The 287,677-nt window shown below is 43.0% G+C and overlaps 3 protein-coding genes across 4 annotated transcripts; 2 read left to right on the forward strand and 1 right to left on the reverse strand.

The window, feature by feature from the left end:
- Positions 1-40,347: 40,347 nt before the first annotated feature.
- LOC149451560 (zinc finger BED domain-containing protein 5-like) lies at positions 40,348-41,397 on the forward strand. The gene has a single exon (XM_089690548.1). It carries the CDS (start codon positions 40,348-40,350, stop codon positions 41,395-41,397), a length of 1,050 nt encoding a protein of 349 aa, XP_089546674.1.
- A 45-nt stretch (positions 41,398-41,442) lies between these two features.
- Positions 41,443-42,165, forward strand: LOC149451561 (zinc finger BED domain-containing protein 5-like). Its single transcript, XM_089690549.1, has one exon. The coding sequence runs from the start codon at positions 41,443-41,445 to the stop codon at positions 42,163-42,165; it is 723 nt and encodes a 240-aa protein (XP_089546675.1).
- Positions 42,166-99,284: 57,119 nt separating this feature from the next.
- Positions 99,285-243,452, reverse strand: KCNS3 (potassium voltage-gated channel modifier subfamily S member 3). 2 transcript variants are annotated; one of them, XM_089690554.1, is made up of 3 exons: positions 243,345-243,414; positions 111,373-111,419; positions 99,285-109,554 (listed from the first exon to the last, which is right to left on the reverse strand). In XM_089690554.1, exon 3 carries the CDS (start codon positions 109,506-109,508, stop codon positions 108,042-108,044), a length of 1,467 nt encoding a protein of 488 aa, XP_089546680.1. In that variant the 5' UTR covers positions 109,509-109,554; positions 111,373-111,419; positions 243,345-243,414; the 3' UTR covers positions 99,285-108,041. The 2 variants fall into 2 exon arrangements, with proteins under 2 accessions (XP_089546680.1, XP_089546679.1); XM_089690553.1 differs by lacking the exon at positions 111,373-111,419 and having other exon boundaries at positions 243,345-243,452.
- Positions 243,453-287,677: the final 44,225 nt, after the last annotated feature.

Genomic DNA, 287,677 nt, shown 5'->3' on the forward strand with positions numbered 1-287,677 from the left:
GAGATAGCAAAAACATTAGGCGTGGCCAAAACAACTGTTTGGAACATTCTTAAAAAGAAGGAATGCACCGGTGAGCTCAGCAACACCAAAAGACCCGGAAGACCACAGAAAGCAACTGTGGTGGATGACCGAAGAATTCTTTCCCTGGTGAAGAAAACACCCTTCACAACCGTTGGCCAGATCAAGAACACTCTCCAGGAGGTAGGTGTATGTGTGTCATAGTCAACAATCAGGAGAAGACTTCACCAGAGTGAATACAGAGGGTTCACCACAAGATGCAAACCATTGGTGAGCCTCAAAAACAGGAAGGCCAGATTAGAGTTTGCCAAACGACATCTAAAAAAGCCTTCACAGTTCTGGAACAACATCCTATGGACAGATGAGACCGAGATCAACTTGTACCAGAGTGATGGGAAGAGAAGAGTATGGAGAAGGAAAGGAACTGCTCATGATCCTAAGCATAGCACCTCATCAGTGAAGCATGGTGGTGGTAGTGTCATGGCGTGGGCATGTATGGCTGCCAATGGAACTGGTTCTCTTGTATTTACTGATGATGTGACTGCTGACAAAAGCAGCAGGATGAATTCTGAAGTGTTTCGGGAATATTATCTGCTCATATTCAGCCAAATGCTTCACAACTCATTGGACGCCGCTTCACAGTGCAGATGGACAATGACCCAAAGCAGACTGCAAAAGCAACCAAAGAGTTTTTTAAGGGAAAGAAGTGGAATGTTATGCAATGGCCAAGTCAATCACCTGACCTGAATCCGATTGAGCATGCATTTCACTTGCTGAAGACCAAACTGAAGGGAAAATGCCCCAAGAACAAGCAGGAACTGAAGACAGTTGCAGTAGAGGCCTGGCAGAGCATCACCAGGGATGAAACCCAGCGTCTGGTGATGTCTATGCGTTCCAGACTTCAGGCTGTAATTGACTGCAAAGGATTTGCAACCAAGTGTTAAAAAGTGAAAGTTTGATTTATGATTATTATTCTGTCCCATTATTTTTGGTCCCTTAGCAAGTGGGAGGCACATATGCAAACTCTTGTAATTCCTACAACGTTCACCTGATTTGGATGTAAATACCCTCAAATTAAAGCTGACAGTCTGCAGTTAAAGCACATCTTGTTCGTTTCATTTCAAATCCATTGTGGTGGTGTATAGAGCCAAAAATGTTAGAATTGTGTCGATGTCCCAATATTTATGGACCTGACTGTAAATGTTCAAGGGCGAGTGACTTCATCTCCAATCACAAAGTCCTCTCTGATGTGTGCAAGTAGAACTAAACTTATGAGATTAGCCATTTCCCAAAACCTGATAGATACATTCAAGGTATGCCATGAATGCTAATTGATACAGGTACTTGTACTCTCAACTCAACTGTCAAGCCACCATATTGCTGGTGTTATAAAAGATCACATTTTCAGCACCATGACAGCTGCAGATCAGAGACTAAGATGGGAGCTTCCTTGGCTTTAAGGGTTAGGAGAGTTTAGTTCCGCTTTAAGCAGAGAGAACGCCATCGGACACAGTGGGCTTTAATGTTAATGTCATCCAAATGTGGCAAGCAGATGTGCATTTTTCACACACAAAAAAAAGTAAGAAACATGGCAAAATATGTGGTTAAAAGTGCTGAACCAACTAAAATGGATAGAAAAATCTAATAGATTTATTTTTCAGGGATATTTAAACACAACATTTCATATTCTTGATATGTACTTGTATGAAAAAGTATCCTGTTCTCTTTGTAGACATAAAAGCACAGCATGAACAGTTTCCTAGTTGTGCTGGGAACTCAGTGTGCTCTTCTCCAGTGATCAGACTTGTGCTGACTTCCTCCCCTCCCATCTTCTGCACATCCATTCACCGAGAAGACCAGTGTACTGCTGTTTCTCCACCCTCTATGCAGCTGAGAACAGAGGGTATGTGATCACTTATAGAAAAGGGGAAAAAGGTTTTCTTTTTTTTATTTGTACACAAATGTTTTGCCTTTCATTTCTATTTTAAACTGTATGGGTTGTTTTACAAGGTGAGGGCTTACATAAAATTTAAAAAACATAATAATTATATACATAGAACAGCCACATTTGCATATTACCTCTGCAGGCTCTGCAGCGCAACATATTGGTTATGTTTTCTTTCTCCTGCCAATAAGTACCACTGTCACCTTTGGCATTAGTGTCGGGATATACAGTAATTTTCCATTTCTTTTTTTAATATACAGTTGTAAGAAAAAGTATGTGAACCCCTTGGGATTACGTGGCAACATCTAATGTTTGTGTAGTATTATGTTCAGCAGACTGTGTTCTTCTATTGTTGTGACTTAGATGACGTTCAGAGCACATTTTATGCCCAATTCATGCAAAACTCCACGTAATCCCAAGGGGTTCACATACTTTTTCTTGCAACTGTAGGCCTTAATATAATACCTATTGGTCCCACCATCTTGTTCAGGCAATTCCTGTTATGGGGTAACAACTGGCTGTAATTGTGTTTGTTGTCAACCTGTCATGGGGAGTGCAAGTGGCCATACTGACACATACTGCACAGACACGGTCCAATGTTGTCTCTAGCTGGTCCAGAGACAACGATGTGCAGCCAGCGCTGGAGTGAGTGCATGTAGAAGGAAAGTATCTTAAGGAGGCTGAAGGAGATCAGCAGCACTGAGATGCAAGAAAAGATGAAATAGATGATAATTGGATTTTTATGGTAAAAAAAAAATTGTGACATGCTATTCATTATGAATGGTCTCAAATTGCATCGAATCACACCGAAGAAGGCACCTTTTTTGTAGCCCCACCGCAATCGCTTTGCATGGTCAATTTTTACCATGAGATTCGGTGCGGGAAAATTGCACTGTGATTGCGATGCGTTTGGGAAGTCGTTAACTTTGTATTGACACTTGCAGCGGACCGCAAACACAGTGAAATTGCAAAGGTGGTTGCATATGTGTGAACTGATCTTACCTGTATTTCCAGGTTCTACTCAAAACACATATTCACCCTCACAGTAAATCCAGTATTCCTCCTCCGGGTGCAGGCACCCAGCTCCAATGTGTGTCATACCCACCCCCCAGTCACTCTGTGGGGTTTATTTACTAAAGCTGGAGAGCGCAAAATCAGATTCACTTCTGCATAGAAACCAATCAGCTTCTAACGTCAGCTTGTTTAATTGAGCTTTAGTGATAAAACCTGGAAGCGGATTGGTTCTTATGCAGAAGCGAGTCTGATTTTGCACTTTCCAGCTTTAGTAAATAAACCCCAATATGCTGATCCTTCAGCCTCCTGGGGGATATGATGTAAGTATCTCTGGAGGCTGGGACACTTCATTCTGGCCTTGGCCAGAATGGCGGCAGGGGACAGGGAAACATTTTTTTTAAATAAAATTCAAATTTTTTTTAACATCTCCAGCAATTCTGCTTGAGGATCGGGGGAAGGGGGTGTTAAATGGAACTTACTTTGTTTTGGGAGATAAATTAGTCTTTCCTGCCTCTAATCTAGCTAATCTACAAATTAATTTACAATAACAAGAAATAGAAAGACAAGCATGTAAATCATGCTAAGGTCACATCAACAATGGTTTTAGGCACCTTGCACACTTTGGACATCAAAGTTGCATAACAAGTTGTATGCCCATTCTTTTCAATGGCACCTGTTCTAATCAGTGCGCCTTAAAGTTTCTGTGACTTTAAAAAGGTGCTTGCACTACTCTGATGCGACTTTTGATGCAACTTCGATCTAGAGAGTGTAAGGTCAGATCAAAGTTGCACTCAAAGTTGCATCAATGGTATACTCACACTAGTGTGAATGGAGGCTAAAAGTAATACTCTATATACTCCCTTTAAATCTGAATTCTAGGTAAACACAGACATATGAAATACAAAAATGGAAGCTGTTTTACCTGCCAAAGGATTTCTATTTCTATCAGGGGCGGACTGACAACTCATGGGGCTCCCGGGCAATAGGGGATCATGGGGCCCCTGTGTCCTTGCCCAAACTCCAAAAAGCCAATGAAAAAGGTACCAGGGGCATCTCATGGGACCCCCTACTGACCCCGGGCCCTCGGGCAGTTCCCGAGTTTCCAAATGGTCAGTCCGCCCCTGATTTCTATCCATTCATTCCTGAGATTTACAGAGCTCTGCCATACAACACATTCACGTCTGACAGGAGATCTGCTTTTTCTCTGCTGTAGTTAAAGCGGAGCTCCACCCAAAAGGGGAAGTTCCGCTTTAAGGACTGCTCCCCCACTCCCCATTAACCACTTGCCTACAGGGCACTTACCCCTTCCTGCCCAGGCCAATTTTCAGCTTTCAGCGCTGTAACACTTTGAGACAGATAGAGCTTTCTTTTTGTGGTATTTAATCACCTCTGTTTTTTTTATTTTTTGCTAAACAAACCAAAAACAACTGAAAACTTTGAAAAAAAAGTTTTTCTTAGTTTTTGTTATAAAATTTTGTAAATAAGTGATTTTTCTCCTTCACTGATGTGCGCTAATGAGGCTGCAGTGATGGGCATTGATAGGCTGCACTGACGGGCACTGATAGGTGACACTGATGGGCACTGATGAGGAGGCACTGTTAGGTGGCACTGATGGGCATTGACAGGCATCACTGATGGGCACTGAAAGGCACTCATGTATGGCACTGACTCACACTGATAGGCGGCACTGACTGGCACTGTTAGGTGGCACTGTTAGGCGGCACTGATAGGCAGCACTGGCAGGCACTGATGGGCAGCACTGATGCACACTGATAGGAAGCACTGACTGGCAGTAAAATGTGGCACTGATAGGTGGTACTGACTGGCATTGATAGGTGGCAATGACTGGCACTGATAGGTGGCACTGAAAGGCAGCTCAAATGGGCACTGATATGTGGCATTGATGTGCACTGGTAGGCACTGATTTGTGACATTGATGGGCGCTGGCAAGTGGCATGGATGAGCACTGACAGCTGGCACTGATGGACACTGACAGGTGGCACTGCTGAGGCTACACTGATCATCAGGGCACACTGATCATCAGTTCCCTGATGATCAGTGTACATGTCCCCTCTGAGGAATTACCGGCATTTCCTTATTTACATGCGATCAGCTGTGATTGGACACAGCTGATCACATGACTGAGCCGACGTCTTCGGCTCTTTCCATTGATCAGTGATCCGTAGTGTCCAAGGGACACAGCGCACCACCGATTGCCACGCTGCTCGCCCCCCGAGCCACACTCGCACGGTTAAAATGATGTCCTCCCAGAACGAGAGAACCGCCTTGCACCTGTCATTTCCTTATATGGCAGGCGGGAGGCGGTTAAGGATTGGCACCTTTGGGGGCGGGTACCCAAATTTGACAGGTACCCGCTCCCACTTCCGGTCCGATAGCCTAGGTGACTGGAAGCGGAAGGTGTCCTCCCTCCCTGTAGTCTTTTGGGACACGTGACAGGTCCCAGAAGACTACAGGACCATTCATGAAGTGCAGCGCTACTCGCGCATGCGCAGTTGGCACCCGGCTGTGAAGCTGCGGGCTGTCACACACTGAAGATCCCGGCATCTGAAACACAGGGCGGCCAGTGAAACGGGCTGCGGGGGGGCACAGCACGGGACTGAGGGACAGGTACAGTAAGTGGCTGTTTTTTTGACAGGGTGAGTGGAACTTTGCTTTAAGTAACACTTACAGATCTTCTCCATCCCCTAGAATGTGACTGGACTGTGAAGGAGAAGCAGCAGACTGATTAGCTCAATTTTCTGTCGCTCTGCTCTTTTCTCCTGTCAGTGTACCCCATGTTACACAACTGATTATATCCAATGCTAAACTCTGCTGTACAGAGTATTTCAAGAGGATACTAAGGGACTAAATCCAGTACTCATACTGTTGCCTTTAGAAGAAATACATTTAATCCTCGCCGACTCTTCACCACCTTCAACTCTCTACTCTTGCCACCCCCACCTCCACCCAGCACCTCACTCACTGCCCTTGAGATTGCCAATCACTTCAAAAACAAGAATGACACAATTCGCAAGGACATCGCCGCAACTCACACGCCCTCTCAACCACGCAGCTACCCCCTCATCTCCCCTCCCCCTCGACATAACCCGCAGGGACTTCGTCACTGCTCAAACTCCCTCCAATCCCCTTCCCCCTCACTCAGCTACCCCCTCATAACCCCTCTCCCACGGCCCCACCACTGCTCTGACCTCCTCTTCCACCCCACCCTACATTCCTCATACTGAAGTTCCCCCAACACTCCGCACCTTTGACCTACTACCATCGAGGAAGTCTCCAAGATCCTCTCTGATGCCCGCCTCACCACCTGCCCCCTCGACCCTATCCCCTCACAACTCCTACGACCTCCCTCCCCCTCCATCCTACGCTCCCTCACCCACATCTTCAATCTCTCCCTCTCCTCCAGCACTTTCCCCTCCCCTCTGAAACATGCACACATCACCCCCATACTTAAAAAGCCCTCCCTGGACCCCAATGACCCGAACAACCTCAGACCCATCTCCCTGCTCCCATTTACATCTAAACTCCTCGAGCGCCTAGTCTACACCCGCCTATGCTCTCACCTCAACGACAACAACCTCCTCGGTCCCCTACAGTCCGGCTTCCGTCTCCTACACTCCACCGAAACTGCCTTACTCAAACTCTCCAACGACCTGCTAACCGCCAAAGCTAATGGCCACTATTCAGTGCTCCTACTCCTTGACCTCTCTGCGGCCTTCGACACAGTCGACCACCCCCTCCTCCTCAAAAAACTACACTCCCTTGGCCTCAGAGATTCTGCTCTCTCCTGGCTCTCATCCTACCTGTCACAACACTCTTTCAGCGTTACCTATAATGCTACCACCTCCCTCTCACTCCCCCTCTCTGTTGGGGTCCCTCAAGGCTCTTTCCTCGGGCCCCTTCTCTTCTCCATCTACACCTCCTCCCTTGGCCAACTCATACACTCTCACGGCTTCAACTACCACCTCTATGCCGACGACACACAAATCTATCTCTCAACCCCCCACCTCACCCCCTCGGTCTCCGCCCGAATCACACACCTGCTGAGCGACATATCAGACTGGATGTCGCTCCACTTCCTTAAACTGAACCTCTCCAAAACCGAGTTTCTTGTCTTCCCCCCAGCCCGGACACCACCCCCCATTGACTTCTCTATCACATCGAACAACGCTACCATCAAACCCGCCCCGCAGGCCAGAGTACTTGGTGTCATTCTGGACTCCAACCTATCTTTCCAGCCCCAAGTCCAATCTTTAACAAACTCGTGCAGACTCCACCTCCGCAACATCGCCAAAATACGCACGTACCACTAAACAGCTTATCCACTCCCTCATCATATCACGACTCGATTACTGCAACTCCCTCCTCACTGGCCTGCCTCGCCGCTGGCTATCCCCGCTTCAGTTGATCCTGAATACGGCTGCCAGACTCATTCACCTTTCCAACCGCTCTGTCTCCGCCACCTCCCTCTGCCAATCCCTCCACTGGCTTCCGATTGCACAACGGATCAAATTCAAAATCCTAACACTGACGTACAAAGCCGTCCACCATACTGCCCCGAACGACATCACTGACCTAATATCCAAGTACCACCCAGCACGCACACTCCGCTCCTCACAAGACCTCCTTCTCTCTAGTTCCCTGGTCTCCTCCTCCCATGCCCGCCTCCAGGACTTCTCCAGGGTGTCACCCATCCTCTGGAACTCCGTGCCCCAACCCATCAGATTATCACCTACTCTCCTCTCCTTTAGGTGCACCCTGAAAACCCATCTCTTCAGGGAAGCCTACCCCACCCCCTGCTAACTTGCCGACCTCCTCCACTCTTCCTACCACTCCATCCCCCACAGCTATCTCCTCCTGTGCCACCATCCCCTCCCTCCTAGATTGTAAGCTCGAAAGAGCAGGGCCCTCGATCCCCTCATGTTTTGCATTGTATTGGTATTGTTCTGTCACATGTTCTGTCCCCCTTTGTAATGTACAGCGCTGAGCGAACTATTGGCGCTTTATAAATACTGTATTATAATAATAATAATAATTTAATTATTAATACCAACCAGCATTAATTTGTGTCATGTAGATCTGGCTGACGTACAGACGTATTTCTTAGCAATAGCAACATAAACCCCGGGGGGGGGGGGGGGTCTTCAGGACATTCAAAATGGTACCTCCTTGAATTTTAGGCACAGTGAAGTTCATGCTCCTGGTTGTCATGTGAGGTTGTGTCATTTTCATATTGTTTTGTATTTGATAAGTTAGGATTCCCCTTTAATTATATTTGTGGTTTTGAAGGTTGTCCCTTTACAAATCTATAGATTGAGTCAGTAAGGTGCTTAGTCACTGCCATTTTACATGGGACGATTGTTTATGTACATGGAAGACCTGCATTTTGATTGAAACCATATTCCCAGAAAGCTGATTGATCCGGTACATAGAATTAATAGATAATCAGATTATATTACGCCAGGCTGATTTATAGCCCTGGCATGCCTTTGCTCCAGAGACGGCTTTACCAGGCCCACCGCTGACATTCATTTCATTAGCTTGTGTAATATAATTTTAAATTAGTGTCAGGAGTCAGCGCTGTAGAATTAACATTACAGTGTGCAGGATTCTCTGCTTTATCTCTGCAACATTGGCTTCGCAGACTTTTTCCTGAGTTTTATCATCAAGGTTGGCTTAGGTCATTTAATGTGAGTCTGTAATACAATGCTCAGAATTAGAGTAAGAACACTTGTTGCAAACTTTGCCAGTTATCCTGGCCACACAAAAGACAGTTTTAGTTTAGTTTTAGTCAGCCTAGGTTCACATCTATGCATGTCAGGAACGCACTCAAAATCCGTAATTATTAATGGCACCCCCATTCATCTGCAAATGCAGCCACATGAGATTCGGTGTGGCTTGTTTTTGGAAACGAGTCAGGGACTTCTCTCTGTTTTTCACCCATAAGGATGCCAGATAAAATGAATGGGCTCTATACACATGACACTAGGGCACGTACCTACACTTGGTCGCACCTCTAGGTGTGAACCTTAAATAGGATCTTTAGTGGCCTCCCCCCAAAAAAATTAAAGTTATCAGCAGTACAGTATTTGTACTGTAGCTGCTGACTTTTAATATAAAGACATTTACCTGTCCAGGGATCCAGCTCTGTTCTCACCCAGGCCATTTATTCACCAATCTTTGGGTCCCTGGCGCTGGCATCTTTACTATGGTAAGTCAGCTGTGAGTCATAGCGGCTTCACAGCTTGCTTCCTACTGCACAAGGGAGCTGCGCTGTGCTTTGTGAATGGTTCTGCAGCTTTCTGGGACCTGTGATTAAAGAGAGGGGGGCTGAACTTCCATTTGGATAGCCTAGGTGATCTAAGCGGAAGTGGGAGTGGTAAGTGTCAAAACTAGGTACCTGCTCTGCCCCCCCAAAAATTGTTTCCAAAGATGTTAGAGAAGCACAGGAGGAGGCAGAAAAGCAGAATTGCCCCTTTTGGGTGAAGACGGCTAAAGCGCAGCTGTCCAGTTCTGGGAGGGCATCATATGACGTCCACCCAGAACTCGCCCCCCTGCGTGCCTCCAGTGGCCTACAGACACAGCTGATCACATGACTAGTTAAAAGGCCAATCACAGCGGCCTTCAACCACATGATTAGCTGTGTCCAATGACACAGCAGATCACAAAGTAAATACAGTTGCCGGTTATCGGCAGCACTTTCCTCATGCTGTCACAGCGCGAGGAAAGTACTGCCGATAACAGGAAAATGTCACAGAGCAGATCTGCACTGATTATCAGGGCCTTGATGATCAGTGCCCATCAGTGCCACCCATCAGTGCTGCCTATCAGTGCGGCCCATCAGTGCCACCCACCAGTTCCCAGCAGTGCCACCCATCAGAGCTGACTATCAGTGCCACCCATAAGTGCCCAGCAGTGCCGCCAGTCAATTCCGTCAGTCTGTACTGTCAGTCAGTGCTGTCAGTCAGTGCTGCCAGTCAGTGCCTATCAGTACCCATCAGTGCCACCTATCAGTGCCCATCATTGCTGTATATCAGTGCAGCATCATTAGTGCCTCCTCATCAATGCCCACCAATGCCGCCTCATCAGTGCCACCTCATCAGTGCAGCCTGCAGAGATTAATATGTCAGCAGAAGACAAAAAATAGGTTAGTTTTGGGTGTTCCCCAATTTGCAAAATATAGCATCAAAGTCACAAAGATATACAATAGAAATGCCCGTGTCGATAGGCTTAAATGCAGGACCAACAAATTCTAAATAAACCGGGAATTCCAGGAACAAGAGGGGGAAGAGGAGACCTTTAGTCAGTCAGCAACCTCTGCTTCTTGCCGCCACAGGCAAAGAAAGCAATAAAACACAATTTATGAAACGTGGGTAGGAGTTCCCCCTATAACGTAAACTAATGCTATGTCAACAATAAAAAACAACTCTGTAGACTGAATCCTTTGACTGGCGAAATCCTGGAGCTAAATGTATCCTTGGTCTTCAGCTAGCTTATGGTGGGGCCCAAATGTATCACTGTGCAATGGCAACCAGCAGAGTGAAGGGGATAGCAAAAGGTAAGCCTTTAACCTCCTTGGCGGTATGATTATTTCCGATTTTTTGTGCTGAAAGCGGTACCATTTTTTTGCATGGAAATATGTAGTTTTTTATTGTAGGCCTGTAATTTTTAGGAATAACTCACTGAAATCTGTCCGAACAAGAGTCTAGTAAACATTCCGGATATGATAAAACTTGAAACACGAAATCATAAATTATAATTTAATAAATAATCATAAAAAATAATAATATAATAATAAATTTAATTCAATAATATAATCAAACCAAAAACACTGAAATTTTAAATACAGAGACAAGTTCGCACATCGCTGAGCAAAGTCGCAAAATCGTTTTCAGTGTCTGATGACGAATTTCCCCACGAATCATTATCCCTCAATTCTGCAAGTGGTTCTGATTTACTATCGCTGTTCTGTAGCCGGTCTAAAACCGCTTTTGATGTAAAGGAACGCTTTTTGGACGCCATGAACTTTTCTAAGTTTCTAGGCAGAAAGAACAGTCAAAATGCAGGCAGGGCACAGGACAAAGCAGTAGGGACAAAATATATGTGAAATGCATTGAAACAGCAATGTTTTATTATATAATAATCATTTTTAAAAAAATGACATTTTTTAAAAAGTTCAAATTTGCCGCCGGTTCCGGCGCCCGTACGTCCTGACGTCACAGGGACCGGAACACGGAAGATGGCTGGGGAAGCTGCAGGGGACGCATCGCGGGAGCGAAGGACAAGGTAAGCTCTGCAGGGACTCCCTGAGCAACGCCGCAGGGTAAGCCCGAGTGTAGCTCGGGGTTACCGCTCTTGGTACTGAAATTTTACCCCGAGCTACACTCGGGAATACCGCCAAGGAGTTTAAGTAGGTAAAGAGGAGGGGATAACAGTGTCTGCATGCAGTGTCTATACTGTGTTAGGAAGAATGTTGGGCTTGCACCCGCTCACCAGACCCCTGGGAGATGACACAACTGAAATCTGCTATGAAGGGTTAGGCTCCTGGCAGAGAAGGGTGGCTCCAGATTACCTCATGACAACCAATTAAGACAGTGGGTAGTGACGCCTGCAAAGTGCTCAGCAGCGGGTGACCCGATTCCCGGAGATTACTACGGTCCTTGGAATGTTGAGAATCACCCCGTAGTGCTGAGTGATGTTGAACTGCCGAGCAGGTTTACTGTGCTGGACAGTGCAGCCGTGGCCTGGTCTTGAAAGGGAAAAAGACATGCACCCTCAGTCAGCCTTCAATTCCCCACACCTGGAGAGCCCACACGACTGCTGCAGGGGAATATATCTGCCTCCCTAGGATGCCCTTCGATTTTCCTCTCCTCTGGTAAATGTAGTCCTGACAATGCTGAAATATACAGTGTCTCTAGGCGAAGGGACTACAGGTCCCAAGATCCTCTGCTTCTCAGACTCACTTCCCACTCTGCGGGAAATTATGTGTTTATTTTGTACTGAACACTAGAGGGGAAGAAAGGGAATCTCAGGCTTGCAGCGGATGTCCCTGAATCGCAAAATGACGCAGCCTGAACCTGGCTACATTAAATATACTGTATGTGATACCAACATGTAAAAGCATATATACATTTACTTCCTTAAATTCTGTGAGACATAATTATGTCCTGTGAGTAGTCACTGCTGTGTCACACATTTCACAGAGCCCACCTTCTGACCTACAGAGGTGCTGAGAGGAGGAGTTTCAGGAGGTGGAGTCAGTACAGGAATCACTGCTTGCAGGCAGCAAGGTACCATGGGATATGTAGTCCTTAGAAATGGAAAGTAAACAGCAGAGGAGAAGCTTCAAAGCATGCAGGGAATACAAGAAGTTGTGGAAAGAGATGACCAGCAAAGACGCAGCACTCACAACATGAAAGGAGAATTTTTGAGAAAGCCTATACTGGAATGTCAAATTGTATTGCTATTACAATGATGTTATAAAATGTAACAATAGATTCACTTTAATTCTCTGTCATTCTGCTCTCTCCTCCTCTCAGCATGTCTGTAGCGTTTCAGCACATCACATAACTCCCTTTTTTTCTTTTTTTTTTGTACAAACTTTATTTGAAGTGTACAAAAGTTACTGTTCATTCTTGTCACTGTACAGCAATGCGATCCTGTCCAATGCACAGATCATTGCAGCAGTGTGAATAGGACACATAGATGTGTGAGATGGCCATAACCCTAACAGTGCTCAAAAGTGAAAAGTGTTTTGTTTTGTTTATAGATTTCATAGCAATAGCATAGCATTGAGAGTTTCTGCTTTGGCAACATTTTGCAAGAGTGAAACTGGAAATTGTGAGGTGAAATCAATCTTGTAGAAATAATTCTATCCATTCTGTGCTTCTCCTGAGTTAAACTAATCCATAAATAGCTGCTGTATTCAAAAACACTTATGAACAGGGGCGGACTGACCATTTGGAAACTCGGGCACTGCCCGAGGGCCCGGGGTCAGTAGGGGGCCCCATGAAATGCCCCTGGTACCTTTTTCATAGGCTTTTTTGAGTTTGGGCAAGGACACAGGGGCCCCATGATCCCCTATTGCCCGGGGGCCCCACGAGTTGTCAGTCCGCCCCTGCTTATGAATACACAAAACCAAAGTGTACCAAAAGTAATGCAGTATACTCCTAATACAGCACTCACTATATAACGTTGCCCTCTGCCCTATAGCAGAAACACTGCTACAGGGTGGCAGGGCTGCGCAAAAGCACGTGTATATATACATGATTTGCACTTCCGCATTTCCGTTATTGGCAGCTACAGATGTCAATCACTGGGTCCCGGATTCCCGGTGATATATCGGGGAAAGCTGACAGAGGAGAGGCCTGTGCGTAAACAACACAGGTCTCTCTCCTGTCACCAACATGGACATGCTGTTTTGTATTTCTATGCACAGCAAACAGATACAAAGCAGCATGTCTCCCTAGTAAAACAGCACACAATTTAAAACATACACTGCACACAGTTAACCCTTTGATCACCCCAGATGTTAACCCCTTCCTGCCCAGTGTCATTAGTACAGTGACAGTGCTTTTTATTAGAACTGATCACTGAATTAGTGTCACTGGGGATGTCAATGGCAGTTAGTCAGTTCCCCCCCAGTGTCAGAATGCCTGCACCAGTCGTGCAGTCCAGCTATAAGTCGCTGATCGTCGCCATTACTAGTATAACAAAAATAAAAATACAAATTCCAGTATCTATACTGCAATTTGTAGACGCTATAACGTTCACGTAAACAAATTAATTTAGATGTATTGGGATTTTTTTTTTGCAAAGACACGTAGCAGAATACATTTTGGCCTAATTTTATGAAGAAATGTGATTTTTTCACATTTTTTATTGGATATGTTTTATAGCAAAAAGTAAAATATATTGTTTTATTTTTTCAAAAATGTCAGTCCTTTTTTGTTTATAGCGCAAAAAATAGAAAACATACAGTTGATCAAATACCACCAAAAGAAAGCTCTATTTGTGGGGGAAAAAGGACATGAATCTCATTTATGTACAGCGTTGCATGACCGCGCAATTGTCAGTTAAAATAACACAGCGCTGTTTCACAAAAAATGACCTGGTCAGGAAGGGGGTAAATTTTCTGGAGGGCAAGTACAGTACCATGCAGTGTAAACAATGTGAATCATCAAACCTCTTGTGTAAAATAATCAAAGATACAATGTAATAAATCATGTAAGCACAGTGTCAATAGTGATAATCAAATATAACAGAATAAAGGGTCATCACATCTTCATCAATATAATCATATCCAATGCAGCATTCTCCACTTGTTTCTACATGAGAGAAAACAACTTCACCCGAATAATGTGAGTACCTCCACCTCAGATTGGAAATTCACCTACCCTCCCATTGTGTCTTTCTTTTTCAAGATAGGAAAAAATGCTTGTGACTCTTTTAATTCATTGCTGTTCCTTGGCTTGTAGTCTTCTTACTTATAGCCTCTGCAGATTCATGAGATGCAAAGGTAACAGATTCCAAAAATACAGTAGAAATGAACATAGGGTAATATAGTTTAAAAAGATTTTATTTTAAAAGATTGCACTTACAAACACTTGTGCAAAATAGATCACCTAAAATAATCATCAGCACAGTCCCAGGTAGAAAACATAAGCCTCTGCCAAGCCTCAGCGAACAGCTGCCCCCCCTTTCCTGTAATACAGCACCATTCCTGGTTGTCCCACAAACCCGGACTCTCCATACACTATCAGACACAAGTTGACTCTACCACCAACACGTTTCGTCATAGGACACTTTTCTTGAGGGTATGGACTAGGAACTTGTGGTGGTTGTCATATATTTAGTACATTGCATTGGAGTCTGAGCTTATTGCTGTATTGTCATAAGCACTACAGGAATCTTTCACTTACAAGAAATTTGGGGGCACAGATTACAATAAAAACCTGCCAGGGGCCCTTAGCCTTTCCCACAGAAAAAAAAAATGCCTGAAGTTGGTCTTTAGTCACTGAGATGGCTAAAATTGTGTGGGATCACAATTGAGCATCCCAGCTTTTTTTTTTAGCATTGTTCATGATACATACGTTATTAGTTTGTATGGGATAATTGCAGCTTTTTCTTTGCATATCATACAGTATGTATTTATTCATTTGTTGAACTATTGAGTTACCCTTTATATAAACCAATAAAAGTTTGTCTTTCTGTGATTGTTTATTGAACTGGTGGTTTAGCTGCAGGTTATAACAGTCCTCGAGGTTCCCTGTATTTTTCAGTAATGCCAAAGAGGTTGGCTCCAAGGCTGAAGATGACATTACAGAAGGTCCCTTGAGGTGTAATTCATCAAAGATATAGCTTTTGTTTCATTAGCAGTTTTGAAACATCATATTTTAAACTCTAAGACATCTTCATAGACATCTTTATGTCAAAAACATATTTGCAAAGAACAAAACAGGCACTAGAGGTATACTAATATGATTGTACCTACCAACCATATCATGCACCACTCAGGTGACATCATGTCCAGGACTATACAGGTACCATCTCTCAGCATATTACTCCAATCATTAGTACCTTCTCATTGAAGACACCAGTTCACAGCAACCTCCTGTGGGCTCTAGTTTGAGGACTGCTGTACTATGTATTTAGGGACTTTCCCCAAACTGTTGTCACTAGGTTTGAAAATAATTTAGAGGGTGTCCACGTACTTTTGGCCATATACATGTACCTAAATGATGTGTATGTGTTGCATTTATATATTTTTTTCTTTTTTTAAGATACAAAGATGATCTGACACTTTAAATATGGTCCTTTTTATTATGTCAAAATGTATGAATTTTTGAACTTTGCCATTGACCTTCATTGTCTCAATAATTCATTACAATGGCAACCTAGTTCATTTTCTTCAACCATTTGTTAAGTACTAATCGTTTCTCTGCCAAGTGTTTATTTATTGCTCCACTCCCACTATTGACTTTTATACTACAGAGACTTTTGAATGAACAACATTACAAACAAACCACCTGTATTATCTCCAACACTAATTCTTTGCATGTTTCCATTGTCACAAAAATAGTCCACCTACCCAAAGTGATCATTTCTAATAAGCAGGCATTCGTTATTCAAAGTTCTATTTTAGTTCTGTTATAGTTCCATAGGTTCACAAATAGTAAAAATAAATAAAAAACAAACTATAAACAAATAAATCCAAATTTTTTGTTGTCATTGGGATGGCCTGTTGTCAGTGCGAAGAAGAATACTCTAGTCTTGGTGGTCAGCCATTGGAAAAAAAAAATCAACTATGGTGCCTGTGGGATAAAAAAAAATCCCCCTAGCATTGGTGTCAGTGGGATAAAATAAATACCCTCCCCCCTTAAACATAGTGCTCATTGGATTTAATAATACCCACTACCCTGCTCAGCAATGGTGTTAGTGGGATTCAATAACACCCCTCCAGAATGGGTGTTGTCAGGGAGGAAACTGGAGAAATCCTGGCAAATGTGCCAATGCACTATATGGCCACACTAATTTGCGCAAAAATATGCGCATAGGCACATGGCACGTAGCGTGATAGTTGCTGGCACCCACTGGCCTTTAGAAGGACTGCAGTACCTCTCGGTAATTGCTGGATTATCGTCAGCCTTCTGTTCCTGCATTCCTGTGCGAGTTGCTCTGCTTGACTAACAATTACCGACCCGGATAACCCCGACCTGCTCTCGCTTCTTTCCTAGCTCTGACCCTGGCTTGCTACTCAGATCTTCTCCTGTCTATTCCTGATTGATGTCCTATGTATGACCCTGGCTTGCTCTTGACTTCGCCTCCACCTCTGTCCCTGATTTTTACCCTGTGTTTGACCCCTGGCTCTGGCTTCTGACTATGCTTCCTGCTCTGCCATATGTCAAGATCTGCCAGTCTTCCAGAGAGTCATCTTCTGTATCCTCTCTGCCCATGGGTGTCGTCTCATCTGGAACCACCAGGCAAACACATCTTTGGCAACCCGTGCTTCTTTGGGCACTGTACCTTCTGTTACCACCTTCAGGGGTGCTTTGCACCTAGCCATAACGGGAGCCCTCTTGTCACCTTAGCCTCTGGCCAGGTACGTGACAGGTGTCAGTTGGTGCCTAGCCCATATGTAGGGAACATGGATTGAGCAGATGTTGATGCCAAGTTTTGCCAATATCAAGGTGCTTCTTCTTGGATAGGGCATCCACCTACCTGCCTTCGTAGGCACCATCTTGGACACAACTCTCTTAGCCAGAGGTGCACTCCCACATTCCCGAGCCTAGGGCCTAACCTTTGAAATAAAGATATGTCCACACTCAGATGCAATTTCAGCACTTTACAGCAACTTCACATTTCTTCCCATGACATACCACATTTTACATACTACCAGAACATTAGGCACAGAATGCCATCAGCTTGAATAGATGTTCTGCAGCAGTCTTTTCAGTGCAGAGCCCAACTCATATTTAAGCCATCCTACCTTCTAATTCTCTCCTAGGGAGTACCACAGAGTTGGGACCACTTCTTTCCACATAATAAGTCCTCAGTGTTAGGACATCCACCACTGAGTTACAGGATGACGGATCAGGGGTCACAAGGCCCTTCAATTAGTATACCCTTTCTATAGCTTTGTCCAACCGGACACGCTCCTTGATGACGTCTATTCTCACATTCCAGCTACTACTCACATAAGATGACTCTGTCAAGGCCCCCAAAGCCCTATGCACCCCAATACATGACCTACAGAAGAAGGTCAAGGGTAGACAAGATGACTCCAGCTAGTCCTCACACAATCTGTACCACCTCACCTAGAACTTTAGTCCTGCCCTAGGGCCCTGTAGATCAGCTTAGTGTGGGTCTATATCTTGGCAGCTCTGGAGTATCCTTCTCCCATACCTTAACAGACTGGGTCCCACCCACAGCTGGCATTAATATGGACACTAACCTCTTCTGTGACATAGCAACAGGACACAATCTCACATCCCCATAAATTTTGGTTCCTAACTCAGAATTTCCCAACTATGGGACATATACAACAATGTAAAGATAAAAAACAAGCTCACCTGAAGGCAACCCTTTACTCCTTAAAGGTACAGAAACACACCAAAAGCTTAGGCATATACTTTACCCTGCCTAGCAATGGTGTTAGTGGGATTCAATAACACCCCTCCAGCATGGGTGTCAGTTGGGGCCTAGCCCATACGTAGGGAACATGGATTGGGCAGATGTTGGCGCCAAGCTTAGGCATATACTTTACAAGGTGTGTTCTATTTCAAATGGCGATATACACAATGACATATCTCCTTAGATCCCAATCTGTGTGGAAAGTAGGGCCACTTGTTGACTTGACAGAAGCCACAGACCACTGAACTCTTCAAATAAGACAATAAGAAGCTGAATTCAATGTAGTTTTAGATAGGTGCAATACAAAGTATGTGTTTCTAGTCTTTTGCAGTTTAGGAAAACAAGGCTCTGTTGCTATACCGAACAGTTAAAGGCAGTGGGGTGTGTCTAGCTAAAGATTGCACTTACTAGAACCAGGGCTTTTTTTCAGCGGGAACTGGAGGAGAATGCAGTTCTGGCACCTCCAGCACTGAATGTATGTAATGGCAAGGGGTGCTGGGGTGTGCTGGAAGGTCTATTGACGCTGGCTACTGAGGGATCTATTGTCACAAGAGGGAATTTATTTTTGCATGGGGGTATATTGTTGCTGGGGGGGTTCAGTTGTTGCTGGGGGGTCAGTTTTTCCTTGAGGATCTCCTGTTGAGGCCTGTTGAGGGAGGAGACTATTGTTGTTGGCTGCTGGAGGGCCTATTGATTCTGGTTGCTGGGAGATCTGTTGTTGCTGCTGGGGGTCTATGGTTGCTAGGGTGGTATTTTGTTGTGGGTGGCCCATTGTTCTTGGGGAGGGGGTCTATTGTTTTGGTGGGAAAAAATACTTATTTCCTAGGTCCACATCTCATTATTAGTCTCAATCACTGGCATAGCATCAGGGGTCGAAACACCCCTTGCTCCAGGTGGCCTGAGCAGCCTTCCTGTTACATTCATTTCATGCATGATATTTAGATATATGAATTGACTAATGCTCAGGGCTCTCTCTCTATTGTGGGAGCACTCTGCTGTGTGAAAAGGAGTGCTGAGAGAACACTAAAAAATGACACGTGCTAAGGGCCGTGTTCCAATTAGGAGTTAGGGAGCCATTAATTTAAGCCTAATGGTCAGGTTAAAGTTAAGGGCAAGGGGGCATTAGGATCAACCTACGGGTCAGATTAAGGTTAAGGCGTATTAAAGTGTATCAGGAGTCAGATAAAATTTAAGGGTCAGGGAGCTCGCTTAATTTTTCTGTAAATTTTGGATTCTGAAATTCCCATGCCAAGTACTAACAGGATCTTGATGCTGGAGACCAATGTACTATAGTTTTGAGGCTGCTTCTGTGCTAAATAAACTAAACCAACTTACACATCCCCAGCTGTAGCATACTTATGTCCTAAATTGTCACTTTAGTAATGTTAATCTTCTATAGATCTGCTTTTAGATTCTAGTAATTTACTCCAGACCATTGTTTTCCCAGCTGTTTTACACAAGCAGTGTTCTAGATATCTGTGCATCTATGAATGCAATGGTTTTTCTTTTCTTATGATACAAAAAACTGAAACAATGGAAAATGAAATTGGATTGCAGCACAGATAAGAGAAAAACTGCACATATGATGACAGAATTCATTATTTCGTTCTGGGAAATATAATTTAAAATGGGAAACCATTTTCTATTAACAGGTCATGCTACACTTACCAGGGGTTATTCTAACCAATTAATCACCAGCATGCAGTTTGCATACGGTGTATGTTAGGCGCACAGCAGGTCATGGTGTGTGCGCTGCAGAACAATGAGATATAAAGCATGTTTTTGCCATGCACCATATATATTGAGGGATGTATTCGTTTTTATTTTATATGGTTGTGGGTCGTAGCAAGACTGCATAAGAAATAACTGATCAATAGGTTGTATCTTCTATGACTTCAACAGAAACACTTTCTGTATTCTGCAGGTGTAACGCAAAGCTTCAGCTGCATCTATATCTGTTGTTTTCCCATCATTGCACTTGTGGCATGCTGAATACTTAATATCAACTTGTGAGTTTATCTGACAGAGTGTCAGTATTATCCCAGGAGGGACTGTATAGTGTACAGAAGTCCTAGCTGAAATAGAAAATTGATTTGTACTGTTTCTTTTTCAATTAAACAGTACATCAATGAAAGAGAGATACAGTCAGGTCCATAACAATTGGGACATCGACACAATTCTCACATTTTTGGCTCTATACACCACCACAATGGATTTGAAATGAAACGATCAAGATGTGCTTTAACTGCAGACTGTCAGCTTTAATTTGAGGGTATTTACATCCAAATCAGGTGAACGGTGTAGGAATTACAACAGTTTGCATATGTGCCTCCCACTTGTTAAGGGAGCAAAAGTAATGGGACAGAATAATAATCATAAATCATACTTTGACTTTTTCATACTTGGTTGCAAATCCTTTGCAGTCAATTACAGCCTGAAGTCTGGAACGCATAGACATCACCAGACGCTGGGTTTCATCCCTGGTGATGCTGTGCCAGGCCTCTACTGCAACTGTCTTCAGTTCCTGCTTGTTCTTGGGGCATTTTCCCTTCAGTTTTGTCTTCAGCAAGTGAAATGCATGCTCAATCGGATTCAGGTCAGGCGATTGACTTGGCCATTGCATAGCATTCCACTTCTTTCCCTTAAAAAACTCTTTGGTTGCTTTTGCAGTATGCTTTGGGTCATTGTCCATCTGCACTGTGAAGCGGCGTCCAATGAGTTCTGAAGCATTTGGCTGAATATGAGCAGATAATATTGCCTGAAACACTTCAGAATTCATCCTGCTGCTTTTGTCAGCAGTCACATCATCAATAAATACAAGAGAACCAGTTCCATTGACAGCCATACATGCCCACGCAATGACACTACCACCACCATGCTTCACTGATGAGGTGGTATGCTTAGGATCATGAGCAGTTCCTTTCCTTCTCCATACTCTTCTCTTCCCATCACTCTGGTACAAGTTGATCTTGGTCTCATCTGTCCATAGGATGTTGTTCCAGAACTGTGAAGGCTTTTTTAGATGTCGTTTGGCAAACTCTAATCTGGCCTTCCTGTTTTTGAGGCTCACCAATGGTTTGCATCTTGTGGTGAACCCTCTGTATTCACTCTGGTGAAGTCTTCTCTTGATTGTTGACTTTGACACACATACACCTACCTCCTTTAGAGTGTTCTTGATCTGTCCAACTGTTGTGAAGGGTGTTTTCTTCACCAGGGAAAGAATTCTTCGCTCATCCACCACAGTTGTTTTCCGTGGTCTTCCGGGTCTTTTGGTGTTGCTGAGCTCACCGGTGCATTCCTTCTTTTTGAGAATGTTCCAAACAGTTGTTTTGGCCACGCCTAATGTTTTTGCTATCTCTCTGATGGGTTTGTTTTGTTTTTTCAGCCTAATGATGGCTTGCTTCACTGATAGTGACAGCTCTTTGGATCTCATCTTGAGAGTTGACAGCAACAGATTCCAAATGCAAATAGCACACTTGAAATGAACTCTGGATCGTTTATCTGCTCATTGGAATTGGGATAATGAGAGAATAACACACACCTGGCCATGGAACAGCTGAGAAGCCAATTGTCCCATTACTTTTGGTCCCTTAACAAGTGGGAGGCACATATTCAAACTGTTGTAATTCCTGCACCGTTCACCTGATTTGGATGTAAATACCCTCAAATTAAAGCTGACAGTCTGCAGTTAAAGCACATCTTGTTCGTTTCATTTCAAATCCATTGTGGTGGTGTATAGAGCCAAAAATGTTAGAATTGCGTCGATGTCCCAATATATATGGACCTGACTGTAGCATATAAATAAACAGACTGCATGCAAACTGATCCTAGAGTTTTCATTGCTGTTGTCAGAATAATTTAAGCTGGCGTTGCACATTTAAAATTTTGTTAGAATTTGTTAGGTAAAATGAATGCACCGTTTAAAAGACATTCACTCTTTTGGCAGCTGGTGACGTCACCGGTGAGTGACGCCATCGCGGCTCGGCCATTCAGGCTGCCAGAGCCTGTGAACCCGGAAGGAAGACTGGATAAAGATGGATGCCCTGTCACCGCTGCAGGGCCTCATTCTAAGTTAAGTATTTCATAATGTGCTAGTTTGCAATGTATACTAGCACATTATGTCATTGCCTTGCAGGGGATTTTTTTTTGTTTGTTTACTACCGCTTTAAAGGAGGATTCAGTAAAAAGTTTTGACGAAAGCGAGCAAAAGCATTGAAGGACAAGGACAGATTTTTCTGAATCTAATGGGAATGTGTGAATTTCTAATTGTTTAATTCACTCTGGTCTTATTCGCATGCACTTTGCAAAGTTAGTCAAGAAGTAGAACATTTGTTCTACAAAAATTGAGACATCTGTGAGCAGGGGTTAGTATCTAATTTAGTGGGGTCCCTGGGTCGGTATGGTGGGTGGAGTTCGTTAGCCTATATATTCTGGAGCTGGAAGAGCCTGAGGCAGAGGTTGATGGGAAAAGGCTAACCCTGGTATACTGATATGTAATCCTTTAGCTTGGGAAAGTGAACTCTCCAGGGTAGTCCTGCAACAGAGAGAGAATCCACCTATTTGGAACATACAGTGACAACATTGAAAGAGTTGAACAGTCATCCTAATTTTAGACTTGCACTGTGCAGAATATGTATGTCGGGTTTGGAAGTGTGAAGGTAAAGTTTGTGCCGTAAACAACTGTACAATACACTTCTACCTAAAGTCATTAACAAGCTGAATGGGTGGACAATCCTTATTTCTGGAGGTGGGCCTCAGACCAGGAGAATGTGAGTGACCTAAAATGATGAAGTTTCTCCATTTCATAAGTGTACATGTACCCTTTTACATCCTGAGCAGGAGGACGATGGGTTGAGCCCTTTGCCAACATGGGCAATGTTGAATCGGGGCTCTGCTAATACAGTCATTCAAAATTAGTTGAGTCAATGAACCTGAATGAGTCTGAATATTCAAATTAAATTCTACAGGTATAAGGCCAGCATTACTTTTCTCTTTGTACAATGTTCCTCACCTCTCTCTCATGATTGTGTTACATTTCTTTGCTGGCAGCCAGGATAACATAATATGGGCTGAATGACTGACAGTTCTTGAGAGTGGTACGATCAGGGGCAAATTATTAAATTGCATCTCAGTGTATTACAGAGATTTTCCAGTTTCATATAGAATACAGAAGCTCTCTCTACTTTCACCCCACCACCAGCACTACCAACACTGCACGGAAATATTTAGACTATTCAAAAGTTTTCTAATTGTAGGTTCTACTAAATATGATATAAGGAGCAATGAGATTCTAAGGAAGAAAGAGGAACAATTTCAATGGGTAGTAGCTGCTACTCAGATAGTGCGGGTAAATAAGTGATCATATTTACCATTAGGCAAAGTAGGAAGCTGAAGTGAAGAGGAGGGTTTTTCCCTGGGTAGCCACAAATTGTTTTTCCATTAGTGAAATACACTCATCACTTTATCTATACCCTGTCACAATATTATAAGATATGTTAGGGTCAAAAACAAGTAATAAAATGAATATAAAGCTACTGGTGCTTAGGATTGCTGCAGGGAGATTAATGGAAAAGGCTACCATATATAGCTGCTAAAGCCGAGCGGAAAACACTGGCTGAGAATAGCCTGTAGGTAAGAAAGTGAGACAGTATACATATATTGCTTCTACAATGTCCATGTAAAGTCAGAGTAAATTGATGAAAAAGCATCTCAAACATGCAGGAGGAAAAAAAGCCTGATCGGGGAGGGAAACCAGTGAAATCCAGTGCTAGCCACTGGTAGGAGCTGTTAGAGAGCAGAGCGATCCTGGAAAGTGTTTGAAAGGCAGGGAGGCAAAATGATAGAGCTATACTGCAGCAGTGTGCTTGCTGTGAGTAGGACTTCTGGGTAGCTGGATGGTGGGAAGGCATTTCTCTATTGCCATTACAACATTTCAGAGTTAGTACTTTCTTAAGTCAGTGACTTGATAAAGGAGCACTAGCACCACCACGTAGCCACTGCATGCATTGTACTAGGTTTCAGGGTGGCCCCATTCAGCTATTGGGGGATAATTTTGCCAAGCTGTGAGGCAAAGCATACCCCTTCTGCTGTCTTTGCAGTCATTGCATGTTTGTTAACCCCTCCTAACCTTTGGACTCTGTACACTACATACTCTTGTTCCCTGCACTCTATGCGTTATTCACTCCTAACCCCTGAACTACAGTATGAACATTACACACCTGACCCCTGCACTGAGTTATCCACTCATGGCCTCTGAACTATGTACTTTACCAGCTCATTACCCCTGCACTCTGTACATTACCCATTCCTGACCCCTGCACTCTGTACAATACTCACTCTTGACCCCTGCCCTGTGTACCATACCCAGTTTTGACCCCTTCACTTTATGCATTACCCACTTCTGACCCTTGAACGCTATGCATTACCCACTCCATTCCTGACCCCTGCACTCTATGCATTAAATACTCCTGACCTCTGAAATATGTACATTACCCACTTCTGACCCCTTCACTCTGTACACTACATACTCTTGACACCTGCATTTTGTACATTGTATACACCTGATTCCAGCTCTATGCTACATACTTTTGACCCCTATGCTCTGTACAAGTTTTTAAGTGCCTCCCACGCAATTTTACCCCACCCAAAAATCTGCACAACGTACACTGCCTGCAGGCTAGGGGGGGAGGGATGGTTGGGCTTAAGCCCTGACCCTGTTAGGTAGGGGGGCCCTGTCAGGTAGATTGTACAGGGCCCCATGATTTCTAACAGAGGTACGGGAGAATGGAAAAGCAGGGGAGTGATGGGAAGAAAAGTATAAGCTGTGGAGGTTGGCATCATGGTGAACCTGTTGCTCCCTCATGTGTACAGCACAGGTTCTCTTTAATGTTAGATATAGAGGCCAGTTTATAGTGACGTCCTTAGTGTTAGGTTTCTAGTTAAAGAGGTTAGGTCAAGTTTAGGTAAAGGTTACAAATAGTGGTAAGTGTAAGGGTTTAGTTTTAAGCGTAGGTGCTAAGGATTGATGTTAAAGTGGATCTTTACCTTTGCCCCCCCACACACACACACACATTTTTTTTAACTTCTACTTAACAGGTAGAGCTTTCATATTTACGACACTCACCAACCCAGCAGATACAGTGTTATCCTGCTGAGATCTTCTGCCATAACTTGGGCCCTGTGCCGCCATCTTCTTGTGTGATGTGATTGGGAGGCTGTCGGTTCTTCCAGGTGTAGCCAGTGAGCCTCCCTGTCACGGTGTAAGGTCAGGTTCAGAGACCAGTTGCTATAGCAGTAAAAGGCTTACCTGGAACCAGCAGGATAGGTACACCAGCGGATCCCCCTGGGAATGACGCAGGCTCACCTGAGGTGCTGGGTCTAAGTATTAACCGGTGTTCACCAGAGCTCCTAATGGTGGAGATGGATTGGGCTGCGTGTTAATACCAGGTCGCAGATCTCAGGATCACCCCACCAGGGAATGAGCAGACTGGGAACCAATAGCGGATCAACAGGTTAGGGATCAGACGAAAGCAGAGTCGGTCACAAGCCAAGGGTCGGTTACAAATGGTAGCAGATCAATCGTAGTACGTTAGGATGAGACGAAATCGTGGTCAGGAACAAGCCAAAGATCAGTAGCGGAGGTGTAGACAGCAGCAGGAACAGTAGCGGGATATTGGCTGGAAAGGCACAATAATCTGGTAAGGAGGAAGTCCAAGGACATGGCTTATATAGGAAGTTCATGGGAGGAGCAAGGAGTTCAAGGTTCAAGAGCAAACAAGGCACAAGGCAGGATTATCCAATAGATGAGGCAAAGTGTTGTCCAGCATCCTAGGTATCTCAGTGAGTAGAGTTACTGCCTGACACAGTAGAAGTCCCAAGTTCAAGTCCAGGCCCTGACACTCCCAATGATGCCCTGCTAGGCTCACCCCCTCCTGCTTTATGAATGAAGGACTATGCCTCCTGAGTTATGTGATGTGCATATTCCAGGAGGCACAGGGAGCACAATGCACGTCATTCGCCAAGGCACATTTTTCTAAAAAAAGCGCTATTTGTGTAGCAACTGGCAGAAGGGGTGGAGAGGAGGGAACTTTCTTTTCAGGGTGGAGATCCACCCTAAGTGTTGTTAGGGTGAAATGGTATTGATTTAATATTAAGTGGTATGATTAGATTAAATGTTAAGTATAGGCTAGAGGTCAGGGACACTTGGCATTCTTCATCAAAATTCAGTGCTGGCTGGGCACTTGGTGCCTAAAATTAATATTCTGAGCTCTTTCCACTGCAGTTTTCAAGTGAGCGCCAGAGCCTTCATTCATAACTGAAAATATTCCCGGAGTAGAGAGACTATTTAACATCCTTACCTTCTTCCTTCCAACAAGAACCTGTGCCCTTCCTACATCATGCAGACCGACAGCACAATTTATATCTACGAGATAAAATGCCCACTACTTGAGAGCTTATATACTACACCGTATGCATATATTCAGCTACAAAGATGGAATGGTCACTTACAGGACCCAGAAGAAGGCATGAGGCATAAAACACAACATAAAGAAAGAATGTTTCACAGAAAGAATGATTTACTAAAAACATAATCATTGTATACAGTATGTTGCCTCTGAATATGTATATAGTGACCAATTTATAATAGCTGTGGAGATACTAAACTCCAGTTTTTATAGCCTCTGCTTGCAAATGTACAGTAAAATATTGATATATATATAAAAATGACAAGAAGATTTTTGTCATCTTGCAGCGGCTGGTCCTAGCTTGCCATCTGTTTGTAAAACACTGCCAGCTCAATAGATAGAAAATGCTTATACATTTCACATTTCTTACAAGCCAAGTGTAATAAGAGAATATATACAGTCAGCATTATATTTAATTACTTTTAACTGTACAGTTTTATTCATGGTCGTTTTTACGTAAAAGGGGAACAAATTAAAGTAGATGTAAACCCAATCACTAAATTCTTCATAAAGCTTAAAAACATGTGCATGATTTTTTTTTAAGTTGTTTTCAGTCTTTAAATCAGCAGCTTTCGTTAAAATAATACCTGTGAGCTTACCATGAAGGTATCCTTGTTCGGGTACTTCTTGTTAAAGGCTGACAATTGACTCCCAGTTGTGCTTCTTCACTGTTACTCTGTCACATGTGCTCCTACTGACAGCCATACCATCACTGATTGCAGGCATAGTCCACCATAATCACAATAAGGAACCTGTTCCAGGGCAATCATATGCCAACAACGCCAAAGCAAGTGCATCTATACAGGACTCATCCACCTTACTAACCATTCTGTATCTGCCACTCCTCTCTGCCAATCCCTCCACTGGCTTCCAATTGCCCAATGGTTAAAATTCAAAACACTAACACTGACGTATAAAGCCGTTCATAACACTGCCCCTAATTACATCACCGACCTTGTCTCTAAATACTACCCAAACCGTACTCTCCGCTCCTCGCAAGACCTCCTACTCTCTAGCTCCCTTGTCTCCTCCTCCCATGCTCGTCTCCAGGATTTCTCAAGGGCTTCACCCATCCTATGGAACTCCCTACCACAAGCTATCAGGCTATCGCCTACTCTGCTCACCTTTAGGCGCACTCTGAAAACCCACCTCTTTAGGGAAGCCTAGCCCGCCCCCAGCTAATACTGGAATTTACTACTCCTCCTACCACTCCATCCCCCACAGCTAATTACCTCTTGTACCACTATCCCCTCCCTCCTAGATTGTAAGCTCCAAGGAGCAGGGCCCTCTAATCCCTCTTGTATTGAACTGTATTGTTACTGTACTGTCTCCCTCCATAATGTAAAGCGCTGAGCAAACTGTTGGCACTATATAAGTCCTGTATAATATTAATAATAATAATAATAATAATATGGAAGTCAAAGGATTCATGGAGCAATTTGGGTTATCTAACGAGACTGTAACAAAGGCACCTGTACATTCACACCCATTGATGCTTGGCTCTCCACCTGTAGTCATGGCCAGGCGTGCACAAAGATACCATGCTTGCTTCATTGCGCTTGCACTTGTGCTCAGGCATGCTCGGCATATGTGCTGGTCCCAAACAGACTATTCAAGGATCAGCACTTCCTAGTCCCACTGTTAAGTAGTCTTTAGCTGAACACCTTGTCCTGATTTGATCTGTGTTTGTGTTTTTGCTGACTGGGCTACTATTCCTAACACGTCCCTTTGCCTTTCACCTGAACTTCCAATCTTTCTCTGCTGATGATCCTGGACTGCCATCTTGACTCCATTCGTGTCTTTTAATTTAAGTATTTTGGTGTCTGCAATATACTTACCCCACATCAACTTTTGTCCTGGTCTCTGCTGCATGTGTGCCTCGTTGTCCACCTGTGAACAGTTTTAGCTTGTCATCTCTGGCTGCTGGTCCTGCTCATCAGTTACAGTCAGAGACCTGCTACTAGCTGGCCTTTGACTTATGGTCCTGTTTCCATAGCATGTACAGTTTCTTATCATCCATCTACTTCCTATAGCTATCAACGCTCATGCCACTCTTTTGCCTTCACACCTCCTGTCACCCCTGTCTGGCTCACTGGGGCTGGAGAAGCAACAGAGGCTACCCTTGCAGTCTTGGTCAGCTTATGTACAGAATAGAGACACCATAGCAGAAGCTTCCTGCCTTTTAGCACCCTTTGTCTAATTGAAATCTCAGAGTCATTTACCAAAGGATGAGTCACTCTTTTGATTTGTTCACTTGTGTATGTAAATTTTAGCTTAAAGTAAATCCTTACATATACTCAGTGAAGTGGCTGTCCTCAGGTGATACACAGAGATAAAACAAATCCTCCCACATAAGTTGCACCTGTTTATCTGCAGTCTTCTCTACATCCATTCACAGTGATGCATTTCAAAGCTTGCCTGGGAGTTAAAAATATATAAATCCTGTATAATAATAATGTAGCGCTACTCCCAGAGGAGCCCCTTGCATTTTTGCCCAGGTTTGCCCTTGCTTTTTGCCCCACAGCCAGGCTCAAAGTATTTTCCACAGCCAGGTAAACACAATCTTTTACTCGCTGTCTTCACTGACCAGTCTAGGGGATATTTGTTTTTGGACTTTTATTGTAGAACTGGGGACAGGGATGGGGATATTAGTAGGATAATCCAAGATTAGACCTATTCACACTGAGGACATCTAGCTGATCTCTTAGTTGAGCATTTGTGAAGTTCTGGCTGGAAGCAGATAGCAGACTTCTCTTTAAATTGTAGTAACAAGTAGTTTAGGAGTGAGCAAAGTCCTTTTAGCGGTAGTAGTAGTTGCAGGGCTGAGCTCCTCAGGTACAGGCCTGTTATGCCAGACTGTGGCAATCCAAAAGAAATAGAAACTGAACAACGGTTGGGCAAGCTCATCAGAACACCCACAGGTGTTCCTTTTTCTCAGAGCCATGCTGACTATCAAGCACTAGAGGAGTAGCAAGAACACAGATCCCTAAGATCTCTTAAGAGTCTGTACTCACAAGTCCAAGGACAGAATGGCAGCCTCCTTCCAATCTTCCAAACGACTCTCTCTCCAGTGATACCAGACAGATCTTTGGCAGACAGCTCCCCTCAGTCACCTTGCTGTAGAACCAGGGTCACTCTTCTTAACTTCAGGCCCTCAGGTCGCCCACCTGAGGTCCGCATAGCAGCAAGTGCCAGGCGATGCAAGCCTTCCTCCAGCCTGGCTTGGTGCAGTCCTCTCCAGGGAAAGACACTGAGCCCATGTTCTCATAAAACATAAATACCACTCCCAGCATGCAATGGGGCTAACCTCCCCTGCAATTGGCCAGGACTGTATCCATATTCATGCTGCTCATTTGCCTAGTTCCCTCCCAGGTTCTGGAAGGCTGTAGTTGTTCTAGGTTCTGGAAGGCTCTAGTAAGTTGCTCTATATTCTGGAAGGCTCTAGTAAGTTGCTCTAGGTTCTGGAAGGCTCTAGTAAGTTGCTCTAGGTTCTGGAAGGCTCTAGTAAGTTGCTCTAGGTTCTGGAAGGCTCTAGTAAGTTGTGCTATATTCTGGAAGGCTCTAGTAAGTTGCTCTAGGTTCTGGAAGGCTCTAGTAAGTTGCTTTAGGTTCTGAATGGCTCTAGTAAGTTGCTCTAGGTTCTGAATGGCTCTAGTAAGTTGCTCTAGGTTTTGAATGGCTCTAGTTTCAGAAAGCGGGCAGAACTTAAGGCAAACTTAGCAGCACCAGAGCATCATGAGCAGACCTGACTAATCCATTACAGCACTCTGTTAAGCAGAGAGCCCAATAAGATTTTCCTAACAGCCTCTCTGTTATACTTATCCTATCTAGACAAATCCTAGCGCCCAACTAGGAGGGTGCTACATTTATGTCCATTTTTTATCCAAAAGGAAAAAGAAAAAAGTTTTTGTAACAGTTTAAAAAGTGTTAGCTGGAGTTTGGCTTAAATTAATTTGTCAAGTCCATCTAACTCTGCTAGTGTATCTAACGCTACCATCTCCCCGGATTTACAATGCTTCTGTCCAAAGGTTTCCCTATTACTCCTCCAGTGTAGTGAAGACACCCAGGAACTGGAAGTGTGTTACTGATTAGATCCCCAGGTGAAAATAAAGGGAAAAAAGCCTGAAAAAGAAAAACTGATTCAGCCACCACATTTAAGGATTTGAAACCTGCATTATATAAAAAGTTTCTTTTACGGTTTAATACTTCTTTAAGTTTTGGATTGAGTGGGGAAGGGTTATAACTAGAGATGAGCGAATCGAACATGACGAAGTGGAATTCGTTCCGAAGATTTGGAAAAATTCTATTCGCGACGAATCCGAAGATTAGCAAACTTCGGATGCACGAATCGAATTTTCCCAAAAATGGCGGCGACATGTGTGGCGACAGGAGAAAATGGACAGAGAAGATGGGGCGGGGATCTCTGGGAAGGCGCGCAGACAAGGCGCGCTGACCCATACTGCATTCATGAGTCATGAATCATGACATGTGATCGCATTAGCCAATCAGCAGCCAGCCAGCCAGCACTGTGTAATGGTGGAGCTATAAATCGCGGCCATCTTAGAATTCTCCATTAGCCTCCGGTCATTCAAGAGAGACAGACCTCTGTGTATTGAGGGACAGAGTTAGGGCCACAGAGACTTTAGGGCCACCGAATCGTTACTCAGGGACACAGAATTGTTACTCAGGGACACAGAATTGTTACTCAGGGACACAGAATCGTTACTCAGGGACACAGAATCGTTACTCAGGGACACAGAATCGTTACTTAGGGCCACAGCTATCAAAGAATCGAAAATTTAAAGTGACATACACCATTTTTTTTTTTGGTGGCTGTCGTGCACAGTTGGTGCTGCAGTTTGCCGATTGTGTACAATAAACTGACTTTCTGCTTCACAACCACTATTGTACGTTCAAAGAGTTAAATCCATTTACACGCCGGCTGGCGGTAATATTTTTTGGGTGATTAGTGCATTCCAGTGACATAAACGTACAGTTTCCAGCCAACGGCAAGCTGCAATTGACCGATTGTGCTAAATAAACTGACTTTCTGCTTCACAACCACTATTGTACGTTCAAAGAGTTAAATCCGGTTTTATTTTTGGGGTGCTTATTGAATTAAAGAGTATATCAGCCAACACGCAGAGGAGTGGCAGAGGAGGCAATGTTTCAGGAGCGAGCAGACGTGGCAGCAGAGGAAGGGGTCGAGGCAGCACTAGTCGCAGCCAGAGGCCAGTGCTCCCGGTGTCATCCAGCGGTCGTGTCTCCACCGACAACCCTGCCGTCATCGATTGGTTGACTCGGTCGTCTTCCTCTTCCCAGGTCACCTCTGACACCTACAGCCAACGGTTGGTGGGTACGTCAGACACAACCGTTAGTTGGCATGGCCCGGGAGCAAGCCCACTGAAATCACGTGTCCTCGACCTGCCCCTGTCCTTTGGTGTTCCCTCACCAAGCGAAGTATCGCATGCTGTGGGCTCAGCCCCACTGTACAGTGAGGAAGAGCTAACAGAGGGCGGTCAGGAACGGGGGGAGACATCCGCCTCTTCAGCAGCCAGGCGAAGAAGTACTGGCGAGGAGAGTGGCTCGGTAGCCGGTCTAGAGACAGGTCTGTCTCCTGACCCACACGCAGCCGAGGGGGCTAGTAGTGACGCGGAGACCCTAATTGATGATGATGAGGCTGATCGCACTTGGCAGCCTCGTCGTCATCAGGCTATTGCTTCCGCATCATCAGGAGAAGAGGGTGCCAGCTTGCCAGCGAGCAAAACAGTCGGTGGGTTGCCCAGGAGGCAGCAGGGTCGCAGCAGTGTCAGTGGAGCCAAACGGCCACGGAGTAGAGCACCAGCTCCACTGCAGCCTACCACCACGGCCAGTAGTGGTGCCGGTGTGCACGGAGGAAGTAGCAGTCAGCCAGTGAGGAGTAGCGGGGGCAAAGTTTCCTACTCGGCGGTGTGGCAATTTTTCGTGAAGACGCCCGAGGAAGTAAACGTAGCCGTATGTCGACTATGTGGCCAGAAAGTCAAGCGTGGCCAGGGGGCCAATGTTGGGACTACAGCGTTGCGTCAGCATATGCAGCGTCGCCATTCGGTGGCCTGGGAAAACCGTGATAAAGATACGGCGGTTCTGCCTGCCCCAGCCCCCGCTCCATCACCCGCTCCGTTACTTGCTCCGTCACCCGACGTCAATCGCCCTCTATCAGCCAGTCAAGGCTCCAACACCTCTGCTGAGGGGAGTTGTCGCTCGTTGGCATCTTCCGCTCGTTCAGATGCTCCTTCTCCTGCTACTCCTCTTCACGGATTCCGTCAGCAGTCTTTCTTGGAATCCGTTTCCAAGAGACAACAGTTTGCGAGCACGCACCCAACGGTGCAAAAGCTGAACGTCCTCCTGTCCAAGTTGCTGGTGCTGCAGTCCCTCCCTTTCCAAGTGGTGGACTCAGCACCTTTCCGAGAAATGATGGCTTGTGCCAAGCCGCGGTGGAGAGTGCCAAGCCGGCATTTCTTCGCCAAAAAGGCAGTGCCAGCCCTGCAGTCACATGTAGAAGAGATGGTGGGCCAGTCTTTGAGCATGTCGGTCTCTGCCAAAGTGCACGGCAGCGCCGACGTGTGGAGCTGTAACTACGGTCAGGGACAGTACATGTCATTTACAGCCCACTGGGTGAACGTGGTGCCGGCACAGCCGCACCAGCAACTTGGACAGGTCACGCCGCTTTTTCCTCCAAGTTTGCACGTCCTTGGTCCAGCAAAGATGTCCGCCTCTACCACCTCTTCTTCCGCCGTGTCCTCAGCCGCCACCCCCGTGCCAAGTCCCATTACCCGACTGGCATATTACATGTGCAGGGCGCAACGGTGTCACGCTGTGCTGCACCTGGTATGCCTTGGCGAACGTAGTCACACAGGGGAGGAACTTCTGAGTGTAATGAACAGAGAAATCGACAGATGGCTGTCTCCGCGCAAACTGAAAATCGGAACCATGTTGACCGACAACGGAAAGAACATGGTGTCTGCTCTGCGTCAAGGAAGGTTGTGCCATGCGCCATGCATGGCTCACGTGTTCAATCTGGTTGTGAAGCGGTTCCTAAAATCCACCATCCCACTGCAAGACATCCTTAAAATGTCACGTAAACTTTGCATGCATTTCAGCCATTCCTACACCGCAAAGCACACCCTCCTTGAGCTGCAGCGGCAGAACGGAATTCCACAGCATCGCCTGATCTGCGACGTTGCAACAAGGTGGAATTCAACCCTACATATGTTAGACCGCCTTTACGAACAGCGAAAGGCCATCACCGATTTCCTGATGTTACACGCGGATAAAGGTACTCCCCTGTGTAACTTAGATGTCAGCCATTGGCAGCTCATGCGTGACACCTGCTGCTTGCTCAGGCCCTTTGAGGAGGCCACACTATTCGTGAGTCGGCAGGACTATGGGATGAACGACGTCATTCCTCTGTTGCACGTCCTGGAACAAATGCTGTTAACAATGGCTGGTCAGGGTGCGGTAGACGTGGCGCACAGATCTCAACGCCACATGACCCCTGTGGGGGCAGGACAGGAAGAAGAGGAGGAGGTAGAGGAGGACATTGGTGCTCAGGAATTATTGAGTGAAATGGGTGGTTTTTCCACTCAGCAGACAGGAGTGGAGGAGCAGGAGCATCTGGTAGAGGAGGAGGAGGAGGAGACAGAGGACCCAGACGCACCGTGGCAGTATGCTGTGGAGATGGAGGCAGGGAGTCCCTCGCATTCCTTGGCACAAATGGCCCATAGCATGCTCGGTTGCTTGCGTAGCGACAGCCGAATAATAACCATCAGACAGAGGGATGACTTTTGGCTGTCCACCTTGTTGGACCCTCGCTACCGTTCAAAAATGGTGGCCTTTTTCACACCTGCTGAGAGGGAGGCCAAAATAAAGTACTATAAAAACCACCTATGTAGTCAGTTGGTCTCTGCCTTTCTGCGCCAACGTCCATCCTCAGACACTGTGGGCCCTGTGCGCTCGCGTTCCGCTGCCATGGCAGCAGGGGAGGGGTGGGGTGGTAGGAGCAGTGGCAGCTCCACCAGCAGCGGCTGCCTCAGTCTGCAGTCGATGATGAGTAGCTTTCTTCACCAGCGCAGTGAGGAAACTACTAACCAGCCGCAGCAGCAGCAGCATCAGGTGGACCTGGAGCAGGACCTCAAACAACAGGCTTGGGCCTACTTGGACAGCACCCTGCCAACCGAGGTAGACAATCCCCTTGACTACTGGGCAACGAAACTTGACCTTTGGCCCCAACTAGCTGAATTTGCCCTTGAAAGGCTGTCATGCCCGGCCAGTAGCGTGGCATCGGATCGCGTGTTTAGTGCGGCAGGAGGTATTGTAATTCCGCGGAGGACACGACTGTCCACCCAAAGTGTGGAGAGACTCACGTTTGTGAAAATGAATCAGGCGTGGATTAGTCTGGATTTCAAACCACCAGTTCCTGACACAACTGACCTAATAACCTAGCCGTTCAGGCCGCTCCCTGAACACCTCGGGAATTGCTTTGTATATCTGTCGCCTTAGAGGCCGCTGTCTGAACAGCTCATGAATTGCTTTCTATATGTGTCGCCTTTGAGGCCGCTGGCTGGACAGCTGATGAATTGATTTGTATATATGTACTTATTGTCCGCTGTCCGGACAGCTCATGAATTACTTTTTGTATATAGCCTTCCAAACCACTCTCAGAATAAGTCATGATATTCCTGCTGTGTATAGCCTTATAGGCCAATGGTCAATCAAGTCATGATTGTTATAGTGTGTATAGCCTTATAGGCCGCTGTCTTTACAACTTTATAATTCCATGCAGTATATAGCCCTATCGGCCACTTTCTGGCATCCAGTTGCTGTAGCCCCCATCACCACACTGTGCCACGGGCCCCTGTACCGCCTTCTCATACTGCTGCCAGATCCATCCTCTGCCATGTGTGTCTTTGTCGTCTGCTCACGCTGCTGGGTTCCAGTTTTAAACCTAGGCCTGTGTATGGCTTCCGGATACTGCTGCCTCCACCGCCACCCTGCGCCATGTGCCTCTGTCGTCTGCTCACGCTGCTGACGGCTTCCGCTTTTTAACCGAGGCCTGTGTTTGGCTTCCGAATACTGCTGCATCCACCGCCACCCTGCGATATGTGTCTCTGTCGTCTGCTCACGCTGCTGACGGCTTCCGCTTTTTAACCGAGGCCTGTGTTTGGCTTCCGAATACTGCTGCATCCACCGCCACCCTGCGCCATGTGTCTCTGTCGTCTGCTCACGTTGCTGACGGCTTCCGCTTTTTAACCGAGGCCTGTGTTTGGCTTCCGAATACTGCTGCATCCACCGCCACCCTGCGCCATGTGTCTCTGTCGTCTGCTCACGCTGCTGACAGCTTCCGCTTTTTAACCTAGGCCTGTGTATGGCTTCCGAATACTGCTGCCTCCACCGCCACACTGCGCCATGTGCCACTTTCAGGTCTCCTTACACTGTTGGTGGGTTCCATTTTGTGATAGGGTGCTGTATGGCCTTCCATTGCTGCTGCCTCCACCGCCACCCTGCGCCATGTGCCTCTGTCGTCTGCTCACGCTGCTGACGGCTTCCGCTTTTTAACCGAGGCCTGTGTATGTCTTCCGAATACTGCTGCATCCACCACCACCCTGCGCCATGTGTCTCTGTCGTCTGCTCACGCTGCTGACGGCTTCCGCTTTTTAACCTAGGCCTGTGTATGGCTTCCGAATACTGCTGCCTCCACCGCCACCCTGCGCCATGTGCCACTTTCAGGTCTCCTTACACTATTGGTGGGTTCCATTTTGTGATAGGGTGCTGTATGGCCTTCCATTGCTGCTGCCTCCACCACCACCCTGCGCCATGTGCCTCTGTCGTCTGCTCACGCTGCTGACGGCTTCTGCTTTTTAACCGAGGCCTGTGTTTGGCTTCCGAATACTGCTGCATCCACCGCCACCCTGCGCCATGTGTCTCTGTCGTCTGCTCACGCTGCTGACGGCTTCCGCTTTTTAACCTAGGCCTGTGTATGGCTTCCGAATACTGCTCCCTCCACCGCCACCCTGCGCCATGTGCCACTTTCAGGTCTCCTTACACTGTTGGTGGGTTCCATTTTGTGATAGGGTGCTGTATGGCCTTCCATTGCTGCTGCCTCCACCGCCACCCTGCGCCATGTGCCTCTGTCGTCTGCTCACGCTGCTGACGGCTTCCGCTTTTTAACCGAGGCCTGTGTTTGGCTTCCGAATACTGCTGCATCCACCGCCACCCTGCGCCATGTGTCTCTGTCGTCTGCTCACGCTGCTGACGGCTTCCGCTTTTTAACCTAGGCCTGTGTATGGCTTCCGAATACTGCTGCCTCCACCGCCACCCTGCGCCATGTGCCTCTGTCGTCTGCTCACGCTGCTGACGGCTTCCGCTTTTTAACCGAGGCCTGTGTTTTGCTTCCGAATACTGCTGCATCCACCGCCACCCTGCGCCATGTGTCTCTGTCGTCTGCTCACGCTGCTGACGGCTTCCGCTTTTTAACCGAGGCCTGTGTTTGGCTTCCGAATACTGCTGCATCCACCGCCACCCTGCGCCATGTGTCTCTGTCGTCTGCTCACGCTGCTGACGGCTTCCGCTTTTTAACCGAGGCCTGTGTTTGGCTTCCGAATACTGCTGCATCCACCGCCACCCTGCGCCATGTGCCACTTTCAGGTCTCCTTACACTGTTGGTGGGTTCCATTTTGTGATAGGGTGCTGTATGGCCTTCCATTGCTGCTGCCTCCACCGCCACCCTGCGCCATGTGCCTCTGTCGTCTGCTCACGCTGCTGACGGCTTCCGCTTTTTAACCGAGGCCTGTGTTTGGCTTCCGAATACTGCTGCATCCACCGCCACCCTGCGCCATGTGTCTCTGTCGTCTGCTCACGCTGCTGACGGCTTCCGCTTTTTAACCTAGGCCTGTGTATGGCTTCCGAATACTGCTGCCTCCACCGCCACCCTGCGCCATGTGCCTCTGTCGTCTGCTCACGCTGCTGACGGCTTCCGCTTTTTAAACTAGTCCTGTGTATGTCTTCCGAATACTGCTGCCTCCACCGCCACCCTGCGCCATGTGCCACTTTCAGGTCTCCTTACACTGTTGGTGGGTTCCATTTTGTGATAGGGTGCTGTATGGCCTTCCATTGCTGCTGCCTCCACCGCCACCCTGCGCCATGTGCCTCTGTCGTCTGCTCACGCTGCTGACGGCTTCCGCTTTTTAACCGAGGCCTGTGTTTGGCTTCCAAATACTGCTGCATCCACCGCCACCCTGCGCCATGTGTCTCTGTCGTCTGCTCACGTTGCTGACGGCTTCCGCTTTTTAACCTAGGCCTGTGTATGGCCTTCAATTGAAGCTGCTTCTGCTCCGCCACTCTGCCATTGGACTCTTGATAGTCGTCTCCCCACGCTCCTGCTGGGGGTACTTTTTAACATAGGCCTCTGTATGGCCTTCAATTTTAGCTGCTTACGCTCCACCACTCTGCCATGGGCCCCTGTACCGCCTCCTCATGCTGCTGCCAGGCCCGTAATCTGCCATGGGCCCCCGTACCGACTCCTCATGCTGCTGCCAGGCCCGTAATCTGTCATGGGCCCCTGTACCGCCTCCTCATGCTGCTGCCAGGTCCAGAGTGTGTCATGGGTCCCTGTACGGCCTCCCATTGCTGCTGTCTCCATCGCCACACTCTGCCATGTGCCACTTTCAGGTCTCCTCACACTGCTGGTGGGTTCCATTTTGTCATAGGGTGCTGTATGGCCTCCCATTGCTGCTGCCAGGCCCGTAATCTGCCATGGGCCCCCGTACCGACTCCTCATGCTGCTGCCAGGCCCGTAATCTGTCATGGGCCTCTGTACCGCCTCCTCATGCTGCTGCCAGGTCCAGAGTGTGTCATGGGTCCCTGTACGGCCTCCCATTGCTGCTGTCTCCATCGCCACACTCTGCCATGTGCCACTTTCAGGTCTCCTCACACTGCTGGTGGGTTCCATTTTGTCATAGGGTGCTGTATGGCCTCCCATTGCTGCTGCCTCCACCGCCACACTGTGGCTCCACACTCTGGTTTTGGCCCCGTGACTGCCCAAATGAGTGAAGTGTGCGGTGATTCTAAGATCGACGGCACTCATCTGCATGTCATACTGACTGACAGTATTATTTCTCTTCCCCAGCAGACTCCAAGGGCATTTAAATTAAAGGTACAGTGTTCTGCACTAATATAAAGGCTCTCTGAAGCCTAGAAACACCCTTTTTATAAGTTAAATTCGCAGCGAATATATTCGGCTCGAAGCGAATTTATTCCGCGAATTCGGCGAATCAGCCGAACCGAATTTTTGAATAATTCGCTCATCTCTAGTTATAACCCCTGTTTAGATTGGCAAATGCAAAATTTGACATCTGTTACCAAAACAAGTGGTGACAGTAAGTACTTTAATGCTTTATACCCATACTTCGCTGAATGGACAATGTAAGTTATGTAAAATGTAATTTTCCTATACAGGGCCCACTTTGATATTTCTCTGAGTGGGTTAAACCTGGAACATTACCCAGGAGAAACACAGAACTTAATTTATTGCAGTAACTGGAAGGCTTGGAAAGGGTTCAATAATTAATTTTATCAAATTAACTAATTTCATTTCACCGAGGAATGGATGACCATGTGTAATTAATTTTATTAACTTTATTTAGCTAAAGCAATTATAAGACAATGCATTTACATGCCTTGTTATTTATACGGATCCGTGTAGACTCTGTTCCCCACAGTAATGCACAATATTATAATTTATGATCATTGCTTACAGTGTTTCAGCTTGTTAGGCTGGTGTATAGCAGCAGGTCAATAGTGTTTTGTGTGTTCCTCTGTGATATTAGACCGGGTTCCAGCTATTTTATTGTTCGCTAAAAAGATTGAGGGATCTGCAAGCAGAAATGATGTTGCATAGCTCTGAAAAGTGAAGGATATAGACAGCGAATGCACCAGCATAAACTCACAGGGTGATGGCCTCCTATGACAATATTGTATATCAGGAAATGCCAAAGTTTCTCCAAGTAAAGAAATCTAATTATGTATGAATTTTTACTGTAGTCTTACCTGTTTGATCTTTAACCTGTCAAAGAATTTTTATTTCTGTTCAACCAGTCCTGAAATTTACATATCCCTTACAAACAGGACAACCAGGCTGGTGACCTGGCTTTATCTCAACTGCTTTTAGGCAGTACAGCTTGGTCATCTTCCTGCCCTAGACCTGCTGTTTGGACAGGTAAGGAGCTACTGCACGCTGATGAAGTAATTCCTCTACTTACTGCTCCTGTAAACAAATTTTCTGTTAGAGATTTCTAATGCTTGTAAGGGGGCTTCTTTTTGGCCAGCTGTTGGCACCAAAACACTCAAGCTTCTGTCCCTCTTCTTCTTGGATAGGACTACAACCCACTGCTGATAGTTCTTAGCTTTTGCCATATTGTTACCAACTCCTTGCCTTAGGCCAGTGCTTCTCAAATAGTGGGGCTCCGTCAAGGGGGGCGCGTTTGACCTCGGGGAACATACTTTTCTATTTTGATTTTTTTACTGTTCTAGAATAAAGTGCAATCGACTCTACTACATTAAGGGGCAGTGGCGCTCTCATTAGCAGAGTGTGCGCAGGGAGCATTCGCTCGGTGGTGTAGGTGTTTTGTTTGCACTGAGCATGCGCGCTTTGCATACATTACAGAGTATGAGTATGAAGTGTAGACACGAAGTGACATCATGAAAACATTTTTAACAGGGATGAGAAGACAGGCGGAGAGAGAAGGAGAGAAGGAGATAAAAGAAAGTCTTCTGAAGGCTAAGACGAGGAAATATGACGAGGCATATGTAGCGCTTGGCTTCACTGTGACTACGGTGGGAGACGAGGAAAGACCGGTGTGCTTACTATGTCTAAAAATGTTGGCAGCGGACAGCATGAAGCCAAATAAATTAAGGCGTCACTTAAAGACATTACACCCCAATCACGCTAATAAGCCGCTTGAGTTTTTTCAGCGAAAACGTGTCGAATATTGCAAACAATCATCCCGCTTTCTGACTGCTACTTCAGTAAACCAGCAAGCATTGTTGGCATCATATAAGGTGGCGTACCAAATTGCTCAGTGCAAAAAACCCCACACCATAGCAGAAGAGCTGATACTGCCTGCAGCATTAGACATGGTCTCTGTCATGCTGGATGACGCAAGTGCTGCAAAAATAAAAACTATCCCTCTGTCAAATGACACCGTTGCTAGATGTATAAATGACATTGCTGACGATCTTAAAGAACAGCTGGTAGATAAACTCAAGGATAAACGTTTTGCCTTACAATTTGATGAAGCAATTGACAGCAAGAAAGACTGTTTGTTTATCGCTTATGTACGTTTTGAAATGGCAAATTCCCTGTATGAGGATCTACTTTTTTGTAAATATGTCAGAGACAGAGCCACAGCTGAAGAGCTATTCAAAATGCTAGACTGCTTCCTGACTGAGAATGGGCTAAAGTGGGAGAATTGCATGGGTGTTTGCAGTGATGGTGCACAGACCATGGCAGGGATGAGAAAAGGACTTCAGACACTCATCAAGAAGGCCTCACCTAATGCTGAGTGGACACACTGTATTTTACATAGAGAAGCACTGGCATCAAGGCACCTTTCCTCTGAACTAAATGAGGTTATGACTGACATTATAGGAGTAGTCAATTTAATAAAGACCAGACCACTAAAAACAAGAGTTTTCTCTGCTATCTGTGAGGAGATGGGAGCTGAACATCAAGCTGTGCTGTTTCACAGTGAAGCAAGGTGGCTGTCATGAGGAAAAGTGTTGTCCCGAGTTTTTGAGCTCAGAGAGGAGATAAGAATGTTTTTGGAGCAGGAGCACAAGTATGACGTTGCAAGAAAGTTTAGTGATGAGAACTTTCTGATGAAACTTGCTTACCTGAGTGACATATTTGGAAAGCTCAATGAACTAAATCTACAGCTTCAAGGGAAAAATCAACACCTCCCTCAGGCCACAGACAAGATCAACTCTTTCACTCGAAAGCTTGCAATGTGGGGCAGGCGACTTGATGAAGGAAGTACCGTGTCATTTGAGCACTTGCAGGAATTTGTTGACACTACTGACTATGATGCCACCTCAGTGATTCCATATTTTAAGCAGCATATTTCATCACTGATAGGATTCTTTACAAAGTACTTCCCTGAAAACAGTTCCCAGTATGACTGGGTGAGAGATACTTTTAATGCACCAGTTCCTACTGGTTTCAGCCTTGCAGAGGAGGAGCAGTTCATAGAAATCACATCTGACACCATATTGAGACTAAGTTTCACATCCCAGACACTGAGTGGATTCTGGCTGAGTGTGGAGAAGCAATATCCACTCTTAGGACAAAGAGCTGTGCACATTCTTCTTCCATTTGCAACTTCTTACTTGTGTGAGACTGGCTTCTCTGCTGTTGTTGCTCTGAAAAGCAAATACAGGTCTCGGCTACACATTGAGAAGGAGCTGAGAGTTGCTGTGTCCTGCTTCGAACCCCACTTCGAAAAGCTATGCATTGCAAAACGTGCTCATTGTAGCCATTAATCCAGACATCATCTCTGATTAAAAAATCAGCTCAAATTATTTTATATATTTTTGTTTTGCAGGTTAAAGTTTTTTTTAATATTGTGCTCCTAAGTAAATGTTGGTGATCGGTTTGAATTCATTATTATTTATTGATTTTATGTATTTTTTCAGTATCATATGGTTTGACATGTCCAATCAAAAAATGTTTATAGTTTAATTAAGGATTTAATTTTTTTTGAATTTCTAATGCACTTTAAATCTTTTCTGCTACAGTTAATAAAGCTGTTCTTTGTTGTAAATTGATCCACATTTCTTTCTTTTTTTATTCTCTTATACGTTAATAAGGATACAGTGTTATGCAGAGGTGTACTTATAACAATTTTATAGACAAATGATACTATTTACAGTCGCGCGGGGGGCGCAAAATGTTTTCTTCTTCCTAGGGGGGCATGACAGAAAATAATTGAGAAGCACTGCCTTAGGCCTTTGTAGGACATCCCCAGCCATCAGCCTTTATATTCAAAAGAAAGCAATGTCCGCACAAAGTTACAGTTTCTGCACTTTGCTGTTACTCTTCAAAGATGGCAGTGACACATCACAGACATACTGTGCAGTGGCGCTTGGAATACTTCGCCAATCATGTATAGTGGATGGTCCATAGCAGTCAATTGTGAAAGCCTTACATTGCACCTCACTGTCAAGACATTTTTCTTTAATATCCCTTCTCTCTTTGGGAGCACCACAGTATTAGGATCCATCTCTCTGATGTTGCTCTATCACTCCACAGGGTCTTCAGTATTCACTATGAGGGCCCTGACTTGCCCAATAGGCATTGTGCATCCATTCACAACTCCCTTCATGTTGTTACAGAGACAGAACTGCTGCAGCTGCACCTCTAGAATAAGTACACTTCACCCAGGTGTCAATAAAAGTCCAAGGGGTATTAGTTTACACACCAGAGAACACTGGCCTGGCCTAAAAGGTCTTTTGCATCCTACTCCCAGTCCAATTAGACCACATTTCATGAGACAGGATGACTACAACTGGCTTTTCTGGGCATTGGACTTCACCCAAGGCCTTCTGACCTGTCCATGGCCTGTGCAGGAACTGACTTCATACGCAGAGGTGATCCTATCTGACTAAAACTCCTCCCATCCTGGCTTTTATATGGGCATGACTACATCCATTACATTTCTAAAGGCGACCTAACACCCAATTACATAATTCCCTTACTGTTGACAGCTTTGGCCTACCATGCATTTATTTTTGTCTCCCCTAGTAAATAATAGTGTAAGACAATTGCGCCTGTATGGTGCAATTTAGGATGTAAAGAAAGATGGGGTTCTACATTGGTAATGATTATTATTTTCTGATCAGTTTACACATTGGGCTTTACTTGTGCTGAGGAGGATGAGGGAGGTGTGATCCAGGGCACTTTAATGTAAATAATATCACTTTGCTAACATTTTAAAACATAATTTCAGTGCATAGTAGATCCTCTTATCTCATCACAAGTCTAACATACTGGGTCTAACAAGCCCAGATTTGATCCTACCAAAAACAAAAGAACATCCATAATGCATCTGGTAACCAGTAAATATGTGACCTTAGCCTAGGCTAGATGGGCAGAGAGCACTGGTTTTTATTTATGGAAAGATAGATGTATTTATTTACTAAAAATTACAATGTAATTTGATCAGAATGTTTGGTTTAGGCCATTTCTACATTAAATTATATTAGTTTACATGGGTATCCTCATCCCTAATAAATTTTAGGAAACAACTAAAAGAAAACTGGTGAGTATATGAATGGAAAAACCTACTTAAGCAAGGATCACAGACTCTGATTAAGCTAACATTAAAAGCTCATCATTTATTTATAAGATAAAAACATATAAAGGGTGTCATACATTGATCATCTTTTGCATACAATAAATAAAAACATTTTAGATAAAAAGGCATTGGCATACTTTACAAAATAAATTTGAACCAATGTCACAGCTCAGGTCCTGAAGATTGATGCCTGACAGACAGTAAAATCAGGAGACAATTGTATATCTTTTGGCATGTATCTTATACAGCAACCCCTTGGTCAAATGAGTGTGGTGGAGGATCGGGCCAACCAAACTGCATTTCTTAGCTATGGAAATGTCCTGGGAACAATCCTGGGAACCAGGATTGTTCCAATGCCATTTTAGTACGAGAAAGATCTTTTGATGCTTGCATGATTCCTACAGTATGTGATGTATATTGTTTTCTAAGTTCAAACTATGTTATGGAGAAGAGGAAATTTGTTCTGTAGTTCACCAAGGAAGAACTCAGCAAAGGCTGACAACGTTTATTTGGATTTCTGCATGAGAGGCACTGTGTTGTCAGGTGAAACAGAAAATTAGAAGCTCACTGGATCTTTAGCAAATCAACAATTATTTTTCTGGATTTTTGAAGAGAGAAAATAATGTATTGCAGAGAACTACTGAATGTTTTTTTGTCTGGACATACTGTAAACTTTAAACTTTATAAGTGAAAAAAAATGTTTGGATTACTTTCTGAAAGCTCACAGTAGCTAAAACTTAACTACGAATCTACTATATTTTGTGCATGGCATACAATTTTGTCTGACAGAAGAGTATTTCTGAAGATCTGATTTATGTTAGATTTCTTTTTGTTTGTAGAAAAGTACACAAATGTCAATCCTAGTGGAAGAAATGAGGTTTAATGCAGTAAGAAAGTACAGGACATTGTATACTTGACAAATTATGGATCCTTAATAATTGCCATACACATAGTATTAAGCAATTATCTCAATTACCATACATTAGTTGTGGCTAATTTTTTGAAACTATGATTAATGGATCAAATAATACAAAAAAAAAGTCCTATGAAAAATTGCAGTGTTAAGCCTTAACTAATTCATCAATTTATTCCTAAGTGGAAACATGCCATTTAATAACACCACATGTCAAAAGATTGTAAGAAAATATACACTATATTGCCAAAAGTATTGGGAAGCCTGCCTTTACAAGTACATGAACTTTAATGACATCCCAGTCTTAGTCCATAGGGTTCAGTATTGCGTTGGTCCACCTTTTGCAGCTATAACAGCTTCAACTCTTCTGGGAAGGCTGTCCACAACTTTTAGGAGAGTGTCTATGGGAATGTTTGACCATTTTTACAGAATCATATTTGTGAGGTCAGGCACTGATGTCAGCCAAGAAGGCCTGGCTCGCAGTCTCTGCTCTAATTCATCCCAAAGGTGTTCTATCGGGTTGAGCTCAGGACTCTGTGCAGGCCAGTCAAGCTCCTCCATGCCAGACTCGCTCATCCATGTCTTTATGGACCTTGCTTTGTGCACTGGTGCTCAGTCATGTTGAAGCAGGAAGGGGCCATCCCCAAACTGTTCCCACAATGTTGGGAGCATGAAATTGTCCAAAATGTCTTGGTATGCTGATGCCTTAAGAGTACCCTTTACTGGAACTAAGGGTCCAAGCTCAACCTCTGGAAAAACAACCCCACACCATAATCCCCCCTCCACCAAATTTTACACTTGGCACAATGCAGTCAGGCAAGTATTGCTCTCCTGGCAGCTGCCAAACCCAGACATGTCCATCGGATTGCCAGACAGAGAAGTCTGATTTGTCATTCCAGAGAACTTGTCTCCATTGCTCTATAGTCCAGTGGTGGCGTGCTTTACACCACTGCATCCGACGCTTTGAATTGCACTTGGTGATGTAAGGCTTGGATGGAGCTGCTTGACCATGGAAACCCATTCCATGAAGCTCTCTATGCACTGTTGTTGTGCTAATCTGAAGGCCACACAAAGTTTGGAGGTCTTTAGCTATTGACTCTGCTCACTGTCTGCTTGAGCATGCGCTGACCCCGCTCTGTCGTTTTACGTGGCCTACCACTTTGTGGCTGAGTTGCTGTTGTTCCCAGTTGCTTCCACTTTGTTATAATACCACTAACAGTTGACTGTGGAATATTTATTAGCAAGGAAATTTCATGGAAGGACTTATTGCACAGGTGGCAACCTATCACGGTACCACGCTTGAATTCACTGACCTCCTAAGAGTGCCCCATTCTTTCACAAATGTTTGTAGAAGTAGTCTGCATGCCTAGGTGCTTGATTTTATATACCTCTGGCCATGGAGGTGATTGGAACACCTGAATCCAATGATTTTGAGGGGTGTCCCAATACTTTTTGCAATATAGTGTATATCAACAAGATACCATTGATAGCTTTTTATTTTCTACATTGGTCAAATGCTTATGCAAGCAGTGTCAAATGATACACATTTTACAAATTTTCCAGCAGGGAATGTGTCTATGCTTCAATATGCATATACTGCCTGTCGTCTGGGTTAAAAGAGAAGTTTGGAAATGAAAAAAAAAACAAACCATTCATACTCACTTACAGTAGGTGAATACAGCATAGCTCCAGTACTGCATCTGTCCCCCGCCACCTCTAAGGTTGAAAACTGAGCAATAACAGTTGGCTGATCACTCAGTTCTTAGCCTTCAGTGAGCAGAGGGTGGTGGCTGTCAGTTGCCAGCTCTGTGCTTTGCCCCTCCAGGGCTCACTGGAACCCTGAGCTTTAGAGAATCTGACTTAGGCTCTCAGAAGTTCATTGCAAGGCTGACCCAGCTGCCGGTCCAGGCATCAGGGTGGACCCCGACTTCAAAGTCAGGATCTGTCCATAACCTGGACTGGCTAAGTGGCGTCAGCCCACAGCGAGCTTTAGCTTGCTGTCGACTTAAAACGGGTTACAGGAGTGCAAAATGAAGTGCACTCATGTGGCCCATAGGAGAAGCACAGCCAAAATAGATTTGGCCCTACTTATTAAAATATAACCATCTTCAACTCCACCCTTCAGTACCAAATGTATAATTTCTATATCTTACTCATACAGTACAGAACACAGGCTGAGTATTCATAGGCCCTGGGTTATAGACTCGTAACTTAAGGTGGACACTAGTAAGCTTTTGAGGACATGCCCCTTGGGCATCCCCTCTATAACTTGACCCCACTCCGTGAATCCTATATTTTTTGCTAGTGTCCTAAGGTGATGGACCTCATAACCATCTCAATGCCAGTCTTCTGTAATTAATTTCTATTTTTTTAAAAATCCACCTAAAAGCACCAATTATTTATTTACAACTCTGGACATGTGACAGCCCAGGTATAAAAACTTCTTTCTTCTGCCTTTTGGTGTAAGACAGTCCAGTCAGCATTGCCCACTTCTCTTCCTGGTGATGTGTCTGCTGTTCATTGGCTACAAAAATTTTCCAGCACTGGACCTCATAGAACTCCCCATATAGTCCTCAGATGGCCCCAAAGCATTCTAGAATGACATCACGAGGGTGGACACAAAAAACTGAAGGGGAGGTGGGAATAGGGGTTTTTATATGGAGATTGACTTTACATAGGAAGTCTATGGATAAATAAACAATGTCCATTCTTCTTAAAACCCCATCCATTATTCTTAACTAGTAGCAGTGCTATGGATTTTCTTGCTTTATCTATGGAAGGATATGTAAATATTATCAAAAGTACTGAGTTTGCATCATCTTTAAACTGCATGTACTTGTCACTTTAGAGATAATTCATCCCTACGCATTATTGAGTTTAATTTCTGCTCAAAAACCCAAAATCTGCTTTTTCCATTCAGGGGTATAAAGTGAAAGTTAACCTTTAAGTAAAGTTGAACCATCTTTACTTTTTAGCTTTGGATAGGGGTTGGTTAGAGGTTCAAACCCCTATCAAGGATTTTCTGTAGTCTCCCATCTGGGGAGATTCTCTCTCTATTTGTCCTGGTGCAAATTGTCTCTGGTTCTGGGTTCACAACTATTCCATATTCTAAAAAAATTACTTTACATAACTTTTAAACCCAGTAGTGTGTACTCTGCATTAATGGATTGCACAACAATTGATAATCATTGAACTGTCCCACAACAGAAGCACCTACAGAACAGTCCCATGCTTTTGTCCTGTGGTATTGATGTAGTAATGTCAACTCACTTGCATACATAAGCAGGTGGTTCCAAAGGCTTAAAATGTTTTTGCTGTGCTGTCTCATGCTCTAAAGTTATCTGGGTCAACTGTGTTATTTGTTCTACTAAATTCTTACAGTGTAAATGTGTACACTGTGTCCTTAGGTTGACCTGCTGGGTTGGTGGATCTGAGAGGAAGGGGTTAAAACTGTTGGTTAGGTTTTCCCCACTCTTCCTCAGCTGCCCTTGTAGGTCATACCATATAAATAGGGGTTCCTCAGTGCCCCAAGAGAGTTCTGCTGGAAATACTGCCAAAATGTAGGCTGTTACTCTGTCTGTCTGTACCCCCATTTGGGGACCCATATGGACACATAGATACCTATTATGGACTTATTGCCCATTATGGATTACTGCCAATCAGGGATGTAATCCCCTGTGGATTACCAACAAACTGGACTGTTTTGCGAAGGAGTGTTTTATGGACTTTGCTGCTAAATCATGTATGACTACCTCATGGGCCTTTTAGAGAACTTTGTACAAGAAAGTATGCAAAGTTGTCTTGAAAGAACTGTCCCTGTATGACCCTGAACTACTTTAGTAAAGATCCTTTGCTGTTCTTTTAATCTGCCTGGTCTCAAGTCTCTAAACCACTTGCCTACCAAGCACTTTTACCCCCTTCCTTCCCAGGCCAATTTTCAGCTTTTAGTGCTGTTGCAATTTGAATGACAATTGCGCAGTCATGCAACATTATATCCATATGAACTTTTTATCATTTTTTTCACACATATAGAGCTTTCTTTTGGTGGTATTTAATTGCCACTGGGGTTGTTATTTTTTGCACTGTAAATTAAAAAAGAGCAAAACATTTGAAAAAAAAAAAGGGTTTCTTTGTTGCAAATATGTAATTTTTCTCCTTCACTGATGTGCATTGATGAGGCTGCACTGATGGGCACTGATAGGTATCACTGATGGGCACTGATCAGGCAGCACTGATGAGGCGGCACTGGTGGGCATTGATGATGAGGCACTGATGATGCACTGATATGCAGCAATGATGGGCACTGATAGGCAGCACTGATGAGCGGCACTGACTGATAGCAATGACTGGAGGCACTGACAGACATCAATGATGGGCAACTCTGCTGGGCACTGACAGGCGGCACTGCTGGGCACTGACAGGCAGCACTGCTGGGTACTGACGGGCAGCACTGCTGGGCAGCACTGATGGGTGACACTGATGGGCAACACTACTGGACACTGATGGGTGGCACTGATGGGTAACACTGCTGGAAACTGCTGGGAGGCATTGCTGGGCACTGCTGGGTGGCATTGCTGGGCACTGCTGGGTGGCACTGATAATCATGGCACTGATAATCAGTGCCCTGATTATTAGTGCAGATCTCCCCTGTCACATTTGGCAGTTATTGGTACTTTCCTCACGCTGTGACAGCGTGAGGAAAGTGCAGCCGATAATCGGCAACTGTATTTACATTGTGATCTGCTGTGTCATTGGACAAAGCTGTTCACGTTGTAAAAGGCCGCTGTGATACGTGATCACCTGTGTCCGTAGGACACAGAGATAACTGACAGCGCTGGGTGCTCTCCGCTGGGGACGCGCAGGTGGTGCGTTCTGGGAGGACATCCATGGAAGTAGCGAGGCCTCAGGAGGAGAGCAAGCATGTAGTTACAGCAAAGTGCATTTCCGGTATCCAGTAGCAACAGTTGGGCATGTCACTGGGAGTGTTAGTGGAGACCGGTTCAGGCTCTGCTGTATCAGTCCTTCAATGCTGCACGAGTGGGAAGTGGTGTTCTCTAACAAGAAGCTGTGTTCAGAAGTGTTTAGTGCCAACAGTGCAACAAGCTTGGCCACGGGTTACAGAGCATGAACTGTACAAGTGCTGCTTGCTTCCAAATTCGAGAGATCTGCCTTAATGTTGATTTCACATGACTGCAGCTCCCTCCCTAAGGCTGGCCATATATTATTCAATTTACTTGAGAATTTTGCTTTAGATTTACCAAAAACCATATAATACGAGGTCTAACCTAAACAACACTTTCAATTGTATCCAATTTGGCAGGCCCTTGCACTACATAGCTTAAGGTAAATCTAAAGGAAATTAGGCATAAATTGGATAGAAAATTGTATAGTGTATGGCCAGCCTAAGTTTAGGCATTAGAGAGTGCAGTTCCATATTGTCCCCACTAGGGCGTTCTAAGCCCCACCTACACATATCCCACATATCACCTGTATTTTATGATCACTACCACTGCCTTGCAATTAGCAGTAGAGTTGTCAGTTTTTACTTGTTATCTACTTCAGTTGGCCTTTGGCCTGCCTATCTGGTAGACATGACAGGCAACCCAACTTCCAACTAATGGAGTGCTTACAGCAGGCTGACATTTTTACTAATTGTAAGAAAGTGGCTTAGCACTGTCAGCCTTCAATAGGAAGTGTTGGTACGGACAGGTAAGAAACTTTGCTATAGATTCATGAAAAATGGTTTGCTTGAAAAACGTGTGCAAGTGCCATAAATATATTTTTCAAAATTGCATGCTGGAACACTTTTTATTTTAGCATGATGCAAAAGATGTTGCAAACATGTCTCTCTCTCTCTCTCTCTCTCTCTCTCTCTCTCTTCAAAAGTCGCACAGGAACCTTCTTCAGAAGCGCACTGAGGCTTCACCATATGTATCTGAATACCCTCAATAGGAAGACATTCAGTTTGACATATGAATTCAGACTCTAAAATCACATCACAAAACGCACATGTGTGAAGTGGGGATAAATCTTCCAGAATTTCAGAGAGAGCCTGGGCACATATGCAATAACATTTTCCTTCCCCAGAGGACCACAGCACTGGGAAGTGTGCTGGAGAATAGTTTGCAGGGCAGAAGCTGAAGAGAAGTTCTTAAAGCAGAATTTCAACTAAAAGGGGAAGTTCTTCTCGTCTGCCCCATTACACCAATGTTGTCCCACAAGACACAGCCTGCATGGGAATGGGGACACAAAAAATACAGAGCCTGTAATCTCCAGCCACATCTCAGAGATAATATATAAATTCGGTATCCACAAATAAATAAAAAATATTGTTAATTATAATACGCTTAAAACTGTGTAAATCCAACAAAGTCCCACAAAAATCCAAAAAAAGTCACATTTTCACCCCTGAAAGTGAATTAAATTAAATTAAGTTAAAAAAAACTTTTTTGTGCCAGTCAATGTTTGTAATTCAAAATAAAGTCCACAAAAATTACTCTTTCGTGTCCAACTTGCACCTCCACATAAATCCAGATAAAGTGTGTACCTCAAACAAATGAAAAAACTACATAGTGCATTACCTTCAATAACAGATGGTATATACTTTACCAAACAACAAGTATATATTTAACAAAAATATGTGTACACTCATAAACAAATGAATAAATAAGTAACAAATATAAACAAATAAATAAAAGGAAAATAATAAATAAATAAGTGAATAAATAAATAAATAAAATAAATAAATAGTGTACCCTCCATGAACACTTCTATAGCTGAAATGCATACAATTATCCTCTCAGAGTAATAACAAGCCAGAATTATCTGGGGGATGGAAAAATCAAAATAAGTCGTGCTCTGAATAAAATACAAAAAAACAAAATACGAGAAAATAACAAAGTTGAATTTGCTTTTATTTCTCATATTAGTTTTGGAAGTAATGGGAGTAGATCAGCACTGCAGAGGTCCTCAGCCTGTGCACAGGTACAGAAGAGGAAGGGTAAAGTGAATGCATGCATGGAATCTGTGCTAGGTGCATGACGAAACCCCATTCCATTACTGGGAGTGAAGTAGCAGAGATACGCTGGAGAGGTGGAGAGGGCATTGGCTCTGCGTGTCCCTCCTAAATGCAAAAGCAACCATGGCGGTGTATACTAGCATCAACAGAGTTTATTAGACTTCAGTCATCTGTTCAAGCAAAGGTATCCCATGTGTACAGCAGTGACCCTATTCAAGGTGCCTAGCATAGCTCAGAAAAATCCACTCCGGGATAGGCCCCTATGTGACCCACATTTGGCACCCAAGGAGGAGGGGGAACATGGAGAAATTGTCACCCAACTGCCCTACAAACATGTGGTTGAGGCATGTTTTTACCACCCTCTAACCATTGCATTTGCATCATGACACAGCAAAAGTTTCCTCTGTTCTCTTTTTCGTTGGGCAGTCCTGCCTGCAACCTATTCAACTGAATGAGGGCACACCACAACCATGTGCAATGGATGTGGTGTTTAAGGGGTTAAAACAAGCGGTGAGGAGGCAATATAATTCCTCCTCCCCATTTGTCAAATTCAATCTGCATTGAATCACTCTTCAGAGTGTAATGCCAGTGTAAACAAGGCCTAGTGAAGCAGTTGTATAGCCATAGGAGCCTCTAACCCATGCACTGTGGAGGTTGTCCTACTGCAAGGGTCAGCTATGAACCAGTAGATTCTTATAAATGTATTGAGAGATGATACATCTACCTGTAATTGTGTGGACTGCCAGCCTCACTTTCGCTAGATAAGATTTATTGGAGCTGATGCGTAACAGTGTAAGAATTCCTATGCTGGAAAACCTAATCAGCCATAGTTCTGAGCAGGAACCCTACTACCAGTCAGTGTGGTGAACCTTTAAATGAAAAGACAAAACTGTACAGCCACTTAAATGAAATGTGTTCCTTGTGAACATGCATTTCAAGTTATTACTGTAAAGGAGCTAGTCTGCTGTGTAAATTGTCATAATTTATACTTTGTATACAGACAGGATCTCCCTGTAGTGGCTATATCTGGGTTGCCAACCCCATTCATAATCAATTATATACCTATAAACCTCAACTGGAGAGTCTTATATGGGAATGCTATACAGGCTGATGACACCTCTTCCTAAATCTCTGGGTTCGGAAAGGACTTAACTTTGGACTAGGGGCGGACTGACCATTTGGAAACTCGGGCACTGCCCGAGGGCCCGGGGTCAGTAGGGGGCCCCATGAGATGCCCCTGGAACCTTTTTCATAGGCTTTTTTGAGTTTGGGCAAGGATACAGGGGCCCCATGATCCCCTATTGCCCCGGGGGCCCCATGAGTTGTCAGTTCGACCCTGCTTTGGACTGAACCCAATACTGGTGTCCTATCAATACTGGTGACCACAGACTCCACCACAGAAAGTGATGGGAAATCCAAAACATGTTGAAAACGATAAAGAGGGATTGAGATAGGTGGAGTTCTGTAGTTCAGGAAAGGAGAACTCTTGACAGTGTCACTTGGGATTTTAATGCAGCAGAAGCAGGTTGTTAGCCCAGAAAGTTATGAGCTCACTGGCAGATCAACAGGTATTTTTCTGTATTTGTAGTCTTTTTAAATAGACAAAATGTGGTAAAATTTACATGTATTGCAGAGATGTACTAAATGCCCTGGACCTGCACATTCATACAGCCTCAGCAAATTCCTGGAGGAAAGAATGACCAGTAAGGGGCTGAGGTGTGTATAAATAGACTGTGGCCTGGAACAGCAGGGTTCTTGTCCTGGAGAAGAAGACCATGCCTAAGACCTGCTGCCCTTCTGGGCAGATTAGCTGAAGTGTACAGGAGTTCCAATGGGGTCACAGCTCAGGGAGAGCTGGGGATCCTGTTTTTCTCAAAAGAGCTCATCCAGGTCCCAGCTCAGGAAGAGCTGGGGAGACTACCTCTAAAGTTACTGAAGTCAGTTGGAGGGAGTCCACTGAGGATCTGGCCTGAGTCATCCAAGTACACAGGGACACAGTGAGTAAAGGCCTGAGAGAGAGATCCTAGTGACCCTTTGAGTGACTGTTCCAGAGTTGCTGGCTTAGGACCAGGGGTGGACTGACCATTTGGAAACTTGGGCACTGCCCGAGGGCCCGGGGTCAGTAGGGGGCCCCATGAGATGCCCCTGGCACCTTTTTCATAGGCTTTTTTGAGTTTGGGCAAGGACACAGGGGCCCCATGATCCCGTATTGCCCGGGGGCCCCATGAGTTGTCAGTCTGCCCCTGCTTAGGACTGTTCCAGAGTTGCTGGCTTAGGACTGCTGCTGCAATCTGATGTCCCCCGACCTGTATGCTCATTTACTGCTAGTCCAAAAGGGGCACACCATGAAGAATCGAGTTATAACCAGAGAGATCTCTCTGCTAATCTTTGTACTAAATTCAGAGTATCCCAAGGTTCACCCTACACCTCAAGCAAGTTCAAGCAGCATTAAACTTCAAAAAGACACTGCCTGGTTATTGTGTTGTACGATTGTGGAGCTGCTGCTGTGTACTCAATAGGGAAAAGAACCTGCAACAAAACTGCAAGACTTGTCTGGAGTCTGTGCTGCATCTTAGAGTTCAGCTGCTCTGATCTGCTGATCACACAGGTAATGAAATTTAAAGTGATACTAAAGGATATTTGTTTTGTTTTTTTATTTTTGCTAAAATGAAAAAGAGGTTATATGACCTGCTCTGTGCAACAATACTCCACTTTGGCAGACCCCCATTGGCACTGTCTGCTTTTTCTTCCTCCTGGTGCCTCCTTAGCAATGCCATGTCCTCTGAGGGCATCCGTGCATATGCGCTCTGGATCCAGGCTGTATGAGTCCATAGACACACAGCTCCCTGTTCCTTCCTGACAGGAGTTGCACTGACAGGAGCAGGAGCGGACTGACCATTTGGAAACTCGGGTACTGCCCAAAGGCCCGGAGTCAGTAGGGGGCCCCATGAGATGCCCCTGGTACCTTTTTCATAGGCTTTTTTGAGTTTGGACAAGGACACAGGGCCCTTATGATCTCCTATTGCCCGGGGGCCCCATGAGTTGTCAGTCCGCCCCTGGACAGGAGTAAAAGCCTATGGCTTCCACTGCTTTCAAAGTCTCCTGTGAGACCAAGAAGAAAGTTGAGTGATGCTGCAGTGTTAAGGGATGGGGGGACTAGAACAGGTACTGAGGTGTTTTTTATCTTTTTGCAGAGAATGCATTAAAGTGGAACTTCACTCTCTCAGTCAAAATTGTCTATTTTGAATCCTTATGCTGCTAGTATTAGTAAATAGCTAGAAAAGTATATCGTAATTACTTGTTTTAAACTGTTTTTTACATTTCTTCCTGGTTTCCATGCCTAGGAAAATAATGGCATACATCCCATGAGTCTTCAGGAGGGGCTTTCTTAGCTAAGCACACTCTCCTGTCTGCATGTCTGAGCTAAGAGCAGATGGATTCCAGGAAGTAAATGCTACATGTATAATCTGCCCTTACTCAAGTTGGCCATGGCCAGAAATGCTAGGGGGGGAGGGGTTCTAAGGGATCTCCTAGCAAAATAAAGCATGGAGACATGCATGGATGGAGGAGCTTGCTTTGAATATTAAAAATTAATTAAACAGTGTTTTTGCGGTGCTCAGATACAGTGATGTTCCACTTTAAGGTAAAAAACCTTTTGCGTTCGAACCTCTTTAAAGCCATGTGGAGAAAAAATTATTGGCTCCTAAAGTGTGGTCTCACTCATCATGCTAGCGCAGTTCCTGAAACATGCTGAAAACACAAAGACCCCTGATGATACCCAACGCCTCTCCAAAAAAAGTGACACATTTGCACATAGGCAGTGGCTGGTTTAACTGATTGCAACAAAAAAAAAACAATTTTGACTGTGTTTCCTTTTGAAAACAATGGCGACATGCCGATTCTCACAACGCTGCCTTGGCTATAATAAAGCACCTGCTTTTCATTCCAGTTTATTTTGTGTCATATTTTCAGCTTTAGATGAATTTCTCTGGCGAGCCAACCAGTATCTAAATGATCCTTTATCTTCCTGATTGCCTCTTTGTTTGGCTTTGTCCTAGGAACACTTGGCTGTGTCGGCAGCTTGCATTTCACGCCAAAGACTCGTGTTCAAGCATCCATCTCTAATTCTGAAATAAAGAGAGGAGTTTGCTGTGTTTTGGAGTGAACTAAAATATTGCTGTAAATGAAAGTGCAATCATTTGGGGCAACTCAGATAAATAGATGGAGGAAAATTCACATACACTGCTTTCTAATGTGACACAAAGGAAAGTAGCTTTACATAGATCTGCGGCTGCTGTGAAGGTCATTTATTTTTTAAATAGGGCTAAAACCTTAAAGGGTCAGTCCTCTAGAAATGCAAAGATTGCTGAGGAAGCTAATTACATTAATAAGGGGCATGGGGGACCGCAGCTATGAGATAAGCCTAATTTGGATGGATTTATTCACTGTACAGACAAGGTGCTTAAAACGAAATGACCTACATGTATAATTAATATATATGGCCCATAAAAAAAACAGACAATTAGTTGGCAGACTTTTCATTAGTGAGCTAAATCTAAATAAAACAAGGAATATATTATATGCAAATGTTTTTTACATATACAGTACATGGTCTGCTTACAGTAACATTTCGAAAATGTTCAAAAACCAACAAGCGGCACTGGGTAGATAAGAGAGGTGTTCTTAAGTTTGCCACACAAGGCTTGAATTTTGGCCAATTCCCACTGAACTGGCCAAAGTTCAAGCCATGTCCCTGTCGGCACCACCCAGCAATCTTATTACATTTTTTTAAAATTGCAAAAAACAAGGAAAAAAAAAAACATTCTGATATATCCAAAAACAAATAGATAAATCATATATTGTCCAGGGAAAAAAGAAAGTATGAGTATAAGTAATTTATAGAATACTTGATAGTCACTTATAATGCCAATTTGCTTTAAATTATTATTTAAACTACGCTTGAGATTCAATCCGACTGTCACGGGTCCCCCACACGCCACGCCCACAGCAACTAGCTAACCGAGGCACGCACGTGTGGCCATGACTTGGGGTAAGAGGGAATAAAAGGGACTCAACTTTGAATATATAAAACCGTATATAAGACCCGCTGTGATATACTTTCACAGCCCGCACTACCTCTTGGCCACCACCGGGGGGAGACTCCACTCCAATCCAGGTGGCTGACCACACACTGGCTGATACAAATCTTATATACAATCTGGTGCACTGATTAGAGTTGAGGAACAGCTTAGCAATCACACACCCTTCTAGGATATCTCCAGCTATCCTACAGCTAGAACCCCGGTGTTAATCACTCTTCCACTGTCCACACACCCCCACACCAGACACACCACAAAAGGTAGCCTGCCACCACCCAACAGTTTATCCGCAGAGCGGTCTGCTGGGACACCCCACACACACAGATCTCCATCTGGCAGATCTGTTACCTTTACAATCTGCACGCAATCTGCCAACACGCAGTGCAATTGCATACATATTGGCAATGAGCTTGACCGAGTGTATCAAGGCACTAAAATACAATACAATCTAATCTAAGATATGAGCCCACTTAAATACACAGAAGTCACTTATTAATTCTAAGATTTAATATCCCGAAAGTGGGCAGTGCATAAAATATGTACCAAATATAAAAAGTTACAGAAATACAAAAAATATGAGAAGACACATAAATTACTATTCACTATAAAATAAAAGGGAATAAAACAGAGATAAAACTTTTACCAAGATCTAGCCTGCGACTGGAGCAAGTCAGGGAGAATCAGCAATCTGTTGATCGATGGAACCAGCTCCATACGAATTACCATGTCCCAATGTCCGGGTACTCAATTTATAGGGATATGGACGTAGGCGGGACATTAGTTCTTGGCCAATTGACCCTGAGGGGTGTTCCTGCACCCGCCCACAGGATGTTCTGGGTACCGAACTGCCCAAGGTCAATAGGACCAAGACCGGCTTGAATCACCAAGTCGGGGATTGGATTTCCGACACCAGCGCATCAGTCCGATCGCGACAGTACCAATCACTGTTCGGATTTCGCAATCCAGCGCCACCTAACCATTTCCTGCATTTTCCTGGCATTCTACCTAATCCACAAATATGGTTTGTATATGTCGATGTGACCCACAGAGTGTCCAATCAGAAAGAAGGATTTTCATCTCTCTGCAACTAATATTTTAGCTTTTATGAGAGATGAAACATTTCCTTTGATGTATGTATATACTCTAAAGCTCTGGTCTCCTGCTGTCATGAAGCCAACCTGTCTCCAGCCATTCCCTCTTTTACTTCCGGAAAGTGGCAAAGTCTGATTATAGACAAATCTTATTGGCACTTAGGTGTCACATCCAGAGGAAGCTGGAAGTCTTTTCAGATGTTAATTGGTGACCATCTGTGTCTGAGTACCTCTGACTGAATATTTCTTTAATGACAAGGCATGCAACTACATTTATGATTACATATTGCTACAGGTCACATCTTATCTACTCAAATCTGTACATTCATGTCACATTTATGTCACACTGACATTAAAATATTGGCTAAGATATTAGCTAGGAGACTAAATAAGGTCATTTCTAGTATAATTCATCCTGACCAGGTGGGCTTTATGTCAAATAAATCCACAGCTGTAAACCTTAGACATCTAATTATTAACATGCAGACTCAAGCTGATAATGAGGGTGCCAGAATTTTACTGTCTTTAGTCACTAATAAAGCCTTTGACAGCATTGAATGGCAATATTTGTTGGCTGTCCTGGCTAAATTTGGTTTTGGGGAAACTTTTATCTCTTGGGTTCAACTATTATATTACCATCCTCAATTGAATATAAAGGAAAGTGGCAGGATATCATCATCCTTTGAGCTGGGCAGAGGTACTAGGCAAGGGTGCCCCATCCCCTTTACTGTTTGCCATAGTCATCAAGCCTTTAGCAGCCCTTATACGGGCTAACGATGCTATTGAGGCCTTTAGGTATGGCGTACAGCATGAGAAAATCATGCTGTACGTCAATGACATGCTTCTACTTCTGGGTGATTCTCATTAATCCTTGAGAGCCGTTATGCCCACCATATCAGAATTACGTAAATACTTTGGTCTCACAATTATTTGGACTACGTCCACTCTGCTACAGTTGGACCCAGGGCTTAACCCTCGGCTAGCATCTTTTTGCCCGGTCCCAGTTGTAGCATCATTGAAATACCTGGGGATTGTAATTTCATCCAATCGAAAAGACTGCTGATTAAACATTTTACCTTTACTGTTGAGATTTAGAGATAGGTTGAAAATATGATCCAAATTATGGCTGTCCATGGCAGGTAGGGCAATCTTAGTCAAGATGATTATGATGCTCCAACTGTTGTACTTTCTCCATAACATACCAGTGTTTATCCCACTCAAAATCTTTAGGATAGTTAACTCTATATTCCACTCTCTACTATGGAAGGGTGGTCCATCCAGGATCAGACTGGATCAACTACAGCAGACAAAGGATAGGGGAGGCTTAGCATTCCCAAACTCATGGCTGTACTACCTGGCCTCCTAGCTTCAACACCTTGTGGGAGGTCTGGTCTCAGATTCCCAAACTGGGAAATCAGAGACTCCACTTTGTCTGTAATGCTTCACTTTTGTAGAGCTAGCTCTTGTTCAGAAGTACTGGAATCTCAGCTTTTTCTAAACCCATTAGGTTGTACCAGACATACTGGCTTATACATAAAAGTTTTGTTATGGTAAACAATTACAGCAGGTTATGGGGTATACCATATATAGCCCCATTTGGAACAATTAATCTTACCCTGAATTGGCCAAAATACAACATGCTGCTAAGTGGCGTGCATTGGCTGTAACCCACTTATGCTATATTTTTGAAGATGATAAACTGCTGTCCTTTGCTCATATACAATCCCAATATGGTATTCCGTCTTCTATGCATTTCCATTATCTTCAGTTGCAACATGCTATTAAGGCACAACAGTCATTGGTGAATCAGTCACCAACACCAGTTTTTAATCTGACGCAGCACACTCCCAGTACCAAAGGTTTTATTTTTATGCCAAGTTATGCCATGCTATTAGCTAAATACCTGGAACATTTCCCTAACTCTGCGCTGGAAAGATGGGAGAAGGACATAAGTGAACTTTCGGGAGACCACTGGAAGGAAACATTAGAGGCTGTATGGCTATGTTCTATGAATGTGTCACACAGACTATCACAACTTTACATTTTGCTAAGGGTGCATCGCACTCCTCTAAAATTACACACTATGGGCTTGCACCCACATCCCACATGTCCACAGTGCTGTAGAGATCGGGGAGACCTTATTCATCTTCTGTGGCATTGCCCAAAACTTTACAGATACTGGGACACTATTGTGATGACTATTAACAATGCGTTCCATATAGACATACCTTTTAGATCCCAAGCCTTGTATCCTAGGTATCCTTGATGAGATAGGTAGTACAAGATGACTATGTCAAGGAGGCAGCCACCAGAGATCTATTCCAGGCACGCAGGCTTATCTTAGTGCACCAGATCTCTCAAAATATCCCTATGCTTCAGATGTGGGTTGATAACATGGGCACCACACTTAGATACAAAAAAGTGATATACCAACACAGAGGTAGCCCATATCAATTTGAAAAGATGTGGGGAAGTTTGTTGGCCTTACCGGGCCTTGCCCCTGTGGACCTAATGTTGGATAGACTCTTAATGTGATGTCTTGTGCTCACAACCTTAGTAGAATTTTTGGCTTCTCAGTATGGAAGAGAAATGCAAACTATGAGCTAACTGGGTACAATGGGGTTCCTTGGGATGTACCAAAAATGAAGTGATTCTGTGATAACTGAACTATGTGCATGTAACTGTGGTACTATTTCTATGTATTCACTTAGTGACATTGAATTTGTATGGACCCCCATATACTTGATTCTTTTGTATGGTTTATTGTTTTCTCAAATGTTTTCTCTGATTCAAAAAAAAAACCACACTTGAAAAGATAAAGATATCCACCCATGAAAAGAAAAAGAAAATATCTCATATGCCCTCAAGATTGTGTAAAACCAGATTATCCCTAAAAAGGGGAAAAAAATTAAGTTCCAGACTTCTAGACAAAATAATATTTATCAAAATAAATTACCTAAATTAAAAAAAGGAACAAACAAAAAAAAACTATGCAAAAGCAGAAAGAAGAAAAGTCTCCATAATGGAGCCATACTATTATTTTTTTCATTCAGTAATGCAGGTCCTGTAATGCGGTCTTCTCTGGAGAGAAGCGAAAAGAGAGCCATGCAGTTCATGTACAGTGCCTTGAAAAAGTATTCATACCCCTTGAAATATTCCACATTTTCTCATGTTACAACCAAAAGCTTAAATGTATTTTATTGGGATTTTATGTGATAGACCAACACAAAGTGGCGCATAATTGTGAAATGGAAGGGAAATTATACTGTAAATTGTTTTCAAAAGTTTTACAAATAAATATCTGAAAAGTGTGGAGTGCAATTTGTATTCAGCCCCCTTTACTCTGATACCCCTAACTAAAATCTAGTGGAAGCAAATGCCTTCAGAAGTCACCTAATTAGTAAATAGAGTCCACCTGTGTGTAATTTAATCTCAGTATAAATACAGCTGTTCTGTGAAGCCCTCAGAGGTTTGTTAGAGAACATTAGTGAACAAACAGCATCATGAAGGCCAAGGAACACACCAGACAGGTCAGGGATAAAATTGTGGAGAAGTTTAAAGCCAGGTTAGGTTACAAAAAAATATCCCAAGCTTTGAACATCTCACGGAACACTGTTCAATCCATCATGCAAAAATGGAGGAGCTGCAGAGATCCACAGCTCATGGGAGAATCTGTCCACAGGACAACTATTAGTCGTGTACTCCACAAATCTGGCCTTTATAGAATAAAGGCAAGAAGAAAGCCATTGTTGAAAGAAAGCCATAAGAAGTCCCATTTGCAATTTACGAGAAGCCATGCGGTGGACACAGCAAACATGTGGAAGAAGGTGCTCTGGTCAGATGAGACCAAAATTTAACTTTTTGGCCTAAAAGCAAAACGCTATGTGTGGTGGAAAACTAACACTGCACATCACTCTGAACACACCATCTCCACCGTGAATCATAGTGGTGGCAACATCACATTGTGGGGATGCTTTTCTTCAGCAGGACAGGGAAGCTGGTCAGAGTTGATGGGAAGATGGATGGAGCGAAATACAGGGCAATCTTAGAAGAAAACGTGTTGGAGTCTGCAATAGACTTGGGTAGAGGTTCACCTTCCAGCAGGACAACGACCCTAAACATACAGCCAGAGCTACAATGGAATGGTTTAGATCAAAGCATATTCATGTGTTAGAATGGCCCAGTCCAGACCTAAATCTAATTAAGAATCTGTGGCAAGACTTGAAAACTGCTGTTCACAGACATTCTTCATCTAAGAGCTTGAGCCATTTTGCAAAGAAGAATGGGCAAAAATTCCATTCTCTAGATGTGCAAAGCTGGTAGAGACATCCCCAAAAAGACTTGCAGCTGTAATTGCAGCAAAAGGTGGTTCTACAAAGTATTCGCTCCGGGGGGCTGAATACAAATCCACGCCACTCTTTTCAGATATTTATTTGTAAAAAATGTTGAAAACCATTTATAAATTTTCTTTCTACTTCACAATTATGTACCACTTTGTCTTGGTTTATCACATAAAATCCCAATAAAAATACATTTACATTTTTGGTTCTAACATAATATGTGGAAAATTTTAAGGGATATGAATACTTTTTCCAGGCACTGTATTTAAAAACTGTTCTATTTTATCATTGTCCCCTGACTGTAGACATTCAAGATCACAAATGGCATCTAAATCAACCACCCATTTCGACACTAATGATATCATAGTAGACTTCCAATGTTGAGGAACTATGGCTCTTGCTGTCGAAAGCAAAAATGTGAATATATGGTTTTTTAGCCAATTTATTAGGGCCTAGAATGATAGAGAGTAATACTACTTCCCGGTGAATCAGCCCAAATTCAAGCCATGTCCCTCTCGGCACCACATAACTTGCCAATAGTCAAATTTTTAAGTGACTTTTGTCAATAGAGCCAGATAGAAAATTGTCAGCTGAACAGTGACTGCATCCAATCAAATGCAGTCACTGTTTGGATATTTTGACAGCCGCAGGTGCCAGCTGTCAGAATACAATAGCCAGCAGTGGATATCTCTCCATCAACTTTGTTTAGCATGTGTAGAGGAATATATTACATTTCTCTCATTGTGCTTTCAGACTGAACAAGAGAGATCTTCACATGTATGTAGCCTTAGGCAAGTGCATGAAGAATGCTGATCAGTTTGAGTCAGATCCTCTCATTGCTTGCAATTTCAGACACACTTGTCATTGGGTATCTCAGCAGCAGAAAGGAGGTTGTCAGCATTGCACGCAAGTTGTAACATAGTGTGCTGGTCAACAGAAGAATGCAGAACTGATTATCATAACCTGTAATCTGGAAATCGGTATGTCGGAGACTAGGTGTGGGACAGGGAATGAGGCTGATAGTGGCACATGGAGAGAGCCACACCCAAATGGACATCATGCACTGCAGCAAAACAGTGGCAATGGTTGTGGCATGCCTTGTGTGTCACAGTGAACCAAAGAGTTTGTTTGTGTGTGTAGCACTACCCCCTTAGGAGTCATTGAAGGTTTGGGTCCCCTATAGTCCTGTACAGCCAGGCAACACGCATTTCCACAATAGCTTGTGTCCAGGACACAGTAACCAGTCTTTGAGCTTGTTTTGATGTTTTATTAGGGAATTGAACTTGGATAGGGTAAGGATTGTATGGGATGCTGAATGTAGCTGTAAAACCAAGGACAACTTCCTGGAACTATATACAATTCTTTTACAGCAAACAGTATCTTTTGGAGAGCTAGACAGTGTCTCTGATTGTACCACCCCAGACCCCAGATGAATCCTCCTCTCATCCATCTGAGGGTAATCCCTGAGCAGAGGTGCCAGTGCCTGCCACGTTAAAGTAAGACAGTCCTGGGTAGTTGCTAATCTGATTTCCCACCAGAGTGATGCTTTCGCTATCTGACCCAGGGGGTGCAGGTTTACTCACTTAGTCCTTCTCCTGTGTTGCTCGTGGGTTGGGAGCTGCTACAAGGCTTTCTAGCTGGGCCACTCCTTCCCTGCCACAGAGGTGGTCCTCTCTCAGCGGGCTGGTGAAATCCCAAGCTTTCTTCCTTCTAAGGTCCTCCTGCCTGGAGGTGAGCCCCTCTCCCATCTGGGTCACCTCCCAGGCTCCTGCTCTCCAGCTTCACATTCTTCCCATCTTCCTCCCGACTCTCCTGCTGCTCAGCAGGCTCAGTTACTCTTAAAGACTGTCCTGGCCCCTTGCCAAGCCTCCTTTTGGGGAATTGGCCAGGATCCTCTAAGAGTACAGACCAGCTACTCCTCACTTCCACCACCCACTGCTTCTAGATCTTTCTCCAAAGTTCTAGAGCAAGGGGAAATCCCAGAGTGCTGGCCTGCATAGCCTCTCAGCTCTAACCAAAATTTTACCTTCTGATTATTGCACCCAAGCTGCTACTCAGCCTCTAACTAACAATTGCAGCTAGAGATTTCCCTAGCTACCTAAGAGGGTGCTACACAGGGAAAATATTGTCCTTAGTCAAAATATACGGCTAACAGTGGCAAAGAAAAAAAAATGCCCCTATGTTGGTGGTATTAGTGGATGGAAAAAATTACTATGTTGATAGTGTCAGTGAAAGAAAGACTTAGACTTGGCTTCCCTGTCAACAGGGCAAAAAGGGGAGGGAGGCCATGAGCTCTTGGGGGGCTCTGTGGGGTGCATGGAGCTAAAGATTCTGAGGGAAGCAGAGGGGGGATCAAATAGTGGGAAGGTTAAAAGCCTCTGGGAAGGAGGGGGACTAAGGGGCTCTTTGGGGGTTTTGAGGCCAAAAAAGGAACTTGGGGGCTGAGTTGCTCCCCTACTGTACTTACAGTTCAGACAGCTTAAAATTTTTCCCATGTCTGGTCATGTGATATATCACATGACAGAGGGAGAAGGACAGATTGACATACCTCTCCACTCATTGATTCTCATTGGGTGGCTCCTCTCTCTGCTTTCTCCCACCCACAATAGCTTCCATTGAAGAGGGGAGAGAGAAGAATCTTCCCAGCAGCAGCTATCCTGGTCCTTGCTCTGGTCAACAGGTCAACAGAAGTGATGATGCGGTCATTCTGACAGGCAGTCAGAGAACTGAGCCTGAAAGCCAGAGTTTTGGTAACCATCTGGTGATAAGTTGACAACTCTGGCTTAAAGCTTCCAAAGTTGCCAAGTATGCTGATTTTACTATATATATATATATATATATATATATATATATATATGCGTGTTATACAAAGCTTCCCAGTTATACTATAGGTTTTTTATTTTTTATTATTTTGTATGTATTCCCTAGGGCCAGTTCACATTTGTGGGTGTGCATTTTGTACTTTTTGCATATTTTCACGTGATTCTCATCCCACTGACATGAATGAGCTGTCGGAAAATGTGCCTTGTGGGAATACGCAAAAACAAGCACATGAACCAGCCCTAAATCTTTTAACACATTTGGACTTGCTAAACAAAATCTTTCCCATCTTTTCTGAGAATGCTTCTAACCTGCACATGCAGTGCCAATACTGGTAACAGGGAAAGTTCATTGCAGTGTGTGAAGAAGTGTGTGCATTGCATGGTCCTGTGAGTTAGGTGATACTAGCCTCCAGATCAGAATTCTGGCAGGAAAAAATGAGGAGTTATTACAGATTGTTCTGTTTTAATTACATGTTTTCTTGGAAATAACCATACAGACTTACAACTAGGCATGCATAGTTTCTACATTATGAAACCAATGTCATTAGGATTAATGTGCCCATCAAAATATGGAACATTTGTAAAGAACTGAGTATTAGGATCTGTTCAGAGCATTGCCAATAATGTGCACATATTCATGGAATACTACTTGCCGGCTGCCTAACTGGGAAAATACATCAGCTAGATGCCATAATCCCGGTATTATTTTTTTCCCTTAGGCACCGGTCTTTCTAATAAAAGTGATCCGGGCAGCGGATTCGCTGCTGGATCACTTTTAGAAGCTGCGCTTTCCGGTTGTTCCCAAAAGTACCTGGCTGATTGGTGAGCCAGGGAACTGATTTAATGCTGACGGCAGCAGAGTATAGTGATGAGTGAAGGAAAGATGGCCTCCACTCATCTCTATAGCCCTAGGAGGACCAGAGTGACGTCATGATGTCATTTCCAGTTTCAGACAGATGTCAACAAGGCTTTTTTTTTTTTAAGCAAAAAGATCACAAAATGTTTTTAATCTTTTGCTTTTAAAAGTAGAAGAGAGATTTGGAGTCCCAAGATCTCTCCATAAACAGGACTGTCATGCTGTGATGGTATTGCAAAGGATGTTTACATTCTTGCTACAGCAATAAAAGTGATAAAAAAATGTAAAGGGACAGTGTAAAAATAAAAAAAGGAATACAATTAATAATAAAAAAAAATATTTTTAATGCACCTTCATCTGTGGTGAATGCATATGTAGGGCATGCCTAGATATGTAAACTGTGTTTGCACCACATGTGAGATATCACAACAAACGTCAGAGCAAGAGCAATAATTCTAGCACTAGACCTCCTCTGTAACTCTGGTAACCTGTAGAAATTTTTAAAGTATCGCCTATGGAGATTTTAAAGTACCAAAGTTTGGCATCATTCCATGAGTGTGCACAATTTTAAAGCACAGCATGTTAGGTCTCTATTAACTCGATGTAACATCATCTTTAATATTTTACAAAGAAAAATTGTGGTATATATTGTGTTTTTTGTTTTTTTTATTCATTCAAGTGTATTTTTTCCCCAAAAATTGTGTTTGAAAAACCACTGCACAAAAAGCGTGTGACATACAAAAGTGCAATGATCAACATTTTTTTCTCTAGGGCCTCTGCAAAAAAAAAATATATAATGTTTGGGTGTTCTAAGTAATTTTCAAGTAAAAATTACTGATTTTTACTTGTAAACAAAGAGTGTCAGAAAAAGGCCTGATCCTTAAGTGGCTAAGGCTATAAAAAATAAAGAGTTTGAAACCAGTTAGGGGTTGGAGGGATGAAGAGGAAGGGTTGCAGGAAATAAAATTGCTTGATTCCCCCATCAACACAAACAATCCCTCCTGCTGATCAATTCTGACAGAGGAAGCCTTCTCTGCTGGCAGAACACAATGATCACTGCTATTGGCTATAGCAGCCAGCAGTAATTAAATGCAAAAACCACAACAGGCTGACTGTATTGAAGTCGATTGATGGATGGACTTCAGTACAACCAGCCTGCCCACTGATGGATCGAATTTCGGCCCTTTCCTGTTGAACCAAACAAAATTTGATCAGTTTATGGCTGACTTAGCCTCTTTGGCGGTATTCCCAAGTGTAGCTCGGGGTAAAGCTTCAGTACCACAAGCGGTAACCCCGAACTACACTCGGGCTTACCATGCAACGCTGCTCCGCGATCCCTTACACTTACCTTGTCCTGCGCTCCCGCGATGTCCCTCCTGCAGTGTCCCTGGCAATGTAATCCGGTGGATGCCGGCATCTGTCATCTGGGTTTTGTCCCCTGCGACGTCGGGACATATGGGGGACGGAACGGCAGGAAATTTGAAAATGACAAAAAGTGACATTCACTAAATACACTAAAATCACATAGTAAAACATTACTGTATCAAACCATTTCACATACATTTTGTCCCTACTGCTTTGTCCTGCGCCCTGACTGCATTTTTACTGTTCTTTCTGCCTGGAAACTGAGAAATGTCCATGGCGTCCAAAAAGCGTCCCTTTAGGTCAAAAGCGGGTTTAGACCGGCTAGAGAACAGAGATAGTAAATCAGAACCACTTGCAGAATTGAGTGATAATGATTCGTGGGGAAATTCGTCATCAGACACTGAAAACGATTTTGCGATTTTGCTCAGTGATGTGCGAACTTGGCGCTATTTTTCAAATTTCAGTGTTTTTGGTTTGATTATATTATTGAATTAAATGTATTATTATTATATTATTATTTTTTAAACTCTTGTTCGGACAGATTTCAGTGAGTTATTCCTAAAAATTACAGGCCTACAATAAAAAAAATACATATTTCCATGCAAAAATATGTACCACTTTGAGTACAGAAATATGGACATAATCAGACCGCTAGGGAGGTTAAGCGGCACTTCAGTTTTCAGGTGAAAGACCGTTTTTAGTGATCAGACCCTCTTCGTACAATGAAACAAAAGAGAACAGAAATAATGTAGCACTTTTAAAAGAAGACACCACCCATAGTGAAAATAAAAAAAAAGTAAATCAAAAAATATAAGTGACCAAATAGTTTCCAAATTGAAAAATCCAAATGTGCTCAAAGTTCAGCAAGAGTCTTATTACAATAAATCGTCGATAGGGGTATAACCAGTACAGCGAATATATATAGTGCTCCATTACCAAGCTCCATATTTTAACCCCTTCAATACCATGTTTTAGTCCCTTTAAATATTTTTTAAACCATCTGATAAACTTTTCATCTAGGTCACAATCTAATAAAACACAAGGCTGTTGAATATCCATCTGCAAGTTCATGGTTTAAAATACACTTACAATTACATAACATGTTAATTTACAGCAGGAAAAAGTTTTGTATGGTCATTACTATCAATCCTCCAGAGGGATGACAATCTACGGTCCTCCTATAAACTGACCAAGGAGCCCAGTATATAAGAACTTCTCATTGCCTGGGAGCTGACAAGCCATGTGTCATGTTGTGTCCTGTTCTGCGCAGAAACTGCCAGTAATTGTGTACATTACTCACTGTCTGACTGCAAGAAGAACTGTTACAGAGCAGCAAGTTATCTCCCATTGACATGATCAACGTCTGTTGGTAGTCATTCAGTTTTTGTTATACCCATTGATTTGGTGATTCCAAGTAAACCTTTATTATTTTCGCATGAAATAACATTGTAGATTTAACCACTTCCATACCAGGCACTTTTATCCCCTTCCTGCCCATGACAATTTTCAGGTTTCAGCGCTCTCACACTTTGAATGACAATTGCGTGGTCATACAATACTGTACCCAAACTAAAATTTTATCATTTTGTTCACACAACTAGAGCTTTCATTTGGTGGTATTTAATCACCACTGGGGTTTTTATTTTTTGCTAAATTAACAAAAAAAACTGAAAACTTTGAGAAAAAAAACATGTATTTCTTTGTTTCTGTTATAAAAGTTTGCAAATAAATAATTGTTCTTCTGAAATTTAGGCCGAGATGTATTCTGCTACATGTCTTTGGTGAAAATAACCCAAATCAGTATTTATTATTTTGCCTGTAGGAAAGTTATAGAGTTCACAAACTATGGGATATATCTGAAAATTGATCAATCCTGAAGTACTGACGGCCAATCTAATTTCTTGAGGCCCAAAAATGTCAGAACAGTACAGATATCCCCCACATGACCCCTTTTTTGCAAAGTAGACAGTCCAACGTATTTCATAAGAGGCATGGCGAGTTTTTTCAAGTTGTAATTTTTTTGTCATAATTTAAAAAAAAATGAAGAAATTAAAACAATTATTTTCACAATTTTTTTTTACATACTGTCACCAGTGCAGTACAGCATCAGCATATAACTGGTGTGGCGGTGATCAGGGACACTGACTGGTGACAGTACGAAAAAAATATATATTTTTTTAAATTTTTTTTATTTTTTTATTACATTTTTCAAGATTTTTTTTTTCATATTGCACTAAGACCAAAGTAGTATAATGTTACCATGGTAACATTGTACTAATTTGGGGAAGTGATCAGTATTTTTTTTTTTGATTGCTTATAGGAAAGTATTTACTATAAGGAAGCATTTAACTGAATGAAATCAATTCATTCAGGTTTTTTTTGTTCCCTCTGAGGAAGTCACGTGGATCGTGACGTAAACGCGTTAAGGTACGCACTGACATCATTTCCGGGGGCGCGGTGACATCATTTCCGGTGTCGGCACCATTTCTGGAGGGATTGTGGAGCACGTGGAGCTGCATGCATTTCTTAGCATGAGAACCATGGAAACACACCCATGATATGGGAAAAAGCTGATCTTTGTCATTTTACATGTGAGTGGGCATTTTATTTATATTCATGTTATTATTAAAACTGGATTACACTATGGAGGATCTTCTTTGTTTTTAATGGTATCTTAAACGGTTTTGTGGAATCGAGTACCTAGGAGATAGGAGAAGATATTGGAGGGATCTATCCATACGTTCCATCCTTTGATGATACCTTATTGGGTGTATAAGGTCACCTACATAGCTGTTTGGCCCAGTGGGTCGCATCAAGGAGGTGAGGGGCCATCTTGGCCATCTGTGGATTGACCGCACACTGAGTGGCACTGTGATCACCTCACGGAGTTTTGCTGTGATTTTTCACCATCATTGGCATTTATGGACTGCTGCACATAGTATTCATTTTATGAGCACCTAACACTGAATATTTATTGTGCATTCTATATGTGATAGTTCCATTTATCTCATTTGTATTTTAGTATAGGTTGTTAGTAGAGATGAGCGAATTATTCAAAAATTCGATTCGGCTGATTCGCCGAATTTGCGGGAGAAATTCGATTCGATACGAATTTATTCGCCGCGAATTTAACTTATTTAAAGGGTTTCTAGGCTTCAGAGAGCCTTTATATTAGTGCAGAACACTGTACCTTTAATTTAAATGCCCTTGGAGTCTGCTGGGGAAGAGAAATAATACTGTCAGTCAGTATGACATGCAGATGAGTGCCGTCGATCTTAGAATCACCGCACACTTCACTCATTTGGGCAGTCACGGGGCACGACGAAGAGGAAGAAGAAGAAGAAGAATAATGAAAAGAAGAAGAAGAAGAATGAAAAGAAGTAGAATGAAAAGAAGAAGAAGAAGAATGAAAAGAAGAAGAATGAAAAGAAGAATGAAAAGAAGAAGAAGAAGAATGAAAAGAAGAAGAATGAAAAGAAGAAGAAGAAGAATGAAAAGAAGAAGAAGAAGAATGAAAAGAAGAATGAAAAGAAGAAGAAGAAGAATGAAAAGAAGAAGAAGAAGAATGAAAAGAAGAATGAAAAGAAGAATGAAAAGAAGAAGAATGAAAAGAAGAAGAATGAAAAGAAGAAGAAGAATGAAAAGAATGAAAAGAATGAAAAGAAGAAGAAGAATGAAAAGAAGAAGTATTCCAGTACAGCAAAAAGTGTATCTGCAGAGAGCTCCGCTATTTCTGACAGTTCTCTGACAGTTCCTTCACATTTACAGCGGTTGAAACATTGTATCTATTTATTTCCGAATAAAAACATCTGTATCCTAAATGGAAACAAATAGATACAATGTTTCAACCGCTGTAAATGAACTGTCAGAAATAGCGGAGCTCTCTGCAGTGACACTTTTGCCGGCTGATCGGGAAAAATTTGATTCGTGCACCCGAAGTTGGCTAAAATTCGGATTCGATGCAAATCGAATTTTTCCCGATATTCGAAACGAATTCCACTTCGCCTGGTTCGATTCGCTCATCTCTAGTTGTTAGCGCTGCACTATTTTTTTTATTTTTGGTTATGTGAATACTTACAATCCATAATGAATCAGAAGCACGTTGTTGTTGAATGAGCTAAACTAATAACAGAAAATCTAACTCAGCCTTTTGACACTGGACATTTGCACACTGTGATCATGACTTACTCCTGACTCCTGCACTCCATGCGTTACTCACGCTTGAAGGCTGAGCCACTGACAGAATTTTCAGTTGACCCCTGACGTCACTTCTGGTTTCGTGGAACGAGTGCCGCCTCTTTAGTTGCAAGAGGTGGTGCATGGGCATCCACCTGTCATTGTTTGAGCCACTTGTCTAGTACCTTTTACCAGCACCTAGAAAAGAGAATGCAGAAAACTATTATCTTTAATATCCTTTTATTTTAAATAACATTACTACACTATGAAAGATTTCTCTCTGGGCTTCAGATGTGAATTGTGATGTCTTCTACTCCTCCTACCAGTCCATCCCTCTTAGATTGTAAGCTCCAAGGAACAGGGTGGGGTAAATCTTCTGGAGGGCAAGTGGTTAATACTGTTAGATTGTAAGCTCCAAGGAATAGGGCCCTCCTAATTCTCTTGTATTGAACTGTATTGTTGCTGTATTGTCTCCCTTATATTGTAAAGCGCTGAGCAAACTGTTGGCGCTATATAAATCCTGTATAATAATAATAATAAGTGAAAGCCAGCTGAGAAGGTTTTGAGAACATCAATCTCTCTACTAGTCTGGGGTATATCCATAATGCTTGTAGGCTGCTTTGTACCCTCAAGGGTTTGGTGAGTGTGCAGTTTATCTGCATGAGGTGAAGCACTATATTTTAAAGAAGAATTTATCACCTTTTATTTTGCTTCAAGACACGATGGTTGGGATTCTTCATCTTAATAATAAGAATGACCACTTGTTTTTTAGAATATAATACAGACACTCTTGCAGTAATATTATTTATTGACATCACATAGATATATGGGGATGTGTTGTTTTAGTAGTTATTAAGGATGTCTTTTCTTATTCACACTGATATTGTTGTTGAATGAGCTAAGCTAATACACCTTGTACACCTGTACACCTTACACATAAACTTTGCACTTTGTGTGTTACTTACACCTGACTTCTACTCTCTGGTTATTACTTAGGCTCCATGTACACGGGACATTTGGAAAACATTTCTGAATGATGGAAACTGACTGCGTAGGTTAAAAAACGTCTGTTTAGCCATGTTTGCATACCACTTTTTATGAGTTTGCGTTTAGAAGCGTTTTTTAAAGATAACCTCAGAAGACCTTCCAAAATTCCCAGAATGCACTGAAAAACAGTAAAAAATTAACTATTTTAGACATTTTGAGAGAAATAGAGAGAGCAGAAGAAGAGAGAGCAGTATTTGTTGAGATTAGCTTTTTTTTTTTTTTTGTGGTGTTTGGATGTGTTCCAGCTCATTTCTGTGCAGAAATTATTGCAGCAGTGTCTAACATATTTTCTTTCATGCGAAACCTCAAAGTATGGTGTACCAGGTCCATTTGAGTACCGGGAAAATGCTTTGCATGCATTTTCCATAATGAAAAAAGGCTCTGGACAGCATCTAGAAATGGAAGAGTTAAAAAAAATGTTCCAAATGCAAACGCTTATAAACACGGTTAGCCACGTATACACACCTTTACAAGCGTTTGGCTTTTGACACGCTGATAAAATCTACTCCTGAACGCAAGTTTGGTGCATTAAAAAAAACGACTCTAAACTCAACTGCTTGTAAATGACTGTGAAGGACATAGTGTACATGGACAACATTAGGGAGAGTTCAGGGGCTGCTGAAAAGCTCCTAAACGTCAGTTTATCAGCTGCAGTGTACATGGAGCCTTACTCCTATCTTCTGTACTCCATGCGTTTCTCACTCCTGCCCAGGGGCGGACTGACCATTTGGAAACTCGGGCACTGCCCGAGGGCCCGGGGTCAGTAGGGGGCCCCATGAGATGCCCCTGATACCTTTTTCATAGGCTTTTTTGAGTTTGGACAAGGACACAGGGGCCCCATGATCCCCTTTTGCCTGGGGGCCCCATGAGTTGTGAGTCCGCCCCTGCTCCTGCCCCATAGAAACTTAGGCTCAGGTGTTACTTAACTATACCCTTTTAAGCCACTGCCACTGTTATCACAATTTGGCCACACTCACAATTCAAATTATTTCTCTGCTCATGGCGCCAGAGGCATTTTGTCTTTATGTCTTAATGTCTACCTGTGATTTTTTTAAGGGCAGGTTAAAATGGGGGTGTTCTTTTGTGGAGGTGGTCTGTAGGGTGGTCTGAAATTCCAATCTTGTAACCTTAACTTATTACTCTAAACCTTTGGTGCCTAACACATTGCATAGAGGTTGCATTCAGCCTCCCAGAGCTCAGCATAGGGCCTGCTGTGCTCCAGACAAGCCTCTGAGCCAGGGGCCAAACAACCTCAGCATGGGGCTAGTTGTTCCCCAGACAACACAGGTCTGGATCACAGCAAGCTGCACGCTGAGTGCCAGCAGCTCAGATGGGCCGTAGTGATGAACTTGTGGGCAGCTCCTAGGCTTACTAACCTGCTATAAGAGTGCCTTGTGATAGCAAAAGGAAACACAATGATCCAGCATTGCATTTAAAGAGGAGATACTAAAATGATACCCTCCCCTCATTAGTACCAACACATCCTGTACATCCGATGCCCCAGGTGAAATTTGATTCAAATACTCTCATAAATCAAAGTAATGTCCTTTCAGAATTTTAGCAAAAATGATGGCGTTCTAATTTCTGTCTGTGGAAACCAACTTGATCTTATCTCAACGTTACATTAACACCTTACACAAACATTTTTTGTCCCGCATCACAATGTACCATCTCATGAATACATTTTAATAGTTTAATAATACCATCCTAATGAATAACAGTAATATTTACAAAAATGAATCTAGAGTGTGGCCCTCTGGACATGTTGCTGGCCAGAATTGAGGCTTCTATATCTGCTATTTATTTCATACAGGAATTTATATGTCACCAAAAATTAACACAGAACTTTACTTATTGCACATTCATGTCAGTTCTTGCCCCCAAGAAGCTTACAATCTAAGGTCCCTATCTCACATACTAGGGCTAATTTACAAAGGATCCTGTTGGTGTAAAGCGAATCTGAGTGAAACGTCCGCACTACCTAATCCGTAGATTGTGACGTGAGTACAAAGGTTTTTAATCAATATAATAAATAAAAGTAATAAATTGTATAATAAAGTAAATGAAATGTGTATAGAGGGTGCTGCTCACATGTACCATGCTGATATAAAATAATAAATATTAAATAATAATAAATAAGTGTTTACGTTGCTATTCACAGAACATTGATGTGTTGTCTTATACGTTCAGGAGATTTACATATATATGTTTTTTGAGATATAAGTCATTTAAATGCATGCAGGGAGCACCACATATTTATTATTTTATATCCGTTGGTGTGTGGGAAAAAACCCACACAAGCACAGGCAGAGCATGTAAACTCTGTGATTCAAACCGAGGACCCTAGTGTTGAAAAGCAGAAGGGCTAGCCTCTGTGCTGCTGTACCAAGTTAATCACCATTGCCCTAGATGCAGAGATACTGTGTTCTGTCACTCCGATATTATGCTGTGTTTACTCTGTTATAGTAATTGTATTCACATTTATATATGGTTGTAGTACTTAGTCCTGTTTGAAAGAATAATATGTACAGCAGTGTGGAAGATTGACATATATAATATGATGTGTATGTCAACAACAACAATAATAATAAAAGACGAAAAGCAATAATGACAGTATAAGAATGCCTGCTGGATGAACAGTTGGGCTCTCTGCATTGTAAATCGTGCAAGCTCAGTGAGCAGTGTTAATTCCATATGGAATGCTACCCATTGAACTGTGTAGTAATTCATTAGTTTTCAAGGGGGTACATAAATCACTATATATATATATATATATATATATATATATATATTGTATATTGCTCAAAAAAATTAAAGGAGCACTTCGAAAATACATCAGATCTCAATGGGGAAAAATATCATGCTGGATATCTATACTGATATGGACTGGGTAATGTGTTAGGAACATAAGTATGCCCCATCGTTTGATGGAAATGAAAATTATCAACCTACAGAGGACTGAATTCAAAGACACCTCAAAAATCAAAGTGAAAAAATTATGCAGCAGGATAGTCCATTTTGCTGAAATTTCACTACAGCAACTCAAAATGGTTCTCAGTAGTTTGCATGGCCCCCACGTGCTTGTATGCATGCCTGACAACGTTGGGGCATGCTCCTAATGAGACGACAGATGGAGTCCTGGGGTATTTCCTCCCAGATCTGGACCAGGGCATCACTGAGCTCCTGGACAGTCTTAGGTGCAACCTGGTGGCATCAGTTGGACTGAAACAAGATATCCCAGAGGTGTCCTACTGGATTTAGGTCAGGCAAGCGTGGGGGCCATTCAATGGTATCGATTCCTTCATCCTGTAGGAAATGCCTGCATACTCTCGCCACATGAGGCCGGGCATTGTTGTGCAGCAGGAGGAACCCAGGACCCACTGCACCAGCGTAGCGTCTGACAATGGGTCTAAGGATTTCATCCCGATACCTAATGGCAGTCAGGGTGCCATTGTCTAGCCTGTAGGGGTCTGTGCATCCCTCCATGGATATGCCTCCCCAGACCATCACTAACTCCACCAAAATGGTCATGCTGAATGATGTTCTCCAGACCCTTTCACGCCTGTCACATGTGCTCAAGGTGAACCTGCTCTCATCTGTGAAAAGCACAGAGCGCCAGTGGCAGACCTGCCAATTCTGGTGTTCAATGCAAATGCCAATCAAGCTCTATGGTGCCGGGCAGTGAGCACAGGGCCCACCAGAGGACGTCGGGTCATCAGGCAACCCTCATGAAGTCTGTTTCTGATTCTTTGGTCTGAGACATTCACACCAGTGGCCTGCTGGAGGTTATTTTGTAGGGCTCTGGCAGTGCTCATCCTGTTCCTCCTTGCACAAAGGAGCAGATACCGGTCCTGCTAATGGGTTAAGGACCTTCTACAACCCTGTCTAGCTCTCCTAGAGTAACTGCCTGTCTCCTACAATCTCCCCTATGCTCTTGAGACCTTGAAACCCTCTGGCAATGGCACGTATTGATGTGCCATCCTGGAGGAGTTGGACTGCCTGTGCAATCTCTGTAAGGTCCAGGTATGGCCTCATGCTACCTGTAGTGACATTGATCCTAGCCAATGCAAAACTAGTGAAAAACAGTCAGAAAAGATGAGTAGGGAAAAATGTCAGTGGTCAACACCTGTAAAACTATTCCTGTTTTGGGGTCATCTCATTGTTGCCCATCTAGGGCACCTGTTGTTAATTTCATTAACACCAAAGCAGCTGAAACTGATTAACAACCCCCTCTGCTACTTAACTGACCAGATCAATATCCCAGGAGTTTAATTGACTTGATGCTATATTCTGATTAAAAAGTGTTCCTTTAATTTTGTTGAGCAGTGTATATATATATATTGCAAACACTGCAGACTAAACTACTCTATACTCAGCGATGATTAATATAACAATTATTAAAATTAAAAAACAAATCTAAACTGGTAAAAAGTCAGTTTAGTCCATAAATTTGTGGATGTACAGTGTCTGTGCTGGTAGCTGCAGTGACTAATGTCTCTGCCCATGTACAAAACATATAAAAAATGAGTACACTGTACACTAAAAAAAATCATAAACAATAATAAATCATATAAATACTGCTACCTAAAAAATGTGCATAAATTAATTGAAATGACATAAGTCCACATTCATATATTAAATAATTAAAAGTCCCAAAATCCAATAACACAATGCTCTGTGCTAAAGAAATCCTCCATGGAAAGTGCATAGGTGTCCACAAATGCTTGACACAAAATAAAAAATCAGCCTCTTACAAGACACTTTGATCTCCAATCAAGAGATCAAATGAGCAGATGGTGTTCAGATCCCACACTTACACCCTAGTTAGCCATATCAAGGAGATGAATAGGAGATGAATGGACAACTTCAGGTTCACTTGAACGAATCCATCACATCAGACAGCTCTCCACATCATGCAAGGAAAGGTTTAAAACATAAGAAGAAAGCTTCATAGTGCGACCTGATAAACCAGCAAAGAATTTATTAAAGTATTGCACTTACATAGATAAAGGTACATAAAGGCAGTGTAAACATTTAAACAATTCCTGTGGTGTCAGACCACCTGCCAGAAGGAGGTGATGTCACAGAAAGCTCCGCCTCGTTCCTCCAAAAATAGCATCCTCTGGGATTGGAGAACAGTCATGTGATGTCAGCCATCACCATATTTATAGGAAAGAGGAGCTCTGGAACAATTTAGCATGGTAGCAAAAACACCTGATGTGAATCAGAATTGCTGATATCGCCATCTTGTGGATACACCAAGACACTACAAATGTGTAAAATAAACTAATTCACTAAACATAAAAAATAATAATAAATAAAAAAAAGATGAACTGTGTTACCACAAAAACATAAATACATGTATACAGTGTACATCAGAAATGTACTAAAAACATTAAAAATAATAATTAAATGATGCAAAGTATTAATATCAAAAATATACCAAAAAATAATAAATTATACAAATAAAAATAAAATTAACATTAACTCATGAAACATATTAGGTAGTATAACTATACAAAATATGGGAATAACTCAGCATTCAAATCAATATACACAGTAAATAAAAATAATTTTCACAACTTAATTATTATTAATAAAATAATTAATATCCCATTCAACATTAAGCCCTAGGGGCTGATAGGATTTGAGGTAAAAAATCCAGCGTGTTTCTGTACGTGAAATGTCTTTTCTCATGTTACTCCCCCTCCAATGGGGAGTGTATTTTTCTATACCTATGATCTTAAGGGTAGATGGATCCCTACCATGATATAGATCAAAATGTTTGGACAAGCTGTGTGAAGGAAACCCCTTCCTAATGTTGACAAAATGTTCCCCAATACGAACAATAAGAGGATGAATGGTCCTCCCAATGTACTGGAGACCACAGTTACAACAAAGAGATATATATATAAACCCCTTAGTACTACATGTGATGAAATCCTGAATATTATAGTTAACATTCGTGATGTTAGATGTAAAAGTGGATGTACGGATGGCATGTGCACTCCTACATACATTACACCTTTTACAAGGGTAAAACCCACGAATATTTTCAAACATCTGTTGTCTATGGGGTTTATCAATCGTATTGGGTGCCACAATGTCCCTCAGAGCCCTCGATTTTTTGTAAATAACCGGCAGGTGTACTGGAAGGGATGGTCCCAATATAGGATCCTCCATCAAGATGTTCCAATATTTTCTCAAGATGTTTTTAATCCAATAGTGCTGGGAAGAAAAGGTTTTAAGGAAGGAGGCCCACTCATATGTATTCTGATGTTCCTGTTTTCTCTGAGATGACAAAAGGGATTTCCTGCCAAGAAGAGAAACCACAAGTATCTCCTGAGTCAGAAGTTCAGAAGAATATCCCTTCTTCAAGAAACGATTCTCAAGGATTCCCGCCTGGGTAAAGAAATCCTCCCGCTTAGAACAGTTTTGACGGATCTGTCGAAATGGTCCTTTCGTGATATCCTTAAGCCACGTGGGGTGATGACAGCTTTCAATCAAGATAAAACCATTACCATCGGTGGATTTAAAATACATTTTAGTGAGAAAAGAATGATTCTCACAATAGATGGTCAAGTCTAGAAAATTAATACTTGTGTCACTCCATTCATAGGTGAAACGAATACCCCACGCATTAGATTTGAGTGTAGACATAAAGGAATGCAAAGATGTGATATCCCCCCCGCCACAGGAAAAAGGCATCGTCGATGTAGCGACGCCAAAAAATTAGATGGTCATGTCTCACCATATGAACTGCCTCAACCCCTCTGCCGGTGGTCTGACACTGCGGGAATTTTAAATGTTTACACTGCCTTTATGCACCTTATCTATGTAAGTACAATACTTTAATAAATTCTTTGCTGGTTTATCAGGTCGTACTGTGAAGTTTTCTTCTTCTGTTTTAAACCTTTCCTTGCATGATGTGGAGAGCTGTCTGATGTGATGGATTTGTTCAAGTGAACCTGCAGTTGTCCATTCATCTCCTATTCATCTCCTTGATAAGGCTAACTAGGGTGTCAGTATGGGATCTGAACACCATCTGCTTGTTTGATCTCTTGATTGCAGATCAAAGTGTCAAAGTTTTTTTATATGTTTTGTATTTTCTGGTGTTCAGGGAAAGAGTAGCAGCAGTTCACTAATTGTTTCACTATTGTTTCAGAATACATATTATTTTTTTCACTCATTTATTCACATATTGTATTGTCTGAGGTATAGCACAGGTTTTTTCCCTTTTTTTATGTTTTTTCAAGTATGAAACATGAGTGTGTTCATTAGACAAAGGCCTGATAGCTTCATGTTTTAGGCACCAGCATTATATTTTGGTAAGACACCACATTTCTATGCGTGTTAGTAGCTGATGCTAATTAGAAACCTGAAAAATAACAAGGCTCTGAGATTGGATGAAATTGTGGCAGAGCCACATTATGTACTTTGCTCACTACTCCTTTATTGTAAGCAAGTACTATGATTTTGGGTATAAATTGCTCACCCGCTGGTATAGGGTCCCAACCCTTTTGGGGAAGCTCTACCCAGAAGCAACGAATATTTTCTGGCATTGCAAAGAAGAGAAGGGTACTGTCCTTGATGTTTTCTGGTCATGTAACAAGATGACCAACGTTTGGTCACAAGTCAGGGAGACTGTCAAACATCTACTGGATTTCGACCTAGGGGAAGACCCAGCCAGGTACCTACTGCACCAGTCTGACCTCTCTAGGAAACACTATAAAAATTCTCTGTTGATCCACCTGTTAACTGCTGCCCGGGCCTGCATATCCTTACTCTGGAAACAGGATACCTCCCCTTCGCTGCCCATGTGGTTTAATAAAATTGCCGAAATTTACTCAGTGGAAAGCATTACAGCTTTGCTTCGGGGCCAGGTAGAAAGATTCAACCGTAGGTGGTTCTATTGGACACTTTTTACATGTTCCAGGGAGTCTGCATCAATCATGCACTTGGGGGAGTGAGCTTTCCCCTTTCCCGCCTCCAATCCCTCTCCCCACCTTCCTTTATCCTCCTTCCCTAATTTTTTTCCCCCTCCATCTCTTTCCTTGATGATTTCTTTCTTTTTCTATCTTTTGACAATTTGTTCTTCACTGTTTGACGCTATGTTGGAAATGTGTCTATATATTAATATTTTGTTAAAAATACAGATTGGATACATACGCTCTTTAGCTTGCTACTTAGGCTTTAACCTGTGAGCAATTATACACTCTCTAGGCAGGATGGTTTTCTGTTTATTCTATTTTGTCATATTGCCTTTAAAATGGCTTACGTATGTTGAACTTATGTTTTTCCAGCAGTCTTATCTGTATGTAAAATTCTTCAGATAAAGAGTATTAAAACAAAAAAAAGAAATTGTGACAGATGTTGAAACATGGAGGCCAATGTTGACAAACCTTACTAGTATACTCAATGAATGCAGTCGCATTCCTTGCAACTGGAAGAAAGGTGTGATCATAAAGCTCCAAAAAAAAAGAGAAATACTTCTGATTGCAACGACTGGCATGGTATAACTTGGCTTTCTGAACCAAGTAAAGCCTTCTTCATGATCATCCACAACTTCCTACATGATGCAACAGACAAAAGAACAAGCTGGTTTTGCACGGGATGGTCATCCAACAATCAGATATTCACTCTGCAAAATATTGTTAAACAATGCCTTGAAGCCCAACAACTATTTGCCATCAATTTTATCGTCTTTAAAGAAGTACAGCCAAAGTTCTTTTGGCTGTACTTCTCCTGTGGATCACAGGAGTGCAGTTCGTTCTGCTCTCCTGTGACCCGTCTTCAGCTGTTCCAGGCTGGGGAAAGATTCCGACTTCAGAGTCTGCAGCGGCACCTGGCTCAGCCTCTCACTTAGCACTGGGGGGGGGGGGGCAGAGCATAGAGCGGTGACTGACAGTCCCACTCTCTGCTCAGATCGACTGTGAGGACTCACCAATCAGCAGTCATGTGATCGCTGAGTTCTCACCCTTAAGGCCGGCAGGGACAGATGCAGCATCAGACCGATGCTGCATCCAACTAGGTAAGTTTGGTTTAAAATTTTTTTTTTTTACCATACCAGGCCTGGTAGTGTTCATGGAGACTCACTACAGGAAAGAGCAAGATTGATGTATTGATGGGCCTTCCCCAAAGATGCATCATTCTCCTTCAGAATCTGTATCTCAACTTCAGCTGCTGTGTTAAAGCAGACAAACCTCTTTCTTGAGGTGAGTGTAGCTAGATTAGTGCACTTGCAACAGAAACAGTTGAGTACCCAAATTTTTAGGACAAACTTTTGGGGTGCACCCCCTTCTTCAAGGTCTAAGCAGTACTAATGAAGCATGCAACAGTGCTCTATCCTTTCACAGCTCCTCTTTTCACTCAGAGGCATAACTAGAACCATAAGGGCCCCAGTGCAAGAAACCATGAAGGCCCCCCCGACCACCTGCCTCCAAACTTGAAGAACCCTTTACTCCGGTCGCGGGGCCCTTTATTACAGTCCCATAGCTAATCCCTTACTGCCATCTTGGGCCCCCCCCCCCCCCGCAGTGGTGGAATGCCAGAGCCCGGTCACAAGTGCGACCTTTTCAACCCTAGTAGTTCCTCCAGTAGTGTCAGTAGGACTGTAAATTGTGTTAGTCAGTAGAGCAGTGGACGATGTCAATATGGCAGTGGAATTTGTCAGTAATGCAGGGGACATGATCAGTAGGACAATGGACGTAGTCAGTAGGGCAGTGGATGAGGTCTGTAGTTTTTAATTTCTTTTTTTTTTTACCATTCTATTTTATTTATTTTTTTAATTCTATTCTTTAATATTTTTTTACAATTTTTAGGAGCCCCGTTGGGGGGATTTGGTGAAATATCAGGGGTCTAAACACACCTCTGATGTTTCACCTTTGAGACAAAGAAAGGAAATTGAAGACATAGTGCTCAATCTTCATCTCTGCAGACTCAGCTGCACAGAATGAATGGACGGGAAGAGGGTTTGTCATTTCCCTCTAACTGCTACATCTGTAGGAGAGTTTGTTCTATGAAAATAGAAGGCTAAAGAAGAAAACTAATGCAGCCACCACATCTAAGAAGGGTACCTGGGTAGTGTGACAGAAGAGGGGAGCAGTGTGACAGGAGGAGGGCATTACGACAGAGGGGCACTGTGACAAAAGGGGGGCACTGTGACAGGAGGAGGGCACTGTGACAGGAGGGCAGAAGTGTGACAGAAGGGGGGGCAGTGGGACAGGAGAGGACACTGTGATAAGAGGGCAACAGGGTGACAGGAGGGGGTAATGGGAAAAGACTGGGTATTGTGACAGGAGGGGGGGGGGGGCAGTATGACAAGAATGGGGCAGTGTTACAGGAGGGGGGCACTGTGATAGGAAGGAGCAGTGTGATAGAGGGGCAGGAGGGGGCAGTGGGACAGGTGGGGGCAGTGTGACAGGGAGCACTGTGATGGAGGAGGGCAGTATAACAGGGGGGGGCAGTGTGACAGGAGGGGGTAGTATTATGGGGGTGGGCACTATGATGGAGAGGGGACACTGTGACAAGTGGGGGACTGTGTGACAGGAAGAGGGCAGTAGGAGGGGTCAGCAGTGTGACAGGAGGGGAGCAGTAGAAGGGGGGGGGGAAGTGTGACAGGAGGGGGCAGTAGGAGGGGGCAGCAGTGTGACAGGAGGGGAGCAGTAGAAGGGGGGGGGGAAGTGTGACAGGAGGGGGCAGTAGGAGGGGGCAGCAGTGTGACAGGAGGGGAGCAGTAGAATTGGGGGAAGTGTGACAGGAGGGGGCAGTAGAAGGGGGGCAGTGTGACAGGAGGGGGCAGTGTAACAGGAGGGAGGAAGTGTGATAAGGATAGGCACTGTGATGGAGGAGGGACACTGTAACAGGAGGAGGGCAGTGTGACAGGAGGGGGCAGTAGGAGGGGGCAGTGTAACAGGAGGGAGCAAGTGTGATGAGGATGGGCACTGTGATGGAGAGGGGACACTGTAACAGGAGGAGGGCAGTGTGACAGGATGGGGGCAGTAGGAGGGGGGGAGTGTGACAGGAGGGGAGCAGTAGGAGGGGGGCAGTGTGACAGGCAGGAGGCAGTAGGAGGGGGGCAGTGTGACAGGCAGGGGGCAGTAGGAGGGGGGCAGTGTGACAGGCAGGGGGCAGTAGGAGGGGGGCAGTGTGCCAGGCAGGGGGCAGCAGGAGGGGGGCAGTGTGACAGGCAGGGGGCAGTAGGAGGGGGGCAGTGTGCCAGGCAGGGGGCAGTAGGAGGGGGGCAGTGTGACAGGAGGGAGGGGCAGTATAACAGTAGGACACCTGGACACACTATAGTAGCTCAGGTGCTGGGCACTGTCTTTTCTTTTAGACTTATGAATCTGCTGTGGCAGAGATCTAGACAAGATTACCAGGTGGGAGTGGACTCAAGGCAGGAAGCATATCTCTTACCAGGCAGCAGGAGCATCTCAGAGGCAAGCAGCGGAAGCGGAATCCGAAGTGGTGGGGGTGGTGCTGGCGGTCCTTGCTGCACCTTGTCTCTTGTCAACATTGTAGATCACAGCTGCCGGAAAGACCTAGCACCAGGGTGAATAGGAGGGGCAGGGGGCAGCATTCTCCTCCATTTTTCTCCCGGCTCCTGCAGGGCTTTCAGCGGCTGCAGGAGCCGGGGGAAAAATGGAGCGAAGGTACTTCTATATGGCCCTGCCGCCCCTCCTATCCATGTGACCGGGGAGCATCATGGGCCCCCTGCAGTATGGGGCTGGGTTGCAATTGCGACCCCTGTGACCCCTATAGTTATGCCTCTGTTTCTGCTGACTATAACCTTTGTAGTGAGAAGAGCAATGTTTTGAAATCCCATGGCAAGACCAATCCACACTCAAGGGTAGCATCCTCCTAGAAGGGTGCTAGGATTAACTAGATTTATTGCTTGCTCACTGTCTTCAGTGAAGTTGGTGTGTTTTGTTCAGTTCATTGTTCTCAGCTGCTGCTAGTTTGATGGTACTGTCTGCCTACAGAGTGGTAGAATTCTCTGAAACATACTGTAAGTGTTGATATGCAGATGGAAGTATGAATATTTATGCAGCCCTGGCCAATCCCAGGGAGCAGGGCACTGACTTCTGGGTAACTGCATAAACACTCAGATTGACTGGGCTTCTGAATCTCTTCCTGCTGAGGATCAGTCCAGCATGGAAGGCAGCTGCCCACTAGGGCAACACTGCCATATGATTGCTATTTGTGAGGCCTCAGGTGGGCGACCTGAGGGCCTGGATACTAAAGCTACAGATAGCTGACTGAGGGGCTCTCTGCTGAAGATCTAGTCTGGAATCACTGGAGAAAGGTGTTGCTTGGAAGTTAGAAGGAGGCACCAACTGTCCCTGGACATCCTGTGAGTACGGACTGCTGTGAGAGATCTTAAAGACTTTTTTGGCTGCTGCCACCCATTTTTTGCTAGAGAGTCAATTGGTGTTCTGAAGAGCTTAATCTATTTAGTTCTCTCTGAAGGGACTCTGCTTTTTTGCTCTAAAGGAAGAAGCTTGTGTGCTGTTAATTGCTTCGTTACAAAGCCAAGTGCACAGTTTGCTATATGCAAGAGCTTCTGCTGCAGCTGTACAGAAAGGAAATCACTGCCCTCAACTTGTACATAGTTTCTGCTTTTGGAGTACCCCACTCAATCCTATCCAAGTTCTTTAAAAAAAAAAAAAATCCTAGACTGGTTATTGAGGAAAAGTGTCAATCCTCTGGGGAAGAACCTGGGCAAAATTCCAGCGGCTCCTATGGGAGTAAGCACTACCCATGGATCTAGATTTTGCAGATTTGGGCATTGCACTGCTATCAGAAACAAAACTGGTCTGCAGCATTTGGCAAAGAGTCTAAAGCAGGAAGCAGAAGAGGTCGGCTTGCACATTAGCCCATGCAAAACCAAAGCTATGGTGATAGACTGACATACAAACTTGTAATTGACACTTAAAGGCCAGATCATTGAAGAAGTTGAAGAATTTGCTTACTTCAGAAGTGTTATATCTCAATGTGATGGAAATACGGGGGAACATGCCTGCTGTCTTGCCTATACTGTCCTGTGCAGTATAGGCAAGACAGCAGGCATTTTCTAGCATTTATATTAAGGGCTCATGTACACGGGGCATTTGGAAAACTCTTCTGAACGATGGAAACTGACTGCTGGAAAATGTAGGTTAAAAAACGTCAGTTTAGCTGCGTTTGCATACCGCGTTTATGCGTGTTTATGTGCATTTGCGTTTAGAAGCGTTTTTAAAAGATAACCTCAGGAGACCTTCCCAAATGCACTTAAAAATAGTAGAAAATTAACTATTTCACACATTTTCAGAGGAATAGAGAGAGCAGAAGCAGAGAGAGTAGTATGTGTTGAGATGAACTGTCTTTTCTGGTTGTATTCACTATGGATCCCATCATGAGCATAATGCAGCACGTTCTACCATTTTTTTCCTTCACGCGAAACCTGGAACTGACTGCGCTGGTGTACTAGGTCCATTTGAATACATGGAAAACACTTTGCATGCATTTCTGATGATGAAAAAAGGCTCTGGACAGCACCTGGATATGGAACAGTTAAAAAACGCTTCTAAACACAAATGCTTATAAATGCAGTTAACCATGTTTACAAGCGTTTACAAGCATTTGGCATTTTAAACGCCGGTAAAATCTATTCCTGAACGCAAGTTTGGTGCGTTCAAAAAAACAACTGTAAACTCAACTGCCTGTAAACGACGATGTGTACATGGACACATAGGAAAACATTAGGGAGAGTTCAGGGGCTGCTGAAAAAAACGCTGAACAGCTCCTGAACGTCAGTTTAGGAGCTGCAGTGTACATGAGCCCTAAATCTGATCAAAACCTTCTCTTAATAAAATCATGAAGGTGTTCCTAACTACTGTGATTGTTATTCCCACTGCCCTAAACACCTGGGAAACTGGGAAAAAATTGCACAAAAACTGAACTCAGCTCACCAAAGATGGGCATAACATACAGAGACAAATGTTGAAATCTTGAAATGCAGTGTTATGCAGAAGCTAGAAAATATTGCCACTGACTGGAGGCTGCGACTGCCCGTAAATATCCTGTACCTACCCAAGCTATTCCTCAAATTTCCAGTACATATAAACATTAAAAAAAGTCGCCAAAAGCATGTTTCAAAAGTTTGAAGAAGGTTCTCCAAACACTGGGCTGAAAAGCTCCACTGAGCCCACAAGCAGTTAGCTAAGCATTTTGTTTTCATATGCATGGAGGCAGAAGCAGCCTTCCTTATCAATACCAGGATAATGTCAGTCAGCTTATTTTATAAATAAGGTTTGCACACATAGGAAGGACAAGTCATGACATCACTGCGCAATGGTTTAGTGGTCAGCACATTTGCCTTGCAGAACTAGGATGCTACAGTTCCTCAAAAAGGTATTCATACCCTTTGAAATTTTCCACATTTTGTCATGTTCCAACCAAAAATGTGAATGGATTTTATTGGGATTTTATGTGATAGACCAACATAAAGGGGTTATTTACTAAAGCTGGAGAGTCCAAAATCAGACTCCCTTCTGCATAGAAACCAATCAGCTTCGGCAATGAAACCTGGAAGCTGATTGGTTTCTATGCAGAAGGGAGTCTGATTTTGGACTCTCCAGCTTTAGTAAATAAACCCCAAAGTGTCACATAATTGTGAAGTGGAAGGAAAATTATAAATGTTTTTCAATATTTTTTACAAATAAATATGTGAAAAGTGTGGTGAGCATTTGTATTCAGACCCCCGGAGTCAATACTTTGTAGAACCACCTTTCACTGCAATTACAACTGCAAGTCTTTTTGGGGATGTCTCTACCAGCTTTGAACATCTAGAGAGTGATATTTTTGCCCATTCTTTGCAAAACAGCTCAAGCTCTGTCAGATTGGATGGAGAGCGTCCGTGAACAGCAATTTTCAAGTCTTAAATAAGAATATAATACTCATGCACTGCCACAAATAAATGATAAGCTGCTATAAGCACCTAAATTATTATTATTATTATACAGGATTTATATAGCGCCAACAGTTTGCTCAGCACTTTACAATATAACGGGAGACAATACAGCAACAATACAGTTCAATACAAGAGGGGAGCTTACAATCTAAGAATGTGTACCTACATCAATAAAACTCCCCAATAATAGTGCTGTGCTGCCCCCTAGTGACCCAAAAAATACACTAATAATAAATAAACACCCTCCTCAGTATCAAACCTAATGTGTAGTGGAATAAATCTGTGAAACAAATTAAGGTAATAGTAAATAAAAAAACTAAACAAAAAACTGTCCGAGCCACTAAATCCAAATGATATGTGAAACATATATAAAAAATAAACCGAAATCAAGTAGCAATAAGCACCTGGCCAGCCTATAATAAACACCTGGCTGAGCTGAAGAATAAAGTGTAAAAAACAACAAAAACAGTAAAATGTGTGCAACGTATATCAGAAATAAAACATGATCACAATAGCAGTGAACACCTGGCCAAGCTGTAATAAACACCCCGGATGACCTGAAGCGTAAAGTGTGAAAATCAAGTAAAACAGTATTAAATTATTGTAAAACAAATGCCCAGCTGAGCAATCAGCCCCCCAGTGGAATATATATATGATGAATCATGTAAATGTTCAACAGGGCTAGATATTCACAAAAAGTGTGTAAATTAAAAAAAAAAGTAAAAAAAGATAAGCAGCTCTACTGTATATATACAAAAACTGATAAATGGTGAATGATAGATAACAGTTAATAAAGTGCAAAATGCAGTCCAAACATGATATAACAGTCTCTTTCTTCCAATATTTAAAGTAATGCATCAGTGACTTCAACAGGTGAGGAAATCTATCGTGCTCCTCCACCTTCAGGCATGCACGCTCACATTAACAGCTGACCTATAGAACATATAGGTCAACATGCACTCAATATGAATCCCACTGGAACCTCTGCTTCCACAGGTCTCTCCAGGCACTTTCAGGAAGGAACAATCCTTTACGTCTCCACTACAATGGATATTTATTCCACTGGGGGGCTGATTGCTTAGCCGGGCATTTGTTTTATTATTATACAGTATTTATATAGTGCCAAAGGGTATGCTCAGCGCTGTACAGTAGCAAGGGGGACAGAACATGAGACAAGACAGTAACAATACAAAACACGAGGGGTTCGAGGGCCCTGCTCTTTTGAGCTTACAATCTAGGAGGGAGGGGAAGGTGGCACAGGAGGAGATGGCTGTGGGGGATGGAGTGGTGAGAGGAGTGGAGGAGTTTAGTTGTTAGGTGAGGTCGGGTGTTAGGTGAGGTTGGGGTAGGCTTCCCTGAAGAGGAGGGTTTTCAGGGTGCGCCTGAAGGTGAGGAGGGTAGGCGACAGTCTGATGGATTGGGGTAGGGAGTTCCAGAGGATGGGGGAAGTCCTGGAGAAGTCCTGCAATCAGGCATGGGAGGAGGAGACCAGGGAGCTAGAGAGTAGGAGGTCCTGTGAGGAGCGGAGGGCACGGGTAGGGTAGTATTTGGGTATCAGGTCAGTTATGTAGTTCGGGGCGGCATTGTGAATGGCTTTGTAGGTCAGAGTTAGCCGTTTGAATTTGATGCGTTGGGCAATTGAGAGCCAATGAAGGGATTGGCAGTGGGGGGAGGCAGATGTGGAGCAGCTGGTGAGGTGGATGAGTCTAGCCGCTGAGTTTAGGATCGACTGGAGTGGGGATAGCGTTCGTTTGGGTAGGCCAGTGAGAAGGGAATTGCAATAGTCCAGGCGTGAGATGATGAGGGAGTGTACGAGTTGTTTGGTGGTGTCTGGGGTGAGGAATGTGCGTATCTTGGAGATGTTGCGGAGGTGGAGCCTGCAAGATCTAGATAGCAGTTGGATGTGGGGTAGGAAGGAGAGGTGGGAGTCCAGGGTAACACCCAGGACTTTGGCGTGTGGGGTGGGAGAGATGGTGGCGTTGTTAGTAGTGATGGAGAGGATGGGGGGGGCACGGGGTGGGGGGCAGACCAGGAGCTCGGTTTTGGATAGGTTAAGTTTGAGGAAATGGAGCGACATCCAGTCTGATATGTCGTTTAGGAGGTGGGCGATGCGGGCAGAGTGAGGGGGTGAGGTGGGGGGTGGAGAGGTAAATTTGGGTGTCGTTGGCATAGAGGTGGTAATTGAAGCCGTGGGAGTGAATAAGTTTGCCAAGGGAGGAGGTATAGATGGAGAAGAGGAGGGGCCCGAGGACAGAGCCTTGGGGGACCCCGACAGAGAAGGGGAGGGAGAGGGAGGTGGCAGTGTTGTAGGTGACGCTGAAGGAGCGTTGGGAAAGGTAGGAGGAGAACCAGGAGAGAGCAGCGTCCTTGATGCCAAGGGAGTGCAGTTTGACAAGGAGGAGAGGTTGGTCAACAGTGTCGAAGGCCGCGGAGAGGTCGAGGAGCAGGAGGATAGAATAGTGGCCATTGGCTTTGGCGGTTAGCAGGTCATTGGTGATTTTATGTAGAGCGGTTTCGGTGGAGTGCAGGGGATGGAAGCCAGACTGTAGGGGGTCAAGGAGGTTGTTATCAGTGAGGTGGGCGCTTAGGCGATTGTAGGCCAGGCGCTCAAGGAGCTTGGAAGTGAAGGGCAACAAGGAGATGGGTCTAAGGTTGTTAAGGTTAGTGGGGTCAAGGGAGGGTTTTTAAAATATGAGGGTGATGTGTGCGTGCTTTAGAGGGGAGGGGAAGGTGCCAGTGGAGAGGGAGAGATTGAAGATGTGGGTGAGGGAGCGAATGATGGAGGGGGAAGGGTGACTGGAGGAGCTGTGAGGGGATAGGGTCCAGGGGGCAGGTGGTGAGGCGGGCTTCAGTGAAGACCTTAGAGACCTCCTCGGGGGTAGTTGGGCTGAAGGAGCAGAGTGTTGGGGAAGTGATGATGTGTGGGGCATTAGGTATAGTGTGGAGTTGTGTGGCTATGAGGTCGGGGGAGGGGACGGTTGAGGGGTTGAGGGAGGGTGGGAGGCTGGGTGGAGAGGTGGATTGTGAGTTGACAATGTCCTTAAGGGTTTTACAATCATTTAATACTGTGTTTGTTTATTTTCAGATGTTATGCTTCAGGTCAGCCAGGTGTTTATTTAATCTCGGCCAGGTGTTTACTGCTATTGTGATCGTGTTTTATTTCTGATATATGTTTCACATATTTTACTGTTTTTGTTGTTTTATACACTTTATTCTTCAGCTTAGCTGGGTATTTATTATAGGTTGACCAGGGATTTATTGCTACGTGATTTTGGTTTATTTTTTATATATGTTTCACATATCATTTGGATTTAGTGGCTCAGCCAGTTTTTGTTTTTATTTAATTTACTATTGACTTTGTTTGACATATTTATTCTATTACACATTGAGTTTGATGCTCAGGAGTGTGTTTATTTATTATTAGTGTATTTTTGGGGTCACTAAGGGGCAGCGCAGCACTATTCTTGGGGAATTTTGAAGTCTTGCCACAGATTCTCAATTGGATTTATGTCTACACTTTGACTGGGCAATTCTAACACATGGATGTTTTGATCTAAACCATTTCATTGTAGCTCTGGCTGTATGTTTAGGGTCATTGTCCTGCTGGAAGGGGAACCTCCGCCCCAGTCTCAAGTCTTTTGCAGACTCTTAATAGGTTTTCTTCTAAGAGTGCCCTGTATTTGGCTCCATCCATCTTCCCATCAACTCTGACCAGCTTCCCTGTCCCTGCTGAAGAAAATAATCCACACAACATGTTGCTGCCACCATGTTTCACAGTGGAGATGGTGTGTTCAGGGTGATGTGCAGTATTAGTTTTCTGCCACACATAGCGTTTTGCTTTTAGGCCAAAAGGTTCAATTTTGCTCTGATCTGAGTACCTTCTTCCCCATGTTTTCTGGATCCCCTCACTTCTCACAAGCTGCAAATGGGACTTTCAACAAAGGCTTTCTTCTTGCCTCTCTTCCATAAAGGCCAGATTTGCGGAGTGCATAAATAATAGTTGTCCTGTGGACAGATTCTCCCACCTGAGCTGTGGATCTCTGCAACTCCTCCAGAGTTACCATGGGCCTCTTGGCTGCTTCTCTGATTAATGCTGTCCTTGCCCGGCCTATCAGTTTAGGTGGATGGCCATGTCTTGGTTGGATTGCAGTTGTGTCACACTCTTTCCATTTTCGGATGATGGATTGAACAGTGCTCTGTGAGATGTTCAAAGATTGGGATATCTTTTTATAACCTAACCTGGCTTTAAACATATCCACATCTTTATCCCTGACCTGTCTGGTGTGTTCCTTGGCCTTCATGATGCTGTTTGTTCACTAATGTTCTCTAACAAACCTCTGAGGGCTTCACAGGACAGCTGTATTTATGCTAAGATTAAATTACTCACAGGTGGACTCTGTTTACTAATTAGGTGACCTCTAAAGGCAATTGGTTCCACACGCCACACTTTTCAGATATTTATTTGTAAAAAAAATATGAAAACCATTTATCATTTTTCTTCTACTTCCCAATTATGTGCCACTTTGTGTTGGTCTATCATATAAAATCCCAATAAAATACATTCACGTGTTTGGTTGTAACATGACAAAATGTGGAAAATTTCAAGGGGTATGAATACTTTTTCAAGGCACTGTATCTGCATGGAGTTTGGTACACACACTGGAGGTTTTAAGCTGTCTTGCAATTTAAGTGACTCTTGCTATTCTCTATACCAGTGTTTCTCAACATTTTTGCAGTAGAGGCACCCTTTAAATTCTGCACAATATCAAGACACCCCATTCTAAAATATAAAAACTAACTTAATAGTTTTACATAATGCAGCAACATCTGCACACATAGGACACCAAAAGTGAAGAGGTGAATTACTTTTACAAAGCAATATGTTAGCACACTGATGCTGATTAGTATTCCAGTGTTTCTCATCTCCCCGAGTTTCTTTTCCTCATTCAGCTAACAGTGTTGATAGAAAAGAGCAGGAGAGGGGCAAACAAGGTCATCCTCACGCACGCAACATTCTCCTTATCAACCTACGATGTCATTGGTTGTTAGAATGCTGGTGGTTTGCCCACACAGTGTAATGGTGCACAATAAAAACATGCAGCATTGTAGGCAGGCTTGATGCACCCACTGGCTTGCTGACAAATTTTTTTGTACAATTTGAGGTAATTTTTAGGCATTTTGCAAAGGCACCCCTAAAGGAGGTTGTGGCTCCCTGGCTGATAAAGACCACTTTATACTATCTAATCTAATAGTAACTGAGGCTGTTGTAAGTTCCTTATTCTCTATCACAACACTTTAGCAATCCGTAGATAGCAGCTGTGAAAACACTGCATAAAAACCACTTTAGTTTCCAGAAGTCAGGTGTCCGCAGCAGCAGAGCGTGCCTGTTTAGCCAGTCTGCCTTGGAAGTTTGGGTCTGTTTTCACTAGTGTTTGCTCAGAGCAGCATTGTTACAGCTGAATGCTGTTCCACTGTCATTCCATTGACTATGCTGTGCACCATCTTTAGTTTCATCACATTACAAATACTATACTTTTTCCCTGAGAAAAGGATCCCTGAAATACATTGGATTTTTGTGTATGTGATAAATGTATTCTGTCATTTTCATAGATTAATGTCTACTGTGAGTCTGTGTTGGATAAAGGCATTGGCTCTCCTAGTCCTGAGTGGCTCCCCCATGATGTACAAAATAAACCAAGTTCTAGTACCTCTATGTGTTCGATAGAGCATAACATGTTGAAAAAAAGAAGACATTGGCAGATAATTGCAAAATGGGAAGGGGCATGAACAAATGTTCAGATTTAGACATTTGTAAATAGAGAGCAACTGCATTCATATTGGCCTCATGCTTCTAGCATAGTTTAAATTACATATGCACACAAGAGGGCATGTATTTGTTCATACTGTATACAGGATCTGCTATCTACATTTTTAAAGCTCCACAATCACTGTACCTTACTGCTCTTCAAGTCAAAATGTGCACCGCTGAAGGCACATTATAGAAAGACTGTAATTATTGATAGCCTAATTTTGGACAGATGGAAAATCTTAGCTGAAGTTGGATATATTTAGGGGTCATAGGGCAAAGAACTGCAAAATAATTAAGGGCCAGTGATGCAGGCAACAATTTATGTCTGCAGAAGAACTATGGAACCAGTTGAGTAATATGGAGAAAGAATGGCCAAAAGGTCAAAGTCACATTCAAATCTTGGATACTGGTTGGTAGTGGACAGAGCTGCAAAGCCAAGCTGTTGTTAGCACATGCACGGTAGCTCATGTTATGCCTCATGTTAATGTACTGTATGTTGGGGTAAAGTGTAACATTTGTGTAAGTTATTTCAGATTGAAATAACCTGGTCTTTTCTGAAGCTTCTTGTATTTCCTCTTTCTTTCCATACAGAATGAGCACATCCTCTGGGTGTTCTTGACATCTGCTATTGGGGTTCCTTGGAGACCCCTTGCATGCACTCTCCTGGACTGGCATTATGCAAGAATCTTCTTGTATCCACAGAAAGATTCACTCAACTTTCACCCATTTTTCTAACTGAATGTAGAAAATGGATCAAAGTTGTGTATATTTTGGCTGCAAACACTAATGAATATCCCCTTAAAGTGGAAGTCCAGCCTATTTCTAACTAAGCTTAAACCTGCTCCCACCCCCTTCTACATCCTATTCTAACTACCTTGTGAAAGGAAGATGCATATACTTACCTATTCTCAGAGCGGTGATCAGATAACATGCCTTCCTCATTGGCTGGCTTCAGGGGAAAGGAGAGATCACCAACAATGGCTGAAATGCCTGTGCAGTGATGTCTCCCCTAGGCTTACTATGGGGCATCCTGTTGTCCCATTGCAGATTGCAAATGTTGTCTGTTTGCCTGCACTGGATCACATGGTACCGAGATCCATTGCGATTTCAGTCCATTGAAATAAATGGACTGAACATTGCACCGCACTGAATCACACAGGAACGTGGATGGATTAAGGTGTGAACTGGACCTCAATGTCAATGGTCTACTGATGCCAGTGTAACACTTTGTACACTTTATGCTGTTTTGTGTGTGTGTGTAGTTTTTGTTTTACAGAAATGGTTGTCCCTTTTCTGAGATTACATTGGGTTCTATTATGCAGTCAAATTGTGGAAAATAAGTGTTAATCTCTTAATGGGAAAACATTAACAAATATAACCTTTTGTGAAAGTCAGTATACAGGTACCCCTCAAGCTTCTTAAACATTTGCATCTGGCAAGTGGTTAAAGAGCTGAAACAACAGTGAGACCCAAGAGTTGAGGCTGTCAGCTAGTACTTAGCAAGCACACCTCTTCACAGTAGTATATATTGTTAGCTGAGAATTCAATAATTGTTTGCTCAATCACTATTGATCCCAAAGTAGAGTTCTCCAAATTGGGTTTTTAAAAACGTACCGAATCTCTCCAAGTTAGGCCCTCTTCAGATTGTTCAGCATTGCTGCACATGCATTCCCAAACTTTGTATATTGTTGCATGCACAGCTGTGTTCTGGTACATTAAGGCCTCATGTACACAGACGTTTGCAGACATTTTATAAATGTAACATAAAATGTCCAGTGCTTTCCTGTGGCCTGAGAGCTGCAGCTGGCACGTCCAGCCTGTCATACATGCGAATGGCTGTCCATGGATATAGTTAAGTAAACACCAATGCAAGAGTAGTATTTTTTTTCATGGATTACATCTGCCTGGAATTTAACTTAAATTGTCCACAACATTATATTTTGACCTTCTGGTAGTGATGCAACATATAAAGCTGTACCAGGAACATTGACAGATAACCATCACAAAGATCTAGTCTGTGAAGACCAATAATAATTACTCTTTAACTCTATCATCGTCAGCCCTGTATCCTTGTAATGAAGATGGATTGAATGGCATCTCCGAAGCTAAATAAATCAATAGCAGCTTAGGACCGTATGCAACTAAGAAAAAACTTTTCTTCAGATAAAAATCTGCAATAAACATTATATAACTGAGCTTTTGAAGTGCTCTTTTTTAATGCGAATTGCTACAAGACGATTAATAAATGCGTAGAAATCAGTTCACAACAGCTGAGGGAAACTTTGTAATCAAGGCAATTTTTAGATGAAGAAATTTTCATTGCAATGGTTTGTTGGGCAACCGAAACACACAGAAGTATGGCATCATCTGAGAAAGTTCTCACTGCCTGCTTTAAAATGTTAACACTATTTCTTGTTCATATGGTACATTCAAAAGTAGAATGATGACAAATATGCACTTTATCATTTTACTGTTCATTACTGAATTTTTTTTCACCTTGCAGGGCTGGAGATGGTTTACAGACCATGGAAAGATAACCAAACTTTGAATACCTCTGTGTTTATTACAAGGTGGAGTTCTGTTATCAGGGAAAGTAAAGGACCGTACACACGGGCCGAATATCGAGCCGTATTGGCCGGTTCAACAGGAACTGGTCAACATTTGGCCCATGTGTATGGCTTCCGATCAGTGCTCTCAGCCAATGGCTGAGAGCACTGACCGGTGTGTTCTGTAGAGGGGGTGTCCCCCCTGTTAGAACTCAATAGCACAGCGGTGGAGATCGCTATACTACCACCACTTGTGTTAGTACAGTGATCTGTCAGGTTGCTGCTGACTTTTAATATAAGAGCACTTACCTGTCCAGGGATCATGCAATGTCCTCACCCGAGCTGATTCTTCAATCGGCTTTGGGTGCTGGTGCCAGTATCTTCAGTAAGGGAACCCAGAAGTGAAGACTTGCAGCTTCACAGACAGTATTATACTGTGTATGCATGAAGTGCGCTGCACTTTGTGAATAGGCTGCAGTCTTCTGGGACTTGTGAAGTGTTAGGAGGGGGGCCGAACTTCCGTGGCGATTTGATCCGTAACAGGGAGCGGGTACCTGTCAAAACCAAGTTACCTGCTCCCACCTCCCCCTCAAAAAGTGCCAAATGTGGCACTGGAGGGGGGAAGCAAACAGAACTTCTACTTTTTGGGTGGAGTTCTGCTTCAAGACACTAAGACACAGAATTCAGAAGTCTAGCAAAAAAACTTCACCACCGGAGTCCCTGAATTTAATCGGAGGCCAGTGAGTGGCTCCACCAGTTGCTAAGCAAGGTCCTCTTACTTGCTGAGCTTTACAGCTCCACAGAGGGGCAGTAGAAGTGTACTTCCTGAACCTTGTACTGATTATTTTTCTTTCTCCCAACATCACCAATCGGAAGGTCTAAGGTAAGTTTGAATCTAATTCGTGGCAGCAAGAAATTTGTTTAGTGCTGGTGTTGATTTTACACTTTTAGACCTTCTGTGTTTGAGAGGGGACAATGAGGGTGTTTCAGCAACATTAGCAGATGTGTTCCAGGATCATCTGATTACAGAGGGCAACGGGGGTTGGGGTGTCCTGGATCGCTATAACAATGTCTGGAGGATAAACAGAACCACTCACCAAGCACATTGTGCATCTCAAGGTTTATTGCTGGATTTGAACATCAAAGTTTTATTAGACAGTATTATTCTTGCCCAAGACCCACTTGCAGTCAGTGACTGGACATTAGGAAGGCCGCAGAAAATTGAGGAGGTTATCCCTGTGCTCCTCACTCCCATGCCAGTACAAAGCAGTAGAAGCCTGATGGAGCTGACCCCTATTTCCCAGTGTGCATGCTGCTGTGTGTTCTGGGTGATGATAGTAAGACACTTAGGCTGCATTCACACATGGGCGTTTTGAATCGTAGGCAGAATTTCGGCGATTCTGCCCACGATTTCAAAATGCTCTGCTAAAATGATAAATCGCAAAACCGCGTTTTCAGGTTCTATTTATTTTAATGGCACCTGAAAACGTGGTGTGGTTCTGCCGCGATTGTCATGCAATAAATCACACTGCAATTGCAGCAAACCACATAGCATGAAGTATGTCACCCAAAAGAAGATCAGGAACTTGATTTGTGTGAGGCGGCTTGCCACAATAGCAGCACGATTTATCGTGCGACAATCGCGGGAGAACTGCACAGCATTTTCAAGTGCCATTAAAATGAAGGGCACCTGAACACGCGGTTCTGTAATTTTGTCATTTTAGCAAAGTGTTTTGAAATTGCTGGCAGAATTTTGGCAATTCTGCCCACAATTCAAAACGCCCATGTGTGAATGCTGCCTTAAAGTACTGTTACATAAAGAAGGCTTTAATGATTTTCAATGAACACAACTGGATTCCATGGTGCATCTGTATCTAACTATAGTTCTACTATGAAGTAGGTATAAATCCTATCTGAAAGACATTTATTTTGGATTCCATGGTGCATCTATATCTAACTATAGTTCTACTGTGAAGTAGGTATAAATCCTATCTGAAAGACATTTATTTTGCTAAAGCAATGCATATTATAAACAACTGCCATTTATTTAAAAAAAAAAATGGCCACAAGTTTTCTGCCAGTGACAACAGTGGACTATGCATGTTTTGAAACAGCCACCTATCTCTATCAGAAGACTGTGTGACAGGGTGTCAACACAGAAGTAACACAGGGAGCCAAGAGTGCTGTCACCTTTTTCAGGAATTGTAGGACCACCAGGTATTTTGTTAACACCTTGTCACACCTATAAGGACTTGTAAATGCTGGAAAGTCCTGATCATTGTGGTTATCACATTGATCGCATGATTGGTAGCCCATTGCATCAGTTCCAAGTTGTAAACAGAGACCAGGAGCTGTTGATGACAGCTGGGTCCCTTTGCTGGGAGTGCACTCTCAATATGGAACAGGCCACATGGATTCAAATAAGTGCCCCCCACCATATTGTTGCATAGATGCGTTAAACGGGCAGTAACAGATTAAATGAAATCTGCAGATAATACTAAAAAGTACGTTTTCAAATAACATACACATTAAACTTTTTGTGACATTTTAGTAATTGGATTTTTTGCTTGGGAAGTTCGGAGGGGTTGGGAGTGGGGGGCCTCTACTTTCCTCCACAACAATGATCCAAGTTTCAGTTTATCTACTTTCTGCTCTTCTTCAGGGATCCAATCTTCTTCAGGCCCTTCAACATCTACAATAGTAAACAACTTAAAAGGATATCATTTAAGAACATTTAAGAAAAGTAAGCCTTTTTGTGGAAGAAAAAAACTCATGTTTTACATACTTCAACAGGTACCTGAGGAACAGTTAATAAATGAAGACATGTGCCTGGCAACTTCTTCTCTGCAGAATGATAGCTGGTCTGAACCCAGAAAAAGAATCAACTTTCAAAATGCGCTTGTAGTCCGTGCTGTGTCATTTTGCATGATGTGCTGGAGATGAGTACAACATTTTGTGTAATGTCTAGCCCTATACAACATCTTACCTGCACTCCCATTATAAGGAAAACAGTTAAGGACTCAAAATGCTGCAGATTTAATGTGTGTAAAGGCGCATTAACCTCCTCGGTGGTCTGATTCTTTCCGATTTTTTGTGCTGAAAGCGGTACCATTTTTTTGCATGGAAATATGTATTTTTTTATTGTAGGCTGTAGTTTTTAGGAATAACTCACTGAAATCTGTCCGAACAAGAGTCTAGTAAACATTCCGGATATGATAAAACTTGAAACACAAAATCATAAATTATAATTTAATAAATAATCATAAAAAATAATAATATAATAATAATAAATTTAATTCAATAATATAATCACTGAAATTTGAAATACAGAGGCAAATTCGCACATCGCTGAGCAAAGTCGCAAAATCGTTTTCAGTGTCTGATGACGAATTTCCCCACGAATCATTATCACTCAATTCTGCAAGTGGTTCTGATTTACTATCACTGTCCTAAAACCGCTTTTGACGTAAAGGGACACTTTTTGGACGCCATGGACTTTTCTCAGTTTCCAGGCAGAAAGAACAGTCAAAATGCAGACAGGGCACAGGACAAAGCAGTAGGGACAAAATATATGTGAAATGCATTGAAACAGCAATGACAGCAAAAATTAAATTTTTTAAAAATTTAAAATTTCCCGCCCGTACGTCGCGACGTCACAGGGACCGGAACACGGAAGTCGGATGCCGGCATCGGCCTGAGGAGATGGCCGGGGACGCTGCAGGGGACACATTGCTGGAGCGAAGGACAAGGTAAGTGCTGCAGGGACCCCTTGAGTAACGCCACATGGAAAGCCTGAGTGTAGCTCGGGGTTACCGCTCTTGGTATTGAAATTTTACCCCGAGCTACACTCGGGAAACCCGCTAAGGAGGTTAAAGTGTGTAAACGCATATACTGTATACCTACATGCATAAAGTTACTAGAAGAATTGAATGTGTTTAAATGTCTATGCAAGTAAAAGTAGGCGCGTACTTTACGCAGGATCTTCTGCTAGCTCTGTCAGCAAGAACCAGCGATCCATGCAGAAAATATGCACACATCCATGTCAAGCCCTAAAAGTTACATTCAGTGATTTTTAGCGCTTATTAAAAATCTATCGCCTTGACTTTTGTAACTCCCTCCTCATTGGCCTACCTCATCGCAGGCTATCCCCTCTGCAGTCTATTGTGAATGCTGCTGCTAGACTCATTCACCTTACTAACCATTCTGTATCCGCCACCCCTCTCTGCCAATCCCTCCACTGGCTTCCCATTGCCCAATGAATAAAATTCAAAACATTAGCAATAACATATAAAGCCATTTATAACTCTGCCCCACATTAAATCATCAAACTTGTCTCCAAATATCACCCAAACCGTACTCTCTGCTCCTCGCATGACCTCCTACTCTCTATCTCCCTTGTCTCCTCCTCCCATGCTCATCTCCAGGACTTCTCCAGAGCTTCCCGCATCCTCTGGAACTCTCTACCCCAATTTATCAGACTATAGCCTACTCTGCTCACTTTTAGGCAATTTCTGAAAACCTCTCTCTTCAAGGAAGCCTATCCTGCCTTCGGCTACTCAATAGCCTCTCCCTCTTAGATTGTAAGATCCAAGGAGCAGGGCCCTCCTAACCCTCTTGTACTGAACTGTATTGCTGCTGTATTGTCTCCTGCTATATTGTAAAGCGCTGAGCAAATTGTTGGCGCTATATAAATCCTGTATAATAATAATAATTAAAAACATCTTGCTTTGATACCAAAAACTCTTTTAAAAATAATTTTCACAGTCAAATAAAAGTCATGAGACATTTCTAAGCTCAAAGTTAAAACCACGATGACCCAGATCTAATATTCTTATTGAAACAGGAAATTTTTATTAGATTCCTCGGTTTCGTATAACACATGCTGCCCCGCATTCACAATTGGTGTTGTTTTACAATGCATACTGCACATGCCAAGACAAAATCATCCTTAATTATTTTTCACAATATGTTAACAAACTCCTAATTAACAACAAACAAGAAATGGCCCAATGAGTTTATAACATACAGTAAATTATGATAAGACCACAGTGCATACACCATGCCATATTCAAAAGTCCCTATGAAATGGACAGACTGACCTTAAAGATATGATACTCTTCTTTGCTTTAGAAGAGCTCCACTCACCTGTTTCCTATTAACAATGTTTGGTGTATGCTTAACTGCATAGTGCCTGGCAAATGGGTGGCTCTGTAGACCCACGCAAGATGGTGCTATGGACCAAGAGGTAGGGTTCCTATATTCCTAAGAAGTGACAGCTTGTGTCTAATTGTTTTGAGCTCTCTCTATTCTCACTGCGGAAAATTTGGAGTTTGGGTGATACCTCTTAGTGGCTAACTTAAATTAATAAAGATACATATTTAGATCTCTTCTTCAAGTTTTATACATGAAAATATATAAGGCCTTAAGAAGGAATCCAAGTTAATATGAAAGCTTACATCTTTAATAACTTAAGTTGGCCAATAAATGGTATCACCTAAACTCCAAACTTTCTGCATTAGTCAATGACTAACATGGTACAATACCCTACTCAGGGGCGGACTGACCATTTGGGCTCTCGGGCACTGCCCGTGGGCCCGGGGTCAGTAAGGGGCCCCATGAGATGCCCCTGGTATCTTTCATAGGCATTTTTGAGTATGGTTTGAGTGTGAGTGAGGACACAGGGGCCCCATGAGTTGTCAGTCCACCCCTGACCCTACTACTCTACTGTCAATAAAAGTCTGTTTCCAAGGTACCTAGAATTGCCTACTGATACCTTCACTGGGCTAGGTCTTGAAGTCGATATAAATGCAGCTATGCACGTGGTGTTTTTCTGAGCATCCTTATATATATATAGTCTCCTACCTAGGATAACCAAAAGACTATGTATCCTATGTTATACTGGTTCACTGTCTATATTTGTCACATCAGTTTTTCTATGGCCCACCCATGCTCCCGAAACATTAGTAATGAATAAACTCTATCTAAGGCCTCTATCTTCCTCATTTCAAAGTAATAAGCAGCCATGTTCATTGTATGCCGGAACATTAAATGTCTTAAAAGGAGTTACATTTTTCTATTTTTTAATTGTAAACAGAGATGGGAAATGAGATTTCTCCTGGTGAAGCTGGAGTCTGGAGCCTGGGTGGGGGCCCAAGAGAGGTACTTACCTGCAGGCTGGATCTGGAAAGGGGGATCTCTCTGTCTCATTGTTCCCAGAGAAAGGACAGCCTGTGGAGCAGGGAAGGAGCCAGCCCAATGTAAGGCCAACAGCCAGCCACCAACCCACCAAGCTCACAGGAGAGACTGAATGAGTAATCTTACACCCCCTAGCCTGGATAGGGGGAGAGGGCAGCCAGGTGGAAAACCAAACTGGCTTCTCAACTGGGACTGCTTTGCTAAGTGGCAGCTTCTGTATCCCCTTGCCCAGGGATACCCTCAGGCAGCTGGGTGAAGAGGAGGATTCATCTGAGATGGCACACCAGAAAGCTGGAGAGCTTTTCAAAGAGGAGACTTTCTTTCTTTGTGTCCATTGACTTGTATGTTTGCTTAGGAGTTCATCCTCGCAGGTCACAGTTCCTTGGGCATTCCATACACCCCTCAGCACCATCCAAGTTCAATACCCTTAATAAAACTACAAAACAGGCTCAAGAACTGTTTACTGTCTCCAGTGTGCAAGTGTGGAAGTAAATATGTGTTGCCTGGCTGTACAGAACTATAGGGGGACCCAAAACTCAGCGATTCCTAAAGGGGTAGTGTTATACATGCAGGAAGTGGGTGGAACATTTAATGATCTCTGCTATTAATTGAATGTAGACTGCCACAAAACACCAATCCAAGTTTCATTCTTTATGGGGTCACCAAGTCTATAACAGTCAGGAATGTGTTAAGGGGTGTATATAATGTTTGAAAAATTCATAAAGTGGTTCTAAAGGCAGAAGGTTTTTTTATGGTAAAGCATTCTATACTCTGTGCAGCCCCAATCCAGTACATTCTTATACTTATCTGAGCCCAAGAGCAGCAGTTCTCCCTTCTCACTTGACAGAGAGGCCACAGCGATAGCCATTGGCTCCTGCTACTATCAATCACAGCCCATGAGGAGAGAGGGTGGGGGGACAGGGCTTAGACATGCTGTGTGTTAAAGGACACACAGAGCACGCTCTGGGTCAAGCCCACATGATTGCAAAAATGCAGCTTTCTATAGGGTATTCAGCAAGGAGGAGGATCCAGGAGCACCGACAGGGGACCCAAGAAGAGTAGGATCAGGGCTGCTCTGTGTGAATAAGTATAACATTTTGGTGATTTTTAAAAACATAGGTTTACAATCACTTTAAACTTAGAACATGTGTGCAACTATTTCTCCTCCTCAACATGTTGTAACTGAGCAGGTCTGAACTGATAAAAAATAGCCTGGCTTCCATAATGTCATATGGGCTTCCCCTTATGTAACCAGATATATCCTGATCCCATAAACTGGTCCCCTGCTGAGTCAGATGAAAATGGAAATGGTTGTTACATTCATATGTGACAATTGTGCCTGTTTCATTTTTTTTTCCCGCCATACAGGTCTATTCAGGTTTGTCAGACCAAATGCAGTAAGTTTGCATCCAGGTCGGCTTTTGTGATCCTGAATGGACGTAAACGGATATGAATACAAACACATACATTTACATCTGGTCATTCATAGGGGTTACAAGAGTCTATTTTATCTCCATCACAGGATTCTGTTCTGATCTAACTCAGCAGGGGATTATTCTATGGATCCCCTGCTCAGACTGCACAGAGGCACCCATGTGAAAGGGGCCTAAAGCCTCTGACAGCAATAAAACAAAAGACAGAATCCTACCTTTTCCTGCTTTATCCAAAAATTTTGAAAAGTTAGAAGTTACATTATATTATACTAAAACTTACAAAATAAAAAGAGAAATATTTACTTTCCATAACCTTCTCTTTTGCAAAACATTATCTATTACAAAATGAAGGGTCTCCATTAAGGAATATAACCAATTAGAAAATTGGAATCTCTTTCGCAGCAGCCCCAAAGCATTTAACAATCTGCCCCTCTCTCGCTATAACTATAATGTCATGTTTTATTCTGTGATTTTATATAGGCATGGTGACGTAAAGCAAAAAGTAATTAAAGAGTGTTAAAAAAAATGTTTTTTATATGTATGGCATTTCTGCAATATGGCTCTACCGAAAGTCTTACATACTTGTTGCTGGTAACTAGTTGGAGGTGTTAGTATCAATGGGATGAGCTTGAAACCTGAAAATTTGAAAAAAAAAACCCAGCAAGGACAGCTAATATGTTTCTGTATTCAATTATTCTGTTTAAAGTGAGAAAGTCAACTTCCTATTGAGAAGCTATCCGATTTTTATTCCAGTTGTATGTGGATATTGGTAGGTAGTATGATCAACCAGCGTCTTATATATTTCACAAACTTTAGCTTCAAGTATAGGTGCACATACTTAAAGCCCCTTCAAGAGCCTGTACTTCGTGTAGTGTCGAGGCTTGTCTCCCCCCCTCCTTCCCCACGTACATCCCTATTGGCTGGGGAGGCAGCCCATCATACTGATGGACCAATAAGAGCGAATTTGAATGAGAGATGCTGCAGGTATGTTCACTTTAAGCCTGTTTTAAGCTCTCCTTTTTTATGTGTCTCTTTTAGGGCTGGCTCACACCAGATGCTTTTCAGTGCTTTTTTAAGCTGCATACAGAATGCATGCAGTGTTTGCCATGTATTCCAATGGCCCTAGTTCACACCAGTGCCCATCATTTCCAGTGCTTTCAACAAAACAACAACCTGCTGCATTTTTTGGTCTGGAATGCATCAAAATGTGTGCAAATGCACTAGAATGCACATTGTCCTAATGAAAATGAAGATTTTTGAAGTGCCAAAATAAAAAAAAGGAACAAAATGCACTGGAATGCATTGCATGTAAATGCTTATGAAAATAAATTCGTAACATTGAAATTGTGGTGTGAACAAGCCCTTGGTGAAAAAGGAAGGGTTATCATGAAATACCAGTTCTTCATTACTTTGAAAAAGTGCAGTCTGACTACATTAGCAGTGCATTCCCTAAGACAATAAAAAGAAAGACTTCCCGAAACAAGGCCATTCGGGAAAATCTACAGTTTTCCGGCACGCACATGAGAAATGAGCGTAAAGGGCTTGAAGTGCAACTAAAACAAATATGATTGCTATTTAACAAACTATTTTTAGTTTTTTTTTCCATAGAAAAATATGTACAAATATAAAACAGAGGCAAAATATTTAGTCTGTCAAAACAAAAAGCATGTCCTGCAATAATAGTTCAGCAGCAATACATTACTAAAATATGGTAAAGGCATACCCTGAGAAATAAGTGCTACAAAGACCAAAACAATGGTCAGTGGGGATCTTATTTAAAGAGATTCTATCATTTTTACATCATCTTGCTTGTCAGTTAGTTTGATCCAAGTAATTACATTTTGTTATATATTGTGGTTGTCGTAAATGTCACAGCATCCTTGTTTAAGAGTCTGGTATATAGTGTTCATGCCTGAGCATGAAATGACATCTTTCTTGCAATCAACCAGGGCAATAAATAAATAAAAAACTGTCATGATATTAACCTTACTAAAGTAACCTCAAACTATAACAGTGGAGCCTACTACTTCTTGACTGATATCTATGTTGGTATCTCCAGACTTGGCTTCAGCACATCTCTGGAAAGCCTGAATTGTTTAAATAAATACTATATTTGTATACTTTTCCACGTCATTTTCTGGCTTCTTAACTGGTCCCTGGGGCTCTGGAACTACATAACTGGATACAAAGGCAAATTCCTGCTCATGCCCCAACTCTCACAAATGTGGAATATACATGAGCAGTCTGGGAGGCTCCAAGAACACCATGCTTTCGGTTACCAAATGCACCTGCTAGTATCATAGGTAATTTTGGAAAGGTGCTGTCATTGCTCATGTTCTAGCACAGCTTTACTTACGAACAGCAAGATGAGGGAGGAGTTCTGCCACAGAAAGGAGCCATAATAGCGTGTTGCTGTTTGTATATCACCCCACAATAAAGGGCCAGTTTCATAGATTAATTAGGTGGAACAGACAGGCTGGGTAACAGCTTAGTTTGCATCAAGGAGAAGTATCTTTGCTAAAAGAATTGAGAATTAGAAGGCAGACATGTGTAGACAGGTGTGTTGGGGATAGGAGGTCCCAAAAGGGAAACTATATACCAGACTCAATAAAACGAGGCAGCTTTGGAAAGAGTCATTTTTGTTCAGTATATTATATCACAAAATGTCATTTTTAAATGTCACTTATTCACTAAATATTTTAGAAGTGATGGTCCTTTCTGAAAGGAAGCTCCACCAATAGCTGACATTTCAGGACTGGGTTGAAGCATACTATAGCACACAGCGGTTACTTAGGTCTCTTAGACACTAAGGGGTTTACTTACTAAAGCTGGAGAGTCCAAAATCAGACTCCCTTCTGCATAGAAACCAATCAGCTTCCAGGTTTCATTGCCAACGCTTCATTGAACAAGCTGAGGTTAGAAGCTGATTGGTTTCTATGCAGAAGGGAGTCTGATTTTGGACTCTCCAGCTTTAGTAAATAAACCCCTATAGGCCTGATCTCCCATTGGAGCCCATGGCCCAATTTTTTACACAGTTGCAGTCAGTGATCTTTTGGCATTATGTTTGAAAGACAACTGTATATAGGCAGGATTATGTAGACAACAGGTACCACACAAACAGTAGACAAGTACATCTTAAGGCTGGTACACATGGGCCGAATATTGGCTAGTTTCGGTCAGTTCAACAGAAACAGGCTGACATTCAGTCCGTGTGTACAGCAGCCTGACAGAAACCGATCTAAGGCCAGGCTTTTGTCAAAGGGGCATACTGAAAAACCAGCACAAGGTCAGCGCTGGCAGCCAATGGCTGTATGTGCTGATCAGTGTGTTCTGGTGGAGAATGGGGAGCTTGGACAGTCCCCTTGTCAGAACACCATAGCTTAGGAGATCGCCACACTAACATTGCTTACTATGTACAGTGACCTCTCGTTTTTTTTTTTTTCTTTCAGCCCCCTGGTTTGAATGGAAAAAAATGTCCCATGTGTACGAGGAATGCCTCAGCTAAACTGCTCAGCTTTCATATAGGCAGGCCAGTGTTTACAACCTGAACAATTGTGACATAAGTTTGGCTGTCAATTCCTATAAACTAACCTGATGCAGACCCAGTGCATCAATTTATGCATGCTGGACAACAACTGCTATACAATCAGCCACTCTGGAGGCTGCATCTACTGTGCAGGGTCATGGAGACATTGCTGAGCTCACTAGGTACTTGATTGTTCATGTAGCAGACCATCAATGGCCCAATGGAAATGTGCAGGTATTACTTAAAATGAATCTGTGCTTTGCACAAAAAGTGCAATAGGTCCACTTTAAGGCAGATCTCCACATACACATACACCTATATTCCTTTCTCTTTTCCACCTCTGTGTTCAGTCATCAAAGTGGAGGCAAAGCCCATAGAAGCTACAAGCCACCAGAGCCATAGCTTACACTGGGCTATGGACTCCCTGTGTGATGGAGATGATTGGCATATCACTTTACCATGGAGTGAGTGACCTACTCCTCCATACCCAGAAGTACTTTGACTTTCAGCAATGAATGGAGTGGAGGAAGAGTTATACCATAAGTATATGCTGATGTAGGAGGGTTTAAAGCAAATCTGTTGCTTTGTCCTGGATGAGTCTTACCCTTTGCCCCAATGAATTCTACATAGACATGGATGGCAACCTTGTTGCCCATAATTAAGACAGCTGTGCACACATTTTTGGGGTGTAATAAGTACATGGCCAAAGCCATAGGAAAGTGTAAACAGCCAGCATACTATGTTATAGTAAGCTGTCTTCTAACCTGCACTGAATTATCAGTTCTGTGTGGACTTAACTAACATAATTCAAATGAGGAGGTAGCAATCGGTGATGATGATAAATTATAACAAGCATGGCAAAGGACAGACCCATATTTGTCATTTAAATGTGGCAATATAAGCATCATCAAGTTCTTGGATACTAGAGGCATCTGTGGAGTCATTACTTGCAATAATCCCAACAGACGAGAGACTTGAGATGAAGGAATTCATCCTTCTTGCATATATATCTCTTATATTGAAATATGGAAGGTCGTTAAACTTTTCTTTTTGTTCATCTTCATTGCAGCCATCTACATCTATTGCTTTCTGCTTTTGATAGTATTTAGAAAATTTGTTAAAAATGATTGTTATTGGAAGAGCAACTACTAGTATACCACAAATAATGCAAACACTACCCACAAGCTTTCCATATAGTGTAACAGGGTGAGTGTCTCCATAGCCAACTGTAGTCATGCTAATGGTGGCCCACCACCAGCAGGTAGGGATGCTCTCAAGAGGGGATAATTTATCATCTTTTTCGAGATAATAAACCAAGACTGAGAATATTGAAATCCCAACGGCCAAAAATAGGAGTAGAAGCCCAACTTCATGGTAGCTGTGTCTTAAAGTGGCTCCTAAAGACCTCAACCCAACAGAGTGTCTTGCAAGTTTAAGAATCCGAAAAATTCTCATCAGTCGCAGGATCTGGACCACCTTTCCCATGTTCTCAATGCCTTCATTCTCTTCATCCTGGCTGTCCAGAACCAGGGTGGCATAAAAAGGAATTATAGACACAAAATCTATGATATTCATGGGGTTCTTCCAAAACTTCTTCTGAGAAGGAGCTACACAGAGTCGGAGAACAAGTTCTGTAGTAAACCAAACAATGCATACAATTTCCACCACTGCAAGAACTGGATCTTCAAGTTCTCGATCATTGTTATCTAACTTTTGGAATTCTGGCATGCTATGGATGCACATGGCTACTATTGATGTTAAGACCACACTTAAAGAAGAAATAGCAAAAAGCTTTGCTGTTAAAGAAAAAGCAGGGTTTTCCAGACGGATCCATACTTTTCTGCGAAAGTTCCCATACTTTAAGGAATCAAACATCTCCAGTTCCTTCTCAAAAACAGAGGACTGATCAGAGGAAGAGCCCACACTAATGGCATCACTCTTCTGATCCCAGTCCTTTTCTGCAATAATTTCCTTTTTTTCCTGATATTTGTTGCTACAACAAGAATCAATAAATAGTTCATTAATACCCCAGTATTCGATTTCTTGGCAAAATGAAAACACACACAGCTCTTCCATGAAGTGGAGTTTCCCTGTGTAATAAAAGTTCAAGATATATCTAAATAGAGAAGGGTTCCTGTCAAAGTAATATTCTTTGTCAGTAACATTATAGTCATCACAGAGTTCAAGTATGGCTTCTTCTGAATGGCAATTGAGTAGTTTCCCCAGTCTTGTGTGAGGAAATCTTAATAAAGTCCTTTGGGCTACTGACTGCTTAAAGCCCCCAACGTTTAGCTTCACTACCTCCTCATCACCTTTATTTCGGTGGAAGAATTCTCCATACACCATCTTGACAGCTTGTGTTGTACAGTAAACCGGAAAGACTACATTTCGCCTAGGGAAAGGAAAGGTCCATTAGATCATGCGTGATCATAACAACATTATCAAAATAAAATACTTATACAGTATATACTAATACTGTAGCTGCTGACTTTTAATAATAGGACACTTACCTTGTCTCTTCACTGGTCTTTGGATCCCCGGAGCTGGAAAGTTTACTTTGAGAAACTGGCTGTGACTGCTGCACAGCCGGTTTCCCACTGTGACTGTGAATGGTCCTGCAGTCTTCTGGGACATGTGATGTGTCCCAGAAGGCTTCAGGGGAAGGTGGGAGTCGAACATCTGCTCAGATCACTGCAGCAACCAGAGTGGGAGTGGGAGCCAGTATCTGTCAATACCAGGTACCTGCTCCCCCCAAAAAAAATATAGTGCCAAAACTTAAAGAGGAAGGGGGAGGAGAAAGCAGACAGGTGGAATTTACCTTTTTGGGTGAAGTTCTACTTTAAGTCCTTTTTATTAAGGGTCAGCTCACCAGGTGATTTTAGCTGTAGAGGAGAATCTGGGGGGGGGGGTTCTTAATTTTAGCAGTAGGATCTCCCCATCATAGTCGGTTCCATGAATCACTAACCAGCAAGTGAGACAGAGACTAGCTAGTTATGTGGAGGTTGGGGGAACTGAAATTTTAGTTTCATTTTTCTCTGTTCATCTGCCTATATTTCTCACATTTCAGTTCTGTGTAACATACTATATGAAAGCCATTTAAATGAATTTATGTTTCCATAAAGGCTTCTGTAAATCTGTACACTACCGTTTTTTCCAATGTTTAAATGACACTCGGGACCCTTTCACACACCATTTTTCATGCACATTATTGCATATGTTTTTGCTTGCATTCACACAAAGGCTGCTCAGGGGTTAGGGTGCTCCTATTCATTTTTATTGAACCTGAACTCATGGAAAAAAGGTTTAGATATTCGAGGTAGATTGCGTTAGTACACTCATATCTGAAGGCCCAGAACAGCAGGGCTGGGGCCTTAGCTTAAAGCAGAACTCTCAGCCAACATGGAATATTTTTAATCCTTATGCTGCTAGCATTAGTAAATAAATAAGTAAATCAGTATATCATATTTACTTGTTTTAATCTTTTGTTTACATTTCTTCAGTTACTTTCTGGTGTCCTTGCCAAGACAAATTATGTCATACATCCCAGAAATCTTCAGGAGGAGAGGAGGAGTTTTCTCAGCTATACACACCTCCTGTCTGCATGCCTGAGCTATAGGCAGATGGATTCCAAAAAATAAATGCTATGTGAATGATCTGTCTTTACTCAACATGGCCATGACCAGAAATGCTGGGGGGGGGGGGTTCAAAGTGATATCTAAAGAATAATAAAGAATGGAGCTATGGGTGGATGGGGAAGTTTGCTTTGAATATTAAAATGAATTAAATAGTGTTTTTGGTTTGTGGTGTTCAGATGCAGCGTAGTTCCGCTTTTATAACCCTTCCACTATCACTGCTAGCTTGAGGACACGCAAATTGAGATCCTAATGGTTCAGAGGTCCATGCATCCCTCATGCATTTGCCTTCTGCCACACCACAGTTAGTATAAGACCTTAGAGTTTTGTAAACCCTAATAAAGTATCTTATTAGGTCCCTTTTATTCTGTTAAATATGCCATTAAAAACGGTTGTTTTAGCTACTTGATAGTCCAGCGATCTAAATACTAATATACTATAGCATCCCGTAAGTTAACAGATAGTTCTATTAAGAAGAAACTCTAATGCATTATGAAACAAGATTCCCCACCCTTTTCAGAGAATAAATAAAGCGTATCTAAACTCAATAATAAAAAAATGTATATCATGCAACTCACAATGCTTAGATGCAGCTGTTTTTTTTCTCTTTTTAGGCTTTTTTTTCCTAAAAAGAAAAGAAAAATGCAAAGAGAAGGGGATACTTTTACATACAAGTACATGGTACACATATCAAGAATATAAAATGCTGGAATAACAAATACATACAGAACATAAGCAGTTACAGAAACAGATTTAATCTCCTCCTCTTGGGATAAAAGGTTTTACATAACAGAATAAACGTTGGCCATTGTAAGCACCCCTGTCAGTGCTAAATGGTTTGTCCCAATCACTGCCACTTTTCCTGCACAGCTTGGTCTGTTGAAGGAAGTTGAAAGATAACAAACTTACTGGCTAGATCAATGTTGAAAATAAAAGCCTAAAAATAGAAAAACTAATACAGACACCATATTTAAGGACTGGTACACTGCAATATGTTACATTTTTACATTTTGGGTTTATCCTGTCAATGTTTCAAGAAATATATTGAACATTAAAAAAATGCGGTGGATTAAACCAAAAAAATTATAAACCTTCTAGCTTTTATTAATCAACTTTTGGCTATGGGGTTCACATTTGAAGCATCATTAAAACCTGGAAAGCAATCCAAAGACACCCCATACCAGTTTACATTGGGGAAGAGAAAACTAGGACCAGAAAAATTTATTTTCTAAGTGATTCTAAAGTTTTTTTTTTTCTAAAAAACAAACAAACTTTATTCAGTGCTTACCTGCTCTGATCAATGGTATTGCACAGAGTGGCCCTGAACCCCTTCTTCTGGGCTCCCCCGCTGGTGCTTTAGGCTACTCGTCTTCCTGGTGTTCTCCATAGGAAGCCACATCCTATGGAGGCACATCTGTGGGCTTGCTCCTGAGCCAGGCTATACCTGCTGTTCACAGAATTTGACTGATAGCAGCAGGAGCCAATGGCTCCTGTTGCTGCCTCTGTGTCCTCTGTGAACAGAGAGAGAGAGGAGAGAGCTACTACAGTGCTGGACTGAGAAAGGCCTCAGGTAAGTATAAAAGGAGGAGAAAGAAAGAGAGAGAAAGAAATACAGGGACATTTTTTTACCTTAATGCAGGGAATTAATTAAAGTAGCTGTAAGCCTCAGACATGAAATATGAGCAAAGCATATCCCTCTATAGTGTGTGCTTGCCTCAATCCAGAGCACTATAATTTCTCTCTGCTGCCAATCCAGAGAGTACAATTTCTCTCTGCTGCCTCATTCCTCTATCAGCATGAGTTGCTTCTGTTGAGTTTTCCTGACACCAAAAGAAAAATGGTGGCAGAGGATGGCCCATTCTGTGATTGACAGCCTCAGCTCTGTTCCTATGTGCTGTGTGAAGGGGGGTGTGTCACTTGTCTCCAATCAGCTCTCAGAGCTCTCCTCACTGATGTAACTTCAGCTCACCACCCCCTGCATTTCAGAGCTTAGGGATGCAATTTAAATTCTGCACTTTGAATGAATGGATGTAGGGAAAAGATTGCTGTAGATAAAGAGGTACAGCTTATGTATGAGGATTTGTTTCATCTCTGTGTATCACCTGAGGCCAGTCACTTCAACGGTTATATGTAAGGGTTTACAACCACTTTAAGGAAAATGCAGGGAATGCATTAAAGCAGTTGTACACCTCAGACATGAAATATGAACAAAGCATATCCCTTTATAGTGTGTGCTTGCCTCAATCCAGGGCACTAAGTATAATTTCTCTCTGCTGCCTCATTCCTCTGCTATCACCATGAGTTGCTTCTGATGAGTTTTCCTGACACCAAGAGAAAAATGGTGGCAGAGGATGGCCCAGTCTGTGATTGACAGCCCTAGCTCTGTTCCTGTGTGCTGTGTGAATGGGGGGGGGGTCACTTGTCTCCAATCAGCTCCCAGATCTCTCCCCACTGATGTAACTTCCTCTCCCCGCCCCCTGCTTTTCAGAGCTTAGGGATGCAATTTAAATTCTGCACTTTGAATGGATGTGGGGAAAATTTGACTGTAGATAAACAGGTACAGCTTATGTAGGGGGATTTGTTTAATCTCTGTGTAACACCTGATGCCAGTCACTTCACTGGGTATATGTAAGGGTTTAAAACCACTTTAAGGAAAAAAATGTCCTGCCTTTAAAACAGCTTTAACTTACTCCACATTTCAAGAGCCTGAAAACGTATTTAAAATGTTTGTAGTAGACCACATAGTGGTGACTAGACATTTTTTCTGCAGCAAAATGTATACCTGGAGTTGAATGCCTTGATGTCACAAAGTTCAAACTGAATTCTGTCAGAGGAAAAGATTCAGACCCTCATCTTGCATTTATTATAACACACATTGATATTTCCACTTTAAACAATGGGTATGAGTTTATTTTTCCCCTGAATTCCTAACTATAAGCATGAAGTAACCTTCAACTCCTTTTGTAATTACTTAAAAAAAATCCTCTATGCATCAATGATTTCCAATTTTTCTGTGACTGACATTTTCTTACACTTTCCGCAGACCTCTTTTATAGAATGCCGTGCCTCTTCACTGCTTTCATTATTTCTGAAAGGGTATTTTCACAAAGCGTAGACCTTTACTTAAACTGTTTCTGTTTTCTAACCTTTAATACAATAAGCATGAGAGATTCATAGTGGTTGCTGTTGGTTTCACGTAAACTGGACCCAGCATCAGGTATACTTTTTTAATTTGAAGGGCATACATGCCACCCAATGTGTAAGTGCTTACAGGTACCAGAGTACTCACTCTGACAAATCTTTTATACTCTTCTATCCAGATGCACCAAGAAATCTTTGTTCAGGAATCATCCAGATTCGGCATTTACTTTGTGAACTGAGCTGTATCTGTCCCCTCCTGGAAATTTCTTCGGGCCGGCTGTAGTGGGTAGATTTGCTCTCTGCATAGGCTATGTGAAGCACAGAAGTGATGGCATTTCTTGTTTTACAATGTAATACCTTGGTTTCGTTCACACCGTGGCGTATTTACCACGAGGCAAACAAGGCGTTTGACTAGGGTGGCAATTTGCAAGGGGGGGCAGCGCCACCACCCAGAAGAAGGAACACCCATGGCAAGGATGGGGACCTGGTGAGGCTCCGCCATGGCATCCGAGGAGGCTGCGTGCTGTTGGTGGGTGTAAGCTTCCCCCACAAGATAGACACAAGGAAGGAAGACACTTGGCTTGGCTGTGGGGATGGCCGGCTGCTTTCCAGAGAAGTTAAGGTTAGTGGTTGACTAACTCTCTCTCTCTCTACGGGCAGAACGGGGGGGGGGGTTGACAGAGAGTGGCGGGGGCCAGGGAGTGCGGCATGGGTGGTTGCTGGAGAGCGGCAGGGGCTGGGGGGGTGAACTGGTGGTAGTGGGGGGCACTCATTTTTAGTGTTGCCTAGGGAAGCACAAGAACAAAATACACCAGTGGGTTAACACAGAATAGATTTTTACCCTTTCTGATCGTTGAGGAATTTACATAAATGAAAGTTTTTATACCCAGCTTAGCTTTAATGTTAGCTACAGATAGCTATATTGTCCCTAAGACAAAGAGATCTGCCTGTTCTTATCATCGCGGCTTGGCCCGATTTTTTGAAAGATCCAACAAGATGTCTTGATTGAACAAACAACAGTAAGTTATATTTTGCCACTGATATGGTCTGCTTTTAGATAATTATACAAGCTATGTATTACAAAATACAGGATAACTCTTGTCTAATTAATAGTATATGAATTGCGATGAATGAGATGATAATATCTGCAATTACAGCTGTATGTTGATCCTTCTTGGTTTGGCTCTGGTAGAAGAGATTTGGAAATTACCAGGTCTCTGACTGCCAACATGCATGCTCTGCTGCCCTGTCCATCTGTCATCATGAGTGTGAGCAGTTCAGTGAATTTAAGCAAAGAATATGGAAGGCTGGGTTTTGTAGATTCCTGGCTGGCCCAAGGCATAGGCAGCTGCATAGGACCGCACAGCCAGCAAGTGGTCCCCAGGCAGCCATAAGAATTTATGATGCTACACACTTATTTTACTCAACTAATATATACATGTATGAAATGAACAGCATAAAAGAAGACGAACATTGGCATTGTGGTAGAGCCAGCTCATCCATTAGAGCAAGTCCCACGCATTGCCATAGACTGCTTTAGTGACAAATAAAATTTGCTCTGATAGCTCAAATATGAACAAAAATTGTAAAATTATCACCATCACATAATGCATGAAATGTTTTAGGGCCACTGAGGACCCCTTCCTGCTTTGGAAATGGGCCTCAGTTGGCTTTTGCAGGCATTATTTGGCAGCAGATAAAAGTCTAATGTATAATTTGCTTGTCAATTGACCTTAGCACCCACCTACCTTGATGGTTTATGGCTTAAAGGAGTGCATTGGTTATTATGGATTCTTAGCTCATATATGAAGTCTTCCATGAGTGGTTAATTGAAGGTTGGTGCTTTTCTTCTAGCGGGGCACATCGGACTTTTTCATTCTCCTAACCTTTTTGTCATCAAAATGAAGTCTGACAAGACCCGTGTAGCACGTCCACTCTCTCTGTCCTGCTTTTGGGATCCTCCCTCCTAGTATACCAGTGTTTCTCAACTCCAGTCCTCATGGACCCCCAACAGGTCATGTTTTCAGGATTTCCATTATTTTGCACAGGTGATTTGATCAGTTTCACTGCCTTAGTAATTACCACAGCTGTTTCATCTGAGGGAAATTCTGAAAACATCACCTGTTGGGGGTCCATGAGGACTGGAGTTGAGAAACACTGTAGTATACCAACATTTTCAACTGTGACTAATCATAGCCGGAATTACAATATGCTCAGAGAACTGAGCAGGTCTAGCTGACAAAAAAGCAGTCTAACAGTGTTTATAAACAACACTGCTCAGAATGCGGTTACCCACTTGCCCTCCAGAAGCGTTACCCCCTTCCTGACCAGGTCTTTATTTGCTATTCAGCACTGCGCAATTTCATTCATGCTATGCTGTACACAAATTAAATTTATGTCCTTTTTTTCAAACAAAAATACCTTTCATTTTGTGGTATTTGATTTGATTGGATTTTTATTTTTGTGATATAAACGAAAAAAGACCAAACATTTTGAAAAAAAATTTTTTTCTACTTTCGATTATATAAAATATCCAATAAACTCACAGTTAGTCATAAATTTAGACCAAAATGTATTCTGCTACAGGACTTTGGTACAAAAAATCCCAATACCTGTATATTAATTGGTTTGTGTGAAAGTTATAGCATTTACAAACTATGTTGGAATTTACACAGCTATCGCATTTAAGGTGCTAAAATGCCAGGGTAGTACAAACACCCCCCAAGTGACCCCTTTTTGGAAAGTAGACACCCCAAGGAATTTGCTCAGAGGTATGTTGAGTCCATGGAAGCTTTTATTTTTTTGCCACAATTTTTTGTAAAATTACACTTTTTTTTTTCACAAAGTTGTCACTTAAAAGATATACTGCTCACATATCCCATGGCTATATGTAGAATAACACACCAAACACCTTGTACTTCTCCCGAGTATAGGGATACCACATGTAAGACGTTTTGGCAGCCTATCCAAATACAGGCCCACAAAATCCAATGACCACGTTCAGGCTTTCAAAGGGCATATTTCCTCATATCACTTCTAATCACAGTTTTGGGGGCCATAAAATGCCAGGACAGTACAAACACCTCCCAAATGACCCCTTGCTGGAAAGTAGACAACCCAAGGAATTTGATATGAGGCATTTTGAGTATTTTTAAAATATAATTTTTGGTTTTGAAAAAGAAAAAATACATTTTTGTTTTCTTTCTTCATTTTTCAAAAACCCGTGGCAACAAATGAGATCTGCAAAATACTCACTATGCCCCTTAGTAAGTGTGTCTACTTTCCAAAAGGGATCATTTGGAAGGGGTGCTTCTACTATCCTGGCATTTCAGGGTCAACATTAGAAGCTTATGCCACACATCACCCACTCTTCTAACCACTTGAAATAACAAGCCTTTCTGACACGTTTTGTTTACATGGAAAAAAATTATTTTGCTATAAAATTACTTTCAACCCCCAAACATTATATATTTTTTTAAAGCAATGGCCCTAGAGAATAAAATGGTGAATGTTGCAATATTTCATGTCACACAGTATTTGTGCAGCAATTTTTTAAACACTAGTTTTTTTTAAAAAAATACACGTTTTTTAATCTTAATGCACAAAAACACAATATATTGCCGAAATGTTTGATAACATATAAAAGATGATGTTACACCGAGTAAATAGACACCAAACATGACATGCTTTAAAATTGTGCATGCCCTTGCAAAGGCAACAAACTATGTACATTTTTAATATCGATAGGTGATGTTTTAAAAGTCTTTACAGGTCACCATTTTAAATCTACATAGGAGATCTAGTGCTAGAATTACTGCCCTTGATCTCACATTCATGGTGATACCTCACATGCATGGTGCAATTTCTGTTTACATACTTACATGGGACCAACGCTTGCGCTCGCCTTGACACACAAGCACGGGGGGAGTGCGAGGGTGATTTTTTTATTTTTACACTGTCCCTTTTATTTTTAAATATCTCCTGTAATAGCAATAGGCAGTGACAGGTACTCTTTTCTGATAAATCTGGGGTCTATTAAACTCTAGATCTCTTCTCTGCCCTAACAGCATCTGGTCACACCAAGATCGGTGTGATCAGATGCTTTCCCAATTTAAAAATGTTGCTGTTATTATCCGGTGAAATGGAAATGATGAAATGCTTGCAGCTTTTGGTTTCTTAGACCAGATGATTGGAGCCATTCTACTCTCCGATCAGCTCTATGGTCAGCCGGCTGCATTCTCGGGTTCTCCTGTGGGACAGGAGAGCCCAAGAAAACTACGGAAGGCAGCGGGGGAGGGGGGGGGGCTTGTAAAAACAAACCAGCGGCTAATTAGCTGCTAATAATTGCTTTTACATGAAAGCTGACTGCTGACCGCCGACCACTGAAAAAACATATACCAGTGATGTATCAGGATGTTGCTGGTCCTTGTTGGCATATATGTAACAGCAGAGAACATGGGCATATGATAAATCGGGTCTTTGGACCAATATGAACGCAATTCATTCTTTTTTGTTATGCCCATGTTCAGGGTTAGGCCCAAAAAAGTTTTAAATTCAGAAACTGTGATAGGTTTCCATGTGAATTTTCTGACAGGAGCTGAATTTGGGTGGGCGGTGATGTATTGTTGTGTATAAATTGCTTTGGCCCACAATCAATTGATAAACACACTAGTGCTGGCAGCAAACGAGGCTGATCCTGAGAACACTACATTTTTGGGGACACTATACAAAGGAGGCACTAGTATAGTTCTGCTTGTGATCAATGTATGGATCTGTACAAACACTATTCTAGGGGGTGATTAGCGACCTATAGCGTGAGTGCAATAGTGTGCAGGCAATCTAATGGTAGGTGACCCTAGTTGGGAGGGGAGCTTACAGACCCTGACGCCTTCTGATATTGCTAGTGGCAGTAATACAGTGACCAGTGAAAAATTCTATATACTGACACTGTACTACTGGAACTGGCTGAGTAACAGGTGATCAAAGGGTTAACTATGCTAATCTAACGTATGCATGTAAAATGTAGTGCTTTTACTCACAGTATGGTGTTCTCTCTTCTCTCCCTGGACCAACGGAGGGGGCAGCGGGGGTGCAGACACGTTCACACCCCGAAATAGAAAGCGACATAAGGTTATGTCTCTTTGCCCAGAGCTGGAAATGCCCACAAAACCCGGGTAGGTGGTCGGCAAGTAGTTATAAAAATAAAATCCTTCAAAATTCTTAATACTGTATTTTTTATTTTATTTTGGGGTTTTTTTCCATATTGCATAATTTTTTTTAGAATACTTTTATCAGTGTAGTTCAACGTTACCATAGTCACTTTGTACTACTCTGGAGGGGGGTTACACTTTGCTTTGCAGGAGCAATAACTATTACTGCTCATGCAAAGCAAAGCTTTGATCACATGATCATTGGGTCCTGTTCACTGGGCTCTTCATTCCGGACACAGCGGTCCCGGGTGGGGAGTGCTGCACGTCTGCTCAGGTGCACAGCGCCCCCTTTGTTAGTACAGCCAGCGCTCTGTACCCATATGTCGCTTTGCCTATAGCTGCCGCCCATCCTCAGTACATTGCGGGCAGGCGGCACGCGGTTATACAAAGATACAATGAGGTTGATTTACTAAAACTGGAGCGTGCAAAATCAGGTGCAGCTCTGCATAGAAACCAATCAACTTCCAAGTTTTTTGTCAAGCTTAATTGGACAAGCTGAAGTTAGAACACTGCTCTAACAATAGAAAAAGTGTGTGTGGTTTTTTTTGCCTTTTTATTGTCTAAAGACTGTGAGAAAAAATCATTGATGCAAGACAATATCATGAAAAGAAAGCCTTGTTTGTCCTTAAAAAAAATCTGTATTATTATTATTATACAGGATATATATAGCGCCAACAATTTGTGCAGTGCTTTACAATATAACGGGAGACAGTACAGTTACAGTACAGTTAAGTACAGAAGGACTAGGAGGGCCCTGCTCACAGAGCTTACAATCTAAATTACAAATATAAAAAATATTTATGTACTACTTTCTCTTTAGTAATGACAAAGTTACTACTAAATAAACAGGTCTATAGCAAAAATTAAAAAATTGCTCTGGCCCATAGGGGGTGTGAGAGGCGAAGTGTTTAAAGTGAAAGGGTTTTTTAAAGATGGGCTCAATACTGGAAGCTATCGTACAGTTCATACAAAAACCAGAATGGTAAAATCTTTAGTGACAATGACTTCTGTAGACAACAATTTTTTAATTCTACCTCTAAGAATGTGATTTACATTATTACCTGCAGATTACAATATATGGGATGCACTGAAAGGATCATTTCACCTGATGAAGCCACGTGACTGGTGGCTTAACTCATAGGGAGGGGCTCTGACCTCACGAAGCTTGATGGTTCCATACTGACACCAGCTGGCAATTTTAGGTAATTTTAGGTTTTTCACCATAGGAAAAAATCTGGAGGACACATTTTGTGAACAAAATGGTTTTATATACAGAGTATATGTGAGTGCATTTCTTTTATTAATAAAATGTTTTTAAAGGATAATACACTATAATTTGATTCATTCCTCTATTTAGCCACCATGGAAGGGAAGATTATCACTTGAGTGGAGAAGGACCCCAAACAGCAAGCTATCATCTTATCCATACTCTGGCCCATTTAAAGGGACCTTACTTAACGGTTTGGTCATATACTTGAGGTGAGAGAACATCTGGTGGGGGAGCACGTTCATGCAAGTTTTTTGCACAAAATATTTTATTTCAGAAGCACAGGTTATTATATTTTAAAGTGAACTATGCAAGTCTGAAGAAATCTTACAGTATATATGGATTTTGTTTATAATTATATGGACCCTCTTTTTGATAATTATATGGACACAGTTATTGGAAATTGACACTGGTTTATTATTTTTATTCATCTTTCATATTTCATATAATTGTTTATTTATGGTGGTATGCAATATAAGTAATAGCAACTGGATGTATAATTTCAAGTGAAGCACGGCACATTGTGGTATATATTCACTGAAAGGTTGTCCAAGTTGAAAACATTTTTGCATCATTCAGTATCCTACTGTGTCTAGACAATCCAATGTCATGAAACAGTTTTGGAAGGTGTATAGGGGTAACATGGATTCTTTTTCTTTCCAAACTACTGAATATTATAATGGTTCTGTGCCTGTAGGAGATTTACACTGTTGTTTTGGTCTTTAACCTTAGTATGTATGGTCAAAATTTGGAATCCTATATTCACTTCTGCATTGTATTTCATTTTTGTAAACCTACTCCCCATAAATTGAATGATTTAGATGTTTGTAAATGTACTTTGTGAAGATTCCCACACAATGATTTCCTTGAATTCTATGGCACGTAGTCACTATGTCCTGTGAGTAGGCACTGCTGTGTCACACATTGCACAGAGCCTGCTTTCTGAACAACAGAGGTGCTGAGAGGAGATGTTTTAGGAGGCGGAGTCAATACAGGAATCCCTGTTTGCAGGCAGCAAGATACCATGGGACATGTAGTCCTTAGAATTGAAATAAAACAGCAGAGAAGCTGCTATGTATGACGGCAGTACAGGAAGTTGTGGAAAGAGATGGCCAGCGGACAGGCAGCACTCACAGCAGCAAAGGAAATGTAAGAAGAGTATATTGGATTGCCAAAAAATACTATTTATTGTAATGCTATTACAATGCTGATGTTCTAAAATGAAAGTGTATGTTATGGCCATAGATAATTTTAAGACCAGAATGCCTGTAGGTCCTAAAGGTTAAGGCCTTGTTCACAAGAAGAAAATATCAGACAAATGATCATCCATTTTTTTTTTAATTAATGTTATTCTCATATCTAAATAGGTTACTACCATTACAAAAATTCTTAGACTGAATACAACTTTGGAATAGATGTACTGGATTGTATTGTAATGTATTCTTTTGTTTCCAAGCATATGCGGTCTTGGTCACCCAACTGTTTTCGTAGAAATACTACACTAATTTCATGAAAATTATTCCCCACTGTCACTTTTTAACATTTATAGGTAAATTTAATCCAGGGAATATCCAATCGCCTCTCAGGGGATCAGGAAGGAATTTTTTCCCCTACAGGAGCAAATTGGATCATGCTTTGCTGGGTTTTTTTACCTTCCTCTGGATCAACTGTGGGTATAGGATTATGACTTTTTTTTTAATGGTTGAACTGGATGGACTTTTGTCTTTTTTCAACCAGACTAACTAAATTACTATGTAACTTTTTGAAAAGAGTGCAGCCATGCAGGGCTTTGCCCATACTGCCTCATCAATCATTCAGTTTCCTGTGTATGAATGAGCTACAAGTACCATCAGCCACTGTGGCTGTTAGCTTGTACTTCTGAATAAGCTCTCTCATAGTTCGTTCACAAGCCCTTTCAACAGACAGCCCCTATGTAGGTACTTGTCTGCAGAAGCTTGACATTGTACCCCTGACCCACTGATCACGGGTTCAATGCTTTCCATATTCCTGCAGGAAAAAATAACTGCATATTTTTTTACAGAAAAATATGTGTATTTTGTACTTATTCAGGAAAGGTAAACTTATCCTTTAACTTTAGGTGGGACATTGGCCTCCACATCTAACATTTTTTCTCACATTTTCTAATTTTTCCTTCACTCATTGGCAATGTTGTCTGTATGTTCTGTCTGGTAAGCATATTTTTCTTATTATTATTATACAGGATTTATATAGTGCTAACAGTTTGCGCAGTGCTGTACATTATAACTTTATAATGGGAGACAGTACACGAGACAGTACAGTAACAATACGATTCAATACACGAGGGGTTTGAGGGCCCTGCTCCTTGGAGCGTACAATCTAGGAGGGAGGGGATAATGGTACAGGAGGAAATAGCTGTCGGGGATAGAGTGGTAGGAAGAGTGGAGGAGTTCAGTAAGTAGCTGAGGGCGGGGTAGGCTTCCCTGAAGAGATAGGTTTTCAGAGTGCGCCTATACAGTATGTTATTGGGGTTGATTACTAATGGCAAATAATTGCAAAGTGCAGTTGCTCCAGAGCTTTGTAAATGAGTTGAAGCTTCACTCTACAAAGAATACCAAAGCCTCTTACTCATCCCCTGTTTACAGATTGTTCTCTCCAGGGGATTTCTAAATTTGCAATGTGTTTTTTTCCAGATTGTATAAAATACCTAAATTCCATCATTTAGAAATGCAGATGGCTTACATTTTAAAGCCCCCATCTGGAATAATTTGGGTCTTTAAAAGCTGTCAGCTCAGCACATACTCATCAACAGGAGTGCTGCAACATTTCAAAGATACATTTTCTTCAATGCTTTTATTTAATGACACATAGAAAGAAAAAAAATATGATTATTAAAGATATTACACTAAAATAAAAGCAGCCCTCTCCTACATTTTACTTTTTTTAAAAAGACACACAGGAAGAAGAAAATTATTTTTTTTTTAATATTCCATTTTGGATTGGGGGTCAATTTTAGGTTCACCAATGGCAGGAAAAGACTTAAGCAATGCTTTTTTTTTACTATTTGAAATGTATTTTCTGTTCAAGAAACAACCCGTCGTTCACTTTGACAGCACAGACAGAATCACACAACTGTCACGTCAACACAGGAAACTGGGAATGACCTATAAAGCCTTTTAATAAAGCCGTATAAATCTGTGCCTTTGACTTCCATGTCATTTGATAATTATAAATTGATCACTCCATGAGCATTCTGAATTTGTAATGTAATTACTTGATAAGACGCTGCTGAAATGAGGATTTCGAAACCTCTGGGGATGGGATTTACATGACAAGCACACACGTTAATCTCCAGCAAACCATATACATAAGACTAATGAGCTTATTTAATAAAGAAATGGACAATGTGTAGAGTTCAGCACCTTTAAAAAAAATTACAATCTACTTGTTAAAAAAAAATGTAAATTTGCAGTCAGCTTACACTGTTCTCTTTTTTTACTGACGGAAAGTGGAATCCGATTAACCAGTTCTGAATGCAGCATTTTACACAAAACAATAGTCCTCTGCACTGCAGTCTTTTTTGCTTCTAGTAAAGTGCGACTGATCCTGTATCTCAGGTGAGTATTGATCCTTTATCTCAGGTGGAGTATCAAGGGGGATTGCTTATGTCGGCCATACATGGGTCGAAATTCAACCGATTTTTTGTCCGAAAATCAGAGCTAAGAATAATCGGCCGATTTTCGCTGTTAGTGGGTCAATGGCACCGGTTGATTTTCGTGGTTCCTCCCCTTTTCGGTGATCGGGCATGTTGGAAAATTCATAAAAAACAACTGATTCCGTTTTTTCAAGAAGAATATGCACATGAGCCGTGATCGGGAAGGAACAGAAGTTTCACCTGTTATATGGGGTGACCTTTATGACTTGGCCGGCCGATTTTCAAAATCATTGATGGCACCATCGGATTACCGAGCGAACGACATTTTCGGACGAAAAATTGTTTGGAATTTGACCCATGTATGGCCTGCATAAGAAAAAGATAACTTGCTTATCAAATTTACATCCCTCTGGTTAGGAAACTTCTAACACCTCTTTATAAAGAAAAATGAGACCCTTGTCCAATTGTTGCTTACAGTGCATTATTCCAGTTCAGCTATTGAAACACAGTGGTTCCCATAGGGATTTATTGTATTTCAGTCGCATTTACACTAATGTAACACTAATGCATGCAACATGAGTTACTGCATTGTAGTACCATTCATTTTAAATAACACACCGCCACAAACCCGCACTGCAGCACATTGCAACACAGGGCTGCAATACCAGATTTCACCTGCAGTTGACCCAGGAGTTGTGGAATAGACTAAGGCCTCTCTCACATGCCCATTTAGCCACATGCACTGGATTCAATGCATACTAGCAGCTGGAATTACGGGTGCATGCAAATATCGTCATGGCTCAGCTTGTACAAAGTACTGAGAGGCTGACAGCAGTTATTGCTGTTTGCATTTTGCCACACACCAAGCGGTTACCTGCAGTTAGGGATGGGTGTCTGATCCTGGATACAGTCACATGCCTTAGACTGGCCATACACTGTTAGTTTCCTCTATCCACACAAATGAGGTGGATAGAGGAACTCCTCCTGGATGGGAAATTGTATTCTAAAGCGGCACCCACAGCTGTCACAATACAGTGATCATCGGCTGCAGCCATTGAGTGAGAAAAAGGTTTCCAACATGTCCATTTGACAGAAAATGATTGAATAATTTACTTATGTCAATGAGGGACAGCCACACACTGATTAAAATTTGGATGGTCCCTACTAACCTGGCCTTACTATAATTGAAAAATGATTCTCTTTTGTATGATTCCTTTGTGTGAAATCCCAGGTGTTCCTGCCAGTCCCTCTGCTTTCCTATTAAACACTGACCACACTAGGCATGAATGCATAGTGTGGTCAGTTGTCTAGCTGTCCTGGAAGCTAATCCAATGGTCAGGCTTCTGCTGGCATACCCCTGTCCCCTGCACAACCATTCACTGGGAAGATCAGTGTGCTCCTGTTTCTCCTCCCTGAGTTCTTGTGCAGCTGAGAACAGAGGGTATGTGATCACTTATTAAAAAAGAAGGGGGAAAGGTATTTAAAATGTTTTTTTATCTGATAGGATGAGACTCACATGTGACATGGGATTCGCATTTAGGGTGAATGCGACATTCCACGCTAGTGTTTCTTGGCAGAGAAAGCTGTGGACTTGGCTTTCTCTGGATTCTGCAGCTAAGGACTGGAACATTCAATCATGTGTCCGGGTTTTGCTAGACACCTGCAACCTGGCTGGGCTGAGTACACAGGTGTGCGGTGTTGTTATATACTCAGGTCTGAGAAACGCTCAGAGCTCCCAGTTTGGAGACTGCTCCCAGAGGGGAGATGGAAGGTTTCATTGAGGGGTCAGTAGGCCCAGCCAGAAGCCAAGAGACAAAGGGCTCAGTTCCAGGAATCAAGTTAGCTCCTATCAGGGTGTGAGGAGAACCCCGATCTATAGGCCAGAAATAGGCGGTGCAGCAGGGTGCTGTTACTAAGGGCTAGAGAGCCAAGTGTAACACACTGTAACAGAGTGGCAAAGGGGCGGGAGCATATATATTGAGAAGCCTGGGAACTTTTAGAGGCAGAGGACGGGTGTGTGTATGTGGAGAAGTCCGTGCGAGACTCCGGAGATTCTGGCTTTATTGGGCCATTTTGTGAAGAAGGAAAGAAGCAGACTGCTGGTATCGCAGACAAACAGAACAGTCAATCCTGCAGGCAGGCAGATCGTAGTGTTCTCATCGGCAACAGAGGGACCAAAAAGAACACGGGGCCCCCCCAACTAAGAGACTATTTCTTACCCTGCAAAGGCTACAAATTGGTGAGAGGGTTCCATAACCCATATTATCAAAAGTTGCAAGTGACTGTGTTCATTTCAATTGCTCAATTTAGTTCACACCACAGATTATCATACTGAGACCCAGATTGCCTAACCCATTTTGTATTATGGCCTACTTCTGTAGTATAAATCAGAAGATGCAGCGCTACAGAAAAGGAACACTATGTAAAGGTGAATGTATGGATACAAATAAATAAATAAATTAATTAAAATAAAACAGTTCATGTAATAATATCAAGGTGACTTCAAGTGCTCTCCTCTATTTCATATCCTCCTGATAATCAGGCGCGTGCGAAATAGTTTCGAAGAAATGCACACTCACCAGAACGCACAGTAAAATGAGCGTTTGTCAATATAAATTCCCCTTGGAGTCATCAACTGGTCAGGATAAGGTCTGCAATATGATAGCCTCCCTCCAGAGCTCCTGGATATTCCTGTGTAATTCCTTGGCAGGTGGCCTGTGGGCTTCTCCTTAATGCTTACATACGCTCCTTACCCAGCAGAGAGATGAGTAGCTGCAAATTGATACTCCCCAAGGGAGTCAAGACAGAGACATATCCATAGTGTAGTAGGTAATTCAAATGATTTATTTCAGATCAAACAATCGGTAGTACACAGCGGTGTGTAAGAGAAATGTGTGGACTGACCGTCCAAAGTTAAAGATGGCCGCCGGAGCTCCACGATGCTCCGGCGGCGTGACGTCACTATGGAGGAGCCAGGAACGCCGTGACGTCACGCCGCCGGAGCATCGTGGAGCTCCGGCGGCCATCTTTAACTTTGGACGGTCAGTCCACACATTTCTCTTACACACCGCTGTGTACTACCGATTGTTTGATCTGAAATAAATCATTTGAATTACCTACTACACTATGGATATGTCTCTGTCTTGACTCCCTTGGGGAGTATCAATTTGCAGCTACTCATCTCTCTGCTGGGTAAGGAGCGTATGTAAGCATTAAGGAGAAGTCCACAGGCCACCTGCCAAGGAATTACACAGGAATATGCAGGAGCTCTGGAGGGAGGCTATCATATTGCAGACCTTATCCTGACCAGTTGATGACTCCAAGGGGAATTTATATTGACAAACGCTCATTTTACTGTGCGTTCTGGTGAGTGTGCATTTCTTCAGCACTATTTCGCACGCGCCTGATCATCAGGAGGATATGAAATAGAGGAGAGCACTTGAAGTCACCTTGATATTATTACATGAACTGTTTTATTTTAATTTATTTATTTACTTATTTATTTGTATCCATACATTCACCTTTACATAGTGTTCCTTTTCTGTAGCGCTGCATCTTCTGATTTATATTGTTTTTTGGGGTTTATGGTTACCTGGTGTTCAGCTGCTACTTGACATCTACAGGTGCGCTCGTATACAATTTTCTTATCATCTGTCTACTTCTGTAGTGTTTCGCTAAAATCCTGAAACCGCAGGATTTTGTCTACAGCACATGCCCCCTGCAGACAGGCCTCATTTCAAGCCTTTTTCAGCTTCAAAGGAACTTGCTGCACCAGACTAGTTCACCATCTTTAGGGGTACAACCTCTGCTGAAGTCTTCTCCCGCTCTTTCTTAAATGTTAGCCAATTCTTGCCTTCATCCTTTGTATTAAAGAGACCTTTTCCATTTTCAACATCACTCAAAGGGGGAATCTTTCTGTGACTATACCATCTTGAGGAAATCTTGCTCTTACACAAGGGGGATCTGAACCTTAATGTGCACCAACTAGGGCCCCATCAAGCACGCAGAAGATTTATTTACCATTCTTTAGAGAGATACAAAAGGGGACACTACTGCTTATAATAAAAGTATTCAACTCAAGAGTTACACCCAGTTACCAGCAACTGAGAATCCAAATGTGAGTTCCCCTGACATCTTGATAGTTCACTTCAGCTCACTTGGGGGAGACATCTCAGCAGCTGGAATTGATGTTTAGATCCTGCAGGACATTTGAGTTTATTTAAAGTGATACTATGCTTTATTATTTTGTTGAATCTTTTAGACTGGTTTCCTTTTCTTTTATGCACATCTAATGTCATCCTTGTGCTTGTACTCTTTATGTTCTAACCTCAATACAATCAGAATACTTACCCACTTTAAATGTGTGTTTATTTATGGTTCAAAGCCAGGGATACTTCCTTGTCAAAGTTTCATGGTGGTGTCAGCAGGGGCTGTACTTAAAAAAAAAAAAAAGAACAAAGCAACTGTAGAGAACAGACTGGCGAAGTAGGTAATTAATCACCCATGCTAAGTAGCTCATATAAAATAATATAACAAATCTTTATTAATGACTAAAGATAAAAAAGATATGATATCTTCCAATCGTCTTATATAACCACCTAAAAACACCATAATAAAATAAAACAATCTGGATTGTAGCACGCAGGTAATAGCCTATAGTAAATGGTGAAGCACTAGGAGATACTGGCGTTAATAGTTTCTTCATAGAAACTTTGAATAAGTAATAGATGCAATTTACCTCCCCTGAATAAACAGTGATGGATTAAACAGCATGTAATATTAAATAATATGACATTTGACCAATGTGCTATAATCTCTAGGGAATTCAAGCAGAATGAAAGTCCATCAGACATGAGTGAAACCCAATTGGAATCCATTCTAATTCACAGAACTCTGCTTCTATACCATTGCATCGATGGACATTTGTATGTGCATGTTTATTTCCTACTAACAACAGCTTTAAATCTCTGCAGCTGCATACAAATACACTGTGGATTCCAATTGGGGTTCACTCATATCTGTCAGACTTTCATTCTGCTTGGACTACCTAGAGATTATAGCACATTGGTCAAATGTCATACTATTTAATCCATCACAGTTAATTCATGGGAGGTAAATTGTATTTATCCCCCTCTATCTAGACAGATCAGAGGGAAGTCAGGTGTAAATGGACAGCGAAGTCCATTTATACCCGGCTGCCCATAGAGCAGAGTGGGCTATGTCCGTGTCCATTCTGCATAAACTAAGCAAACATGGACTTGTCATTCGTCCACTCTGCTCTAATCAGCAGGTGTGGGAAAAGGGCCTTTATGTACCTAAATCTGTGAGTACATCTTACACTAATCTCCCCCCAGACTGACAGTTCTGTTTGTTATAATACCACTAACAGTTGACTGTGGAATATTTAGTAGCAAGGAAATTTCACGGATAGACTTATTGCACAGGTGGCATTGGCAACCTATCACGGTACCACGCATGAATTCACTGAGCTCCTGAGAGCGATCCATTCTTTCACAAATGTTTGTAGAAGCAGTCTGCATGCCTAGGTGCTTGATTTTATACACCTGTGGCCATGGAGGTGACTGGAACACCTGAATCCAATGATTTGGAGGGGTGTCCCAATAGTTTTGGCAATATAGTGTGTATAGTATATACACTGCTCAAAAAAATTAAAGGAACGCTTTGAAGACACATCAGATCTCAATGGGGAAAAATATCATGCTGGATATCTGTACTGATATGGACTGGGTAATATGTTAGGAACATAAGGATGCCCCATGGTTTGATGGAAATGAAAATTATCAACCTACAGAGGACTGAATTCAAAGACACCCCAAAAATCAAAGTGAAAAAATGATGCAGCAGGCTAGTCCATTTTGCTGAAATTTCATTGGCGCTCAGTAGTTTGTATGGTCCCAACATGCTTGTACGCATGCCTGACAACATTGAGGCATGCTCCTAATCAGACGACAGATGGTGTCCTGGGGTATTTCCTCCCAGATCTGGACAAGGGCATTACTGAAACATGATATCCCAGAGGTGGTGTTCTATTGGATTTAGGTCAGGCGAGTGTGGGGGCCATTCAATGCTATCAATTCCTTCATCCTCCAGGAACTGCCTGCGTCCTCTCGCTACATAAGGCCGGGCATTGTGGTGCACCAGGAGGAACCCAGGACCCACTGAACCAGCATAGGGTCTGACAATGGGTCCAAGGACTTCATCCCGATACCTAATGGCAGTCAGGGTGCCATTGTCTAAGCTGTAGAGGTCTGTGCATCCCTCCATGGATATGCCTCCCCAGACCATCACTGACCCAGCACCAAAACGGTCATGCTGAACGATGTTACGGGCAGCATAACCTTCTCCATGGCTTCTCCAGACCCATTCATGTCTGTCACATGTGCTCAGGGTGAACCTGCTCTCATCTGTGAAAAGCAACTGCCAATTCTGGTGTTCAATGGCAAATGCCAATCGAGCTCTATGATGCCGGGTAGTAAGCACAGGGACCACTAGAGGATGTTGGACCCTCAGGCCACCCTCTTAAAGTCTGTTTCTGATTGTTTGGTCAGAGACAATCACACCAGTAGCCTGCTGGAGGTAATTTTATAGGGCTCTGGCAGTGCTCATCCTGTTCCTCCTTGCACAAAGAAGTGGATACTGGTCCTGCTGATGGGTAAGGACCTTATATGGCCCTGTCCAGCTCTCCTAGAGTAACTGCCAGTCTCCTAGAATCTCCTCCATGCTCTTGGGACTGTGCTGGGAGACAGGGAAAACCTTCTGACAATGGCACATAATAATGTACCATTCTGGAGGAGTTGGACTGCCTCAATCCCTGTGGCAATGGTACATATTGATGGCCCTGTCCAGCTCTCCTAGAGTAACTGCCTGTCTCCTAGAATCTCCTCCATGCTCTTGAGACTGTGCTGGGAGACAGGGCAAACCTTCTGGCAATGGCACGTATTGATGTGCCATCCTGGAGGAGTTGGACTGCCTGTGCAACCTCTGTAGGGTCCAGGTATGGCCTCATGCTACCAGTAGTGACACTAACCCTAGCCAAATGCATAACTAGTGAAAAACAGTCAGAAAAGATGAATAGGGAAAAAAATGTCAGTGGCCTCCACTTGTAAAATGATTCCTGTTTTGGGGGTCATCTCATTGTTGCCCATCTAGTGCACCTGTTGTTAATTTCATTAACACCAAAGCAGCTGAAACTGATTAACAACCCCCTCTGCTGCTTAACTGACCAGATCAATATCCTAGGAGTTTAACTGACTTGATGCTATGCTCTGATTAAAAAGTGTTCCTTTAATTTTTTTTGAGCAGTGTATATATATATTCATATACATACACAAATTAAAAATAAATAAGTGATGTAGCACTGTTAAATAATAGCTACAAAAAAATAAAGAGTGACATAGTTGAATATATTATCCATAATGAGTCCATATATGTAAAATCAATCAGTTTGTAATAAAGATTCTTCCATAATTCATGTGTTTTCCTCTTGTGCTGATATCCCAAACACCATCAAGTAAAATAGTGCACATAACATATAGTGCCACCTCAGTGCACAAGAAGAAAACACATGAATTATGGAAGAATCTGTATTACAAATAGATTGATTTTACATATATGAACTCATTTGGACGTTTTCTTCAGCTATGTCACTCTTTTATTTTTTGTAGCTATTATTTAGCAGTGCTACATCAGTTATTTATTTTTTTATTTGCTTTATTATTGTGGGAACACAATTTGATGTTAGCAGCAGCCACTATCATCACACTATGTTTATTTTCCTTTCTGCTTGTGTGCGTTTTGTTGTGTGTGGTTTTTTTTTTCTCTCTCTCATTATTGAGGTAGCACAGGGGTTTCAAAAAACCTTTACTTTCCTTTCAGAATCAACATTTTCTATGGGACACTATACTACCAAATACGCCCACAAATGTGGGTAAGTGATTGCAAACAAGATTTGTTAATTTGCACACACACAAAAATTTTTTTCCTAACAAATTAATTCAAGATCATGTTGCAAAAATTAATACACCCCAATTACAGTCTAAGAAGCAAAGCTTAATTTTAGACAACAAAATAACTCAACTACAGGTGAGTCTATTCATTAAACAGGTGTCCAGTTGAGTATAATAGGGAGTTACTAATGCCGGCCATAGACAGGTCGAAAATCGGCCGATTTTTAGACCCAAAAAAAATGGGCCGATTTTCGCACCGTTATTGGGTTAATTGGTCGGCTGTTTTTTATCGGGCATGTTGTAAAATTTGCGGCCAATTTTGACGATTTTCCCGTCAATGATAGGCAAATCGGCCGATCATTTTCCGGATAAAACATCTGAGCATGAGCCGTGACCTGCAAGAAGAAGAAAAAGAAGAAGAAGAGAAAAAGAAAAAGAAGAAGAAGAAGAAAAGAAGGAGAAGAAGAAGAAGAATTCCAGTCTGCTATAATATTTTATATGAAAAAGTCTTTAGGTTTCAACAAATGTATCCATTTGTATCCAAATAAAAACATCTGTATCCGAAATGGATACAAATGGATACATTTGTTGAAACCTAAAGACTTTTTCATATCAAATATTATAGCAGACTGGAATTCTTCTTCTTTCATTCCTTTTATTATTCTTATGTATTGCTCCCCTGTGTGCTCCCCTGTCTCTGCAAGGGACAGAAGTAATTATAGTGTTAAATGCCGGCCATAGACGGGACGTAAATCGGCCGATTTTTTTACTGTTGGTGGTAAGGTTGGCCGATCGAACGATCGATTTTTCGTGTTTTGTTTTTTAAAATGGCCGATTTTCGACCCGTCTATGGCCTGCATTAGGCTGGCCATGCACTATCCAATTTTCTTACAGTTTTCTGCCCAATTTCCTTTAGATTTACCTTCCACTATGTAGTGCAAGGGCCTGCCTAATTAGATACAATTGAAAGTGTTGTTTAGGTTTGACATCATATTATATGGATTTTGGCAAATCTAAAGCACAAATCTCAGGAAAATTGTATAATGTATGGCCAGCCTTAGCAAAGAAAACCCTTTCCCATTTTACGCTATCTGAAAGAGATTGTTCTTGAAAAATGGAAAAAGGCAGATGTTGCAATATGTCACCAACTTGTTCATTCCATGCCTAGAAGACTTAGTGCCGTCCTTACACATCCTGGAGGTCATACAAAATACTAGATGTAGTAGTTTTTGTTGTGGGGTGTATTCATTTTTGCATCAACTAATCTGAGTAAAACTGAAGATTTTGTAGTCTAAGTTATATTATTAACCTTACTTTTATGTAATGAGCCAAACAAATGTTCTATAAAACTCAATTTTGTCAAAATTTTGGAAATTGTTCTTGTGTTCATTGAGATATTGATTAAAATCTTACTTTTCAAAAGGGGTATACTCATGTATGCTGAGCATTGTATGTATATATATATATATATATATATATATATATATACATACCCAGCTACGGCACCTCCTGCCTGGAGTTTGCATGTTCTCCCTGTGCCTGTGTGGGTTTCCTCCGGGTACTCCAGTTTCCTCCCACACTCCAAAGACATGCTGGTAGGTGAATTAGATACTGTCTAAATTGTCCCTAGTATGTATGAATGTAAGTTAGGGACCTTAGATTGTACACCCCTTGAGGGTTAGGGACCAGGGGCAGACTGACAACTCATGGGGCCCCTCCGCAATAGGGGATCATGGGGACCATGAGTCCTTGCCCAAACTCAAAAAAGTCTATGAAAAAGGTACCAGGGGCATCTCATGGGGTCCACTTCTGACCCCAAGCCCTCGGGCAGTGCCCGAGTTTCCAAATGATCAGTCCACCCGTTAGGAACTGATGTGAATGTACAATATGTATGTAAAGCGCTGCGTAAATTGACGGCGCTATATAAGTACCTGAAATAAATAAATATATATAAATATATATATAGTTGTGTTCAAAATAATAGCAGTATGTTGAAAAAAGTGAATAAAGCTCAAAATCCTTCTAATAGCTTTTATTTCCATACACACAAATGCATTGGGAACACTACACATTCTATTCCAAATCAAAACATGAAGAAAAATAAAACAAATTTGTGTTGTTCCTCTAAAAAAATTGAAGAAAAGTGAATATTAGACTGTTCAAAAAAATAGCAGTGTTTGTATTCTTCTTTACAAACTCAAACATTCACTATATAAACTGAAAAATGTTTGAAGATTTTGCTTTCCTTTGAATCACTTAATGAATATTTAGTTGTATAAGCACTGTTTCTGAGAACTGCTGTACATCTGTGTTGCATGGAGTCACCCAACTTCTGGCACCTGTGAACAGGAATTCCAGCCCAGGATGATTGGACTACATTCCACAGTTCTTCTCTATTTCTTGGTTTTGCCTCAGAAACTGCATTTTACTGGTGTGTTTGGGGTTGTTGTCTTGTTGGAAAACCCATTTCAAGGGCATTTCCTCTTCAGCATAAGGCAGCATGACCTCTTCAAGTATTCTGATGTATTCAAACTGATCCATGATCCCTGGTATGCGATAAATAGACCCAACACCGTAGTATGAGAAACATCCCCATATCATGATGCTTGCACCACCATGCTTCACTGTCTTCACGGTGTACTGTGGCTTGAATTCAGTGTTTGGGGGTCGTCTGACAAACTGTCTCCGGCCACTAGACCCAAAAAGAACAATCTTACTTTCATCAGTCCACAAAATGTTGCGCCATTTCTCTTTAGGCCAGTCAATGTGCTCTTTGGCAAATTGTAACCTCTTCAGCACATGTCTTTTTTTCAACAGTTGGACTTTGTGGGGGCTTCTTGCAGATAGCTTGGCTTCACATAGGCGTCTTCTAATTGTAACAGTACTCACAGGTAACTTTAGACCTTCTTTGATCTTCCTGGAGCTGATTGTTGGCTGAGTCCTTGCCATTTTGGCTATTCTTCTATCCATTCAAATGGTAGTTTTTTGCTTTCTTCCACGTCTTTCAGGTTTTGGTTGCCATTTTAAAGCATTTGCGATCATTTTAGCTGAGCAGCCTATCATTTTCTGTACTTCTTTATATGTTTTCCCCTCTCCAATCAACTTTTTAATCAAGGTACGCTGTTCTTCTGAACAATGTCTGGAACGACCCATTTTCCTCAGAATTTCAGAGAGAAATGCAGTGTAACCAGCATGTACAACATTTGCTGCTTTCCTTCCTTAAATAATGGCAATAATTGCCACCTGTTTTTCAAAGAATGAATGACCTCACTAATAGAACTCCACACTGCTATTATTTTGAACATGCCCCTTTCAATTAGTGATTCAATTACACAGAATCAGCAGCATGCATGTCATGACTGTTGGGTCTGTTGGATTTCTATTACTCTACTACACCTGCTAGTAAATTATTTGCCATGTAGAAATATCATTTCTACCAAAAACAGTGATTGATCAGGTTAGTGATGTCTGACTGCTATTATTTTGAACACAACTGTATATATATATATTTGAATAGGCAATGAATAGGCAAGGCCCAGTGGGGGAGAAATAATAAGTGATAATAATGTGTATGCTTATTTTTTTAAAAAGTGACAGTTATTTTTGCTGGGTCCAATGAGATTTTAAAATTACAGTCACATGGCTACATAGCTACATTAGAGGGCCTTGTGAATTGAGCCTCATGTCTGCCTAATGCAATTCTGCACCAACTCACATACATGTATTTTTTTTATACGTAAAGTGAAGCAAATTCTACACAGAATATGTATCTACTAATATATCTGTAAATAAGAGAACTTTTTCACATTAACCTGATCAACCACCAAGGGACAGATTCCTGCACACTGAGATATTGCTGGATCAGCTTCGTCCCTCCACTTCAAGATGGCAAGAAATCCCAATACCATCAAAATGCGGGAGTAATGCAGAAGCGTGTAACACTATAAGGCAGCCTTTCTCCCAATTTTCAACACAGAGGAACTGATTATATAATTTTCTGATCTCAGGAACCCCTAATAAAAATTCTTATATCTACAACTCATGGTACATTAGTGTGATGGTCAGTGGGAAGAATGCTCCTTAGGCTTGTGGTCACTTGGAAGAATTACCCCTTATGGATAGCTAAAAAGATCAATGGTGTCTGTGGGAACTTATCTGAGTGGCAGAAATTGCTCATTGCTCAAGAAACCCTTAGCAACCCCTGAAAGCCGTGGCTGAGAAATCCTGTTCTAATGAATCAATCAGCTCTTGGGCTTGGGGCTGGGCCCCTGATGTCATTGAAAACCAGAAGCTCCACTGCAAATTGTCACCAGACCCACCTAACCCAACCACAATTTTACTATGTCACTGTTTTTACACCTTGGTGGCCTCAACCTGTAGATTATCATCCTCGCGTGTGGCTCCCTGTATGAGGGACCATCAATCTTTGTTCCATTTTACCTATGTTTCCTGTGCATTCTCCTTGTTATGGGGCCTGTCAGTGACAAATGCTGATCAGGAACCAGTTTACTGGCAGCCAGTCACGGTAATCACAAGAGGTCTGTTTACAAACAAACCTTTCAGCTGCAGTTGTCAATGTGGATAACAGTGCAAAAAATTTTTTTTAATTTTGATAAAAAATTATGTAAAATAACTATAAATGCATTTTTTACCATACTTGCCCATTTGTCAGCTTATAATAAAAAGAAAACTGAGGGGCATATTTATTAGAACAGGGTATCAAAAAAGCCTCAAATAAAAGATGTAAAAACTGTCTAGTTATTGTGAATTTACTCAACACATACCAACACTACTAAATTTGGTCCTGGCACCTAGCTTAATATTCTTTGGTTATGAATGTGTTAAAGCCCAAGTCCAGATTGGTAAAAAAGTACATTAACCACCATGGGACATATACTGCTACAAGGCAGCCCCTGTGCGCAGGATCACGTATATATACCTGATCCTGCTTTCCGGGCGTGCAACCGCTCTACCCGCGGCACCAAACACGGCCGCGGGTGTCAATCACCAGGTGATTACCCGCTGGAGCCGGCGATTGCCGGCAATCACTGACAGAGAGGAAGGCTGCAATGTTTTCAATGGAGCTTTCCTCCCTGTCAGCTTTCAGCTCACTGTTCTGGGATCGCTGGACACAGCCTCCTGAAACAGTGTGTAACAGAGCAGTACACACCCCTGCCCCCTAGTGAAACACTCCCCTCACAAGGTTAACCCTTTGATTGTCTCCAAAAGTTACCCCTTCCTCCCCAGTGCCATTATTAGTGTCAATGTTTTGTTTTTTGCACTGATCACTGTATTGGTGTCATTGGGCATGTCAGTGACCCCAAGTCAGTTCCCCACCAGTGTCAGAATGTCCGCCGCAGTCCCGCCATAAGTCGCTGATCGCTGCCTTAAGTCGCTGATTGCCGCCATAATTCGTTGATCGCCAAAAAATTAAAAATCCAGTATATATACCGCCATTTGTAAACGCTATAACTTTCACATAAACCAATTAATTTACACGTATTGGGATTTTTTTCAGCAAAGACATGGAGCAGAATACATTTTGGCCGAAAATTATGACGAAATTTAATTTTTACATTTTTTACTGGACATGTTTTATAGCAAAAAGTCCAAAATATAGTTTTTTTTTCTCAAAATTGTCAGTCTTTTTTTTTTATAGCGCAAAAAAATAAAAACCACACAGGCGATTAAATGCTACCAATTCGTGGGAAAAAAAGGATGTAAATTTAATTTTGGTGCAGCGTTACATGACCACGCAATTGTCAGTTAAAGTGACACAGCGCCATAACACAAACTGCTTATGTCACCGCTTCCTGACTGCCCTATAGCAGAAATACTGCTACAGGGCGGCACAGGTGCACAAAATCACATATATATACGTGATTGCCGCTCCCGTGGTTTTCACGCCCCTCCCAGATGGCGTCAGATTGCCCTTCAGTACACCAGTCATCACATTTAACCCCTTGTTTGGCAGGAACACGCTCAACATGCTCATACACAATAAATCTCCATTGCTAGTATAGTGTCTGAACGGATCAATATCTTTGATCAGATCAGCACTATACCAGTGTTCACATTAGTATAGCGTCCCCAAAAACACAGCGTTAGCGGGATCAGTCCCGGCACCTGCCAGCACCTGTGTTTAGCCCCTAGGCTTACCCCCCCCTTCTCCCCCAGCAAGTGCAATGTCAGTAGGTCACTGTCACTTGATCCATTGCACACAAAATCGCAGTGTTGGCAGAATCAGGCCTGATCTCTGTTAGCACTTGCTGGTAAATTTTGATGACTCTCATATGCAGAAGAGTGCCAGTACTAGTGCCACGCTACCTTTTGGTGAACTGGCGAGCACCAGCGGTCTAGTACATCCTGGTATTTCACATACCTCTTAGATTGTAAGCTACCAGGATCAGGGCCCTCCTAACCCTCTTGTATTGAACTGTATTGTTGCTGTATTGGCTCCCGTTATATTGGAAAGCAATGAACAAACTGTTGGTGCTATATAAATCCTGTATAATAATAATAATACCAGCACTGCAGTATCACTTGGTGACGTGGCTAGTCCCATAAGTGCAGTACAAGCTGGTACGGTGGTGAGCACAAGTATTGTCCCGCAACCACCAAGAATTCGCACACAGGCCCGTAGAGCACCTAGTATCCTTCCAGATGTGCTTGCAAATCCCGATTGGCAGCCCACAAATTCTTCAGCACCCGTACTTCCCCCATTCACTGCCCAACCCAGAATTCAGGTGGAAATATCAAATTTAACTACTCCCCTTGATTTTTTGGAGCTGTTTTTCATGGAAGATCTGTATGCATTGATTGTGGATCAAAGCATTTTATATGCACAACAATGTATCGCCACCAACCAAAATTCAAACCTTACCAGACCATCCGCATGTAAACCCATTATGGTTTTTGAATTTATATTTTTTTGGGGGCCTAACCCTCAACATGGGCATTACTAAAAAAAATGAATTGCGGTTGTATTGGTCCACAGACCCGTGTTCTCCGCTGCCATGGCCAGGCGTAGATATGAGAGTATAATGTGTTTTATGCATTTCAACAATACACTCTGTCGTCCTCGAGGTGACCCTGAATTTGAGCGGCTCCACAAAATTCAGCCCCTCGTAAATCACCTTAACAAAAAATTTGCTGATGTCTATACTCCCCAGCAAAATATCTGCGTTGATGAGTCCCTGATTAATTTCTCTGGCCACCTTGCATTCAAACAATTTCTCCCCTGCAAGCGTGCCAGATATGGGGTCAAGATGTAGAAGACCTGTGGTGGGCATACCACACATTTTTTTCTTTTGGCAGAGATTTCTTCTCATTTTTTGATTCAGTCCTCAGGCTGCATACAAAAGAAATAGAACATAGCATATACACCCAACAAGGACCAGCAACGTACTGGTACATCACTGGATTTTGAATGGTTATACCAGGATGATGCCTACAGCTGCAGGCATCATCCTGGTATCATTTTTTTCAGCTGGCGATCGACTTTCATGTAAAACTAATCCTAGAGGCTAATTAGCAGCAAGATTGCTTTTACAAGCAGCGGGAGACAATGCCCCCCCTCCCCTGCTGCCTTCCACGGCCTTCTCGGGCAGTCCTGTGCCATCGGGGGAACCTGAGAATGCAGCCGGTGTTTCTGCCAGCTGACCATAGAGCTGATTAAAGACCAGAGTGGTGCCAATCATCTCTATAGCCTAAGAAATCAGAAGCTACGAGCATTTCATCACTTCAGTTTTGCAGGATATAAACAGCGCCATTTGTAAATGGGGAAAGCATCTGATCACACCGATACTGGTTTGATTAGAAAATGTAAGGGCAGAGGAGATATCTAGAGTCTGGTAGAACCCAGATTTCTCAAAAGAGAATATATGACACTGGAAATCTCTCACGGTACCATTGGCCTCTGTTTTACTTATTTGATAGAAAATGGGTATCTTGGAAGGTTCATAGACATTTACTACATGACTAGGGGCATTCCATTTGAGGGCTGCTTGACTTGTACTGCTGACAGATATATAATTCTACCTATCTCCTTATTTATATTTCTCATGTACTTAAACTCTATTCTCTCTTCTTTTCTCTTCATTTTTACTTTTTCTATATGATTGTGCCTTTTGAAATGTACAATTCAACTGAGCTTTGTTACACATTGTTTGAAGCTGTACTGTTATTTTACAGATTATTTTTTGAAAAAAAAAAAAAAAATAATATATGACAATGCCCATTGAAGTTATAGGGGATATTTGTATTACCTGTGATAGCATTAAAAGTGATCACAAAAAAAAATACTAAAGGGACAGTGTAAAAATATTTAAAAAATGAAAAATAATTAAAAAAAAAAATACCCTCACCCCTCCCACGCACCTGCGTTCGTGAGCCTTGACCCTGTGCCAGTATGGAAACAGCAGTTGCACCACACATGTGAGGTATAGCCACGAACATCAGATCAAGGGCAGTAATTCAAACACAAGACCTCCTCTGTAAATCTAAAATGGTAGCTTGTAAAGGCTTTTAAAACGTTGCCTATGGATATTAAAAATTTATGCAGTTTGTCACCATTGCACGGGGCATGCACAGTTTTAAAGCATGTCATGTTTGGTATCTATTTACTCAGCATACCATCATCTTTTATATATTACCAAATAATTGGCCAATATATTGTGTTTTTGTGCATTAAAAGTAAAAAAAGTGTATTTTTAAAAAAAAAAATTCATTTGAAAAATCGCTGCGCGAGTACTATGTGACATAAAAAATTGCAGCACCCACCATTTTATTCACTAGGGTGTTTGCTTTAAAAAAATATACAATATTTGGGGTTTAAATTAATTTCCTAGCAAAAAATACTGATTATTTTCATGTGAACAAAAAGTGTCAGAAAAGGCTTAGTCTTCAGGTGGTTAGAAGAGTGAATGATGTGTGGCATAAACTTCTAATGCTGGGCATAAAATGCCCCCACCCCCCAAAACGACCACTTTTTGGAAAGTAGACACCCCAAACTATTTGTTGAGAGGTATGTTGAATCAATAGAAGAATTTTTTTTTTTTAAGTTTTTGAAAAATGACAAACAAAAAAATTGGGTTTTTTTTACACAAAATTGTCACTTAAATGATTTACTGCTCACACATGCCATGGGTATATGTGGAATTACTCCCCAAAATAGATTGTGCTACTTCTTCCGAGTACGGGGGTGCCATATGTGAGAGACGTTTTGGCAGTCTAGCCAAGTACAGGACCCCAAAATCCAATAAGCACCTTCAGGCTTTTAAAGGACTTTATTTCCTCATTACACTTCCTGACTACCTATCACAGTTTCGGAGGCCCTGAAATGCCAGGATAGCACCAAACCCACCCAAATGACCACTTTTTGTAAAGTAGGCACCCCAAGGAATTTGATAAGAAGCATGGTGAGTATTTTGCAGATCTTGTTTGTTGCCACAAGTTTGTGGAAAATGAAGAAAAAAAAAAACAAACTTGTTTTCTATATTTTGTATATTTCAAAACCTTGTGAGAAAAAATGAGATCTGCAAAATACTCACCATGCCTCTTTTTAAATTCCTTGTGGTGTCTACTTTCCAAAAAGGGGTCATTTGGGGGGGGGGGGGGGGTTGGTGCTATCCTGGCATTTCAGGGCCTTCGAAACAGTGATAGGTAGTGAGGAAGTGAAATGAGGAAGTTACGTACCTTCAGGCTTTCAAAGTGGTCATTGGATTTCAGGCTCCTGTATGTGGCTAGGCTCCCAAAAAGTCTCACAAATGTGGTATCCCCATACTCGGTAGAAGTAGCAGAATGTATTTTAGGGTGTAATTCCACAAATACGCATGGCTTGTGCGAGAAATATATAATTTAAATGACAACTTTGTGTAAAAAAAAAAAAGTTTTGTCATTTTCCAGAAACTTGTAGAAAAAAAAAAAAATCTTCCATGGACTCAATATGCCTCTTAGCAGATAGCTTAGGGTGTCTACTTTCTGAAAAGGGGTCATTTTGGGGTGTTTGTACTTTCCTGGTATTTTAGCACCTCAAGATATTTGATGAGCAGTCAGAAAGTAAAAGCTGTGTAAATTCCATTATCAATACCATAGTTTGTAGATGCTATAACTTTCACACAAAGCAATAAATATACACTTATTGGGATTTTTATTACCAAAAACGTAGCAGAATACATTTTGGTCTAAATTTATGACTATCTTTGAGTTTACTATAACTTTTTATGGCCGAAAGTAAAAAATATAGTTTTTCTCCAAATATTTGGTCTTTTTTTTTTATAGCGCGAAAAATAAAAAGCGCACAGGTGATCAAATACCACCAAAAGAAAGCTCTATTTGGTGAAAAAAAGGACGTAAATTTTGTTTGTGTGCAGCATTGCATGACTGCGCAATTATCAGTTGAATTATTGCAGCACCGAGTAGCAAAAAGAGGCTTGGCCATTAGGGGGTAAATCCTCTAGCGGGCAAGTGGTTAATCAATCCATGGCATCTCTAAAAATATGTAAAAAGCTGCTGTGCTCGCCCCATCTTCAATACAGTCCCCCGCAGGCTCACTGACCTACTGATGTTCTTCTTCAACGTTGAATGGCACCCAGTATCATTCAACCGACTTCCTGTGAGCCCAGGGTATAATGGCTCTGTTCCTTGCCCTTGAATTGCAAGAAGATTTGCAGAGAGTGGCTTTACACCCCCAAATCAAAGACTCCTGGTGTCTGCATTAATATTTGATTTGTAGGGATTGGGGGTGCTTCAGTTGGATATAGAGGCACGTTCTGAGCAGCGGAGTTAAACAGCAGTGGCTCTAAAGCTGGCCATAGATGGATACATTTTCTAACAAAAAATCCTAGAATATTCTCAGAACATTCAAATGTTGGAAGGATTTAGTTTGCTTTTAACATTTGATTTTGAAATGAATGGACTTTACCAGATGATAACCACATGCACAGTTAGAAGTTTGTTTGTTTGAGAAAAATTGTCCATTCTGCTCCTTTGAATTTTCTCGCCACACCAGTCAAACATGAACATCGATTTGACCCATTAATGATTAGAAAAATGAACAAACCTTCTTAGAGCATTCTTTCCCTAAGTATTTTCATTTGAAAATCTACCCATCTATGGCCAACTTAAGTTTGTTAGGAGACAGGTGTCCACCCAAATCCAAACTATTATTCATGGATGAACTTTTGATAGACAGCTTAACACCAATTAAGCACTTGCACTCCTTCTGGACAGAGTACTTCTACCGTGTGTGAGTTACACCACATGGCGTCTATGGATGTACAATGCCAGCCACAGAGATAAACGTATTTGCTACCGAATTAGAGAAATATTTGTTTGTCAGCTGTAATCCATTCCTACATTATATGAGGAAAGAATGCTTCCAATTACAGAATGGCAAAGAGCTGAATGAAGATTGATTGGCTTTTCAGTAGGATGAGAAAACAAGTTGAAAAGTACAAGAACTGATAAGAGCTGGTTGACTCATTAATGCTTTTTCCTGAGTACAGCACTAAAAGCCCCGGCAAAAAAAAAGCCTAATCCTCTATGCTTTCATGTTCCTAATGCATCAACTCCGGGCACTACTTCCTCTTCTACAGACATCTCCAGATTTATTACAATTTGGGGGATAGACTGATTAGTATCTCCCAGCTCTGCAGATGGCTCTACTGACCAGTCCCATTTGTGAACAGTAAAACCACCACACAGCTCACTTCCCTACAGTGGAAATAAAGAAAAAACATAAAACAGCTAGAAAGGGATGTTTTATGGCAGAGGACACATGCAATCAGTTTCAGCTGCTTTGGTGTTACTGAAATTAACAACAGGTGCACTAGATGGGCAACAATGAGACGACTCCCAAAACAGGAATGATTTTACAGGTGGAGGCCACTGACATTTTTTTCCCTACTCATCTTTTCTGACTGTTTTTCACTAATTTTGCATTTGGTTAGGGTTAATGTCACTACTGGTAGCATGAGGCGATACCTGAACCCTACAGAGGTTGCACAGGTAGTCCAACTCCTCCAGGATGGCACATCAAAAGGTTTGCTGTGTCTCCTGACACAGTCTCAAGAGCATGGAGGAAATTCCAGGAGACAGGCAGTTACTCTAGGAGAGCTGGACAGAGCAGTAGAAGGTCCTTACCCATCCGTAGGACCGGTATCTGCTCCTTTGTGCAAGGAGGAACAGGATGAGCACTGCCAAAGCCCTACAAAATGACCTCTAGCAGGCCACTGGTGTGAATGCCTCTAACCAAATAATCAGAAACAGACTTCATGAGGGTTTCCTGAGGGCCCAATGTCCTCTAGTGGGCTCTGTGCTCACTGCCTGGCACCGTAGAGCTCGATTGGCATTTGCCATTGAACACCAGAATTAGCAGGTCCACCACTGGCACCCTGTGCTTTTCACAGATGAGAGCCGGTTCACCCTGAGCACATGTGACAGATGTGAAAGCGTCTGGAGAAGCCATGGAGAATGTTATGTTGTCTGTAACATCGTTCAGGAGGACCGCTTTGGTAGTGGGTCAGTGATGGTCTGGGAGGCATATCCATGGAGGGAAGTATAGATCTCTACAGGTTAGACCAGCAATGGGCAAACTACGGCCCGGCGGACCTTTTAATCCGGCCCGCGGAGCTAGACTCCCGCTAGGCTCCTCTCACAGTCCGCCCTGAAGACCGGTGTAGCATGAAAATCTGTCTCCTATGAGGATCTGTCCCCCTCGACGTATCTGCGCATGTGCCGGAGATCGCCGATCGGCTGCTAATGCCTGAAACTGGCACATGCGCAGTAACGTCGAGGGGGACAGATCCTCATAGGAGACAGATTTTCATGCTACACCGGAACGGCGCGGGAACACGAAGAGAGGAACGCGCGGAGCAAAGGTAAGTGAATTGACACAGGGGGGACTTGGGGACTTAATATGGGGGATGAATTACTATATGGGGGATGAATTACTATATGGGGGATGAATTACTATATGGGGGATGAATTACTATGGGGGATGAATTACTATATGGGGGATGAATTACTATGGGGGATGAATTACTATATGGGGGATGAATTACTATGGGGGATGAATTACTATATGGGGGATGAATTACTATGGGGGATGAATTACTATGGGGGATGAATTACTATATGGGGGATGAATTACTATAGGGGGGATGAATTACTATGGGGGATGAATTACTATAGGGGGATTAATTACTATATGGGGGATGAATTACTATATGGGGGATGAATTACTATGGGGGATGAATTGCTATATGGGGGATGAATTACTATGGGGGATGAATTACTATATGGGGATGAATTACTATGGGGGATGAATTACTATGGGGGATGAATTACTGTGGGGGATGAATTACTATATGGGGGATTAATTACTATGGGGGATGAATTACTATATGGGGGATGAATTACTATGGGGGATGAATTACTGTGGGGGATGAATTACTATATGGGGGACGAATTACTATATGGGGGGTGAATTACTATGGGGGATGAATTACTATATGGGGGATGAATTACTATGGGGGACGAATTACTATATGGGGGACGAATTACTATATGGGGGATGAATTACTATGGGGGATGAATTACTATATGGGGGATGAATTACTATGGGGGATGAATTACTATATGGGGGATGAATTACTATGGGGGATGAATTACTATATGGGGGATGAATTACTATGGGGGATGAATTACTATATGGGGGATTAATTACTATGGGGGATGAATTACTATGGGGGATGAATTACTATATGGGGGATTAATTACTATGCTTACTATGAGGGAATATTACTATACTTACTATGGATGACACATACACATCATTCATCTACTCTTGGTCCGGCCCCCAGGTCCAATATATGAACCCATTGCGGCCCTCAAGTCAAAAAGTTTGCCCACCCCTGGGTTAGACAATGGCAACCTGACTGCCATTAGATATTGGGATGTAATCCTTGGACCCATTGTCAGACCCTACACTGGTGCAGTGGGTCCTGGGTTCCTCCTGGTGCATGACAATGCCCGGATTCATGAGGCGAGAGTATGCAGGCAGTTCCTGGAGGATGAAGGAATTGATACCATTGAATGGCCCCCACACTTGCCTGACCTAAATCCAACAGAACACCTCTGGGATATCAAGCTTCGGTCCATTCGACGCTGCCAGGTTGCACCTCAGACTGTCCAGGAGCTCAGTGATGCCCTGGTCCAGATCTGGGAGGAAATACCCCAGGACACCATCTGTCGTCTCATTAGGAGCATGTCCAAATGTTGTCAGGCATGCATACAAGCACATGGAGGCCATACAAACTACTGTGTACCATTCTGAGTTGCTGCAATTAAATTTCAGAAAAATGGACTAGCCTGCTGCATCATTTTTTCACTTTGATTTTCCAGGTGTCTATGAATTCAGTCCTCTGTAGGTTGATAATTTTAATTTCCATCAAACGATGGGGCATCCTTATGTTCCTAACACATTACCCAGTCCATATCAGTATAGATATCCAGCATGAGATTTTCCCCCATTGAGATCTGATGTGTTTTCAAAGTGTTCCTTTCATTTTATATGTGTATATTTATATGATTTTGTATATGAATTTCATTGCACGAGTGTTTGATTTATGTACATATTTATAGTGAATTTTATAGCATGTGTTTGATTTATCCATGTTTAAATTGAATTCTTTTTGATTTATGCACATATTTAAAGTGACAGCAGAGCCTTTTTTGTAGTGCTAGTTTGTATACCGGACCTGATCTCCGCACTAACCCCACATATGCCGTCTGCCTTACAGCTAGCGCTAGGTCTATGCTTTTAAGTACATTGTTAGTATTGTTGTGCCATTGTCTACCAACTTAATATTGTATCAGTAATCAGGGGGCATCCATATGAGTAGCGGTTGGTTGTCACGACCGCTTATCCTATATAGAAGTCACGCATCTTGTGACGAAACGCGTCAGCAGTGGAGCTACTTTACATCATCACATAAGAAGTTTGAGGTCGGCCAGCTTACTTGCTGTACCACGGATGGATTTTTATCCTTAAGGGGGAGATATGTTTAATGAAATTGGCGATTATTTGTGTGCACTAATGTAGGGCACTGTATTGTGACTAATATTCTGTTCATTATCTAATAAATATTCATTCTTTGAGATACTACACTATGAGAGAGTTTCTATTCTCTTTCTTTTACTGAATTGGCTGCTCTTTGAGCTACTGAGTGGCTGACAGGAAAGTTGGTGCAGGTTTTTGGTGAAAAGTGGAAGGATCATAACCCATAATATTGGGAAATTCTCATGTTGACCCTACTTTGAGTGTGGGTCAATAGTGGAGGGAAGCGTCAGCACTGAAAGGTGGAGGCACAGGGTGGTGCAACACATGAATATTCCTTTATTTGAGCACGTATATTACACATATTTTTGTGTGGACACTGTATTTCAAGCACGTGAATTGGGTTTAATCGCATCAAGAGTGGATGAGTGTTCTGTAGGTCTATGCAAGGACTTGGTTTTTATTCACATTTTCTCAGTATTTTATGTGGTCACATTTTTCGAATTTCACTACGACATTATGTATGTTTTATGTTTAGTATATAAATTTTTGCACGTCTATGCTCTATGTGTGTTGCAATTGCACATTTATAGATGAATTTGTTTGCGCAGCATGTTATAGTTATACATTTATAATACTCAAATTTCAGTCATTATTTCTTATTTCCCACTTGTTATATCCCAATGGTTATTACTCTGAAGTTCATTGACACATTGTTCACTCTTATGCCCTAATGTATATCTTTGGATGGGTAAGCTGCAATATATAACATTTTTGTTTCTGGCTTTAGATATGCTTTAACTAATCTCATATAAGATTTACCATGCTAATATACAGTGGGGATCGGAAGTTTGGGCACCCCAGCTAAAAATTTGTATTAATGTGCATAAAGAAGCCAAGGAAAGATGGAAAAATCTCCAAAAGGCATCAAATTACAGATTAGACATTCTTATAATATGTCAACAAAAGTTAGATTTTATTTCCATCATTTACACTTTCAAAATAACAGAAAACAAAAAAATGGCGTCTGCAAAAGTTTGGGCACCCTGCAGAGTTAATATCTTGTACTGCCCCCTTTGGCAAGTATCACAGCTTGTAAACGCTTTTTGTAGCCAGCCAAGAGTCTTTCAATTCTTGTTTGAGGTATCTTTGCCCATTCTTCCTTACAAAAGTCTTCCAGTTCTTTGAGATTTCTGGGCTGTCTGTCACGCACTGCTCTTTTAAGGTCTATCCATAGATTTTCAATTATGTTGAGATCAGGAGATTGTGAAGGCCATGGCAAAACCTTCAGTTTACGCCTCTTGATGTAATCCCCCGTGGATTTCGAGGTGTGTTTAGGATCATTACCCATTTTTAGAAGCCATCCTCTCTTTAACTTCAGCTTTTTCACAGATGGCATCAAGTTACCATCCAAAATTTGCTGAAATTTTATTGAATCCATTTTTCCTTCTACTCGTGAGATGTTCCCTGTGCCACTGGCTGCCACACAACCCCAAAGCATGATTGATCCAACCCCATGCTTAACAGTTGGACAGAGGTTCTTTTCATTAATTTCTGTGCCCCTTCTTCTCCAAACGTACCTTTGCTCATTCCGGCCAAAAAGTTCAATTTTAGCCTCATCGGTCCACAGAACTTGTTTCCAAAATGCATCAGGCTTGTCTATATGTTCATTTGCAAAGTTCAAACCATGATTTTTGTGGTGAGGACGAAGAAGAGGTTTTCTTCTGATGACTCTTCCATGAAGACCATATTTGTACAAGTATCTCTTTATAGTGGAATAGTGTACCACAACTCCAGTGTCTGCCAGATCTTTCTGGAGGGATCCTGCAGTCAAACGTGGGTTTTGAATTGTTTTTCTCACAATCCTGCGAGCTGTTCTGTCTGATATTTTTCTTGGTCTTCCAGATCTTGCTTTAACTTCCACTGTTCCTGATGACTGCCATTTCTTAATTACATTCCGAACAGAGGATATTGACATCTGAAAACGCTTTGCTATCTTCTTATAGCCTTCTCCAGCTTTGTGAGCATCAACTATTTTCAGTTTCAGTTTTCTAGACAACTGCTTAGAAGAACCCATGATGCTGATTGTTGGGGCAAGGTCAGATGAGTCTGGGCATTTAAAACCTTTGAGATTGACATCACCTGGTCTTCCCAGATGATGATTGAGAACAATCCATGACACTGGCAGGTCTCAGCTTGGCAAAGGGGGCAGTGCATGCTATAAATTCTGCAGGGTGCCCAAACTTTTGCAGACACCATTTTTTTGTTTTCTGTTATTTTGAAAGTGTAAATGATGGAAATAAAATCTAACTTTTGTTGACATATTATAAGAATGTCTAATCTGTAATTTGATGCCTTTTGGAGACTTTTCCATCTTTCCTTGGCTTCTTTATGCACATTAATACAAATTTTTAGCTGGGGTGTCCAAACTTTCGATCCCCACTGTAGTTTCAAATGTTGTGATCAATCTTTGGAGACCCAACTACAGTCACATTACAGCACTCTGTAGCTAATTATACATAGTATTGATATTAGTATATAGAAAAACAGTGTGCAAGAAGAGAGCAGACAGCTGGAAACTGTGGGAAATACACATACACCTCCATCTCCAATAGTAAAAATCACTTTTCTTACCACGGCCTACCATGACCCAGCTCCGGGAGATGACAGCTTATCATTACACAGTCTCCTGGGTACAGAGCAGAGACTGCACTACACCTACAACTAACAAAGCACCATGCTTCAAATCTGTCATCTCCGCTTCTGCAGAAAGCTATAATTAAGGGTTTCAATCTTCAGTATGTATTTATGTTGCACTATTAGGACATTTACCTGAAAATACATTTTGCTACAAGTTTCACATTTTTACATTGCTGTGTAAATTTTTATGTAATTTTAATTATTTTATATGCTCATCCACTGCACACCTGTTAGAGCTGGTGCTGCATCTTCTTACATCTGACCCCAAGGTGGGAAAATGTATTTGTTCTAAACCACAAATTATATACAGATGAGCCACAGCTCTTTGGGATAAACTTGCCTCTATCACTTTGATCCTCAGGGACGGTGGGACCCCTGTAATTAACAGGGCTTGAATAGAGCCAAGATGAGGAACAGAGATGATCTGCTGACTGTTTGTGACACTCCAGCCACTTCTGTCGCTACATATTCTAAAGACTATTATCAGATAATTGAAATATTAAAAAAGAATCTACCTAATTGATGTACTGACAAAAGTTGTCATACATTGTACAAAAAGGTTGTTTTTCTAGTTGACGGGCACCCATTCTAGGCAACCATTTATCACCTAGCCACCAACCCACCTGGTTACCATGTAAAGGCAGTTATCCTTGCAACACAGCAACATGTACTACAGCCAAAAGAGTGTTGGCTGTACCACTTTATGTCAGGCAGTGTGCCCCCTAGGAGTCACACAAGAGGGATTATGTAACCAATCCCTGCCTCATCGTAGATCACCATTTTAGTCATCTTTTCAAAAGCGAGCCAAAATGGTGTTGGCATCCTAGATGATGAGCCATTCGTGTGGTGAAAAATTCCCCAGAGCCTCTCCTCGTCCCATAGTTACAGAGAAAGAAGATTCCTGGAGTTCACCTTTAAAGTGGAAGTAAAGGCAAAACCTAAACCTTCTCTCAGCCACATTCTAAGCCTAATCTATCTATCTGTAAAGAAAAAAAAAATCAATATACTTACCTATTCTAACCCTGCTCTAATCCGGTCTGCAGAAGTACCCTCTGTATGCAGGAGAAAGCCAACAAAGGATAGGAAATGCCTGGGAAGTGACGTCATCCATAGACTCACTATGAGTCTTCCGGAGTCGGCTGCCTCTCCTACACACCAAAGCCACCACTGACAGCTGAGCTTGGGACCCAAGTGGAGCGAATGCAGAATAGGTAAGTATAGCAATTTTTCTTTACAGTACTAGAAAGATTTTGCTTAGAATGTGGCTGAAAGTAGGTTTAGAGTTAGTTAGGTTTTGTCTTTTCTTCCACTTTAAGCACTGAGAAAGAGCAGGGCAGGTCCTTTACCACCAGAGAGTTTAGGCATGTTTCAGAAGACAGACAGAAGCCACACAAAGAACTAAGGTTCAGAAAAGTGTCCAGGGTAAAGCCGGTGTATAGCACCAGGGGACATTGATGGAGCCAAGAACTGAGGTCACAGAAGTAAAGGAAAGATGTGACTGTGGCCATTTCAATGGATGGAAGGACTCTTTTGAATGGTGTATTTAATACTAATTCATCAACTTGTCACTCCAATATATCTCTCCATCTAGAAGCAGAAGGAGAAGGCCCAAGCAGGAAATGTCAATGTCAACAGCTATTTATAAGAAGGGCCTTCCATAAAAAGAAGTGGCTGGATACTGATGTATAAGAAAATAGGTTCTCAAGCTTTTATCTCTAACATTCTATCAACAGTTCACATCTCTTTATATACTGAGGGCTTGTTTTTTATTTCCCAAACAGTAGCCTACCAAGAGCTGGCAGTGGAGAAGCTAGAAAGTGAAGTTTTAAAATATTAGTGAATTCTCATAGAATAAGGCACCTTAATACACCTTAGTGTCTCTAAAGTCAGCCATAGACAAGCGATTTTCTTTCCTGCAGCCATGGGTTGCAGGAAAGAAAATAGCTCAATTCCCTTTCGCAGAGTCATTGTGTTCTCCCAGCAGAGGGGAGAGGGAGCCAGCTCCACAGGGAGGACACAATGATTACTGCTGATGGCTTTAAAAGCTGCTAGCGATAATCGCATGTAAAATCCGGCAGGCCCGTTCTACCGTAGTTGATCGATCAATGAACTTGGGTAAATTCAGCCTGCCCATACATTGTTTGAATGTAGGCCGTGTAATACTTTCTGGCGACCCAAGCAATAATCTACCCTGCACAACTGATTCCAAGTCTGTATTCTGCATATCTCTGGTAGAGCCAGTCCCTAAAGGTCACCCTGCACCAGATATATTTTTTCATCTTAACTAGTTTAGGACACTGGACGTTCTACACACAGTCAAAAAAAGTCATCTTAGTACACAGGATGAGTGTGGCACATGTAGTCCTTCCTTGCTGCCACAACCCTCTCTCTGCTCCCTGGCAATTCTCAAGATTTTGCATACTTTTAAGGGTGCTTTGACCTAAAGTGGTTCTAAAGGCAGAAGGTTTTTTTACTTTAATGCATTCTACCTCCCCCCCCCCCCACCCATGCTTACCTGAGCCCGATCTCGATCCAGCAATGTGCATGAGAGCAGAGGTTTCCTTGGCTTTCTATCTCCTCATTGGCTCAGACACAGCAATGGCAGCCAGTGAAGAGAAAGCAGGAATCAGGTCCAAGAAACTCTCTGTGTGTCAATGGACACACAGAGACAACTCAGAAGTGAGCACGCACGAGAGCCCCCAGAGCTTGCTATGGGGACACTGGGCAGGGGGGATGAGCCAGGAGCTCCAGAGGAGAAGGAGGATTGTTGTTGCTCTGTGCAAAACCATTGCACAGAGCAGGTAAGTATACTATGTTTGTTATTTTAAAAAATAAGTTTATAAACACTTTAAAGTATAGTTATAATTATGTATAGTTATTGTTTAAGTTCATCCTTTACATTGGACCCCCCTGCACATCATATAATTACCTTTTCCAGCTGGGGTGTGTAGCTTAATAAATGACTATTAAACAGTATTGTGCCAAAAACCAAAAATGTATTATATTGCTTCTTACCAGTCACTAGATATGATGGCTGCATTAGTTTTCTTTTTATATGCTGTTTCCCTTGGGTTTCACCTGGAAATCCAAAAAAGTGACACATTTTTTGTATTAGAGTGCCTTCACTCTGGGTGAAAATTCACCACAGGTAATCGCTGGCTGTTTAGAGGGCCAGGAATAGGCGCAGCCATAGGCAACCTGTCATTATAGTGAAAGGGCACATAGCCCGCACCTACCAGATGACACTTGCAGGAGGAACTGCCCATTAGCTATTCTTATTGTTAGTGTATTTTATGTGCTGCCCAAGACAATTTCTCTCTTTCAATGTGGCCCAGGAAGGTCAAAAGGTTGGACACCCCTGATCTAGAGAGGGAAACGTTAGGTGAACTAGCATATTTAGATACACTAACAAATTGAAGTCAAACTCCAGCTAAAACATTCTAAGCAATTAGCACCCCCGTCAGTGGTAAATGTTATGTCTCAATCCTCTAACTGCTGCATCTGCAGTACAGGTTGTTAAGCTGAAGAACAACAGACTTACTGGCCAGATGACCAGGTGAACATAAAGGAAGGAAAGCCAAAAAAAGACTAATACAGCCACCAAATTTAATAACTGGTAAGCTGCAATAAAATAAATATTTGCATTGCTGTATCCAAACGAAATGTACAGTCAGGTCCATAAATATTGGGACATCGACACAATTCTAACATTTTTGGCTCTATACACCACCACAATGGATTTGAAATGAAACAAACAAGATGTGCTTTAACTGCAGACTGTCAGCTTTAATTTGAGGGTATTTACATCCAAATCAGGTGAACGGTGTAGGAATTACAACAGTTTGCATATGCCTCCCACTTGTTAAGGGACCAAAAGTAATGGGACAATTGGCTTCTCAGCTGTTCCATGGCCAGGTGTGTGTTATTCCCTCATTATCCCAATTACAATGAGCAGATAAAAGGTCCAGAGTTCATTTCAAGTGTGCTATTTGCATTTGGAATCTGTTGCTGTCAACTCTCAAGATGAGATCCAAAGAGCTATCAGTATCAGTGAAGCAAGCCATCATTAGGCTGAAAAAAAAACACAAACCCATCAGAGAGATAGCAAAAACATTAGGCGTGGCCAAAACAACTGTTTGGAACATTCTTAAAAAGAAGGAACGCACCAGTGAGCTCAGCAACACCAAAACACCCGGAAGACCACGGAAAACAACTGTGGTGGAAGACCGAAGAACTCTTTCCTTGGTGAAGAAAACACCCTTCACAGCATTTGGCCAGATCAAGAACACTCTCCAGGAGGTAGGTGTATGTGTGTCAAAGTCAACAATCAAGAGAAGACTTCACCAGAGTGAATACAGAGGGTTCATCACAAGATGGAAACCATTGGTGAGCCTCAAAAACAGGAAGGCCAGATTAGAGTTTGCCAAACGACATCTAAAAAGCCTTCACAGTTCTGGAACAACATCCTATGGACAGATGAGACCAAGATCAACTTGTACCAGAGTGATGGGAAGAGAAGAGTATGGAGAAGGAAAGGAACTGCTCATGATCCTAAGCATACCACCTCATCAGTGAAGCATGGTGGTGGTAGTGTCATGGCGTGGGCATGTATGGCTGCCAATGGAATTGGTTCTCTTGTATTTATTGATGATGTGACTGCTGACAAAAGCAGCAGGATGAATTCTGAAGTGTTTTGGGCAATATTATCTGCTCATATTCAGCCAAATGCTTCAGAACTCATTGGACGCCGCTTCACAGTGCAGATGGACAATGACCCAAAGCATACTGCAAAAACAACCAAAGAGTTTTTTAAGGGAAAGAAGTGGAATGTTATACAATGGCCAAGTCAATCCCCTGACCTTAATCTGATTGAGCATGCATTTCACTTGCTGAAGACAAAACTGAAGGGAAAATGCTCCAAGAACAAGCAGGAACTGAAGACAGTTGCAGTAGAGGCCTGGCAGAGCATCACAAGGGATGAAACCCAGCGTCTGGCGATGTCTATGCGTTCCAGACTTCAGGCTGTAATTGACTGCAAAGGATTTGCAACCAAGTGTTAAAAAGTGAAAGTTTGATTTATGATTATTATTCTGTCCCATTACTTTTGGTCCCTTAACAAGTGGGAGGCACATATGCAAACTGTTGTAATTCCTACACCGTTCACCTGATTTGGATGTAAATACCCTCAAATTAAAGCTGACAGTCTGCAGTTAAAGCACATCTTGTTTGTTTCATTTCAAATCCATTGTGGTGGTGTATAGAGCCAAAAATGTTAGAATTGTGTCGATGTCCCAATATTTATGGACCTGACTGTATGTCCTTTTTTCACACAAACAGAGCTTTCTTTTGGTGGTATTTGATCACCACTGGGTTATTTTTTGTAATATAAACAAAAAAAGACTGAAGATTTTCAAAAAAAAACTTTTGGTTATAAAAAATATAGAGTAAACTTGAACTTAGTCATAAATTCAGGACAAAATGTATTCTGCTACATGTGTTTGGTAGAAAACAATCCCAATACATGCATGTTAATTAGTTTGTGTTATAAGTTATAGTGTCTACAAACTATGGTATATATATATTGAAATTTTTGCAGCTTTTACTTTCTGACTGCCTATCACATTTCTTGGAGGTGCTAAAATGCCAGGGCAGTAAAAAAAACCCAAATAACCCTTTTTTGGAAAGTAGACACCCCAAGGAAGATGCTGAGAGGTGTGTTGAGTCCATGGAACATTTTTTTTTTGCCACAAATTTTTCGAAAATGACAAAGGTCGGTGTGATCAGATGCTTTCCCAATGTTAAAATGGAGCTGTTTATATCCAGCGAAACGGAAATTATGAAATGCTTACAGCTTTCGGTCTCTAAGACCATAGAGATGATTGGAGGCATTCCAGTCTCTGATCAGCTCTATTGTCAGACAGCAGAACTGCTGGCTGCATTTTCAGGTTCCCCTGAGGGGAAGGAGAGCCCAAGAAAACCTTAAAGGCAGCAGGAGGGGTGGGGGAGCCTGTCCTGCTGCTTGTAAAAGCAATCCAGTAGCTAATTAGAGGCTAGGATTATTTTTACATGAAAGCCAACCACCAGCTGAAAAAAACAATACCAGGATGATGCCTGTAGCACCACTCAAAGTCCAGCGACGTACCAGTACATTGCTGGTCCATTTTGGGCATATATGTAACAGCACAGAACACAGGCATATGATAAATCAGGCCTGTAGATCAATATGACCGTAATGCATTCTTTTTTGTAATGTCCATGTTGAGGGTTAGGCGGAAAAAATTCTAAATGCAGAGTCTGTGATAGGTTTCCATGTGAATTGTCTGACAAGCGCTGAATTTGGGTGGGCGGCAAGGTATTGTTGTGCATATAAATTGCTTTGGCCCACAATCAATTCACACAAATCTTCTGTGAAAAACAGCGGAGGTGCTAAACGCTAGTGCTAGCAGTGAAAGGGACCGATCCTGCTAACACTGCATTTTTGGGGACACTATACAAAGGAGGCACTAGTATAGTTCTGCTCGTTATCAATATATTGATCTGTACAAACACTATACTAGTAATGGCGGTTATCAGTAACCTATAGTGTGAGTGCGATAGTAGTGTGCGGGCAATCTAACACTAACTGACCTTGATTGGGAGGGGCGATAACTGACCCTGACACTATTTAATGTTGCTAGTGGCAGTAATACAGTGATCAGTTAAAAATGTTATATACTGATGCTGTACTAATAGGCTGGGTGACAAGGTGATAAAAGGATTAATAGGGGCTGGCTGGGTGATAAGGTGATAAAAGGGATGTGCTAATCTAACGTGTGTGTGGGTAAAATGTAGTGCTTTTACTCCGTGTTTGTTCTTCTTTACCTGGACAGCATAGGGAGCAGCTGGGAGGGGAGGGGGAAGGGATTTTTTTACACTTTGCATTGCATGAGCAGTGAAGTTCATTGCTCCGCAATGCAAAACTTGCTTTGAACTGTCATGTATGTGTTAAGTTCATGACAGTTCAATATAATAGTGAGTTGTTACTGGCTCCATCTAGGCACATGGTACAGGGTGCTGTGAATGGCCCAATGTGTCACGTGAGAGCTTTGGACCAATCACAGCTCTCCAGGAACAGAAGAAAAGCTTTTATGAATCAGATTGATTCATAAAAACATTGTTGTCATTGTGATCATGTGATCGCATAGCGATCAAGTGATCATCAGGTCCCGATTATCAGGATTCTCATTCTGCTGTGTCACAGCACCCCCCTGTGTTGACAAAAGACCAGCGACGCACAGGTATGTTGCTGGTCCTGTAGCTACCGCTCATCCGCAGTACATTGTGGGCGGGCAGACTGAAAGAGGTTAAAGTGATACTAAAGTCTTGTTTTTTTTAAAAAAAATAACAAACATGTCATTCTTACCGGGTCCCACGCCCTACGCCTCCATCCTTCCGGGTGCCCCCACATCAAGAAGCTTGCTATGGGGACACCCAAGTAGGCATGCTCTCGAGCCATGGCTCTGCATATCCATTCAAACACAGAGCCATGGCTCAACCCCACCCCCTCCCTCTCCTGATTGGCTCAATGGCTTGTGATTGACAGCAGCGGAAGCCAATAGATTCTGCTGCTGCCTCAGCCAATCAAAAGTAAAATATACTCTTCAGATTTTTTTTAACATATAAAAAAGTAATTTTAACATATTTTTTACATATATTTGTAAATGCATTCCAAAAATGTAGATTTGTATTTTTATAAGACATACAGTATATTTGAAATGTATTTTTAAAAATATTTTCATATATTTTGTATTAAAAAGGCATTTCAACATGCAGTTTATATATATATATATATATATATTGAATATGGCCAAAATTATAGCATTTCAAATATATGTCAATATATTTGGGAAGAATATTTTTAAAATATATTGAAAATATATTTTTCTTCCATATGGGTAAGCTCCAGCTATAGTTCACTTTGGGCCCTTTCAATGCATTGTAGGAGGAAGGCGAGGAGGTCTCATGCTCCCCCATACCCAGAAGCATCAGTCATTTTGCAAGGGATCCAATGCAGCACGGAAGTAGCAGAACAGTGTTAGCAGGTACATAGCACTTCTTAGTTGACCACTTTCTTCATTTTATCAACCACAATGATGACTTTGATATCACTTTGTCCTTGTCATTTTGCTTTGTGTCATCAATTCTGTGTACATTAGGATGCTCATAATTCTGCTGGCATCCCTTTTCCAATAAGCCTAGGGACTTTTTTGCTCATGCAGCTTTAAGATGTATTTCATTCCCAGATTGACGTCCCTGCAGCCTCAAGCTAAAGATCATGATCCATGCTGCAATATGCCTCTAGATAACAGATGCCCATCTCAAAATTGAATATGTCGTAAACTAAGCACATTTCCACGTAGATCTGGCTCAGAACCCAGCTTTTGATGGGAATGGAATTGTCTTTTACATGCCAGGTCTTAGCCAGTTCCAGTGTTTAATGTACTAAACAGATTACAGTAATGTCAATTGTAATTACAATGGTTAGCTAACTAAGCTTTTAAATTCATAGGTAGCATGGCCTTAGTAAGTGGTAATTTATGTATCTTATGAAGGTTCTCATTCATCCAGGTTATGGTATATCTAGTAGTAGCTATTCACATTCAACTGGACTTGTCCTTTAATGGTGAAGTCGTTACATAGCTTATCCAAGTCACTTCTTCAGTTTTAACTCCCTCCCATCCACCATATAAGGTAATGACGGGCGCAAGGCGGTTCTCTCGTTCTGGGTGGACGTCATATGACGTCCTCCCACTTTTAATCGTGCGTGCGCGGACCTGGGAGCATGTAGCGTGGCGATCGGTGGTGTGCTGTGTCCCTCGGACACAACGGAACACTGATCAATGGAAAGAGCCGAAGATGTTGGCTCTGTCATGTGATCAGCTGTGTCCAATCATAGCTGATCGCATGTAAATAGGGAAATGCCAGTTATCGGCATTTCTCTCCTCACGAGCTGTCACGCTGACAGCTCGTGAGGAGAGCCGGTAATGGGGACATGTACACAGATCATCAGAGCACTGATGATCAGTGTAGCCCTAGCAGTGCCACCTGTCAGTGTCCATCAATGCCAGCTGTCAGTGCTCATCAATGCCACATACCAGTGCCTACCAGTGCACATCAATGCCACATACCAGTGCCCATCTGAGCTGCCTTTCAGTGTCACCTATCAGTGCCAGTCAGTGCCGCTTATCAGTTTGCATCAGTGCCGCCTATCAGTGCTCACAAGTGCTGACTATCAGTGCCAGCCAGTGCTGCCTATCAGTGCCAGTTAGTGCTGCCTATCAGTACCATATATGAGTGCTGCCTTTCAGTGCCTGTCAGTGATGCCTGTCAATGCCCATCAGTGCCACCTACCAGTGCCTCCTCATCAGTGCCCATCAGTGCCACCTATCAATGCCCATCAGTGCCACCTATCAGTGCCCATCACTGCAGCCTCATTAGTGCACATCAGTGAAGGAGAAAAATCACTTATTTACAAAATGTTATAACAAAAAATAAGAAAAAACTTTTTTTTTTCAAAATTTTCAGTTGTTTTTGCTTTGTTTAGCAAAAAATAAAAAACCCAGAGGTGATTAAATACCACCAAAAGAAATCTCCATCTGTCTCCAAAAAATGTCATATGGCTACAGTGTTGTATGACTGCGCAATTGTCATTCAAAGTGCGACAGCACTGAAAGCTGAAAATTGGCCTGGGCAGGTAGGGGGTATAAGAGCCCTGTAGGCAAGTGGTTAAAGAGGTCAGGAAAATAGCTCAGCCTTCTTATCCACACTGGTATTTGTATGTATAAACACTAGAAACATTTCCTTTAACATTCAATAGTCTTTGATATTACGGGACAAGTCCAGTTGAATGTGACTACATACTAACAGACACATGGTACTTTAAGTTTTGGTCCTAGAAACCTGGCACAATCATTTGCACCACCGGGTTTACACACCTAAAAAGAGTGCACCCCCACAGGGCCTGGCCCCTAACCCCAAACTGATCCTAAAGTCATCATTAAAAATGTCAAAAACATAGCCTTGAGCATTTAACCTAAAGTATACTATATACGAGATTAAAAATGTTGGCCAGTCTTGGATGAGGTGGTTGCATTAGTTTTATTTTTTTACCTGGTGATCCTGCCATTAACACATTCATGCTCATTAACTGTACTAAGGAGAAGCAGCCTTGTCACGTGAGGGCAGGACTACAGAACACTTCTCCTTGTCTCCATAATATACTGTAGATGGAAGATGCTTTGCAGTTTACAGAGGTGAGCTGGACAGAGCTGCTTGCTTTGCTGGGTTTTTTTTCCTTCCTCTGGATCAACTGTGGGTATAGGATTATAACTTTTTTTTTTTCTATGGTTGAACTGGATGGACTTTTGTCTTTTTTCAGCCGGACTAACTATGTAACTATGTATATGTGATACTACCTCAGTGTGCACAGCATTGGATGTCTTGAAGGATCAACACATCATTTTTTAGAAGTGTCAAACAGATAAAATAAAACACTTTCAATGGCGTATTCTTAAGAGAGCAAAGAGACATTTATAGTCAGGTTTTCATGTGCTTTAACCCTTAATTCTGTCAGCTATGTCAATGGGACCTTAACCACTCGCCCTCCTGAGGATTTACCCCCCTTAATGACCAGGCCTCTTTTTGCTACTCGGCGCTGCACTAATTCAACTGATAATTGCGCGGTCATGCAACGCTGCACCCAAATGAAATTTACGTCCTTTTTTTCACACAAATAGAGCTTTCTTTCAGTGGTATTTGATCACCTGTGTGCTTTTTATTTTTCACGCTATAAACAAAAAAAGACCAAAAATTTTGAAGAAAAACAATATTTCTACTTTCAGCTATAAAAAATATATAGTAAACTCAAAGTTAGTTATAAATTTAGGCCAAAATGTATTCTGCTACGTTTTTGGTAAAAAAATCCCAATAAGTGTATATTGATTGCTTTGTGTGAAAGTTATAGCGTCTACAAACTATGGTATAGATACTGCAATTTACGCAATTTGTTTGCTATACAGCGCTGCGCTAGTTTAACGGACAATTACGCGGTCATGCAAAACAGTACATAAATGAAATTTACGTCCTTTTTTTCACACAAATAGAGCTTTCTTTCAGTGGTATTTGATCACCTGTGTGCTTTTTATTTTTCACGCTATAAACAAAAAAAGACCAAAAATTTTGAAGAAAAACAATATTTCTACTTTCAGCTATAAAAAATATATAGTAAACTCAAAGTTAGTTATAAATTTAGGCCAAAATGTATTCTGCTACGTTTTTGGTAAAAAAATCCCAATAAGTGTATATTGATTGCTTTGTGTGAAAGTTATAGCGTCTACAAACTATGGTATAGATACTGCAATTTACGCAATTTGTTTGCTATACAGCGCTGCGCTAGTTTAACGGACAATTACGCGGTCATGCAAAACAGTACATAAATGAAATTTACATCCTTTTTTCCCACAAATTGAGCTTTCTTTCGGTGGTATTTAATCACCTGTGCGGTTTTTATTTTTTGCGCTATAAAAAAAAAGTCTGACAATTTTGAGGAAAAAAAACAATATTTTAGACTTTTTGCTATAAAACATGTCCAGTAAAAAAAAATGTAAAAATCAAATTTAGTCATAAATTTCTGCCAAAATGTATTCTGCGACATGTCTTTGCTAAAGAAAAAAACCAATACGTGTAAATTAATTGGTTTACGTGAAAGTTATAGCGTTTTCAAGTGGCAGGAAAGATACTGGGATTTTTAATTTTTTTTATACTAGTAATGGCGGCGATCAGCGACTTATGGCGGCGATCAGTGACTTATGGCGGGACTGCAGGACTACGGCAGACATTCTGACTCTGGGGGGGAACTGATTTGGGGTCACTGACATCCCCAGTGACACCAATACAGTGATCAGTGCAAAAAAAAAAACCACTGACACTGTACTAATGGCACTGGGGAAGAAGAGGTTAACTTTTTTATTTACTGCAAGGGTTAATTGTGTGAGTGGAGTGTTTTACTAGGGGGCAGGGATGTGTACTGCACGGGAACACCGCTGATCCTGAGAGATAAACTCTTCTCTCCGGATCAACATGTCAGGAGCTGACAGGGGACTGACAGAAAGCACAGCTACTGCAGCCCTGCTCTCTGTCAGTGATTGCCGCTAATCGCCAGGACACGGTAGGTAATGACCGACCGTGACCCGGCAACTGACACCCGCGGCCGCGATCGGCCGGACAGGTAGGGTGGGCACGCACCTCGTGCGCACTCCCTACCTGTTTTGCAAACGCACGTTTTAAAACGTAGTTTTGCCCAGCCGTGCCGACCTGCCACCGTATTTCTACAGTGGCTGGTCGGCAAGAAGTTAATGGCTTTCAGATCTTTTTTTAACCCTTTCACTGCCAAGCTCTGCGCACCACTTTTAAACCCAAGTGGCCAGACCATTCTTGCAATTTTTCCATTGCTTTTTATTTTTCCCTTACAGCTTTTAGAGTTTGTAAAAGACCCCTAAACTATATATTTTCTGAAAGCACATGACCAGTAGAATTAAAAGAATGTGCTACTGATTTTTAGGGATCCATAAAATATGTGCAAATGTTTATCAAAACAATATTTTCACTAAAAATACATTTTTCATGATGAAAATAGGCTCTGGACAGCATCTGGAAATGGAAGAGTTAAAAAACAATTTCAAACGCAAACGCTTATAAATGCGGTTAGCCGCATTTACAAGTGTTTGGCGTTTGAAACACTGATAAAATCTACTGCTGAATTCAAGTTTTCTGCATTCAAAAAAACGACTGTAAACTCAACTGCCTGTAAACAATGATGTGAACATGAACACACAGGAAAACATTTGGAAGAGTTCAGGGGCTGCTGAAAAAAACGCTGAACAGCTCCTGAATGTGAGTTTATCAGCTGCAGTGTACATGAGCCCTAAGGCTCCATTCACACCTATGCAGTTTGCTTTTTGTCCATTTTGCAATGCTTTTCGCAGTTCGTTTTGCGTTTTTCTACATGCATTTCTGTTGCAATTTGCATTTTTGTTCAGCTTTTTTTTTCTTTTTTTTTTAAAGTGGAATTTTTTTTGGCTGGGCAGAATAAAAATGCAAAACGTAGGAAAATCACAGCAAAAACGTACTGCCATGCATTTTAGCAGATTTTCCTTTGAACTCTACTATAGCAAAAATGCTGCTTTTTGCTTTTAAAAAAATTCCCTGACCCTTTCCAAAAATGCAGCAGCTCAAAAAAGCATAGATGTGAACATGTTCCATAGGTAACCATGTTAAATGGACTGTAGTGCGTTTCTGCAAAAAGCACAAAAAAAATGCATTGGTGTGAACGGAGCCTTAGGCTTGGTTCACACCAATGCAGTTTGCATTTGATATGTTTCTGCAGTGCTCTTTTCAGTGCTTAATGCATCTTTGCGCATACATTTTTGGCATGTTTTCATGTGTTGTTGATGCATTTTGTGTTTTTATGGGGTTTTTTTGGCCAACTTGTTGCTGGTTAGATTAAAAATGCAAAACACATCTAAATGCATCAAAAATACACCAAAAACACACTACATGCATTTTCTGCAGCATCTACATTGAAGTCTGTTGAACCAAAAATGCACCGTTTTGAATTTAAAAAGTCCTTAACTCTTTCCAAAAAAGCAGCAGCTGAAAAACGCATAGATGAGAACATGTCCCATAGGAAACCATTTTAAATGGACTGTAGTTAGTTTCTGCAAAAAGCACTAAAAAATGCATGGGTGTGAACCAAGTCTAATATGTTTCTTTCTAGAGTTGTGAGAGTTGTGATCAGGGACCCATTCATACCGGTGTCATGCACTCATGCATGCTTTTTTTCCCACAGCCAATTGCATCAAACTAGCTCCTGCGCAGCGTGCCTCACTCATTTTTGTACCCTTGACAAAACAGGCAACTACTAGCTGCGATTAGGGTGGCATTAAAAATTAATGGCACCACAAGTGCAATTCATTTTTTCATGAACACAAGCAGAAATGCACGTTTTTGTACACATTCCCATAACCCACAGGTGACAATGGTGCCTAATGAGGAGATCATGTGGGACACAGAACATGTGTCATATGCCTGCAAATAACAATAATAACTCAGGTACTAGTGTGTAATCCTTATATCGCAAGTAATTTAATATACCAACATATCATATAGCATGAAATAATAACAAAGAATATATACTGTATAATAAAGAGGAACCTAAATGAAATGTAAAATCCCTAACACTTGTCCCATTATGCAAATAAAGAATTAACTAGCCCATGCAGACCAACATCTTCCTGCAGGTGAAGTTCCCTCTTGAGCCAACATCTTAACACCAGACTGGGCGAATGGGCAAGAATGCTGTGGGACTTTACCAGACTCCATAGACATGGAAGAGACCCCCAGATGTCTGCACATACCTCCTGGGATGCGTGACATAGACATGGTGGAGACCCCCAGATGTCTGCACATACCTCCTGGGATGCGTGACATAGACATGGTGGAGACCCCCAGATGTCTGCACATACCTTCTGGGATGCGTGACATAGACATGGTGGAGACCCCCAAATGTCTGCACAAACCTCCTGAGATGCGTGACATAGACATGGAAGAGACCCCCAGATGTCTGCACATACCTCCTGGGATGCGTGACATAGACATGGAAGAGACCCCCAGATGTCTGCACATACCTCCTGGGATGCGTGACATAGACATGGAAGAGACCCCCAGATGTCTGCACATACCTCCTGGGATGCGTGACATAGACATGGAAGAGACCCCCAGATGTCTGCACATACCTCCTGAGATGCGTGACATAGCCATGGAACAGACCCCCAGATGTCTGCACATACCTCCTGGGATGCGTGACATAGACATGGAAGAGACCCCCAGATGTCTGCACATACCTCCTGAGATGCGTGACATAGCCATGGAACAGACCCCCAGATGTCTGCACATACCTCCTGGGATGCGTGACATAGACATGGAAGAGACCCCCAGATGTCTGCACATACCTCCTGGGATGCGTGACATAGACATGGAAGAGACCCCCAGATGTCTGCACATACCTCCTGAGATGCCTGGTGGAAGCAGTGGCTGGATATGTCATCCTTGTTTAGACAAGGATTGAGGAAATGAAGATGGAAAAACAGACAATTACAGTTTAAATGTATTTTCCTGCACTTACATAAGAAAGCAGCACAGTGGCTAAATGGTTAGCACTTCCGCCTGGCAGTACTAGGGGCGTTGGTTGGAATCCCAACCACAGCACCACCTGCCTGGAGTTTGCATGTTCTCCCTGTGCCTGCATTGGTTTCCTCCCACACTTCAAAGTCATGCTGGTAGGTTAATTGGATCCTGTCTAAATTGGCCCTAGTATGTGTATAGACGGGTCGAACATCGGCCGATTTTTTTGAACGATAAACAAAAAATTGGTCGTTCGTTCGGCCAACGTTACCATCAACGGTTTAAAAAATCGGCCGACTAAATCATAAAGTTCACCCCATAACTTCTGTCACTGCTCATGCGCCAATTTTTTTATCATTAAAATGTTATGCCGATTTGGCCATCATTGCCGGGAAAATCGGCCGATCGGCCAAATCAGCCACGAATTTTCCAACATGACCGAAAATCTCAAAGTGCAAAAAACCCGAAAAACAGCCGACCAATTAACCCACTAACAGTGTGAAAATCGGCCGATTTTCAAACCGTCTATGGCCGGCATTAGGGACCTTAGATTGTACACCCCTTGAGGGTTAGGGACTGATGTGAATGTATAATATGTAAAGTGCTGTGTACATTCCCATATGGAAGAAAAATATATTTTAAAAATATTCTTCCCAAATATATTGATATACATTTGAAATGCTACAATTTTGGCCATATTCTATATATATATATATATATATATATATATATATTCAATATATTTCAATATATATATATATATTATTATACAGGATTTATATAGCGCCAACAGTTTGCTCAGCGCTTTATATTATAGTGGGAGACAATACAGCAACAATACAGTTCAATACAAGAGGGATAGGAGGGCCCTGCTCCTTGGAGCTTACAATCTAGGAGGGAATGTGTATATATATATATATATATATATATATATATAAAAATAAACTGCATGTTGAAATTTATTTTTATTACAAAATATATGAAAAATATTTGTACAAGTACATTTCAAATGTACTGTATAACTTTAAAAATACAAATCTACATTTTTGGAATGCAGTTACAAATATATGTAAAAAATATATGTTAAAAAATCTAAAGAATATATTTTAAAATATATATATATTTAAAAACATATATTTTTTAAATATATTCTTCAGATTTTTTTTAACATATAAAAAAAGTCATTTTAACATATATTTTTACATATACAGTATTTGTAAATGCATTCCAAAAATGTAGATTTGTATTTTTAAAGACATACAGCATTGTTGAAATGTATTTTTAAAAATATTTCTTCATATATTTTGTAATAAAAATGCATTTCAACATGCAGTGTATATATATATATATATATATATATATATATATATTATTTTTTTATTATTATTATTATTTACTTATTGAAATATATTGAATATGGTCAAAATGGTAGCATTTCAAATATATGTCAATATATTTGGGAAGAATATTTTTCAAATATTATTTTTTCTTCCATGTGGGTTGACAGCACTATACAAGTACCTGTAATAAATAATAAGAAGGTGGGGCAGGTAAGTGGAAGTTATGCAAATGATTGCAGGTCTTCTTTAACTCTACATATTGTATAACGCTGTGTTGCAGTCTTCCAACTGCTTGAAAAACAATCCATTGTTGAATAAATGGTCTCTCAATCTCATTCCTAGTCATCACGTTTCCACTCATTAGTATTCCAGTACAATGCAGGAAAGTCCAATACTAGACTAAAATCACAGTGTCACTGCAAAACATCACTAATCTCTCCTGACAGTTCAAATTCCACAAAGAGTCGATTCAAAGCCTGCCGCTTAACTTCACCAATTTAAACTAACCGGTACAGCTAGGCTTTTAATTTAATTTGTAGCACTGCACTGGCAAGAGATAACCTGACTTAAGGTGATACTGCCATTTCTACTTGTCCTACATTAAAACACTGTGAGCCAGAGGGGGAGATTTACTAAAACCGGTGCACTTAGAATCTGGTGCAGCTGTGCATAGTAACCAATCAGCTTCCATTCAGTGCCATTTCTGCCTGCTGCTTCCTTCCCCTGCTATCAGCATGAATCACTTGCGACACATTTTCCCCTAGGTTCACACCTAAGCGTTTTCTGCAGCGTTTTGCAGAAACGCAGTACAGTTTATTTAACATGATTTCCTACGGGACAGGTTCACCACATCTCCACGTTTTCACCCGGTGCGTTTCTTGGAAAGGGTCAGGGACTTTATTGAATGCAAAATGTTGCATTTTTGGTTCTATAGACTTCAATGTGAACACTGCAGAAAAGCATGTATTGCATTTTTGTTGTGTTTTGCTGTGTTTGTGATTAAAATCTTCCTAGAAACAAGAAAATTCAAAAAAAATTAAAAGAAAATGCAAAACGAACCAAAAACATGTAAAAAACGCAAGTTGAAAAATGCAACGCAAACGCAACCCATCAAACACAACCTGCATAGGTGTGAACCAAGGGTTCCTGACAACAAGAGAAAAATGGTGACAGAGGAGGGAGCTCCAGCAGACCGACAGCTTCACCTCTGTTCCTGTGAGCTGTGTGCATGTGTGTGTGGGGGGCCTCATCAGCTCTTAGAGCTCCAATCACAAACCTCTGCAATGTGTAATTTCAGCTCTCCGTCCCCTTTTTTCTGAAGTCTCAGACAAGCTGTATAAAATCAAGCACTTTGGAGGGATGTAGAGAAGAGAAGACCACAGATAAACAGGTACAATGTATGTAGGAGGATTTGTTTCATATCTGTATATCACCTGAGGCCAGCCATTTCACTGGGTATATGTAAGGGCTTACAACCACTTTAATACTCTGTACTAGGTTTGGAAAAAATCTATTTACTGTCCCAGGTAAGTAGAGGATTATGCGTCTATTGCAACCTGACAATGTATACACTTCTACCTTCATAACATGTATACAGTACATACATTATCCCTGTTCTCCACAGGTGTTTAGGACATATGTTATCAGTAGACCCTTCCATGGTTTCTTTTGGTTTCTTTCTGGTTCTCTTTTATTCCCTTGGCTCTACTGTCCCTGAGTCTCTACCTTTTTGCCCTGAAGCCTCCTGTCATCCAAGTCTAACTGCATGACTTGTGTTTACTTATTGTTTTCTAGGATTAGCAATGACAGACATGAGCCAGCTGTCTCTAAGTGGAAGGAGGGATCCCCGGGGAGAATCTGGGAGCATGAACTCCGTGACTGGGTAAATATGAAGTCTACAGAAGCTCTCATGGGGCTTCAGAGAGCTGGCAACAATTTCGACCAGTTCTACTGAAGAGGCACACATCACCAGGGACCAATTGTCAGAAAGCAATGCACAACATTGCTTAGCTCCAGATCTTGTATATCAGGAGCACAGGCCTTCTGCATCTATGTAGTCACAGACCAAACAGTAGTGGTCATATCATGAATGTACTGAAAGACTTGGACTTACTTTGTTCACATTTCGGCCGGCGTGCACAGAGCTGTGGCCTTAGGGCAGTGTGGTTCAGAGTGATCCAGGTCTATTACAACCTGAATCCGCACTCTTCCCAAGCAAAAACTACTTGTGGCGCCCCTTCAAGAGGTGGTCTGGTCACTTCCCTTAGGTGTCCACAAGAAGCTACAGGGAGCAACTGTTATGGTCAAACCCTGTGGTGTCAGGAGAGTGACTGGTGGGCAGCACCTTGTCCACAATGTACAATGGAAAAGTGTTTGTGCAGCTCACCAATCTGGGGACAACCCCAATATCACTGCCCAGCCACAACACTTAATGGAAAGGTGTCTAGGAGACTTCAACTTTGAGACCCTGTTAGTCTACTTGGATTATATTATTATCTAAGACATTTGAAGATCATATTAAGCACTTGGACAGGGTGTTCTCACAACTAACACAGTATGGAATAAACTCAAACCCAGTAAGTGCCACCTGATGAGGCAAAAGATTCAGTATTTGGGGCATGTTGTGGAAGCCGGAGGAGTCTCCCCAGACAAAGCCAAGGTCCAAGCTATACAAGACTGGCACACCCAAAGACTGTCATTGAACTGTGCGCCTTTCTGGGGCTGGCAGGGTACTGTCGCTGATTCATCCCACCAGTCACCCAGCTACTAAGCAGTTAACAATAACAAAAATCGCACAAAGGTGAACTGAAAAATAGAGCTGCTGACAAAACAATCAGATAAATTGTGTGCAAATATACATAAATAAATTGCAGCGCTAAAACATCACTGAATACAAATGTGTATATATAAACAAAAGTGAAAACGATAAATAAGTAGAACACACAATCAAGGCAGAAGCCCAAATAAAGTCCAAATCAGGACTATGGGCAGCACAGTGGCTAAATGGTTAGCGCTTCCGCCTGGCAGTACTAGGGTCGTTGGTTTGAATCCCAGCCACGGCACCACCTGCCTGGAGTTTGCATGTTCTCCCTGTGCCTGCGTGAGTTTCCTCCAGGTACTCCGGTTTCCTCCCACACTCCAAAGACATGCTGGTAGGTGAACTGGCTCCTGTCTAAATTGGCCCTAGTATGTGTATGTATGAATGTGAGTTAGGGACCTTAGATTGTATGCCCCTTGACGGTTAGGGACTGATGTGAATGTACAATATATATGTGTGTAAAGCGCTGCGTAAATTGATGGCACTATATAAGTACCTGAAATAAATAAATAATAAATAAATCAGAAAGAATGTGTAAACACAGTCCCAAAGTCCTTTTGAGTGTGATATTGAAGACACCATGTACCTCCAATAAAGCAGATGTGCCACCACCATATATTAATAGGACCCTTACCAGACCACATGGACTCTTAGCCTAATAAGAGTCATATGCGCATGGATAAAATGGCTTAAAGATATGCTTCCACCGTTGCTCTTAAGCAGGGAAGGTACTAGACAACCACAGGCAAATCACATGACATGGTGACGCCACAAGGGGTGGAGGTGACCCCGCCCCCCTGTGACATCACACTATTTAAGAACTGTCATCCTGGCGCAGCTGTCAGATGGCGGGAGCCAGCATTGAGAGCGGAGTGGGTTTTTTTTTGGTTTTTTTTTTGGGTCGGTGGTAGCAGCAGGCAGATTGACATTGGATCTACTTCAGGGACTTTTTTTTTAATTTTTGTTCTTAAAAAAGGACTTGTCAAAGACTGTCTCTGGTCATTTTTATACTACACTTTTTTTTGTGAATGGGTAGTGGTACCATGTAACCCATACTTTGACAAAGGAGCGATTGTGGGCTCCGAAACATGTTACTACCCATCACGCTTTGAAGTCATTACGTCCCAACGTCACTTCTGCTTCTGGTCCTAGCATTGGCTTGTGTTCCAGTGTGGCAATATTTGCTGCTGGAGGAAGACACAGCCTGTCATATAGACTTAATCTGCATTCTGACAGAGTCCATCTTTATTCCACCTATCCTGCAGAGCTGTTTTAAGGATACATCTCATCCATCCACCCACTGTCCATGAGGATTGCCAGCAGATAAGGACTGATGATATGCCCATTTACTCTCATCCTTGTGACTGCATTTTAGCCTTTCCCTTTACCTGTTTTTAATTAAATTAATACACTTAGATGAGGGCGCCTTCTGTTTGTTTATTGTTTTAGTGCGCAGACACATCCAATACCCTGTTAGAAGAGCTGCAGCCATTATAGAAGTGGATTAACACACCTGGATCTACCATACAGAGACTATGGCTTGGGACTGAATCACTCTTTCTCCATTTGCGCTATAGTGTTTATGTTTTTGCGCAGTTTCTTACCACATACTCACATGTGGTAAGATATCGCTTAGCGAATTGTTTCTGTTCGAAGTTCGACCGCAAACTGAACAGGGGGGTGTTCGGTCCATCACTAGTCAGCATGACTGTCTACAATTTTACTTTTACCTGAATGAAAGTTTCACTTCTAAGGACTTTGATGCTGTGTCAGCTTCTTTCATCCTGTACAAGTTTGACTTAGAAGGAGTCTTTGCTGAGCACTAGAAATTCCCTGTATGATATGTAAGGTGTCAATAGCAGTCAGGCAACCTAGCTTTAGTGCAGCAAGAATTGATAAGACACCATCAGCCAAGGAACTAGGTTTCAAGACTGCTGTAGCTGGGGATTTTTAGAAATTCATGGAACTGAGATTTTGAGAAACGAACAATGTGGAAAACAGGCCATGCCACATTAAAATAGAGCTTTGGTCACAGTGGTGCTTTTAGGGCATGGCTTAAAAGTGACAGGTCTATGCAAGATGGGTTGAATTGTGGCAAGGCAATTAGGCCCCAAAACAAACAATGGTACCTTTGTTACAAACATTTATGGATGAGCAAACATTTATGGATGATGCAATGCATATTTCATTTCAACAATACACAGGAAACTGTGATAATACACAGAAAAATGGGCAATGATGGATCCACAGGGCTACTAGGTCAATACAGTGGCAATAATAGCAATATATCGTGTGACAGTGTGAGGTCTTGCCACTGTGGGCTCCAGAGTTTGGAGATTTCAAAGGGTTGTGAGAGGGAAGAAACCTCCAACCCAGTGCCCAGGTTTTGTGTCCAAGTGACTACAGCTTTTTAATGATAGACTTGGACATAGCTTTGGGCTCCCATTAAGAGACAAGTGTGTGCTCCTGTCAAGAGGCAGGCGTACTCCCATTTGGAGAGGTCCTTCAGTCAAGAGACAGGCGTATTCCCATTTGGAGAGGTGCACTACTCAGGAGAGAGGCGTACTCCCATTTGGAGAGGTGCTCTACTCAGGAGAGAGGCGCACTCCCATTTGGAGAGGTGCACTACTCAGGAGAGAGGTGTACTCCCATTTGGAGAGGTGCACTACTCAGGAGAGAGGCGCACTCCCATTTGGAGAGGTGCACTGCTCAGGAGAGAGGCGTACTCCCATTTGGAGAGGTGCACTACTCAGGAGAGAGGCGTACTCCCATTTGGAGTGGTGCACTACTCAGGAGAGAGGCGTACTCCCATTTGTTGAGGTGCACTACTCAGGAGAGAGGCACTCCCATTTGGAGAGGTGCACTACTCAGGAGAGAGGCGTACTCCAATTTGGAGAGGTGCTCTACTCAGGAGACAGGCGTACTCCCATTTGGAGAGGTGCACTACTCAGGAGAGAGGCGTACTCCCATTTGGAGAGGTGCACTACTCAGGAGAGAGGCGTACTCCCATTTGGAGAGGTGCACTACTCAGGAGAGAGGCGTACTCCAATTTGGAGAGGTGCTCTACTCAGGAGACAGGCGTACTCACATTTGGAGAGGTGCTCCAGTCAAGAGACAGGCGTAATACCATTTGGAGAGGTGCTCCAGTCAAGAGACAGGTGTACTCCCATATGGACAGGTGCTCCAGTCAAGAGAAAGGGGTACTCCCATTTGGAGAGGGGCTCTACTCAGGAGACAGCACTCCATGTTGGAGGGGAGATTCCGTACCCCTAGGCCTGAGAAAGTCAGGACAGCTAAGCTTGAAGCTCCAAAAAAGCACAAACTTAAAAAAATCAATAGTTCTCTATGGTGCCTGTTCACACCCGATCAAGCGAACAGGCACCATAAAGAACAATTGATTTTTTAATTTTGAGCTTTTTTGGAGCTTCAAGCTACAAAACACTCAATTGTAAATTTAGCTTCAGGGAGTCTGTGAGTCTCGGAGGAGTGAGAGAGCCCAGGGTGTCAGAAAAACCCAAACTGAGAGGCCAGGGACTGGGCCAGTGCAGCATGGTGCTGCAAATGAATCAGCTGGGTGAGCCAGGAGTGCTGAGAGACGGATGCAACTGGAAACAAAGGTATTCTTTAAGGTGCTCTGAGAGACCAGGAGACAAGAACCAAGGATAAAGCCTGAGCAGCGGTGCTACTGAAGAGGGATTCAGGTGGCTTGGCATTTTTTATCACTGTCTTTTTTGTTTTTTTTTGCTTTTCTGAAAATCTCCTGTGTGGAAGACTACTTTGTGTAACTTTGATTTTGTGTTTATTCACTTTAATACCAGGCATTTTCATCCCATTCCCACCCAGGCCAATTTTCAGCTTTCAGAGCTGTCACACTTTGAATGACAATTGCACAGTCATGCAAAATGTTTTCACACAAATAGAGCTTTCTTTTGGTGGTATTTACCGTATTTTTCGCTCCATAAGACGCACCTGACCATAAGACGCACCTAGGTTTTAGAGGCAGAAAACAGGAAAAAAAAAATTCTGAACTAATGGACTGCAGACATAGTACAGGAGATGACCAGAGACTGCGGACATAGTACAGGGATGACCAGAGACTGCGGACAGCACAGGGATGACCAGAGACTGTGGACAGCACAGGGATGACCAGAGACTGCGGACATAGTACAGGAGATGACCAGAGACTGCGGACAGCACAGGGGTGACCAGAGACTGCGGACATAGTACAGGAGATGACCAGAGACTGCGGACAGCACAGGGGTGACCAGAGACTGCGGACATAGTACAGGAGATGACCTGAGACTGCGGACATAGTACAGGAGATGACCAGAGACTGCGGACAGCACAGGGATGACCAGAGACTGTGGACATAGTACAGGAGATGACCAGAGACTGTGGACAGCACAGGGATGACCAGAGACTGCGGACAGCACAGGGATGACCAGAGACTGCGGACAGCACAGATGACTGCTGACCTTTGGGGAGGTGGGGAGCGGGTACCTGAATTTGACAGGTACCCGCTCTTACTTCCGCAGAGTTTTTGTTTGATCTTACCTGTTCCTCGATCCAGCCGCGCGCTGTCTTCCCGGCTTCTGTAATGGCGCTCGGCATGACAGCCGGGTGCCCAGTGCGCATGAGCGAGGAGCACTTGCGCTTTGTGATTGGTCCGGTGGCTTCTGGGATCTGTCATGTGTCCCAGGTACCGCCTTACCATTCACAAAAAGCACTGCTTCTTGCGCATGCGCACTTGGCACCCGGCTGTCATGCCCAGTGCCCACACTACAGAAGCCGGAAGACAGCACGCCGCTGGATAGAGGAACAGGTAAGATCAAAGAACAAATTCAGGTACCCGCTCCCCACCTCCCCAAAGGTCAGCAGTCATCTCCATAAGGTCCCGCTGCAGAGCTGAGCGGCCGGCCCGGTATTCTGACACGGCCGCGGTGGAAATACCGGACCGGCCGCTCCATATTCGCTCCATAAGACGCACTGACATTTTCCCCCCTTTTTTGGGGGGAAAAAAGTGCGTCTTATGGAGCGAAAAATACGGTAATCACCACTGTTTTTTATATTTTTTGCTAAATAAATGAAAAAAAGACCCCAAAAAAGTGTTTTTCTTCATTTCTGTTATAACATTTTGCAAATAAATATTTTTTCTACATAAATTTAGGCCAAACTGTATTCTGCTAAATCTCTTTGATGAAAATAACCTAAATAAGTGTATATTATTTAGTCTGTAGGAGAGTTTTATAGAGCCCACAAACTATGGTATCAATCAATGCTGATGTACTGTACTGACACCCCATGTCATTTCTTAAGGCCCGAAAATGCCAGGATGGTACAAATATCACCCAAATGACCCCTTTTTGGAAAGTAGACAGTCGAAGGTATTTAGTAAGAGGCATTTGGAGTTTTTAAAAAAATTTGTCACAGTATTTGGAAAAGAAATTTAAAAAAAGTTTTCTTTCAATTTTTTTTTCACATACTGTCACCAATGCAGTACAGCATCATCATAAAACTGGTCTGGTGGTGATCAGGGACACTGCCAGGCATTTGTGGTGCGGTTGCAACGCGGTTGAAACACGGTTGCGAGGCGGTTGCAGAGCGTTAATACCATTTAACTTCATTATAGGAGATTGTGGTGTGGTTTTAACGCTTGGAAAATACCTATCAACCGCCTCAAAACCGCGCATGGGGCATTTTGGGAGCATTAAAAATGCTTCACAAACACCTGTCAAACGCTATAGGGGCATTTGGTAAGAGTTAGGCTACGTTCACACTAGCCTTGTGTGCAGGCGGCAGAGAGGCGTTTGGGAAGCGTTTTTACTGCTTCCCAAACGCCTCTGCCAATTCTGCACATTACAGCACATGGTGCTGTTCTAACGGGAGCGTTTGCGTCGCGTCGCGTTGCGTCGCAGCAAAACAGACGCCTCTGGTCGAGTCAGGAGGCTTTGAAGCCTCCTATTCTTGTCTATGGTGCCGCTCCGCAAACGCCCGGCCGGCGTTTGCGGTGCGGTTGCGACGCGGTTGCGGGGCGTTTGCGGAGCGGTAACACCACTCAAACTGTATTATAGGCGTTTGTGGGGCGTTATTAACGCTCGTAAAACGCCTAGCAACCACCACTAAACCGCGCATGCGGCGTTTGCCGAGCGTTAAAAAACGCTCCACAAATGCCGGACCAACGCTTGCCAAACGCTATAGGGGCGTTTGGCAAGCGTTGGTAAAACAGCCAAGTGTGAACGAGCCCTTAGAAATAAAGTCAAGTGTGAACGAGCCCTAACGCCCATACTAAAGCTCATTAACACCTGTCCAATGCCCATACTAAAGCTCATTAACACGAATCTAATGCCCATACTAAAGCTCATTAACGCCTGTCTAATGCCCACACTAAAGCTCATTAACGCCTGTCTAACGCCCACACTAAAGCTCACTAACGCCTGTCTAACGCCCACACTAAAGCTCACTAACGCCTGTCTAACGCCCATACTAAAGCTCATTAACGCCTGTCTAACGCCCATACTAAAGCTCATTAACGCCTGTCTACCGCCCATACTAAAGCTCATTAAACACCTAACGCCCATACCAAAGCTCATTAACGCCTGTCTACTGCCCATACTAAAGCTCATTAACACAACGCCCATACTAAAGCTCATTAACACCTGTCTAACGCCCATCCTAAAGCTCATTAACGCGTGTATAATGCCCATACTAAAGCTCATTAACACCTGTCTAACGCCCATACTAAAGCTCGTTAACACCTAACGCCCATACTAAAGCTCGTTAACACCTAACGCCCATACTAAAGCTCGTTAACACCTAACGCCCATACTAAAGCTCGTTAACACCTAACGCCCATACTAAAGCTTATTAACGCCTAACTCCCATACTAAAGCTCATTAACGCCTGTCTAACGCCCATACTAAAGCTCATTAACGCCTGTCTAACGCCCATACTAAAGCTTATTAACGCCTGTCTAACGCCCATACTAAAGCTCATTAACACCTAACGCCCATACTAAAGCTCATTAACGCCTGTCTAACGCCCATACTAAAGCTCATTAACGCCTGTCTAACGCCCATACTAAAAGCTCATTAATGCCTGTCTAATCCCATCCTTCTTTCAGCTATCTCCTCACCCACCTCTCCAGTTTCACTTTGGCTAAGGTCACTATTGTAGTTAGCCAATGGGCAGGCCAGAGTATGAAGTGAATTGCAGCTAAATTCTAGCTACAAAGTTTCCATCTCTTCCAGTTAGGGAATGAGGGCCCCTTTTGGTTGACAGAAGCGTTTGAGCCCTCACATCATTTAACTTTATTATCGCAAAAGCCGCTGTGCTGCCACAATTGTTCATGTACTGCTACGGTTTCCGGTGTATTGTCACGATAGCCCCTCTATATTTTCACCTTAGCCGCTGGATGGCCACAACTGTCCATGTACTGCTAGTGTTGTTCGTGAGTTGTCACAATAGCCACTGTATTGCCTCAATTGTCTATTCCATGTACTGCTAGTGTGTCAGGGCTCCAGGTATGACCAGAGGTGTGTGGACTGACACAGGGAAACGCAGGCTTCAGATATGGTATAAACAATATAATTTATTAAGACTAACAATACAAAACGCAGTGCAAAACTAAACATAAACACAGTGCAAACAAACCAAACCACCCACCGATAACAATACATACAATACAAAGAGTAGTCAGGCAATGGAGCGGCAGGCACCGGGCCACCAGGCGGGGCGGCAGGCACCGGGCCACCAGGCGGGGAGGCAGGCACCGGGCCACCAGGCGGGGCGGCAGGCACCGGGCCACCAGGCGGGGCGGCAGGCACCGGGCCCCCCGGCAGGGCGGCAGGCACCGGGCCCCCAGGCGGAGCGGCAAGCACCGGGCCCCCAGGCGGAGCGGCAGGCACCGGGTCATCTGGCAAGACAGCGGGCACCGAGTCATCTGGCAAGACCGCGGGCACCGAGTCATCTGGCAAGACCGCGGGCACAGAGTCATCTGGCAAGACCGCGGGCACAGAGTCACCAGGCACGACAGCGGGCTCCGAGTCAACTGGCACGACAGCGGGCACTGGGTTATCAGGCATCGGGTCATCTGGCTCGACAGCGGGCATCGGGTCATCTGGCATCAGGTCATCTGGCTCGACAGGGGGTACCGGGTCATCAGGCATTAGATCGTCTGGCTCGACAGTGGGCATCGGGTCATCAGGCACGACAGTGGGCATCGGGTCACCAGGCATGACAGTGGGCACTGTGTCATCAGGCATTGGATCGTCTGGCTCGACAGCGGGCATCGGGTCACCAGGCATCAGGTCATTTGGCTCGACAGCAGGCACCGAGTCATCTGGCAAGACAGTGGGCACCGAGTCATCAGGCACGACAGCGGGCATTGGTTCACCAGGCATCAGGTCATCTGGCTCGACAGCGGGCACCGAGTCATCTGGCAAGACAGCGGGCATCGGGTCATCAAGCAAGACAGCGGGCTCCGAGTCATCTGGCAAGACAGCGGGCATCAGGTCATCAAGCAAGACAGCGGGCACCGAGTCATCTGGCAAGACAGCGGGCATCGGGTCATCAGGCATCAGGTCATCTGGCTTGACAGAGGGTACCGGGTCATCGGTTCGACAGCGGGCATCGCGTCACCAGGTATTGGATCATCTGGCTCGACAGCGGGCATTGGGTCACCAGGCATTGGATTGTCTGGCTCGAAAGCAGGTACTGGGTCATCGGGCATTGGATCGTCTGGCTCGACAGCAGGCATCGGATCACCAGGCATCAGGTCATCTGGCTCGACAGCTGGCATCGGGTCATCAGGCACGACAGCGGGCATCGGGTCACCAGGCATCAGGTCATCTGGCTCGACAGCGGGCACCGAGTCACCTGGCATGATAGGATCATTAGGATGGATCAGTTCATCAGGCTGGGTACAGACATCAGGCTGGGTAGAGACATCAGGCTGAATTGCTGGTGCCGAGGCACCAGGTTGAACCACGGAAGGCGGGTTCTCAGACAGCAGGCTGACCGGTTTGGATACTGGCAGGATGGTACTGGTTGGAAAGAATTTTCGCTTTTTTCTGGTTTTAGTTACTGGAGCACTGTAAGTAAACGCAGGTCTGTAAACAAATGGAGCAGCTAAAGACAGAGAAGAGCTGGAGGACGGAGCAGTTGCTACAGAGGACTTCTTTACAGGGTTAAAGAAAGGATAGGTGCAGCGAGTGGGAGCAGGGGACTGGTATGTGGTAGTTAGCAAAGTATACTGGGCCATCACTGGGGGTGCTGTCGGGGATGCAGGAAGAGTGCCTTGAGCAGAGGAATGATGTTGCAAGCTGACTGAGGCTGGGTGCAACAAATCTGTCCATGTCTGCAGTACTGGTTGAACAAAACTCAGCTTACACATAGCCTGTCTGACCAAAGACTGCACTGCGTTTATGCAATCCATAAGCACGTGATGGACAAGCTGCATAATGCTCATGGAAGCAATCTGGATCATCCTCTAACAACCATACCAGTGATTCCACTTGATCCACACTAAATGGGGGGAAAAAGTCATTCCTGCTTTCAGGGGTACAGGACCGAGCCAACTCAGCACAAACCTGGATCAATGGCTGCTCCTCAGAAAACTCTGTGCCCTGATCTACTAGGCAATGACCGATCCTTATACACCCTAGTAGTTGATCCCTGGGATACTCCTTCAGAGTCTGATAAGCATAGTCTTTGTCATCAAACACTAGCAGAGATAAATACACCACCTTATCAAGATCCATCCTACCCAGCAACAATAAGCCAAGATGGCTTCCCTGTGCAGCCACTTCTGGTCAGGATTGGCCTTGCTGTAATGTCAGGGCTCCAGGTATGACCAGAGGTGTGTGGACTGACACAGGGAAACGCAGGCTTCAGATATGGTATAAACAATATAATTTATTAAGACTAACAATACAAAACGCAGTGCAAAACTGAACATAAACACAGTGCAAACAAACCAAACCACCCACCAATAACAATACATACAATACAAAGAGTAGTCAGGCAAGCTGGGTCAGTAGCAAACGGGCAAACGGAGTACCAGGAACAGGCGGGAGAGTGGTCGGGGTCACAAGCTGGGTTCAGTAACTCACGGGCAGTGCGGTACAGAGGGTCGGGCAGAGAATGGTCAGGGTCACAAGCCAGGGATCAAGCAGGAGAAGTCAGCAGAGGTCAGGATCAGGCAGGGTCGGCAACAAGTCAGACAGGAACAGGAATACAGGATACAAGGTACAGGGGCCCATGGAAAAACACACACCAAGGCCCTGACTGTGAGTCTGGCCATTCCTTAAATACAACCCCTGCAATCAGCTTCAGGTGTTTGGCCGATTGCAGGGGTGAGTCTCTGATTGCTGAGAGCACCCGCTGGCCAGCCCTGGTACTGCAGCCCACAAGGCAGGTGAGTCCCACCATTATTGGCAAGTCCATTCCTGACATAGTGTCACCTGTGCATTGTCACAGTAGCCCCTTTATTGCCACAAATGTCCATGCACTGCAAGTGTTGCTGGTGTGTTGTCACTGTATAGTCCCTGTATTTCTACAATATACCTGTATTTCTTCTCCATATGAGTGAACAAATCAACACGTATGACAATATGTACACTTACATATAACGAATAGACATATTAGGATTACCACTCATACACCACATTGCCCTGAAGGAGGTCCTTCTCTGGCGGATGGAAACTCTTCCCTCTGATTTGGCAAGGTCAGTGTGCAGGTGTTGCCCAGAAGTGATTTGAAGCGCCTATGCACTCTGTTCCGTGGAAAACAAAGAGCTGGAGGTGGTGGGAGAGGCATCGCCTGACCATAGGGGAGACTGCAGAAGCAGTGCTTGGTCATTCTGTGGTTCTCTAGCTCTGTTCTGATATGGCTGAGTGTAGTAATGAATGATGAAAGAATGTAAACGGCTTAGGAAAATGCCTAAATGTGATTTATAAATGCAGGAAATCTTTCAAGGGTGGAAATTTGTAAAACTGTTTAAATTTTCTGCTTAGCCCCTAAATTTAATTTAACATATATGCCTCAAAGTCTGAAGCTGACTGGGCTGCTAAGATGCAGTTAGCGAAAGTCCTTCACCGGATATAAAGAATATTTTATTGTCAGTACCCGAACCTCTTTAAGATCATTGATGGACATACCTACCACAGACAACCAGGAGGATCTCATACAGCTTCTTTTACCAAAACTTTTATAAAAACTTTTCATGGTAATGTCCTTTACATCACTCATAGTTGTTATGCTCTGTAAAACGGGCACATATCACAAGACAGATTTGAACAAAATCCCAAGGTCCTATTTACCCACTGCCTGTCCTGGGTACTCACATTCTCACTCCAATGCCGGGGTGTTCTTTAACCCATGAAAAGTCAATGCTGGTGCATTCTTTAACCTTCAGGACACCAACGTTGGGGCTTTCTTCAACACGCAGGAACCCATTGCTGGAGTGTTTTTTAACCCACAGGAAACCAATGCTGGGGAATTTTTTAACTTGCAGTAAACCAATGCTGGAACAGTCATTAACCACACAGGAAACCAGTGCCAGGCCGCTCTTTAACTCACAGAAAACCAATACTGAGAATTTTTAAGGTAGCAGGAAACCAATATTGAGATGTTCTTTAACCCGAAGCTAGGATGTTCTTTAGGCAAATTCTTTAAGCCTTCTTTTTAATGACCACTGACATTGGTCCACTTCTGCTGCCCACTAACCACTAACACTGGGGAATGTGTGGCCTCACTGAACACCAATACCAGGGCTTTGATCCTTTTATGGACACCTACATTGGGTAGTTTTTCTTCCACAGTGACCAATGCCAGAGCACTCCTTAATCTAAGTGTTATGTGTGTCTGTGAGGCTTACAGAGTTATGTGAAACCTTCTGTGTATAGCAACCCCCCCCACCCAATACTCACCTGAGCCCCATTGCAATCCAGTGATGTGCATGAGAGCTTTGGCTCTCTGGGGACTTTCCCTCCTCATTGGCTGAGATAGCAGTGGGAGCCATTGGCTCCTGCTGCTATTAATCAATTTATGGGAGTCCCCAGGCAGGAGGCCTGGCAGTGTGGGAGATCAGCCTATAAATATGAGCGAGCCTGACCAGCAAGGGGAGTTGGGGGGAAGATGCAGTGAGGAAATCCTGTTGGTGTGGAGCCTGGGAAGGGGCCCTGGAGAAGGGGGGTCTACGTACAGCCTGGGAGCTGGAAAGTGGGAACTCCACAGTCTGCCAGGGAAGGACAGCCTGTCAGCGGGTGAAGAAGCCAGCCCAGCATAAGGCCTGAAAGCAGCTTCACCTTTTAAAGCTACAGGAACAGGAAAATGTGAGTACCTCTACACCCCCTGGGCCTACAAAGGAGAGGGCACTCAGGTGCCATACCCAACTAGTTCTCCCTCGGACAGCATTCTTATGTGTCTTGGAATCCCTTGCCCTGGGATATTCTTCATGACAACCAGGTGAATGAGATTTTCATCTGGGGTCTGAAGAGGATTCATTTAAGGGGACTGAGTACTCCTAGTAAGGACTGTGTGCCAATCGATTAAGAAGCAAGAGCCACTCCAGAGGGAGTAGAAAGCCCAGGATTACATTTTTCTGCTTTTTGTATATAGGACGTTTGTCCTCCAAGTTGTTTCAGTTCCATTGGGCATCCCATATACCCATAGACCCCATCCAAGTTGTTAATCCCTAAAAAAACAACAAAAAACAAGCTCATGGACTGTTTACTGACTTTGGATGCAAGAATGGAAAATGAGTGTTGTCTAGCTGTGCAGGAAAATAGGGGGACCCAAAATCAGCAGCCTTCAAAAAGGTAGCACTACAGTGGTGTTTAAAAAGCAGAACAAATATGTATGAAAAATGTATCCCTTTAAATCTTATGGAATGTTTCACACCAATGGACTGTGGGTGCAGTGCATTTTTAAAAGTCCTGCATGCTGCATTTTTAGTGCATGTTTAAAAAGCACACCAAAATCGTACCTCCCCAGTGAAATAAATCAAAATGGCCTTGAAAATGCACTGTACTTGCATTTTTGGTGTGCTTTTTTGAGTCACGTCCATGTTTCACAGGTGCATGATTGGAGTCATGAAGCCAGATATTGTATCAAAAACGTGCCAAAACTGCATCAAAAATGCACGTGTTTTTACTGCTTTCATTCAATTGTCACAAACGTGCACAACACACAGTGAAGGACGCAGACTCCATTTTGTTAAGAGTATCCATTTTCTCCCCTCACTCCCTCCCCCTCCCTCTCCGAGAGGAGACATTTGGCAAGCGTGTGTGTGTGTGCTGGTTGTGGGTCACTGGCAGGCCAAGGCATCTCTGAGCTAGGTGCCTAGCTGTCTCGGAAAGCTGTACCATTTCACACCTCGGAAGAGATAAGGCAAGCTTTCTCCTGAGTTGAGAGAAATTCCACCCTAATAAAACCTAACTCAGCGTAGGTGACAGAATCAGATAACCTCGGTTAAAACCATTTTTCCCCTATGTCTCATATCTTGGAATATAAGAGACTTACATAAAAAGCGAACATATCGTCAGATGGACAATGAGCATGTGAACAGTTTGACTCGACTTGTCTCAGACACACAGGAAAGCAGAAAAATAGATCTCGTGAACCGTTTAGTTTGCACTTTCATAATTCATATCTAATCGATCCTCAGACTTGCCTGCATAATAATCTACCCGCGGGTCGAATGTCACTTGTGCAGATGAAAAGTTATGGGCAAAATATGAGTTATGGGAGATTTTTGCTCTAATTGAGGCATCCACCCATCTCTCCATGCCCTAAGCGGAGCTTGGTCCTTGACTGCAGAGCCACCCCCTACTGGGGACTACAAAACAGGCTGTCAGGCCTAAGATTAAGGAAGTTGAAGATGTCTCCCATTTTAACATCAATACCACCTGGGGGAGACCCGTGCCCCTTCTGCTCAGAAACTTGATCTGCTTACATCCAAGGCTTAATGGCAAGTACCTTAACCCTTTAACCTCTCTCTATTATCTCTTTACTGTGCTGTTATGCTCTGTATATATATATATATATATATATATATATATATATATATATATATATATCTTAGTTACATCCTTTTTCTGGAAATATTTTTATTACACCCGTTTGACCTTTTAGTAATAAATCTTTCTTTCTGAAAGTGTTGAACTGTTTCTATACATCTGTATTGCAATTTACAAATCCCTGCCTCTAAAGAGAATGCTACTGTTTGCTTAACCCTCTGTATAACAGGCCTGTGTTATGACCGTTTTATACAGACGATTATCTCAATCATTATAGTGTTTTAGCTGATACCGCCGAGTTTCCTCTTTCTCTGTACAAAAAGGAGTTGGTGGCAGTGTGAAGGGTTAATTGCGTAATTAACCTGACCCAGTAACAATCGCCCAGACTGCCGGTACATCGATTGTGGCCCATTAGCTGGAAAATCGTTGTGCAGGGTGCAGCTGGGTGGGGCATTGTGACGCACGTCACATCGCGGTTTTAGATCGGCTAGTCCTTTGGTCACAAGTTTGGGTCTGGGGTATGACGCCGCGATCAAGACACACTGTACTTGCGTTTTTGGTGTGCTTTTTTGAGGCACATATCCATGTTTCACAGGTGCATGATTGGAGTCATGAAGCCAGTAATTGTATCAAAAACGTGCCGAAACTGCATCAAAAATGCACATGTGTTTTTACTGCTTTCATTCAATGGAGCGGTGTTAAAGGGCCCTAAGACAAATGCAGATCAGTTCTAACTGGCAAACAATAAAAAGCACCGCATACTACGCTGTGTATGACCTGAAGGACTGATATGCAGATACCCCACTAGTAGAAGAAACCTAATCATGCCAACAAGTAAAAAATGACTTCAGGTAAATGTTACAATAAAAACACAAAATGAGGTCTCACTGAACATCCATGACAGTTCCTTTGAAATGCCATCCTCTCTGGACAGTAAATGAAAGACTTGCAATACATGACCTTTACTTAAGATGCTTATCATCATACTGCAGACATTTCTCAATACACACTATGCAGAGATAAACCTGATCCTTTCATGTGGGATACTGCAAACAGCACTGATTAATTTAATGACATTATAAATATAGTAACACTATAGGAACATCTGAACTAACCACTAATAAACCTGATACGGAAACAGTGTGGCCTTGAAGATATTCTGACAAGTTCATAACTGGCCAACAAGGGTCATGAAGGACAAGGAAAGACTGAGAAGTTTCACGGGATGAGCCATGGACCCTGCTACTCAAACAGCTGTTTCTTTTGCTAGTGGAGACTAAGCCCGGGTTCACACTGAATGTATGAATGTATAATGCAAAATGTATAGCTCAAATTGCACAGCACAGAATTCACATGTGATTTTCACAGGAATGCACTGCGGTTCCTGTGGAAATCACATGCGATATGCCGCACTGCAAAAGTGTAAACCCGGGCTAAGAGGTAGTTGGGGTTTTGCCATGGAGTTTGGACTTAGCTGCTGACTACCTCCAAGTCACTAAACAGTCACAAAATAGGATAGGTGCCAGGTAACAGAAAATCAGAACATGAGAGAGGCATGCGGTACAGAGTAACTGGTAGAAGAGGCGGAGCCTTGAGGCTGCCGATGCAGTGGGACTGAGACTGCAGGTGCAGCACAGGCTAATACAGTGGATGAGGCAAGGATGTAGCAAAGCTTCTGACTGTGGATGCAGTGGAGACTGTGGGTTTAATGGTGGAACAGCAGAGGTTCGTACTGTGTATGCAGTGGAGACTGTGGGTTTAATGGTGGTACAGCAGAGGTTCGTACTGTGGATGCAGTGGAGACTGTGGGTTTAATGGTGGTACAGCAGAGGTTCGTACTGTGGATGCAGTGGAGACAAAAGGTGTAGCAGAGACTATGGGCGGCAGATGCATTGGAGGTTCAGACTGCGAATGCAGTGGGGACTGCAGAGGCAATAGAAACTTTGCAGTGGGTGCTGTGAACACTTGACTGGGGGCGCAGAAGAACTTTGGCTATGGGTGCAGCAGAGGCTTGGCTGTGGGTGCAGCAGAACCTTGGCTGTGGGTGCAGCAGGGGCTTGGCTGTGGGTGCAGCAGAGGCTTGGCTGTGGGTGCAGCAGAGGCTTGGCTGTGGGTGCAGCAGAACCTTGGTTGTGGGTGCAGTATAGGCTTGGCTGTGGGTGCAGTAGAGGCTTGGCTGCGGATTCAGTAGAGGCCTGGCTGCGGGTGCGGTGGAGGTTCAGCTGCAGGAGCAGTGCATACTTAGCTGTGGATTCAGCAGTAGTTTGGCTGCAGGTGCAGTGGAGGCTCGGCTGCGGGTGCAATGCATACTTAGCTGTGGATTCAGCAGAAGTTTGACTGTAGGTGCGCTGGAGGCTCAGCTGTGGGTGCAATGCATACTTAGCTGTGGATTCAGCAGAAGCTTGGTTGTAGGTGTGGTGGACGCTCGGCTGCAGGTGCAATGTATACTTAGCTGTGGATTCAGCAGAAGTTTAGCTGGAGGTGCGGTGGAGGCTCGGCTGTGGGTGCAATGCATACTTAGCTGTGGATTCAGGAGAAGCTTTGCTGTCGGTGAGGTGGAGGCTCGGCTGCAGGTGCAATGCATACTTAGCTATGGATTCAGCAGAAATTTGGCTGTAGGTACGGTGGAGGCTTGGCTGCTGGTGAAATGCATACTTCGCTGTGGATTCAGCAGAAGCTTGGCTGTGGGTGCGGTGGAGGCTCAGCTGCAGGTGCAATGCATACTTAGATGTGGATTCAGCAGAAGCTCGGCTGCAGGTGCGGTGGAGGCTCGGCTGCAGGTGCGGTGGAAGCTCGGCGGCGGAAGCTCGGCGGTGGGTGCAGTGCATACTTAGCTGTGGATTCAGCAGAAGCTTGGCTGTAGGTGCAGTGGAGGCTCGGCTGCGGGTGAAATGCATACTTAGCAGTGGATTCAGAAGCTCGGCTGCAGGTGCGGTGGAAGCTCGGCTGCAGGAGCAGTGCATACTTAGCTGTGGATTCAGCAGAAGCTTGGCTGTAGGTGCGGTGGAGGCTCGGCTGCAAGTGTGGTGGAGGCTTGGCTGCAGGTGCGGTGCATACTTAGTTGTGGATTCAACAGAACCTTGGCTGTAGGTGCGATGGAGGCTCAGCTGCGAGTGCAGTGGAGGCTCGGCTGCAGGTGCAATGCATACTTAGCTGTAGATTCAGCAGAACCTTGGCTGTAGGTACGGTGGAGGCTCAGCTGCAGGAGCAATGCATACTTAGCTGTAGATTCAGCAGAAGCTTGGCTATGGGTGCGGTGGTGGCTCGGCTGCAAGTGTGGTGGAGGCTTGGCTGCAGGTGCGGTGCATACTTAGTTGTGGATTCAGCAGAACCTTGGCTGTAGGTGCGATGGAGGCTCGGGTGCAGTGCATACTTAGCTGTGGATTCAGCAGAACCTTGGCTTTAGGTACAGTGGAGGCTCGGCTGCGGGTGCGGTGGAGGCTCGGCTGCAGGTGCAGCGCATACTTAGCTGTGGATTCAGCAGAACGTTGGCTGTAAGTGCAGTGGAGGCTCGGCCGCAGCTGAAGAGGAGGTCCATCTGTGGATGCAGCACAAGTTGCCTGTAGGTGCAGTGGTGGTGCCTGTCCTAACAAAGAACTAAGCTGCACATTGCCATCTATTCAAGGCAAAATAAGCTTGCCTACAGTTTCTAATGTATTAACTTAGTTCAAAGAAACAACTACAAATGTAATAAATATTTAAACAAAAATATTTTTACGTATGCTGTGAGAACAAGAATACATAACAAATATATCGGGGGATTCTCAAGTTTGACAAAAAGTGGACATAGACTTTAAATTTAAAAAAAAGGACCCTTCAAGCTGGAAAGAGAATTAGCAGCATTACTACCGCTACAGGGCAGCAGGAATGCAAAAAAACTTGTGTATATACTGCATTTCTGGGTAGGGGCCGTGCACACATACGACGGCCCCATCTGCACCGCGGCTGGTGGCTATAGATGTCGATCACCGGGTCCTGGCACAGCAAAGAAATACACAGCAGCATGTTTACATAGTAAAACACACACAGCACATACAGTAGAACAGCACACAGTTAACCCTTTGAATGCCCCACGTGTTAACCCCTTGCTGCCCAGTGTCATTAGTGCAGTGTCAGTGCTTTTTATTAGCATTGATCACTGTATTAGTGTCATTGGGATGTCAGTGGCAGTCAGTTCCCCCCCAGTGTTAGAATGCCCACCGCAGTCCCACAGTCCCACTATAAGTCACTGATCGCCACCATTACAAGTATTAAAAAAAAAAATTCCAGTACATATACTGCCATTTGTGGATGCAATAACTGTCACATGAACCAATTAATTTACATGTATTGGGATTTTTTTTAGCATATATGTAGCGGAATACATTTTGGCCTAAATTTATGACGAAATTAGATTTTTTTAAATCTTTTACTAAATATGTTTTATAGCAAAAAGTCAAAAATGTTGTTTTTTTTTTTTTTGCAAACCTGTTGGTCTTTTTACCACCAAAAGAAAGCTCTATTTGTGAGGGAAAAAAAGGGCATACATTTTCATTTGGGTGCAACGTTGCATGACCGCGAAATTCTCCGTTAAAGTAATACAGCACCGTATCGCAAAAATGGCCTGGTCGGGGGGGGTAAATCTTCTGGAGGGCAAGTAGTTAATACTGTTAGATTGTAAGCTCCAAGGAGCAGGGCCCTCCTAACCCTCTTGTATTGAACTGTATTGTTGCTGTATGTCTCCCGTTATATTGTAAAGCGCTGAGCAAACTGTTGGCGCTATATAAATCCTCTTAATTGTCAGTTAAAGTAACGCAGCGCCGTATTGCAAAAAATGGCCTGGTCAGGAGAGGGGTAAATCCTCTGAAGGGCAAGTGGTTAATACTCCTAGATTGTAAGCTCCAAGGAGCAGGGCCCTCCTAAACCTCTTGTATTGAACTGTATTGTTGCTGTATTGTCTCCCTTTATATTGTAAAGCGCTGAGCAAACTGCTGGCGCTATATAAATCCTGTATAATAATAATAATATATTGTAAAGTGCTGAGCAAACTGTTGGCGCTATATAAATCCTGTATAATATTAATATATTGTAAAGCGCTGAGCAAACTGTTGGCGCTATATAAATCCTGTATAATAATAATATATTGTAAAGCGCTGAGCAAACTGTTGGCGCTATATAAATCCTGTATAATAATAATATATTGTAAAGCGCTGAGCAAACTGTTGGCGCTATATAAATCCTGTATAATATTAATATATTGTAAAGCGCTGAGCAAACTGTTGGCGCTATATAAATCCTGTATAATAATAATATATTGTAAAGCGCTGAGCAAACTGTTGGCGCTATATAAATCCTGTATAATAATAATAATATATTGTAAAGTGCTGAGCAAACTGTTGGCGCTATATAAATCCTGTATAATAATAATAATATATTGTAAAGTGCTGAGCAAACTGTTGGCGCTATATAAATCCTGTATAATAATAATAATATATTGTAAAGCGCTGAGCAAACTGTTGGCGATATATAAATCCTGTATAATAATAATATATTGTAAAGTGCTGAGCAAACTGTTGGCGCTATATAAATCCTGTATAATAAATTGTAAAGCACTGAGCAAACTGTTGGCACTATATAAATCCTGTATAATAATAATAATATATTGTAAAGTGCTGAGCAAACTGTTGGCGATATATAAATCCTGTATAATAATAATATATTGTAAAGCGCTGAGCAAACTTTTGGCGCTATATAAATCCTGTATAATAATAATATATTGTAAAGCGCTGAGCAAACTGTTGGCGCTATATAAATCCTGTATAATAATAATATATTGTAAAGCACTGAGCAAACTGTTGGCGCTATATAAATCCTGTATAATAATAATATATTGTAAAGCGCTGAGCAACTTATATAAATCCTGTATAATAATAATATATTGTAAAGCGCTGAGCAAACTGTTGGCGATATATAAATCCTGTATAATAAATTGTAAAGCGCTGAGCAAACTGTTGGCGCTATATAAATCCTGTATAATAATAATAATATATTGTAAAGTGCTGAGCAAACTGTTGGCGCTATATAAATACTGTATAATAATAATATATTGTAAAGCGCTGAGAAAACTGTTGGCGCTATATAAATCCTGTATAATAATAATATATTGTAAAGCGCTGAGCAAACTGTTGCCGCTATATAAATACTGTATAATAATAATATATTGTAAAGCGCTGAGCAAACTGTTGCCGCTATATAAATACTGTATAATAATAATATATTGTAAAGCGCTGAGAAAACTGTTGCCGCTATATAAATACTGTATAATAATAATATATTGTAAAGCGCTGAGAAAACTGTTGGCGCTATATAAATCCTGTATAATAATAATATATTGTAAAGCGCTGAGCAAACTGTTGCCGCTATATAAATACTGTATAATAATAATATATTGTAAAGCGCTGAGAAAACTGTTGGCGCTATATAAATCCTGTATAATAATAATATATTGTAAAGCACTGAGCAAACTGCTGGAAGCTACAAGACCCAGCATGCTCAATAAACAACATATTGTCAGCCGTGTGTTCTATGGTAGATACACAATACTGGCCCTGCCACTCCATCCAGGGCACAGTGGTCACATCGTTGACAGCTGGAAGCGCTATCATCAGACATGAGATAATATCATACATGCTGACATCAATTCAAGACAAGACTGAGAGTACGCAGCCAGCAGAGACCACAGAAGATAAGTCTGCGCTCCCAGATACATTTCTCACGACCCCAGAAGGCCAGCACTATCTGTTACCAGCACAAAGCGACTGTTCCAATGCCAGACCCATAATGCTAGTGTTTTCTCATTTAGCTCAGCAGTTTTCTGGCTACGCACCCACTGAATCACTGACGGTAAGCCAACTAAAGCTTCTAGCAAAAGCAAGAAAAGCGTCTGCAATCATCAGACTGAATCCAGGAAAGATTTCACAGCACAAATATTTGGACTGATCACTCCAATAGTTATAGCTACCTCCTGAAGACACCTCTCAATCAGTGTTCCGACTGATGGATCAGTGCGACACAGAGCCGGGCCATTTAGGGCTTGCTCACATAGGTGGCCAGGCGGGCAGTTAAAGCAAGTGGTTGAGCCGAGGGTTTTACCAGGGGCGGACTGACAACTTATGGGGCCCCCGGGCAATAGGGGATCATGGGGCCCCTGTGTCCTTGCCCAAACTCAAAAAAGCCTATGAAAAAGGTACCAGGGGCATCTCATGGGGCCCCCTACCGACCCCGGGCCCTCGGGCAGTGCCTGAGTTTCCAAATGGTCAGTCTGCCCCTGGGTTTTACTGACCCCCAACTACCCACATGAACCAGGACATGCAGCCACTCAGGGTTGTACACATGCCGTGGCAAAGATTCAGAAAACAAGCTGCATTTTGCATCTGGCCAGGTGGTACCACCACCAACATGAGCCATTCACGTGAATGCGGCCGAACTGCATTGCATGTAGTTGTATGGCGGTTGCGATGCAACCCCAGTCCATTGAATGGGTCATGTTTGGTGGTGGTACCATGAACCTGAATGCAAGATGTCGTTTAATTTTTGCTGCATCTGTCGTCATCTGTGGCTTGTCTTAGTTTAGAGAGGTGGTCAGGATTCAGTGCACCCGCTTCTCAACTACCTGTTATTGTCATAAACCTGGCCGTCCATGTAAACAAGCCCTAAGGCTAGGTTCACACCTATGCAGTTTAGGTGTGATCTGTTTCTGCAGTGCGTTTTGCGTTTTTGCACATGCATTTTTGATGCTGTTTGCGTTTTTTTAAATTTGTTGCTGGGCAGATTGATAGGCAAAATGCATCAAAAAGAACAGGCTGCATTTGTTCTATACAGAACTGTACTGGAACGCGGTAAAATGCATCAAAACTGTACCAAAACGCTCCAAAAACGCACTGGAACGCACATATTAATTTGAATTGAAGAAATAGAGAGGGGAAAAAATTTACTGGAATGCATAAAAAACGCACTGCAACATGTCAAAAATACATCAAAAATGCACCAAAACTCATCAAAAACGTGCATGCAAAAATGCATCCAGAGCGCATCTGGACTGCATTTCTATAGTGTGAACCGGCCCTAAGTGAATATGAATGGGGGTGACTTTATAATTATAAATTAGATGCTGCACTTGCAGAGCTTTAATGAAGAATGTGGCGGGGTCTGCATCCCTCTAGACATCCCTCTTCCGCCTGGCAGTAATAGGGTCATTGGTTTGAATCCCAACCATGCATGTTCTTCCTGTGCCTGTGTGGGTTTCCTCCGGGTACTCCGGTTTCCTCCCACACTCCAAAGATATGCTGGTAGGTTAATTGGATCCTGTCTAAACTGGCCCTAGTATGTGTATGTGTGAATGTAAGTTAGGGACCTTAGATTGTATGCCCCTTGAGGGTTAGGGACTGATGTGAATGTACAATATATATGTAAAGCGCTGCGTAAATTGACGGCGTTATATAAGTACCTGAAATAACAAAATAAAATAAATACATTTGCACCCAGACGTCCCATGCTCTATGTACTGCTATTCTATCATCCATGTTCCCTCTGTGGACTTGTCCGATGATGACTCTTGTCTCCAAAACCCTATTTCACTAATGGATTGGAAAGCAGAGGAAACACAAATTTGCAGACGGCAGGAAATGGCACGCTGGCTTTGTGGGCAAATTGTGCTCGGCTTTTACATAATTTAATACTTTGTCTCCTCTTTCTATTTTCTATTTAAGTGCCAAACTTACGGGATTCTGAATTTCACATTCATCAGATATCTGGGTTCAGATGTTCAGAGAACATTTAAAACGGCGATTAAAATATCTTTTTTCCCTCGCTCCGATCGCTCTCTGCCATGACGTACTGAAGTTTTTCTTTTCACACGGCTCTGTATAGCAACACGGCTCACTTTAATATCTCCTGTCTGTCCTCAGCCCACAGTCATGTGTTGACTTGTGGTTACAGAAATGAATTTACCAGCACTGCATCTATTCTGGGACGTCTGTGTTATCCTTGCAATGTACAATTGGGTTATGTTGTTCTGCGAGCAGGGGCGGACTGACCATTTGGAAACTTGGGCACTGCCCGAGGGCCCGGGGTCAGTAGGGGGCCCCATGAGATGCCCTTGGTACCTTTTTCATAGGCTTTTTTGAGTTTGGGCAAGGACACAGGGGCCCCATGATCCCCTATTGCCCGGGGGCCCCATGAGTTGTCAGTCTGCCCCTGTCTGCGAGTGTAAGGTGCCATGCACACCGGGCGTTTTGTTAACGCTGGTAACGTTAGCTGTGTAAAGTCACAATAAAAACATGCGTTTTTCAGCGTTTTTGTATTAGCGTTTAGCTGCTTTTTTTGTATTTGCGTTTTTTAGAGTTTTTTTTTTTACCAAAAAAAAAAACATTTTTATTAGTCAAAAAAAGTCCAAAAATGCTGGGTTGTCGTGATTTACTGCATTTTACAGTGTTAGAGCATTATAACAGCTAAAAAACTCTAGAAAACCACTAGTCCTGGTTTTTTTTCCAGCCCACAAACGTCCCTGCCATAAAACGTTGATTACAGTCTGTGTGCATGGACACATAGGATAACATGCTGGGGGGTTTACTGGCTGTAGAAAAAAACATTAAAAGCCAAAAACAGCCGCTGTAAAAACGTCCAGTGTGCATGAGGACTAAAGAAGCCAGGACAAACCTTTGGACCTCCAGTTGTGAAGGAACTAGATCTAGCATGCACTCACTGCCTACTCTTTATATGACAGATTCTGGAATTTTTTGAGAAGCTGGTTTACAAAGACTGGAGGAGAATTTCGATGTCTCTTTGTCCAAAGTAAACCAACACTCTTAGATAGAAAACTAGAGGAGGATCTAAGTGTCTTTTTGTCCAAAGTAAACCAGCCTGAAAATTTGCTCTGCAATGAGGCTGCACCCACAGTGCAAAGTGTAAGGCTCATGTACACTGCAGATGATAAACTCACGTTTAGAAGCTTTTCTGTGTTTTTTCAGCAGCTCCTGAACTCTCCCCAATGTTTTCCTATGTGTCCATGTACACTATGCCCTTTACAGGCAGTTGCGTTTACAGTCGTTTTTTTGAACGCAACAAACTTGCGTTCTGGAGTAGATTTTATCAGCGTTTCAAACGCCAAATGCTTGTAAACGTGTGTAAATGCGGCTAACCACGTTTATAAGCGTTTGCATTTGGAACTTTTTTTAATTCTTCCATTTCCAGATGCTGTCCAGAGCCTTTTGTCATCATGAAAAATGCATGCAAAGCGTTTTCCCGGTACACAAATGGACCTGGTACACCATACTTTGAGGTTTTGCATGAAAAAAAATATGTTATTAATTGCTGCAATAATTTCTGCACAGAAATAAGCTGGAACACATCCAAACACCACAAAAAAAAAAAAAAGACAACTGATCTCAACAAATACTTCCTTCTCTGCTTCTGCTCTCTCTCTATTTCTCTCAAAATGTATGAAATAATTTTTTACTGTTTTTCAGTGCATTCTGGGCATTTTGGAAGGTCTCCTGAGGTTACCTTTAAAAAACACTTCTAAACGTAAATACGCATAAACGCGGTATGCAAATGCAGCTAAACAGAGGTTTTTTAACCTACGTTTTCCAGCAGTCAGTTTCCATCGTTCAGAAGTGTTTTCCAAATGTCCCGTGTACATGGGGCCTAACTGCCTGTTGAGTCTAGGGGAGAGTAGAAATACTTTTGCTTATCTGGTCCCCCCAGCAGATGGCGCTGCTCCATGCTCCTGCAGTGGACTGTCCCTCAGCGTCATAACATCCAGTGCAGGGCTATAGACCTGATGTTGATGACATCAGGACCTTAGACCACTGGAGGTTAGAGAAGAAAACACTGCATGGACCAGTTTAGAGGTGCGGAGGTGTGTAGGATTGGGTACGTAAACCTATTTTAACAAGTCCCCTAGATCTAAATGAGCAGTTAACCCTTGCAGTGTGGACACAGCCCCAGTGCAAGGCAGAATTTTCATGTTTCCTGGAGTTGGGCTGTAACCATCTTAAAGTGTTACTAAACCAACAACAGCGTGGAACCTAAGAGGTTAATTCTCTGCATTGTGTAAAAAGGATGTTTGATCCTGACTTCTCTGATCCTCCCCTTCTTCTACATTCCCAATTTCATCTCCTGATGGAACACTGCCTCGGGGACAATCTGCACATGCTCAGTTTGGTGTGTATTGCTAGAGAGTTTTTTTCTTTTTCTTGGAAGGGTGCATGTGATCACCACAGGGCCAATCAGCACTGTCCAGACAGAGATTCAGGGATTGTGTAATCTCATAGGGCATTGGGAGGAGAATGAAATCTCCTCCTACAAGCTTTAACCAGTGCTCTGCTGGACACTGAGAGAAGTCACAAGACTGCTCTAACTGCTGATGAGAAAATGTATTTAGCAGTTTATATTTATTAAAATAATTGCATTTCCATGTTGTGTGTACTTTGGGACCACATATAGTGAATGCAGGGTCCTGGGTTTAGTAACACTTTAATATTGTAATATAGCCAAAAGATGGCTACGGTGCAGTTGCTAAGTTCTGGGAGGACGTACATGAACATCCTCCCAGAACTCCACCACCTGCGCACCCCCAAGATGTACATTGGGCATGCTCTGTGACTGCTGTGTTCTCTGGGCACAGCTGATCACAGATCAGGACAAAAGGGTCAAGGCCCTTACCATGTGATCTGCTGTGTCCAATCATGTAAATAGACTTGCAGATTATAGGCAGTTCTTTCCTCACGCACTGCGTCTGTGTGAGGAAAGGAGAGCCAATAACTGGCAAGGATGTCAGTACATTGTTCACACAGATAATCAGGGCACTGATCATCAGTGCAGCCCCATCAATGCCCATCAGTGCCTACTCATTAGTTCCTCCTCCTCAGTGCCCATCAGTGCAGTTTATCAGTGCCCATCAGTGCTGCCTCATGAGTTCAGCTTCATCAGTGCAGCCTCATGAGTTCAGCTTCATCAGTGCCCATCAGTTCAGCTTCATCAGTTCAGCTTCATCAGTGCAGCTTCATCAGTGCCCATCAGTGCAGCCTCATCAGTTCAGCTTCATCAGTGTCCATCAGTGCAGCCTCATCAGTTCAGCTTCATCAGTGTCCATCAGTGCAGCCTCATCAGTTCAGCTTCATCAGTGTCCATCAGTGCAGTCTCATCAGTTCAGCTTCATCAGTGCAGCCTCATCAGTTCAGCTTCATCAGTGCAGCCTCATCAGTGCCCATCAGTGCAACCTCATCAGCGCACATCAGTGAAGAAAAAAAAAATTACTTATTTGCTAAATTTTATAACAGAAACTAAGAAAAACTTTTTTTTGGTCTTTTTTCGTTTGTTTAGCAAAAATTTAAAAAAAACCAGCGTTGATTAAATACCACTAAAAGAAAGCTCTATCTGTCTCAAAAACATGATGAAAATTTCATAAGGGGACAGTGTTGCATGACTGCGCAATTGTCATTCAAGTGCAACAGAGCTGAAAGCTGAAAATTGGCCTGGGTAGGAAGGGGGTGAATGTGCCTGGTATTCAAGTGGTTAAAGTTCACTAGAACTCCCAGCATGGAAGTCTCACTCCACCCCCACTGCAACATGACTGTGACAAGTTATTCTGTAATTCAGACTTTTGATTCTGCCCTGTAGGGTCCAGGGGCGGACTGACCATTTGGAAACTCGGGCACTGCCTGAGGGCCCGGGGTCAGTAGGGGGCCCCATGAGATGCCCTTGGTACCTTTTTCATAGGCTTTTTTGAGTTTGGGCAAGGACACGGGGCCCCATGATCCCCTATTGCCCGGGGGCCCCATGAGTTGTCAGACCACCCCTGGTAGGGTCTCAAAAAGAATTAACAGCAAGTGTACAGAAAATTGAAAATAATACCCAACAATTTGCTATGCAAGATCACAGGGGACACTGGCGGTGCAATCCTTATAAGACTGGGGCTCAACATATATATATACAGTAAATGGAGATTCCAACTTAGCACAAATGTTATCAACTGCCGTGCTTTAGGATATGCTGAAGAAGTGTGAAATAGAACCAGGAATCTGCATAGTAGGTTGGTTCACACCATAACACGGTGCGGGAAACTCCCGTTCTGTGAGCTTTTCCCTCACTACGTACAGTTGCGACCTGCAGCCGGTGTCAATGGTAAGTTAACATCACCCCAAACACAGTGCGTTTACCTGCATCGGATCGCAGGGTACAGAAGTATCTTGTGATCTAATTGCAGCGCCTTTCCAAAAGTTGTGCATGCAGTACTTTTGGTGCAATGCATTGCGATTTGAGCCCATTCAAAATAAATGGGCTCCAATAGCACCGCACTGAACCACATGTGAATCACACAAGAATGCGCATAGTGTTCATGTGCCGTTCCTGCTGGAAGCCGGCCCTAAAATCATCCTTTATCCTGCAGTTTCACTTGAAAGAGCCAATGCTGGTATGTATCCACTGAACTAAATAAATAGCATATTGAAGATGGCTTCTTCAACATTTTTTTTGAGCTGTCATCCTTTTTTTTCTTTTTTCAATGATTAGGGTATTCAGAATGCACTGCTGAGTGTTCTTATTCAGTAGAAAAGGAAATAAATGAAACATGCATTGAGTTACAGAAAGCTGACGTTCTGCTCTTCTTCCTTCAGAAGCAGTTCTTAAAAGATTGCAATTTTACAATAAATGTTTAGGTGCATTGAGAGTCTGTACCGGCGGCCTGTCAATATTTTCAAGAGCAATCACAATGTCAGCAAAACTTTTGAAGATCTGCTACTGTCCTCCCCATAAAGTGGTTCTAAAAGCTGAAAGTTTTTTGCATGAAAGCGGATTCCACCTGATAAAAAAAAAAAAAAGTCAGAAGCTACAAAAACTGTAGCTGCTGACTTTTAAAATACAGACACTTATGCAGGCCATAGATGGTACGAAATTATTCAGATTTTCCGTTCGATAGGTGAAATATTGATCGGTCTTATATCCGACGTAACCACCAACGATTACTAAATTCGGCCGATTAAGTCATGAAAATCATAACCTCTAACAGGTCACTGCACATGCGCATAACATTTTCGTAAAAACGATCGTACGGTTTGACCATCAATGAGAAAAAAATCGGTAGTTTTCCAAAAATTTCCCAACATGAACAATAATCCAAACAAGAAAAAAACACGCAAAACGGCCGACGAACTAACCCATACACGGTACAAAAATCGGACGATTTTTCTTTCGGCTGAAAAACCGGCCGGTTTTCTACCAATCTATGGCCTGCATTAGGCTCCATGTACACTGCAGCTGATAAACTCACGTTTAGGGGCTTTTCTGCATTTTTTTCAGCAGCCCCTGAACTCCCCCTAATGTTTTCCTATGGCTTGGGAGCGAGCCTGCTTGAATGCCCCCATAGCAAGAAGCTTGCTATTGGGGGAACTCCACAGGGGGGAGCAGCCAGGACTGCTGGCGTAGGAACCCAAAAAGAAGAGGATTGCGCTGCTCTGTACAAAACCATTGCACAGAGCAGGTAAGTATAACATGTTTGTTTGTTTGTTTGTTTGTTTTTTTAAACTTTCCTTTACAATCACTTTAATAATCAAACCTGTATTTGGATGTACTGCAAGCACTTACAGTCAAGGCTCTTTCACGCAGTGGGCTCACAGTGACCAGGAGAGTGTCAGGACAGAAATGTAGGACCTGCCATTGATGCTTTGTTCCAAGGCTGTCAACCCCTTCCCGGCTTTACTACCTAATAAATCACTGACCTGGAACAAGTACACAGCCAGTGAACTGTCAGGACACCTGATATGCACAAACTTCTGGGACACTGAATCACCAAGTAAGCAAATAGGACACAGCATCAAATATATGTTTTCATGTCAATATATGTAAACTCTGAAAATAAATGTCTTTTATTTACTAGCTATACCTTTTGAAAATGTTTTAATATATCTGTTTGACAAGTACAAAAAAAGGCTGTGTTCACCCAGCCAGAAACCCTGTACTTTTTTGTTTGCATTGTTCTGCGTTATTTCTGCATGCTATAAAAACACTTCCCCCTTGTTTTGGAGAAGAATGGGAGGTGCTTTGTAGCCCTAACACATTGGTATGTAGTCCCAACACATCCCTGTTCTAGGGTGACAGTACAGATGTCTCCCTAAGATAGGTAGTGTATTAATGACAAGATTACTTGGTGAAAATAAAGGGAAAAAATGTGAAAAAAGAAAACTAACACAGCCACCATATCAAGGACAGGTGTGCTGCAATACCATCAGTTTTTGGGTTTGGTTGCACTTTAAGCCTGGGTTCACACAGATGCGGTGTGGAATTCCCAGCATTTTCTGTGCGAATTCTGCACTGCATCACAATCGCACCCCATTCATATGAACCACTGCGGGTGGTTATGTTAAGTTAATAACACCCCAAAATCGGTTCGCAAAACATGGTGCCATGTGCAGAATCAGATCATATCGGTGTGAATACCCATGTGATCCGACTCTAGTGCGGGTAAAAAAAAGAGTCCTGTACATTTTTGGTGCGGATGCGGCGTGATTTGAGCCATACAAAATGTATGGCTCAATCTAGCACCGCACAGAATTCGCATGTGATTTGAACAGGAATGCGGTGCGGTTCATGTGTGCATCACATGTGACATGCCGCACCACATGAGTGTGAACTCAAGCTAAAATGGAGTTAAACCCAAAAACAAACATTTATTATATTGCAGGCTACCATTTTCTAGATGTGATGGCTGCATTCATTTCCTTTTTTAATGTTTAAAAATCTGGACAGCGCCAATGGGAACAATATCACAAATAATATATGAAAGGAGATATATTAGGAAGAGCAGCTATCTCACCCCTGCAAAGCAAGGTGCATATAAAACAAAAATCACTAAAGACAGCGCTCCTCAAAAGGAATAATATATCTCTGAATAAGTAAACTATTATTTCTCGGATGGACTTATTGCACAGGTGGCAACCTATCACGGTACCATGCTTGAATTCACTGAGCGCCTGAGAGCGACCCATTCTTTCACAAATGTTTGTAGAAGCAATATGCATGCCTAGGTGCTTGATTTTATACACCTGTGGCCATGGAGGTGATTGGAACACCTGAATCCAATGATTTGGAGGGCTGTCCCAATACTTTTGTCAATATAGTGTATGTTGCGAGGCCTCGCACACCATGGTTCTAGGCCAGTTCCCTAGGACCAGTTACAGTTGCAAGAAAAAGTATGTGAACCCCTTGGGATTACGTGGAGTTTTGCATGAATTGGGCATAAAATGTGCTCTGAACGTCATCTAAGTCACAACAATAGAAGAACACAGTCTGCTGAACATAATACTACACAAACATTAGATGTTTCCATGGTTTAATTGCACATAACATGTAAACATTCACAGTGCAGGGAGGAAAAAGTATGTGAACCTTTGGACTTAATAACTGGTTGACCCTCCTTTGGCAGCAATAACCTCAACCAAACGTTTCCTGTAGTTGCAGATCAGACCTGCACAACGATTTGGAGTAATTTTGGACCACTCCTCTTCACAAAACTGTTTCAGTGTAGCAATATTCTTGGGATGTATGGTGTGAATCGCTCTCTTAAGGTCATACCACAGCATTTCAATCGGGTTGAGGTCAGGACTCTGACTGGGCCACACCAGAAGGCGTATTCTGTGCTGTTGCAGCCATTGTTTTGTTGAATTACTTGTATGCTTTGGGTCATTGTCCTGTTGCATCACCCATCCTCTGCGGAGCTTCAGTTGGCGGACAGATGGTCGTACGTTTTCCTGCAAAATGTCTTGATAAACTCTGGAATTCATTTTCCCATCAATGACAACAATCCGTCCAGGGCCTGAGGCAGCAAAGCAGCCCCAAACCATGATGCTCCCTCCGCCATGTTTTACAGTGGGGATGAGGTTTTGATGTTGGTGTGCTGTGCCTTTTTTTCTCCACACATAGTGTTGTGTGTTCTTCCCAAACAACTCAATCTTGGTTTCATCTGTCCACAGTATATTTTGCCAGTAGTGCTGTGGAACATCCAGGTGCTCTTTTGCAAACTTCAAATGTGCTGCAATATTTTTTTTGGACAGCAATGGCTTCCTCCGTGGTGTCCTCCCATGTACTCCATTCTTGTTTAATGTTTTCCTTATTGTAGATGTGTCAACAAAAATGTTAGCATGTGCCAGAGATTTCTGTAGGTCTTTAGCTGACACTCTGGGATTCTTCTTTACCTCATGCAGCATTCTGCGCTGTGCTCTTGCAGTCATTTTTACAGGACGACCAATCCTAGGGAGAGTAGCCACAGTGCTAAACTTTCTCCATTTGTAGACAGTCTGTCTTACCGTGGACACATGAACATCAAGGCTTTTGGAGATACTTTTGTAACCCTTTCCAGCTTCATGCAAGTCAACAATTCTTGATCGTAGGTCTTCTGAGAGCTCTTTTCTGCGAGGCATGGTTCACATCAGACAGTGCTTCTTGAAACCAGTAAACCCAAAACAGGTGTGTGTTTTTTAAGGGCAGGACAGCTGTCAGCAACACATCCAATATCATCACACTGATTGGAGTCAAGGTTGGCTCACTCCTGATTCCAATTAGCTCTGGGAGAAGTCATTAAGCTAGGGCCTCACATACTTTTTCCTCCTTGCACTCTGAATGTTTACATGTTATGTGCAATTAAACCATGGCAACATCTAATGTTTGTGTTGTATTATGTTCAGCAGACTGTGTTCTTCTATTGTTGTGACTTAGATGACGTTCAGAGCACATTTTATGCCCAATTCATGCAAAACTCCACGTAATCCCAAGGGGTTCACATACTTTTTCTTGCAACTGTATGTTCCACAGCAGGCCCTAAGATAGGGACCCAACCACTCAGCAGGGTGCATCAAATGCCAGACCACCTTACCAATGGAATCACCATCTCCCAGCCATGACCGTTCCCTTTCCTGAGCTGGCTGCTGCTCCTTTACACACTTCACCACCGCAGATCATATTCACTATGAGTACAAACTCTTCTTCACAATCAGACCAGATGTATTCTCTCAACCGGTTACTTTTTTGACATTCTTTCCAGACAGTCGCTATCATCTCCAGTAGTACAGTATATAGAACACTGTAACATTCATAATGCAGAACACTATTCACCCATCCTTCTGTCCTCATGTGTTGTGGTGCGCTACATTACAATACAACCGTGTCCCCACAATGTAAAATATAGACAGCTCAGTCCTCAGACTTATGCCAGGGTCCTGCTGATATTGCTGTCACATCTTTACAAGTTTGGTCCTCACTGCTCACTGACACTGACTGACCACATGTATTAACAACTAGTGTTCGGCTTGATATTCAAATCGAACATAATTTTGACTCGAACATCAGCCGTTCGTATGTTCGGTAAACACAAAAACAGTAAGGGCATTCGGCGGGTTGTTCGCTCGCCACGCACCACAATGCACTGCGCCCTGACAGTGCATTGTGATTGGCCAAAGCAATGCACCTGACCACAGGTCAGGTGCAATGCTTTGGCCAATCACAGTGCATGCTGATGTCACAAGGTGACGGGGTGACACCACCCCCTTGTGACATCATCACAGTATTTAAGAACTGTCATCCCGGTGCAGCTGTCAGATGGTGGGAGCCAGCATCGAGAGCGGAGCGTTTTTTGGTTTTTTTTTTCGGGTCGGCAGTGGTGGTGGGCATTGTGATTGACGTTGGATCTACTTCGAGGGACTTTTTTTTTATTTGTAATAAAGACCTTGTCAAAGACTGCCTCCTGTCATTTTTTACACTACACTTCTTTTTTTTTTGTAAGTAGCGGTACCATGTACCCCATACTCATTCACATGGGGGGGCGGGATCTGAGGGTCACCTTGGTAAAGGGGGCTTCGAGATTCCAATAAGCCCCCCACCCACAGTTGCCCACAATCACCAAGCAGAAGAGGCCCTTGTCCTCATCAACATCGGGACAAGGTGTTTTGGGTGGGGTGGAGCCCCCCTGCCCCAAAGCAACCCCCCCAGGTTGAGGGCATGTGGCCTCGTATGGTCCTTTGCTGACCTGCTAGGCTGCCTGCTCAGATAACTGCCTGGTATGTATTTGGGGAGGGGGGGGCCAGGACATTTTTTTTTCAATATGCCAGACTTTCGTTAGATTCAAATGTTCGACCATGAACCGAAAAGGGAGGTATTCAGCCCATCACTATTAAAGACTACAGGGCTGTATTTGTCTTGATTTCAGCATTAAAGAATGCAAAAATGTATTATTTGGTGCTTTTTAAAACTGTCTTATGTTTCTAAGGGCTTGTTCACATATGAGGTGAACGTGCAATGTACGTGGTTGTGGCATGCTAGTGCAGGGTTCAAAGGGTTAAAGCAGGCAGTGAGCAGGCAATACAATACCCTCTTAACGCCTGCTAAACGCTCTCTGTGAAGAGTAATCCGAACACAATTTGCTCTTCAGAGCTTAAAGCATGTGTGAATGAGCCCTTATTCTCACCATGTCAAAACTCACCAGCAGAGATGATTTTGGGTTTGGTCCAAACCCAAAAGTTAGCTGTCCTAAAATGGCAATGTGGCCATGTTAGATCAAAAATGTGACGAGCAACGCCACACCTTTGTAACATGCAGCTGCGGGGAAGGGAATTTCCCACCCACAGCTCACTGGGCGTAGGGAGGTGAGGGGAGGAGCAAAGGAGCTGGGCCAGCACAGATATTAATTAGCTACTCCCAGAAGAGGAGGGACTATGACATGCAAGGAGGGAACTGTGCAAGGGAACTGACTCTTCCTGCAGTAGTCACATTTTCTAGCAAGTTCACATTGAAAGTGGATAAAAAATAATTTACGGAAAGGAATACACTTCAAGTAAGACTTCATTTTCCAAGCTTTTACCTGCATTTTTTGCATTTGCTGACCGGACCTCTTTAACTTCGTTTTGGGAAAGAGTTAAAGAAATAACGTTTCTTGGCCCAAGTCTGTAACCAGCACTTGCCAAGGATGACTTGTTTAGATATTTAAAGCCTTCCAAGTTTGTACATCCAAAGCTGATCAATACTTAAGCTGCGCCCTCAGCAAGCCGTACATCAAGCCCAGAACACAAATATTTGCAGACAGCAGAGGACAAAACCCATTCCAGGAGACACAAACACTGCTGATGTACAGACCCGTCCCCTCACTATTCTCACTGACACCAGTCATGTGACCCCACATTAATACTCACACTGCGTTCAGAAATCAAACAGAAACTGTTACAACAGAACATAGCACAAATGTGATCTCATACAGTAGCATAAATCCCAATGAAAGCACAAGGCAAAGTGTATGTCAAGGCAAGCATTTTATCTTTTTTGGTAGCATAGAGAAGGGGAAGATCCTTTGTCAGTATTTATTGCTGTCTATGTCCCAGCTGAGGAGACTCACTATTTTTCCTGGTCAACTTTATGACCAAGACAGGAAGTGAAGTGAAAGTTGTCACACGGAATAAAGGGAAAATCTTCCAATTGAAAGACTTGTTGCGGTGAAGACTCTCCAAGATGGACATTTCATTCACTTTGAAAAGAATTCCTCCCATTTCTTTATTGTCAGCATCACTTATCATCTGCGTTCCAGAGTTGTCTCTGCCGTTATGGTGAGCGGCCATGCACACTTCAGGGTTTGACATCACAATCTCCACCTCATCCAACCAGAAAACGCTTTGCATTTATTGAAGTGCTCTCTGAATGAAGACCTCCTATGTTCACTAAGCCACTCAACATGGGATCCAGAAGCTAGCAGTGATCACTGTAGTAGACAGCTTCCATGGTGATCGGCAGGTATGAATCATGCACAGGGGCAGACTGACCATTTGGAAACTCAGGCACTGCCCGAGGGCACGGGGTCAGTAGGGGGCCCCATGAGATGCCCCTGGTACCATTTTCATAGGCTTTTTTGAGTTTGGACAAGGACACAGGGGCCCAATGATCCCTTATTGCCCGGGGGCCCCATGAGTTGTCAGTCCGCCCCTGATCATGCATACTTACATTGGTCCTAGCTGGACCAATGTAACTATACAAAAATATCCACACGTGGAATTCAGTGTGAGTGAACATTAGTGTGAACCGGTCCTTCATGTAGCAGTATTACTAAATTTTTCCACAAGCTTTCAGTGGGACTGCTCCATAAGACCATGGACACCAAGGCATGTAGGTCTATGAGAGCTTGCAACAGGGACAGAGCACCAGTGTGGTGACAATCACAAACCAAGCAACAGGCAGGAGGTGGAGCAGAGACACAGCAAGTTCTGTAAACTGTTGTCACCATCTTTATGCTCTGAAGCCATTTAGGAAAGCAGGCATGGGTCTACTGCAAGACTAGTTGATATTCTGGCTCTATCATTTAAAATACACCTATGATAAAAAATTATAGACCCTTTGTATGTGGGCAAACATACAAAATCTGCAGGGGATTACATAATTATTTTTATTTTGTATTCTCCCCACTGTGTATAATATATATATATATATATATATATATATATATACACACACACACATACTCACCAGCCTCTATATTAGGTACACCTTTTCAATTGTTTGGTAACACAAATTGCTAATCAGCCAATCACAGGGCAGCAACTCAATGCATTTAGGCATCTAAAAGTGGTAAAGGTGACTTGCTGAAGGTCAAACCAAGTCTCAGAATGGAGAAGAAAGGGGATTTAAGTGACTTTGAACGTGGCATGGTTGTTGGTGCCAGACGGGCTGGTTTGAATATTTCAAAAACTGATCTACTGCAATTTTTACAGACAACCATCTCTAAGGTTTACAGAGAATGGTCAGAAAAAGAGAAAATATCCAGTGAGTCGCAGTTGTGTGGATGAAAATGCCTTGCTCTATGTCAGAATCGGCAGACTGGTTTGAGATGATAGAAAGGCAACAGTAACTCAAATAACCACTCGTTACAACCAAGGTATGCAGAATACTATCTCTGAACTCACAATACGTAGAACCTTGAAGCAGATGGGCTACAGCAGCAGAAGACCACACCAAGTGCCACTCCTGTCAGCTAAGAACAGGAAACAGGCTAAAATTCGCATAGGCTCATCAAAAGTGAATAGAAAAACATTGCCTGGTTTGAGGAGTCTTGATTTCAGCTGTGGTAGGTTCAGAATTTGGAGTAAACAATATGAAAGCATGGATCCATTCTGCCTTGTATCAAGGGTTCCGGCTGGTGGTGGTGGTGGTGGTGGTGTAATGGTGTGGGGAGATATTTTCTTGGCACACTTTGGGCCCCTTAGTACAAATTGAGCATGGTTTAAATGCCACCGCCTACCTGAGTATTGTTGCTGACCACGTCCATCCCTTTATGACTACAGTGTACCCATCTTCTGATGGCTCCTTCCAGCAGGATAATGCACCATGTCACAAAGCTCAAATCATCTCAAACTGGTTTCTTGAACATGACAATGAGTTCACTGTACTCCAATGGCCTCCACAGACACCAGATCTCAATCCAGTAGAGCACCTTCGGGATGTGGTGGAACAGGAGATTCGCATCATGGATGTCCAGCCAACAAATCTACAGCAACTACGTAATGCTATCATGTCAATATGGACCAAAATATCTGAGGAATGTTTCCAACACATTGTTGAATCTATGCTATGAAGAATTAAGGCAGTTCTGAAGAGAAAAGGGGGTCCAACCTGGAACTAACAAGGTGTACCTAATAAAGTGGCCAGTGAGTATATATATATATATATATATATATATATATATATATATACTGTATATATACACTATATTGCCAAACGTATTGGGACATCTGCCTTTACACGCACATTAACTTTAATGCCGTCCCAACCTTAGTCTGTAGGGTTCAATAATGAGTTGGCCACCCTTTGCAGCTATAACAGCTTCTGGGAAGGCTGTCCACAACGTTTAGGAGTGTGTCTGTGGGAATGTTTGACCATTCTTCCAGAAGCACATTTGTGAGGTCAGGCACTGATGTCAGATGAGAAGGCCTGGCTCGCAGTCTCCCCTCTAATTCATCCCAAAGGTGTTCTATCTGGTTGAGGTCAGGATTCTGTGCAGGCCAGTCAAGTTCCTCCACCCCAACTCGCTCATCCATGTCTTTATGAACCTTGCTTTGGGCACTGGTTCATGTTCGGAGCATGAAATTGTCCAAAATATCTTGGTATGCTGATACCTTAAGAGTTCCCTTCACTGGAACTAAGGGGCCAAGCCCAACCCCTGAAAAACAAGCCCACACCATAATCCCCCCTCCACCAAACTTTACAGTTGGCACAATGCAGTCAGGCTAGTATCATTCTCCTGCAAATTGGAAACCAGGAGAACATACTGTGGCTTAAAATATTGGTATTTATTGGCATAGTGATAACACAGTACAAGAAGAAGAAGCTTACGTGACTCAGTGGGCAATACGCGTTCACGTCATAGCACTGTGACACATGCATTCCCAATGTCCCGGTCCTTCCATGAGGTGGCACCACCACGCACCACACTCCTGCACACCAGGCAGATCAAATGAACCAGGCGGACCCTCGGATATCGATACAGCCTGATGGTGTACTTCATATCCAGCAGCGGGAACCTATACCATTTGAAGACAACGTGCGGTTGGGTGAGCGGATCCTGTTCCATACATTGGCACCTACATACCGGGGTTCCTCTATCCATTATTGAGGGCCTGGTTGAGCTATTGCAATCTGCTAACTCTTTATTGCATGCTGGTTTATGGCAGCATTATACTGCTTATATAAAGCTCACTCACCCATGTGGATACACACCGCATATCCCATTCTTCCTGCACTATATTCTACCTCAACACCATTGCCTTTATTCATTACCAGAATATACTCTTTCAAACTATATTTCAAGGGCCTCATCTGAATCTGCCCATCACTTCCATATACCTGCCTGTGGTACTCAGGACTGAACTGTATGGTCTATACATGACCAATGCTTGTCTCTTTTAGCCATACTTAGTGCACAGATCAGGTTGTGCCATATATACCCCGTCTGAGTGGTTTTCATACGGCTTACAGAAGAGTCCCACATGTTGTCTACAATATTGACCAGAATCCTTATGTGGGAGTTATGTGGGAGTTTTGAGAATCGTTCATTACTTACATCTGGGCTAATTCATATATTATAACTATCATTCCAGTTACCTCATTCGAACTTGCTTACAAGCTGCATATTGCTTCATCTATCCCCACTACTTTTTTGACTGCCTTATATATCCTGATACCCTATGATCCAAGCAGCCAGATGTCATGATCTGGTGATTTGGTGTGCAAGTCGTGTCTATGTGTGTATGAGGTCTGGACCGGGATCCCGGCACTGGTAGTTCCATTATGGCAACATTGCCATGGTTTAATATGTGAAAGGTGGAGGGTGATGTAACTGTCACTTCTTGTACTGTGTTATTACTATGCCAATAAATACCATTATTTTAAGCCGCAGTATGTTCTCCTGAGGACTTCTTTTCCAGTGGGGCCTTACCTCCTGGTTTCCAATTTTTGCATGAGTGTTTCTGGTCCTGAGGACACCACCCCTGGACTTGGGTGAGTCAGCACTTATATTGTATATTTATTTGTGATTTTCATTTGCAGGGGATCCCATTTTAGCTCTCTTGTTATATTAAGTATCATTCTCTTGGCAACCGCCAAACCCAGACAGGTCCATTGGATTGGCAGACAGAGTGGCGTGATTCCTCACTCCAGAGAACATGTCTCCACTGCTCTAGAGTCCAGTGGCGACGTGCTTTACACCACTGCATCCAACGCAACGCTTTGCATTGCAGTTTGTGATGTAAGGCTCGGATGCAGCTGCTGGGCCATGGAAACCCATTCCATGAAGCTGTCTATGAACTGTTGTGCTAATCTGAAGGTTTTTAGCTATTGACTCTGCAGACAGTTGGTGACTTCAGCAAACTGTGTGCTTCAGCATGCGCTGACCCCGCTCTGTCATTTTACATGTCCTACCACTTTGTAGCTGAGTTGCTGCTGTTCCCAGCTGTTTCCACTTTGTTATATTATCACTAACAGTTGACCGTGGAATATTTAGTAGCAAGGAACTTTCACAGTTGGACTAATGCAGGCCATAGATGGGTTGAAAATCGGCCGATTTTCGGATCGTTAGTGGGTTAATTGTTCGGCCGTTTTTCGGTATGTTGGCAGATTTTTTTTATCGGTAAAGTTGGAAAAAGATCGGCCGATTTTGCCGATCAGCCGATTTTCGCGGCAATTATGGGCAAATCGGCCGATCTTTTTACCGATAAAAAATCTGCGCAAGAGCAGTGACCTGCAAGAGGAAGACAAAAAGAAGAAGAAAAAGAAGAAGAAGAGGATGAAGAAGAAGCAGAGGAAGAAGAGGATGAAGAAGAAGCAGAGGAAGAAGAGGATGAAGAAGAAGCAGAGGAAGAAGAGGATGAAAAAGAGGAAGAAGAGGATGAAGAAGATGAGGAGGAAGAAGAGGATGAAGAAGAAGAGGATGAAGAAGAAGAGGATGAAGAAGAAGAGAAAGAAGAGGATGAAGAAGAAGAAGAGGATGAAGAAGAAGAGGAAGATGAAGAAGAGGAAGAAGAAGAGGAAGAAGAGGATGAAGAAGAGGATGAAGAAGTAGAGGATGAAGAAGAGGATGAAGAAGAGGATGAAGAAGAAGAGGTAGAAGAAGAGGTAGAAGAAGAAGAGGATGAAGAAGATGAAGAAGAAGAAGAGGATGAAGAAGAAGAAGAGGAAGAAGAAGAGGATAAAGAGGATGTGAAGAAGAAGAGGATAAAGAGGATGAGAAGAGGAAGAAGAAGAGGATGAAGAAGAAGAAGAGGATGAAGAAGAGGAAGAAGGGGATGAAGAAGAAGAAGAGGAAGAGGAAGAAGAGGATGAAGAAGAAGAAGAGGAAGAGGAAGAAGAGGAAGAAGAAGAAGAGGATGAAGAAGAAGAGGAAGAAGAAGAGGATAAAGAAGAAGAGGATGAAGAAGAAGAAGAGGATGAAGAAGAAGAGGATGAAGAAGAAGAAGAGGAGGAAGAAGAAGAGGAAGAAGAAGAGGATGAAGAAGAGGATGAAGAAGAGGATGAAGAAGAGGATGATGAAGAAGAAGAGGATGAAGAAGAAGAGGATGATGAAGAAGAAGAGGATGATGAAGAAGAAGGGGATGAAGAAGAAGAAGAAGAGGAAGAAGAAGAGGATGAAGAAAAAGAAGAGGAAGAAGAAGAGGAAGAAGAGGAGGATGAAGAAGAAGAGGATGAAGAAGAGGATGAAGAAGAAGAGGATGAAGAAGAAGAGAATGAAGAAGAAGAGGAAGAAGAAGAAGAGGATGAAGAAGATGAAGAAGAAGAAGAGGATGAAGAAGAAGAAGAGGAAGAAGAAGAAAAGGATGAAGAAGAATTCCAGTCCGGCAAAAAGTGTCCCTGCAGAGAGCTCCACTATTTCTTTGACAGTGCTTTGACATTTATAGCGGTTGCAACAATGTATCTATTTGTTTCCGAATAAAAACATCTGTATCCGAAATGGATACAAATAGATACATTGTTGCAGCAGCTATAAATGTCAAAGAACTGTCAAAGAAATAGCGGAGCTCTCTGCAGGGACACTTTTTGCCGGCTGTAAACGGGATGAAAATCGGCCGATTTTTTTTTACCATTCCTGGTAACGTCGGCCGCTTGAACGACCGATTCTTCTTTTTTTAAAGAAAAATCGGCCATTTTTCTCCCCATCTATGGCCTGCATTATTGCAGAGGCGACAGCCTATTACAGTACCACACTTGAATTCACTAAGCTCCTGAGAGCGACCCATTCTTTCACAAATGATTGTAGAAGTAGTCTGCATGCCTAGGTGCTTGATTGTATACACCTGTGGCCATGGAGGTGATTGGAACATGGAACACCTGAAATCAATGATTTGGAGGGGCGTCCCAAAACGTGTGTGTGTGTGTATTTGTTGCTCCATAAATTGTCAGTGCTACAAGGACCTGTAATCAAATAAATAAATCGTTAAGTGTGTGTGCAAGTGAACAATTCCTTTTCAACAGTTAAATTGATAGGATCATATCTAAAATACTGTTTCATGTATGGCCAACTTTGGGTGTAAGAAAATCAGATTACACAAGTTTTCAGACCTTGGGAGGAAACCACAAACTTTCATAATCATGGCACCGCTGACAAACTGAATGTACATTTACAATCCCTGATTTTCCCAGGTGTAATACACCAACGAGACAGCTCCGCATGAGCACACCAAGGGTCGGGGAAGGGCTCCGCACTGCCACTGCAACACAGAATCATTTGCAAGTGAAATCTGCTTATTAAGCTAACGCAGGCTTAACCGAATATTCTGTATGGCTGGCAATTTATCTGCAATCTAGATTAAAGGTGGGGGGGGGGACACATCCTAAGCTGTTTATAAATGATAATGGTTTTGCTGCATGAGTGATTCCTCGGATGTGTAGTTGAAAGATAAAGCATTGCTATTACTGCCCTGTGAGTGAGCATGGACTTTAAGCCGCTCATATATCTACCTGTCACATGACCAGTTCTAGCGCTGGGACCCATTGATTATAGCGGCACATACTAAAGGTTTTTTTCCCATAGAAGAGTGATAGGTCATGGAAGTGCTCAGAGGAAAACTTCCCAATGAGTAAGAAATTCTCCCAGTATGATAATTAGGCTCCATGCACATGGGGCGTTTTAATAAACTGGTAATGTTAATTGTGTAAAGTCACATTAAAAACGTGAGTTTTTCAGCGGTTTTTATAATTTTTGCATTAGCGTTTAGCCGCGTTTTTTCGCATTTGCTTTTTTTAGCGTTTTTTCTTACAAACAAAAATTGGGGGTAAAAAAAGTCCAAAAAAGCCAGTTTGCCGCGATTAGCTGCATTTTTCAGCGTTAGAGCGTTTTTTACTAAATACTCCTAGAAATCCACTAGTCCTGGGTTTTTATCCAGCCAAAAAATGTCCCTGCCAAAAAACGCAGATTACAGTCTAAGGCTGGCCATACATTATACAATTTTCTGTCCAATTTATGCCCAATTTACTTTAGATATACCTTCAACTATGTAGTGCAAGGGCCTGCCTAATTGGATACAATTGAAAATGTTGTTTAGGTTTGACCTCATATTATATGGTTTTTGGTAAATCTAAAGCAAAATTCTCAAGAAAATTGTATAAAGTATGGCCAGCCTAAGTGTGCATGAACACATAGGATAACATGGGGGGGGGGTTTACTGGCTGTAGAAAATAATGTCAAAAGCCAGAAACAGCCGCTGTAAAAACATCCAGTGTGCATGAGGACTGAGCGCCTCTGCCTTGACCCAATAATCACATACAGTGCTTGTAAGTGGGAGCATTACTTGTAGTTGTGGGCCTTATCTATTACATAGGTCATAGGAAACCCCAATAATTGTGATCACCTCTGAGAGTATGACCAGTCCCTGTGACATTTGCTTTTGTTAATTACAAAACTCACAATCAGCTGTGGAATAGAAGAGGTGATTCTGGGTCGCAGATGAGCACGATCCAGTGCAGCAGAGACAAAGATCCAGCTGCTTGATCCATATGGCACGCTGTTCTCAAGCCAGCATTCTAGTTCACACAGGGGACAGCAGCAGAGAGCGATGTATATACACCTCCTCCACTCTTTATATTACATACTGTTTCTACATAACGAACAGTAGAACAAAAGGAGTTAAAGTGTATGTACGGCCAAAATGATTTGTATTCATTTTGGAGAGAATGGGGAAGGATTAGAACCTCTGTCGGGTTTCTACTTCTATCCTGCCTCCATTAGAAAGATTTTATACTCACTTTCTAAATTCTAACCCTTCCCTAATCTATCCAAAACCAGAAAAAAAGTTTACAGCTTGACTTACACTTTAAGGGCTCATGTACACTGCAGATGATAAACTCACGTTTAGGAGCTGTTCAGGGTTTTTTTTCAGCAGCCCCTGAACTCTCCCTAATGTTTTCCTATGTGTCCATGTACACATCTTCATTTACAATCGTTTACAGGCATTTGAGTTTACAGGCGTTTTTTTGAATGCAGAAAACTTGCATTCAGCAGTCGATTTTATCAGCATTTCAAACACAAAACGCTTGTAAACGCGGCAAATCACGTTTATAAGTGTTTGCTTTTTTTAACTCTTCCAGTTCCCAATGCTGTCCAGAACCTTTTTTCATCATGAAAAATGCATGCAATGCGTCTTCAAGGTACTCAGATGGACAAAACACTGAACACAGGATGTTCCCACCAAGCTTGTCACACATTGTAATGACCAATTCACACCTCAGACCTCTCCCACCCTTGGAAACAAAAGATATGTTAATGACCATTCACACCTCAAATTCCTCATGAAGACCCCCTGCCAGGTGGACTTAATGACTCCCTCCACCAGACACCTTTCCCACCCTTGGAAACAAAAGATATGTTAATGAGCAACTCACACCTAATTATCTCAACACATACTGCTGTCTCTGCTTCTACTCTCTGTATTTCTCTGAAACAGTCTGAACTAGTTAATAATTTACAACTTTTCAGTGCATTCTGGGCATTTGGGAGGTTCTCCTGTTCTTATCTTTAAAAAAACGCTTCTAAACACAAATGCACATAAATGCATCATGCAAACGCGGCTAAACAGATGTTTTTTAACCTACGTTTTCCAGCAGTCAGTTTCAATCGTTCAGAAGTGTCCCGTGTACATGGGGCCTTAATTTCCTATGGCTAAAATAGATCTGATCCAGTAAGTCAAAACATCAGATTTTAAAGAGGGCCTGTCACCAATGCACAATTGCACAGTAAACTTACATCCACTCAGCCCCAATATATCTGTATGTTATCACTGCATAGATCCCCTGTATCTTCTACATTAATATATTTTTAAAACATATTCCAACTTTTGCTAGAAGAAAAAAAAGTAATATTGAAAAAGGCAAAAGTACGTATTTATCAAATCAAGTCCTGCAGACTATTCCTCTGCTCCCAGGTCCACAATCATTAGACTATGAATGCAGTGACATCAATGTAGTTGTGTTCCATTGAGATCTAGGAGTTCCTTTGCCATGGTGGCAGATGAGACTTGTAGTTTTCCATTTACTAATATGTGTAAATGGATCTGTGATTGGATCTTGCAGCCAAGCATGGTTCTACTTGGATATTAAAAAATACAGATTGCTGCAGGAAGTAAAACCCACAATTCAGGTAAGAGGGGGGCAGATTTGAGGGTGGAGGCTAGAGAATGTGATCATGTTTTATGTTAAGCCAGCTATAGATGGATCAATCCATCCCCTGCTCAACCTGCTGAGATTCGGTCCATCTATGGATAGGCTGATTGTACCCAAGTTGATCCATCCAGCCTGATGGATTTTTTTTACATGTGGTTATCGCTGGTGGCTATAGCTGCTAGCAGTAATAATTGTGTTCTGCCAACCAGGAAGGACCTCTCCTGCAGAACACACTAGCGCTGTGGGAGGGACTCCCCCATCAACACTGTCTGTGATGTTCTTTCCTTCCATCGGCGGTGGAAGGAAATAATTTGCATAATCTTTGGGCTGCTTTACACCCTATATATTGGTATAATGAGAAATATGGTCAGAAAGGTAGAATTAGTCTTTAAGAGCAGTCACGAGAGTTGCAGCAGCCCATTTACTAGTATAAAGCATGTATTCCAATCAGGGCTATTTTTCTCAAAAAATAGGTGCAGGAACTCCCCCTTTCTGAGTCACCCCCTTGTCTCTGCACCCAACCCACCTCTTTGCACCATCCTTTGGTTCCACCTCCTACCCACCTCCCAGTAACACCCCTTTTAGAGAATGCAGAACCAAGTAACAATTTATAGTGCTAGTGCTAATGAGTACGGAATTTGTTAATGATAGTAAGAAAAGCAGTAAAATAGACCCCCTCAGCCAGCAACAATAGACCTCCACCAGCATCAATACCTCCTAGCAACAATAGATCCCCATACACAACAATAAATCCCCCAGCAACAATGCCCCCACACACACAAATACCACCCCAGCAACAATAAACCCACAGTAGCCACAGCGGATCTCCCAGCAGCTTGCATCAATAGACTCTCCAACGACCAGCATCATTAGACCTCTCTCAATAAGTCACCCTTAGCAACAATAGACCCCAGCACAAAAATAGATACCCTCCAGCAACTAAAGATCCCCCAACAGCCGGCATCAATAGACCTCTCTCAATAGTAGATCCCTCCCAGCAACAACAGAACCCCTCCCAGCACCATAAGTCACCCTTAGCAACAATAGACCCCAACACAAAAATAGATACCCTCCAGCAACTATAGATCCCACAGCAGCCAGCATCAATAGACCCTGCAGCACACCTGAGCACATTTTTGCCTTTACATACATTCAGTGCTGGAGGTACCGAAATTGCATTCCCCCATGTTCCCGCTGAAAAAAAGCCCTGGTTCCAATGAACCTAACTTGGATAAACGCATTCCCCAAACACTTGGCTGGCTCTAAACATTATACAGCTGACATATGCATTATATCATAATAATTACAGGCTGCAATTCCATTTGGCTGTAATGAGAGAGATGTGTATTCTGCCATCAGAGGCTGTGATCTGAAAATGTTAGATTTCTGGCAGCTGTGCTGTCTTTCATGTTAAAGTGATATTAAAGGCATTTTTTTTTAATTTTTTTAACAAAAGACAAGTCATACTTACCTGCTTTGTGCACTGCAGTCCCAATCCTCCTCTTCTCGGATCCCCCGCTATTAGTCCCTCCCTCCTGCTGAGTACCCCGAGAGCAAGCAGCTTGCTATGGGGGAACCCAAGCAGACTCGCTCCTGAGCCGCTGCTCTGCATGTCCATTCACACACAGAACCGTGGCTCGGCTCCGTCCCCTCTCTTCTCATTGGCTCACTAGCTGTGACTGAAAGCAACAGAAGCCAATGGCTACCACTGCTGTCTCAACCAATAAGGAGGGAGAGTCCTTGGAGAGCCGAGGCTCTAGTGCACATTGCTGAGATTGCGATGGGGATCAAGTAAGTAATGGGGGGAGGGGGGCGGCTGCACACAGACAGTTTTTTGCCTTCATGCATAGAATGAATGGAGGTAAAAAAACCTTGAGCTTTTATAACCACTTTAATGTTTTTGGTTCACTGACCTGGAGCAAGTATGCAGCAAGTGAAGTCAGTATGAAATCATAGCTCAATGTCTGCTTTTTTGTCCTGCATCAGTGCCTCAAAAGGCTGAAATGACAACCAATGGCATTTCCTGAACACCATGCAGATTAAAAAAAAATAAATTCAATTATGTATTCATTAAAGAAATGTAGTTTTGCACATGGAACCGCGGTCCAACTGCAACATGAAAATTAGCACACACTTAAAATGGTTGTAAACCCTTACATATACCCAGTGAAGTGACTGGTCTCAGGTGATACAAAGAGATTAAACAATCCTCCAACATAGGTTGTACCTGTTCATCTGCAGTCTTCTCTGCTCTAAATCTGTTCAGAGTGCAGAATTTATACAGCCTGTCTAAGCTTTCAGAAAACAAGGGGTGGGGAGCTGAAGTTACACACTTCATAGCTCAGTGAGGAGAGCTTTGAGAGCTGATTGGAGGTAAGGGACACATCCCCTTCACACAACACACAGTAACAGAGCTGAGGCTGTCAATCATGAGTTGTGTACTGGCAGTTCCTCCCCTGTCACCATTTTTCTCTTGGTGTCAGAAAAACCTGTCAGAAGTGATTAACGCTGATAGCAGAGAAACAGTAGCTTCAGAGAGAAATGATACTTAGTGCTCTTTAATGAGACAAGTACATACTATGGAGGGATATGCTTTGTTCATATTTCATGTCTGAGGTGTACAACCGCTTTATAGCACCAACATATGACTTGGTGTCACCTCCTTGGAATCACCCATACAGCAGTGCTAGGACTAGGAGGGGTGGCAGTATGGGCCAATCAGATGTGTTTAATGCAAATATTTCTGACAAGAAAGATGCTGATCAGCAGAGAGAGCAGAGTGATGACTTGCCGCTATTGTTCCTTTTTTAGTCTTGTCACAGGCTAGGCAGGGGGTGACCAGATTGTGGGGACACTTCACTGAAGTTTATTGGACGCACTGTCGGTTAGGTGACCACATATCGCATCCGATACTGAAAATATTAATTCACTACTGCTAATACGTGATATTTACCGCAAATAGCAAAATCGCTCAGTAAAAGCTGCATGAAAAGACCTTAAAGTCAATTCACAGATAGAAAGAATTAAATGCATGCGATAATTAAGTAGTGGCCACAGTACATGGTATGTACTGGTTGCTAAGGAGCAGGCAGCTGCCGGCGTCCTTAACAACCAGTAACTGTCACAGGATTCCCCGCTGACAGCTGAATGTGAAAAAAAAAATTGCAGGCAATTAAAAATTAAGAAAAAAAAAAGGTGTGCCCCCCATCCATACCAAGCCCTTTGGGTCTGGTATGGATTTTGAGGGGAACCCCACACCATTTTTTTTGGGTCTCTCCCAAAGTCCATACTGGACCCTTATCCGAGCATGCAGCCTGACAGCTCAGGAAAGTTGGGGGGGGACGAGCGACCACCCCCTCTCCCTGAACCATACAAGGCCACATGCCCTTTGTAGGGGTGCTTTGGGGCAGAGGGGCTCTGTCGGGCTGCATGCTCGCATAAGGGTTTGGGATAGAGTTTGGTGGGTACCATTTTTTTTTTTTTTATTTTGCTAAGGGGGTTCCCCTCAAAATCCATACCAAAGGACTTGGTATGGGTGGGGGTGGGGAACCCAACGTCGTTTTTTTTTCTTAATTTTTAATTGCTGGCAATTCTTTTTTAACATTCAGCTGTCAGACGGGAACCCGCTGACAGTTGATGACTTGTTACATTATTGTGTGTTACCACTGCTTACATACTACATGACTAACTCATGCAGTATTTTAGTAGTGTTTGTTTTCGTGAATGACAACATTTGTCTTGAAAAAAAGCTGTGCAGTATCTTACGGCATACTTGGATGCGGTAAGATACCACTTACATATATATGTGTGTGTGTGTATATATATATATACACATATACAGGTGAAACTCGAAAAAGTTATGACAAATCACGGCTTGAACTATCTTGCTTTGCATGTAATGAGTCTATCTCATATATTAGTTTCACCTTTTAAGTTGCATTACTGAAATAAATGAACTTTTGCATGATATTCTAATTTTTCGAGTTTCACCTGTATATGTGTATATATATATATATATATATATATATATATATATATATATATATATATGAAAGTGATTGGCTTAAATATGAAATATATGTAAATACGTGTATGCGATATATATATATATATATATATATATATATATATATCACATACACACACACACGTTTGTATATATATATATATTATTTTTTTTTTTTTGTATTATTATGTTTTTATTCCTTTTTAAATGTAAAGTCCACAGTTTGCCATGAAGGAACATGCTCCTGAAGAACCATCAAGGCAGTGCACTATATGCGTATGACGGCAGGCTGATGGCTTTGTGCGGATGTGGGAAGAGTACTATATTGGTGTGTATGAACTCTGACATAGCTGTACACAACATAACAAGTTTCCAGCAACCATCACTGAATAACAATCAACACATAATCTACTCTACTACTTCCCACAGCGCCTTCAGGGAATTAGAGAGCTGTGAAGAGCACTGCAGGCTCTGCTCATAGCCAAGAGACCCAGAATACAGAAAAAAGGAGCTTTCCAGCAATGACGACACACTTTATGTCCCATTAATTAAGGCCGTATAAGAAGCTATGATATCATGCAGAGTACAGTGACTGATATCAGCCAGGTTTTGGTTGACAAAAGTCAGACCTGGAGAGTTCAGATCATACAGGACAAAAAAAGAAAGGTGGTTTTACAACTGCTGCTACCATGCAGCGATAACCATGATAGGAGTGCTGCATGCAGCGGAAGGCGCCCCCAAACACTGCCCCCTGCAGGAATTAGGGATCACACCTCTCTATGCATTTCAGAACCCACTATGTGAACAGCTCCATTCACACACAGAGGCAGAAATGTAAATACACACAGGTGTCCGTCCCGAAAAGATACATTCTGATTGGCTACTATAGGTTAATGTAACTAATTACACATTGCTCTGAAATCAGCCTATACTGACCGGTGTTTAATACAGACAGAAGATGGCAGAGGAAAGCCTGCATAAATCTTCTATGTGTACATAGCCATGCAGGTTACATTTCCTCAATCCAGTAAATGTGTGAAGGTGGGGTGAACATCGTTTAATACTGACAAGTACTTTTCGATATGCCTGTTTGCACTCTGGGTCCATTATTTAAAGCAGAACTCTAGGCATAAGATATTGCAGCTCTGTAATGTTTACCACATCATGAAGTGTATTTTTATTAATGCAAGCAATGTAAAGACCTAAAGGTGACCTGGTATCATTTTTGTGCAGTCCCTAAACAACAGAGCTCACATTAGGGGAGGAAGAAGCTGTCCATGGAGTCAGTCAGTTCATGTGCTGACAAGAAGCATGCTGACAGAAGGAGAGAGCAGAGTGACAGAGAGAGGAGCTCATGGCTGTGCAGCTTCTTCTCTTACTCCTCCGTCACATACTAGGACAGGTCAAGGATGATCTGGGCTCAAAGGAAGTGGGTTGACAAATGCTAGCCAGGACGTCTAGGGGTTTATTTACTAGAGCTGGAGAGTGTAAAATTAGGGTCACTTCTGCACTGAAACCAATCAGCTTCCAGGTTTTATTACCAAAGCTTAATTGAACATGCTGGGGTTAGAAGCGGATTGGTTTCTTTGCAGATGAGAGCCTGATTTTGCACTCTCCAGCTTTAGCAAATAAACCCCCCAGTGTCATAAACAAATACTGTGGGGGAAACTTTTGGATTGAAGCCAGTTTTTTTATTTTATCCTTTACTGGGCTATTCATTTTTATCTTCATCTTTTTGGCTGGGGTTCTGCTTTAAAACATGCTATATTTGTGCTCTTAATATAGCCTATATTAAAGTGGTTGTAAACCTCAGACATGAAATATGAACAAAGCATATCCCTCTGTAGTGTGTACTTGTCTCAATTAAGAGAACCAAGTGTCATTTCTGTCTGCTGCTTTGTTTCTCTATCTAGTATGAGTCCCTTCTGACAAATTTCCTGACACCAAGAGAAAAAAGGTGACAGGTGAGGGAGATCCAGGTGATTGTTCCTGGGTGCTGTGTAAAGGGGGGAGGTGTCACTTCCTTCCAATCAGCTCTGAGAACATTCCTCACTAAGCTCTGTAGGGTGTAACTTCAGTTCTCCGCCCACTCTTTTCTGATAGCTCAGACGTGCTTTAGAACTGACTTCTGATAAACAAGTATAACTTATGTAGGAGGATTTATTTCATCTCTGTGTATTACCTGAGGCCAGTCACTTCACTGGGTATATGTTAGGGTTTGCAACCATTTTAAGTCTGAGCTTTTAAAAAAATGTCATGCTGCAGTTTGACCACAGTTCAATGTGCAAAAAAATTACAAAGCACATGTACCAGAACACTAAGTAAACAAAAACATTTTAGGGACTAAAAAAAAGCAGGAACATCTTGTTCTGTACCGAATCATGTTCAGCAGGCCTTCAAGAGGTATAAATGGTTGCTTTCTCTGTTCCCCTAAATGGCACAAGAAATTAACCCTTGCAGGGCTAGGGAAGTTCAACTGCAAAGGGCTTTTCCTTTTCTCTAGTTTAGCTGTACAGTGGTTGTAAACCCTTACTTATACCAGCTGAAGTGACTGTCCTCAGTGATACACAGAGATGACACAAATCCTCCTACAGTTGTATCTGTTTATCTGCAGTTTTCTCCTCTCTACAGCCACTCAAAGTACAGAAGTCACAGAGTATTTATCAGCTCCAGAAGGCAGGGGCGGGGATCTGATATCAGATAACAGATGATCAGATGACACTGCACAGCATAGAGCAGGGAGCTGATTGTAATCGGAGACCCAAATGGAGGGACTGGACATGCACCCCCTCTACACAGTGTCATAGGAAAACATGCACCACTGAGGCTGTCAATCACCTTTTACATGCTGGAGAGGGTGTGGGGCCCTCTCCCAGGATTGCTTGGTGTCAACACAGACTGTCAGAAGGGACATGCAGATAGCAGAGAAAGGAGAGAGTATTGATTTGGGTTGAGGCAAGTACACACTATGGAAGGAAATGCTTTGTTCATTTTTAATCCAAGGGGTTTGCAACCACTTTAAAATAAGTTTAGGAATAGAGAGAGATGAGGGAGGATGTAACTAATATGATGATGTATGCTAGTGCTCTATATAGTAAATATGTCACAGATAAAAATCTGCAGAACCGCGGGATTTGTAAAATGTTGTAAATCCAGTGTTTTACACATTTATTTTAAGCAGATTTACCCACAGCCATGAAATGACGGTTGTCCAGCCCAGCTGTTTTTGGCTCTACTGGGCAACAATTCCATATTTATGGGGTTCCTACCAGCAATGCCTTCTGAAGGTTACAGAGGAGCAAAGCAGTTGGTTAGCTTGGAAATCTTGTCCAATTGTTTTGTTTTCAAGGGCATATCCCCTTCCCACCCAACTAGGCTATACCCAAGGTGACTGTTCATGTTTGGGACCACCCATGCCAGTAGACTCAAGTGTCTAAGGGTGGGCTGAATGTAGCTAAAACCTTTTGGAATATTCAACAGGTCTTAGATATGTGTTTAAACTGGGTATTTGGATAGGGTTTTCCTTAACCTCTTCACGCCGGCGCCTCCCGGCCGTTTAGGAGTTTCAGAAGCCGGGAGGCGGGGCGGGGTTTTAGGGTCATGTGACTGTCGTGATTCGCCGTCACGGCGGTCACATGATCGGAAAAGGTCCCGATCGAAAGGGGAGATCAGGACCTTTCCGCGAGTCGCAGACATATATGCTGGGAGCACACAGGGCGCATACGCTCTCAGCACATATGTATTTTCTAACTGCATGCATATATGCGGCCGCTCGGCGTCAAAGCCAACACGCCGAGAGGCCGCATATTTGCGTGCGATTGGTGTCAAGGGGTGAAAGAGGAATTCCAAGTGTGGATGTTTTATACATAGTTACATTAGTCAAACTTGAACCAACATAACAATGCAAATACCATACCTGGCCAATGTCCCTGAAAAGTAGCTCTACCTTTTCTACCTCATCCAATCAGAGAAAGCTTTGCATTCATTCATAAAATGCAAACCTTTCTCTGAATGGTGCCCATGCTGTGTGAATGAATTTCTGTGTTCAGAATGCATCAGGCCACATGGAATCAGAAAGCAAGTGGAGATCACTGGAGTAGGGTTGTCTTCTTCAGTGATTTCCAGCTTCCAGGAGCATCAGCCAGATATGGTATATATGATGCACCCTCCTAGTCAGGTGTTGCCATTTGTGTAGTTAGGATCAGTATAGCTGGTGGAGGAGACTGTTAGGAGAGTGCTGTGATGGATTAGTTAGGTCTGCCCATGATGCTCTGGTGCTGTTTGAGTTTGTCTGAGTTCTGCCTGCCTTCAGGAAGCTACGAGAGCCTTCCAGAACCTAAGAGGGAAGTAAGCAAAATGAGCAGCATGAATATGGCTACAGCCCTAGCCAATTGGAGGGAAGGATGGACCCATTGCATGCTGGGATTGATATTTATGTTCTGAGAGAACATGGGTTCAGTGTCTTTCACTAGAGAGGATTACACCAAGCCAGGCTGGAGGTAGGCTGCCTCACCTGGCACTGCTGTCTACCAAAGGTTTGTCTGGTATCACTGGAGAGAATTACTTGGGAGATTGGAGGGAGCCAATCATTCTGCCCTTTGTCTTGTGAATACAGACTCTGAGAGATCTTGGGGACTCTGTGTGCTTGCTACCCCTCTGGTGCTTTATAGTCAGTGTGGGTCTGAGGAACACTGGCTTGTGTTCTGATGAGCTTGTCTTACTGTTGCTACTGCAAAGGACTTTACTCAGTTCTATTACTTTTGAACTGCCCCAGTCTGATGTAACAGGCTTGTACCTGAGGAGCTCAGCCCTGCAACTACTACTACCGCTAAAAGGACTTTTCTCACTCCTAAACTATTTGTTACTACAATTTAAAGAGAAGTCTGCTATCTACTTTCAGCCAGAACTTTGAAAGTGCTCAACTAAGAGATCAGCTAGATGTCCTCGGTGTGAATAGTTCTAATCTTGTCCTACGAAATTCTCCATCCCTGTCCCCAGTTCTACAATAAACTCCAAAAACAAACATCCCTTAGACTGGTTATTGAACACAATGAGCGAAAAAGTGTGTGTACCTGGCTGTGGAAAATACTTGGTGCCTGGCTACAGGATGAAGAAGGGGGGGAAACATGGGCAAAAATACAAGCAGCTCCTCCAGGGGTAGCGCTACATAAACATAGTTCCAGGCTGGACCAATGTAAAAATATCCATACTTGGAATTCTTTTTAAATCATTAAAATAATTTCACTAATTTATTGCCTGATAAAAGTGATCCCTGAAATCTCTTCAGAGGCCTATCCTGCCCCCACCTAATAACTGTACATATATTTTCTCCATCTCCTCACAGTTATTACCTTTTGTATTTCTTGACCCTCCCCCTTAGATTGTAAGCTCTAATGAGCAGGGCCCTCAGATTCCTCCTGTATTAAATTGTATTGTAATTGTACTGTTTGCCCTCGTGTTGTAAAGCGCTGCGTAAACTGTTGGTGCTATATAAATCCTGTATTATAATAATATTAATAATTCGGACAGATACAGTACATGGAGCCCTGGATTGTAGTAAAAAGGAGATTACTAACTTTCTTGCTCAACCAAAAATGGCTAAAAGTGTTTTTAAAAGTGGAGCTCCACCCAATAGGGAAAGTTCCGCATTAAGGACTCGTTCCCCGCTCCCCACGAAATATTGGCACCTTTGGGGAGTGGGTGCCTAGGCGATCGGAATTGAAAGTTCCCCAAATCCACCCCTCTCCCCCACAGTCTTCTGGTACATGTGACAGGTCCCAGAAGACTACGAGACCATTGAAAATGTGCAGCGCTGCTCACGCATGCACAGTGGGCACCCAGCTGTGAAGCTACAAGTTATTACAGCCGGGTGCCCACAGTTAAGATGCCAGTGTCGGGACAGAAGAAAACTGGTGAACCTGGCTGGGGTGAGGACACCGCTGGATTGTAGAACAGGTGAGTGGCTGTTCTCTATACCCTTGTATCCACGGTTTTACTGGTACCATGCCCCTAAAGAGAATTATGTTGAAAAAGACCCTAACCAAGAAAACTAATGGGGCTTTAGAGGTACAAAACCATAACACTAATCATAAACTAAACAAAAATGTAAAGACAGTATATAAAATTGAACACCTTTTATTATGTTAAAAAACCACCAACAGGCGGAGCATGATCATCAGACATATACATAGAAAAACATAAAATAGAATACAATAAATGAGACCTGGTCACAGTAATTGTTGCTGATATCCTAGATGCAAAGGTGTCATGGGCATCAGCCGCAAACAAACAACAGCTATAACCTCAGGACATAAAGTGTGATGGACATGATGGTGGATGGCTAACAATGAAAACAAGTAATCGTATTTGAATTAGTATAGAACACCTAAACATATAATATCATAGGTGTTGATAACCATATAGACATTTAGTTTCCACTTGAAACCATGAGTAGGTACTTTGTTTTAAGATTCCAACACGTTTTGTGGGACAGAGCCCGCTTCCTCAGGGAACAAAACAAAACTCTCCTAGATTGTAAGTTCCAAGGAGCAGGCCCTCCTAACCAAGGGCAGACTGACCATTTGGAAACTCGGGCACTGCGCGAGGGCCCGGGGTCAGTAGGGGGCCCCATGAGATGCCCCTGGTACCTTTTTCATAGGCTTTTTTGAGTTTGGGCAAGGACACAGGGGCCCCATGATCCCCTATTGCCCGGGGGCCCCATGAGTTGTCAGTCCACCCCTGCTCCTAACCCTCTAGTATTGAACTGTATTGTTGCTGTATTGTCTCCCGTTACATTGTAAGGCGCTGAGCAAACTGTTGGTGCTATATAAATATAAATGTAATATAATAATAATAAACACAAATTCCTACAGCAAGCAATAACAGAACCAGAAACATATAATCAGTATGTAGTCATGTAAGATTACACAAAAAAACAACAAAAATAAATGGTTTAACAGCAATTACCAGTTCATGATACCAGCACATTCCCAGATGGCTCATGTAAAATATAGGTCCATCATATCAGGACGGATGCTATTGTGCTATGGTGCACCAAAATGATAATTCTCGACCAAAACCAAAAATTCAGCATGAACTTGGTCGAAAACCAAAACCGAAATGGACAGTTTTTAAAAATATATATTTTGTGATATATAATTGTATTATATTCGCCTTTTTAATTAATATCATGACTTTAAATGAATATAAATTTAAAAATACAATCCAGTCACGTAAATTAACGTTTATTGAAAGTAATACACAAAAATTGTCAAGAAAATAAAATGAAAAATATATAAAAAATGTAAATAGAGGCATTTTTGCATTTGCGATGCGATTTTGCATTGAAGCCAATAGGGGGCGATTTTGCATTGAAGTAAAATAAATGTGATTTTGCATTGAAGTCAATGGAACTGAATAAAACGCATCAAAATTCATACACCTCTTTTGTGAATGGTCACCACCACCTGTGCAAAGCACTTACCAGAAGGTTAAGTTCCATCATAAGAGTTTAACAAAGCAATGTGTCCAGTAATGCTCAGTAAACAGTCTGCACCTCCATTGAATGGTGCCCAGCACACCTCTTAACTTTACTGCATCATCTCAGGACAGCCGGCATACTTGTCTGCCATTTCTGCTGCTTCTAGGAAGGTGTTGGTGATGTCACAGTTCCTCCCTGGGAGGAACTATGTATAGCAGGGGTGGGCAACTGTGGCCCTCCAGCTGTTGTAGAACTACAAGTCCCATGCGGCATTGCAAAACTGACAGTTACAAGCATGACTCCCAAAGGCAGAGGCATGATGGGACTTGTAGTTCACCAACAGCTGGAGGGCCACAGTTGCCCACCCCTGATGTATAGTCATCCTTTAAAGCAGAACTCTGGTTACAAAATGTTTTCCCATGCAATGGGCCTGTGTCTGCACTGCATGGGTTAAGAGTGTGTTTTGTCTCATGTAAAAGCTGTACTTACCCAATCCTCCGATCCTGTGGAAAACCATGCTCCCCCATGTCCAGCGGTGGAATGTTCCATGCTGGTCTATAGGCGTGATGACGTCAGGAACAGCCCATTCACAAGACCGCTAGCATGCGGGGGGGCAGGAGCAACGGGGACCGGTCTTGCGCTCAGCAAATTAGGTAAGTATAGCTTTGCCTTCTGAGCCCCTAGACAAAAACGAGCATTTAATCCATGCAGTGCAGGCACAGCCCCACTGTGTGGGAAAATATTAATTTTGCCCACACTTCTTCTTTAAGCTACCCACCCCAGCATGAATAGGTAAACTTGAGAGGTGGGGGGATGTAAAGGATGAACATAAATGATAACTATGCATATATTATTCTTTAAGTCAATGTTTCTCAACCTTTTTTCGGTTGCAGCGCCCTTTATCAGTATGCAAAGGCACCCCAGTCTAAAAATGTAAATTTTACCTGTCAGTGGGAAACCTGAGCCTGGGGCATTACACACAATCACCTTGATGAAGTTACATACTGTAGTTGGTAAGATTGAAAAAAGACACCAATCCATACAGTTCAACCAAATTACCTTCACATCAGAGATCCTCCATGACATCCGAGGCCCCCATTTCACATGTGATTTCCCCCAACATGTCAAAGACATCCCATCATGTCAGAGGTCTGTTCTATAACATCAGTGTCCCCCCCTTCACATCAGAGGCATCCTATCTTGCCATAGGTCCCCCTATCACATCAGGGTCCCCACATCACATCAGAGTCAGCCCTACACATCAGTGTCCCCCATCACATTAGAGCTCTCCTATAAATCAAAGATCCCCATCATACCTGGGTCCTCCATTTACGTCAGAGTCACCCCCACATGTCAGAAGCCCCCTATCACATCAGAGCCCCCCCCCCCCATCACAGAGTCTCCAGTCACTCAGAGCCCTCTCCCCCCTCCCCATCATAGAACTCCCAAATCACGCATTTCTTCCCATCATGGGCAGCACAGTGGCTAAATGGTTAGCACTTCTGCCTGGCAGTACTAGGGTCATTGGTCTGAATCCCAACCACGGCACCACCTGCCTGGAGTTTGCATGTTCTCCCTGTGCCTGCGTGGGTTTCCTCCGGGTACTCCGGTTTCCTCCCACACTCCAAAGACATGCTGGTAGGTTAATTGGCTCCTGTGTAAATTGGCCCTAGTATGTGTGTGTATGTATGATAGTAAGTTAGGGACCTTAGATTGTATGCCCCTTGAGGGTTAGGGACTGATGTGAATGTACAATATATATATATGTAAAGCGCTGCGTAAATTGACGGCGCTATATAAGTACCTGAAATAAATAAATAAATCCCCCCAATCACACAGACCCCTCTTCACATTAGATCCCTACCTTCTGGCTTCAGCAGCACAGCCTGACTGCCCTGCTTTAGTTGCAGATGTGGGTTTGTACACATGCTCGTCCTCACCTACCACGTGCAGATTGGTCTCTTCGACTGTGCGCTGTTTAGTGTGAAGCGCATACGCCCGTTGTACCAAATTTTAATGAAACAAAGAAAGATTGCACCTAAAACCAGACTGCCGCCATCTGTTTTTTTTGGGGATCATATGCAGACCAGTAAACATGGAGACGCAGTAGGTCTTGCAGTAGCCTGTCCCTAGGATTAGAATATGAGACGGCACACTAAATGCACTGCATACCTATGCAGCTGCCTGTCCCTAGGATTAGAATATGACACGGCACACTAAATGCACTGCATACCTATGCAGCTGCCTTTTCATTATGTATTCAGTAATCTACAGATCTATTCTGAAATCACTGTGAACTGACGTGACACAGGTGAAAAGCAGATGATTTGCATGCTGCTACCCACAATCTTCTGCTTTGTTTTAAAGTATATCTGCAGGTGACACACGATCCCATAATACACAATCTGGGTGCACTGGAAAAACAGGAAAAAATAAATTATTTGCGCTTGTATGTGGAAATGACACCCAGGACATTACTCTGTTCTTCATCCAGTCATTACACACAATGCAGCTTGTTGCTAAAAAATAATTCCCCTGTTAAAGTGGAGCTCCACCCAAAAGGGGAAGTTTTGCTTTAGGCACTGGTACCCCGCTCCCCATGATAAATTGGCACCTTTGGGGTGTGGGTACCTGATTTTGACATGTACCGGCTCTCACTTCCGCTATGACCGCCTAAACCAGTGCTCTCCAAACTGCGGCCCTTTGCTTGCTTTTATCTGGCCGTGGACCATTATCCACCCCACTCTCAGCAACAGTGGGGCATAGTTCCTGCCACTGACACCGACAATGAGACATTATTGCTGCCACTGACATCAACGATGGGGTACTATTCCTCCCACTGATAACAATGTTAGGGCACTATTCCTCCCACTGATACCAACGATGGGGCACTATTCCTCCCACTGACACCAACAATGGGGCACTATTCCTCCCACTGACACCAACAATGGGGCACTATTCCTCCCACTGATACCAACGATGTGGCACTATTCCTCCCACTGACACCAACAATGGGGCACTATTCCTCCCACTGACACCAACAATGGGGCACTATTCCTCCCACTGACACCAACAATGGGGCACTATTCCTCCCACTGATACCAACGATGGGGCACTATTCCTCCCACTGACACCAACAATGGGGCACTATTCCTCCCACTGACACCAACAATGGGGCACTATTCCTCCTAATGACACCAATGATGGGGCACTATTCTTCCCACTGACACCAATGATGGGACACTATTCTTCCCACTGACACCAACAATGGGGCACTATTCCTCCTACTGACACCAACGATGGGGCACTATTCTTCCTACTGACACCAACGATGGGTCACTATTCCTCCCACTGACACCAACGATGGGGCACTATTCCTCCCACTGACACCAACAATGGGGCACTATTCCTCCCACTGATAACAATGTTAGGGCACTATTCTTCCCACTGATACCAACAATGGGGCACTATTCCTCCTACTGATACCAATGATGGGGTACTATTCCTCCCACTAACACCAGCAATGGGGCACTATTCCTTCCACTGACACCAACGATGGGGCACTATTTCTCCCACTGATACCAATGATGGGGCACTATTCTTCCCACTGACACCAACGATGGGACACTATTCCTCCTACTGACATCAATGTTGGAGCTCTATTCCTCCCACTGACACCAATGATGGGGTACTATTCCTCCCACTGATACCAATGATGGGGCACTATTCGTCCCACTGACACCAACAATGGGGCACTATTCTTCCCACTGACACCAATGTTAGAGCACTATCCCTCCTACTGACACCAACGATGGGGCACTATTCCTCCCACTCTCATGCCTGATGAAGGGGTCCTGTATTATAATAATAATAATAATAATAATAATAATAAATACAGAGCTGCATTGATTTGTGTCTTTTCAATCTGCCTTAAAGTGGAAGTAAACTCCTACTGGACACTTGTACCTGCAGGTAGCCTTATAATAAAGCATGCATCGTTTAGGAGATCACCGGGGCATACACTGTGAAGAAATGGCATACCAGTGCCGATCCTTCAGAGCTCTGTTCTGCGGCTGAGATTTCTGCACGCATGCGCTGGAGTGACGTCATCACGTCTTAGCCAATCAAGCTGCCAGAGCCCGCAAACCCAGAAGGAAGACCGAGCGAAGATGGAAGTCCTATCAGTGGTGAAAGCGTGCCTCTGGGGGGCTTCGTTCTAAGGTAAGCCTTTTATGATGTGCTAGTATGCGATGCATCACTGACAAGTAATGAAGAATGCCATGCATACTAGCACATTATGACGTTATTTTGCGGGGAATTTTTTTTTTTTTGGCGGTTTACTACTGCTTTAGCTGTTCAGCTTTAATCCAGCGCTCACTTCATCATGTCATAAAATCCCATTAAAATGGAGCAGGTTTACCTGGATCCTCCCTGCCTCCTGCTTATGGTAGAATAACATGAGAAATCACTCAAAGCATCCAAAGACTTCTCATGTGTGCAGCCAACTGTAATTCTCCATAACAGGGAAACGCACAACCCAAACTTTACAGCAGGGAAGCTGCAGTACAAGATCAGAGTCAGCAGTTTTTTCAGCTCCTCGGATCCATGACACCATATGGTCACCCAAAATTTTATTACATAAGCACCCACCTATACTAAGCCAGCACGTTCTATATGAATCCAGAGGTGACAGTTCGGCCAGCTGTAAATGATAAGAACAGGAGAGGATGCCAAGGAGATGCGTGATTTGCGTCCGCTGACTGAGAGTTTTTATACAGGTCACGGCTCTATGGTGACCTCTATATCCTTTACATGTGCAGTATGCAGGGTACATAATTCTCACAAAGCGTGCCAGTCCTGGCTGCCTACAAAAAGGGGATTTATACAGCAACATACACACACAATCAGATCTGGCACACTGCGATTTATTCAGCACTGGCAATGCTTTTGTGTGTATCAAACCCCAGCGATCCCAGATAGAAGATTGTGGCAGCTTTACAAACATCTGCTTCATCATTGCATTTGCCAAACTTTCTTGACAGAGAGGGGCTGTCATTGCTGACCCTCTTCTGAAAATGCTAGTTGCCTGGCTATTGGGCTGTCAAGGTCACTGATCTGGAAGAGGTACACAGATCAGGAAAGTCAGAGGTACCTATTTGCATACATTTTTCAGATCACTGACAAGTAATGAAGCTACAGGCATAAAAGCCAGGCAACTAGCATTAAAGAGGCCATTGAAGAAGGAAGGAAAGGCATTGATACCACTCAGGTTACAATGTTGCCTTCCCACTGCTCTTATCATTCCTGCATGCAGTTTGAAATACACTCACCGGCCACTTTATTAGGTACACCTTGCTAGTTCCAGGTTGGACCCCCCTTTACCTTCAGAACTGCCTTCATTCTTCATGTTATAGATTCAACAAGATGTTGGAAACATTCCTCAGAGATTTTGGTCCATATTGACATACTTTGGTCTATATTGACATACATTGAGTTACTGTTGCCTTTCTATCATCTCAAACAAGTCTGCTCATTCTCCTCTGACCTCTGACATCAACAATGTATTTTCCTCCACACAACTGCTGCTCATTCGATATTTTCATTTTTTCATTCTCTGTAAACCCTATTTATTTTTTATTATTATTATTATTATTATACAGGATTTATATAGTGCCAACAGTTTGCTCAGCGCTGTACATTATAATGGGAGACAGTACATGAGACAGTACAGTAACAATACGATTCAATACACGAGGGGTTCGAGGACCCTGCTCCTTGGAGCTTACAATCTAGGCTTACAATCTAGTCTTCCCTGAAGAGATAGGTTTTCAGAGTGCGCCCAAAGGTGAGGAGAGTAGGTGATAGTCTGATGGATTGGGGTAGTGAGTTCCAGAGGATGGGGGAAGCCCTGGAGAAGTCGGGCATGGGAGGAGGAGACCAGGGAACTAAAGAGTAGGAGGTCTTGTGAGGAGCGGAGAGTACGTTTTGGGTGGTATTTGGATACCAGATCGGTGATGTCGTTTGGGGCAGTATTATGAACAGCTTTATACATCAATGTTAGCATTTTGAATTTTATCCGTTGGGCAATCGGAAGCCAGTGGAGGGATTGGCAGAGAAGGGTGGCAGATACGGAGATCCCTAGAGATGGTTGTGCATGAAAATCCCAGTAGGTCAGCAGTTTTTGAAATACTCAGACCAGCTCGTCTGGCACCAACAACCATGCTATGTTCCAAGTCCCTTAAATCCCCTTTCTTCCCCATTCTGATGCTCGGTTTGAACTTCAGCAAGTCATCTTCACCACGTCTAGATGCCTAAATGCATTGAGTTGCTGCTATGTGACTGACTGCTTAGCAATTTGTGTTACCAAACAATTGAACAGGTGTACCTAATAAAGTAGCCGGTGAGTGTATGTCCACGTTTTACAATGAAACATAATGCTTACAGAGCTTAATACACCTGACCATGGGGCAGATGGATTTAGAGGGACTGTCCATGGAGAAGAGGAACCCTGCATGTTCTGGTGTGCTGTGCCCTGTATAATGTGTGTGCAGTAGATATGGAGCGGAGCGGTCCCTATTCTCAGGGATCCCCCGGATGGCACATGGCACTGCAGAGCGTACATGACACACGGGAGTCAGCGCTGGATTCCCCAGCCAGAAGGGAGGGGGCGGGGCTGGGAGATCCAATGACGCTCTGACCCTGCCCTATGCAGCACCAACAACCATGCCATATTCAAAGTCACTTAAATCCCCTTTCTTCCCCATTCTGATACTTGAAGTTTGAACTTCAGCAAGTTGTCTTCACCACATCTAGATGCCTAAATGTACTGAGTTGCTACCATGTGATTGGCTGATTAACAACTTGCGTTAACAAGCAATTAAACAGGAGTACCTAATAAAGTGGCCGGTGAGTGTAGATCTCAAAACAAATACCATTATTATTATTTTTATTTCATGTGTTCACAAGACCACAACTTTACAGCAAGTGTGTCTCTCTGTGTGGCTGCTTCGATTAGTGGGTGTGATTTATCAGGTTCGGCAACATCTTAAAGCTATGGACGCCGGTGGGATGATGCCAGGGCTCTAAGGCTTGGTTCACATCTGTGCAGGTGGTGCCACTGCAGGAATACTGGCAGGTGCAACCACACAGAGAAATGCGGGACCCGCTAGCACTGGAATTCCCAACCGTACTGGGAACCTCGATTCCCGTGTGGTCTGCGATTTAAAAAATAGAGCAGGCACTTCTTTCCTGCGTGTCCCAGGGCATGCCAACCTATTCAAATGAATGGGCTCTTGTGCCGGTGCAAATCATGGCCAGCAAACCTTACAGGTATAAACCTAGCCTAAGGGTTCAAAGGCAATGTCAGTCCTCTACAGAGACACAAACTTGTCAGGGTTTTGCAGTCAAGTGACCAATTTTTTTTTAAATAAAAGGTATTTGCTGTATGGCAGAAAAATATGAGCAGTGTGTGTGTGTGCGAGTTGGGGGGGACATTTAAAAGCTAGGTGGTTGTATTGATTTTCCTTCTATGTTAAGGATGACCATACACTAAGTCAGGGGTCTCCAAAATTTTCAAAGGACCAGTTTACCATCCCTCAAACTTTAGGGGACCCAGCATCAATGAGAATAAACATTGCCTCGGGGTTGGTGGTCAGTTATATAGTGCCTGTGGCCAGCAGGAGGAGGAGGAATAGTGCCCTATTATTGGTATTACAGGGAGGAATATTATGCCATCATTGGTATTAGTGAAAAAAATTAGTGCCCTGCCATTGTCAGTGGCCCCACTCTTGGTGTCAGTGGGAGGAATACGACCCCAAGGGCCAGATAAAAGCTAGCAAAGGGCCTGATCCGGCCCTCGGGCCACAGTTTGAAGGCAATTGCACTAAGCAATCAGATTGTACATTCTCCATTAGATCTGCCATTAACTATGTAGTGCAGCTGCCTGCCTGATTTGATACAAATTGAATGGATTGTTTAGGTTTGTCCTCATGTTACATAGAAAAAAGGAGAACGTCCAGAGATTGTGTAGTATATGGTCAGCCTTAGACTCCACCTGCTATGTGCATTAATAGAAGTGAAAGGTCTGCTACAGCCCAAATTCTGCTAGAAAGGTATAAGTCAGCAGAAAGAAATGCAGAGCCTGGTAGACACAGAAATGTATATTGAGTTGTTCTGCAAGCCAAGGAAGACTCAGCTTAAAGTGAAACTATGCTTTCCCAATTCAGGAAAGGTCAGTGTCACTGGGGAGGGGCTTTAAAGCGTCACTCTGGGCAACTGGAACAGTGTAAACCCAGCCTTACCTTCCTAATCCTCGGTCCTGCAGCCTTTCTTCCTACTGCTTCCAGGTGTGGCATTGGATCCCTGAAGATGACCTCCTTACCAGTCTCTGACCAGTTTGTTGACCACCTCTGTTATCTTCATCATCACATACAATGCAGGACCAGCAGACATGTCCCATCCTCATGACGTGACCTCTCATCAATCATTGTATATTGGTTTCTAAAGCGAGCAAAATCCTCGCTTGTATTAAAAGAGGTATAGACTCCAGAGAGAGAGATATCATATTACCCCGGTACAAATCATTAGTAATACCTCATCTGGAATATGCAGTTCAGTTTTGGGCACCAATTCACAAAAAGAACATTGGGGAACTGGAGAAAGTACAGAGAAGGGCAACCAAACTGATAAGAGGCATGGAGGAGCTCAGGTATGAGGAAAGATTAGAGGAACTGAATTTATTCTCTCTTGAGAAGAGGAGATTAAGGGGGGATATGATCAACATGTATAAATACATCAGTGGTTCATATAGTGAACTCGGTGTAGAGTTATTCACCCTGAGGTCATCACAGAGGACAAGGGGGCACTCTTTACGTCTGGAGGAAAAGAGATTTAATCTCCCCAGAAAGGTTTCTCCACAGTAAGAGCTGTGAGAATGTGGAATAGACTCCCTCAAGAGTTGGTTCTGGTCAGCTCAGTGGAATGCCTTAAAAAAGGCTGGATTCTTTCTTAGATACACAGAATATAACTGGTTTCTTTTTATAAGTAAAGTTGATCCAGGGAATATCCGATTGCGTTTCGGGGGATCAGGAAGGCTTTTTTTCTCCTGCAGGAGCAACTTGGATCATGCTTTGCTGGGGCTTTTTTTGCCTTCCTCTGGATCAACTGTGGGCGCAGGATTATAACTTTTTATTTTTTCTGGTTGAACTGGATGGACTTTTGTTTTCAGCCAGACTAACTATGTAACTATGTATATGATGACCTAGGTGAGCAAGTCCACATGCTTTATAGGGTTTTTTGCCTTCCTCTGGATAAACTGTGGATATGGAGGTTTTCCATCTATTTATTTTTTTATATCGATTGAACTAGAAGGACTTGTGTCTTTATTCAACCTGTGTAACTATGTAACATTCCAGAATTGGTGAGCAGAGTTCGGGGTTTTTCACACTTGTGGTGGACTGCTGTGTCCTCTGAAAAGCTATCACTGTTTAGATCACTTTTTAGAAAGCATTAGCATTATTCTGCCTCCTTGTAGCCTGATTTAACCCTTTAAATGCTGCTGCTAGACAAATACACCTTACCATCCAATCAGCGACTTCTGCCCCTCTCTGCCAATCCCTCCACTGGCTTTCACTAACCCAATGTACAAAACTCAAAATACCAACCACAACATACAAAGCCATCCACAACACTACCCCCAGCTATATCACCAATCTCATCCGCAGATATCATCCAAATTGCCCGCTCCGCTCCTACCAAGACAGCTTGCTCTCTAGCTCCCTTGTCACCTCCTCCCACGCTCGTCTCCAGCCCTTCTGCAGAGCCTCTGCCATCCTCTGGAACTCCCCACTCCAGTATGTCTGGTCAGCCACCACCCTGTCTGCCTTTAGGCGATCTTTGAAAACTCACTTATTTAGGGAAGCCTACCCCACCTCCACCTAAGAACTGTACTTGAATCACCTCCACCAGATCAACCCCCGCAGCAATCCCCTTTTGTACCACCTTCCCCTTCCTTTAGATTGTAAGCTCTAAGAGCAGGGCCCTCCTGTTCCTTCTGTACTGAAATGTATTGTAATTGTACTGTCCCCCTTTATATTGTAAAGCGCTGCACAAACTGTTAGCGCTATATAAATCCTGTATAATAATAATAAATGCATGCTACTGCGTGTGGCTACTTTGAGCTGAATGGGCAAGTCTGAAAGGCGGTACTGCCTGTCAAACTTTGCACCTGGCGTTAAAAATGCCATGGCATAGCCTCTGTCCAGCTTTATTTTTCCAATTCGAGTGGACATCCGGGGGGAGGGGGTAGTTGCCCATTTTTACCGCCCCTCCCACCCTACAAACCGCCCATCTGAATGCAACCTAAAAGACCTCTGGCTGTCACAGGATACTCTAGTAAAATATGTATCACTCTGTATTAGACCATCCACTAGAATATCAAGCTATTTTAATTATGTTATCTCTGCCCAGAGTTGGCCTTTAAAGAGAACCTAATGCTTCGTCCTGCATGAGCAAAAGAAGAAGGGGCCAGGGGGTCTATACTCCTACTTCTGTACAGAGAGGAAAATACTAATATATTCCTATAGTAAATCTGTCTCATTGTCCCCAGTTGCACTTCCTTTCTGTGTCTAAGATGATAAATCTTCCTAAAAAAGTTCTGTCTCTGCATATCCTGATGTGACTCCACTGACAGTTCCAACAATCGGAGCGTTCTGGTATGGAAGTGATAACTCTCAGGCTGGAACAGTTTTTGGATTTATTTTTCAACATTGTTTGTTGTTGCAGGCAAAGGAAGCAAATACAATTTTGCAACAGTGTATACAAAAGTCTTGAAGTTCTAAGCAATTGGAAGATTTCCTCCAGCTTATGAAAGGTTAGACAAGGCAATGGAAATGTTGGAGATGGTTTGCTGGAGGAATAGTCCTGTGTCTATTGACTGATACAATAGTCCTCACTATAAGTATGATATTATTTATATCAGTATAAAATGACTCTTTTTCATGTATATGTAATGAACGTTCTGCTTACTTTTACAGAATACACTACATAAGAAAGATCAGGATCAGTCCAAAATAAATCTTAATAGAAAACCCTTTTTGTTAAGACATCACTGCAACCTCCGTCAGCAAGTGTCATTCATTCTTCTAATCAATCGATCTATAATCTAGCTATCCATCTGTATACAGTATGTAAAATGCAATTATTTAATATGAAAAAATATGCTACAGTAGCCAATCAGAAAGTAGCAATTCCTATTCTACTCAAAGTATTATCTGTCTATGTAAGGAAGACATATTTAAGAAGACAAAACGAAGCCTACAGCAGCCAATCATAAAGTGGCAATTCTTCTACTCAATAAGGCGAATTTATAAATTCTGGAGCAAATGGAATCTGGAGTAGCATGGCAGCCAATAGTCTATTTTACATTTTCAAAGCTTAAAGATCTATCATAATTTTTCTTTTATAGTTTGTCTCTTAGGCTCCATGTACACTGCAACTGATAAACTCACGTTTAGGAGCTTTTCTGTGTTTTTTTCAGCAGCCCCTGAACTCCCCCTAATGTTTTCCTACGTGTCCATGCACACAATGTCGTTTACAGTCGTTTACAGACAGTTGAGTTTACAGTCATTTTTTTTAACATATCACACTTCCGTTCAGGAGTAGATATTATCAGTGTTTCAAACGCTTGTAAACACCTGAAAACGTGGCTAACTGCATCTATAAGCATTTGCGTTTGGAACTTTTTTTAACTCTTCCATTTCCAGATGCTGTCCAGAGCCTTTTTTTCATCATGAAAAATGCATGCAAAGTGTTTTCCCGGTACACAAATGGACCTGGTACACCATACTTTGAGGTTTCGCATTAAAAGAAAATATGTTAGACACTGCTGCAATAATTTCTACACAGAAATGAGCTGGAACACATCCAAACACCACAAAAAAAAAGACAGCTAATCTCAACAAATACTGCTCTTTCTGCTTCTGCTCTCTCTATTTCTCTCAAAATGTCTGAAATAGTTACTTTTTACTGTTTTTCAGTGCATTCTGGGCATTTGGGAAGGTCTCCTGAGGTTATCTTTAAAAACCACTTCTAAACGCAAATGCTCATAAACGCGCATAAATGTGGTATGCAAACGCAGCTAAACAGACGTTTTTTAACCTACGTTTTCCAGCAATCAGTTTCCATCGTTCAGAAGTACATGTAGTACTCTATCCCAAGTGCTCTCTAACCCTAGTTATGAGGTCCAACTTGCCCCCCTCCCTTCATGGCTGATCTAACAACAACCATGAATGAGTGTTGACTGTGAGCACTTTTCCGAAACAAGCAGCAGCAAGAGAAATGCAGAGCCATAACGCCCCCTCTTCCCCAGCATTCCTCTTACCATTCCTTGTCTCAGAAAAGTGCTGACAGCTGGGATAAGCTGCAGCTATGAATCAGCCGTCTCCTTCCTGGCTGTTGTCAGACCAGCAAGAGGGAAAGGGTCAAGTTGGTACGCATTAACTATGGAGGGTAAACACGCAACAAAATACTACAAGTACCTTGTTCCATAAGAGCAGAAATGTAAAATAAAAATTATAATGACAGATCTTTTTGAACTGAACAAGCTGAAGATAGAAGTTGATTGGTTGCCATACATATCTGCTCCAGATCATTTTCCTCTATGTATTTTCTATGTAAAGTGCACTTATGTAAACATTTTAATCTGTCTATATATGTGAAGTGCACTTGTTTAAAGCGGTAGTTAAGACTCCTGTTATTTTTTTGGGGGTACGGCAGATGAGTTATGCTATATTGTGCTAGTATGTACTGCACGTTAGCACATTACAGCAGACTTAGGCTTCATGTACACGAGCCTACCCTGACTGCCAGCAGCTGGAAAACGTAAATCACAGCAAAAATGTGGTTTGCCGTGTTTTGCGTTTTCCCGCGGTCGGCAGTCAAAACTTTCCAATCCTGAGCACGATTCTTCCGTGTTCAGGAGAGGGGGGTTTAACCTCACCTAAAAGCGACAGCTTCTAAACTCTGCTAAAAGCTTATGTGTACATAGACACATAGGCTTTTATGGAGTTGAGTTTAGGAGCTTTGGCAAAAAAATGCCAAAAGCTCCTAAACTCGAGTTTAGGAGCTGATCGTGTACATGAAGCCTTAGGGCTCATGTACATGGGGCGTTTGGGAAACTTTTCTCACCGCTGGAAACTGACTAGAAAACGTAAATTCAAAAACGTCAGTTTACCTGTGTTTGCATACTGTATTTATGTGTGTTTAGCCACGTTTATGCGCATTTGCATTTAGAAGCATGATTAAAAGATAACCTCAGGAGACCCTCCCATATTGCACAGAATGCACTGAAAAATAGTAAATAATTAACTATTTCAGACATTTTGAGAGAAATAGAGCAGAAGCAGAGAGAGCAGTATGTGTTGACCTGTCTTTTCTGATTGTATTCACTATGGATCCCATCATGAGCATAATGCGGTGCGTTCTACCATTTTTTCCTTCATGCGAAAACCTGGAACTGACTGTGCTGGTGTACCGGTCCATTTGAATACATGGAATACGCTTTGCATGCATTTCTGATGATGAAAAAAGGTTCTGGACAGCATCTGGATATGGAACAGTTAAAAAACACTTCTAAACTCAAATGCTTGTAAACATGGTTCACTGCGTTTACAAGCGTTTGGCGTTTGAAACGCTGATAAAAATCTACTCCTGAACGCAAGTTTGGTGCATTAAAAAAAAACGACTGTAAACTTAACTGCCTGTAAACGACTATAAACGACATTGTGTGCATGGACACACAGGAAAACATTAGGGAGAGTTCAGGGGCTGCTGAAAAAAACACACTCAGCAGCTCCTGAACATCAGTTTAGTAGCTGCAGTGTACATGAGCCCTTAGCTGCCAAAGAAACCCTCCAGTACTGTGTTGTAATCAACCTGACGGCCCCCAAGTGCTTCCACCTTTGCCCGGTCTTCCTTATGGATTCTATGCCTTCACCCTCTTGAATGGCTTGGTCGCAATGACATCACTTCCGCGCATGCGCATGGGAGTCACATCACCACGGCACAGATCGGAGGGGGGGGGGCGTAAATCTACACTGAGCTGCGCAGGTACAGCTCAGTGTATATGACGGCTGACAGGCAGGAGGAAGCTTTTATGACAGTGTCTTTTCTGTCATAAATGTCGTGTCTGTCAGCAATTTTTTTAAAAACTTCAGTTTACTACCACTTTAATAAGACAAAAATAAAAAATAGCAACCGCCATTCCTTATTCTTCTTAATTTTTCTATGTAAAGTGCCCTTATTTAAAAAGACAAAAATAAACCTATAGCAACCAATTAGCAACTGCCATTTCTTTTTAATAATTTTTCTATCTATGTAAAGTGCACTTATGTAATATTGTATTTTTTTTTCTATCTGTGTAAAGTGCACTTTTTTAACAAGACAGCAGAAAACCTACAGCAACCAATCAGCAAGCGTCATTAATTCTTCTATCTGTGTAAAGTGCACCTATTTAACAAGACAACAGAAAACCTACAGCAACCAATCAGCAAGCGTCATTAATTCTTCTATCTGTGTAAAGTGCACCTATTTAACAAGACAACAGAAAACCTACAGCAACCAATCAGCAAGCGTCATTAATTCTTCTATCTGTGTAAAGTGCACTTATTTAACAAGACAACAGAAAACCTACAGCAACCAATCAGCAAGCATCATTAATTCTTCTCAGTTTTTCTTTTTGTGTAAAGTGCCCTTATTTAAAAAGACAAAAATAAACATATAGCAACCAATTAGCAAACTGCCATTTCTTTTTATTAATTTTTCTATCTATGTAAAGTGCACTTATGTAATATTGTATTTTTTTTTCTATCTGTGTAAAGTGCACTTTTTTAACAAGACAGCAGAAAACCTACAGCAACCAATCAGCAAGCGTCATTAATTCTTCTATCTGTGTAAAGTGCACCTATTTAACAAGACAACAGAAAACCTACAGCAACCAATCAGCAAGCGTCATTAATTCTTCTATCTGTGTAAAGTGCACTTATTTAACAAGACAACAGAAAACCTACAGCAACCAATCAGCAAGCATCATTAATTCTTCTCAGTTTTTCTTTTTGTGTAAAGTGCCCTTATTTAAAAAGACAAAAATAAACATATAGCAACCAATTAGCAAACTGCCATTTCTTTTTATTAATTTTTCTATCTATGTAAAGTGCACTTATGTAATATTGTATATTTTTTTCTATCTGTGTAAAGTGCACTTTTTTCACAAGACAGCAGAAAACCTACAGCAACCAATCAGCAAGCGTCATTAATGCTTCTCAGTTTTTCTATTTGTGTAAAGTGCCCTTATTTAAAAAGACAAAAATAAACCTATAGCAACCAATTAACAACTACCATTTCTTTTTATTCATTTTTCTATCTATGTAAAGTGCACTTATGTAATATTGTATTTTTTTTCTATCTGTGTAAAGTGCACTTTTTTAACAAGACAGTAGAAAACCTACAGCAACCAATCAGCAAGCGTCATTAATTCTTCTATCTGTGTAAAGTGCACTTATTTAACAAGACAGCAGAAAACCTACAGCAACCAATCAGCAAGCGTCATTAATTCTTCTCAGTTTTTCTATCTGTGTAAAGGCACCTATTTAACAAGACAACAGAAAACCTACAGCAACCAATCAGCAAGTGTCATTAATTCTTCTATCTGTGTAAAGTGCACTTACTTAAAAAGGAAAAAAGAAGCCTACAGCAACCAATCAGCAAGCGGCATTCTTTCTTCTTCTCAATCTGTTATCTATGGAAATTGTTTTATATTTTAGGACAAAGATCAACCCACAGCAGCCAATTAGCAAGCACCATTCTTTATTCTAAACGCTCCAAAGTGATAGAAGGGTCACTGCACTCTGCATAACATTACTGGCAGCTAATCTGACCACAGTTTACAGGAACGGGCAAGAATATGACGTCCTAACATGGTACTCAGCACAGTCCTAAAAATCGGATGAAGTTGTATGAAGCAATAATTTGTAAAGTTGAACTTTTTTTTTTTTTAATAAAACTGGTCACACACATTGCCCTTTTAAATCCAATTTTCTCCAACTAAAGCTCACTACACATGTTACAATCTGATTGTACAATTTCCTATACAACTACAGGCAAGTATGTAGTGCAAGGACCTGCCTGATTATATACCAATGGACTGAGTAGTTTAGGTAGGTCATTATATTACATAGTTTTGGTAGATCTAAAGTTGATTGTACAAAAATGGAGAGTATGATTGGATTGTAATATGTATGGGCAGTGAAGTAAATCTTGAAGTGTGCTTTGCTGAATAAGCAGAAAATTAAAGTAACACTAAACCTTATTCTTATTCTCCAAAATAATCCATAGGCATCCACTACTTAATGGCATGGTCATTTATTTCTGGTGATAAGGTTTCTTAGGCTCTGTTCACACCAATGCGTTTTTTTTTGTGTTTTTTGCAGAAATGCATTGCAGACAATAGGGTGCGACTTGGCATGCAATTTGCAAGTCGCGTGGCATGCGACAGGGATCTTAGTGTAGTTTTCTGCCTTCTTGTAACATACTCTGTAAACTCCAAAACATCTCCTTTTCCCCCCTCATGTTACTTGTGGACTCTATGCAACCTACACATTCCCTATATGGGCAGCACAGTGGCTAAGTGGTTAGCACTTCCACCTGGCAGTACTAGGTCACTGGTTCAAATCCCAACCACGGCAGCACCTGCCTGGAGTTTGCATGTTCTCCCTGTGACTGTGTAGGTCTCCTCTGGGTACTCCAGTTTCCTCCCACACTCCAAAGACATGCTGGTAGGTTAATTGGATCCTGTCTAAATTGGCCCTAGTATGTGTATGTATGAATGTGAGTTAGGGACCTTAGATTGTATGCCCCTTGAGGGTTAGGGACTGATGTGAATGTACAATATATATTTATGTAAAGTGCTGCGTAAATTGATGGCGCTATAGAAGTACCTGACATAAATAAATATAGTCCATAGCCTGTCTTGGGAGCATGCATGCCAGGGTGGCTGCATTCCTACATACAGTGAGAGCATGGAGAACACCCTCTAACAAGGAGTCAGATAATAGCAGCAAAAGAAGATATGGAGATGTCCTTTTAGCATGGTTTCCTATGGAACATGTTCACATCTATGCTTTTTTAAGCTGCTGAGTTTTTGTAAAGGGTCAGAGACTTTTTTAAAAGCAAAAAGCAGCATTTTTGCTACAATAGAGTTCAAAGGAGAATCTGCTGAAATGCATGGTAATGTTTTTGCAGCGCTTTGCATTTTTATTCTGCCCAGCAAAAAACAAATTCTACTTTAAAAAAAAAAGCTGACCAAAACGCAAAACGCTGTAAAAATGTGACAAAACCGCATGTAGAAAACCGGGAAACGAACTGTGAAAAGCACTGCAAAACGGGCAAACTGCATAGGTGTGAACGGAGCCTTACACCCCGGTCACATCAAGCCCGACTTTGAAATTGTTCGACTTATAGTGGAGTCACACGATTTCAAAGTCGGGTGAGATGCCGATTTCAGGTGCAATTTGCAAGACATCTGACACAGATGTCTATGCAAATTACACCAAAAGTAGTGCATGACCAAGTCGGAACCGCACCGATATGACCGCTGTAATTGCGGACAATAGGTTGCAACCTGCCATGCAATTTGCAAGTCGCATGGCATGCAAATCGCATGCCAAGTGACTCCCAATGCGACCATCGTTTTAGTGTAGTTTTCTGCCTTCTTGTAAGATACTCTGTAAACTCCAAAACATCTCCTTTTCCCCCTCATGTTAGTTGTGGACATAAGCTGTGCTCTATGCACCCTACACACACCCTATAGTCCATAGTCCGTCTTGGGAGCATGCATACCAGGGTGGCTGCATTCCTACATACAGTGGGAGCATGGAGAACACCTTCTATCAAGGAGTCAGATAATAGCAGCAAAAAAAACAAAAAAAGATATGGAGATTTGTAGGAGGCTGAGAGCTTTTTTAAGTTAAGAATATATTTTTGCATATCATTTTTTTTTTAAAGCCAGAGTTTAATATCACTTTAATGAGACCCCTGTGAATGAAGAAGAGGGCAGCTGCCCCCTTCACAGGCACTTCTTCACTATTACACCAGCTGCACACTCATCCCATCCCATCAATGAACTAGATATTCAGTGTACACAGGTTCACACAATGAAAAAAAAAATAATAATAATATATATATATATATATATATATATATATATATATATATATATATATATATATATATATATATTGTACAGAGGGACATTCTGTATGTGAATGAAACAAACTCCCTATGTAGTCTTCTGATTGAGATTGAAGACCATCCTGTAGACAAGTGAGCAGGCACAGGGCAGGGAGTTTGCAGTAGTTTGTCCATGCAGTGATCAGTAAAAAGTAGTCTGTGTCAGGGGTGCTCCTGGCAGAAGAGGGAGAAGGACCTACCTGGGCAGCCTGGCTCACCCTCCGCTCTCAGCGATCCCACTCCGGAGCTCAGCTCCTACTGCAGCCGCTCCCTCCCGAGCATACAGGCTGCATGGGGCGGGGTTAGAGCGTCATTGGAGCTCCCGGCCCCGCCCCCTCCCTGCTGGCTGGGGAATACAGCGCTGACTCCCGTGTGTCATGTACGCTCCGCAGTGCCATGTGCCATCCCGGGATCCCTGAGCATAGGGACCGCTCCGCTCCGTCTGTACTGCACACACATTATACAGGGCACAGCACACCAGGACATGCAGGGTTCCTCTTCTCCATGGACAGTCCCTCTGAATCCATCTGCCCCATGGTCAGGTGTATTATTAGTCACATTGTAAAAAGTGGACATACACTCACTGGCTACTTTATTAGGTACACCTGTTCAATTGTTTGGTAACACAAATTACTAATCAGCAGGGCTTTCTTTCTGCCGGAACGCGGCGGTACTGCGTTCCGCCACCTTTTTCTTCTTGTCCCCGCTCACCGACTGCCTCTGCAGAGCTGACAAGCTATGCAGAGCAGCGAAAGTGACAGGTGCCGGACGCGGCTTGTTTATGTCATGCTTGCGCGTGCCCGGCACCTGTCACTGCCGCTGCTCACAGCCGGTGAGCGGGGACATGCACGCTTCACCCCCCCCCCTCTACCGCCAGCGTGTAAACATCGGGGGCGCGGACGATGGGCGAGGACACTATGCACGCTTCACCGCCCCCCCCCGCCGGCGTGTAAACATCGGGGGCGGCGCGGCGACATCAACGGCAGTGACAGCGTGGACGCAGGGGCCGTACAGCTTGGAGTAGGTAAGCTGCGCTCGGCTCCCTGTCACTGACTGCAGTATCATGTATTGCTCTAAATTTTTACTCTCTCCCCAGCCTGTGCCCACCTAAACTATCCCAACCACCTGTGCCCACCTAAACTATCTGAGCCCACCTAAACTATCCTCACCCACCTGAGCCCACCTAAACTATTTCAGAACGCAATTGCTCAGCGCTCAGCGGCGCCGATCGAGAGCGCCCCTCCTGTGCATGAGGAACAGGAAAGATAAATTCAGTGATGGACGGTATTTTTTGGAGGAAAAGGTGGCAACCCTAGGGGAGCCTGTAGGAGCAGGCACATCTACCAGACAGGGTACACATGCATGCTAGACTGATTTTATATCTATGCTGGACGTTTACAAACGGCCTGCCATGATTTTATATCTATGCATGTGTTCCTGGTGTCAGTACGGTACTGATTTTATATCTATGCGTGTGTTTCTGGTGTCAGTACGGTACTGATTTTATATCTATGCATGTGTTTCTGGTGTCAGTACGGTACTGATTTTATATCTATGCGTGTGTTTCTGGTGTCAGTACGGTACTGATTTTATATCTATGCATGTGTTTCTGGTGTCAGTACATTAGTCATTTTATATCTATGCATGTGTTTCTGGTGTCAGTACGGTACTGATTTTATATCTATGCGTGTGTTTCTGGTGTCAGTACGGTATTCATTTTATATCTATGCATGTGTTTCTGGTGTCAGTACATTAGTCATTTTATATCTATGCATGTGTTTCTGGTGTCAGTACATTAGTCATTTTATATCTATGCATGTGTTTCATGCAGATCATGCAAGAGGCAGCCGGGGGTCCGATGACATCATTTCCCTTATATGGTATGTACGGGAAATGATGTCATCGGAAGCCCCTCCCAAATTTTACTTGCATTCCTGTTCTCTAAAGGGGTGGTCCTAGGGTTTGATGGGGGCGTGGCCAGGTTTGGGTGGGGGAGTTCCACCACCTTTCCTCTGAGAAAAAAAGCCCTGCTAATCAGCCAATCACTTGGCAGCAACTCAATGCATTTAGGCATCTAAACTGGTGAAGACAACTTGCTGAAGTTCAAACCGAGCATCAGAATGGGGAAGAAAGGGGATTTAAGTGACCTTGAACATGGCATGGTTGTTGGTGCCAGAGTGTTTCAAAAACTGGGATTTTCACGCACAACCATCTCTAGGGTTTACAGAGAATGATCCGAAAAGGAGAAAATATCGAGTGAGCGGCAGTTGTGTGGAGGAAAATGCCTTGTTGATGTCAGAGGTCAGAGGAGAATGGGCAGACTGGTTCGAGATGATAGAAAGGCAACAGTAACTCAATGTATGTCAATATAGACCAAAGTATGTCAATATGGACCAAAATCTCTGAGGAATGTTTCCAACACCTTGCTGAATCTATGCTATGAAGAATTAAGGCAGTTCTGAAGGCAAAAGGGGGTCCAACCCAGTACTAGCAAGGTGTACCTAATAAAGTGGCCGGTGAGTGTAGGTACTTTTGGGCTGAATGAAAGAAATCTAGCAGCTTCCTCCAGCTATGCATAACAGTGCAGATGGATGAATCTCCCCTTTGATTATTTCAAAAACTGCTGATCTACTGGGATTACTGGGATTTTCATGCACAACCTTCTCTAGAGTTTACAGAGAACGGTCCGAAAAAGAGAAAATATCCAGTGAGCCGCAGTTGTGTGCATGAAAATGCCTTGTTGATGTCAGAGGGCAGAGGAGAATGGGCAGACTGGTTTGAGATGATAGAAAGAAAGGCAACAGTAACTCGTGTCAATATGGACCAAAATATCTGAGGAACTTTTCCAACACCTTGCTGAATCTATGCCATTAAGAATGAAGCCAAAGTGGGTCCAACCCGGTACTAGCAAGGTGTACCTAATAAAGTGGCCAGTGAGTTTAGGTGCTTTTGGGCTGAAGGAAAGAAATCTGGCAGCATCCTCCAACTATGCATAACAGGGTGGATAGATGAATCTCCCCTTTGATTATTTCAAAAACTGCTGATCTACTGGGATTTTCATGCACAGCCATCTGTAGGGTTTACAGAGAATGGTCTGAAAAAGAGAAAATATCCAGTGAGCGGCAGTTGTGTGGACGAAAATGCCTTGTCAATGTCAGAGGGCAGAGGAGAATGGGCAGACTGGTTCGAGATGACAGAAAGGCAACAGTAACTCAAATAACTACTCGTTACAACCAAGATATGCAGAATACCATCTCTGACCGCACAACACAATAAACTTTGCAGCAGATGGGCCAGTGCCTGGGACCCGGGTGCCATTCCTGTCAGCTAAGAACAAGAAACGGAGGCTAAAATTTGGACAGGCTCACTGAAATTGGACAGTAGAAGATCGAAAAAATGTTGCCTGGTCTGATGAGTCTCGACTCCCTAGAGATGGTTGTGCGTGAAAATCCCAGTAGATCAGCAGTTTTTGAAATGCTCAGACCTGCCCGTCTGGCACCAACAACCATGCCACGTTCAAAGTCACTTAAATCCCCTTTTTTCCCTATTCTGATGCTCGGTTTGAACTTCAGCAAGTTGTCTTCACCACGTCTAGATCCCTGAATGCATTGAGTAGCTGCCATGTGATTGGCTGATTAGCAGTTTGTGTTACCAAGCAATTGAACAGGTGTACCTAATAAAGTGTCTGGTCAGTGTAAGTTCTACTGCAGCTACCATAATGTTGCATCTTATTTTATTTATTTATTTTTAAGCAGAAAAGTAAAGTGGATCTTCACCCTAAAAGGGAAGTTCTGCTTTTTCTCATCCTCCTTCCCCTCTAACAAGTTTGGCACTTTTTTCTGACAGGGACACGCTCCCACTTTCACTCCTAGGTCAGGGGTGTCATACTGGCGGCCCTCCAGCTGTTTTGCAAAACTACAAGTCCCATCATGTCTCTGCCTTTGGGAGTCATGCTTGCAATGGTCAATCTTGCAATGCCACATGGGACTTGTAGTTTGGCAACAGCTGGAGGGCTGCCAGTTTTACACCCGTGTCCTAGCTGATTCCAGCAGAAGTTCAGTCCCTCCCACCTAGGGGCGGACTGACCATTTGGAAACTTGGGCACTGCCCGAGGGCCCGGGGTTAGTAGGGGGCCCCATGAGATGCCCCTGGTACCTTTTTCATAGGCTTTTTTCAGTTTGGGCAAGGACACAGGGGCCCCATGATCCTCTTTCCCCCCCCCTGAGTTGTCAGTCCACCCCTGCTCCCACCCCAACGCCACCCACAACCTCATAGGACATGTCACAGATCCCAGGAGGTTGCAGGCCCATTCACACAGCGCAGCGCGACCTGCACAGTAGGGATCCGGCTGTGAAGCCTCAGGCAGTGACAGCTGGCTTCCTACATCCAAGATGGCAGTGCCAGGGACCAGCAAACAACCGGGCTAGGAGAGGACAGCGCCAGACTCTTGGAGAGGTAAATATCCTTTTATTAAAAGTCAGCAGCTACAGTATTTTCAGCTGCTGACTTTTATTATTTTTTTTTTTAACTGAATGAAGAACTTTTCTCTTTAAAAGTGAAGTTTATGATTAGGTGGATGCAGCATCGATCTGATGCTGCATCTGTCCCCCACCGGCTTTAAGGCTGAGAAATAAGAGATCAAACACTGCTGATCGCTCAGTTCTCCCTGCTTCTCTGAGCAGAGAGCGGAGACTGTCAGTCACCAATGCCTGCTCTGCCCCTCCAGTGCTCACTGGAATACTGGGCTGTGGAGGGGGAGGAAGTGGCTGGCTCAGGAGGCTCTCAGCAGATCACTGAGTGGCTGAGCCCGGTGCTGGTCCAGGCCCCTGAGTGGATCCCAGTCAGATTCCTGCAATCATTCCCCAGCCTGAACCGGCTGAGTGACATCAGCCAACAGTGGACTGTAGCCCACGGTTGGCTGAAAACAGGTCACAGCAGTGCAGAATGAACTGCACTCCTGTGATCCACAGAAGTACAGCCAAACGAGCTTTGGCTATGCTTCTCCTTTAATCTGTCTATATTTGCATTCCCTGGTTCCTACCTCCTTATCAAAATGCTAACGGCATTTTTAAATAAAACTTTTCTATTTTCATTGCATACCTTATCTTAAACCTAGTGTAGACATCACTAGGTTTCTGTGCTTCTCTATGCAATGCAGGCAGATGATGGCTGGAGGGAGGGCCTGGCAGAGTGCTGTTCATTGCTTGCCATAGAGGTTCTTGATCAGACGCTTCTTGTTATAGGGTGACAACTCCCAAATGTGCTTTTGATCGTCATGTCACACATGCCCCTGGCTGATTATACAAGGGTAGGTGCTGACACGCATTACACAGATATGGTCCACTGTTATCACTATTTGTAAGCCGGTCCAGACTCATGATGAGCAGCCAATGCTGGGGTGAGTGCATGTAGGCAGGCAGTGGCTGAAGGAAGATAGAGGAGATCAGCAGCACGTGGATAAAAATAAGGTGAAAACAGTATTTTAGGCAAACAAAAATCAATTGTTTATAATAATTCAGCAAACTAGAAATTATAAATTTAGGGTTCGTTCGCACCACAACACATGCATTAACCTATACATGTTAATGTGATATTAAAGGCAAGCCATTTTTTTTTTTTTAACAATCCTCCTGTTTTCGGATCCCCTGCAGGCGCTCCGGGCCCCTTCCTCATGCCTAGTGCTCCCAGAGCAAACGGCTTGCTATTGGGGGACCCAAACAGGCTCACGCCAGCTGGAGCCATTGGCTCCCACTGCTATCAAACACAACCAGTGAGGAGGGTGTGGGTGGTGGGGCTGAGCCCTGCGCAGCACACAGAGGTGGCTCAGGAGTGAGCATGCATGAGTGCCCCCAAAGCAAGCAGTTTGCTCTGGGGACATTCAGCCAGTAGGAAAAGCCAGGAGCGCCAGCAGAAAACCCAAGAAGAGAAGGATCAGGGCTGCTCTGTGCAAAAAAAGTATTAGTATAATTTGTTTGTTGTTTGTTGTTTTTTAAGTGAACCTCTAGTATCACTTTAAAGTTTAACTGAAACATCAGGTAGTGTCAGATGTCTGTGTCTCATACCACATGCCGGGATTCCATCCATGACCCTTATGTCATTGCCAAGTCTTGCAGTAAACTAGGGTTTGGAGGAAACAGGGGACCCAGGCATCCAAAATTCCATTTCTGGAAGTGTCAGATGCCAAAGACATTGATGGAGGCTGCAACACTGGAAATCAGCGGACACGCAAAGGACACATGGGCGGTGGTAGTATTTAGGATTTGTGCTGCCCTAGGCAACACAAAAATTGGCTCCGCCCATTGACCAACACCCCAGCACCCCCCACCCCTACCTGAGAGAGTCTTCCACTACCACCGCCACCCATACACTGGCAAACTCCCCCCCACCCCGACAAGAGATAAGACACTCACCTTCACAGCTCCGGACATCCTCGGGAACAAGAGTCAGGCTCTGCATACACCATCAAGCAGCCCACAACCGCTCTCAGATCCCACCTGGTCCTTGTGCTGCGTGTGTCCCTTCTTCCTTTCCTTCATTTGGGGGACAGCGCTGCCCCTCTGAAAAATGCTGCTGCCCCCCTGAAAAATGCCGCCCTGGGCAAATGCCTTGTTTGCCTTGTGGTAAATACACCCCTGCACATGGGTCACATGTAAGGTCAACATCTCATCTCAAAGATTCGGGGATCTGATGTTTTCATTTTTTTAGGCAACCCTACAGTGTCTCTTTAAATAGTTTAATGCTTAACTCATAGTTTATTTACATTTTAGTGCATTCCACTGCATTCTGGTGCATGTTTTTGATGTGTTTTACCACGTTTCAGTACAGTTCTGTGTAGGAAAAATGCCTATTCTACTTTTTTTTTCTGCAACAGGAACTCACTGGAACTGCAAGCATTGATGTGAACTATGACACTGACAACCATATAACCTACTTTCTGTGCATTTTGGATACAGAAAAAAGCAACTGAAACACATGTAGTGTGAACTGGCCCTCAGTCTTGCCACTGCCTTCTGCCGTGGTCCTGTGTCTTGGAATCTTCATCATGTAGGGGGACTGCTGGAATCTGAAGTCCATCCTGAAGAACACTAGCTGCTGGAGAACTGCCTTAGTGGACTTTCCTATTTGTGGACTTCACCTGTGCAGGTATGCTGGGGCAGCCAGGTCTGAGTTAGGGACTAGGTTAGGACAGAACTATTACTCTGTTATCTGTAATGTTATTCAAGTAAAGCATTACAACTGTGTCATGCTTGGTCTGAAGTTATACAAGGGGTGTATGAGAGTAACTGGCACCACACATACTCTACATCTGGGGTTAGTAAGTACATTGGGCATGAAGACAGCAGTACAAAAGTTAACATGCTAAAGAGTAAAAGCAGTGGTTACCAGGGGTATTGGAGCTCTAACAGCCAGTACAAGCAGCCTGTCGTGAATTGTTTACCTGTGATGTCCTCTAGTGGTAAGGGAGTTGTTGTCAGCACTCTCTCCGTTTGCGGTCCATCTCCCATACAGACCAGCACCGCAGAGGTCCCCAGCTTGGTCGTGGGTACTGAAGAGGAAGAGTTAATGAAGAGCAAGCATGGAGTCCACGCTAGACTCCATTACTCCCGTTACTGGGAGAGAGGTAGCAGGGATACGCTGGACAGGTGGAGTGGGCATAGGCTCAGCGTGTTCCTCCTAAATGCAACAAGGGACAGTGAAGGTGTACAATGACACAGAGACATAGAGAGTGACTGGAGTTCAGTTCAGTTGTTCAGGTGTACATGGGTGAACGGCCACCTTAAGGTTGAGTGATCCCCAAAAGCAGCCTCCACCTTGTCCCGGGGCATTGATGAGCACAACACAGTAAAAGTAACCTATGTGCAAGAGAGTGATCCCAGACTAGGCATAGCCCAGAAAAAAACAAAGGGGGTAGACCTCTCGGCATCAGCCCACAACATGGCACCCCAATTACAGCATATAGAGAGGACCCTTGCCCCTGTCCAACATGCTTACTAACCTATGTAGGAAAGATGTATATACTGATCTATTCAGCCGGTCCAGTCACGTGATCCTGCTCCCCTGCAGGGGGATCAGCCATCAGCTGCAGGGGAGAGGGAAAAGTGCTGACAAAGGATGGGACATGGGAGCCTATCGGTGACATCACTGCTCCCAGGCACTACCAGCCGTTGCTGTGTCTCAGACTGAAGCAGGGGCGGAATGACCATTTGGAATCTCGGGCAGTGCCCGAGAGCCCGGGGTCAGTAGGGGGCCCCATAAGATGCCCCTGGTACCTTTTTCATAGGCTTGTTTGAGTTTGGGCAAGGACACAGGTGCCCTATGATCTCCTATTGCCCGGGGGCCCCATGAGTTGTCAGTCCGCCCCTGGACTGAAGCAAGCTGAAAATAGGTAAGTATGCCTGGAAGAAACCAAACATCCAAATCAGAGAAGTGAGGAATATTCTGACCACTCTCATGGTCCATGAGAAAATGTCAAGTGTACTTAATGATTCTCACCCTAAATTTCTAAAAATATGGAATCCATGGTGGTCTTATGCCCATCCCTCACTTCTTGCATCGAGTTTAGGTACTTATCGTTACTAGAGGAGGCTCTTGCTTACAGGTTTTCTCGTTCCTGGTCCTTTTTTCAATGTTTTCTTTCTGCCTGCACTTTTTTCTATCTTTATTTTTTTCTCCGCTCCCTTCCCTCTCCCCCCTCATAATTATTTTTTGTTTTTACCACAGCCCTCCTCCTTGTTTTACTACTTTTTGGTGTTTTCAGTCAGCTGTTCATACTGACCCTATTTTGTGGCACCTGTTGTTGTAGTATTTGATCGCTACTGTTTTTTTTTCAAGTTTTTATTATATAGGCAAAAAAAAAAAAATGTTGAAAAAATTATATTTTCTGCTTTCTATTATAAAACATATCCAATAAAAAGCTGCCACTGGTGTAGTAGTTAATTTTTTGTATTATTATTACTTGTTACTATTTTGTTTTGTTTTTTTTTTACAATATTTATTTATTACTTTTTAATTTTTTTTAGCAGCCCCATTATTGGGCTTTGGTGAAATATCAGGGGTCTAAAAAGACCTCTGATGTTTCAACTTTGAGACAGAGAAAGTATATTGAGGACACAGACGTTACTTTACAACCACAGCTGCACAGAATAAATGGACAGGAATAGCTCTGTACAGAGCTTCCCATTCATTCACAAACTGAAGCATAGTAAACACAGTTTACTATGTTCCAGTTCTGAATGGACAGAGTCAGTGATCTGTACCAATCACTGACTCTATTCATTAAGACAAGGAGTCAGAAAATGACATATTAACCAGCCCTTTTCACGCTCTCCATCCTGACACATCTCCTGCAGCAGCCAGTGGAAGAGAGGAGGGGAAGCTGGCAGCACTATGGGGGGAGGGGGTGGCCAGTAAAGAGCTCAGGGTGGCTAAGGGGAGAGCACAGGGGCCCTGGGGCAGCAGAAAGAAGCTGAATAGGAGGGGCGGCATAAAGGGGAACCAATTCCTCCATCTTCCTTTTACAGCTGCTGCATGCGGGAGGGAAAGAAGGGAAAGTGGGTAGTCAGCAGCTGCAGGAGAGAAATGGAAGGATCGGTTCCTCTATATGCCGCCCCTGCCACCTCTTCTATCCTGGTGTACAGGGGATGCACAGGTCTCCTGGAGCATGGGGCCGGGTTACAACTGTGATCCCTGTGACCCCTGTAGTTAAGCCCCTGGAGGAGATCAGTGGCCATGGTGGTGGATGGGATCAGTAGCAGGGCTGCTGGTGGGGTATGGGATCAGTGGCAGCGGTGGGGGAGGGATGGGATTAGTGGCAGCAGTGATGGTAGTGGGGGGGATGGTTTCAGTGGCAGCGGTGATGGTGGTAGGGGGGGTGGGATCAGTGGCAGTGGTGGTGATAGCGGGGGGGATGGGATTAGTGGCAGTGGTGGTATTGGTGGCGGCGGTGGTTTGGGATCAGTGGCAGCGGTGATGGTGGTGGGAGGGGATGTGATCAACCAAAAACAAAAGAGAGCATAATCACCCTACTGTAAATTCATCTAATAAAGAGTGTTAAAAACTAAATCTAATGCACTCCCATTAGGTAAGGAATGGAATGTACATCAGAATGCTCTTGGCTGCCTTTCCTTGTTGATCACACTTCAAGTGCACAGAGGAGAGGAGCAGTCAGACAGTAATATACAATGTGCTGCAGATAATCCTCACAAGCACCTGCCAGTGAAGACACCACTAGAGACCTACCGCACATACACCCAGCTGATGACAAAGCCGGCACTGTGCTGATAGATTCCTGCACACAGACACTGCCTATGGAGCCGCCGCCTCTAACTTGGTGCGTGGGACCCACTGCACATGCACCTGGCTGATGACAGAGTCGGCTCCAAACGCTAACTAGGGCACACTAACTAGAACTAGAAGAACCAATGATCAGTAGGCCCCCCCACAGTGGTGGAACGCCAGGCAACAACTCGTTGGTTGGGGCACCTCAGGACACCTGGGTTCCCTACTTGTGTATGGGCTGTTCACCCCCATGGCAGCCCTGATGATCAGCAATTTATAGTGGGACTGTGAATGTGTGGCGGGCAATCTGGCACTAACAAACCGTTGTTGGGAAGTACACTAACTGACACTAATGTGTCACTGAGGAAGGGTTGATTGATTGAAGAAAGGGTCGATCAAAGGAAGGATCAAAACCGCTTCAGTGTGAACCTAACCTTTAGGCAGCAAGGATGACCAGAGAGGAGAGGTGAGGGTTAAATATAAAAACACTGAATCCATCAAAGTTGCATAGGAATGCTTCTCATCTATGCTGATGTGACTTTTGTGAGATAACATAGAAGTCTATGGGGCTGAAATGTCACTGATGTCCACCAGGAACTTTCTCCAAAATCGCACTATGCTGAGTTGATTAGAAGGGCATCATTGAATATAATGTGATTTCCTTTGTCATACGATTCTGTGAACCCCAGCTTGAGAATTTCCCACAGGTGCATTGCATTTTTGATGCGGTTTCAATTCATTTCAATGGGGGGATGAGTTTTTGGTGCTTTTTTTTACCAGCCCAAAAATGCACCAAAAATGCAGAAAGCGGGATTTTTTTAACTGCAACTGAAGTGCAACGGACCAGTGTGAAGAGTTACATAGGATTTAAAGGGATGCAGTTCTCTGCTGCTTTTTTTAACTGAAGAACGCGCCAAAAGCAGATCAGTGTGAAAACAGCCAGTGTTACAAGTATCAGAATACTGTAAAAGTTGTATTTGCAACTATAGTTCCAATTGTTGTTTTCAAACTTTCAGTTGCAGTAGAGGATAGAGAGTATTCCCTCTGTCCAGAAACAGCTGAATAAATATCCCAATGGATATCTATGAGATAGAAAATAATCCGAAAGCCCTGTTTACCCCTCAAAAAAATAATATTTGGATTTTTAAAAGTACCATATTTTTCGCTCCTTAAGATGCACTTTTTCCCCCCAAAAAATGGGGGGGGAAATATCTGTGCGTCTTATGGAGCGAATATGGAGCGGCCGGTCTGGTATTCCCGCTGCCGCCGTGTTAGAACACCGGGCCGGCCGCTGGGCTCTTCTGTGGCAGAAGAGAGGAGGAGTCCGAGTCAGCAGTGCAGCAGAGTTTTAAAATACAGCCACTTACTTGTCCCTCAGTACAGCAGTGTCCTCACCATCACTGGTTTCACCGGCCTTCTCTCCCTGGCGAGGGCATCTTCAGTGTGGGCAATCGGTGTGACAGCTTGTGGCTTCACAGCTGGGTGCCCACTACACATGCTCGAGAAGAGCTGCACTTTGTGAATGGCCCCGTAGTCTTCTGGGACCTGTCACGTGTCCCAGAAGACTACGGGGAGGGAGGACAATTTCAACTTCCGATCACCTTGGCGATTACAGCAGAAGTGGGAGCCGGTACCTGTCAAATTTGGGTACCAGCTCCCCTCCCCCCTCTCCCCAAAGGTCTGCAGTCTCTGGTCATCTCCTGTACTATGTCCGCAGTCTCTGGTCATCTCCTGTACTATGTCTGCAGTCTCTGGTCATCTCCTGTACTGTGTCCGCAGTCTCTGGTCATCTCCTGTACTATGTCTGCAGTCTCTGGTCATCTCCTGTACTATGTCCGCAGTCTTTGGTCATCTCCTGTACTGTGTCCGCAGTCTCTGGTCACCTCCTGTACTGTCCACAGTCTCTGATCATCTCCTGTACTATGTCCGCAGTCTCTGGTCATCTCTTGTACTATGTCCGCAGTCTCTGGTCATCTCTTGTACTATGTTCACAGTCTTTGGTCATCCCCTGTACCGTGTCCGCAGTTTCTGGTCATCTCCTGTACTGTGTCTGTAGTCTCTGGTCATCTCCTGTACTATGTCCGCAGTCTCTGGTCATCTCCTGTACTATGTCCGCAGTCTCTGGTCATCTCCTGTACTATGTCCGCAGTCTCTGGTCATCTCTTGTACTATGTCCACAGTCTCTGGTCATCTCTTGTACTATGTCCACAGTCTTTGGTCATCCCCTGTACTGTGTCCGCAGTCTCTGGTCATCTCCTGTACTATGTCCGCAGTCTCTGGTCATCTCTTGTACTATGTCCGCAGTCTCTGGTCATCTCTTGTACTATGTCCACAGTCTTTGGTCATCCCCTGTACTATGTCCGCAGTTTCTGGTCATCTCCTGTACTGTGTCTGTAGTCTCTGGTCATCTCCTGTACTATGTCTGCAGTCTCTGGTCATCTCCTGTACTATGTCCGCAGTCTCTGGTCATCTCTTGTACTATGTCCGCAGTCTCTGGTCATCTCTTGTACTATGTCCACAGTCTTTGGTCATCCCCTGTACTGTGTCCGCAGTTTCTGGTCATCTCCTGTACTGTGTCTGTAGTCTCTGGTCATCTCCTGTACTATGTCTGCAGTCTCTGGTCATCTCCTGTACTATGTCTGCAGTCTCTGGTCATCTCCTGTACTATGTCTGTAGTCTCTGGTCATCTCCTGTACTATGTCTGCAGTCTCTGGTCATCTCCTGTACTATGTCTGTAGTCTCTGGTCATCTCCTGTACTATATCCGCAGTTTCTGGTTATCTCTTGTACTATGTCCACAGTCTCTGGTCATCTCCTGTACTATGTCCGCAGTCTCTGGTTATCTCTTGTACTATGTCCACAGTCTCTGGTTATCTCCTGTACTATGTCCACAGTCTCTGGTCATCTCCTGTACTATGTCCGCAATTTCTGGTTATCTCTTGTACTATGTCCGCAGTCTCTGGTCATCTCCTGTACTATGTCCGCAGTCTCTGGTCATCTCCTGTACTATATCCGCAGTCTCTGGTCATCTCCTGTACTATGTCCGCAGTCTCTGGTTATCTCTTGTACTATGTCCGCAGTCTCTGGTCATCTCCTGTACTGTGTCCGCAGTCTCTGGTCATCTCCTGTACTATGTCCGCAATTTCTGGTTATCTCTTGTACTATGTCCACAGTCTCTGGTCATCTCCTGTACTGTGTCCGCAGTCTCTGGTCATCTCCTGTACTATGTCCGCAGTCTCTGGTCATCTCCTGTACTGTGTCTGCAGTCTTTGGTCATCTCCTGTACTATGTCCACAGTCTCTGGTCATCTCCTGTACTATGTCCTCAGTCTCTGGCCATGTCCTGTACTATGTCTGCAGTCTCTGGTCATCTCCTGTACTATGTCCGCAGTCTCTGGTCATTCCCTGTACTATGTCTGCATTCTCTTGTCATCTCCTGTACTGTCCGCAGTCTCTGGTCATCTCCTGTACTGTCTGCAGTCTCTGGTCATCTCCTGTACTATGTCCTCAGTTTCTGGTCATCTCCTGTACTGTCTGCAGTCTTTGGTCATCTCCTGTACTATGTCCGCAGTCTCTGATCATCTCCTGTACTATGTCCGCAGTTTCTGGTCATCTCCTGTAGTATGTCTGCAGTCTCTGATCATCTCCTGTACTATGTCCGCAGTCTCTGATCATCTCCTGTACTATGTCCGCAGTTTCTGGTCATCTCCTGTAGTATGTCTGCAGTCTCTGGTCCTCTCCTGTACTGTGTCTGCAGTCTCTGGTCATTTCCTGTACTGTGTCTGCAGTCTCTGGTCATTTCCTGTACTATGTCTGCAGTCCATTGGTTCAGAATATTTTTTTTGTTGCTTTCCTCCTCTAAAACCTAGGTGCGTCTTATGGTCAGGTGCATCTTATGGAGCGAAAAATACAGTAATTCACATTCACACTATGATATGCAACAGCAGGCATCGCACATGTGCGTGTTGTTGCACTATGTGCATAGGGCAGCTCATTCATTTCAATTGCCTGCTTTGCAGCATTTCGGTGGGATGTCCTACACATAACAAATGTATCTAAGTAGCTCATGCAGCATATTCTCTTTAACCACATATTTTGTTGTGTTCACAAAATACTTAAGTGTGAATGCAGCTGAAAAAGAAGCTTGGTTTGCCCCTAAAAAAAATAAATCTCTTGGAATTCATGTCTGATGGAAAGTTCATTGTCAGCTCAATAAGCCCATAGTGGAAATGTGAAGATTAGGGTGGTCCATAGGGGGTAGAGGGCCAGCAATTGTCAATCATTTATCTTTGTGCAGAATAAATAACCTTAATGAACATGCCTATAAAACCGAGCTGGGAGCCAGGATGAGGACACTGCATCTCCTTTGCCAGCCTGGCAGGGTATGTCTTAGTAACGGCATCTTATCTGTGTTTGGTTACTACAGCACACAAGCAGTTACTCCACTAACACCGAGCACCTTGAAGGGAAGACCATTCCAAGCACTTGTAGCATGTTCATAAAAGAGATCACATTTCAAAACACAATGCGTCCAGCTTGAGGATTTCATCTAGGAATAGGGACAGTGATGAAATGACAATGCAGTGCCATTTTCAGAGCATCTATTCATAGTGACATGGGAAGGGGAACAATCACCCCTCACTGCCCTGTATATAAGGTCAGGGTCTCCACAATGACATCATTGCATTCAGCTTCAGACTATTACCCTCTTTTATTGACAGAATTAAATATTCTGCATATAATGAGTATTTAGCCACTTGACCTCCAGAAGGTTTTACCTCCTTCATTACAGAGGCATTTTTTTGCTATTCAGCACTATGCTTAATACGTGGAAAAAAAATACCAATTATTACAAAAAAAACCAATTTGGCTTAATTTCCATTATAATATTTTGCAAACAAATAATCTTTCTTCATACATTTTGGCCAAAATGTATTCTGCTACATGTCTTTGATAAAAAAAAAACCCAAATCAGTGTATATTATTTGATCTCTGTGAAAGTTCTAGAGTCTACAAACTATGGCGTATATACACTGTATATTTGAAAATTGATCAGTCCTGATGTACTGATGGCCTATCTTATTTATTGAGGCCGTAAAATTGTAGGACAATATAAATACCCCCAAAATGACCCCTTTTTGGAACATAGACAGCCCAAGGTATTTATTAAGAGACATGGTGAATTTTTTGAAATTGTAATTTTTTTCTCACAATTTTTTGGAAAATGAAGAAATAAAATAAATTTTTTTTTTACAATTTTGTTTTCTTTATTACTGTCACCAGTGCAGTACAGCAGCATCATATGACTGGTGTGGTAGTGATCAGGGATACTGACTGATGACAGTATGTCAAAAATAAATAAATATGATTTTATTCAATTTTTGTTCCTTTTTAACATTTTTTTAAATACTTTTTTTTTTACATACTGTCATCAGAATAGTTCAGTGTCACCATAGTGACATTGTACTACTCTGGCAGTAGATCGGGATTTTTTTTTACACTGTTATTGCTTATAACAGTGATGGTCACTTGGTATACAATAAAACATTCCATAAATGTATCCTGTCCCATCCCTATAGGGTCAGTTTCCATGCAATTGTATAAGAAAGTACAGCACTATAAACATACATATCTTTGTATAACATCCTCCTGATATCGATATGACCCCAATCTTATGAGGCCTCACATAAATATAAATGAGGCTTCCCTGTACAAATGATTATTCTCTCTTGAGAAGAAGCGATTAAGGGAGGATATGATCACCGTATAAAAATACATAAGCGTTCCATATAGTGAACTTGGAGTAGAGTTATTCACTTTCAGTTTATTGCAGAGGACAAGGGGCACTCCTTATGTCTAGGGTAGAAGAGATTTAACCTTCACATATAGAAAGTCTTCTTTACAGTAAGAGCATGAAAATGTGGAATAGACTCCCTCAAGAACTAGTTCTGGTCAGCTCAACAGATTGTTTTAAATGGGCAGCTCCCTCCAAAATGCATACAATTTAACTGCCACTAACATTTTCCTATACATCACAATATTTACAGGTAATAACACCAGGAGTGGTTGATCCAGGGTATATCTGAATGCCTGCTGGGGGTTTAGGAAGGACATTTTTTTCCCCATCTGGAGCAAACTGGATTGTGCTTTATTGGTTTTTGCCTTCCTCAGGATAAACTCTGATTATAGGATTGTGTGTGAATATGGACCCTCAAAGACAAGATAAAACTGTGATGCTGAAACAAACAGGTGCAACTTCTCAAGGTGTGCCCTCAAATGGCTCAAAAAAGGACCAACTCTTACAAAAAAATAAATAATATAACACCAGCCAGGGAGCATGTGACAGTCACATGGAACTAGTATCCACCAGAACGTGTCTTCATCCAATTCCAAGAATCAACTTAAATCACTCTGCACATGTCAGACGTACCAACTGAAACCATGTCTAATTCTGGAGACTCATATAGCTTTGTCCTTTATAGTAGACTAAAGTATATTTGGTAAGACAAGGCAGTTGTACCAAATCAGTATCTGCCAAAACATGTCCTCTTTGGTGGTGGTGATATGGTAAACCAACAGGGCACGTGTGTCGACAAGTGGTCTCCACTAAGACACGAAGTCATACCTGCTTAGTTACCCTCTCGGAGAAGGACAGCAAAGATGAGTGGAAAAGAGGAAAATGATTTATTTAAGTGTGCAAAATGTGACTATTGCTCACTTATGATTGAGGAACCTACCTTATGTTTCTCTACTAGAAGGCTCCTCGGGTGCAGGGGTCATATTGATTGTTGTACGAAGGGTGTAGTGTATATGCCAGCAGAGACTTCTATGTGGAGAAAACCATCAGAACGATGAGAAAATGATTATATGACCAATAATCTAACCCATTGCTAGACATTTTATTTTGAGCATTATGGCAAGGTAGAATTGATGAAATGTTGCGTTATTGAAAAGGCACAAAACATTTAGAGAGAAACCAGGTAGGTTTGGGTTTCATTAGGAGTTGTTGAACTAATATGTTACATCTGTAGGATGTAATGTCAATATTGAATGTTTAATTGTGTTTTAAATTGTTGTGCCATTTTTCAGGTGTGGGTCCTTTTAGAGGCAGGTCTTGGAGAGGAGCAGACATTCTTGAAACTGTATAGTTATTATACAGAATGTATATAGTGACAACAGTTTGAATAGCACTTTACAATATAAAAGGAGACAGTACAGTACATTTCATTACAAGAGGGTTAGGAGGGCCCTGCTCATAAGAGCTTACAATCTAATAGTTTATGACAAGAGGTACATAAGGTAATAAATGAGAGAAATGAGCTGAGGGGACAATTTAAATTTAATATTTTAGGTAGGTAGAAGTGGTATAAGTTTCCCAGAAGAGATGAGTTTTCAGGAATCGCCCAAAGATGGACAAGGTTGGAGATAGCCAGACATTTTGGGGTAGGGAGTCCCAGAGGGTGGAAGAGGCTCTGCAGAAGTCCTGGAAGCAAGCATGTGAGGAGGAGACAAGGGATCTAGAGAACAGAAGGTCTTGGAAGGAGCAGAGTGGATTGTTTGGGTGATATCTTGAGACACGATTGGTGATGGAGCTTGGGGCAGCCTTGTAAATGGCTTTGTAGGTTGTTGTTATTATTTTGAAATAACAACAAATGGAAGCCAGTGGAGGGACTGGCAGAGGGGGGTGGACACTGAGCAGTTGGTAAGGTAGATGAATTGGGCAGCACCATTCATGATAGGTCAAGCTGAGAAATAACAAGGGAGTGAATAAAGAGCTTAGTTTCTTCATTGATTAAGAAGGGAGATGTTGGAGGTCAGGTATGCAAGATCACGGTATGAGAGGCCAACAACACCATCTTGACCCATCATCTCCCCTTATATAGACCTATTCTGTGGACAGCATTTTAGCCCTATCTCTGAGGCAGCCAGCTAATACCAGTAAAACAGGTCAGGTACAGGCCGATAACCTTGTACTCTGTTTTGTGCCCCCATTCCGCCACGATTTTAGTTGATATTGGATGTTGGACATTCAACAAGAATGCTACATCAGTGTATTTCAACCTCCTATGTGGACAACACCTGCTTGGTTCATTGGACATGATGAGTACCAAGTTTTAAAAGCACATATGATTTTTGAAATGATGGACAGACAATTTGTGACTGATGTGCATAGATCTCTGTTTGCACACAAAATTGCTGGAGTCTGATTTACTACAATCATTATAGGTCCATGCAACACGCACAAGCTTGAAACCAATAAATTGCTTATTTAGCCATTTGCTGACAATGCTATAGCCAAAAGATGACTACAATGCGGTCAGCTAGTTTTGGGAGGGTGTCCCTCCCAGAATCCCCCCCATAGGGCACGCATTGGGTGTGATCTGTGATTGCTGTGTCCTTTGGAAAACAGCTGATCACAGATCATGGTAAAGGGCCAATCAGAGCGGCCCTTCATCATGTGACCACATGCGTAAACACGAAATGCCGGTCATCTGCAGTCCAATCCTCACGCTGACAGCGCATGAGGAGAGGAGAACCAGTAATCGGCATTCTGAACAGTGCCCTGATTATCAGTGTAGCTCCATTAGTGCCTCCTTACAGTGCACGTCAGTGTCGGTTATCAGTGCCCATCATTGCTCATCAGTAATGCCTGTCAGTGCCATCTATCAGTGCCCATCAGTGGTGTCTATCAGTGCTCATCAGTGCCACCTATCACTGCCACCCATCAGTGCCTCATATCAGTGAACATCAGTGCTGCATATCAGTGCAGCCTTATCAGTGCCTCCTCATCAGTGTCACCTCATCAGTGCCTATCAGTGCTGGCTATCAGTTTCCATTAGTGCAGCCTGACCAGTGCCTATCAGTGCAGCCTATCAGTGCCCATCAGTGCTGGCTATCAATGTTCATCAGTGATGCCTGTCAGTGCCATCTATCAGTGCCCACCAGTGGTGCCTATCAGTGCACATCAGTGCTGCATATCAGTGCAGCCTTATCAGTGCCTCCTCATCGGTGTCACCTCATCAGTGCCTATCAGTGCTGCCTATCAGTTCCCATTAGTGCAGCCTCACCAGTGCCTATCAGTGCAGCCTATCAGTGCCCATCAGTGCTGGCCATCAATGCTCATCAGTGATGCCTGTCAGTGCCATCTATCAGTGCCCATTAGTGGCGCCTATCAGTGCCACCTATCACTGTCACCCATCAGTGAACATCAGTGCCGCATATCAGTGCAGCCTTATCAGTGCCTCCTCATCAGTGCCGCGTCATCAGTTCCCAGCATTGTAGCCTATCAGTGCCCATCCATGCAGCCTCATCAGTGCCTATCAGTGCAGCCTATCAGTGCCCATCAGTGCAGCTTCATCAGTGTCTATCAGTGCTCATCAGTGCCGCTTCATCACTGCCCATCAGTGCAGTCTATCAGTGCTCATAAGTGCCACCTATCAGTGCCCATCAGTGCAGCCTATCAGTGCCCATCAGTGCAGCATATCAGTGCCTATTATCACTGCCGCCCATCAGTGCCTCATATCAGTGAATATCAGTGCCGCCTCATCAGTGTCTATCAGTGCTCATCAGTGCCGCTTCATCACTGCCCATCAGTGCAGCCTTATCAGTGCCTCCTCATCAGTGCCACCTCATCAGTTCCCATCAGTGCAGCCTATCAATACCCATTAGTGCAGCCTCATCAGCGTACATCAGTGAAGGATATAAATTACTTATTTACAAAACTTTATAACAGAAACTAAGAAAACCCTTTTTTCTTCTTCACAATTTTTTCATTTGTTTAGCAAAAACAACCAAAATAAAGCTCTATTGTCTCAAAAAATGATAAAAATGTTGTTTGGTTACAGTGTTGCATGACTGCGCAATTGTCATTTAATGTGCGACAGCGCTGAACGCTGAAAATTGGCCTGGGCAGGTCGGGGATGACAATGCCCGGTAGGCAAGTAGTTTTACTGCTTTTACATAAAAGAAGATGCGGTACATGCTTTGTACTGTTTGATTATGCAGTATGCAGTGCCACATTATTGTTGGTACACTTTGGAATTTTGAAAACTCGGAAACAAGTTTATATAAACCTTTTCTGGGCTACTTACCTGTTAATCAGGTTTTGTCAGCTGGTAATAGCGAGATTCAGCATGAACGTGACCCAGCCTGCTTGTGCTATAAAATTGCTGTGGGAGGGCGGGAAGCAGTTCAAGTGGTTGTAAAGCCATCAGGGGCGGACTGACAACTCATGGGGCCCCCGGGCAATAGGGGATCATGGGGCCCCTGTGTCCTCGTCCACACTCAAACCACACCCAAAAAAGCCTATGAAAGGTACCAGGGACATCTCATGGGGCCCCCTACTGACGCACGGCCCCTGGGCAGTGCCCGAGTGCTCGAATGGTCAAGGCAAAAAATAAAGGAATAGAAAAAAAAAGAACAGGATTATAAAAGAATTGAACAGAATAGGAAAAAATAGAATAGATTAGAATAGAATAGAACAAAATAGAAAGAATATAGCTGTCGGAAATTCAAATTTCAAATAGAATAGAATAATACAGAATAGAATAGAATAGAAAATAATAGCGTAAACTAGAATAGAAAATGAAAGAATAGAATAGAAAATAAAGGAATAGAAAATAAAGGAATAGGATATAATAGAATAATATAGAATAGAAAAGAATAGAAATGAATGGAGAAATGAAGAGAAAGAATATAGCTGTCTTCTCAAATTTTAATAGAATAGAACCAGCTATTTTTCACAATAAATTTGTATCGGTTCAATATTTTCGATACAAATTCAATTTGAATATTTTAAATCCATTGGAAAAAATGTAATCCAGTCGAAAAGAATAAACTACACTGAACGAATTTTGTTACAAATGCAACAAAATCAAATTAGTACCTTAATGAATTGATAGGAAATGAAACAAATTTTTTCATTTTGCACATGATTGTAAGCTCCCAGGATCAGGCCCTCCTATCCCTCTTGTATTGAACTGTATTGTTCTGTATTGTCTCCCTTATATTGTAAAGCGCTGAGCAAACTGTCGGCGTTATATAAATCCTGTATAATAATTTAATAATAATATATTTTCTTCTCTACATACCTTCAAAGTGCTCAATTTATACAGTTTGTGTGAGCTTTCAGAAAGCAGGGGGTGGAGTGCTGAAGTTACAGTGAGAGCTGATTGGAAGGAAGGGACACGCCCCCTTCATAGAGCACACAGGAACAGAGCTGAGGCTGTCAATCACAGGCTATGTGCTGGAGCTCCTGTAACCCTTTCACTGCTGGTCTTGAAGAAGCATCAACTGCTGTTCTTGAGGGGAATTAGTGATAATGGTAAATATGATAAGGTAATACAGTATGTGATAATTGATAATGGAATAGTATTGGTATAAGACCTGCAGCTTACAATGTGGTCATACAATATATGAAATATACTTGTATGGTATCTATTGTATTACAATGTTACATGTGTACAGATTCTGTGTACTAATGAACTATCAACTTCTGTATATTTATATAATGTAGTGTCCCAGCACCGGGATGGTTACATTTTGTTTTTGGCTCTGCTGTACCCGGCTGAGCAGCCATTTATTTTTCAGGTCTGGTCAGGTCTATTTCTAAGCCCTGTGGTTGAATGATCCTGCCTGCCTGTGGAAGAAGCTTCCAGAAATACAATAGGAGTATTATTTATTGAATTGATTGAATATTTATCATATCTTGGGAGGCTGGCCTAGAATTTACTGCTGGGGAAAAGATAAATGTTTGGGGGGGGGTCTTATCAGAGATCTCTCTCCTGGGGCCTCTGCCCCTGGGAGGCAGCCGGTGTTACGGAAGAGCTATTATTGTCAGGCTTTAGCATGTGCTTAGAGGAACCTGGACTTAAGAACATTTGCTGGAGGACGCTAACTTAGGAAATTGGGTTGGGGAAGGACTCCTTTCTCTGAACAGTGCCACAAGGTGGCTGGTTATAGAGCTGTCCCTGGACATTGTGAGTAGGACCTTTTGCTAGAGCTCCAGGTGTCCCTGTGCTTTGAGGGTTAGACACCAGAGGTTTCTACATGGACTGTGACTTCTCTTACAAAGTCTCAGACTAGTTGGATGTCCCCTTTTACCTCCAGCAATAATTAGGCTGCTACTGAGGAACTTTGCTTGAAATATGTCCTCCTGTACCTGCCTATGTTTTGGTACATCCTGTACCCTCATGCCTCTACCCACCTATGTTCACGTACTGCAATGAATCTTCAAAAAAGAGACTGAGCCTGAAATGTGTCAAGGTGCTCTGGAGCTGGTACCTGGTCTGGCAGCCTCTGAGCAGGTAAGGGAGACCTGGCTTATTTCCAGCGGCCCCATAAGGGGTAAACTCTGCAATAACAACAAATTATTTGTGTGTAGCACCCCTCTAGTTAGCTAGGAGGAGCTAGCTAGTTTATTTGAGTTAGAAAAGCTGAGTAGCTACCTAGGCATGAGACAGTGGGTCATATTTATGTCAGGGCTGAGGGCTCTGCAGGTTAGTTTCTGATACTTCCCCCTGCTCTAGAAACTTGAGAAGATCCTAGAAACAGTGGATGGGGGTGAGGAGGGGCTGGCCTGCACACTTAGAGGACTCTGGCCAATCCCCAAGCAGGAGGCTTGGCATGGGGCCAAGGCAGTCTTTAAGTGTGACTGAGCCTGGTCAGCATCAGGAGAGCTCGAGTGGAACATGAAGTGAGAGGCTGAGATCCAGGAGCCGGGAAGGGGGCCTGGTCGGAAGGGGCCTACCTCCAGGCAGAGTTGCTGGAAAGGAGGATCACTCAAGCTCAGGAGCCCCCTGAGAGAGGACCACCTGTGCAGCAGGGAAGGATCCAGCCCAGCAGAAGGCCTGAAGGCAGCCAACAACCCAACAAGCTCACAGGAGAGGAAGAGTGAGTATACGTACACTCCTGGGCCTGATAAGGGGAAAGGACGTTTGGGTGGGAAACCTGACTAGCCCCCATCTGGGACTGTTTGATTTAAGGAGACAGATTCTGGGTCCCCTTGCCAAGGGATTCACCCAATACAGCTGGATGAGGAGAGAATTCATCTTGGGTCTGGGGTGGTGAGGCTGGAGAGCCCTCCAAGAAGAGATTTGCTGTATAGAGACTTCAAATATAGTCGCTAAGGAGTTGTACTCAGTTGCAGGCAGGGGCAGACTGACAATTCATGGGGCCCCCAGGCAATAGGGGATCATGGGGCCCCTGTATCCTCGCCCACACTCAAACCACACCCAAAAAAGCCTATCAAAGGTACCAGGGGCATCTCATGGGGCCCACTACTGACCCATGGCCCTCCGGCAGTGCCTGAGTGCTCGAATGTTCAGTCCGCCCCTGGTTGCAGGGCATCCCATACACCCCATCCAAGTTCAATATCCCTAATACAACTTAAAATCCAACCTCAAGGACTGTTTACTAGTCTGGAATGCAAGTCTATGACAAATGCATGTTGCCTGGCTGTGCAGGACTATAGGGGGACCCAAAACTTGAGCGACTCCTAAGGGGGTAGTGCTACACGTGTTTTAATATTTTCCTGAGTGCTATAATTTGAAATCCCTTGATTAAAAAACATCTTTTCATCCTCTATCCAATGTAAAAAAAACAGTTTTGGGTTTACATCCACTTTAAATGCGTACCTTTCCTACTGTATCGACCAACATGGAAATGAGTATCAATCATGGTTTCTGATTTCTCATCACTGAAGCTGCTGTTAGGACAGAAGGGATTTAAATATTTAACTTCTATTTTTACATGAACAGCTGTAATTTATCATTTATTTAGCAAAAGAGTTGATTTGATGATTAAAAGAAGAATTGTATTGAAAAATGACACTGTTGCTGTAAAAGAAGAGAGAATTCCCGTTTCAAAGTAAATTCATGACAAATGGGGCCTCAGTATGTTCAGAACAATTGTACATAAGGCTAGGTTCACACCTATGCAGTTTGCGTTTGATCCGTTTCTGCAGTGCGTTTTACAGCGTGTTTTGTGTTTTTGCACATGCGTTTTTGCTGCATTATTGATGCATTTTGTGGGGGGTTTTTCCTTGTTGGTAGGCAGATTAAAATGCAAAACACAAAATGCATCAAAAAGGTGGAAAAATACATAAAAAATGCACTACATACTTTTCTGCAGCTTCTCCATTGAAGTCTATAGAACCAAAAACACAACATTTTGTGTTTAAAAAAGTCCCTGACCCTTTCCAAAGAAAGCATCGGGTGAAAACGCCGGGAACGTGTCCCATAGGAAATCATGTTAAATGCACGAATTGAGCTTTCTTTCGGTGGTATTTGATCACCTGTGTGTTTTTAATTTTTTGCGCTATAAAAAAAAAAGGCCGACAATTTTGAGAAAAAAATATGTTTGACTTTTTGCTATTAAACATGCCCAGTAAAAAAATTTTAAAAATCTAATTTTGTCATAAATTTAAACCAAAATGTATTCTGCTCCATGTCTTTGCTAAAAAAAATCCCAATACGTGTAAATTAATTGGTTTACGTGAAAGTTATAGCGTTTATAAATGGCGGTATGGATACTTGGATTTTTATTTGTAATTTTTTATACTGGAAATGGCGGCGATCAGTGACTTATAGCAAGACTGCGGTGGGCATTATGACACTGGGGGCGAACTGGCATGGAGTCACTGACATCCTTATTGACACCAATAGAGTGATCAGTGCTAAAAAAAACACTGACACTGTACTAATGACACAGGGCAGGAAGGGGTTAACATGAAGGGCGACCAAAGGGTTAACTGTGTGCTGGGAATGTTTTACTAGGGGGTGGTGTCTATGTGCTTCACTGTAAGCACACTGCTTTGGATGGCTGTGCTGTGTACAGCCATCCAAAGCAGTGTGCCCTAGCTGACAGGGAGGAGAACTGTTAGTAAACAAAACAGTTCTCCTCCTCATCGGAGATCCTCGGTAATCACCAACGCGGGGGAGTAATCACTGGCCGGGACCCAGTGATTCACAGCCACGGCCACGCCCCCTACCCGGAAATGCAAAATCACCTATATATACGTGGTTTTGCGCACACGTGCCGCCCTGTAGAAGTATTTCTGCTATAGGGTGGTCGGGAAGTGGCTAGACTAATGGTAAACTTAACCATGAGTTTTTCCTCTTTTGTCGATGACAATTCTGCTGTTCCCACCACTTCTACACAGCCGCAGCTGCCATCTTCTCTGATGCTTTTTGCGCACCCAGTGTCTTCTTTGATTGGCCATAGGGCAGCCAGTGATGATGCGTACAGATGCAATGAACTTGGCACAACTTTTTTAGCATCCTCGTACACTGCACTACACGTGCTGCAGGCAGTAAAAATAAAATTCCATTTTAGGCATTTTATACAGAAGAGACATACAAAATTTGACCTACAAAGAAAAAACCTCTAAAACACTGCCTGATACCATTTTTCTTTTGTTCATTTCATCTTCATAGCTAAAGTTTAATCTGGTTATATTTTGCCTTCCCTGGTTATGCTAATGGCAGGGGCGGACTGACAACTCATGGGGCCCCCCGGGCAATAGGCGATCATGGGGCCCCTGTGTCTTTGCCCAAACTCAAAAAAAGCTTATGAAAAAGGTACCACGGGCATCTCATGGGGCCTCCTACTGACCCCGGGCCCTCGAGCAGTGCCCGACTTTCCAAATGGTCAGTCCGCCCCTGGCTAATGGCATTTTTAAATAAAATGTTCCCATTTGCATGTAATCATCTTATTTTCCTGGATCTCCGTGCTTCTCTATGCAACGCAGACAGATCATGGCTGGTGGGAAAACTGGCAGAATGCTGTACATAGTTCTGGGAAAATGTTACAGCACTCTGATTCAGGTCTTCTCTCAAGAGGAGAAGAAGCTGAGGTTATGATAAGTATTTTTTTTTAAGTGAGGATACAACAGTTTCTTAAAGAAATGCTTTTTAAAGCCATGTGTGTTTCTGGGGACAATAAAGCCACCTTCTATGTTCTATAGAAGATCCACTTCAAGTGAAAGCCATTGCTTTGAACAGAAATGTGCTTTCCCTATGGCATACCTCTACATCAGACTAGTGCTGCCACACAGTGGCCATGTCCAGCATAGCCAGTGTACAAGGTTTCATATACAGCATATTGATTAATCATCCACCTCAATTACATTCATCTTTATTCACTGACACGTTCTCTCCCACCGTAAGGTGTTCAGTATCTGAATTTCTTTTCATGTCAGGCTGCGTTCACACATATGCGGTGCAGTATATTACATGTGATTCGCACAGGAACCGCACCGCATTCCTGACCAAATCACATGTGAATTCTGTGCGGTGCGATTGGAGATGTACATTATTATTATTATTATTATACAGTATTTATAAAGCGCCAATAGTTCGCTCAGCGCTGTACATTATAAAGGGGGACAGAACATGTGACAGAACAATACCAATACAATGCAAAACATGAGGGGATTGAGGGCCCTGCTCTTTCAAGCTTACAATCTAGGAGATTTTGTATGGTTCAAATCGCACCGCATCCGCATCAAAAAGGCGCAGGACCCTTTTTTCGGTTCACACTAGAATCAGGTCGCATGGGTATTCACACTTATACGATCTGATTCTGCACATCGCACCATGTTTTGCGGACCGATTTTGGGATGTTGTTAACTTACAATACACACCAGCAGCGGTTCGCATGAACGGGGTGCGATTCTGATGTGGTGCGGAATTCGCAATGAAAATGCTGTAAATTCCACACCACATCAGTGTGAACCAGGGCTAAAAAGCTAGTTCTAGTAACATGTAACAAGTATATATAAAGCAGAAAATGTTAAAGATTTTTGGAACTCTTTTTCCTTTGAAGATCAGTGAAGCCAACATACCTCAATACTTAACTAAATCTCAGTGCCATATAGACTTTGCAAGAAAAGCATCCTGGCTGGGCCCTCTGCCTGCTGTGCTGCCTTTCTTTCTTTGGGTGGTCCTCACTCCCCTGCATAGCTGAGGGCTACAAAGAGTGGGATTTATTTATTTATTACAGGTACTTACATATCACCATCAATTTACACAGCACTTTACATATATATATTGTACAGTTACATCCAGGGGCAGACTGGCCATTTGGAAACTTGGGCACTGCCCAAGGTCAGTAGGGGGCCCCATGAGATGCCCCTGATACCTTTTTCATAGGCTTTTTTGAGTTTGGGCAAGGATACAGGGGCCCCATGATCCCCTATTGCCTGGGGGCCCCATGAGTTGTCAGTCCACCCCTGATTACATCAGTCCCTAACCCTCAAGAGGCATACAATCTAAGGTCCCTAACTTACATTCATATAGACACATACTAGGGCCAATTTAGACAGGATCCAATTAAGCTCCCAGCATGTCTTTGGAGTGTGGGAGGAAACTGGAGTACCTGGAGGAAACCCACATAGACAACATGTAAACTCCAGACAGGAGGTGCCATGGTTGGGATTTGAACCAGTAACCCTAATACTGCCAGGTGGAAGTGCTAACCATTTAGCCGCTGTGCTGCCCATTATGAAGGAAAGTGTGTTGGGTGCATGATACATTGAGGAGGGGGGAGATATATTGAAAGGACAAATTCATTAAGGGCCAGTTCACACTGCATGCATTTCAGTTTCATTTTTCCTGCATCCAAAACACACAGAAAGTAGGTGATATGGTTGTCAGTGTCATAGTTCCCATCAGTGCTTGCAGCTCCAGTGTGTTCCAGCTGCAGAAAAAAAGTAGAACAGGCTGCATTTTTTTCTGCACAGAACTGTACTTGAACGTGGTAAAACGTGTAAAATAAACACACGCAATGCACTGGAGCGCACCAAAATGCACAAAAACCTGCACTGGAATGCACATTTTCCTATTTAAATGGAAGAAAAAGAGAGGAGGGAAAATTAACTGGAATGCATAAAAAATGCACTGGAGTGCGTCAAACATGCATAAAAATGCACCGGAACGTGTCAATAATGTGCATGCAGAAATGCATCTGGACTGTGTTTCTATAGTGTGAACCAGCCCTAAGTCTAGGTTTACACCTAGTTTTGCGTTTTGCAGAAATGCACAGCAGTCCATTTAACATGATTTCCTATGGGACAGGTTCACATCTCTGAGTTTTTTTGGAAAGGGTCAGGGACTTTTTTAAATGCAAAACGCTGCGTTTTTGGTTCTATAGACATCAATGGAGACGTTGCAGAAAAGCACATAGTGTGTTTTTGATGCATTTTTGACATTTTAATCTGCCCAGCAACAAGTTGGAAAAAAACCAGCAAAACGCATCTATAATGTGTCAAAAACACCTGTGCAAAACCCACCGCAAAAAGCACTGCAGAAACGGATCAAACTCAAACTTCATAGATGTGAACCTATCCTAAGGGCTAGTTCACATTAGATGCACTCCAGTGTGTTTTTTTCTGCATAAAAAATGCATGCAGAATGTTTTCCATGTATTCCAATGGCCCTGGTTCACACCAGTGTAGTCAGTTCCAGTCAGTTTCTGGTGCAGAAAAAAAAGTAGAACATGCTGCATTTTTTCTGCACAGAACTGTAATGGAACATAGCAAACTGCATCAAAACTGCACCGGAACTGGAGTGTGGCGTGGACTGTAAGCAAAAACGGCAGCAGCTAAGCGGCACCAACAATTTGTCCTCTTTAAAGCTCAGTAAGCTCTGCCATGACTCCGTATTACTAGCAGTGAATGATGAAAGTGAGGCTTCCCATCAGGGGCGGACTGACAACTCATGGGGCCCCCGGGCAATAGGGGAGCATGGGGCCCCTGTGTCCTTGCCCAAACTCAAAAAAGCCTATGAAAAAGGTACCAGGGGCATCTCATGGGGCCCCCTACTGACCCCGGGCCCTCGGGCAGTGCCTAAGTTTCCAAATGGTCTGTCCGCCCCTGCTTCCCATCTGTTAGCTAGGTGTCTCATCACACAGCGGAAGCAAAAGAATGTTACATCACTTCTGCTGTCAACACAAAACATGTTGTCACTTTCACACCTGTAAATCATGTAGTGATTCCATATTTCTATCTAACCCTGCATATAAAATATTTACCTAGGTGTGAGTTTTATGGTAGGATTGGTCAAAAAGCAGGGACAGTGCCAGGAACGAATCCTTCAAATGTGAAGCTGTATGTTAGGGGAAACTATATGTTGCTTGATATGGGCTCTGTATGCTGGATATCATCCTTCAGGGCCCTTTCAGGCTAGGTTCAATCCTAGGCGGGTTGTGGTTGATGAGGTTTTTTTTTTACATGAGTTTTTGATGCGTTTTTAGTGCTTTTTTAATGCATTTTGTGTTTTTGGGAGGTGTCTGTTGTCATGCAGGAGAAATTAGCAAAAACACTTCAAAAATCAGCAGCATAGTGGCTAAATGGTTAGCACTTCTGCCTGGTAGTACTAGGGTTGTTGGTTCAAATCCCAACCACGGCACTACCTGCCTGGAGTTTCCATGTTCTCCCTGTGCCTGTGTGGGTTTCCTCCGGGTACTCCAGTTTCCTCCCATACTCCAAAGACATGCTGGTAGGTTAATTGGCTTGTGTCTAAATTGGCCCTAGTATGTGTATGTATGAATGTAAGTTAGGGACCTTAGATTGTACACCCCTTGAGGGTAGGGACTGATGTGAATGTACAATATATATGTAAAAGTGCTGCATAAATTGACAGCGCTATATAAGTACCTGAAATAAATAAATAATAAAAATGCAAGCACTGCATTTCTGATGCTTTTCCATTGAAGTCTGAAAATGCAACCTGCTGCGGGTAAAAAAAGTCCCTGACCATTTCCAAAAAACGTATCGGTTAAAAACGCATAGATGTGAACGTGACCCAAAGGAAATCATGTCGAATGGATTATAGTGTTTCTGCAGAACTGAAAACGCACTGCAAAATGCATAGGTGTGAACCTAGCCTAATAAATAAACCTTTGAGCTCCATGTACACGGGACACTTCTGAATGATGGAAACTGACTGCTGGAAAATGGAGGTTAAAAAACGTCTGTTTAGCTGCGTTTGTATACCGCGTTTATGAGCGTTTGCGTTTAGAAGCGTTTTTTTAAGATAACCTCAGGAGACCTTCCAAAATGCCCAGAATGCACTGAAAAACAGTAAAAAAATAACTATTTCAGACATTTTGAGAGAAATAGAGAGAGCAGAAGCAGAGAGAGCAGTATGTGTTGAGATTAGCTGTCTTTGTTGTTGTGGTGTTTGGATGTGTTCCAGCTCATTTCTGTGCAGAAATTATTGCAGCAGTGTCTAACATATTTTCTTTCATGCGAAACCTCAAAGTATGGTGTACCGGGTCCATTTGTGTACAGGGAAAACACTTTGCATGCATTTTTCATGATGAAAAAATGCTCTGGACAGCATCTGGAACTGGAAGAGTTAAAAAAATTGTTCAAATGCAAACGCTTATAAACGCGGTTAGCCACATTTAGCCACGTTTGCACGCATTTACAAGCGTTTGAAACGCTGATGAAATCTACTCCTGAACGCAAGTTTGGTGCGTTCAAAAAAACGACTGTAAACTCAACTGCCTGTAAATGACTGTAAATGAAGATGTGTACATGGACACACAGGAAAACATTAGGGGGAGTTCAGCTGAAAAAAAACGCAGAACAGCTCCTAAACGTGAGTTTATCAGCTGCAGTGTACATGAGCCCTAAGGCTCCATTCACACTGGGGAGTTTTTGAAGCGTTTTGGCGGTAAAAAAAGTGCCTGAAAATCTCCAGAAAAACGCTTCCCTATGTATGCGATTGTATATCTATGTATGTTTTCACACTGAGGCGTTGCTCTTGCCCAAGAAAAACACCCAAGAACGCCTCTTCCCATTGAAATCAATGGAAAATGCCTGAAAAGTGCCTCAAGAACGCCTCTTCCCATTGAAATCAATGGAAAATGCCTGAAAAGTGCCTCAAGAACGCCTCTTCCCATTGAAATCAATGGAAAATGCCTGAAAAGTGCCTCAAGAACACCTCTTCCCATTGAAATCAATGGAAAATGCCTGAAAAGTGCCTCAAGAACACCTGAGAAGCGTTTTTGGTGCAGTTTTTAATTCACGCGTCCCTTAAAAGTGCAGCAAAAGAGCGATAAAAACGAGGTAAAAACGCCTATACATTTTTGCTGTGTTTTTGCGGCAGATCAGTGTGAAAGTAGAATCTGGAACTGCATTTGATTGACAGTTGGTTGAAATATTACGTACTCTGGGTTGCATACTTTATGCTACTTTCACACTGAGGAGATTTTCAATCGTTTTTGTGTGAAAAAAAAGTGCCTGAAAAGCTCAAGAAAAATGCTTCCCTGTGTACTGTATGTGAATGTATATCTATGCATGTTTTCACACTGAGGTGTTGCGCTTGTGGTGCGGTTTAAAAACTCCTGCTTGCAGCATCTTTGGGATGTTAAAAAAATGCCCCAAAAACGCCTCTTACCATTAAAATCAATGAAAAAAGGCCTGAAAAACGCCTCTGAGAAGCATTTTTGGTGCAGTTTTAAGTTACGTGTCCTTTAAAAAAACGCAACAAAAACGCAGTAAAAACACGCAAAACATGGTAAAAACACCTATGCATTTTTGAGTTTTTGCGGCGGATCAGTGTGAAAGTAGAAGTCCATTAATTGTATAACTAGATACTTTATGTCCCTCAAAATATTAATGTCGACACCACATCGCAGTGACAAAGAATACTGAACTGGATATGTAGTACAGGAATTTTAAGGTATCACACTATTTACCACAAACATTTTTAACAATCGTTAGAAAAATAATACATTTTTATTTACATTCCATATATATTTATATAAAATTCATAAAAAAATGGGGTATTGCTGTCATTAGTTCTGTTTCAAATACCTGCACAGACAGTACCTGGTCACTTGGAATATTCCACAGGCAGCTTTACTCTTCAATATAACACATACATAGAATGCAGCCCAATTTTACTACAGCTAATTGCAGTACAGAGGAGTTTTTTTCAGTCTTTTGAAGTGTAGAATGTAAATGGCTCTCTTAAACCCGGTCTCTGAGAATAACTAACACTGACCGAGGGAAAGTGGAAGAAAAGGGGAGGGTCTAGCTAGGACTGAACTACCTAGCACTAAACAGGAAGGGAGGGCAGAAGGAGAAAACAAAATCACATAATAACAAGCTGTAAGGGCCCCAAACCTCCACTAGATGTCAGTATACCACTGAACAATACTAACCTGATAAAGTTTAACCACTTAAGAGCTTCTCCATAGCAGATATACTGCTACAGGGCGGCCGCTGTGCAAACTCATGTAAATATATGTGATTTTGCATTTCCAGGTAGGGGGCATTTCCAGCTACTGGCTGCTGAATATGTCAATCACCGGGTCCCCGCCGGCAATTCTCAATCGGGACTTGGTGATCGTCGGCAGTTCTGAGAGGGGAGGGATCTGTGTGTATACAATACAGATCTCTCTCCTGTCAGCATGCAATACACAGTAGCATGTCCCCCCAAATAAAACACACACAGCAGATAATGTAAAACACAGCACACAGTAAAACACTCCCAGCACACAGTTAACCCTTTGATCGCCCCAGATGTTAACCCCTTCCTGCCCAGTGTCATTAGTACAGTGTCGGGACTTTTTATTAGCACTGATCACTGTATTGGTGTTACTGGGGATGTCAGTGGCAGTTAGTTCCCCCCCATCAGTGTCAGAATGCCCGCCGCAGTCCCACTATAAGTCGCTGATCACCGCCATTACTAGTATAAAATAAATACAAATAAAAATTCCAGTATATATACCGCCATTTGTAAACGCTATAACTTTCACGTAAACCAATTAATTTACACCTATTGAGATTTTTTTTTTAGCAAAAACATGTAGCAGAATACATTTTGGCCTAAATTTATGTCAAAATTTGATTTTTTAAATTTTTTTACTGGGAATGTTTAATACCAAAAAGTCAAAAATATTCCCAAAATTGGAATTTATTTTAGCAGACACATAGCAGAATACAATTTGCCCTAAATTTACAAAGAAATTTGATTTTTTAACTTTTTTATTAGACATGTTTTATAGCAAAAAGTTGTTTGTTTTTTTTCAAAATTGTCGTCTTTTTTTGTTTGTAGCGGATAAAATAAAAAGACGCACTGGTGATCAGATACAACTGAAAGAAAGCTCTATTTGTGGGAAATAGGGCATACATTTTATTTATGTACAGTATTGCATGACCGCGCAATTGTCAGTTAAAGTAATGCAGCGCTGTATCGCACAAAATGGCCTGGTCAGGAGGGGGGGGGGGGGTAAATCCTCTGGAGGGCAAGGGGTTAATAAAACACAGTACAAATCCATGTAACTGGGACAGAACACTAGTAGTAGCACAATCATATACTGTTCCTATACAGTCACAACACAGGTGCCCGGGGCTGGACCATGTAAAATACGGGCGCTGTGATGTGCTGGAAAAAAATGGTACATGCACGATTTTTGGTTTGATGCGATGTGTTAGGTAGCCCAATAAAATGAAAATGCTGCCGCAACATGCACTGTCATGTAATGTGTTTTAACATACGTGTGTGAATACGTTCCAGGTCACATGCCTGATGAAGGGGTCCTGTGAGACTCCGAAACGTTGCCTTGCTGTAACTATGTGATGGTTTAATAAAACCTTTGGACCCATATTGGTGATCCTCGGTGTGCTGGTGACATTTTGTTCTTGCTGAATACGTTCCAAAGTACCTGAGTAGTGAGAACGGGTCCTTAATGTATTTGTATGAAGGCCTATTCTGGCACCGCAATGCGTCGCACACACTGGAGTACACGATCATGCATTGTTTTAATGCAAGGTAAAATGCAGCAACACGTAGGTGTGCAGGGGGCTTTCTTAGCAACACCGCGCATCAAAATGATGCACAGCATGTGGGTTGTGATGCATTGCCATGCGTTGGTGCTTTGTAGTACCATTGAGTTCTGATTCACACTGATGCGGTGTGGAATTTGCAGCATTTTCAGTGCGAACTCCACACCGCAGCACAATTGCACCCCATTCATTCGAATCGATGCGGGTGTCTATGTTAAGTTAACAACACCCCGAAATCGGTCTGCAAAAGGCAGTGCAATGTGCAGAATTGGATCACATAGGTGTGAATGCCCATGCGATCCGATTCTAGTGCGGACCAAAAAAGGGTCCTGCATGTTTTTGGTGCGGCTGCCGTGCGAATAGAGCCATATGGCTCCGATCGCACCGCACACAAATCGCATGTGATTTGTACAGGAATGCGGTGTGGTTCCTGTGTGAATCACATGGGATTTACCTCACCGCTGTAGTGTGAACCCAAGCTCACAATGAATGGCACTGCAGTAAGATATATGCATTGATGTACAATACGCACCTTACTGGAATGCATACGTCTAGGGTTGCCACCTTGTCCCTTTAAACCTGAACACATATTAATTACACAGGTTCTGGGGCTAATTTAATGCAAATATGGCGCTAACTCTAGGTTCACATCTAGTGCAAAATCTGGAGCAGCTCTGCATAGAAACCAATCAGCTTCCAGTTTTTTTTGTCAAAGTTAGAAGCTGATTGGCTACATTGCACAGCTGCAACAGACTTTGCACTCTCCAGTTTTAGTAAATCAACCTCATAATCACAATCTAAGGTCTCTGCCTTACCCTAGGTTCACACCTTAGCTTTTTCCGCAGTGTTTTGCATAAACGCACTACAGTCCATTTAATATGATTTCCTATGGTACAGGTTCACATCTACACATTTTCACCCAGTGCGTTTTTTTGGAAAGGGTCAGAGACTTTTCTTAATGCAAATCATTGCGTTTTTGGTTCTGTAGACCAAAACGTTGCAGAAAAGCATGTATTGCGTTTTTGCTGCATTTTGTGTTTTAAATCTGCCTAGCAACACGTAAAATAAAAAAATAAAAAAACAGAGACTTCAGTGGAGACGCTGTAGAGAAGCATGTAGTGCATTTTTATGTGTTTTTGATGCATTTTATTCTGTCCAGCAACAAGTTGAAAAAAGAACAAAAAGCATCATAGACGCGGCAAAAACGTGTCAAAAACATATGTGCAAAAATGCAAAATGCACTGCAAGAACGGATCAAACGCAAACTGCATAGGTGTGCACCTAGTCTTAGTGAGTTAAATTAGCACCTTAATCAGCCCGAGAACCTGTGTAATATGTGTTTGGTGTTAAAGGGATGAGGTGGCAACCCTACATACGTCTCAATGGGTCCTAACTGAATCAATATCATTTCCATTCACTTGCACCCAGGGGCAGACTGACCATTTGGAAACTTGGGCACTGCCAGAGGGCCCGGGGTCAGTATGGGGCCCCATGAGATGCCCCTGATACCTTTTTCATAGGCTTTTTTGAGTTTGGGCAAGGACACAGGGGCCCCATGATCCCCTATTGCCCGGGGGCCCCATGAGTTGTCAGTCCGCCCCTGCTTGCACCAAGGCTTACCCAAGGGCAGAGCAGATACAGCAGCTTTGCAGTAGGGAAACCTATTGGATTTATACCTTGGATACCATCTTGTAAATTCAGGGCACATTCTTATTGAGGATTGGCTCTGTCCAACGACTTTCTAATAATTTTTCTAAAAATATATACATTGTACCAGATTACATATTGATCTTAATTCCCATATGACATTTCTTGATATAATCCCTATGACTGGTCCTCTTTTTTATATAATGCTCATCTATACATAAATATGCCTGTAATTATGGCTAGGATGTGTACCATAATATATGATATTATTATTGTTCCCCAGGACCCTGACCCCTGGTTCACATATGCGCGTTCCTGCGGGCTGCGTTTTGCGTGGGCACGAGAACCCATTCATTTGAACGGACTCCCGTGCCCCGGAACACGCAGGGAAGAAGTCCCTGCACTTCTGAAAACGCAGCCTGCACGGGAACCTCGGTTCCCAGTATGGTTGCGATTTCCATTGCGAAATTAATGGCACCCACCTACGGGTCCACATTTCTCTGTGCGGGTGGTGCGGCTGCACGGATTTTTGTGCGGATCTGCAGCGGCACCACCTGCACAGATGTGAACCTAGCCTAATGGTCTATCAATGCCATTGGTCTGTGTAGGTATAGTGTGCAATACAGTTCTAGTTCTGCCTCTATTATATAGTTTATATTTTAATTTTTCATTCTAAATGATTTCTGTTATTGCTTTTAATGAATCCTTTTATCAATTTTATTTTGCAATTAGATATGTGCTGGTAAATTTTACCCTAGGTTCACACCTAATCATTTTCTGCAGCATTTTGCATTGTGCAGAAACATAGTACAGTCTATTTAGACCCCTGTCGCACTGAGAGCGTCTTGGAATGCGATTTGGTATGCCAAGTTGTACCCTATTGTCCGCAATTACAGCGGTCATATCGGTGCGGTTCCGACTTGGTCGGAGCCACACCGATTTATAAAGTAGTACATGCACTACTTTTGGTGTAATATGCATAGACATCTGTGTCAGATGTCTTGCAAATCGGACCTGAAATCCGCATGTCCCCCGACTTTGAAATCGTGCGACTTCACTGTAAGTCGCACGATTTCAAAGTTGGGGTTGATGCGACCGGGTGTTAACATGATTTTCTATGGGACATGCTGCTCACATCTCTGCGTTTTCACCCAGTGTGTTTTTTGGAAAGGGTCAGGGACTTTTTAGAAAGCAAAAAGTTGTGTTTTTATTTCTATAGATTTTAATGGAAATGCTGCAGAAAAGCATGTATTGTGTTTTTGCTGCGTTTTAAATCTGCCTAGCAACAAGAAAATAAAAAAAAATAATGCAAAATGCATCAAAAATGCTGCATAAACACAGGTGCAAAAACGCAAAACGCAATGCTGACATGGCTCAAACACAACCTGCATAGGTGTGAACCTAGACTGTTTCTTAATAGTGCCGCTAGATATCTTTTACGTTGCATATTGCATTGCTGAGCTTTGTAGTCCGTTGCCTGTAGTAGTATGGCATCCATACACCCCACAGATATATTAAGCCCAGGGGCGGACTGACCATTTGGAAACTCGGGCACTGCCCAAGGGCCCAGGGTCAGTAGGTGGCCCCATGAGATGCCCCTGGTGTCTTTTTCATAGACTTTTTTGAGTTTGGGCAAGGACACAGGGGCCACATGATCCCCTATTGCCCAGGGACCCCATGAGTTGTCAGTCCGCCCCTGATTAAGCCCAATATGGCCGCATCACAGCCTGAGGAAGGAGCATGCATACTCCGAGAGTGTGCCACCCACAGGACACTCCTCCAGCGCCTTCCGTCCACTTCTCCATCCAGCGTGACCATGCAGTCTGGGTCCACACATTGCCACCAGCGGTCCGGACCATACAGCGGGAGTCGGCTCCAATAGTGAAGTGCCTTAGGCTGGCCATACACTATGCAATTTTCTGTCCAATTTCTGCCCAATTTCCTTTAGATTTACCTTCCACTATGTAGTGCAAGGGCCTGCCTAATTAGATACAACTGAAAGTGTTGTTTAGGTTTGACCTCATATTATATGGTTTTTGGCCAATCTAAAGCAAAAATCTCAGGAAAATTGTATAATGTATGGCCAGCCTTACACAAGTCTCCTCTTGTGAGTTGCTATGATTCTTCTGCAATAAATGGGATTGTATACTATTACTACGCTCAGAAAGCGCTGAGGTTTCTCCTCCTATATCCTATGACAGATCCGCTTTATCTGACAAGCCGACTGCTTTCTCATTGGAAAGATTTTTTCTCCTTATATATGGACTGTGGACTGATTATTCTCATTGGACGTTTGGTTTTCCCTCTGTATAGCACTTTCTTTTGGTCTCTCTGAGCGCCACAATTATTTGTTGTTTATGAACGTTTCCTGAGCTTTGTGAATAAGGCGAAGTTGCACATGCATTCCACATGCGATTTTGCATGCGCGTTTTTGGCACATTCCGGTATGTTTTTAATGCACTTTTTATATGTTCCAGTGCGTTTTTTTATGCATTCCATTTCATTTTCCCCCTCTATTTTTCTTCAATTTAAATAGGGGCATGTGTGTTCCAGTGCGTTTTGGTGCATTCCAGTGCATTTATGATGTGTTTTACTGCATTCCAGTATAGTTCTGTGAAGAAAAAATGCAGCCTGTTCTACTTTTTTTTTCTGCAACTGAAACGCACTGGAACTGCAAGCACTGATGTGAACTATGACATTGACAACTATATCACCTACTTTCTGTGCGTTTTGGATGCAGAAAACAAGCAACTGAAAATGCATGTAGTGTAAACTGGTCCTTACTACAATAATCGAATAATGTTCCAATAAAAATAATTTTTATGACATTGCTGTCCGATGTACAATGAATGGGTATTCAAGCTAGGTTCACATCTCTGCGTTCCTGCGGTCCATGTTTTGCGCGGGCACGAGAGCCCGTTCATTTGAATGGACTCCCGTGCCCTGGGATATTATTATTGATATTATACAGGATTTATATAGCGCCGACAGTTTGCTCAGCGCTTTACAATATAACGGGAGACAATACAGCAACAATACAGTTCAATACAAGAGGGATAGGAGGGCCTGTTCCTTGGAGCTTACAATCTAGGAGGGAGGGGATAGTGGTACAAAAGGTAGTAACTGTGGGGGATGGACTGGTTGGAAGAATAGAAGATTCCAGTATTAGCTGAGGGCAGGATAGGCTTCCCTGAAGAGATAGGGTTTCAGAGATCGCCTAAAGTGAGAAGAGTAGGCAATAGTCTGATAAATTGGGGTAGAGAGATCCAGAGGATGAGGGAAGCTCTTGAGAAATCCTGGAGACGAGCATGGGAGAAGGAGACAAGGGAGCTAGAGAGTAGGAGGTCTTGCGAGGAGCTGAGAGTACGGTTTGGGTGATATTTGGAGACAAGATTGGTGATGTAATTTGGGGCAGAGTTATAAATGGCTTTATATGTTCTTGTTAATGTTTTGAATTTTATCCGTTGGGCAACGGGAAGCCAGTGGAGGGATTGGTAGAGAGGGCTGGCAGATACAGAACGGTTAGAAAGGTGAATGAGTCTGGCAGCAGCATTCATGATAGACTGAAGAGGGGATAGCCTGCAATGAGGTAGGCCAATGAGGAGGGAGTTACAATAGTCAAGGCGAGATATAACAAGGGATACGCAGGGAAGAAGTCCCTGCATTTCTTCGGAATACGCAGCCTGCGCGGGAACCAAGGTTCCCAGTATGGTTGCGATTTCCAGTGCTGTCAGCATTCCTCTGTGCGGGTGGTGCGGTTGCACGGATTTTTGTGTGGATCCGCAGCGGTACCACCCGCACAGATGTGAACCAGGGGCAGACTGACAACTCATGGAGCCCCCAAGCAATAGGGGATCATGGGGCCCCTGTGTCCTTGCCCAAACTCCTCCCCCCCGGGCCCGCGGGCGGTGCCCGAGTTTCCAAATGGTCAGTCCGCCCCTGGTCTGAACACTGATTCACTTTTTTTTCATTAACATCCAGGGCTTGTTTAGACTTGTGGTTGGAGGGGGGGTAAAAACATGGGGTTTAGCCTCATTTTTATTGCACCCCCTTAAGATGCAAAGGCAGTGGATGGAGATGTGTCGCTATTGCAATACTTTGCTTTGTCCACAGCAAAAATGATCACTTCTGTAACATTAGGCGAGCAGTACCACCACCAAACGCTACTCATTCAAGTGAATCGGGAAGCGCTGCAAAACGCCCCACAACCATGCAAAGCATCTACAGTTTTAAAACAGGCAGTGAGCAGACATCAAATCACCTCCTCACCTCCTGTCAAATGCCTTTGAAAAGTGACTCAAACATAGATCACTTTTCAGAGGCACGGCAAACTTGCCACACATCTAAACATAGCCTTACTGACAGATTATACTCCTTTAGTAAATCAGCTCCAGTGACTCAAAGAATTTAAGCCACTGGATCAACATACTAGCCAGGCAACTAGCATTTTCAGCAATGACAGTTTGACCCTAGGTTCACATCTGTGCAGGTGGTGCCGCTGCGGATCCGCACGAAAATCCGTGCAGCCGCACCACCCTCACAGAGAAATGCGGACCTGCGGGTGGGTGCCATTAGTTGTAATGGCACGCCACCCGCACTGGAAAACGCAACTGTACTGGGAACCGAGGTTCCTGTGCGGGCCGCGTTTTCCAAAGAAGTGCAGGGACTTCTTCCCTGCATGTCCCGAGGCTCTTGTGCCCATGCAAAACGCAGCATGCACGGCCGCATATATGTGAACCGGGGGTAATGGAACACAGTTCGTATCAATACACATGGGCAGCACATTCATTTCTGGTGTCAACCCAGACTGACAGGTTCCAGGGGGTAGGTGACATCTGAAGAAGCCCAAAATTCGGCTGTGTCCTCAATGCCAAGAAATGTCCTTTTTCCTTGTGTGGCTACATGGAGGACAGATAACACACAACAGCTGCTATTACTAACATAAGGGCAGGCCCCCTCATTAATTAGGATAATCTATAGCAGCATTCACTAATTAGGCCAATTAGAGGGGGTGTTTCATATGTAAGAGCAGGGAGGTCAGGCATTCAGCAGGAGGATTTGCTCAGTTCTTGTTCACAGAGAGGGGTGAGGATGAAATATGATGTGTAACGGCTTCTGATCTCTTGCTGTGATCGTACATTGAAGGTTTGTATAGGAGACTAGAGAGCGGGACACTACTGGAGAAGATGGCCTTACTTTTCAGGTAATGTGCTGCAATAAATATGGCTACTTGTATCCTTTTGTGTGTATTATAATGTATATTCCCAGGGATCTACTGAGTCACCCCTTGTCTCTGCCTCCTAGCACCATACCTTTTTGTTCCACCTCCCAGTACCACCCTGTTTCTTGAATATAGAATCAAGTATCATTTTCTGTTAAGTTACTTGGAATTTAATAAAATGAGCAGTGAAATAGATCCCCCTGTGGCCAGCAACAATAACCCACCCAGCAGCAATGATAGATCCACTGGTAGCCAGATAAAATGGACCTCTCTCAGCAACAGAAGACCCCTCTTCACCAGCAAGAATAGACCTCTGTGCAAAAATGGATCCCCCAGCAGCTAGCATCAATAGACCCTCCAGTGCACCCCTTGCCATTCCATACATTCAGTGCTGGAATTGTTCCCCCACCCCCCCCCCCCCATGCTCCTGCTGAAAATAAATCCCTGTATATAACCCATTCATGGGTATCTAAAGTGGTGAGACCTGTACCATCTACTTTTCAAAAAGTGTTGCATGCTGCAGTATTACTGATGGTGCAAATGGTAGTCTGTATCTACTTATTGCATTGTAATGGAACATACTTAATGTTCTTCGGTGGAAAGTGGTGAGAATTTTTTTTTTTTTCTCCATGAGCAGCAGTTTGATCAATCAATGTGATGTAATACAGCTTAGTGCATTCATTGACATGTATCCATTAACCCTTAAAGTGAAACTCAATGTTGTAACTGATAAATCCTTAAAGCAGAGCTCAGCTCCAAAATATTTGCCTCTGCTCCAGTGGTTTGTTTGCTAGCTCTCGATGTCGTAGATATTTCCTTTGCAGATTCTTCTGGGCCTGGTTGGTTGTAGCATGGAGTTCATTCAGTCTCACACAGGCATCCAGATGTTGCGGAACTACAAGTCCCATCATGCCTCTTCCTCTAGGAATCATGCTTGTAGCTGTTCATGAGATGTAGTTCCACAACAGCTGGAGGGCCAGAGTTGCCCATCCCTGTTCTATTTTTACCTGGTGATGCAGCCAGTAGGCTAACTGTTTTTTGTTTTGTTTTTTTTTATTCCCCCCCCCCCCCCCAACTTTCCTTTACCAGACCAAGCTGTCCATCAAAGTGGCTCCATTTAAAGGCCAAGTTCACCTTTTGGGTGGAACATGTATCCTGTCCCAGCTCCTCTCCAGAAGCTGCTCCACCTGGTTCTCCCCCTGTGACAATGGGCAGGGGATCTTCTCCCTGCACCCGCTGTCATAAGTTGAAACGTGCTGGGCTCCATCCACACAGTTATGTCATCCATTTAGTTTCCTGTGAATGAACAGACTGCAAGTATCTGCCATTGTGGCAGACTGTAGTTTGTAGTTCTCAATGAACTGCGAGGGTGTTGTTCACTCTCATAGTTCATTGATTTTCTGCTCTCCAGTGCCTGCCTGCATGGGGGGTATGGGCAGACTGCTAATTGTCTGCAGGAACCTGACATCTGCTGATCACAGGTGCAATGCTCTGCAGATTCCTTAGAAAAAAAAATAAATGCACCCTTTTTTTGTGGGGGTGTTTGTCAACTTATCCTTTTACCGACATGTGGGGTGCTTATAATTGGTCAAACCTGCTTAAAGTTACACTTTGGTGAAATATGTCCTACTAGATCACTTCATGCTGGCACCTTTTGTAGGTACAGCTATTTAAAATATTAAAGTTCCTATACTGTTTCAAATCCAGTAAGTCTCCCCTTCTTTGCACATGCTCACTGTGCTGAAAATGTAGAGGCCAGTCTGACATCCTAAAGAGTTGCTGCTGCTCAGGGGCTCTGGGCTTCAGCAAAGCGGCCTCCAGCAAGAAGAAACCTGAACAATGCTGGAGGCACACACTTATTTTGGTAACATAATTATTAATCTAGAATGTATGTTCCTTGCTAAAGAACATTATCAAGCTGTTATGGGTAAAGTTCCACTTTAAATGTTAGTGCATCTATGGCTCCCTTCTGTCCAGACTGATAATGATGGTGTCTCCTTTACTCCAAGACAGGAGGTATTATGGTCCAGCTGATCAATGCAGCCAGCATAATTAAGGATTGGCAATATTTGTTTTGGGGTTTAATGCTGTTAGAGAATCTGGCACATGACTAAGGCATAATACCCAGTAAATGTATCATAACCAAGGTACCATGCTACTTTCCCACCAAACACTACTGTTCTAGTCGGAAGGGCAAGAAGCTGTGGTTCACTCAGCTTGCTTCTTAGAACAAGAATGGCAAACTGACAACCTAACAATCCCATAGATTGACCCATGAATACATGAGATGGCATGATTTAAATGCCTGTCCTAACCATAAGTTCAAGCATCTGACTAACAAGACCCATTGCTGAGCACATTAATCAGACTGTTTGGCCACTGGCAAGGTAAATTCTCACTAGCAAAGCTATGTCAATGACTGGAAGTAGGATGGAAAATTTTCTGAATGGGGCTTTAGGTCAATACGATCTCTACTTGCACCCATTAATTCCTTGCCTTCTGATTCCCCATTCCTTGCAGCCACTGATTGGTTTCCCAACTTCTGTCCCCATTTCTTGGGCCATAAAGTAATATGTGCCATGCTTCCAACAGTCAGGGTTTCTTCTCGGCACAACCCAATGGTGCGTTCAGGGGGCTGGTGTGCCAGCAGTCTGTATAGGCACCAGTATTTACATGATTGTCATCTTGGTCCCAAAAGTAGAGAACTTGAGAGAATTTCAAAAATTAAAAATAAATAAATTGGGGGGGGGGGGGACAGATGAAAGCATAATTGGGAGTATGTGATGCAAAATTATATAACTGCATTATAAATGTGCTTTTACTTGACTTTCATGCACTTGACATGAAACAAATGATGCTAGGCCCACTTTAAACATGGCAGAATAAAAGCTTAATGCTGGTTATTTTGTAAAAGGGATGAACATGCTAGTAATGCTGAATTGGGTGAACGCTGGGAGTTTTGACCCCCTTATAAATGGCCCCATAGTGTAAGTCTAACTGATTAGCACCAGGGTGTTCCAAACATAATTGCTTCATTGGGGGGAAAAAAGGCTGATTGGCTGATTCGCTTTGCATTGCCCTTCTCCCACATGCTGAATGTTTCTGTGTATTTCAGGTTGACGTTCCTAGCTGCTGTATTTTTTGAGGTTTCTGCACAATTAAGCACTGCCCCAGGTAACTGGCTAGAGTATATACTGTCATATAAATGATGGCAAGAAGGAAACTGGCTTACAGCTAACAATCTGTGTTCTTAGGTTCTATAGTGACCAGCTGCAGGGGATCTCATATACAGCATGATCTGCCTCCAGAGCTTGTGCTGAAGAAGTTCACCAGATTTTCAGCTATTGGTAAGTTGGTTTTGGTTTTGGTTTCACTGAAATCTGCAACTCCTCTGGTAAAGATGGAAATGAGGGATGATTACCCTGGCATCAAATTGGATCTTGGTAATGTTGGCACATTGCCAGCCAGTGGATCTCAAAACACAAGCAGTTCTTTGGAAGTCTGTCTAATGCTTTTATTTTAGCACCAGCTTGGAATGGAGAAGGGAATTGTGATGCTTCCCTGTCTAAATCACCACTTTCCCTGTGAT

Source organism: Staurois parvus, unplaced genomic scaffold, assembly GCF_062004578.1.
Source record: "Staurois parvus isolate SC_StPar_1 unplaced genomic scaffold, SC_StPar_1.0 ptg000531l, whole genome shotgun sequence".
Lineage (NCBI taxonomy): Eukaryota > Metazoa > Chordata > Amphibia > Anura > Ranidae > Staurois > Staurois parvus.

Coding starts and splice junctions, on each gene's coding strand:
- KCNS3 (XM_089690553.1), bottom strand. CDS start 109,508: ATGGTGTATGGAGAATTCTTCCACCGAAATAAAGGTGATGAGGAGGTA.
- LOC149451561 (XM_089690549.1), top strand. CDS start 41,443: ATGTTTTTGGAGCAGGAGCACAAGTATGACGTTGCAAGAAAGTTTAGT.
- LOC149451560 (XM_089690548.1), top strand. CDS start 40,348: ATGAGAAGACAGGCGGAGAGAGAAGGAGAGAAGGAGATAAAAGAAAGT.